Below are 275,347 nucleotides of genomic sequence, written 5' to 3'. Positions count from 1 at the left end.
TTTGCCTACAAGATACTTGGGCTTCTGGCTGAGCCGCCGCGGAGATGATATCGACGGCGAAACGAGCTACCGCAAGAAATCCGATTCTATTTTCGCGTCGGCGTTAATTTTTCGACCCTCCCCCCTCCGCCCTTGCCAGTGGCTCGGTGTACTCGTTATAAACCGACCGTGGCACGCTCCGCGCGGACGCTTTGAGCGCGTATGCCCGCGAGAAATAAAAAAAAAGAAAAAAAGAGTAGAAATAAAAAACGAAAAAATATAGAAATAAAAAAAAAGGAAGAAAAACCGTTAAAATAAACCGTTTGAAATTTTCGAGCGGAGATTCGCTTCGTAAAAATGTTCGCCTGTCGGTCGGCTTTGCGCGTAATTAATGCCTCGTACGCGTGACGTGTGCTCGATGTTTTCAAAACTGCGACGTGCTCGCGGTAACCGCGCCTTTAAATGTAGAAATCTCCCCAACTCCATTATGCGGAAACTTCGGAGGCATTGCTTGCGCGGCTGGTAACGCTAACTCTTGCGAACTATCCAAGCAGAAACACGTAATGAGACTACATGTCAATGGATGGCACCACCGATGTATAAACTCGTAGGAGCATGTCTCGCCTAGTCCCGAGGTCGTGCTATTCTTGCGAACGCTGCACGCAGCTGCTGCTCGGTTTGCTTAAAAATGTTATCGTTCGTGAATAATGTAGGGCAAGTGCTTCCCCGAATACCGTTTATTCAGATTTTTTTTTTTACGCCCCAAGATGGAATAATCCACAATGGAATAATCAACGTCCCCCACCATCGGCCACCGTAAAGACAGCCTTTACGAATTGTTTCGAGTTACGACCGAACGGGGCTCTCCCAAGTCCGCGCACATCCGGTACAATCGACCATGAGAATTATTTACCGTACGTCTGTCGGAATGGGCAAATAAAAATAACAAACACGATTTTTGTTTCACAGATACCACGACACGCATGATGTTTTGTCGATATTTTAGAATATGGAGTAAAAGATACTCCATTAGTCCATTAGTTACTATTGATATCCAGAGCAAAAAAGATTTCCGCCATTTTCTACAGAAATATGGTGGTTAGGGTTGCCTGAATCGAATCGCTTATTTTTTTAAATTGTATTTCCATCGAACTGATTTGGAAATGTTTTTATCGATTAATATTTTGTATTTTTTAGACGATAATAGGCTTTTCAAATAATCTTGAAATGCATGATCCTAGTATTTACGTTGCACGGTAATATCACTCCGAGTTTTTTTTAAACTCGTCTTTTAAATACGTGTAGTACAGAGTACTTTCCGCATCAACGACAGACGCCATCAAAATACGTAGGATCAAAATATTAATATTTTATAAAACTCGCCAAGAAATTTTGAATGCAAATGAATACTACGTTTCTGGCACGCGAACGTAAGTTTGTGTTTTATCATTTCTACAGCTTCTTCTGAATTCTTCTGGGCGCCATTTTATGGGGTCACGTATTTAATATATCCCACTGTTTCCTTCCTCGCTTTATTCGATCATTTGATCAATTTTTATAAAAGTTACTCGGAAATCTCGTATCCTCATACCTTCTGAAACAAATAGTCGAAATTTCTGTCAAAAAAAAATCAGTAATTAACGTCGTGTTTTCGCATCAATGACTAATGAATTAAAATACATTTAAATCAAAGAGAAAGTTAATTATACGTTATAAATCTCTTTATATATATTTCCTTTTCCATTTTAATGCATAAGGTCGCACGCACACATACTTGAAACTCAACGAAATTGGTTGGAAAGTATTGAGAATAAGTCGAAAATAAAAATAATGCCTAAATTGGACCGGTCCAATTTGAGCCATCAAGTGCGGTTCAGTTGAAGCAGTTCGGCCGTCGCAGAGTTTTCGTCACGTACACACACACACACACACATACACACGCACATCCTCATTTTTTTATCAAGCACAAAGATTTTTTCGTCGGTATTTTATATAATACAAATCGTGCCGTTAATATCATGAAACTCAAATTTTTGATGCGTTTTTGTGGATACCTGGAAATTAATCTCTGGTAAAAAACCGAGTGTATAGAATTAATAAACCAAACAGCCTTATATTTCGACTACATAAATTTCTCGTATTTACGCGTACGCTGTAAGCTGTTATTTGAACGAGTGCTATGCCACGTTTCATCCATTGAAGCTAAAATACCGAATGAAATTAATGCCTTTTGGAGATTCATTTAAGCCAACCGCAATGGAAATTCTTCTAATAATTTTCACAGCGCGTATTCATCAGCTGATTCCGATCAATGCGTTTCAAAACTGTTTGTTAAATTCTTTTCATTAAACTTTATAAATAATAATTCGATTTTCCCCACTGGATTTCAAAATAATTATTTGGCTTATTTCGTCGGATATCGTCGCATTCACCGAGGTTAAATTTACCAAAGAATGGGAATAATTCTCGCGATACTCGCGATCGGATCGCGGTAAATCCACGTGCTATACTTCTTAACACGTTTCTCTGCCATCAGTCGCAAGAGGAATTCGATAGAAACGAACAGCCAGAGATAATTGGCGATAATGTAATCAGAGATGTCTTCCTTGATGGGAGATTAACGGGCCAATCTTATATCAATTTCTTGAGCAATCAATTGTATCGGTTATTGGAAAAAGTTCTATTAAAAATTGCACGTCGTACCATATTATTTTTAACCCTCGAACAAAGACTGAGACTGGGTCATTCGCGATCCCTGCGAAACTTTAAACTAATGTTACACGATTACATTTCGTAACTTGCTCCCTTCAGAAAGATTAAAAAACTTGTATTTAATCCACTCGAAGCGTAAATATTCCTGATGGAAAATGGTACTTCCAAAATATTTTCAAAACTGCTCAACGTAAAAATTCGAAGTTTCGATTCTCGAACGAACTGTCCCATAATTTAGTGTTTACAAATAATAGTAATTTGTAGGATATTAAACCGTCGTTACAGCAATTCCTTCTCTTCGTACCTCAGTATTTCGCCCCCTTAGAACGCTGTTATTATGAGATGTTCCTGTTTACGGACGATGACAGTTTACACGCCCGGGCGAAACTGTGCATATAGTTCTGGCATTAGGAGAATGTAGACAAAATTATCGTTCACCGACGCGATTGCATCGCGAAAGATACCCAAATCGACGTCGAAATCATGGGGCGATTCGGGAACCGGTAATTCGTGCTCGACGAGAACATTTACAGCAATTCCGTAACGCACGTCCGTCCGTGGATCTAGAAATTGCAGTTATAGGAGCAGTAATAATGGATCCACATCTTAGTACCAGCAGCGTAGAAAATTACTACAATGTACCGCGATCCATGGTTTCGGGAATATCGAGGCGGAATACATTCCACCCTTACCACATCGCCGTTGCATCGGGCGTTGAACGATGCAGATTACGATAACAGATTACGATTTCGTCGATGGATTTAGCATAAGATGTATCGCGATCCTTGACGTTTAACAACAGAGAACCGACAGGGGGAATGTTCCGCAATAATTGAGTTAACTTAGGAAACTGAAACTTACTAGAAGTATATTATTATTATATTTTCTTTTAAAGATTAAAATAAAAATGACGGAGCAGAGTGTGAGCACAGGCGACACTTCCTGTGTTCGCCAGCAGAGGGCCACGCTCTTAACTCTCTCGCAAGTGCACGATCAACAGTATTAATTATTCCAAGACACCAGCCGTGGGTTAATTAAAATCGTACGCGCAACAAAGCTTCCCAGAAATTAGATTTCACAGCGTGTATCGACTTGTTGCATTTCCCGTGGGATTGGAAATAGATTCTATAATAGTAAATATAGTATGCAACGTTGAAAACGGTCGTTGCAGGGATTGCAAGGGAATCTTATAGTGTGCTCGGACGGGAAAACGGGCAGAGACGTGTCCATCAATTCGAGGAAATCCATTCGGAAAATACTTGGCGGGGCTCTCTTTATCGTGAAATATTTCGCAGCGATTCGTTATCGATTCAAGCCTTCGAGACGTTCCTGACAAAACACTCGTACTCTATTTTCGTGCCAGTGCACTAGACAGAGTATGCACCGTTCCCCGCAGAGTCAATAACTTTGCTGACGTATCGATAATCTTGGTCGGAAACGGTGATTCGCGTAGTCGTGCGAAAACGGGATACCCTCGAACGTATCGTGGCCAGATACCTACGTACTAGGAAGCCGACAGGAAGATGAATCAATAAATGCGTCTGGTCGGTTCGTGTTCAATTTTTAAAACGTTTTCGCCCTCAAAGGATTCCACATTGTTATTCGATGAAACGAAACGCCCGCCTTTTCCCGCGAATCCCGGATCGTGATAAATTCGCGAACAGCGTTGGTGTCCATTTCGAATCAAAATTGGGATTTTAACATCGCTCGCGGAGCCTAGGAAAAACTATAATGGGAAGGAAAAACAACCACAGTTTCGAACACACTAACGAACGAAGAAGATCCAATTCGGGGGGAAAAATTTTAGGAACAATATGGAAATACATTGTAATTTCTAGATTTTAAAACAGAATTACGATTTCGGCTTATTTCCCCCGCTTTTTCATTAGTTGAATCAACGTTTCTCGCGTCGGTGGTCCGCTGAACTTAAGAAACGCCGAGAATTTCTATTGGACGGACTTCGGCGTCGTCAGGACGAGAATAAATGTGCAAAGAGTACGGATGTGCTCCACTCCGGATGTTCGAAAATTTTGTTTTCGAATTAAACCGATACACTCGGATCTCGACTCTGTCTTGGTAAAGCACTTCCGCCAACATTCGAAAGTTTGCGAAGGATCCAGCCACTCGACTTCTCTTCCATAGCAACAGCTCAGCCAAGGAAGCTTGTAATTCCTCGGTACAAGACGTAATTGACTTCGTAACATTCAATTCTAAGATTCATCATGATCTAACGGCTCGTATCTTTCGAAACTGAACATTTTTAAATGTACAATTCAACTTGTAACATTTAATAACCCTCTAACTCTCTACAAATTACGTTTCACATCTTTTTTGTTTGTTAAACAAATACCGGAGACATAATTGGTTTGAAACTCGACGTTGACGTCGGATTTACGCAGGATGAAAAAGATTCTCGAATCCGTTATAAATTAAATGTCGGTTCGCGGTACGGGGGACCGGAGTTCGGGAACTTTGTTTTTCGAACGTTGAAGGTTTTACTTTTTGTGACGTTTCAATTTGAACTCGACAACGGGGGCAGCCCGCGCGCGTGTGTTTATGCAAATCGAATATTTATAACGTTAATGTCCAATGCCAGGGCGACGCGTGTTTCTGTTTTCGTTGCGGAGGAACGCGAAGTCGGCTCGCATTATGCGTCCTGCCATTGTAGCACGAACGTCACGGACCGTCAATGTGACAGCGGCTATCAAGGTGCGTTCGTGCCATCGCGAACAGCCCGGAAGTCGCTCGTTCGCGTCGACGATTTCACGGTGTCGAAATATTTTCCTTTAACGCCGCGTAAAAATGACGTGTACTCCGCCCGCGAAGACGATAAATCCCCGGGATTTTGAAACTCTCGCATATTTCAAAATAAAAGCTCGACAAAAACGCGTGCTCCGCGGGACGCGTTGCTTGGAAATCTTTTTTTTTTTCTACGAAAGTTGAAGTTTCGACGCAATCACGCCGCGCCGCGTAATACATACGATGCAATTAGTCTTGACCTAACGCGACGCAAGGTTACTATATTACGGTTGACGAGGATACAGAGTGTTCGGCCACCCCTGGGAAAAATTTTAATGGGAGATTCTAGAGGCCAAAATAAGACGAAAATCAAGACTATCAATTTCTTGACTGAGGCTTCGTTGGAAAGTTATTAACAATTCGATTAAAAAATTTCAAATCGTTCTGGAAAAATTATTTTCGGTTGCAGGGGTCGATTGCAATCATTTTTTGTGAATAGACATACCACCGAAATCCTACCCACTTTTGAGAAAAAAATTCGAGTAGGTTTTAAAATTTTTCGGCGTAGAAAAAAAATTTCAAATCGTTCTAAAAAAAATCTTTTCTGTTGTAGGGGTCAATTACAAACATTTTTGTTCGATAGACATACCCCCGAAATCCTACTCAGTTTCCAGAAAAAAATTCCTTGCCGAAAATCTAATTTCTGGCCAGAAATGTCTGCCCGAATTTTCGTGCGAATCTTTAAAACGTCATAACTTCTGAACGGATTGGACGATTTTAATGTTCAAAAAGCCAAGTGCCGCGTATTTTAGTGTAGAATATGTAGCAATTATAAAAATATTCGAAAAGTTGATCCTTGACCCCGCAAAATGAGAAAAACCCCATAAAAATGATCCAATTTTCAAACAGCCATAACTCCTATAATAGTGAATATATTTCAATGAAACTTTTTTCTGAAGTAGAGCTCATGAGTACCTACAAAAAAGTTTTAGACAACTTTTCTGTAGGGCGTCAAACAAAATTACTAAAAATGAAAAAGGAATTTTTAAGAAAAATCAACATGTTTTTCGACGAAAAAAAAAAATTTTAAATCGTTCTGAAAAAATTATTTTCATTTGCAGGGGTCAATTACAATAATTTTTGGTGAATAGTCATACCCCCGAAATCCTGCGCATTTTCGAGATAAAAATTCAGTACGAGTGGAACTTTACACGTTAATAACTTTTTAACGAAACCTCCATCAAGAAATTGGTATTCTTGATTTTCGTCTTATATTGGCCTCTAGAATCCCCCATTAAAATTTTTCCCAGGAGTGGCTGAACACCTTGTATAAGTTACTGGGAATTTCTTTGACGCAACCACGTTCGCAACAGTATCGAGAGCTAAATTTCCCCGCGGAATTAGACTTTTATTGTACGTTAGACGTAATTTCCTGGCGATCAGCTGGTCTTCGGACGCTATGTTTTATTGTTTAAACGAGTTATCGTACATTTTGTAATCTGTCCCCCTCCCTGGCAGGAACCTTGTAATATTTTAAGTTGCTTTGTGGGTACGTTTTGAATTTCATCGCGATAATAGACAGTCGAAACTAAGTTTTATTTGTAATTGCTCGGTAGTTACCATCGTCGAGTAGTGGTGCAATTACAAATAATAGCTTATCCTGTTCCCTGGTATACCATGTGATTCAACCAAAACGTTACGAGTTTTTCCCCCATTTAATTAAAAGGAGAGATTAAATCGATATTTGTATTAGTTTCTGAGAAAACTACTCCTACCACACGGTACACGTACGAAAATTCTAAAGATGTGCTATAGAATTTGAATACCCCGTGAATTACAGTTACCAGACAGAATTAAAATTTTATTTATACAGCGGTATTTGCAGATGAACAAATTAAAAATTGAGGAATTTGACCTTACGCTGAAATCAATGACGTTATAAATATGGTCGTCGCTGTAACGTCAAAATATTTGTTCGCGTCCAGATTTACGTGTAAATCCTGCTTTATAATTATCCGAATTTATAGTTGAAATGGAAAAATTTCGAGCATAAAATACGGGAACGTACGTGGGGAAATATTTTAAATTATTGTTCAGCGTCGCAATGTGACCCGACATCCATTAGAGCCGCCGGAAATCGCTTGGAGCTCTCAGAAATTCGCATTCGGTCAAACTTTGACCAATATCTACGCCCGGAACTAATACGTAGCCTCGTGCTGGTTAATTTTAGGCCATAGAACTTGATAATGCTTCCGTAAAACCACGTGCAAGATTGATATATATATATATATCAGGGAATAATAAATATTCTGACGTCGCGCTTCCTGTCGGAAATACTCGCGGTTCGCAGTTCCCCGTATTATTCAGATTTCAAACCTTCGCGACCAATTAGCAAATGCTACCGATTGCTCGAAATTTCGTTACCGTTAGGCAATAATGACGATTAACTGCCAATTAAAAATATATTTTACCCGTAAATATCATTAATGCGTATATCTGATTATCCGGGGTCACTGGAAACGTACAGACAGACGTGAAAATTGCACTATAAATTATAAGTACGCGGCCGTGGGTCCCGCATTCGGGCGCCGCGATATTTTAGCTGGCTCCGATAGTTTCATAACTGCGTAAAAAGAAAATTAACTCTAAATTAAATTGGAGAGGATTTAATAAAAAATTGTGACATCGATAATTTAATTTAACGACAGAAAAAAGTCGTACAAGAAGATGGCCATTGGTTGATTAAACCCACCTAAGAATTCCTTAATGAGTCTCGATGTATTCCCAAGACACGGTACTTTAAAACTTCCCTCGACCTCAGATTTATAATAATTAATTCCCAGACCTCTTCCCTGCTAGAATTAAATATCGTGGACATCGGTTTTAGAACGACACTCGGTGGAAATTACAGTCCACCGTTGACGTTGCGAAATCCTATCGGTTCAGATTCGCGAACCGTGTCTTATTATAGTCGTAGCTGCGGGTAGAAAGCGTTCTGTTACTCTGTGATTCGAACGAAAAGAAACACAACGCATACAGGGTGTTTGGCCATACCTGGGAACAATTTTAATGGGGGATTCTAGAGGCCAAAATAAGACGAAAATCAAGAATATCAATTTCTTGACTGAGGCTTCGTTAGAAAGTTATTAACAATTCAATTAAAAAAGTTCAAATCGTCTTGGAAAAATTATTTTCGGTTGCGGAGGTCAATTACAATCATTTTTGGTGAATACATATATTTCCGAAATCCTACCCACTTTCTAGAAAACAATTCGAGTAAGTGCTGAAAGTTTTGGGTGAAAAAAAAGACTTTCGAATCGTCTTGGAAAAATTATTTTTAGTTGCAGGGGTCAATTGCAAGCATTTTTGGTCCACAGATATACCCTCGAAATCCTACTCAGTTTCGAGAAAAAAATTCCTTATCGAAAATATAATTTCTGGCCAGAAATGTCTGTCCGAATTTTCATGCGAATCTTTAAAACGTCATAAATTCTGAACGGATTGGACGATTTTAATGTTCAAAAAGCCAAACGCCGCGTATTTTAGCGTAGAATATGTAGCAATTATAAAAATATTCGAAAAGTTGGTCCTTGACCCCGCAAAATGAGAAAAACCCCATAAAAATGGTCCAATTTTCAAACAGCCATAACTCCTATAATAGTGAATATATTTCAATGAAACTTTTTCCTGAAGTAGAGCCCATAGGTACCTACAAAAAAGTATCAGTCAACTTTTCTGTAGGGCGTCATACAAAATTACTAAAAGTCAAAAACTAATTTTTAAGAAAAATCGACATTTTTTTTTACAAAAAAAAATTTGTAATCGTTCTGAAAAAATTATTTTTGGTTGCGGGGGTCAATTACAATCATTTTTGGTGAATAGACATACCCCAGAAATCTTGCGCATTTTCTAGAAAAAAATTCAGTCGGAACTTTAAACGGTAATAACTGTTAAATAAAGCCTTCATCAGCAAATTGGTATTCTTGATTTTCGTCTTATTTTGGCCTCTAAAATCTCCCATTAAAATTTTTCCCACGGGTAGCGAACACCCTGTATAGTAATCGTGTTTCGTCTTTCCTCCGCTATCGGAGCTAGCAGTACGAGTTTCTAAATCGTTGCACGGTTTATCGATGCACGCGGGGACTCGCGAATCGGGACGGAAGCGGGGCGAAAAAATTTCTGAAATCGATACGGGGATCAACAAGTAGGAAGGTAGGGCTTGTAAAATCGATGGAACCGTGTACGGTTGCATCCGCGCGATAAGGTCGTGTTCGAAGAAATGTCTCTGTTTCACGGGCGTCTTATTATTGGCGTACGGTTACGTAACTCGAAACCGACACGTTTCGAGGCACGTGACCGTAAATGAAATCGTTTCGGCGATTGATGCGCGCGTGGAACGGTTTTTCCTACGACACAGTTTCGACGAATCCGCGTTTTATCGATGCCCCGTGGTGCGTGCCACGACGGTCTGCGTTCGAATAAAAAATTCAACGCGTAACGATCGTCGAGCGCGGCTGTTAATTAACTGTGTAAACAAGATACGTATCAGGTGGGGTCAACGAACCCCGAAAATCGCGCGGTTCCTTTCGTTGCCGAAATTACCGGCGAACGCGGAAAGGTATCGGAGGTTTTAAAATTTCAGGAATATACGGTATATTCCTTGGAGGATAATGCATCGGATTGATACAAAAATACCGGGAATATTAACGATAGATATTGAATCGAGATTCGTTGTTTCGTTCATTACGCCGTCGGTTATTTTTGTTTGGTAAAAGCTTGAAATATTACTCTGACGGGCATTTTCCTATACGGAGATAGGAAAGAATTAAAGATCACTTGGATATTCGGAATCGAATGAATTCTTTATTGCGGGGGTGGCTTTACCGTCGACCGAAATAAATCACATTCGATACCTGTTTTCCGGAATCGTATCGCCGGTTAAGCTTTCGGGTAAATGAAATATGCCGAAATATTTTTGCTCTTAAATTGCCAGCGATAAATAATGCGTCATCGTCGGGAGCGAAAATACACGATTTTTACACGAACCGCCTACTTTCCTGCACTTTCTTCGTATCTCCATAAAATAATATTTACCAATACGAAGAATCACCTTTGCGTAATATGTAATTTTTTCGGCGAAACTTGGTCACGAAGTACCTGTGTATTCAACGTTTTATTTGCATTAAAAAAAGGGGGGTGAGCGTCGTATGGCGAACGCAAAATCGACGGTAGGAAGGAATTGGGTGAATGGAAGGGAATAATGGTTTTTAGAAGGATAACATGGAGAACCGATTAAAAAAAAGACAGGGCGCACAATGGTTGCCGATCGGGAGCCGATCGACAAATCTCTGAGGTGTACCAATAGCGATAAACACAATGGCGTCGGCGACAACGGACGACCTGGGTTCTCTAAAATTAATTCCGCGTCGCGATCAAAAGGGAACGAAAGACCAAGGAGTTCTCGAGGGCCATGGAAGACATCATTAATTTCTACGGAGTTCTCGAAATGCAAGATGCATGAATCGCCCCCGGGGCAGAAGTATCTTTTTCATTGGAGAAACGCTGAGCTTGTTTGTTCTATCGCCTCTCGACAATGAAGTAGCGCCGGATTACATAGATCCGGCATTATTCGTGTCCCCGTGTCTATAAATTCCTCGATATTTCACGCCGTGGAACATTATGCAGCCGTGACCGGCTCGAGTGCACTCGCGTGACAGACCGTGTTGTCTCTGAATTCTAAAAGCTTCTTCGGGCAACAGTTGCATAATTAAAATAGACAATGCGGCAAACAAAGCGAAAATTTAACGAGTTATTTTCGCGAGATAATTTCGAACTTCCTACCCCCGGACAGCGTCGACCGGTTCCGACTCTTTAACGCGTTGTATTATCGGATTCGAGCGCGGGTGAGTATCGCACGAGGACCGATTCAGCGATACGAAACGCGTTACTTTATTAATTAACGAGTTACAAAACGTACAGCGAATTGAAACGAAACGCGGCGTCGGGGCGAATGAAGGTATAATGCACGGTCGCGTTTCGCGAAAATCCTCTGCCATTTTTGCGATATATATATGCGCGTTATACATAGATTTTACGCGGCGAAACAATGAAACAAGTTTATATCAATTTATACCAGCGAATGTCTCCGCGTTCAGATAATAATCTACATTCCCGTGGCGTAAAAGCGCCTGCAGGCTACGCAACCCTTGTTACGCGTTCCGCTAATGCCGGGGCGAAAGTATTTCACGTGAAAGACAATTGTTTTTCGATGTTTATTTTCGCCCGTTTAAATTATGGTAAAATTAATTCACCAGTTGCTGTACATTCACCGCGATCGTTTTAAACGTATTTTGAAGGTGAAACATCGGTACTGGGACCGGGGAAAACACGGTAAAATCCCTGCAAGAGTATCACGGCCGATATCTGCCAACGCAATAACTTTTACCGGGAATCGTTTTATCGACGCAAAATAAATACAACAACCGGCGTACAATAAACATTATTATCTGTAAGTCTCGCAAAACATTGCCGCAACGGGCGCCCGATGAACAATATCGCCTTTAACCCCTTCGCGCTTAGTGTATCATTTTCGATACGCTCGACGATTTACGCTCTTATCGCAATATCGACTGTTCACCTTTTACGGATTATTCCTTCAGGCCTGCTATTACCAATCGCGGCTCGATTTATCAATAAAATTTTTTATTACATTTGTTCTTAGTCAATTCTAGATAGTAGCCACAAGTCCAATTTGTAAATTGCGAATTGTAAATGGTTTTTATATGGTTGTAACAATTAAGTAATAGTAAAATAGTATGGGTTCGTTTTTTAAAAAATGGCTAAAGGGAGCCCGGTTTATACGAGCACGGAAAATGCAGAATTGATGTACTGTGCCGAGAAGGCAAATCGATTTGAAGTTACTGCGAGGGAGGATAGGATCATAAGACATTTTTTAAAGAACCCCAAATTCCGTGGTCAGAAAACGCCCTGAGGGTGTTCGCGAATACTTCGGGGAAGAGATGATCGAAGGATTTTTAAAGCGGCTTCCACTTTGACGAGGACATAAATGATTTCCCATCTAAACGTTCATTCCAAAAATTGTATATAACGCTACACAAGAAATAGACGATCTCAATTTTTCTTGAACATCGTTCGATAGTTTTTTACGTCGATAAACCATTCGTTCGACGCCGACGAACTTTTGTTTCGAACATTCTTCTCGTTGAACTATCCGAGCAGACTGAAACATTGTGACAATCGATTCACGACCGACCCTGTATAAGAGAGTTAATTCTAAAATAGAAACGGAGTTCCGCAAATAGTTTCAACCGTTTCCCGCCAAGGCTATTATCCTTCTTCTAGAGGTCGGCGCATTATAACTTCCGTAGAAAATAACAGAAATAAGACGCACTTCGCCACGTGACCGGCGAGCGCAACAAGTGATTTTTCTGCGCCTAGTTTTAGTACGGATGCTCGATATTGGATTAAGCTTGCAGAACGTTAGCAATATCTCAATCTTCCGAAGGTGTGCACGAAACTAAATATTTTCAATTTATGACAATTGACGATTATCATTTTTTTTCCTTTGGGTTTAATGTCGCATCGATTGCAAGGTCAGTTGTTTTTTTGGGGCATTCTGTTAAATTTTATTATAAAATTGGGTTCCTCTCAGATACTTCAAGGTGTTCCTGACGACGTGGTCCTCTGAAGTCGACGATGTTTCTGGATGGAGTCCATATTTTCTTCTTCGTATCGTGTTATTCATATATTAACGGGAATAAACCCTTTAGTACAAAAGAAGTAATATGCAAGGAACTACAAATGTGAATTTTACATAGTCAAACATTCTTATAGAATTTCAACAATATTAATTAATTTATAATACGTTGCAAGGATAATTTTAGATTTGCTATCAGTTTTAGTTTGTACAAAATGTGCGTGACTAATCTATTCTAATTCTATTTACACAATTCTGTCTAACTTTCAGAATAAAATAGAAAGTGATTTCTTAAATATCTTGATAGTACATAGAAAGGAAACAATTGAGTAATCGTTGAACTCGAAATATGATTTTTGATTAGCTCATTCACAACATAATATTTGTGATTTTTCTTCTATTATTACGTATCTTCGTACAGTTTGTCGAGTTCCACGTTTCATTCCATTTGTCTCTCTCTATTTTATGGATCGACTTGAGGTCTGCGTAATGAATCGATAAATACATTAGATTTCATTAGTCGCATTATAATTTTGGAGAACGTAAATACCAACGACTCCAAAAACGTAGCACACTGACGATCCATACGACAAGAGACTTCGATTTTGAGTTAAATAACACAAGCTTTACGCAGAATTCGCTGCACGGAAGTCGGAGCAATGCCTAATTCTTCTAAACTTCGTAGAATCGATTTAAGATTCCCAGTAACGCATCCAACATCGATATTTACAAATCAAACAAGAATTTTAACGCTACATTTAACGAGCGTTAGATTCAATATAAAAAGTATCGATACACACGCGTGCAATCAACGTCTAATTGATCTAGCGTTAATAATCCCGAAGGCAACGATTACCTGCGACTCCTAAAGCACAAACATGGCGGTTAATCCGATTCTTAACTCCCCCCGTGCATACAATTATCCGCTGTTGAATATTTCCATAAAACAAAGTAAGTTTCCAAAGCAGCACGCGACCAAGAGGAATCGAAACGCGTTCCAGGTCTCTCTCGCTGGTCGTACGTAGCTCGGTGTTGCTAAACGTCTTCGCTAGACTGTGAAGGATCATAAAGGGAACGTTGGTAGGGAGGATGTCGCGGTTCGAGTCCGTGCACGCGACAAGGACAGCGAGGCCTGCAGAGCGCGACGACGAACGCGAACGCGAACGCGAACGGACGTTCGAGTCAGAAAAGGAGGGATGACCGTACGGGAGTATCGTTAACCGGTACAAGAGTCCGTTCTCCAGCGTGCAGAAGTGGCGGAGGCATCGAGTTTAGTATCGCGAGTGAACTCGCTCGGCACGCAAGCGTTTCTCGCCGACGGTGCACGGAACTGGTTCGCGGCGAATCGTGGCGGGAAAAATACATCCATGGAACGTATCGTCGTATAACGACTCGTGTGCGTCTATTTCCGGTGTTCACGTGCGTGTGTTTCGACAGGGGGGGGGGGCCAAAAGGACCCGGTGGAGGGGGAGTGGAACGACGTCGAAGATCCACGGTCGGATCCGTTAGTCGACCAGGAATCTAGGCGTGTACGAGGTACGTCGTGCTCGCGTAGCCTGGGCGAACTCGTTACCAACGGGTTCGTCGTGTGCATGTTATCCCCTCCCCGACCCGGCGGGCGCAGAATTTCCAAGAGTGGCTGAGAAACTTGGTCGTAGTTGCGGGCAACAATGTTAATCGCGACGGTGCCCCCCGACCGTGTTACACTCTCGTTTCGACGCGTTCGTATCGGTGTTCCTGGAGAGTCGTCGACAAACAGAGAGTACTGTTAAACCATTATCTCGAGCGGGCATCGTGCGTCTGTTTTCACTTATTTCGAGCGTTCCGTCGCGGCTCGGGTTTATGTACCGTTGGCTCGTACCGGTTCGGTAATTTCCTCCGACCCGGGGGGGGGGACACTTCACGGATCGCGCGTTTTCGTTTCGAACGTTTTTCGAAACGCACGCGACGGATGAGGAACGGAGGGAGGTGGCTATCTGCAAATTGATCGCGGCGATCTTCGCGGACGATAAACCACTTTGGCGAAGAATATCGACAGGCGTGCTCGATTTCCACGTTCTATTGTTTGGGCCGGATACAGGCTCGCCGGGTATCGCGATTGACGTTGTTTATCGGCGAGGAAAGCTCCGCACGTGCTCCTCGCACGCGCGATTCCTCCGTTAGATGCGTTCGATCGATTAGGAACACCTACGATGCCCGTTCTTTTACCTGCCCCTGGGGGGAAATACGGTCTGTCGGGGAATTATTGAAATGCACGGTGAACTTTGCCTCGTTGGAATTGCGCGCGGCCGTCCTTGAGCGCGAGCACGGAGTCCTTTGTCTACTAGAAAAATACGCGTTCGATTATTTCAACGAAATTAAAATCATTTTTTTTTTTTAAATCGATTCGTCGCGATCGTTCCTCTGTTTAAACGGTCCCTCTCCGACGCGATTATTTCGCGAGAGTCCGGAATTAATTCGTTTCGTGCGAGATAGCATAAGACAAACGATTACGGTAGGTCACTCCAGGTCACTGACGCCATTGATGGTAGTGAGATAATTATCAAGCATATAGGGATACATAATTATCTGACGATTACGAGACGCCTCGTTGCGTGACACTTGGAAATGTTACGGTTAGGTATGTTGTATTCCTACCAAGACACGGGATTAATTAAATTCGATTGCAACATACGAGGCTACCTAGCATTATTCTGGAATAAAGACTTTGCCTGACAGAAAATGTTGGGTTGATAGATGCGACGAGTAATAATTGAATTCCCTCGCTTCAGCACTTTTACGTGTCACTCGTACGTATATGTCACCAAAGTAATTCTCATTTGAATATTATTTGTGAATTTTATCAAGGTTACAAAAATAAGTACTGAGATCAATTTTATGTTACGTAGTCTAGTATCAGTAACCTGACAGTGGTTCCTCAGATGTACAGGATAGCGTCGAGGGCCGAATATTGAATAACTTTTACGTCGATATATCATGACGAACCAGCAACAAAAGCCCCAGTGTCCGTGAAAATGACATCAACTGACCGTTATCTAACGCAATGGAAACGTAATTGCTAACCCAGCGAGATTGGTTATCGTAGATCTGCCAGATACGCAATCATGCCCCGATTATGAAATAAAATATTCGATACGATCGTCGAGTTTATTGCGTTAAGAATGGAAATTGGTCCTTGGTTATTCACCAGTGATTTACCGTAGGATTTAAATATGGGAAGGAATTGAACTTTTAACGAGAGGGAAATCCCAGGTAATCGGCAGTGTTTTATTAGAGCGTATTAAAAATATAGAGCAACCATTCGATAGAGGTTGGAAAAAAAAAGAATTTGGCCATCGATCGGAGTCAGCAATCTCGTTGTTGAAACGCATACGCGATGGGAAAAGGATCAACACATCGTTTTGAATTTACATGGCGCCAAAAAGTTTTGATATTGCGGTTGTATGCTTCTTTGAACGTCTCGTGTGCATATCAAATAGTTTAACTTGCCTCGTGTGCTCGCCGTTTGGTTGGTAATTGTTTAAAACAGCGCGTAATCGAACAGTCCTTCTCGTTCCATCGTTAGGAACCAATTTCCGTTTTCCAATATTTGTTCGATACTGAACATTAATTGATGTTGTGACAATGAATTTCGAAGCACGTCGGTTATGGATGTGGATGTTATTATTGCTCCAAGATCATGGTTTCGTGCTCGGTTTAGCGATACTCTTCGGGCCGTGATGCGTACAAGAAACGCTAAGCCAGCGCAAGAACGTTGACACGTGTTGTGTCGGTGACTCACACGACGGTTCTTATTCCGTCTGGGTTTCACGCGTTTACGTATGCGAACGCTGAGCTGGAACGTATCTACGTACAAAATGCTAATTCTCCAAAACACTCGACCTAAGTCTCGTACATCACCTTGAACAATTAAACGATGAAATCATCTTTAATACAATTCGTTATATTGCACTTTTCTTTGTTCGATGTATCAATAGCGACGCAAACAAAGACATAAAATTGCATATCTCTACATTTAGTTTCACAACCAGAATTTTTTTTCTTAATACCAAGGAACGATATACGATTTAATTCAAATTGTAATAAATATAGCAGCGTACGATTGCAAGAAGGAATAAGTGAGATAGCAATGGTCGAACGTGCACATGCGAGAGAGTAAGGTTATGCGTAGCCCTCTGCCGGCGAGCGCTGGAAGTATCCGTATAAAAATTGAAAAATAAGTGGCTTCGTAGAACCGATCTAAATTAGTGATTAATTACGACGGACGGGCGTTCGTCAAATATCAATCGAATCTCGGTTAGCGGCAGTTTCGAACATTTTCCTGCGCGTTTGACGGTGACGTTGGCGAGCGTTGAACGTCAATCAAAAATTTTTAGCGTCCGGCGATCGTGTCCGATCCGGAACGCCGTCGTCGACTCCTGTCGATCGGTACATAATCCAGAACGCGTTGTACGGTCGTGCAATTTTTGTTTACGTTTATTTCGAGATATCGCCGGGGCGGAGGAAGTACATCGACCAGGGAACGGCCCCGGTTTTATCGATATTACCTACGAAATAGACAGAAAGGCGAGGCTATACGGCATCGGGGCGCAGGTTCTTTCTTGATGCGTCGACAACTTCTGCCGGCCAATTGAGCCGACATAAAAGCTCAAAGGAATTGCAGCTGCGGGTCAACGAATCGTCCACTTGCACGAACACAAAGGAACCGGGCAAAACACACGGCCGTCGCTTGCCTCCTACGTTTCTTCTCCTTCCTCTGGTCTTCTTGCCTCAGCCTCCCCGCCCCGTGTCTCGGCGTATTTCCCTCGCGTGTTATTCTCCGTTTCTTGCGAAATCAATTTTTCCTTGCCAGGAACAAAGACGACAAGTGACAAAGACGACTTCTACGTCGTTCTGTTTACGATCGATTGCACGCAATCGAATGGTCACGCCGAACGGTATTACCTGCCTCTCTCCCCTTCGATGCTACAATTCGAACGAGGAGCTTAATCGATCGACGTTATTTTAACCTTTTGCAATTTTTTTTTTTTTTTTTTTCAAATGCACCGAAAAGGCAGAACAAAATTTGCTCATAAGAGGCTTTGTTTCCGGCGGGAAACAACGAATATTCGTGCGGTACGTGCGCGCTTAACAGAGCCCGAAAAATTTTATTTCGGAGTGCAAATTAAAAAAGAAATCCTTCGACAAAGTTTTATCGCGCGTCGCTGAATCGTCAGATATTTTTGTTTATCACGAATATTTCATTTAGGTTAGCGCTAGGTTCATGAGAACTGGATTGCAGGGTCGTCGCGGGTGGAAAAAATTGAAATTTTCATAAATATTACGTTCCCGGATATTCGAATAAGTCTGCGAGGCAACGTGGCTCTCTTTTTCGTTTTGTATCGATATACGAGAGAGTCGGTATTTCATCACGCGCGTTTCATTTACGTACTTTTTAAAACCTGCAAGTTTCCACGTGCATTTTTTTCCACCGCGTTTATTTGTCGCGTCGGAGTTAAGTACAGAGGATCCGTAGGGACACGCGTCACACGGGGGATGCTTTTCTTCGTGTTTTCAATGTCCGTATCTATTAATGCGAAATATGCGGATTGACAGAAACGTCAACTGTCATATTGGTTGTAATATTGCGGTCCCACGTCACGCGCAGATACGGCGCTTTCGGTTCTGACGTGTGCGCGCCTCCATTTGTTTTGCCAAATAATACCTAATGTCGAGACCGACATTACCAAAATGGAAGAAGCGCCAGAATTTGGTTAAGCGGTCGCCGTAACGTCGTGCGTTCGATATTGTTCGCAACGCATTAAATACCGCCATTGAAAAACTAGGGACGCCTGTATAATTTTTTTGCTTCGTTACGTTAATCCGTAACTTTGTACGTTTTACGTTCAAACACGACAGAGGCCCGTTGAGGAGGATCCGTGATATCAAAGCTTACGTTGTCAAGAGCACACGTGCCCCACGAAAAAATGTGGCGTCGCAAAAAGACCTCCATTTTACATTTTCGATTTACCTTTTCGCCGAGGACCGTGTAACGAACTCCATCGTGCAAAAGACACAGGTTAAATAACCCTTTGCGGACAGTGTTAGGGTATATTTGACGCGGTGCTTGTAAATTCACGACAAACTGTACCACGCGAATAAACAAAAATTTAGTGGACCGATACGCTCCTAACATAATTTAAATAAAACGCGTACATCGGATAAAATTAGTTTTTGCAGTTGCGTTTCGCGTTTGGTTGAAATTTAAATACGCGGTCCTCGGGGTACCGAGGATTTCTAAAAATCGTTGAGCGCTGTTTCTCGAGCAAAAAATGTTTTTAAACGTTCCCCCGCCGGTGTTCGAACGTCGAAGATCGCGTGGCGTACAAAATTTCGGCCAAAATGCAAAACGGTGCCTCGAAGAGTGTTCAGTTTGGCATGGGAGCGACCCGTCCGCAAACAGTTAAAGTCACATTTACTGTGCATCCGCTAGGATGTTATAGTTGGAACAAAGTCAATTGGCCATTCAATTGACTACCACGTATATCGTTTGTCAGTGTCTTTGACTCGTGCACGGCGAGTTAGGAGTCGTGCCAGGTGCGATTCGCGATGGAGGTAGCGGCCTTGAGCGGTCACTTCATTTTGTCTGGACTGTACAGGGTGTTCGGCCAACTCTGGGAAAAATTTTAACGGGAGATTCTCGAGGCCAAAATAAGACAAAAATCAAAAATAGCAATTTGTCGATTGAGGCTTCGTTGAAAAGTTATTAACGAAATTAAATTAAAAAATTTCTAATCATTCTGGAAAAATTATTCACAGGTGCGGGGGTCGATTGCAATCATTTTTGTTCGGTAGACATACCCCCAAAATCCTACGCATTTTCGAGAAAAAAATTCGAGTCGGTTCTAAAATTTTTCGGCGAAGAAACAAAATTTCAAATCGTTCTAAAAAAAATTTTTTCTGCTGTAGGGGGCAATTACAATCATTTTTGTTCGATAGACATACCCTTGAAATTCTAACCATTTTCGAGAAAAAAATTCGCCTGTGTTCGCAGATTGCCGTTCTACAAGTGGAACTTTGAACATTAATAACTTTTTAACGAAGCCTCAATCAACAAATTAGTATTCTTGATTTTCGTCTTATTTTGGCCTCTAGAAGAAGAGGAAAGGCATCGTTCGAAGAAAGTTCATTTTTTCTACAATGTTTACTTAGAATAATTTTGAAAAGTTAAATTTGTATCTGTTACGTATTAATTTAAACTATGATTAAAACATCGTTGGAGGGTACAATGTTGTACCAATTACGCGAATCTCCGCATTTATCGGCGTTTTTATCGTTTGGATTTATTTTTAGAACCTGTAGCAGAAATATCAAAGTTTCGAAACGAAACTCCTCGTCTATAATTAAAGCCATAATTCAGCCAGTATATAGTCCAAACTTTGAATCACCTGTTCCAAGAAACGAATCGCTTCTCGAGCCAGAGGCACTCGAACAATGACGGCGACATTAAACGCGGATACGAGAAGTTTTTTTTTTAACGTCTAATCAACCAGTATCGTGGAGGAATGCAGCCGATTATACAGCAACGCTAGATCGTGGATCGTGGATCATCGTGCTTGAAATTCTACCTCGTTGTAGTAATCGCTTAATAAGTTGAAGTTTCGAAACTCGCAATAATTCCTGCGACACGAGGTGGAGGCGTTTAAAGGCAGCATAGGGAGTTACGAAAGTCATAGTGAATAATACATTCGAAGGAAACGGAATAAGATTTATAAACGTCGATGGATAGTTGGACGTAATTGCGTTTCTCAACTTGGATAAATCGAATCGGAAAGGCGAAACCAAGATCTATTGTGGCTGCAGTTTCTGCACTCGCCATTAGGGGGCTATACTCTTGACTCTCTCGCAAGTACTCGCAGAATCTTGCTTTGTCTTCCACACTCGTGATAGCTGAGACGCTTATTATTCCACTTATAGCGTCGAATTAAAAGAACCCAAAGGTTTGTACAAAAATGAAAAATCAGACAAGAAAAAAGCTAATGAGGTTTGGTGATTAAAAATTAGTGGAAACAGTATTTTTCAAATAAAAATAAATAGAATGTGATCTAAGATATACAGGGTGTTCGTCTACCCCTGGGAAAAATTTTAATGGGAGATTCTAGAGACCAAAATAAGACGGAAATCAAGAATAGTAATTTGTTGATGGTGGCTTCGTTAAGAAGTTATTAACGTTTAAAGTCCCATCAGTACTGAATTTTTTTCTCGAAAGTGGGTAGGATTTTGGGAGTATGTCTATTGACCGAAAATGATTGTAATTGACCCTCGTAACCAAAAATAATTTTTTCAGAACGATTACAAATTTTTTTTTTTCGTCGAAAAATTTTAGAACCGACTCGAATTTTTTTCTCGAAAATGCGTAGGATTTCGAGGGTATGTCTATTGACCAAAAATGATTATAATTGGCCCCTACAACCGAAAATAATTTTTCCAGAACGATTTGAAATTTTTTAATTTTATTGTTAATAACTTTTTAACGAAGCCTCCATCAACAAATTGGTATTCTTGATTTTCGTCTTATTTTGGCCCCTAGAATCCTCTATTAAAATTTTTCCCTGGAGTGGCCGAACACCCTGTATGAAATATAATAGAAATAAAATTGTAGAGTAGATAAGATTAAGATGTGCATTTTGGAGGCCGATTGGAGATTAGTGGACACGTAATCTATCGTATAAGTAATCCACGGTGAATGAGTGATCCCCTTCGGAAGGTATTGCTTGTATAAAGTTACGAAAGATCGCGTTGCCGAGCTGTGTAAAAGTAGTTAGTCCAGATTCGCTCGACGATCACGGTCGAGGAATTCGGACGTGCCGAAGGGCACGACGTTCTGTTTCTAAAGAGTCCCGGGCTTCAGGGCAAACAACCAACGAAATCCAGTCCCGGCGAAAAGCCTCATGAATAATTGAGCACGCGTCGTGGGTCTATTGTAACGTTAAGCGTTAATATCGTTGCAAAACCTTTGACGCGTTCCAACGACGACCTACATCTCTTTTCGTCGCGCTCGTTTATGCAAGCCGCGCTTTTTACGCCCACTCGAGTATCTTCCACGGATTTCCGTGGGGTTTTTTGGGACCTCCGAGGTACAAAGACTTCGACGATTTCGTTGAAATTTCGTGTTAAGTAGTGGTTCGTTGCGGGGGGGGCAGGAAATTTGTGCGACGTTCGCTAAATAAGGGAGCTTCTCTTCCCTGGATTTAACCCGCCAGGTAAATATAAATAAAAATAAAATGCTCACGATCGTGAGATTTACGGAATTCGTGGGAGTAATCGTAAATATTATATGTTTGCAATTTAGTTTGAATTTAAATCTAGCACCGGTGGACTGTTTAGATGCAACTATCGGTACAATTTAATGCACGTTCCCGTACGATTCCGCAGAGACACGGGTGTTAGAAATGTTCGCGTTATCAATTCCCATATTACAGACGTTATTAAACGAAGTGACTGACGCGTCGGAACGATTATTGAAATAATGAATTACCTCGTTCGATCGGATGCGATTTACAAATAATTGCGCCTTAGTTTCCGCGATAAATGATTTGCCTCTGTTAATTATTTTGTTATTTTACTCGTGATCAAATAAATTATAAATGTGTACAACAGCTTTCATTACACGGCCGGTGTTCCAAGGTAAATGTACACAAACACTGGCTGGCCGAGTTCGTATTACTATAATTTACGTTTGATACTGTTAATCATAGGCTTGCCGTGGCAATCAATAGTAATAGGGCAACCGTAGTGCTGTTAATTATTACGTACATTAATGAGTACTCCCAGAGAACTGGGTATCTTCGAAAATTATCCAAAACCCGAAGAAAGAATTTTCAACACTCTCGAAGTTCGTGACCCCCTTTTATCGAAACGATGTCACGGGCGACGAGACCTTTTATCTGAAATAATTTCGTTCGAGCTGCCCCCGCTGCCAACGATTCGTTCGTTTCCCAAACGTCGCGCTGCGCTCGTTTCGGCGCGGGTTGTATAAATAATGTATTTTTGGTTGCCCCAGGCGACGGTTTCCTACGTAAATACTTCATCGATGGTCAGTTTTCTCGCGTCTTTCGTATATTTCTTTTTTTTCCCCCCCCAGAGTACCTCGCAAAGTATAGAATACGAGCCACGCGCACGATAGAGATAATTGAATAAATAATCAAACAGAGTACGCGCAATGTCCGCTTCGACGGTCGTACGATTCCTCGTCGCGGCTACACGCGATCGTCGATCATGAAAACGTATTCGCGACTGGGTTTTAGTGGACGAGCGTCGCGTAAAAACATATCGGCGAAGAGATGATAAGATAACGCTAGAATGGACTTTTTATTTATGACTCGCGAGGGGGGATTGAATACGGTGTCGAATAGATAGGGATTATCAAATGCGAAACACGGAATATCGAATACCGGTATCGCGAGAAAAATAGATAGATTATCGAGTATCGAGCACCAATTTCGAGTATCAAGTATCAATATTTCCAATGTCGTTGAATTCAAATTTATAAATTTAAAATTCCCGTAGTCAAAGGTGTCAGGGATTGGCACATTATTTCGCGTTTAGCGCTAATTTTCTGACGTCGAGGCCGTGCCACGTAAAAGCTCCAATCGCTTTGCACCTACGCGCAAAACGTAGGCGGCGATCATTAAGGTCTGAAGAAAATTCAGCTCGAAGGACTTCATAGAAGACAGGGTCGGAACAAAAGAAGAAGAACGTCGTTTTCTTTTGACGGGGACTCGACGTCGCCGTGAAACGTCCTGAAAATAGTCGACCGCGTTTACAAAAAGCGTCGATTATATCTGCATGGGTGTGCCTGGTAGTTAGGCGAAAAAACGCTCTTTGACATCGTCCATTTAATATATTGCCGTCGAACCTACACGCGAACGAACTCCGGCGGATTGCACATCGTGCGAAATAAAATGATCTCGACGGTGCGTTCGGGTGATATCAGAATCGTAACGAAGTACTTAATGTACAGTCCGTTCGAAAACTATCACTGCCCTTTCGAAAACGTACCCAGTGTCACGGATATTTCGCGCGCTAGAACGAACAAATATACTTGTAACTTTCACAATTTCCACTCGCTATGAATCGTCTATACGAATGGAACGGAATTTTATTTTTTAAAACTTTTCTCATTCGTGGAAATAGAACAATTGATTCCCGGAGTTAGGATGTCGAGAGAAATAAATTTGCGAATTTCAGCAGGGTGACAAAAATAAGTGAAATTTTGGGTTATGCAGTTATCGAGTCGATGTCTCCCTTATAGTTGTACTTTCTAACGATACTGTTGCTTCTATTGACAGATCTATTTCATTGTAGGATTCGTCCCCCTTGCAATGGCGGGTACAAAGGGGGCTGCTGGGGGCTCGAGTCCCCCTCGATTGACCAAAGAGTGTTATAAATTGAAATCAAGGAAAATTGTGGGAATGCTAGACTGTGCTTTCCAAAACCATTAACCTCTGTACGATTTTCTGATTACGGTTGCAGAAAGCAAGTTTAATATTCCAGTTTCACCTTTTCTTCGACACGGTACAGTTGTCTGTTTTTTAATTCTCCAAAACACGTACGTTTCTTTTTCTACACGGTTTCTTTACTTTACACGGTCCTACGTTTTTGCTCGTTTCTTTTCCAACGGTACGCATCCGGTGTGCAAAAAAGGAAATCCAGGAGCAAGTGTATTTTCTCGGTTACCGCGTAACGTGCTACCGAACTACGAATACATTTGTAACGTCGAATTTTCAACGCGATAATTTTAAATTATCGTCGATTTAACTTGGAGATTCCATCTCTAATCCGTGGGTAGTTTCAGACATATGTGCTTAAGAATATTACGTTATCTCTACGATAAGTTATTTTCCTATGTGAATTCGCGTTGTCTGAATACTATTGGGACTGACTGTATACAGGATGTCCCACCTAACTCGATCACCTAACACTAAATCTACCGACGACATTCCTACCATGAGCGATCAAATGACCAATCTTTCTTTTTCTCTTTTACGAGACAATGTTCTTTTAATTTTTGCATTATGTATCTAGAACATTCCTGTATACAAATTTAAGTTCATTTACAAGTAAACAATCAATCTATAATCCCAGTTTCATTGCACGCCGGTCGTATAATCAATAGGAATTGCTGAAACTTCTCTGGGTATATAGCGTCAAAGTAAATGTCAAAATAAACATAGAAGATAGCATAAATTATAATAGTTGTTACGTTCATAGGATAGAGGATTAAATGCCCTTTAAAATGAGCGTTTGTACGAGTCGATAGCGTTATTAGTTCCGGAGATATAGCGATTTCAGTTTCAAGTCGATGCGGTGGCTAGTTTCGGAGATAGAAGGGTTCGAAGCGTTTGTTTTCGTTCATTGAGATCGATGAACTCGCGCGCGCAACAGTAGTAAACAGTGCGTAGTAAATTCTTGGAAATACTACTACTTCCTAGTCACGTGACTGTCTCGACTCACGCGCGACAAGGAGGTACGACGCGACGCGTCAGACGAAGACGCAGATAGTCCAAATTAAAAAATTACCCTTTTACATAAATTGCGATATCTCGAAAACGGAAAGTCGGATCGTCAAAAACCAAAAACCATTTCAAAGAGGAAGGTTTGCCGCTGCCAACGGTGGCTCGATCATGGAGAAAATGCTAATAATTTCAAAACTGCAACTAATTAAAATTTTTGTAATTTCAATACGGGTCAGTAGTCTACTTTAACACGGGAAGTCCCATAAGAGAATTTTTTTAAAATTACCTATTTACATAAATTACGATATCTCGAAAACGGTAAGTCGGATCGTCAAAAATCAAAAACCGTTTTAAAGGGGAAGGTTTACCGCTTCTAACAATGGCTCAATTATTAATAAAACACTAGTAGTTTCGAAACTACACGCGTCTAAAGTTTTAGTATTTTTAATACGCATTAATAGGCTATTATACGCGAGCCGGGCAGTGAGACAGTCGAATTAAGAAAAATTACCTTTTACATAAATTGCGATATCTCGAAAACGGTAAGTCGGATTGTCAAAAACCAAAAACCGTTTTAAAGGGGAAGGTTTACCGCTTCTAACAATGGCTCAATTATTAATAAAACACTAGTAGTTTCGAAACTACACGCGTCTAAAGTTTTAATATTTTTAGTACGCATTAATAGGCTATTCTACGTAAGACGGATGAAGGATAATGGAAATTGAGGAATTAACCCATTACATAAATTACGATATCTCGAAAACGGAAAGTCGGATCGTCGAAAACCAAAAACCGTTTTAAAGGGGAGGCTTTGCCGCTTCTAACAATGGTTCAATAGTTAATAAAACACTAATAGTTTTGGAACAGTAGGCGTGTAAACTTTAACTCGTTCGATCTGCACACGTGACGTCTTTTTGTCTGATTGTACGATTTCAATACTCGTTGACAGCAGAAGGTAATCCCGATAACATGTTTCTATCTCCACGAGATAAGCACTGGTGGACGATAATGTCGCTGATCCGCAACGCTTGCACGGAGATTATAACGTAAAGCTTGTTACACAATGCACGATCGTCTCTCCTGGAACGCTGCACGACGACAAAAACGTTGCGTTTGTACCTCGCGACGAACTCCACGGATCATACGTGACAAGGATGTTATTATGAAGCATTCGTTGCATGCAAATTCCCTTGTTTTGCCGGCGCGTTTTTTTCCAGCCCGTGAAAGGTAAAAACGAGTCCGAGTTTGCCGGAGTTTTGTCGAAAATCTGCACGGACAAATCCAGAAATTTGTCGGAATATCCCCCGCAGCGTTGAATGAAATAATTCAATGTTACGCCGTTGCCCGGCACAGAGACCCCGAATCGCGAAATTCTCCTTTATCGCGTGAAAGATGAAGTTCCTTAATATTATATTACCGTATCGTATTGTCAATCACCGCTAACGATCGAACAAAAAACGTGACGTAAGTCTGATACGACCTACTGCATATTGCATTTCTTTCTCGAGTGAAAAAAGCAGTCATTCTGACGTCAATTATGCAATCACATTGACGCGTTTCGAAACGTCAACTCGTCATCTTACTATCGAAATAGAATGCCCCCAAAAAATTGCTCAATTTTAATCGCATTATTAACTATCTCTTGTATTAGAGAACATTTATTTTATATTTTTATCGGAGTCGAAACTATAATTGGAACACTTTTTGTTCGACCACCATATACGTTCCATTGTGCAAAGTTTCATTAAAATCGGCTTGCAACAGTCATCGTCCCTTCTCAATCAACTTTCATTCTATCTTAGGGGCTCTTTAAAAACCATATTTAAAATCATCAGCAATATTTTCCAGGACATTTTAATAGGTCACGATCCTTCAATTCGGACATCGGAATATTGCATCGGCTATTAAATTTTTTTGCCATCGATACAGCAAACCATACGTGACTTAAATTTCACCCGAGAATATTTCTGTTGTTATAAGTAATAATTTGAACAAGAAATACAATTTTCCAGTAGTACGCAATTCTACGAATTTTCATACGTAAAAACGGAGCGTTTCTGTGCCGCGAGAGTAGTAATCTGAAGCAGTAAGTAATGTAATTATGCGGTAAGTTTCGTGCGGCGCGATCGTTTCTTAAATTCCGATACTATCGATGCCCGGCGATATGTGTGCGCACGAGACTCTTCGCCCGTACGTATTTATTCAATTTAATAATTGAATTTCCATACAACGAAGAAAAATATTTCCCTGTCACGAGTGGCGATTCCGAGCGTCGAGCGATTCTGTTTTGCAACGAGTTTACTCGGCGGCGCGATTGTTTTCTTAAATTTTCGTATCATCGATGCCCCGGAAAGACTCGAATCTCACGCGGCGCATACTCCTTCAATTTAAATGAATTTCCATACAACGATGGAGGATATTTCTCTCTCACGAGTTGTATTTTAGACGTGGAACACTATGGACGGGATACCGAATTCCCCGCTGGATTGGCATCGATACGTTTGCGATCCCCCCAAAGTGTTTTTATGCCTCGAAAGCCCGTGGATTCTGTTATTTAATTATTAATTCATTTTTGCAGGGGGAATTATTCTTTCCATATTTAATTGTGTCCCACATTCGCGCAAAGGTTCGTTTAAATCAGAATTTTCAGGCTCGGGGACTCCTCGTGCCAGGGTTTGTTCGAATAATCTTCGTTTAAATAACGAATAATGGACGAAATCTTGTTCATCGTTCGACAGAAATTCGTTTCGTTGATTTAGAGAGGAATACAAACGATTGTTTCACGAGAATTAAACGAGTTAAATTGATATGAAGTAGAATATTTTCTCTATCGCGAATCCGTAGTAATTTGAAAGATTCAATTATGTAATTTAAAGCAAGTTTCTAAGAATCTCTTGTGATCGATGCAGCACGTTTCAAAAGTGTCGCAAAGAATATCATTGGAAATCGGATCTGTTCGTTTGCTGGGTGACTGTTTCAACTGTTTAAGCTACTCAGACCCTCTACAGGTCTCTTTTTCCTAATTCTAATGGACGAGGCGGCTGTCGTCTGGCATCAGTTTCGCAGCAAGTAATCGTGAAAAGTGGGTCTACGGCTTCGATCGTCGAAATTATGCTCCTAGACGGTGCTGAAGTACAATAATTTTACTACCGAGTACGTTCGATAATTTTTATTTGACACATATTATTTTGCTTGTCCAATTTCAAACAATTCCTTTCGTTTCGTTAGAATAACTATTTGCCTACGTGTTCGCTCCAACATATTAATTACCATAGTTTGTATTTTAACTATTTTCGCCTGTGTACCTACGAGGCTCGATGATTCATAGTGCAAACTTTGCGTGCATAATTCGTCTGAATGGACAAAAAAAAAAAGTGTCGGGGCAAACGTTGGCCCGAAAAACAGACAATGCACGAAGCGATAAAATGAAAATACTTTTATTCGAGGACGGAAACGTTCGATTTGTCTTTCGTTCATCCGGATGCGTGAAACGTCTGTTTATTTAAGTCCACCTTCGCAGTCTCAAAAGCGGGATTTAATGTAAAAATTCCGTTTGAAGCGCGGTTCATTCTTTAAACGTTCAATTTAGCTGTCAAAAGAAACGCAAGAAACAGAGCGGAAACTCCATTATCCGAACAGTGTGTTTCTTTCTTCAATCTTGCGTGTCCTGTGCCGTCGAAGCGGACCCGGTCTGTTTATCAAAACGATTTTTCCTAGCAATAATTCAGTCTGAAGCAGGCGTCGCATTGTTCCGGGGTGAACATAGTACCGTTGTCGGTACGAAAACGCGATCGAAATTACCCGCGAAAAATTAAGAATCATTACGCGAGCGAAAATATGAGTTTGACGCGAAATTATCGCGTCCGGCAATCGTAAATATGCCAGGGAAAATTCTCTGCAGTTATCGTTTACGTCATACCTAAACACGAAATATTGGCACTCTCGCAACAAACTGCATTTCGTAAGAATAGATTAAAATTTTTAATCTTTGGAATTCGTTTCTGTGATAAAGACACTTAAAATGTTTGTAACTGGTGTATAGAAATTAATTGGAACGTGTATCTTTAACTAGTAAGTTTGCATACTTTTCCTAGATTTAATTTTGATAGAATTATCGTTGAAGAGGACTTGAAATCGGTTCACATTCTTCTGCGTCGAAAATGTTCTTTCGTGTCCCCTTGGCGCTGGTTGGCGTTCGATTTCTAAGGGCCCCAGGCCCCTCGGCTGGTCTAGAATCTTTCCTAGGCCCTTCGTCCGGCCCACAATGAAAGAGAAACTGGTGGGGAGCGATGGTGGGGGAAAGGGGGATACGTTTAACACGAAGAGCAAGCAGGTGCGTTCGTTCAACTCGGAAGCAGCGTGCAGTTTACCTGCGGGAGTGTCTGCTAGCGCACCTCCGCGCGCCGTGGAACGCGTTTGTGCCTCATCGTTTGGAATTCGGACAAAAGGAACACCCAGCCATAACGTGACGATTCTACGGTAATGTCTAAATCTACGTTCGAACGAATTTATCCGTCCACAGATTGTTAAGACCGGTTATTCCATTAATTTCGAATCGATTTTAAGTTGCAACGAAGCACAGAGCTTGATAGTAATAAAAATTCTACAGAGAAAATATTATCGCTCGTAAAATTGATAGATTTAACTCCCAAGGATCGTTCGATCATATCTGTTTTTGCGTGTACAATTTTATTTATTTATATTGAGTGGTAATCACGATCGTGGGTGGAATCGTGCACGGTAAATGTTTTCGTTTCATCCGAAAGGGACGGTTTAGAGATGCACGTTCGATTCGAAATAATTCAAACGAACTGTATTCACATTCCAAAGAACGAAATCCGTAAGCAGAAATTGGATTTGCGAAATGTCCGCCGTCCCCTCCCGTACACAGGAGCGTGTATTAACAGGTGAAACCCATATTCTGGGCGCGTATATGCGTCACACGTCAAAATGTGAAATTAATTCTGGCCGGTGCCAAACTGCAAAAATTAATTCCTGCATCCTCTGATTTCGCCCGGGCACACGTACAAAGAGACGTTATCAAATATGCGTTGTGACGCGTCGAATGAATCTTTGCACTTGAATAATTGCAAACACCGTGCAGGATTTTAGCCCCGTTCGTAGAAAATTGCAATGTATATTTGAAAAGCAATTCAATCATATCTGTCTCGCGTTGCCAATTGACGAACACTGACGGACCCAATTCGGGATCCGTACGGTACTCAAAAAGAGAATTTCTTGATGAGCTCGAGAGCCGAGTACCGATGCTCCGAGTCCATAATTCCATCGCGAAACGTCGACCGTCTGTTTCGAACGCGCGAAACAAAAATTAGGCGACACACGATTTTCAAAAAATTATCCCCCCGAGAGCCTCTCGTCTTACTAGTAAATTCTAAATATTGAAACAAATATAACGTACTATACTCCGGAATTAATGCATGGTGAAATTTTTATTCGGTAAATAAAGTGGTTGGACGAGAAGAGAAATATTAATTTTAGTTTTCGCTTAAACGGCAGTGCACGTAAGAATTTCGCCGTCCATTTGTCGTGTTTCGTTTGTCGACGAAAGCCAGCTCGAGTATATTAATGATCCGCTGAATCTTTATCGCTGGTAGTTGGTAAAGTTTTTACTATATTTACTCGTGATTAAGAACCGCAACAGGTGTATTTGCTCTAAACTATGTCAGGAGCCCGAAAAGATTAAGAATTATCTGTCAGACTGTACCGTGAGATTAAAAAGGTTAAGGAATCACTGGGGCCGAATGAGTAAGGCAGAGTTTGCGCGAATATAAACCTTGAAATAGAAAGTGGGAACACTCGTAATGGTTTCGCTAGGACGAAGTTGTGAGTCGAGCAAATACGGTGATTACGAGGGAAAGAAGACTGGTCATTCAACATCGTTCAGTGTCCGCGCGAAAACTCGGTCGAAAACTACCGTACGGGTCGTTCCGCGCCAAATCGATCACTTTTTCCGTTCCGTGGCCGGGATTTTGATGAAATTGAAATATGATGCAGTCGGGGCGAAATTAGGGAGGGTTTAAGTCATCGTTCCGACGGTTTCAAAATTCGAAAAATATAGAACGTTGAATTTTACTGATAAATTCACCAAAATTATCCACCCTAATGAGTCACCATTAAACTTTCGGATTAAATTTTCATTTATTAAATGATAAGTTCTGACTTAGCGTATTTCGAGTCTAGATTGAATAGATCTAGAATGAATACATTCCTCGATACTGAAACATCATCCGGGCATTACTCTATTTATCTCGTCATTACAACGGAAATCTTGGATTAATGACTCTATCCCGTTAATTGGCGACTATGTTTAGATCTGGAGTTGACATCATTCGGTGCTCGACTTTGTACACTGCTCGTACGTACAAAGTTACGATTTAGAAGCTATTTAAAGAGGTATAGTCAGACGTTTTCCTGTGTAGGGCAGATAACAATAATTTTGTTCAAATCTCCGAAAGTTTACATAGAAAATGGAGCACACAATCGCGTCGAAATATCTCGTTATACGGAACTGGAAATTCCTGGCATACCGGTTGCTTAAATTAATATAGAGGTCAGTAAAACTCGTTGAAAAGTATAAATAGCGCCATTGACACTATGGAACCTGTTGATTTCGCGCGTAGATTTCGTTCGAATAACAGGGAAGTTCGAGAAAATACGGTCACGCTTTTTCGGACTTCAACGAAATTCCCACAATGAAAATTCGCGTGTAATTTTCACATTGGGGAAAAAGGTCTTCTCGATGCAGAAAAAATTGCAATTCGGCAGAGTTGCTGGTTTCGAAATTAAAAATTTGTGCGATCCGCTTTCGATGAAAGAGGCAAAAATCGCCAGGTTGAACCAATCCCATTTTGGAGATTCAAATTTTTTAAAATCAATATCTACACTCGAAATGTGCAAAGTCAGAGCTTAATCGATGAAAATTTAATCTGAAAGTCTAATAGCAACTCGAAAATTCAACGTCCTGTATTTTTCAATTTTTTTACCTCGCCATCTTGCAGAATACTAATCCCTATTCCCGAAGAATAGAGTCCAGCTTATTTCTAAATACCCAGAGGATTAAAAGTTTGCATAACAATGGAGGAATCGTTCGACTGTTTTTAGAAAATCACCAAGAATCGTCTCCGGACATCGACGTTCGCCACTTTATCCGCGTCCCCAGCGTGCATCGCGCGATCTCCGTTTGAATTTCCCGCCGATTCTCGATGGAATCGAATACAGTTAGGGAAAGACGGTCGTCCAGCGCGGTTTCCGCGCGAAAACTGGTTCGAAATTGGCGGAACAAGTTCTGATGTACGCGGGGTCGCGGGTGCATGGAAAATTTGGATCAATTATTAACAGCGACGGCGAGCGTTGAAATTCACATCGCGATTACAAGGGGCGATACGAAGTGCGTGTAAATTAATTTCGGAGCCCGACCCCGGGCTTCATCGGTCCCCTCCCCTCCCTCCCCATGTTTAATCATTTCGCGCGATTCGTCATTATCTTCCGGCGAATTGCTGGAATTAATTAGACCCGTCCGGTTCGGACTTCGTGTGTTCGTCGCGTCGCGCTTTGAATATTTTCATCGAAATCATGCGAAACGGACGCGCGAACGGTTGTTGTTGTTGTTTTCTGATAGAACGCGATCGAACCGACGAAAGCGCGAGTGCACGGCCCCCGTGCACGCGATGAATATTTCAGAATGAAATTTTGATAACGGCCACGGGCTCCGTCGAGGATACTTTTACGTTTTCGTGCGATTTTCTTTTGGGTTTTAGACAATCGTAAACTACGTGAATTAAAATTTGCGCGACAAAGTTCTTCGATCCTATTCAAATTCATCTCCTTTAACGTTTCAGCTTGAGAATTAATTGCTTTAGTTGCAAAGTGAAAAGACTTGTCACCCATGTACGGATGACGTGGTAGTCAAAGTGTCGAAGAAAATAAAAGAGGGATTTTTTATTTCAGTGTAAAGTTACAGCCTTGGTCATATACGTCCCATTAGTCTTGCAAAGTCTGTGACAAAATTTATTCTGGTTCGATACACCTGTACTGTGTGTAATAGCAGAAAAGAGAAATTTTAATAGTGCAATTAATATCTACCTGTAAACTTAGTCCAGCAGTCTCGAAAGGGTTGAGCTCGACTGGGTTAAGTTCGGTTCCGTTTAGAAGCCAGGTGGGAATCGGCCTTTTGGAGGAACGTTCGGGGTCGCAGCTTTTGAAAACGACGGGAACGTCGACCCGCTGGAAATCTACGGAACGACGTTACCGGTGAATTCGGTTTCGCCTGGCGCGACTTTGAAAGAAATATTCTGATTCGGATGGAAGTTCGCGGATGAGCGCGGGGGCGCGCCGTCGAAGCGCGGGCGAAGCAAAATTTTTTACCTGCGGAAAAATTCCCGTTTCAAACCGCGCGGAATCGCTCTTTGGAATTTTTACGCCGAACCGACGTAACGCAAATGGAGAGAAAACTTCTTTGTCGTGTATTTGAATTGCGTTCCGAAGGGCGATTTCACCACTTCCGAGTGAATTTCTATGGAACAGGAAGGGGGGGGAGTGAAAAAAAAAATTTGTTTGCCGGCGCATTTCGTTAAGAGGTTATAGGCGAACAGACACGCTGAAAAGTGCCCTTAAACCGATTTACCCCTGTTATGCGTCAATCGTTAACCCTCGAGGAAAACAATTTTTACCAAGTTTCAACCCTCCAACGCTATGTGCGTACGAACAGAGAAGATCGCGATCCTCCGCTTTAATCGGATCTTCGTTCGATGGAAAATCGTGAAGCACAATTATGGATATCTCCGCAAAATTATATTTTAAATAATTTATGAGCAAAGAATGGGGTTTCACTTTAGATACTAATAATCTACTAATTTTTCTTGTTTATGTATTTTAGAAACATATTAAAGTCGTATTGAACTTTTATCAATCCTTTTGAACGTCTCGTTTACTTTTTTCGTAAGACACGAAGTCGAGGAATCACCGAAATCGCGGTGAAGATTTCAACTGGGTGTATTCCCGCCTTTTGTTCGAAATTTTATTACACACGATACTCTGTATTTGACATGGCGCGCAGCATTGTCATCGCGTCGCAATTACTCAAACACAACGAGTGCCATGAATATGATACTCGAGCCTCTTGTGCCTGAAGGGTGGAGAACATAACGCAATATTGGTCGGTACTTGCGCCTATGAGTTATAGGTCAAGCCCGGTATTGTCCCATCTATAACGATTCAACAAATACATTCTTTCCAGCATATTTTTTGAGAATCTGAAAGACACTAATTCGCAGTATCTCAAATCAAAAAGCACAGATAATCGAGGGGTAAAACTTTTCTATGTTGTCATATTTTTACATAGAAGATTTTTACGTAGAATCATCCCCTGAAAGATCTTCCGCCTTCCTGTATATATAAAAATGCTACAGCGTGCACGATACTGGCAAAGAGTGGACTCTCATTATAATTTATTAATTTTCAATCTTAAAGTATTTTGATTCTGAAAAATCGTATTAATAATATACATATGTACGCTCATACAAAGGAATAATACAAAAATAATTTAAATATAATCAGAGGGTTTTAAAACATGTATTTCCGTAAAAAAAATTTCACAAAATTTTTTTTTCATTATGGTACTTCGCTTATGCGAGCCTATACAGGTCGAAAAGTAAAAATGTCGTAGACGGGAGGTCGGATTTCAGTTGTTAAGAGCGAGAAGGCAAATGTGAGCCTTTCGATTCCAGTTTGCCTTTGTCGATTTTCCGAAACTCCACGAGCTCACGTACGCGTGATCTTCCATGTGTGAGTAGGGCACCGGGTGCTGAATCTGGCATCTATGCAAAGACCTCGGAGGGTCGACAAAGACAAAATGACATATGCCTTCTTTCTCGATTCACCGAAGCTGCCCAAAGTAAGTTCGGACCGTCTCGTGGAAGTCGAGAGCGAAAGGCTCATACTTCCCTTCTCGCTCTTGAACAACTAATATCCGACCTCCCGTCAACAGGTCTCCACTGGCCTCTGCTGACCGCTGCTGACCACTCCTGGAATTTCTGACAACGTATAACGATTACTACTGACGTCTGCCAGCCTCCGCTGGCCTCTGCTAACAGCTGCTGACCACTCCTGTTACTTCTGACAACGTATAACGATTACGACTGGCTACTGTTAGCCTCTCCCAGCCTCTGCTGGCCAATGCTGACCATCGCTTATATTTCTGACAGCCTATAACGATTACTACTGACTTCTGCTAACCTCTGTTGGTCTTTGCTGATCTCTGTCAGCGTGTGCTTGTCTCTGCTGAACTTTCCTGGTCTCTGCCGAACGCTACTGACCACTGCAGGTATTTCTGATAATGTATAACGATTAATACTTACTACTGCATGCCCCTACAAGTCTCTGCTTGCCTTTGCAGCTTTCTGCTTGCCTGTGCATGCCTTTGCTGGCCTCTGCTCAACACTGCTGACCACCCCCGATGCTTCTGACATCGTATAACAATTACTACATGCTACTGTTCGCCCCTGCTGATCTCTGCTTGCCACTGCTGGCCTCTGCTCGTCTCTGCTGACCGCTGCTGACCACTCCTGTTACTTCTGACAACGTATAACGATTACGACTGGCTACTGTTAGCCTCTCCCAACCTCTGCTGGTCTCTGCTGACCACCACTTATATTTCTGACAACGTATAACGATTACTACTGACTTCTGCCTGCCTCCGCTGGACTCTGCTGACCGCTACTGACCACTCCTGATACTTTTGACAACGTATAACGATTACAACTTGCTACTGCCTGCCCCTGCTGGACTCTGCTTACCACTGTTAGCCTCTGCTGACCACAGCTGACCACCCCTGATGCTTCCGACAACGTATAACGATTACTACTGGCTACTGCCACCTTCTGCTGACCTCTGCCAACATCTCCCGACGTCAGCTGACGTAATATATATCCGATGTGATATAATATAATATGTTTATATGTATTAAAGTGTTGTATAATGTAAATCTATGGCAATAAATGATATAATTTCAAAGAATTCTACGTGTTCTCGTCACTTTTACCTTTCTTTTCCTCTCCCCATTATTCCCTTAGATATAAGAAACCATTTCTCTACGTAAAACTAGAATTCCAAAGTGCCCGGAGCGTTTTCTGAAATGCCGGTGACCTTGACCCACTTTCGAAACTGGGTCAAGGCCAAATCCTGATTCCCAAAGCGTCCGGAATTTTTCTGAGATTCGATGGCCTTGACCTACTTTCGAAATTGGGTCAAGGCCATCCGGATTTCCAAGTCGGCCAGAAGATTTCTAAAATTTCGAATGGCCTTGACCTACTTTCGAAATTGGGTCAAGGCCATCCGGATTTCCAAGTCGGCCAGATGATTTCTAAAATTTCGAACGGCCTTGACCCACTTTCGAAATTGGGTCAAGGCCATTCGGATTTCCAAGTCGGCCGGAAGATTTCTGAAATTTGGAATGGCCTTGACCTACTTTCGAAATTGGGTCAAGGCCATCCGGATTTCCAAAGTGCCCGGAATTTTTCTAAAATTTCGAATGGCCTTGACCTACTTTCGAAATTGGGTCAAGGCCATCCGGATTTCCAAGTCGGCCAGAAGATTTCTAAAATTTCGAATGGCCTTGACCTACTTTCGAAATTGGGTCAAGGCCATCCGGATTTCCAAAGCGCCCGGAATTTTTCTAAGATTCGAATGGCCTTGACCTACTTTCGAAATTGGGTCAAGGTCAAGGTCAAATTCGGATTTCCAAAGTTCCCGGAACATTTCTAAAATGCTGGCGAACTTGCGAAGAAGGTGGTACGCATCTTATAGGTAGAAGAATGATTTGGAGAGGAAAAGGACGGTAAAAAATGATGAGAACACATTGAATACTTTGAAATTATATCATTTATTGCCATAGATTTACATTATACGACACTTTAATACATATAAACATATTATATTGTATTACATCATGTCACAAGTTGTCAGCAACGGTCAGCAGTGGTCAGCGATAGTCAGCTGACGTCGGGAGATGTTGGCAGAGGTCAGCTTAGGTCGGGAGATGCTGGCAAAGGTCAGCAGAGGGTGGTAGTAGCCAGTAGTAATCGTTGTACGTTGCCAGAAATATAAACGCTGGTCGGCAGTGGTCAGCAGCGGTCAGCAGAGGCATGCAGTGGCAAGTTGTAATCGTTATACGTTGACAAAAGTATCAGGGGTGGTCAGTAGCGGTCAGCAGAGCCCAGCGGAGGCAGGCAGAAGTCCGTAGTAATCGTTATACGTTGTCAGAAATATAAGTGGTGGTCAGCAGAGGCCAGCAGAGGTTGGGAGAGGCTAACAGTAGCCAGTCGTAATCGTTATACGTTGTCAGAAGTAACAGGAGTGGTCAGCAGCGGTCAGCAGAGACGAGCAGAGGCCAGCTGTGGCAAGCAGAGATCAGCAGGGGCGAACAGTAGCATGTAGTAATTGTTATACGATGTCAGAAGCATCGGGGGTGGTCAGCAGTGTTCAGCAGAGGGCAGCAAAGGCATGCACAGGCAAGCAGAAACCTGCAAAGGCAAGCAGAGACTTGTAGGGGCATGCAGTAGTAAGTATTAATCGTTATACATTATCAGAAATACCTGCAGTGGTCAGTAGCGTTCGGCAGAGGCCAGGAAAGTTCAGCAGAGACAAGCACACGCTGACAGAGATCAGCAAAGACCAACAGAGGTTAGCAGAAGTCAGTAGTAATCGTTATAGGCTGTCAGAAATATAAGCGATGGTCAGCAGAGTCCAGCAGAGGCAAGCAGTAATCAGGAGCAATCAGTAACAGTCGCTGTATGGTGTCAAAAGTTGTCGGGAGTTCTGTACTTTTGTCAGCACTGGTCATCTGAGGGTATCAGAGGCAAATAGAAATCAGGAGTAATTTGCAGAGTTCAGTAATGAACTCTAGGAATGGCAAGTAAAAATACCTGGGCAGTCGAGACTCCGAATCGTATGCCGTTGACGTGAGGTCGGATTTCAGTTGTTCAAGAGCGAGAAGGCAAATGTGAGCCTTTCTCTCTCGAGTCCCACGAGGCGGTCCGAAATTACTTCGAGCAACTTCGGAGAATCGAGAAAGAGGGCATGCGTCAGTTTGCCTTTGTCGACTTTCCGAAACTCCACGAGCTCACCTACGCGTAATCTGGTATGTGTGAGTAGGGCACCGGGTGCTGAATCTGGCATCTCTGGTATAGTTTGAGAAAGGGGAATGAGGTGTCCCCGGTGCACCCTGGGTTCCGTCTGGCATCTCTGAGTTTCGCGGGAGCTGCAGAAGCCGTTCCGCCAATTACAAGTGACGTACGATTGTAAACACGGAGGGTGGTCGTTTTTCACGGTATTAAATATTGCGTAAATCCTAGCTCTTGTTTAGTCACGTTCAGGCGCCGTTACGAGGGTCGAGCATCGTTCAAGAAAATCGTCCGATATCGACATCCGCTTGCTCCGCCTTTCAATTACGCGAAGCGTTGTTTACCGGGGTCGGAGGGTACCGTAAACACAATCGTACGTTTCTTTTCAAAGGCGTTGCTCCTGGCGATTCGCCCCTCCCTTCCGTCGCATTAATTAGCGCCATAATTAAACGAAGCTCGCGATCGTGCGTCCTCGTCGTTATGATCAAGGGTTTGTCTTATTAAATTCAATTGATAAATCGTTAGTCGATTCGAGCCATTTATTTCCCCGACCCTATTTATTATTACGTTTTCCACTCTATTTTGTTCACCGTTTTCGATAAAATATTATCTCTGGCAAAGATCACGTTATATACCGCGCGTTCAAAATAAGGTGGTTGGTTTTTATTTTTGTTCGTTATTTGTGCTCGTTAGTAGAAATTTTTTATAACCGTATAAATATAAACTTTCGGCCGCGAAACGAAGCGTATCGAAAGCCTTTTGTTTCGTCCGATGACGCGAGAGGAAAAATTCAAATTGATCGCCGTGGCGTGTAACCGTTACACGGCTCAAAAATGTTACGAAAAACGCAAAGGAACGACCAAGGGAATATTGATACTGTAATAGTAGAACGTTTAAACACCTGCTGGAACGAAGCAATTTCCTAACGTGAAATATGAAATATCTCGTAAAGCGTTCCGTTTTTTCAATGGTTATACTTTAATACTGTTACGCGCATAGCGATGAAAAGAATCGATTTACGTATACAAAAATGCACGGTTCCGTTTGAAAATCGAGTACACGTTGCGGCTGCATCGTTGCGTGAACAAAATTACGTAATTAATGCAGAGGCTGGATTGCGGGATTTATTCAAGGCCCAGCGTACTTTATTCCACTTTTTTTTTTAAAACAGAAAGAGACAAGTGGCAATGGGTCTTTCACTTTCAGATCTTGTTGAACGTTCAAAGGTATCATTTTCAATAGTTTCGATCGTGCAATTTTAATTTTCTCTTCGCTTTTCAACACTGTCCTCGATTTTCTTTCAATCGATCAACCGTATTTTACGCAATAATGTTTACACGCTTGTTTGCAATTTATTTCGTGTCCAAGGGACCAGGGGAGCAAACGCGCACGATTTTCACAGATCCGTACGGACGAGACGTAGGACAGATTAAGTATAGAGAAGGGATGAGAGCCAGGAACACGTCGACCGCCAAGTGGCGAACACTGAAAATTTATTTTTCACGACGGGGCGGTTGTCTCGTTTATTCACGATGACTCTTCTTAGTATTCTCCCTAACTCACCGTGAAGCATTTTCAAGACCACGGAAGCCATGAGAAAACATAGATCATGCAAGGGCGGCTCAGTCCGCAGGATATTTTACGTACACTTTGCTCGCGAATAATGCATCAGGGGTAATACGCGAAGCGTAAGAACGTGATTTTGTAGTGCATTATTTACGACGCACGGGTCCCGAACTGGCTTGAGCCCGGTGTATCAAATATGAAACGACGGTTAACGTGTTAGAAGGGGGGCAACACGTCGCTGTGTTGGGACCTGCTCGTTTGGATTCATAAATACCGAGATCGGACGCCATTTACAACTCCGTGAACATACATTCGCGTGTACGCTTAGAATTTCAGTACAAGCTCCAATATCGAGGAAGCTTATACGATACACAGGGCTTCCTACATAAGGTATATTCCTCAGAATAATTTTCTCAAATTATATTCGAATCAATCAATATTGTCAGGAAGTTAACTCTAAAGTAATATCAACGTATCTCTATTGTATAATTACCTAGTAGGGATTCTATAGTAAATGTGAATGAGTACTTGCGAGAAAGGCAAGAGCGTAGCCCTCTGCTGGCGAGCGCGTGAACTGTCGCCGCGAAAGTATATTGGACTCGAATTGAATCGGTTTCATTCGAGCCTCGCGTTTGCCTGGAGTTCGAAAGAATTAGGAAATTGTTTTTTTTTTTTGTTTTTTGCTGCGAGTAACGAACGATCGAAGGGCATGTAACGACCCTCGAAAGTTCGCTGCTCGAACGAATTCCACAGTCGCGTTAATTTAAAAACTATTCGTCGATTTGTTAGATGTTTCGAACAAAAGTAGTTCCCCTGCTGGTCGATTCGATTTTCCTTTAAACAAAGTTTCTTGTACGACACAAAATGGCATTAATTCGCTTTGAGAGACGAGATGCAGGAAAATAAAGCGTCCGTTCGAAGTGCAGTTCGGAAAGTTAACCTGAAATTCAACGCCCGACCTTAGTTTTATTGGAGTATTTGTCAGGCGAGAATGATCTCGCCCCTTTGTTACCAGACGGGTAACTAAGATTTCACAAGAATTTAAACTTTCGACATATTGGCCGATCTTTTCAACTTTTAAACCCGTTGGGAGTGAAATCGTTCCCTCTGGATGTTTAAACATTTTTTTCCGTGCTCGTGTTTAATCGGCGAAATTAGTTATTATCGAGCTGGTACATTGTTCGATGCGCATACGAAGTTCGCGGAAAAGTTGGAAAGCGTAATCAGAACCAGGTAATCGATGCTTCATTAAAACAATTTGTCCCAGTTATCGACATAGAAGCGCGTCGATGATCGACGCGGATAAAAATTTACTTTTTCATTCTTTATTGTTTCAACACATCGAACTAAACGCTTGCTCGGAAGTTTACACGCCTCTTTTAGGTTTTTTTAGAGCGTTTTATTGGAAACTAATGAGCCGCGATGTCGGTTTTTATCAAAACAGAATCGAAAGCGCTAAATATTCCGTGACCCGTAGGTAGTGGGTTAAAAATATTTATATTTAGTAATGCAGAATAATAAACGAGATAACAGTTCGAACAAATATATAAAAATATATCAAGAATTCGAAATCTCACGCTCGCGTATGACAGACTCTTTCAGTTGTAGTATCACTGTGCACTCAGCTTATTAATTTTATTCATTAACAGTGTGCCTAACTTTTATGCATAAACGTCAGGCAATCTAGAAAGCTGTCACACGCCATTCGTTCGAATCACTTAGTACCAACAACGTCTTGATAAACGGTTATTAATTTATTAATGGAAATTCGCGGAAATTAATCACAATTTCCAAACGGTACGAGTTTATAATTCTATGATCCTTTCATTATCGCGTCAGCCTTCGTCGAAAATAATTTCCATACTTTCCTGAAAATGTTCCATTTTAAAATTTGTTTATGGGGAATGTCTCTGTTATTTGCAACGGTTGACGTTCCACTGTATTTAGAAGCTATTATCGAACGAGTAATCAATGTTCCTCGTGACCACAAGTACGCGTTTAGGCTTGCGTGACCCAGTGATTGACATATCTAACGAAATTAATTAGGAAGAGTCCGAATGCGTAGTTTCAAATTGTAATTTGTATGTTTGTACGTAACGTTTGCTCGAGGAATTTTACAGTTTCGATTAATAAAAATTGGCGAGGATTCCAAGGATGAGAAATTGGCGACGAGCGTCTACATTTCTGTTTCAAACGGAGTAACGATGTTTGAGAGATAATTCGAGTAATCTGTCGGATTCGAGTGTTCTCCGGACAAAAGATCGACGTTGTTTCGACTCCATTAAGCCGCGAGTCTGATTCTGCCGCGGTCCCTGTAAGGCTGAACCGTAAATATGTATGAAGCTCGTGCTTGATCATGCCTCATGCAACGTAGCTACCGACGGTCGTCCGCCTCTATCAAATAAATGGCAGCGTACCAGTGCTGTAAAGTACGATCGAAATAACGTATTTGATATTCCGTTTACAAATTACTAAATTATACGAGACGCAACCCCAATCTTAGCTCGGTCACAAAGGAGACGATTCCTCAGCCTAAAACGAACCCAAAGTACAAAATTTCTCATGCATCAGACTTCCTGCAAACGGTATTTTTATTTTAGAAATAAATATCAGCTCTCTCTTATTGGCAAGCATTCTAGTCGTCTGGATCACTAAAATTTTTATGTCACTTTTTATTAGTTGGAAGCTTTCATCTAGGTTAAAAGTTTCCTCGCCTATATCTTTGATTGGGAACTATTTCAGCCATCTTGAAAATTCAGATTTTCGTATATATTGGGCGACAGATTGAACTTACTGATATTCGATTTGGTTAAAAAGTGTAAATGAATAAAAATATTGACGTCGCGAGTAGCGTATGCGGATTTGTTTGGTTTCCATTCGTTGCTCGAGGTATTCGTCCAGATAAAAATGGCGCCCGACTCTGGGAAGACGCGAGGCTGTCCCGCGAGGCTGCCGGAAGTTGCGAGCATCCGACAATGGTGTCACGGAGAAGACGGTGTTGTTGAACGCGTGCAACGCGTCGCGAGAGCAATCGGTGAGTCACGATTCTGGTTAATTCCCTCCGCGTATACGCGGCTGCAATGAGTTCACGGTGATTCCGTGCTCGGTTTGCTATCGTCCTCGCCATTGTCTCGCCTGGCTTGAGCCGCGACAAGCATCGAGGCTTTCCGTGCACGTACGCGCTCGAGTTTTGCATTACACTGCTCAAAATATACTAGTTAAAACAATTACGGGATTACGTTCCCCGACGGGTACCAGCAGAGAGCATCAACTATCGTTGACGAAAGGAGTATCGCAAGCATAATTATCAAGCACGATGTTTACCGAGTGTTTAGTGTATGAGGTGTGAACAGCTTTCGAAATATTAATTACTTTATACGAGCCACCGCGATGCTTTTGAGCGAGCCAGGAGTGTGAACTGCGCAGCGAGCCCACCGCGAGGAAAAACTTAATTTAATTAATCGTAGAATGTTTACCGAGTGTTTAATCCGTGAGTTGGGAATCGTTTCGCAGCCCTTGACACGATTTCTTTACGCTTTACGGATTTCGTTTCACGAAATAACAGAGGTACAATGATCTTTGTAAATAGAATAATATACGTGTTTGGGGGGTGGAAGTGTCCCTCGAAAGACTATTTCGATCGCTATTATGGAGACGTTTTAAGCGTCGCGATCCTCCAAAGTATTCCGAGCGGACGGATCCGGGGAGTCTCTTATCTGGAAAACTGTCAGGGATGAAAGAAACATTGCATACTTAATTACCGTGGGATATTTGGGGAACGTCGACTTTATAGGGTGTGAACAGCGCGCGGAACATTGATTACTTCGTTCGAGTAGTCGATCCTTTGTTTGTTTTGAATAGATAAACCGGTAGGACGTCGTATCCGGGAAAGTGAACAAACTTTCAGAAATGAATGTTACATATTTAATTACCGCGGGATGCTTACCGAATGTTTGATTTATAGAGTGTGAATAGCTTTCAGAATATTGATTGCTTCATTCGAACAGGCGATTCCACTAATTACTTGGAGCAGAGGATCTTAATTTAGAGCATCTCCCGCCTGGAAAATGAACCGACTATTTAGCTTATGTTTAATCTACAGGGGTCTGAGTGTTAATGAACACCATTCGATATATAGATATACACAGGCCGCTTTGAACGAGCAATCTTCCAATTATTTTGAGAAGTTCGGAATTTCGAAACTTCTATCGTTTAATTCTTGGCGAACTCGGCGTTCTGCCGAAAAGATACACGAACGAAACTTAGAAACTAATAAAAAAAGTAATTATCGGCAAAATGGTTAAGTAATTGCGCGGTTGATTGGCAACATTTGTTCGAACACTTATCGTTAGACAACTATGTTACCATTATGTCTCGCGCGATAAAATCGTATGTACACTAGCTGTCTTTCGAATAATTACGGTTAACGAATGCACTGTTAACATACTTCGCTTTCTTCGTAGTGGAAGCGTAAACAAGATTACACGAACGAAAGCAAATAACAGATAGCGGAGACCTAGTAAATTGGAACACAGCACGTGAATTTTCATTAATTAATATTTGTCAATGTTACTTTTAACGACTGCAATTATTCGAAAATTCTTAATGACTCTGAACAATTACTGTTGGGAAAATAAGTTTTGTATCATTATTTATTCGTAGTAAAATCTTTGTAAAGTTTCACTATTACGGTCGCTTTTAATTTTACAAGTCGAGTTAGTAGTAATTTTGCTTGCTAATAGTTTTTTAAAAACGACAATGAATATTAGTCTTACGAGAGCATACATATTCATTGACTTTTAACCGGGTGCACGGGAAAAATTCACTTGAGCCATTGTATATGTATGTGCTTGCAAGATGTACTTGTTCTTTGTAAAGATTGTTTAAAATTCGTAATTGCAAACATTGCTCGTTAAAAGCGCTCGTACCATACAAATAATTTAATTAATTTTATTAACGATATTAGAGCAGAGAGACCAACTTAACAGGTTTACAAAATTCAGAAATATCCCGAGGTTGTTAAAATATGTAATAAAGGATACGAATGAATATTCGATTTGTCGAGTCATTATAAATTCAATGCATAATGTCGTCGGAATCTTGCCTTAGTAATGATTAATTATTGCAGATTTAAACGATATTAATTTAACTGATCCCCCGCGAACGATATTAAGTATTTTCCGTTAATTTCAGCTATGCATTTATCATAATTGATTGAAATTTTAATATCGCGGAAACGGAACTAAATCTTCGATTCGTTAAATTAATATAAAGTAAACATTATTATTGAGTATCGCGGATCTTTAAGAGCATTCCGATGGAAATTTTGGTAAAATTATTGTAACATTGGGGCAGAATTAATACTACCTGAAATTGAATGAAACTCTCGTACGAGATCAATTGATTCTAATTAATGAAATCGACGCTGGTTCTGCCTGAATTTAATATGCGCCAGCGCGAATTACAAATTATTGTAATAACAAATACTAGATGTAAATTTCGATAAAATTTAAAAGTCCCGTCGGAACGTTTTAATTCCTCGACACCAATTAAGATAAGTTTGATTGGACGATAAATAAAATTCTTGTTAAGAGGGCATTACGCGTTTCGAACAAGGCAATTCGATGCAATTAATTCTATCGTGATTCGATGTACGATAGGATAATTCACTAATCACCATAAAATGAATACCGAATGTAATTCTCGACGAAGATCGAGAATTAACATAATTGCTTAATCGAATCGTGAAAAATCCTGTTTTTTGGTTTGTCATAGAATCGGAAAGAGTAGACTGGAGTTTCGCGTTTTAAACGAAAGTAATTTTTAACGCGTTCTCTATGGAATTTCGACCATTTAGGAACGGGAATTCAGTATAACTTTCCCTCCCAATTAATACCACACCGATCTTACTATTTACAAGATTCTCAAAAGATTTCCCAGCCGAGGTATGCTTTTAAAATTAAGTAGCGACTCTTTCAATAAATCCGCAAGATAAATTTAAACTTAAATCAAACTCACGAGATCCTCGCGAGATTCGCAATCTGGAAAGAGTCGCTAATTGATTTTAAACCGAGCTTTTAAAATCAATTACCGTCTTCCTCGATATACCTGAAAGATAGATTAGGCTTAAATCAATCTTGCGATATTCGTTCGACGTAGCTGCACGACCAGCGGAGAAACGACGCCTTCTATCGAATAAACGTGCGTCGTTGTTGCACATAAAATACAAAATATTGTACTAGTTTACGACTTTCCATATTTGTGTAAATTGATTCTGTCCCTTTCACGACACCTCCCCCTATTTCAACGGTGGTTAAACTTTGACGATCAATGTATTAACCCTAAAATGTCACCCCAGAATGGACCTCAGTTTATATTCTCGTGTTTATGTCTTTCGTAAAGTGTGACCTTCAGGTTCCCACTTCCATCAGGAACTATTTTATGGTATCCACATTATAGGCAATTCTCGCGTCTCCGACAAAATCCTCAACAATATTTTAGGATTAATTTTGTTAGGCTGTCGACTCGTTAAGAAACGATAATCGCGTCGACGGACCAAAAGTTTGTCAGAATCGAAACTAAAAAACTCTCGGGGGTATTCCGACGTTCTTTGGAAGCTTATCTTTGTCTTACAGAGCAATCTGTGCAAGTTTTCATCCAGTTTGGTCGTTATATCTGAACAAATCAGAAGTTTCAATACTGGTTGAAGAACGTCAAGTACCGTTTCAGCACTGTGGCGACAGTTCACGCGCTTGCCAGTAGAGGGCCACGCTCTTACCTTTCTCGCAAGTGCTCGAGCGACCTTCTATTCGTACACACTCCTCAGACAGCACTTTACTGTAGAATCCATAATTACAAGATTGAACCGATATTTAACACTCTGACTGCCACGTCATCCATATATGGACTGGAAAAGTTAATTTTCAAGTTGAGATGTTGAGGCAAACAAATTTGCAAGTACAATGATCTAAAATCCAAACAGCGATCAGTGAACGTGTTTAGAACTACAATCTCGGACCGTCTTGCAAGTTAACCGTGTCCGGCCAGAAAAATAATTGAAACAAGTCGCTTCCGGTTCTCCGTAGGATCGTGTCGCCCCCCCGTTGTGGGTAACGCCAGCCCTGGAAGCAACGAGCGACACCCGGTGGCCGGTTCCAATTAAACCGCGGATCGCGATTTTATCGTTTCAATTCGCACTTAATAATTCGCTGGGCCATCGCGTGGTAACGGAAAATTCTCGTCCGTTTCAGCGCCTCGAGCGTGCAGCCGTAAAAAGCAAACTTTTACCCGGCGGCCGGAAGCCGGGACCAGCCAACGATAGCCGCCGCGCTCGTTTCCTTTCTAATATCTTCTTGTTTCACGGGCGGACGATAACGATTTCGAAAAGTCGGGAGGATTCCCACGTCGGCGTTTTTTCCCCCCCATCGATCGCGGAGTCGTAACGCTTCTCGTTTAATCCCGAACGGAGGCCAATCGGTGCCCGGAACGCGATTCTAGGGAAACGTTTATCGCTGTGTCGTTATCGGTATCGCCAGTGGCTAGGCGATGCTAATCTGCTTCGCGTTACCACGTCGCCTTAGTACTTGCGACGTTGGCTGGTGATAACGAACGCTAGGTAGCCTCGATTATTAATTTCGACTAATTGTTAAACGCCCGCACGGGACGATCGAGAGCTACTTCGGGAGCTCCGAAGATAACGAACGACCGATTATCTCGACGACGCGATTGTGTAACCCCGGGTGGCCTCGAGGCTTCCCGGTGATCTCCCGATCCGCCATCGGTCCATTCTGTCGAAAACTGGTCCGCCTTGGCTTTCGATGCGACGCAATTCGGAGCTTAATATCGAAGACTTGTTCGTTCGATTGCATCGAGCATTATTTAGCGATATTTTTTCTCTTCGTTTATTATTTTGTTCGAGACATTCAGGGAATCGTGTGTCTGAGAAAGTTACGCTCTATTCGAATGTCCTGTATATGTAGGAATGGGTCGGTCGAGCACTTGCGAGAGAGTTGAGAACCGTAGCCCTCTAGTGGCACGCGTATTAATAAAATTATTTTTTGATTCGTGGTTCAATGTTCTAATTGAAACTAAAGGGTACGAGTATAAAATAAATAGTGGAAGGATCCAGCGTAACTAATAATTGAAAACAGTTAAAATACATCGTGGAAACGAGGCGGTCCGAAATTCTTTTTAGAAAATAGCTGAGCGAAACGGGTTATTCGAACGCGGAAGAGGCAGAATCGATGTTCTTTCCCGGAAAAGGCAAATCGATTAGAGGTATAGGAAGGGAGGTTGGCCGATTGGATAGGGTCATAAGATATTTTTTAAAGAATCCAGAATATCGTGGTCACGGAACGCCCTGCGGACGTTCGAGAATGGTTTGATTTTAAAAATAGCTCAATTTCAACAAATGAGTGCGTAAACATTAGCCCTTCGCTGCTCGAAATATTGTTATTTATACTCTAATATTATTTATATTATTTGTGTAACAGTTTAAACTCGTATGCAGCGTTTACACGCCAATTATTGATATTCTGGTGGGAGTTGAGCGTTCCGCTTAATTACTCGTATCGGCAATTATCTTGGTTGCTAATCCTGCTGCATTAGATATCACGAGAAGATTCATACATAAAAACGACACGATCAGATCGTGGCTGCCAGCCTATGATTAAGTTAGTACCTCGATAGGATATCCAGCTAATCATCTTCTCTAATTAACGATACTAAAACCATGAGCAAATTTAAATCCTTCCAATCATTTGCTCATCGATTTTTCCCCCGATTTCTTTCCACGATTAAACTAAAAAATTTGTTTCGCGAACTACAAAACTTGCATTTACTTTGACTAATTTTCGCAGACGTTTCGTCATCGTTTCGACTATACTTTCATCGAGAAGATAAGATTTTGTACAAGTGTCACAGTCGTATGTAAATATTTACACTCGCGACAATGTCTCCAAAGATAAGATTACGCAATGCTAATCTAAACGACGAATCTGATCGATCGCTTTGCAAAATTCCAAGTTGACATTTGCAAATACAACGAACCAATTTTACACCAAAAATACAAATTCAGACTGGAATGGCGCGGTCCAAGAAGTTTGCCCTTGCCTGAGGGATCTTGACGCGGCGCGTGATTTAATTTGAATACTATTTCGCTAACCAGTCCGACAAGAAACAGATCAGAAGTTGCTCCACGAGTGCACAATGCGGTCCCGTATTAAGTAACCGCAAAAGTAGCTCGCTGTCGCGGTTGTAACCACCTATAGGGTGTCGCAATTTACCGACGAGCTCGAGAAACTTATATCGAACGCTTCCCAGAAATGACATGCAACAGGATTTTCAATAACGCGATAAATTTATCTACTCCCGATTGCCAAAGACTCGAAGACACTTTCTAATACTTCGACGATCTTCCCTCTGCAAAACGCCGATCATATATTTTGAAAATTTTATTACTCTTCGAGTTTATAAAATCTTCGCGTTTGTAACTTCCAAGGAAAATAATTTATAAATTACAGTCTCATTGTTTTCGTTTAGATTTTCGATTTTGTCCCCGGCGTTAGTTTTGTGGGTCGGGCAAACTTGCCGAAAGAGTTAGACTTTGCGTCACGCTGGTATAAATTCTTCGGTCCGGTCGGAAAGTTTCTTACAAAACCCCCAGCGCAGTTTGCAATACACTAGTTACGTCTCGACAACTCAAATAAAACTGAAAAGAATCGCTGTCGAATTCCTCGCGAAAGGGAACCGCCAATTCAGTCCTGCGCGAATTTTGTTTTACCCATCGAAAAAGAAATTATTTTATGGTCTCTATATCATGCGTGGTTGAACGTATTAATTGTCTCCATAATGAAAAAAATTATGAAATTAAGTTTCTAATCCAGCCATAGCTTTCGAGACTCGAAATATTATAAAATGGCGCGGCCAGTCAGAATTCGTTGCCGCGTTAAAATACACAGAACCGCGAACGGGTCGACAGATTCGAGAGACCGGTGTTTACACGTTCGTGCGGTTCTCCCCTCCCATCGCTCGGAAGTGGCATTCTTTCTCGTTGCACGCGCGCAATTCAAATCGTTATCGCCGTGATCAACGGTTCGGAGCATTTTCCAGGCCGGGGGGAATTTCCACTTTGACATCGGACGCGTGCAACGTCGGCCCTTATGCTCCGATAAACAAACGCGGTGATTTTCATTAAGAACGCCAGCCGCCAGCGATCAAATGTTTGCCGACGTTTCCGATGGACGGAGCGTCGAGACGCTCGAGACGATGGATCCCGTCGGCGTAAGTGGCCTAGAGCTCTTGATACAGCAATTCCTCGCTTAAAGTTAGAGTTTTAGCACCGGGGGATTAAAGGAACTGGAATCATCCTCGCCCGGGGTGGCTGTTTACGTTGCTTGTTACAACCCGTTACTACTTATTACGATGCACTCATTTTTTCAAACGTTTCTCGCTACTGGGAAAATTTATTTTTCATTCGATGACAGGAGGATTTTAATTTTGGATAGCTTTTTGGAATTATATTAATCTCCAATGTGAAACATAAAATGAGGGAGGAGAGCATTTGAGGAAATTCGAGGAGTGTATATACAGAGTGTTTGGCCTTATCCAACATTTATAGAAATACTACATATTCTAGCGTAGTTTGCATTTTGAAACATTGAAATCCTCCAATTCGTTCAGGAGTTATGATGTTTCAAAGATACGCATGGCAGTTCAGTAGAATATTCCTACGGTCAGACATCATAGTTTCGGTAAAGAATTTTTTTTCCCGAAGTGAGTAGGATTTCGAGGGTATGTCTATTGACCAAAAATGACCGTAATTGACCCCTGCAATAGAAAATAATTTTTCCAGAACGATTTGAAATTTTTTTTTTTCGTCGAAAAATTTGTCTGGTTACTGAATTTTTTTCTCTAATGTGGATAGGATTTCGAGGATATGTGTATTCACCAAAAATGACCGTAATTGACCCCTGCAATAGAAAATAATTTTTCCAGAACGATTACAAATTTTTTTTTTTCGTCGAAAAATTTAGGTCTGGGTCGATTTTTCTTAAAAATTCCTTTTTCATTTTTAGTAATTTTGTTTGACGCCCTACAGAAAAATTGTCTAATACATAAGCTCTACTTCAGAAAAAAATTTCAATTAAATACATTCACTATTGTAGAAGTTACGGCCGTTTGAAAATTGGACCAGTTTTAGAGGGTTTTTTTCATTTCACGACGTTAAGGAACAATTTTTCCAATATTTTTAGAATTTCTACATATTCTACACTAAAATACGCGTAGTTTGCTTTTTTAAACATTAAAATCGTCCAATCCGTTCAGAAGTTATGACGTTTTAAAGATTCGCATGAAAATTCGGGCAGACATTTCTGGCCAGAAATTAGATTTTCGGTAAGGAATTTTTTTCTCGAAACTGAGTAGGATTTCGAGGGTATATCTGTGGACCAAAAATGCTTGCAATTGACCCCTGCAATAGAAAATAATTTTTCCAGAACGATTTGAAATTTTTTTTTTTCGTCGAAAAATTTGTCTGGTTACTGAATTTTTTTCTCTAATGTGGATAGGATTTCGAGGATATGTGTATTCACCAAAAATGACCGTAATTGACCCCTGCAATAGAAAATAATTTTTCCAGAACGATTACAAATTTTTTTTTTTCGTCGAAAAATTTAGGTCTGGGTCGATTTTTCTTAAAAATTCCTTTTTCATTTTTAGTAATTTTGTTTGACGCCCTACAGAAAAATTGTCTAATACATAAGCTCTACTTCAGAAAAAAATTTCAATTAAATACATTCACTATTGTAGAAGTTACGGCCGTTTGAAAATTGGACCAGTTTTAGAGGGTTTTTTTCATTTCACGACGTTAAGGAACAATTTTTCCAATATTTTTAGAATTTCTACATATTCTACACTAAAATACGCGTAGTTTGCTTTTTTAAACATTAAAATCGTCCAATCCGTTCAGAAGTTATGACGTTTTAAAGATTCGCATGAAAATTCGGGCAGACATTTCTGGCCAGAAATTAGATTTTCGGTAAGGAATTTTTTTCTCGAAACTGAGTAGGATTTCGAGGGTATATCTGTGGACCAAAAATGCTTGCAATTGACCCCTGCAATGGAAAATAATTTTTCCAGAACGATTTGAAAGTTTTTTTTTCGCCGAAAAATTTTTAAAACGATCCAGAGATAGGATTCTAATGCGAGGCGAGGGAAAACAGGGAAATAAGTACGCGATAAGGGGCGCAGCTCGACTGCGGATAAATCCTGGCGGTTTTGGAGGCGTAAAAACGCAGTGGACAGTCTCCTCGTCTACGTTCCCGGCTCAGTCGCGCAGAAGTCGCGCGGACGAACCGGGCGCGATCAAGAATAGGGAATAATGCGAAGCGTAATAGTCGTCGGATCCGCGCGGGACGGAGCGCGCACAGTCGCCGGACCAATTTGCAAATAATTCGAAATTTACCGGCGGGGAACTGTGTCATTTGCCTGTGGAATATTTGATCGTCCGATTGAACGATTTCCTCCCCCTTCTGTCCCCCCCCTCTCTCTCTCGTCGGAGCGGATAAAATATTCCGCCGGGAGAAGCGATTACATACGTCGCGTAATCATGATCCGCATGAATGAAACCGTTAGAAGAGGCAACGTTGTTCGGACGAATTTCTCTTTTGGCTTTTCGTGCTGCTCCAAGGATATCTCCAAGGAAGCCTCTTCGTACGAAAAAATAATGTCGTTCCGCGTAGATTCAGAAGTAGTTACGTTGGTTCGGGGACACTCGGTAGATTGGACTCTTATTTGGATTCTTATTTATCCTGAACGGATGCCTTCGGAGAGAGAGACGATTCCGTAATACGGATTCTACGAAGAATTATTGGGATTTAACGGAGGGAGAAGGAAATCCAACTGTTACGCTCATATTAGGTTGGAGAAATATACAGTGTCATTTAAAATCGCACGGTTTACGATTTAGTTGAATTTTATACACGAAATGTGAAAATCAATGCATAGTAAATGGACGGGACTGATTTGGGAACGACCTTTGAAACTGGTTCTATTTATTTTTATTGAATGCGTGACCACTGTGAAAAAGTTTGTTAGCGATACTTTATAGGTAATGGTGTAATAATAAAATGGTTATCACGGTGGAAATGCTCGAAAGAATGCATATAAATCTACGTAATGGCAGAGAAATCCGTGAATTTGGTAAAACAAAATATCGAGAAGAATATTCGAACTTTTGGAAAGACGTGATTTTGACAAACGAGACTAAATTCGGGTGGCAAAAATAATTGCGCGTAGGAAACTGAATATTCCAGTGAATATTAAATATCTTTTATCTGCCAAATTCATAGGTGAATGACAAATGATGTGGTTCTATATATAATTTATGGATGCTGGAAATTTAATATCTATCAAAGATATAAAATAGGCGAATGCTCCTATTTAAATATACCAACAAGCTAAAATGAAAATTTTTATTTTAATTCGTTTCGAGTCGCGTGTAATCCGATAATTATTAACAAAATATAGTCATTATGCAGTTTCTTTAAAATATTGCAAACTATTCCTGGATCATCTGAGAGTAATATAACGTGTTTGAAGCAAGTTAATGGAAAGCTGGCGTTCATTGAGTTCCGACAACTTGTAATTCTTGTTAAGACTTTCGAAAGCGACGCATTAAAATTTGTATTGTACTTCTGTGCAATAGCTTCTCCATTAATTTTTATTTATCTGATTCGCTTGGGCGGATTTCGAATCGTTTAAAGCGTCTCCGCGTTTCAGTTTCTGACTTCATTAGCGTGGCTACAGTCCTATTTCCATGAGCTCGAGAGAAACAAACGAAAGTTGCCCCGATTTGAAGGAAAAACAAATTTATTTTCGATCCTAATGCTTCTCGTTATATCTCCATCACGTTTCCAGCACGAGTTTCTAATTATATAATCGCGAAACAATTAGTCGTCGCGTGTTCTGTCGATAGATTGCTTATTTTATGCTTTGGAATTTTCCAATGTACACCTAAAATCTGATTCGTGCCAGGAAAGAAGCATTGAAGGAGTCGTTCAAAATCTTTTTCCCACGTATTTGAGTTCGAGTAAAGGATAGCGCACGAGGAAAATAAATTATTTACTTTAAGGTACGAGTTATCGCCGGGAAACCAATTATTGACAGAAAAATCAAGACATAGATGGTTCAAACACGAATGGGTTACGTACGCTCGGTGTATCGACATGAACCAAAAGGAATTCAATCGCGAGGATCTGACATGTTCCTTCATTTCGGAATGATTCGTTTCTTTCATTTTCTCTGTTATCAGAAAATACTCGATTCCGCGAGCGTATCGAGGAAATCAAAAGAAAGGATGGAAAGGACACCGAGGTCTGATTAATCTATAAAAAAATTCAACTTTTCCGATCACGGAGAAAATGTCGTTTCGTCCGCGATCAGTAGGTAGATTCCCCAGGAACCGCCAGTGTGTCTCGAATTGGATTTTGCCGCGATAAATTATGGAATTAGAGTTTATATAGCCATAATTCATCGGTAGTCAATTGCTTTATATCGATTCTCGTAATCTAAACTATGTCAGAAATCACGATACTATCTGTTATCAGAGTTGCTATCTTAATTTCGTTTAATTCGATTTTAATTTGTGGCAATTAATCGAGCTTCTGCAAAACGGATCAGTAATTAGATCTGATTGTCAATAATAGGGACTGTCAGTCATCTGGTCACAGTCAATAGGGCTGACAGCTATTGGGTGACAGTAACGCGGATACAGCGATCTTTGTAGCGACAATAATAGAGACAGAGGGACTTTTTATAGACGTAAATTAATTATTAATTTATTCCTCACACTCAGCCTACGCGATTTCTTTACTTTGAAGATTTACTTCTCTGAATTGGCTTCATAACATTTTTAGCACAGTTAGATTTTTATGAAATATTTCACTTTTAAACGGACGTTAATCGAGAGGACTTCTCAGTCGGATCAGACAGAAAATGTGTGACGTTAACGCGACAGATTTAAGGTTATTAAGACATTTATCCTCCCCGGAAAGATAGTGCCAAATCTACGATTCTCTTTAAACGTATGACTCGTCAATAGTGTCGTTTGTGAATCCTCTTAAATTCGAGCGTACGATCCATTGTAAACCCTCGGTATTGCGGAAACTGTCAGCCATACGATCTATCGTTACTCTGTTTGAACTGATTTCCATAATTCCGGGTAGGTATATCTCAGAAACCCACGGATATTCACTGCGAACTTCAGCCATGCACTTTGAATGAATTATTTTGTGTACGCAAGGTTACGGAACCCCAGACATTATTCAACGCGATGTATTCATCGTTCATTATACGGGGATTAAATTTTCATGATGGTACGGTGAACCATACGATTTTACAATCTTACACGAAGTCTTCGAACACTTTTGTCGACAGCTTTCGAACCCTAGACGCTCATCGGTGTGCGGAAATCCCATAGTCGTATTCCAAACGCCCACACAAGAACGCCCATAGGCGTCCAACGCACAGGCTGATATCTACACGAATATCTGCAACACCAAAAAATATACAAAGCGTATTAATACGCTTGCTCACCTTCGCCCTTCGAAATGTAATACTTTTCTATCAAGCGACAGTAATTACACCCCTATTTTTAACTCCGTAATTATCCGTTCGCACAGTTTTGAAAATGACAAATCGCGTTGTTCGAAAGCTACGTTAATCCAGCCGCTTTGCTCGACGAGAGAACGAGCATTTTTTTGCCCGGAGGCAACAGCGAGCGTGCAATCTGGTAATGTTAATTATTTCCAGCGATTAGTGTAGCGTCAGGGCGGTTTCGTCGGACAGCGCTGCGACGCAATATCGTCTCCGTTAATTTAGTGGAAGCGTCGACTGCTTGGTTACACGGCCAACTACTGGTACTTTTACCTTACTCCCACGGTTGCTGGAAACAAGTGTCTCATGAATGGTGCATTTCGTCGAAAACGAGGTCTGAACTTTGTTAATTTCGCGAACGGTTAGCGATCATGATAACACGGTGTTCAGTCGACACGACGTTCGCGTGTACGTTTCTGATTACGTAAATCGCTGCTGCTTAATTCCACGTGACACGGTCGCGGCAGTTTTCAGGGATGGGGAAAGAGGGGGGGACCTCCGCGTGTTTTCCACCCTTTTTGCGATCCTTTCTTTCTTTCGTCCGCCTCTTATCTGGCGCGCCAATAACCGGGGTATGTGTGTCGCTCGATAAGTTGCATTGTTCCTGTTGGCTGGTTGCTGGTCGGGTTTATCGGAGAGAAAAGCAACTCCGGTGAAATTCGTCGTGCAAACGTTTTTTTTTTTTTTTGTCTTCGTTTTTTTCTTCTCAGGATTTCTCGAATCGTGGAACCACTTTGCCCGCGATCGGTGGATTTTTAACGAGGCCTCGCCTATCATTCGGACGCGTTTTCTTCTTCTATTTCTATTTTTTTCTTTTTTTTTGTTCAATGACACACGCCGAGTCGCGCGAATCTGAAGAAACGTCAGGGCTCAAGGTGTTCGAGGACTCCGGAAAATAGGAATCGAGTCGAGTCCCACTCGAATATTCCTACGAACTGGGTCAATCCTTGCCTCGATGTCGAAGGGATCGTCGTTACGATTCCAATCGCGGCGAAACTTAATATGAAAATCTGACGAGTAGCCTCGGTAAATGCACCGATCCTCGTTACGGAGGACCGTTAAGTTTGTTTTTTTTTTCTCTCTCTCGACAAACTGGACGAATCGAACGTTTCCGACCAAACGGTCCTCTCGCGAAAATAAAATAAACTCGCGTCGGATAGCCTATTAGGCATTTATCGACCAAATCCAGGCTTCCCACCAACCGAGCCTCTTCTACGAAACCACCAGAAAATTTATTTATTTATTTAATGCTTGGGAAATAATTTAAATAAATTTTGTTCGTGCTCTGTGCAAAGATCAAGCTCACTGGGCTAGCTAACAATTTGAAAACTGGCACAAGGTGTAATCGTGGACTTGGGAAAATTAGTACCTTAAACAAAACACAAAATCCATAATTGATAAAGCGTCCATGAAATTGTTACATCCGTAAATTATTATCTTCTATTTACATGTGAAATGGGGCAGTTTTATTTGCACGATGTGTAAACAACAAACAAGAGCGGTTTTATTTGTACGATATGCAAACAGTAAACGATAGTGGTACGATTTGTAAATAGTAAACAATAGTTCCAGGATGTAAGTTTAACCCAGGGCATGTTTCCTCTATATCGATTCCCCACACGTGACCCATTTTTTTAACATCGATCATTTGGATTTAACGTCGACTTATTTAACGTAACATTTTTTTGGCAATTTACATGTACGGGAGAGAACCCGTAAAAATGTTGTATTCGATTAATAAACACTTAATTGGCTAAATTGAAGCAATTTAATTTTACCGTGCACTCTGTTGATCGTCAAAATGCAATTGCAAATAATCCTAAATATTACGGAAGGATAAAATTTCAAAAATAATAATACTTTTTAATCAAACCGAAACAGTTAAATGAATTAAAATATATTCGGTTTTTCCTGGATCGCGCAGTGTTGAAACAGAAATATAATGCAACGTTTAATGCCTGTAATTATTTTTGCAAATATCAGTGCATTAATTGGAATTGCTCGACAAGAAACGTTTATAAACAGGCTGAATAATTGCGAACTCGATGGTTCTATTTAAAGTTACCATTAGTGGAAAGGCAACAAGTTCCAATACAATTTAATTTCTAATTAACTTCTGTGGGTCTCTCCTTTCTTGTCAGCTGATTTTCTCTTTCACGGGCCACGGCCATTCATCTTGAAACGGCTGAATCGATCCTACGCCTTGCATTTAAAATCTCGCGAACTTCTCTTTTGCGATTGCCTCGAAATCGCGGTCCCTTTTACAAAAGCGTTTAAATAACAGAAAAGTGATACTCTGTGAAAGGGGGAAAATTGAGTGCACGGCGAACGAAGCAGAATTTCAAACTCCAGGTCGTTAAGTATTCTCGTGCAGAATTTCTGCCAACAGCTTGTTCCTGCCTACAAAAGAAATTATAAGTTTATTCTTAATCAGCTGTAAAATCAAGCACTCTTATCCCGTACGCTCTCGAACCAATGGAAAACACCTCGCGACGCGTTATGTAATCGTTCGAAAAATGTACAAAGAGGCGATGTAATTTCGATCGAGTACAATAATTATCGAAGCAGATTAGAAATTAACGGGTGTAAAAATTGTTAACAACGAAAGAAGCGCGGGGAGTGACCGAGAAGTTTGATCAGTCTGGTGTTGTAATATTCATAACGAAGAGCGCAAACATCAAAGGGCATTGTTCCTTTAATGAATAAATTAAAAATTAAGAGACTACGCGTTCAGAATTTTCCCGGGTTTGGAACTTCAAAACAAATTGAAAAATTTAAATAAATTGCTGGGCGATTCTTAAAATTTCATCTGGAAACGACAATAGAGTTTCGTCGAACTCGGCGAACAAATCTTTTATTGATAATTGTCAGAACTTTCTTTTTGCAGACAGAAAAGCAAAAGGCCATTTATTATCGATCGAGAGTAACGAGTTTATATTCGTTGCAAATAATTCGGTTGTTGCATTAGTGCTTCGTGTCCAAGGCTGACAAAGAACCAATCCTTCGTTCCAATTATCAGCGCCGTTGTTTCGTAACCGCAATCCCGATAATTAATCGAGGGACAAAGTTTCAACAGAGTTTCTGTTCGACGAGTAACTCGACGAAAATAACTGTCCGATGCTATTCGACTTGCTAAAAGCGGAATGGCAACAACCCCCGAGACATTACGTACCAGTCATTTCGCCGTGGCGTGCAGGCTTATTCGATTAATCGATCGCAACTGACGTAACCCGCGTCGAGAGACGAGGATGTCTCGGGAAATATTAAATGACGTCGGGCGGAAAGCGCGAAAAGAAAAGGAAAAAAGAACATTCCTTTTGTCGCGTTGAATTCCAAACGCGGGGATCCTCGACAACGTTCCAATTTTAATTATCACGACGTTCCGTATTGATTTCCACGCCAAGTTTCGAAAAGTTTGCTCGCGAATGGTGCACAAACATGGCGTCTACGTGAAATAAGAAACATCGCTTACGGGATGATCCGATCTGTACTTCGAGACACCATAAATTACGCGATAATCGCGACGCTCGAGAAATCTACAACGAAACCAGACCTTTCGAAGTTACTATTTTCGTTGATATTACTCAATTTACGCTGCTAATATCGATCAGACTTTATGACACTCTGTACTGTCGAAGAACTTAATCAATTCTCATATTTTTACTTGAAAATATATGATTTAATAACCTTCTTCAAATATCCTGATCAGTGAATTTCATCCAGGGACATTCTCTCCTGCTCCCTGCTATAGATTCGATGTATCACTGATGCATATGAAACTCTGCACTGTTAAATGGTGAAATTCTTCTGTATTATTATTTGAAAATATATGATTTCGATAGGGAACCTTTTTCAAATATTCTGATCAGTAAATGTGATTTCCACCCAGGGACATTCTCTCCTGCTCCGTGTTATAGATTCAATGTATCACTCGGAGCTATGATATAAAGATTGCCTCGCAGTGAAATCTTATTCAGACATACATTGTTCTACGTTAGCTTTCAATATTTAAAGGAGAAGAATGTCTAATTTTACTTTGGAGTATCAGTCTAAGAATTCACGTGGACTTTTTAAGATGCATGCAACGAGGGAAAAGGCTATTTATTTTTAATCATCGATACGTTCGTTATTACGATGTTCTTCCATCTTGAAGTTAATTCCATAACTTCATCGCCGCGGAGTATATTCTGGTTTCAAGGCGCGATATTACGACACTGCATTTTCGGACTACATTTTCGTTTCGAAATTTTTTCGCTCCTAAAAGTTTCTTAAAAATTTTCTGCAGACTCCAGGAAAGATGGTAATCGCTTGGAGCAAGGGAGTAAGAACAGTGAGGCACGACCTTCCACTTTAACTCAGCTAGCACTTTCTCTACTCAGAAACAGGAAAGCGGAGAACGCGTTGTTTATACCGATTATTAATATCCATTTCCTACGAATTATTTTAAGAGAACCACCGTTAAAAACATCCTGTACGTAATGGACTAATTAAACGATAAAATAAAAACATAAATACGTATGAACTTAGGAATTGGCCTGACATTTGCAATAAATATTTTATACGGGACGACGCGGTGCTTATACTTGGAATTTATTTTATTACTATATTCTCAAATCTCGTCGTATTGGACTTTAAGAAAAATTTAAGAGAATATACGCGGCTGGAAGACGTAAATATTCGTGGTTCTTCAAAAATTTATTGTCGTGGAGCTATGTATTCATAAATTTTATGCTCATGAAAATATATTATTTGCGGAGTATAAACATTTTTTATTCAAAATAATGGCGAGAATGGAGGATTTTTCATTTATTCGCGGATTTAAAATTAAAATTGAGAAAAAGGTATTAATGTATGAATGTATTTGTTGTCCATTCGCGTGGGATTTTACTTATAACGACCAGTGTTTCGAGAACAGTTTTTAAAAATGTCGTTCCTATAAAAGTGTCCTACGGATTTTCCTTTAAAGAGAAGCGTAAGAACAGAATCGAAAATAAAATAAAAATTAGCTTTTGTTTGCCATTACTGAGCTTTCATTTGGCATTCTTATTGTTCCAATATTCACATTTTTTACAATACGGTGTAAAGGATTCTTTTTCACTTCCAGGTCAGTACTCTACCCTTTATAATATCTAATTAGAGAAGCTACATCCTGCAGAGATGAAAATCCTTTCTTCCTGCTAAGCACCGTGTGTGCCCCGCAGCGCGTTAATACTTACCATGCGCGCTTAGGATTAACCCTAGAAAGAACCACAAGTCGTCACGCGGAGTCAAGCAAATTTTATTCGCGAATAACGAATAAAAATTTTAAATTCGTTCGTCAATCTTTCGTTGATTCGCGAATAAATCTACGAATTTTTATCTGACACTCGTAAGTAAAATTTACCAAACTCTATCGCCATTTCGAGGACCAAGAGAGTTCATCGATCCCTTCCTCCATACTTAAAACGAATAACAACTTTAGACTCGTTCGTGAAACTTTCGTTGATTCGCGAATAAATCTACGAATTTTTATCTGATACTCGTAAGTAAAATTTACCAAACTCTGTCGCCATTTCGAGGACCATTTTTGTATGAGCTGGCAAATTATTAAACGGGAAAATACGGAAAACAATGAAAAGACTCAAGTAGCGCGACTGAATGAACGTTTCCGGTGTTATCGGAAACAAACTTAATTCCGCGTATCGCGAGAATCGGTTTAGCCGTCATTCATCGTTCTTATCTCCGCGGTTTTTCTATTTTTATAAACGCGATGCTCCACGTCGTGATCTCTCATTCCTCGACACCTCCGCGTGGTCGTTCGTTTACCAGTGTCGTCGATGCGTCCGGAAATCGTCGTCACGGCCACTTCTCGCGATACGAAAACCGCGCCACCCCCGCCGCCATATTTCCCTCCCCCCACCGACACCGTTGCCCGGCTGGTTGTGTATTTTCCCGTTCGCTCTAAAGAACTTCCGTTTTAATTTATTCCCGGAAGCCGGTGCATCCGTGACAGCGGGGACCCCGGAGGAGGGACCAGGATCAGAAGGAAAAGTTTTCCCGGCTGTTTCCAAGGATTACCTTCCACTTCCTCGGGCATGGGTTGCTGCGGCTGCTCGGACGAGCCTTCGTCCAAGGTGGAGCCCAGGGTAAGAGTTATTTTTTATGATTCCGCCGGCTGAAATTTCCGCTCAAGTATTTTAATAAAAAACTTCGAGCTTTGCTCTTGTCACGGTGAAGTGAACTGCGAGGTACAAGGAACCTAGCGAGGAAACGGGGACGCGGAACGCGCAGTTTGATGGCCCGTTCCAACCCCCTCTAACTACCCTGATCGCAATTTCCACCTTTTTCCAAAATAAAAACAATAACCCTCAAATTTACCGCGATTTCACTCTTTTGTCTTTTGTTTATTCATCGAGAAGGTACTACAAACGGAGAATAAAGATTTGGAATTGGGAAACTTCGACCCTTTTAATGGATCGTCGTACGGTTTTGTAAGTAGGCGCGTGTAAAAAGTGATCAACAAGAAGTAACGATATTTAATTTCGAACGGTGGACGAGTAATGTATAATGAATCGAAAAATTCTAAAACAAAAATGCAACTGCAGACGAGTGGTAATCGTGGCTTGGACTGTTAACTTCTGGGTCACGGTGGATGTATACAGACTTTGGTGCCCGTAATATCCCATTTGAAACTTTTTATGCGAAGTTTGATCGTTAAACTTGACTTTTTCCGTTTGAGATAAAGCAGGATGTGCTTTTAAGGGGAAGAGAAATAAAATTTTTACTCTCGTGCTATTATAAAAAATAATGAGATATGACGGGCGAGGTACCCGGTCTAAAGTTCTGTGTACAAATGCATTGTCATCGGTACGCGGCGTTTCAGTTTTTATTAAAAGTTTCTTTATTCGAAGCTGAAAGAAGCGCAGTCGTCGCGGGAAAGTCGACCGAAACAGAATTTTTATAATTCCTCCGCGTTAAAGGAACAGATAAAACTACGCACGTTAGCTTCGCGGCCAACGAAAATTATGCAACCGAGTGTATGTACCCGTGCGAGTTTCTAAATTAAAATTCTTTCCCGCCAACTTCTGTTATTAAGTTTCGTAACTTTAATGCAAAAATATTAAGAAGATGGCGCTTCGAAAGGGAAAATTCCAGGTTGCTTGTTAGTGAAACTGTTATTGCCGTTTAGAAAATGTAAATGGATGTTGTTACGGATTAACGTTATACGCGTAGAAGATTCTACGACGTATTTCTACTAAAGTTTTTTAGTTCTTTGCGCAAACTTCTGCCCGTTAACTTTCACTCGTTATATTCGTATCCGACGGGGACTCGATAAAACTGCTGATTTATCGTTTGTTTTTGTAATCGTCGAACTTTATAAAATGTACAATCTGTTATAGACGCGAATCGTACGTTCGTGCAAAATATTGTTGAAACAACGTGTTTCCACTTTATCTTTCAGCAAATTCTTCTTAGAAACATAGATATCATAAATAGGTATCTCGATTGATAACGATTAAGTGCTCCACTAACGGGTTTGTCAACATTCTGTTTTCTTTGATACATCGTTCGGATCGTAATAAACTGATAAATAGATAAATCCATTTTGTTCTTGACATTCGTATACAAACTATAATATTAAACCCAACGGTTTCTGCGAACTAGAATTCCTTTTCGATACGATATCTCGCGAAGCACCGTATTTTCAACGATCACGCCTTAACACTGCGCATATTGCGCCGTTGCGCCAAACAAAGAAATTATGTCATCGAAAGGTGGTCCCGCATAGGGGATTCGCCTCGTTCCGCTATGAATTTTTTGCACCTTCGCTCAGAAAAGAGACTCGTCCTACTTTCCACGATCACTCTTTATAATTTTCAATAACTTTGCCAGCGTCGAAGCAAGCGTTCAACGTAAATTCAATTGTTTCGAGGGTCTTCGTTCGCAAGGAAGCGAATAATTGCTGAGACCAAAGCAAACGGTGCACTTTAAAAAAAAAAATAATGTTTATACGAATCGACTTTGTTGTCGCTCCGTACCGTTTTCGTGGTTGCTATGTTTTCCTCGGCGGAAATGTTAATTGCAAAACTGGCATGCACGATTTTATTCATAGAATAGACACAATCGTTCAAAGCAGAATGGAAACGGAGGCGAAAACCCAAGAATAACATATAACGTTCGCTCTCTTCGTTTAAAGGGCCAACTGTAACTGTCACCGACCCAACTAAAACGTCCAATTAATACTGAAGTTCATTACCGCGCAACGAGCGTCGCAGACTCCGTTAACCCGTCGTTTATCCGCTGAATCTAGCTTCCCATCCCTGTCTCCTCATATAAGCCGATCTCTGGCCACGTGACTACGCTACGGCCAGAAAATATTGGCCGCTCAAGGTCACCGTACCGACCGTAAATTACGTCACGCCCTCGAATTACCACCGTAAAACGAATCGAACGAACGCGTTGATCAAATAATATTAAAAGCCTCGCTGATGGTTTCGCGACGAGATTCAAGTAATTTAGAATTTAATTGCTCCAACTTTCAAGCGTAGAACACCTTCTGACGCTCGTTAAAAATAATCTTCGTAAGAAAAAGGCCTCAGAAACGATGTGGTGACCTTGATCGATCAATTCTTTCGATCACTCGTATAGGAAATTGTGTGCTCGTCGCTTTGCAATATTTCTAAAGTTATTTAAAAGTTCGTAAGCGTCTCAGCAGTTAGCGTGTTAAAGGTCACTGGGCCCAGTGATGAATTTTAGAAGGAAGATGAAAGATGGAGCAGCGAAACCGTATGGTGGAATAAGCTCTCTAGTCACCTTGAGCAGCCAATATTTTCTATCCAGAATGTAAGGAGCTTTACTAACAGGTGCACTGCACCAGAGTTCTGGAGATTTTAGTCGTTCAAAGTTCCTACACCAATCTCGAGATCTCCGCTCGAGATACAGAGAGCTCCTGGAGGTTTGCATTTTCTGTCCCCCGAATGATAAGTTACGGCGAAGATACGATAGATGAAGCCAGAAAGGTCACCGAACGATATGGCGCGGGGTTGGCCATTCGGTGACCTTGAGCGGCCAATATTTCCTGCCCTGGGTAGGGGAATACGGGAGTAGCACGGTTTTTAATTGAATTTTATAACAAAAGATCTCGATCGTACAACGCGCGGAGGCAAAAACACAGACGGGCGTTCAGTTTTTTCAGAATCGAGCTATCGCCGGATACAAAATTTTTCGTGTATTTTAGAAAAATATCCTCGCAATATTTTTATCGAACAAACTTTCAAATCGGTTCCAACAAAAGTTTTTACGTTTTCGACCAACTTTATCGACAGATATTATAACCGTGTCGTCTAGACACAAGGATTCGAGGAGCATATTAGAGCAGTTTAAATGGAAACTGGCTGGTGTATGCGGTCACGTGTGCGGGAACGAATATATTGTTAAGAACGGAGACTGCATGGGGAGGTGGGAGTCGGGGCGAGAGTTGAGCGAATATACCGAGTGGAGGAAGTGTACGGAGAATTTTTAAAAAGAGTTTTAATGAGAGAGCACAGCGCGCGAAACTGTTGCGATATAATTAACATACGCGATACTAAACTGCGTCCAAACCTTTGGCCGCGACGACCCAAAACCGTTTAACGCGGCGTGGGCGGGTTATTATGGATACCCCGCGGGGTATCCGGCTGTCTTCTGACCTTTGACGAACGAAAAATATTAGCCCGAGAGAGACTCGACGGCGATAATGATGTTATCAATACGACACAATGCCGTGCATTTTAATAAGGCGCGTGCGGAGGGGGGTGGAATTTAATTACGGCGGGGACGCTAATGCAAGGTCACCGTCAAAGAATCTAATTAATTTAGGGCTGGTGGCTGGTGCACGGTCTGACTTGTAACAGGGTTACAAGTTCCCCTCTGTCGGTGAAACGGCGCAGATTCGCTAAAAGCATTAGCTCCGCCCGATTTCACCGACTGAAAATTTACTGGCGCCGCGCGCCGCAAAACGATAGATATTCGGCTTTTTCGATTGTATTAACAACGAAACACGAGTGTTTGCGCGAAAACTTGCGACGTTTCGGGGCTTAAGTCGACGACCCTCGCCTCCTCCCTTTCGAACGGGATTACATATTTTTATTTTTTCTCCTCGTTTTATTTTTATTTATTTTTTTTTTTTTTTTTAATAATCAGAGGAACGTATTCGGTTGCACGGACGAAAAGTTTTAAATCGTTAACACACGAGACTGGAGGTTTCGAGCGCGGCTATGTGAAAGGTTCGTTGATTTTCGATAAAGAGTTTTTTTAATTATACGGCGCGTTTCAGCTTTCCAATAGCACGCGGCAATTTCGATTTCGGAACGAGTCGTCCGTTTATTGAAAAGTATAAAGACCGCGGCCGCGCGCGACGAATCACCGGTATAGCGGAATATGAAATAAACGAATTATCCGCGAATTTGAAATGAGAATTTTTTTTAAACGGAACGAACTGTATTTCAAAGAGTTTTATTGAACGTAACCTTGTTACCTCGTATTTCTGGAATTATCGGAGACGGGGGTGTACGAGTCTTTTTCAATCGTGGTTTTTTTTTGTGGACGATGAAACGATACAAATTCTTATTAAGTGGCTTTCGGAAAAAGCCATAAAAATCTAATAAAATCTAATAAAGTATCTTTTGTTGCTTTTAACAGAGCCAGGATAAAAGCTATACCAAACGTAAATGTAACGAGATGGCTGGCGCTGCTTCTCAAAAACGCACCGGTGGATGTTTCTCTTTTGATGTTTCGGATAATGATGGTGGAAAACTTTTCACTGGAATTTTTTAACGCCAGTAAAATAGAGCAAAGACTGTGTATTCCATTATGTAATAATTACTACCCTTTGTCGTTTGTCCTCTATCGGATCACAGATTGAGAGACACTGTCTTAGAGTATTGGAGTAGAATCTAAACATCTTGAAAGTTCCTTTAACCCTTCGAGCACCATCTTCGTTCAATCGTTTAATTAAAATATACTTCTACAGATTAAAAATTAACAGATTTTCACGGTTGCTATGAGTACTTCTAATCGACCGAATTAATCTTAAATTTCTGTAATTTTTCTCATCGAGAATTTCCTTATTGTATCATTTTTTTTCCTTCCGCATGTTTCTAAATTCGTAAAAGTAATAATTTTTAATCGTTCTACCTCCGATCTCTGCACATCTCCCGCGTCAAAGAAAAGTCTACCTTGATACTTGGGTTCCCCGTTAAAAGAGAAAAGTTTAATTCGATCCTGGTTGGTTGGAAATGTGGAAAATTATCCACGCGTTTAAGGACTGTGTCGAGCAAGTTTTAATCAGCGTAACGATCGACGATTACAATTAAATCGGATAATCCTCGATCGTAATGATTGACCATTGCATCAGCCGTGATTCTCTGATTAAATTACACGTTATTATTTTATGTTATCAACTCGGAAACTTCGACAATTTATTTTTTTTTACTCGCTTAAAAGACTCCGCTATGCAAAAATTATTCCTATAGATTTATTGTGAAATTGAAAAATAATAAAGTCTTTTATTCGTTCATCAACGTTGTTTGAATACATTTGTTTCCAGTTAAAATATTATTCGTTATATGGACAGAAACGAGCCCCATTCTGGCCTACTTCGCACTGGAAAAAATTCTGTGATTTTATTCTACGGATTTTAAAGCTTAAAGTAAATCTTCTGAGACATATTCTTGAATATTAACAATTTTCGAATGTGTAAAAACGATATTTTCCATCGTTTTCAATCAACATCACTGAAGAATATTCATTAATTTAATCAGTGATGATAGCCAGCAACTAATGATTCATGAGAATCGTTAATGGTCCACATTTATCTCTAAACGTCGTAACTGAATGACATTTACAATATCTGCGTTATATATTTGCATTATTATGTGTTAAAACACATTGTATAACATATGTAACAAATATGAATCAATTTGTACAATATTGTATCAATACAGTAGACTTTTATTTAATATTTTAGTTTGTTCTAACCTTCTTCAATTCGATACATCGTACGACAATTATATATACACGAGTTTTAAACGTTAATTAATCGATCAAAGTCAGTCGATTAATGCTGAACTCTGACTAGTTTTTAATTCACGCGGAAACGATGTCAGTAAATATGTATGTGAGATACAGCATTTGAACGAATCGATGCGTTTTCTATATTTTGCAACAAAATGGCGAATCTTCCTCAGGCACTATCGTTTCCAATGACCTTTAGTAGAGCGCGCAGCGGTCGGTGGAGATTAAATGCTCATGTACCGCAGAATGAAAGTGAGTAAAAGAATCGCCATCCAATTTATTCTAATACCGATCAATTACGCGTATCTGCCTGTAAAAAATAGTTTCACGGAAGGATTAAAGTTACACCGTATTTCACGAAGACCGAAAAATCTAGCGAGACTAAATGTCCGAATGTAACCTTACAGGTTAGGCAGGAGCAATTTGTCTCGCTGTGCAATAAATTTGGTATAGCGCCCCGGTATAGAAACTTTCTATCGTTCGACCTTTCTTTAAAAATCGAGAAGCGCAAGAATTTTCTCTAAAACAATTCAAAAAAAAAAAACAGTATTAAAACAAGCTAACGAAATCCTGCTAATATTAATAGATTAAAATATTCTTGAAATCCAGTACACTCTTGACAAACTGCTTTGAGAAAAAGAGCAACAGTTGATAAAGCTCTTGGGAACACATCGTTATTAGCTGAACGAGTGAAACGACTAATAGTCTTAACAAAGAAAGTCACAAAGCTTTTGTTCGATCAAATTTTACGATAATATCACAGTTAGGTACCGATAAATTTCCCTCGAAAAATGGTGGTTCGGGTAACGTTTCCTTTTTTATTCGTTCTCGTGGAACGCAGCGACAAAATTTGGCTGTTAAAAACTCTGTCTGTGCGACTTTATCGCGGAAAAAGGCGAAGGGTGACACGCTGATACAGCGACTGGTGCGTTCTCGCCGCGACGATTTTCCATGTTTGTACGGTTTCAGACGCCGGAAAACGAGGGCATGCCGACGAGACACTCGGAGCAGATTTTCGTCACCGATCGATCCTGCACCGACATTCTGGCTCTGATCGTTCTGATCGCTCTCGTCGCCGGTTTCGTACGTCTACACTTCGTCCTATTCTATATGCATCTTTCGCGATCAACCTGTTGTTACGAGAAAATGTTTTCCTCTTCTGCTTCCGGCGCAGGGTTTTCTGGTGAACAACGCGGTGCAGAAAGGAGACATCTACCGCGTTATAAATGGCTACGATAACTGCGCAAACGTTTGCGGTCGTGTCAACAAGGCTAACGCTGCTGTCACCGCGCTTGGTTGCCAGGCCATGGACTACACGAAAGAGAAGTAAACCAGAAATCATCTAAAACGTGTCCCAATAAAGCCCCGTGCCCCCCGTCCGAGCAACGCGGGACTCCCACGAGGTTTGGTAATGCTACGAAGGTCGAAACGAAAAGCTTGTTCCGGGAATTCTTTGACAGAACCTCGAAAACTTGCGGTTATGAATGTCAAATACCCAATATCGACGACACATCGATTTTACAAAATGCAGAGATAGTAGCAAGAAAGAAACGGGGAGGAACGTATACGTAGGAATAGGCAAACGATCGAGTACTTGTGAGAGAGTTAAGAGCGTAGCCGTCTGGTGGCGAGCGCGATAACTGTCGCCGCAAGTCCTCTAGTTCTACGAACTTAATTCGTTACGAAGCTTTCTACACAAAACGTAATTTTTGCGAACGATAGATACACTAGAAATAAATGTCTATACGTCTGGAGTTTCAATGAAATAGGAATTAAAATTATACAAGTGTCAGTATTGTAGGAATTTTTGCAAGAAGTTACATTTCGTAAAACACGTATTTTCGTTGGAATCGGAGGAACGTCGTTATTAAGACGGCCAAGGCAATCCAAACGCCCCGAATGTAAAATAAATTACAATGATTATTTTCTCGTTATCGGAGAAACGTGAGATCTAGCGTAGCGATAGATAAAGGTAAATTCGTTCGTCGTTAACGTCGCGTTTCTTCTATGAATATTTTCAATTTATTTAATTGCCCGGTCGTGTTTTGCTGTATTAATTGTCTGGCTGTCGAATAGAAATACAATAAAAGAAACGTTTCCAGCGCCGATGCAGACAGCGAATACTTTCTTCGAGTGCAAACCAGTGTTCGGAATACTTAATGGTCACGGTCCCGGTTTAGATCAATGCTTTCTCTTTCATAAATAATCAGTTGTTATGGGCCGCGTTAATACATCGACTATCCAGACGATTTTATGCAGGGTGTTCTGCCAACCCTGGGAAAAATTTTAATGGGGGATTCTAGAGGCCAAAATAAGACGAAAATCAAGAATATTAATTTTTGATGGAGGCTTCGCTAAAAAGATATTAACAATTAAATTCAAAAATTTCGAATCGTTCTAAAAAAATTATTTTCAATTGCGGGGGCCAATTACAATCATTTTTGGTGAATAGACATACCCCCGAAATCCTGCGCATTTTCGAGAAAAAAATTCAGTAAGGGCGGAACTTTGAACGTTAATAACTTTTTAACAAAGCCTCCATCAACAAATTGGTATTCTTGATTTTCGCCTTATTTTGGCCTCTAGAATCCCCCGTTAATATTTTTTCCAGGGGTAGCCGAACACCCTGTATAAATCTCCCCGGCTAGACGCTCTCAGGTTCTTTTGTCGTTTTATTTTCGATATAATACGATATTTGATGTTTCCATAACGTAGAACGTCAATCGAGTGAAATTTAAATTGTTAGTTATGTCTGTCTAAATTAAGCTCTGTCGACTTGATAAACAATCCTAAATTATTTTTGTTCGCGCGGAATACTATAGTATTTATTTTTCTATACGAATTTATCACTAATCTGTAAATAAAAATGAATTTTATTTGTCGATAAAAGTCAGCGAACGTACACCCGCTATTAACGATCATAGAATAAATCTCAATCGAGATAAATACAACGGAGACGAATAAATCACCAATATCGAAATAAAAAGACACTGTCTACTAATTAGTCGAAACGAAAATACTAACAAATTCTCGAGGATATAAAATATCGTTGCGATATTTTTCGTCGACTTCCGGGCGCGTTGCGTTCGAATTTTCGGTTAAGTTTCTCTTTTTCCTTCGCCGTTTGAAACGTGTCGGTAAAAAGTTTCGCGTCCAACTTTTGGCGAGTATCCTGCTACACGGCAAAAATATTCGCTGAATAAATTTGTTAGCGCGCTAATCCTTTGCGGTCGATGCTGGAGATATAATTTACGCGGCGGAGTTTTCCGGGGGTCAACGTTAGAAATTAGATTGCAGTGCCCTCTGGTTTCCGCGAACCAGACGCGCGGGCTTCTCGACGTCGCGATTATACCAGTTTGTTCAAACCGTTCGCTAATCAATTCCCTCTGAAAATTAGTCTCGAGGCTCGATGGTTAATTCACTCTAAACGCGTCAGTGTTTTACCTGTTCCCTTTCGTACCCTTAGATTCAACTTTTCCAGCTAAATAAAACTATTCGTTAAGTAAATTCGTTTGGCCCGCTAGCTCCGCGCAGATTGGCCAGAATTCTCCTGAAAATATAGCTCCTTTAACAAGATTAAAACTATGCGTTTAACAGACTCTAGTTCGTAACTCTTTTTTTAATAAGCGAAAGTATGAACTTCTCAATGGACGAGGAAACTTCGTAGCTTCGTCTAATTTCCACTCTTTTTCATTAAGGTCTTCTAGTAATTTGTGTAAGTTTTAGTTAATAAAATTACGCCTTGCGTTAGTTTTGCCCCTCCTTTCTGGATTAATCGTTTCGATAAAAAGGATATTTCGCCCGAAAATATTCGATATTAACGAAATATAATTATTCGCAATGTTTTGTCTAAACACAGCCAGCAGGAGGCAAATAATTTTATTTCGCTTCGCGTTTCCGCCATCGCCGTTAATACATGGCCGCGTTCCTTCAATATTCATAAGTCAGATTGAATTAAAAAATCCTCTCTGTATATTCTACCTTATTTCCAATATTTACTCAATTTCCAATCTTAAACAAACTTCTATTTTACCGTTTCGGCACGCTAAATTTTCATCTCAGTGGAAACTAAGTCTACGAGAGAACCATAGTCGTCGAAGGTACGATCGAGTAATTTTTATGGTAATTTTTATAGTAATTTTTATGATTCCAGTTTTCTGCGTCACCTCAAGATCAAGGTCGTCGACGAGACGTATTTCCGGTTCCGATGTTTCGTTCGCGGGTCAAAAATGCGCCGCCATTGCGTACGGAACGGTAGTGCAACGGCGTAAACGCATTAATAACGAAATTACCAGCGATAACAGTCCCGTAAATTCGAAATACTTTACGCTGCGTTATTACGATAAACGAATGAAACGAGCGCGCGACAATGAAAGCAGTCGATGATTAATACGTCGTTAAGCAGGTCGCGGCAACGATACCGAAACGAAAGGATGCAAATTGCACCGGTACGCGGCCCGGACTCGATTAAAACTCGAATCTCGGTGGAAAACTTACGCCGTGCGCGAGAAATAATGCGCGTAATTGCCGTTAATGTTCCATATAAATTCTCGAGCTCGGACGGCGAGCACTTTTCCAGAGGATTTCCCAATTCCGGCCGACACTTTCCGCGGCCACGGGTTCATTAACACCGCACTCATTAATAATTCATTTCCCCAGGTATCTGCTGATGACCCTGGACGTGAAGAACGGAGTGAAGAATCGCACATGCGTGTCCAACTGCACCGATCAGTTAGTATCGCGCGATCCGCGAGTTTTCGTTAAACGACGCTAAACGATGATCCGACACAGTGGCATCGTTGTTGGTTGGAAAATTACAGCTAATCGACAGTTGCCTGGCGGTAACTTGGTTCAATCTACCAGATAGTAACCAACTGTTATTGTTCGATAACTGTTCGACTGTGTCGAGCCGTTTAGAGAAGTTCGTGCGACAGAACTATGGCAGGAAAATCAATTGGCCGCTCAAGGCCACTGAAGAGTTATCCCCACCACTCTGGGTCTCTTTGCTCCGCCCACGAGCGCGTTTGAGGAAGACTGAAAACTTGACCTCGAACGACCAATTGATCGACTATAATTCCTTGTAATATAATACAATTAGATTCGTTGATGGACCAGAAGTCCGAGACGTATATTTTTTGACAATTTTTTAGATCTTCCAGTGTGAATCCGAGTTATTGTATACGCAGTTTTGGATGTACGAATTGAGTCAGATGTTTTTTAAAAATGTTTTCACGCCTGAAGAAGACCTAGCGATCTAAATAGTTCGAGATTATTTTATTTTTTTTTTTTTTAAACGTATAATTTTTGAAACTATTTATTCCACGTGGTGTTTTGTTCTTATTCTACAGCGTGATATTCCTAAATCGCTGCTTGCAAATGGATATGACTAAATCGACGAGCTCCGTGATCAAGAATCTCGGTTTGGACAATTTCTACAAGGTCTGTAGCTACGTTTTCAGTAAAAGTCGAATTCAAGTACGTATTGTGACTGTATTGGACTTAGATGTTTTGTGTTTAGCCTAGTTAGTGTGATGATCAGTTGCTGGCGATGACAAAGGGTGGCAATCCTTAAGGGACACCTTATATTCGGTATCTCAAAATAAGCGTTGATCGAAGTAACGCTCGAACTACCGATTTCGCAAAATGATAGAAATCGCAGAATAAAAAATTAATTTTTTTCTGTACTATTGCTTTGTGCAATCGGTGGTTTGGGCGTCGGTACCATCGGACTCTTAACTTGGGACGCCCTGTATGCTTCTTCTATCTTTTTAATCTTTCAAATTAAATATTTCACACTATCAGTCGAGGGATAAACGCGCTACGGCGCCCTTGAAAACTATTCGAGACGAAGATTTTATCGTCGTTGCGTTTTAATTTGGACGAAGTGGCCTTCCTATTGTTCGCATGACAAATGACGGTCATTCATTCCGCATAAAAGGACAAAGAAAAATGGAATTTAAACGAGTGGAGGTAGTTGAGTAATTGTATCAATACGTATTCACCTAAATTACCCTGTCTATTATATTCGATACGGTTCCATAGAGACGATATTAATATCAATATGACCTATATTATAATAAAATTTGTTCATATTTCGACCAACATTACCTATTAATTGTCCCCAACTGGTAGTGTGGGATTTATTTACTGTCGATCAATGAAGTAGACATCGCACATTATGCTACTCATCCAACTAAATGTGTGGCTGCACTTTCGATAATGCTAAATTAACTTGTCACGCATTTACGAACTGCAAATGTTACTGTAAAAATCTTTCTCGCACTCTAAGTTCAAAACGATGGTCGATGCTTGCGTTACAAAACAATCTTAATGAATCGAATCGAGCAGTTTACTGTAAACTTGGAACGTTTACAACTTTGGAATTTTCGTTCGATAAAGTTCAGACGATTCTTTTTTCTATACATTTATTTCTAAAATATCTTTAATAATTCATGAACTACTCTAAAAGGTATCCGCGGTTTTCTACCATAAAATATGTAAACATTTTTTAAGATCTCAAGAAATTCAAGGAAGCATTGTAATATTTTTAAAAATCCTATCGAACGTTCCAAAGGCGACTCGAATTCTGCTGTTCTAAATTTCCAGTAAAACGTTTCGATCGCGAACCAACAAGAATTACATATTTCGCGAACGCGATACGTAGATCGTATTGATCTTGCCCAGTTCTGACGATGGTTAATTTCACCCGTGTAATTCGCAACCGAGCAATAACAATTCTGAATATTTCAGGAGGCTTCGAGGGATTTGACCGTGGCCTGGGTAGAGCTGGTCTACCTACTGCTCATAGCGTTAGGTATGCGTTTCCGACACGACCGCTATCGACGATCGACATTCTTATCATTTTTCGTAAATGACTTTCAGCTATCTCGCTCGCTATCTTAATTGCCTTCCGGTATATAGTGCAGTGGGTCATTTACATTGTCTTAATCGGCGCTATTCTCGCCTGTATCGGTGGCTCGGCGTACCTCTGGTAAGCTTATCCCTTTGTACGTAGATACCATCGCGAGAGATCCATTGGCACGATTTATCTAGACACGATAGAACGCGTGACCGACAATGTTGCTAAAGTGCTCTTCCGTCTTTGGAGGCTGCGTTCCGAGTCGTTGTCTTGGAATCGTGAAAACATTATGTTTCCTTCAGGTTCGCGTGGTACAAGGAAAAGAAGGGGGTGGAGGCGCACGAGATACCCGAGGAGGATTCGAGCCAAGAGGCCTACTTCATTTATGCGATAATCTTGTCTACTGTTACCGTAAGAAACATCTGAATCCCTACAAACCCATTACCTTATCGTCATTTTTTTTCTTTTTTTTTTTTAGCATCAGAGACAGGCACAATTCTTATAACGATATAAATTTCAAAACGATTTGAATTTGAATTACGGAATGAAATATTACCGACGACCGATCGGATGAACGTCGTAAATAAATACATACGTTGCATCTCTAGTTTATCGTTCGAATAAAATTTTGCCCCGCCCTGATATTTCATCACAGCGACACGCCGCCATTTTGTGCCCCTTACACGCGTGCATAAGTACGATTTGCATTATTGAAAAATCAATCGACAATGTTGTTTACCGAAGATAGAAAGTCCGAGGTCGAGAATTAATTTAATGCTTGCTGGAACGGCGACGATTATGACTAATTATTATTATAAAGCGAGCAGAGAACCTAATCTTAAACTTCCGTGATTTAAATACAGTCAAGCTCGGTTATAACGAGCACCATTACTTGCTATATCAGTGATAAGTTAAACATGCCCCTCAGCTACTTTTTGTTTTTAATAATGTGATAACAGGGTATAATCGGAGGACGAAAGAAACATTAGAGAGGGAACCATAACGTGCTTGCATAACTGAAATTATTTGTATTAATATGCTTGCACAAGCACTTAATATTAAACACAATTCATTAATAATTGAACGGATTGGAGGATTTTAATGTTTTAATGAATGTGAGGTCTACTTGTATACCTCGTCTGTGAACAAATATTGCGTAAAGTTCTCTTCCCTTAACGCGTTGTCCGTCAAACACAAAACGAATATGGTTCCTGCTGGGCCCTAATTCTTGGTTCGCCGCAGAACACAGTGCCCAGCGTATAACTTGCCGATAACAATTTGTTCGTCTTGACAACAGAGTTGCAACTGTTTCGGTACAAATGTTCGACTACAAAGTTCCCTTCGAGGGAGGAGCTACAATCTTCGAGTTACAAAGATTTCGTACAAAGTTTTTCGAGAGAGGTTTAACGAACGGAAATTCGACGTTCACCCTCGTACGAAAGTTAACAATTTCCCAATCTTGAGGACTGAGGATATTTTTTATTTTAACGGGACTAGCGAAGTCACTTTGCGTTTATGTGTCTGAAAAGTCGATCAACAATTATTGAGGTGACCTGTAAATTTGTTCAAAGTCCTCCCGTTTGATTATTAGACATTTGTTTCGCTACAAAGTGTTCTTGCAAATTACTTTTTAACGAAGACGCGGCCAAGATGGCGGCGAACGCGTTAGTGGGAGCGGAAGTAGTGGACTTCGGGGGGATATCTTTTCGAGAATACGTTGACAGTGGTTCTTGGTTTTCTCTTAGAGAACTGAAAATCGGGGCTTAAGCTTATCTGTCTAAGGATGGGGGGTGGGGGAGAGGTAATGTTTGCCCGTATCAGGGGAAGTGGCCCTATTCGCGGCGGCTCTATCGAGAAAGACTCTACCTCGATGCAGCAGCGTCGCTACTAGGTGTAATTTTCAGGTCATCACGCTTCTGATTGTCTTGGTAATGAGGAAAAGAATCGCCCTCGTAATGCAGCTGTTCCGCGAGGCGGGAAAGGCCGTTTACGCCATGCCGGTGTTGCTTCTGCAGCCTATATACGTAAATATTCCGATAGAATCGCACACGGTTACTCCCACTCCTCCATTACAATTACGATTCGCTATAAGTGAAAAGAATCTTTGTTTCTATTTGCGAAGGAATTCATAAGAAACAAGTTCCTTTATAATCTATAGTGAATCACAATTATAGTGTACGGACATTAGTACGAGTGACTGTGGATACTGTAGGGAAAAAGGAAGATCAGTCCCGGGGGTCGAAGGAAGCGCGAAATTATTGTATTAAAAATTTCCAAATCGAGCAATTTTATTCGCGAAGTAAGCAGCAGAATGTTTCTCTTTTTTTGGTAAAGGGTTCCTGGTTGGTTAACGATTAAAAGCTCGTAGCAGAACGAGCAGTAGTTCCTTTGAAATCTCGTTGGATGCAACAGACCTCATCGACTAGAATGTCTAACCAAGCACGACTTCTAGTAATTCCGTCTATGGCTGATCTTTCTTTCTCCCGCGAGTAGGCGCGTCGCGGTCTACCGAAAACGATGAAATCGTGTTTCAGACCTACTTGCTCATCGGTTTCACCGTGTGCGCGTGGGTTTACTGCATGCTCTTGATAGAGAGCGCCGGGAACATCTATAAGAATAGGAAAGACCATATCCACTTCAAGAAAGACGTACTGCTGATCGTAAGTTAATGGATTGCTCGACGCTAGTGTCGCGCTGGCGGACGTAAAGCGTATCGTAATATTTTTCAGGCAACCAGATGGTACAATCTGTTCTTCTTTTTCGTCACCTGCGAGTTCCTCCTGGGTTGTCAGCATATTGTCGTCGCCTGCGCCGTGGCGCGTTGGTTCTTCACCAGGTGACATTTTGATCAATATCATAGTTTGCAGGTGGATTGCTTTCTGCGGTACTCGTGGGAAATTTCCATGTCCACTTTTCGTTCGTAGATACCCGGCGTTTCGGTGTTTCCGTCCGACGGTGCTTCGAGTATTCGACGACGATAATATTTCCCGATTAAAGTCGAGGCAAACTCGAGTATCGCGTCGTTCGATCCACGTAAAGTACGATTTTTTTCCCCCCGAAAATGCACATTTCGAAAGATCCTTTTTTCAATTTAAATATTTCAAGCGACGCGTTCTCGAACGATGCTGGCGAGGGTAAGATCGAGACGTCCTTGAACAGCCATTTGATTCTGTTACGTCTCTAGTACACTAGTCCACCGATTACCCGGACAAGACTGGGGACAAGTTAGTAGCAGTAATCGACAATTAACGTACCCGTTCGATTACCCGTACGAAACTGTTAACCAGGATGAGAATCCAATTTCAGTTTACACGCACGGATAATCGACGTTTTGCTATAACACGGTCCCCGTGATCGGCACTCAAAGACAAAACACCAATATCCCGGCCAAGAGTGAATCCTCCGTAATTGCAGAAAGCAATCCAAGGTCAGGTAAATTACGAATCTCGATTAAGCAAATGCCTTCCCTCCCGCGCGCAGAGACAAGAAGAGGCTCTCCCTGGCTGTAACGCGCGGCTTCGGTTATCTCGTGCGATATCACTTAGGCACAGTCGCGTTCGGCGCACTGGTTATTGGTATAGTTCGGCTCATAAGAGCGATAATTTCCTTCGTCCAAAATCGCCTGAAGCGCTACGATAACGACCTTGTGAAGGGAATATTGTGGTGCAGTCAGTGTTGCCTCTGGTGTTTCGAGTGCGCTCTGAAATTCCTCACCAGGAACGCTTACATCGAAACAGGTGAGATATTGGTCTCTCGACATTTTTTTATCCAACCCAGAGCAGGATGTACTTAATAAAAATGAAAAATATCCGGGGATGTGTTGTCTTTAAACCGTTAATTTCAAAGCTGTAAACAAAGTAGCTTCTTCGCCGCTTCCACAGGTGTTACTAAAAAGTAATTAGCTTCGTTGAAGCGTTTTCTCTCGGGTCTTTTTCCCCGGGTCTATTCGACCGCGAGCCTTAATTACTCGTGGACGTCGGTTTCAGCAATATACGGATGCAACTTCTGCAGTGGCGGACGGAAAGCATTCCAGGCGTTGACGAACAATATTTTAAGAGTCGCCGCCATCAACAGCGTCGGGGACTTCGTCCTATTTCTAGGAAAGGTTCTGGTCGTTACATTAACGGTCGTCGCCGGGATCTATCTGGTGCAGGTACGTGGCCAACGAGCGTCTTATCCATCAGCGATATTCTCTGTTCTAATTGCGCTGCGTGTTTAGAAAAAGGAGGGACTCCATCATCCGTGGGTACCGATTGCACTCGCCGGAGTGTTCGCTTTCTTGGTGGCGCATTGCTTCATCTCAATCTACGAGGCAAGTGGGCTAACGCGAATTAAACTAAGGGGCCACAACTAGTGTTTGCATATTCAAATTTACAGTCTACTAATTAAAAACATATTAGTCTTTCGGTATCACGTAAATCGCATACGAAATATTGCAAACAGGGGAGATATCTGGATCTTGTGTAACTTTCCAAACCTCAAGGTTAACGGTTATCAGTAAAACGAACGTTTTCCGCGTTACAGATGGTCATAGACACCATATTCATTTGCTTCTGCGAAGACTATGCGAAGAACGACGGCGTGGGAAGGCCGTACTTCATGAGCCGTGGATTAATGGTAATTGAATCGTCTTTACCTGGGTGTTCCTACGCCCCCCGGTGAAAGGATCGCGGTAAAATGGTGGGCCTTGTTTCAGGAATTCGTCGAGAACAGCAAAAAGGCTCTGCAGAATCTGGATCACCAGATGTAATGACGATCTATCGGTATTCGGTGGAAGCCATTGCAGCACTCGAGATAGGCGAGGAAGACTTTTCAGGTTGTACCTTTGGAAACCTCGAGAGAAGTAATTACTGCGATGCGAAATCTTCGATAGAACCTGATAAACGAACGTCGTAGTTACTTACGTGGTACTGACGCTTCTTTCCGCCGCGAACTTTTAAAAAACATCATCGCGTACACGTGCAGCGCCACGTGGAGGAAGGTTGCCATAAGATATGGACAATTTCGTTCTGTGACCTCTTCTCTTATCGTTTCCCCAAACAGGAAACAAAAAAAGGAACCGGAAGGCAAACGAAATCGAGAACTGGGGAACAAAGGAAAAAGTTAAGTTTGACAGAATTAGAGATACACTGTGTTCGTGTGCGTGTGACTGTGATGTACAGGGTAATCTAAAAGAGAAAAGAATATTTTTGGATCATACAGTATGGAGACGATCGATTCTCTTAAACCCTTCTCGTACCATTTGGCTCAACGCGCGGTAAACAGACCAGACTGATGCTAAACGGCTTTGTAATGAGAGGAACTAAAACTCAATCATGATCGTGATTTGTTGTTCGCGAGTCTGGCTTATGATATCCATGTTTGGACCAAAATCTTCATCGGACTCGTTAAAGTACGGGAAGGGGTTAATATATATGCAATTTCTTGTTTTTGAAATATATATACTTACAGAAGTAAAAACCTGCTTAAACGTAAGATTAACGTACAAGTTTTACATTGGTTTTCGATCACATTATCGAGCAGTACTTTTGTAAATACACTATTGTTAGATATCGCTTTTTCAAGTTATGAATTTCGCGCATGCCCAGGAGCGAGCTACTTTGTTAGGTTAGCCGAGCCAATCGCGACGGCCATTTTAAATATTTGCCTCGCGAATTCGATCATCTGCGTCTACGTAGCACGGGTTGTTTAGAGCCGTAGAACGATTAGACAAGACCCCGATAATCTAAACTTAGTCGACCTTTAACTTTATACAAATAGCAAAGGTGGCTGCAACGATAAAATATTTAGACATAATTGTAAATTAATTTCTACGAGCGTACACGTTTTCGACCCTTCGTTGGGTCCTCCACGGATGCATTAATAATCTACTTAAGAATTCTTATTAAGCCTGTGTGCAAGATTTACTTTGTGTTGATTATTAAACATATATCAAGATAAAGTTGAAGTATTAGTTAACGTTATTAATGATTCAAATCAATCGATGCATTCTAAAACGTTAACGCTCGTACGGATTAATTTGCAATTAAATGTAATTTTCGTACGATAAAATTGTCTGCGACTTATGGTACCGTTCCTATGCAGTTCCGTGCGTGTATTCGAATGGCAGCGGTAAATTTTTTCATTACGGAAAGTCGAACAGTGTTATGTTTATCGTTGCCTTCGCGTAACGGTTACCTCAGGCCTTTCGTTATCGACGAAGGACAGGTTTAGGAGACCGGGCGATTAGGTAGTGCCTGCAGCTTTCGAGCGGCTATAATTCTACGCGTACAAATTGTTAACATTCCGTTTACTACGAAGTTCCACGATCATCGAGATACGTCACGTACTTTTTATTTTCTCTGTTTTTTCTATAAGCGTTTGGTGACGTATTTCAACTAGATAAAACGTTTCTACACATTTGCTCGTGTTCGATATCGCGCGTTCATCGAGCAACACGATATCTCGTTTGTATCATAATTACGAAAGAAAAATAAAAAATACTCGGATAGTCTAGGCGACGGACGAAGTTTTAAATACGCGACAGTTCGCGACGCGAAGTTACGGGGACGGGCAGGGTTTCGTTGCCAAGAGTCGTTTGAAAACCTGCCAGGGAAGATGGTCGCCGGATTGATCACAGGCGATACCGCGGGCAGCGCGAGATTCGCATGACGATAAACGCGCGACTATCCGAGTAATTGCAGTTACATCGATCGTCATGTGTACATATTTCTTCACGCGAAACCGCCCATAAACGATACATTTCCGTCGCGTACGTCACGCATTTTTATAATCAATCGTCCACAACGAACAAGTACAACGCCGTTTTCAAACGCGGAAGCAACAAACCAGACCGCGGTTGCAACTTTAAAGTTACTCTACCCTGAAATATAGTATTATAATTTTAATAAAAATCGTTGCGAAATAAATCCATTGTGTACGTTCTTGGTTATCAACGCATTAAAATATTCAACGATTCTTTAATGTATTTGTGATTCTACGAATAGTTGAACCGTCGAAGCGTTCTGATCTCGAGATTCTCGTCCCCGCTACTTACCCCCACGGCGTTCAGGCCACTCCCACGCGATCCGTAACGGGGGAAACGGCCTTGAGCGGCCAGTCGATTCCGCCTCGCACTCTAACTCTTCTGTAAAACGGAAATTGAAAAGTGGCGGGAGAAACCAGACGGACACAGTGTCGGTAGATAATCTCTCGCTGTTCGTTACTTTTCCTTTATTCGATTCGGGCACACAGTTATTGCATGAATGATTTTTTATGCGCACCGGCGCCACGCAACGGATCCCACGCGGGGCCGGTGCACGCGGGTGGATCTTTCGTTACACTCAGCTGGCAGTTAAGTTGGGTCGACATTTACGAAATCTAAAGCGGACACTTGTCGTACATATGTATGTGTGTAATGTATTTTTCTTCCTTTTCACTTTAAGACCGAGAGACATGGGGGGGATCGGGGGAGGCAGGTGGCAGGGTGGGGGCGCTCGATGGATGTGTGTACAACAGCTTATCGGTTCGGTGGAAAAAAGATTCGCTTACAAAAATTACCGCGGGACATTGTACTATGCGTGTGTGGGCGTTGTCGTCGCGACAACATCAACGGGACTAGCGAACATGAGTTAGCGTAAAACAGCGCTTCACTTCGCGAAGCAGTTCTGCGGGTATGATAGGCGCAATTGCGATTCTTTGACTCGATCTTCGTTTAATTACGACGTCCACGCGTGGGCGGGGGGAACGAACGAGATCGGCCCCTAATGGATTCGATTTACAACACGAAAAATATCTCTTATTTATCGTAGATAGTTTGTCCCTCCGGGATCAACGATGGGGGTCCCGGTTTGCAGGACCGTAACGGATGCAAACGCTAGAGGTTGGGTCTGCAGCTGCTGGCGGTACATTCAAAGTGTTCGAAATTATCTTCCCTGCCGAATGGTACTTCTAATCGTATAAGAAAACAGTGGTGAACACGGGCCTCGTGTGATCTCGGAACCGCCGACAGGAAAGTGTTGTCTTCGCGACCGTGTATAGAGCAGAGAAGGAAAGATCAGTCCTGAAAGGAATCTTTCTTTCTACTTGCAATACTTTAATGCCCGACAACGAACCATGGTCGCTGGTTCCGTGCAGCTTTTAGCTAAATAGCGAGATTCGCGGCGTCATGGCTTGTGGCTCTCTCACTCTCACTCTTTCTCACACACACACTCTCTTTCTCTCTCTCCGTAAATTTCTATCGAACGGAAGTATTAATGCCCGTTTGCACCTTGGTCGCTATCCATCGTTTTACTCTTCGAATCGACGGTTCAATCGAGACGAGGCGATTTTTTTATTTCTCAACGGCGCGGCTTGTAGCAGTTGTCGTTCGTGTGCAATGTTTTTTTTTCTTTTTTCAATTTTTTTTTTTTTTTTTTTTTTTTTGGTCTCGTCGAGTCATCGTCATCGTGCGACCCAAGGCATCCAAGCGATCGGAGTTTATTGTACAATTTGCTCAGTCTTTGTCGCGGAAACCAACGCATTTCGTCCCCCGACGATAACACAAGGAAAACGAAAGAGAAACTAGGGGCAATTCGAGGATCGTCCGCGGTGACGATTGAAAAAGATCGTCCTTCTGGGATGTATAATAAATAAATTGTTGTATTACGCTATAAACCGCGTGGCTCGGTACATACAATTACGCATTGATTTGTACACTCGGCGTGTTAGATACATACAAACGTTCTCGGGCTACTCGAGGGATATGAAATATCGGCTCCGTGGAGGGAACAGTCAAAAATTGAAGGTCGAAGCGCTTTCTTTTGATTATTGCCGCCAGCCCGATCGCCGATTCAGCACGACAAATCCTTTCTCGTTTCTAAACGTCAGACCATACTCGTTAGGATACGAATAAAATAGAAATTCTAAAGCGCACCATAGTGTTCGTTTTTCATAAAGTCAATATTAGCCATTTTCTTGTACGTCATCGGTCGAAATCGAACAACAATAGTTACAAGACCACACAATTACACGTCGATTTAATCGAGACTTGCAAATAGAAAACCGAAAATTATTCCATCCCCGTTGGACCATTTACTCGGACACTCAAACAGTGTACTAAATACTAAACAATATAGATTTTAATTCCCCACTGGTTCGTCAAATACTTATAAATATTATCGATATTCCTTCGAGTGAAATAATGATATAGATTTTTGTACCATAAAGCAAGTTTAACATAAAAATACGTTGGCTAAAAATTGCAGTGCAAGACAAAAAACCAGCCTTAAAGAATCCTGTTATATATTACAGGTCATTGGGGCTCGAGTTAAATATTGTTTACAGAGTACATAGTACCTGTCAACCGAAGGATATGTACTCTGTAAATTTAAACAATTTATGAAAGGAACACACACACTTTGTCTGAAAATATATAAGAAATAATATTACACAACCATTTGTTTGGCATTTAAACTAATTTCTTCTTTTTAACCGTTTAAAAAAGAAAACGCATAAATACTTGACAACTCAGTATCGAATTATTATCTTTATTGCTCAACTCTTTCTGTCCCAATGATTTCACATTCTACTTTAAGCCTCATAATTTCATATATACACCCCAATGATTCCATTTGGCATAATTAACGTTTGAAGATACGATAAATAGCGACGTTTGGCAAGTTAAGTTGTTTCTGCTTATAGCATTGGTAGTTAATATATAATGTGCAAATTGTTATACCGCACAACAGTTGAAAACAAGATGGCAGCGATATTAATTGCTTTGCATCGATGCGTGCGTATATTAGAAACATGGAAGTATATATCTTATTTTATTTTTAATTTCAATCCATACTAGAAATAAAAAAAAAAACACAATGTCTATATTTTTATTTTTAATTCTGAACTTCTTATATTTTTCATAAAATACCCTTAATAATGCTATGTAGCATCGTATAATATTTGTACTTTTTAATAAATTTATATGTTCGTACTCTTATTGCACTAGTATTTTTACGTAGAATAGTTTCCTTAAAATAATTAATTCGAGACAGAAAGGGTAGAAACTGGATCGTAAAATAAAAATTAACGTCAACCGATCGAAACGTTTCGATGCAACGAGGAATACTCTACGAAAATGAAGTAGGCTCTACCGAATCCCCTAAACTACAAAGTATCCGAGCAAATGATCAAATTGAACACAAATAGCACTTGGTCCTTGTTCCATAGTCTTGTTTTAAAGTATTAGATGACACCCTCCAGCTACACTATAGACCTAAATGATACCACTCGTTTCACCACGCTAAATCGACGCGCAACACGACGTGTGGTCCCCTCGATAGCTTCGCCCACCAACGGACAAGCGATCAGTCAAGGTTTCGACCTTCAAATCTTGCACCAATCCGTCACGTAATATCCATATAAAAAGTAGGGTGAAAAACGGGTTTGCAATACGCGAGCACGCGCATCCGTTGGATTCAGCGAGAGTTCTGAATGACCTGCATTCAATTTCCCGGGAGGGGGAGAGGGGGAGGAGATCGTGGCAGACGAGTCCCGAGGATTCTGGAACCTCCACGATGCATCCTGTTCGTGACGTCGACGGCTGAGATTTGTCATGGATATGATCGCGTTCTCAACGTCGTGGAACGTGTCCAGGTTACGGCCTCGCCGCGTTCTCCAATGGAGTCGCGTGATTCGCGCGTGCAACGACGATGACGATGACGAGCTGCTCGTCCGAGGATCGCGCGCTCAGCCGGCAAGCGCGCGGACGCTCGCTGCCAATGGTGATCCTCGAGAAAAGAAATGCAGGAGTTTACTAGTCGCTTCCTGTCTCCCGCTCGTAGATTCCATCGGTAGTCTGCACTGTTTCCGGTGTTCCTCGACCTCCTTCCGAGACCACTGTTCGCGGGGACCACGTAGGTCTGCAGACTTTCCAGATCTTCGTGATCGCCGAAGTACGTTTCAAAGTTGCGCGACCTTCTCCCGGAAGAGTCGACGTTTCTCAACGTGTGGAGGTTATTCGCGTGTAGCACCACTGCCGCTTCTTCCCATCGAGACGATATATACGTGCGCTTAACTAATCGGCGTTTATATAAATTCGATGTCGCTCGTGTTTCGTTTGGAATCGCCACGAACACTCAACGAGGGCGTCGCTACGTAGGAAAATAGTACGTTGATCGCAATCTGGATAGACGACGGGGAGAGGGGGGGGGCAGATAGATAAATAAGGGGGGACAACGAGAGGAAGACCGTCCAAGGTTGCGAGATACTTCAATGTCCGCGAACGCCGGATGACTCGGTTGCGTTGCGACTCCGCGATCGATTCGCATCGATGTCTACGCGTCGTATGTTTAAAATAATGACAATAATAATAATATTAATAATAATAATAAACTCTGCAATATTCAATATAGGTTTGTTCACACGGACTAGATACACATCCCGCAGAGCGACCGATCGATCGATACGCTCTCCCTCTTGACTCGACCCTTGTGCTCGTCGGCACGCATCATTCAAGGCGCACAGGAGGATGCGGGGGTAGGTTTGGGTTGGGGGGGGAAGGTTGGTGGCATGAATCGGTTGAATACATTTGACCATCGACGTATTGCCGCGCGATCACTGGGGTCGCGGTTAACGATTACCACGCAATCGTGATCTCGTAAGATCCGGGAACGTTTGCCCGTCGCGGTGTTATTAGAAAATAGATTGCACTTCGTGGTAACCGCGTGTCTCTCTGCGCCGTTGTCCTCCTCGAGTCGCCGGTAATCGTTAGCCATCGCGGGAAAAAGGAACGCTCGTCGGCAGACGGTCGGAACGCGACCTATGCACGGTGCGTATATATACGTGTATATATATCTTTCATCGTTTGCATATCGATCAGCTCGGTTCATCAACAGAGGTTGCAACACTTGGAGGCATCGCTCAGGTGAATGTGGCAGACGGTGGGCAACGTGGTGCAGCCCTTCCCTACGACGGTCTCCTGCACCAGGTGCGACAGACCCAGGTTCTGATTGATGTCGCCGTCGCTGCCGCGATGTTGCTTCGCGTCGCACCATTGACCGCGCTCCCGCCATTTGTCGTCGGCGGCCGTGCAGAAGAGCATCGACTTGGGGGACGGCGGGCTGACGCGGTCGCGGGCGATGCTGCTGCAAGATCGAGCCTTGTAAAGACGCCCTTTGCCGAACAGGCCCGGCAACGGGACGCATAGCTTTTTGTGCACGGCGAAGTAACGGCTCAGCAGCCGCAACTTCCTGTTCTTGCAGTCGTTTCGGTTCATCGAACCGTTTCTGTTCTCCTTGTCGTTGGACGGCGTCTGGTTGACCGAGCTACCGTTCAGATCTTTGCGTTGGTCGTCGCGGCAGATCTCGATTCTCTGGCACGTGTCCCGTTGCGTATCCTGCTTGTTGCATTTCCCGTTGGGATTGCAGTTGTTCTGCCTGTTCGCGGACTGCGACACGGACGAGGACTTACCGGAGCTAAGCGACCAGCTCTGCAGGAACCTCGCGCCGAAACCTTTCGCCTTCTGGACCGTGGTGGTCGCTTGAGACGACGGCGGAGCCACGCCGTGCGAGCCGGTACTGCTCTGCGACACCGACGAGGACGACGAGGACATGCTCTGCACCCCGAGGACCGCCGAGTTCCGCGACACGTGGCAGTGATTGTGACACGACGAGGGTCCCTCGGCCTCCTGGACCTCGGTGATGCGATTCAGCGACTGACTCTCCCGTAGTCGCGTCTCGCCCGCTCTTCTTCGGCCAGCGCGATGCCTCCTGCCGAATATGACCTGATTTTCGGCGCACCGGTGCCTCCCGCCTGTCGTCGTGGTGGTCGTGGTCGTCGTACTGGTGCTGTTCCCGCTGTCGTTTTGAATCGTCTCGTTCGACGGCGTCTCCGTTGTGTGTTCCCCGTTGCCCACGCCACCTCCGCCCCCGCCACTACCTCCTGGATCCTGGGAATCGCTGGAGTCGTCGTGGCTGTCCCGCCTGGAGGGCAATGGTTTCCCCGTGGAGGCGCCCAGCTTGTGCGCCCTCTTCTTCCTGCTCTCGCTGTCGTCGTCGCTGGCGTCGGAGCTCGAACAAGAGGTGGTGCGCGTCTTGTGGAACTTGTTTCTTCGCTGCTCGTACGCTATCCGCCTGACCACGCGACACTTCGAGTTACCGGACTCCGCGGTAGGCACCGGCATCGCGTCGCCGTCCTCCAGGATCTCGTTCAACGTCAACTGAGGCGACGACGCCGAGCCGGTGCTCCCGGGCGACGGCATGGTTTTGTACTTGGGCGTCAACGACAACTGATTGTCGCCCAACGCGCCCACCGGATGAAGCGGAATCGACACCGTGGACGACTCGGTCAAGATGGTGGTCGTCGGCGCGCTAGCGTCAGAGGGTTTTAACGCGGCCGTCGTTAAAGCAGAGTCTAAAGACGCGACGACGGATCGATGCTGCGTTCCCATTCTCCACTTGTTGGCCGGCACAGGACCCACCGCCTTCAAACACTCCGTTACCGACTTTGGCCTGTTCTCCGTGGAGGTCTGCTTCCTGGCCCAACCACCCTGCGACGCGTCCCCCAGACGGTTCTTCAGGTTCTCTTGGCATGTGAAATCGAACTTGGTCGCTGCTGGCACCTTCTCCGCGAGCAGGTTGCCCGTCTGCGGTCTGCTCGGTGCATTCTGAAGAACGAACGTCGAGGAATCGTTAACGTTTCCACTGTTCGGACTAGACTTCAGTCTTTCCTCCACGTTGGTGATTACAGGCACGATGTTGCTGTCCTTCTGCGTGTTCCGTTGGGGTTGCAGGGGCTTCAGGATCGGTTTCTCCGGCAGTTGCGCCAACCTGTCTTGCAGGATGTGCGAGAGTTTACCCTCGGACCTAGAACCGCGTCGATTCAACGAGTTCAACGCGGAATTGCTGCCGTGTTCGTCTCGACCCGAACACGAGGACACGTCGTCCTCGTCCTCGTCCTCTTCCTCCTGGACGATGCTGCATTTCCGCGTCCGGATGTTCTGCGAACAGAGCAGTGATTTTTACCCCACTGGCGGAGTATTTTTCGCAAAATAGTGGATACCTACTTGTGGCACCTCACCCGGCGTTCGCGGCACGCTCAACAAAGACTGGTTGACTGCGCTCAATAAGTTTTGGTCGGCACGCAGCTTCGCTGTGGGGTCGTCTTGCCGGCTAAAATTAACAAAAGGTCACGCGTACGTCCGTTTACCGTATCTGTAAAAGTTATCGACGTTGTAACGAACCTTGCTGAGACCGCAAGGATCTCGGGACGAGTCGTCTGCATCTGCTCTTGACGATGAACCCGCAATTTCCTTTCGGCTAGCAAGAAATATGTTGCCGTTATGTGATTGTAGTCATTTCTGTCGAGGGCGCTACGAGCAAATTGAACGAACACATTACAAATCAACGATCACTGAGTAACGCGGAACATAGTAATCGGAACAATAACGAGTCGCAAGAAGCGTCCCTTCAGTGGCGGTTCTCTAACGTTCACGCTTAAAAAACAAACAGTCGAGTATTTTTCTAACGGTGCCTTGGAGGTTTCTCAGCATCGCGGCTAAACTTTATCAGAGATTCGAGGCTAGTAATACTGACGAAACTATCAAGCATTCAACACTACTGGCAACAAGAACTTGAGTCACGATAATCTCAGAGACCTCGTCAGATTCTGGATATATGCTCTCCCTTCACACTATCCTCCCATCAAACGACATTCCTGCACCGTCTACTTTGCGATTCCCGAGGAACAAAGTTCCTGATCTTTTTTCAAGCAACGCGTCTCCGATAGCTACAATAAATCACTAATCGCCCATGTGCTCTATATCGAGGTCCAACCCAGAAGACGAAAAAAAACTATTTCTGACCCTTGGACACAAGTATCCAAGGACGCTACGCTTCGTGCGGTTCTAACTTAAGAAACCTGTAAGAATCTCGTTGATCCTCGTCGGATCTACTTACTCCAGTATTTCTTCTTTGGTGGCGATGTTACCATTAACCATTTTAGTGATTATATGATTATGGTGATCGTCGGAGACTTGTTGCCTGAACACGAGGGGCAACGCTTCCACGGGATCGGAGTCTGTTCCGATCGCCAGCCAAGAGTCAGCCGCTATTTCTTCGAGCGTCGCTCTGCGATCTGGTTCTCTGACGAGCATCTTCGCGATCAGACGTTTGCAGCCGTCCGAAACGTGAGACGGTATCGAGTACTTGCAGTCCAAGATCATCGTTAGGGTCTCGCTATCGTTCGCCTCTTGGAAGGGCGCTTGGCCGCATACCAACATGTATAAAATTACACCCAGGGACCAAACATCTGAAAACCCCAGACGCAGACCCTTTTATCAGGCGTCTAAACTATACTCGCGCGTGGAGTTAACTTCGTGCAAACTTCAACGTTTATCTTTTGGATGTTTTCACTGTGCGGTTAGACTAAAACGGATCTTCCTGGTTCGACGTTCGAAATACTCACCGACAGCAGGAGCGTCGTAGCTATCGCCGAGTAGAATTTCCGGCGCCGAGTACGCCAGAGATCCGCAGGAAGTTTCGAGCTTTTGGCCGGGACAGAACCTATTGCTAAACCCGAAGTCGGTGAGCTTAACGGTGCCGACCTTCTCGAAGAACACCACGTTCTCGGGTTTCAGGTCCCTGTGCACCACGTGTAATCGATGGCAATACGATATGGCCCTGACTATTTGCCGGAAGTACGTTCTGGCCACCTGCGGTCGATTAAAAGCGTATCAGTGACCCCCCTTGGCGAATGGGTTTGCCTATAGGTTTCATCAATCTCGGACAAAGGGGTAAGAGTTCTGTACACCCGAACAAATTGATGGAGTTGCCTGGTTTTTCTTACGTTATAAAAGTCGAATGTAGCGCAATGCGTACAAATGTTCTTATCGATCAAAAACGCTCTATCATTGCGTCACTGCGTATGATGTATCGTCTCGCGTTAACCCCTTCCCGCGGCATTTAGCTCGACGAAATCCGGGCCCAAACGGTAGGCGTCAACGCGCGGTAAATAGACCAGATTGATGCTAAATTGCTTTGTAACAGATATTATAAGAATCGTAACCAACTCTTGTGGCGTACTGATAGGAACTAAAACTCAATCACGATCGTGATTTGCTATCCGCGAGTCAGACTCGTTAAAGTACGAGAAGGGGTTAATACAACGAAGATCGTGCCTCCATTTCGTAAATTACGATACACGGAAAGTCTTGAATAGACAATATAATCTGTGAACGCGATCAAGGGATTACGGGGCGCCGAATAATTCCAGATAGCGAATTTGCTAGAGATAAAAAGACGATTTCGCGTCGTCTGTACTTTGCTCAAGTCGAGGAGCTATTGCAATGGGATTGTACCTCCTCGCTGAGGCCGCTGTCGTGTCGCATGATGTAATCGTAGAGATCACCACCATCGCCGAGCTCCAGGATCAGGTAGAGCTTCGTCTGGGTGTCTATCACCTCGTAAAGCCTGACCACGTTCGGATGTTGCACCAGCTTCATGCATCTCACCTGGAAGGAGAAACAAAGACGCGAGGTACAAGCAACGTTCGGCGTCGCCCGCGCGAACTGGTCAACGACCCTTTCCTCTCCTTCCCTCTCCTCTCCCCCTCTGCCCTCCTACACCCCTCGCGCCATTATCTCGTTGACCTTAACGAGATCTACAAGTTCGAAGCGGATCGTTCGTAGATCTTTCCTACGCGATGGCGTCGCAACGGATCTTACGCAATCGGTCATTAGGTTTTAACGCCGTGTGTCGCGGAATGATGAAAATCACGCACGTAGGAAGCCGTTCAAGCTGTCGGACTCTCCTCCGTCGGCGAGAGTGCTTGAAGTGGTTGGTTCTTTCAAAATTGCATCGATCACGGTACAGTAACAGTGACCGAAATCATTTTAATGGAGGACAAAATTCGATTCGATAGAGGACCAAGTATGTACCACGTGGGGTGAATTTAGTAGAGTAGATTGAAGCCTCCTTTCCTGTGTGGTCAAAATGGCTCGTAGTTTCTAATAAATATTGTAAAAAATTTACTCGACTGGATTTCTAAAAATTTGTCACAGTTTTCTGTAAGAGAATGAATAAACCATTTGCACTGTACGTTTCTTCAAGCATCTGTCGTTTTAATTTCCTTGGTACGAATGAATACACCATAATTGTTGCTAGTTCTAGTGTTAAAGAAAATAGAAAGTAGAATATGCAAGCTTTTACTAATCAAATTCCATGGAGCGTTTCCTAAGAGTAAAGTGCAGGGCCTGTGAGACAAAGTGGGGGAGCGTTTAAGTCCCAGGACCAACTCCGCGCGATCCAATTGGTCGAACTTTAACCACATTTTATGAGAGAACGTTTCGTTTCTGACGCATGATTCCTTCGGAACTTTTTATCTCCTCGTCTCGTAGAATACGTAGAAATGAGAAAATATGAATTTTGAATTTTCTAATATTCCGAACAGCTGTACCCAAGTGCGTAAATATAAACTTGCGAGCAAAACTGACGTCGAGATACTGCCCGGGCAAACGGAAGTAAGGAATTAGCATACGTTTCGATATCCTTCTCGACCTCCTTTATCCTCAACATTCTTAATCGCGGAGGGGGGACGCGAATAAAAGAGAGGATACGTCGAAGAGCCACCGTCAGCTCGACTGTCGCGTGTAACCGACTCGCTGGCGAACGAAAGAACGCGTCTAGGCTTTTCTCTGCACTCCCTCACCTCCTGGAAGAGGTGCGCTCTCGAGACCTCGTCAAGTTTGCTCTTGTCGATGACCTTCACTGCGACCTTCTCGCCGGTGAAAACATGCCGTGCCAGCTTCACGACGGCGAAGTGACCCCGGCCGAGTGTCTCCTCCAGATCGTACAGGCCGGCGATCTTGCCATCGTAGTTGCTGTATCCCACCCTCCGATGCATCTCGGGTCCCTGAAACGAGGAAACAGCCGGGCATCAATGGCGGAATCCGCGCGACGGTGAAACCCGCGTCGTTTGGAAAGCCAAGAGGGGGACCTCGTTTCGCGGAAGAATCTTTTCGTCAGCCTTGACACGGCCGACTCTACGCGCCACATCGGCCCGGGAAAGTGCAAGGACTGCCATTGCAAACTGACGTTGCAAAATTCGAGCCATTTCACGCGTCGAACCGGCTGTGAATTCCACAGCCGACGACCGATTAAACGCCTCGGGGGGAAAGTTATTTCGAGCATCGTAGAGCTAGTTGCTAAATTTTATGCGACCGTAAGGGCAAGTAATTTTACTTTTCCAGGCACTATTTTTATAGTCGATATCGAAGACCTTTGTGCGCGTACCATTTTTAATTAAAACTCTGTAAAGCTGGACATTTCGAAAAGGTACACCCTTCCGGATCACTGAATTTTTACCACCCAAAAAAAAAAAAAAAAAAAAAAACGAATCGTAGACCTTGGGACCTCTAGAAAAATATCCCTCGCCCTTCTTTGTTAGCGATAGTCTCTTTATTAGCGATGATTTCTATTTTTGGTATGCTCGTTCCCGCCATTTTTGCGCGACCTGTACCCGCGGTCTATTGGATGAATCGCGAGATGATGGCGACTGCGGGTGCAATAATTCGCAACCGTGATAGCAATAATAACGTACACGTGCTGCGGGCAAGCGCGAACACCGGGTGTGCGAGCAATAACGAACCGATTGTCCGCCATATATAGAAAATAAATTTCTACGCCCACCGGACGGCGGAATCAGGCTCAAGGTAGTCGCGTTACTCTCACTTTTCCGCCGCTTGTTGACGAGCGGCGCTGCGTTCGCGTATAAGGGTAAACTGGTATCGTTTCCGGTGCTGGGACTGCGGGTCTTTCTTCCGGGAGACCGAATGCGGTGTTTGGGTACGATCGATCCCGTTCGAAAAGCTTTTCCGGTGCGGCACGTTGAAAGAGGGTCGCGATTATTTTTAGCACGAACGAGCTAATAATTAAACGGATCCATCGATCGACGGACGCAGGATCGGTAAAAGGTTTCGGTAGATTGGAACGAGTCGATGGAACGTGGTCACGTACTGATTGCAATTTGAGATTAGAAATCGACTGTTCTCTAACCAGCACGCGAAATTTGCTTCCGATCCGCGTCGCGGAGCCACGTTCCGCGAACGGTGTTGTTAATAATTCGAGAAATAACGCAAAATAAACCGTGACTAATCGTCGGTTTTAAATAAATCACCTTCGTTTAACGTCCCGACTCGCAGACGTTTAATCATAATTCGTAAAACTGTGTAATTTTGTACAACAATGGATCATCTATGCAAATCGTTAACTATGCAGGGCGAATTAATAGCGATGGAACAGAGTAACCGCAGGAATATTAGAGCCTCTCTTCGCGGAACTCGAACTATAAACTTGGAGAGTTTATACATTCTGATCCGTTCGCAAGAATAATAAACAGCGCGTGGATTGCCGTAAACATTTACATAGATCTTACTCGCGCTACTCCTATAATTTTTAAGACTAAACTATGCGGATCTATAGTCGCCGCTATTTATCAGTTTGTTGCAAAGTGGTAAAGCAAAGAAAACGCTAACCGTTTGACCCTGAATTTTCAAGTGCCTCGGAACAGAAGTAATAAACGAAACAACGGAAGATAACAAACGATTAGATTAAACAAAAAACTGTCGTCGTCTTTATCTAGCGCCATTACGCGAATACATCGTTTGTTAGTACATGCTTCTTAATATAAAACCAACACAGGAGATACGAAGGCGATCCGTTTCTAAAGGAAGTTCCGTGCAGAACGCGTACAGTGAGAGCGGCTGATCACGAGATGGAAGATACGTACTCCATAAAATTATGTTCTTGCAACGATCTCGTAAAAATAACTGACCTGTAAACTTTTCCGAACCAGATACATATTCCCCGTGAGACTCGACGCCGGAGAAAGATAGCAACACGACGAGAAGGATTTATTATCGTGGATCAGGCCTGTCCCAGGGGGTCGAAAACTCGACTCAAAAGTACATATTAAAAGTAGACTTTATACTAATTTTGTGGAAATGTCTTTTCTTTCTTCTTTTAGTTTCAGGAATAAAAAAGAGTCGGATAGGTCGTCAGGTCGGAAAATTGCAATTATCGGAGCGCGAATGAGGGACATCGTGACGCAAAATCTACGATTTCTCGTAACTCTTATCGTTTTCTACGACTCGATTCGTGTAAATTTTGTTACACGGTGGAATAACATTCGTTGTTAACTGTTTACCCAGTTGGAACGAACTCTTGATATGCCCAACGCCACGATAATCGAGGCATTACGGCGAAGCATGACTTTGAATTCTGATCGGCTTTGGCGTGTTCCTTTTAGTCTTGCCTCACCTCTGAAGCCTCATTTTCTTGATCGATGAGCTGTTTCTCTCTCGTACGCACAGATCCGTGTCTCGTCGTCGGTTACGATGCGTTTCACGGATGTGTCATCGTTATTTGCTCGGATAACATCTCTGCGGTAACTTTAAGTGCACGTTGTCTTTGTAAAAAAAATCCGTTTTGAAACGAGTCTAAAAACCAACGGATACTCAGACCTGTTCAGCGATCTCTTTAACAGCTAATTAACGAGCGAAGAAATCCTTCGATGCTCATCGTCGAAGTCGATGGTTTTCAACGACTTCTCGCTGAAGATCTTGCTCTCGAGCCTTCGTGAGCGATAAACATTGATCGCCAGAGCATTTTTGCACTGCGTTATACGTTCCAACTCTGCTTCAAAAGACTCGGCGCAGTAGAAGTCGTCGACCTGCGCTTGGGATTGGCGTTTGTAATTTATTCGTAAAAGAATTTCTCAGGAATCTTTCGTCACATTCTTCGAAACGAGAAAGTCCCGAGAGTTTTTGAATGCAGCATACTCGCAGGTGTCTTGTAATTGTGCTTGGTCAGTGAATGCAGAATACATTAGCATTTCATATTCCGTGGCTGAACACTTTGTTCGGTTTCGGTATTCAGAACGCTCGAACGTAACGAATACATAAAATGTGTGTTGATATAAAATTATAATATCAAGCAAATGCTTATAAAAAAAAAATCATCCCCTCACTGGTGGATGTGTACGTCGATTGTCTGCAGTTCTAGCGTTAATATTTGGCGAATACTCTGATTGTTCGCGAAATAAATACATTTCAGACTTCGATTACGATAATTATCGTTCGAACGCGCCCTGTTCGCGTCACAGTTCCGGTTTCTTTTCGAACCACGATACGAGACACATTTGCGTCAGGACGACGTACGCACGCGTCACAGACGACACAGTCGAGCCTTGTCCACTGACTTTATTCGGTACGCGTGTACCGACAATGTTAACGGAACGGATGTAAAAATACATTTCTTTGAAGTGCACGGAAGTATGAAAGGAACGGACAAAGGCGTGAATAAGACGCCCTCCACCCCCGCCGTTCGCGCGAGAAGTCGTTTAAAATTAAACGCGACGATGTAAACGAAAATTTACGCCAAAAGTTTCGTGGTCCGATTCTCGATGATCACTGTACGTATCGTCCATAGTACGAACTTTCGTAACGTTTCGATACGGTTCCGTAATCCTTACCGTACTTACGTAATCGCGGAACCGCGTACACGCGTGTAACAAGTGGATTTATTTTTCCCCCCGTAGCGACAATTCGTCTGTCGATTCGAGATTTAACTAGCTCGTTTACTCGTCCGCCCGAACAATGACGTAAACCGTTCTGGATCTAATTAAACACGACTAATTTCCTGTAATCGACGAGCGAGGAAAATTTCACATTTTTAATACGTTCGTAAACTCGCTTCCGTTTTAATTCCGTTTGGAAATTAGAATCTATTAAACCGGAATTTTTTAACTGACGTTCAGGCGAGCGAAGCCGCGGTTCACGAATGAAATTTTCATTTCTATCCGTTAGCAGCCAGTTAACCGAGACCGAGTTGAAGTTTGCACGTTAAAAAATAAATGATATACTAGCATTGATATTGTATAACATTGGAAGAACCTTATTTTAATCATTTATTTTAATCTAATCAGAGCTCGATGTATCTACTGTTGCTCTGCTTCGAACGCCTCTTACGTAACGAGCGTGTTTTGTTGTTACCATAGGACAGCTTTGCGTTCGATAAATTACATTTTATTCTTCTGTTGCACGCTTGTACCGCTTCCCTCGTTGGAAAGTCAATGCTTCGTCTTTTATTTCGTTCCATCGACTCTTGCGCCAACATTCTGTCTTCGTCTTCCGGTATTTACTGGTACAGGGAAAATTCTTAAAAAATTTTCCGTCTGGTGAACTCTGCGAGTCCCCTCTTCTTGTCTGTTTAGGGTTAACTGTCCATCGACAAACGTTACACTCGAAACGGTAATAGTCACGTGTACGCGCGAGGGAAAACTACACCGATCGAGCGCGCAGCAGACAAAAGTACCGGTTCTAAGAAAAGCGGACATGGAGTCGGTCCACTCTCGAGGCCAGTCTAGGTTACAAAGTTAGTCGACCATTATTTTTGGTCGGGTTGCTCTGTCACGGTGTGTATTTCTACCACCCTGGCAGTTACAGCCAGACAAGTGTCCCGATTAAAATGCACGGTACACGGAAAAACGTTTTACGACTGTTGCCCCAAACATTATAATTCAGTACTAGGATCAACCACGCCTAAATTCCTCATAGAAAAATAAAATCTATCGATAAGTCTCTGTGAGAGTGTTTTTGTAATTTTTAGAAACCGTTACTAGATTTAATTATCCTATAATAGACGCGGTGCACAATTTCCAATTTTACGTACAGCGATGATGTACGAAAGGGGTTGTCTAGGAGTATAGACAGTAATGGTAGCATAAGATGGAGCACGCGGTCTCCTCCCTCGCAATTACCTTGCTCGAAGCTCTGAGATACTGGAGGTATCTTACGGGAACCTGGTATCACCGTGTGCCTGATTAATTTTATCGCGTGCATCGATGGTTACCTGTACCTGTCGGTGGTACGATACGCCGAGGAGCTCGCAACGAACCCTCGAACGTACGGAGGCGAAGAAAAAATGGCTGGAACGCGTCGATTCGTCCAAATATCTCGCCGCGACTGATTGGACTTGACATTTTGCCGATAACAATTTACGTCGTGGCCCCTCTCTGTCCCGACAGCATCCACCTGCACACGACGCGTACTTGTCGGTCGCCCGTTGACCTGGTTCCGTTGCATACGCGCCCGGAATAATGAGCCGCGAGCGCCTATCAACCGAAGATAAAACTTTACGGTGCCCCCTCGCGAACGCCATGCCCGAAACGACACGCGTCGTTAAGTGGCAACTATTTTATCGACGAGCCACCGCCGTTGCGTAACGACGGAGGAAGCGTGGAGCTCCGCGTGTGTACGCGAACGATCGCATTCCGGGCGCGAAACGACACCGGTTTATCGTAATACTGGGCGTGTTGACCCCCGAGAATCGTCCAGAGAGGGGAAAAAAATAATGGCAACGTATATCGGTTCCCGTAACGTTCGACGACGCGGAGTTATTGGCCGTCGATAAATTTTCGAACGCGACGAAAGGCTGTGGGAATCGGTAACGGTTACAGCATGCTGACACGCAGCGAAAACAGATAATCGTGAACGCGGAGTAAATTGGATTTGGGTACGTGGCAACAGAGACGCTTTAATCCGGCCATGCCAGCGGAATCACACGCAGGATTATCCAAAGTAATTCAATTAGAATTCGTAGTCAATTTCACCGCAAGGACACGGTGCTTACGGACCCCTAGCTTTGAAATTCGCGAAACAACTCCGACGCGCTTCCGAGGCAACGTTGGAGACTGCCGGAAGTCTGAGTAGAAATTTCGAATAACGAACGGAACTTGTTAGACTGGCGTGACACGTGTATATTGATTTGTATCTTTCACTATTATTCGAATGAAATTTTTAAGCGACACTGAAGCAACGTATGTGACGTTCGATAAAGGTAGGAAATGGTGGTTTCTATGTGTAGGTTGTATTCTCCGTTAGAAGATGCGGGCATATTTTGCAGCGATGACCCACTTCGAAGGACTGCGTATCAGTGCCCTATTTAGAGGGGATTCAAAGAAAATGTACCGGTATTAAAATGTTTTCGAATATCGGGTTTAAAAGTTTGGCCCCCTTCGCGATAATCTAAAAATATATGAAATACAAGAGGCGAGTGTGGAACAAGGAACAGTTATATAAAAATATAAAACCGCAATTAAATTGATGAATGCATCGAGTTAATTGCTGTAAGAAATATACAAATTTCTTTTTACAGAACTGTAAATAAAAGATGAAGTCTTATGAAGAAAAGAGAAAAGATTCTTCTTTTTAATTGCCTTAATGTTTTCCCGTACAACGCATTACCAATAAACGGTGTGCTTGCATAATAGAGTAGAACTCGCGTTTTAATCGGAGCTAACTTTCTAAGAAAAAAAGAGAGAAAAATGTTCGTCTTAATATTCCCGACTACCACTCTCTTACATTTTCTTAAATTTTCTATTTTACAACTTCAATGTACTCCCGGCTCAAACGGCCGCGTATTATTTTCAGTAACATTATCCTATGGCCTGCAATTTTCTCGTTCGAAATTAATTTTCGAGAAATCTCGCCAACGATCTTTCGCGTTCAAGCTTCGAAACACGAGAAATCTCGTGAGCGTTCTTTGTGAGTGTTTATACCAAACTTTCACTATTCAATTTTTCTTATGGTAACTCAATATCGTGACAAATATCGATAACTCATATTTTGATACTTTTAAATAACTTTCACTACATTTTATATATTATATACAGGGTGTTCGGCCACCCCTGGGAAAAATTTTAATGGGGGATTCTAGAGGCCAAAATAAGACGAAAATCAAGAATACCAATTTGTTGATGGAGGCTTTGTTAAAAAGTTATTAACGTTCAAAGTTCCGCCCTTACTGAATTTTTTTCTCGAAAATGCGTAGGATTTCGGAGGTATGTCTATTCACCAAAAATGTTTGTAATTGGCCCCCGCAATTGAAAATAATTTTTTTAGAACGATTCGAAATTTTTTAATTTTGTCCAAAAATTTCGAACTTTCTCGAATTTTTTTCTAGAAAGTGGGTAGGATTTCGGGGTTATGTCTGTTGACCAAAAATGCTTGCAATTGACCCCTGCAACTAAAAATAATTTTTCCAAGACGATTCGAAAGTCTTTTTTTTCATCCAAAATTTTAATAGGCTTCATAAATTTTAATGAAGTTAGGAAAGTAACTACTAGGACAACTTTTAAGTTGTGCAGCTCACAATTGACTGAAATCAAAGTTTTGATCTTCTAAACAATTTTAGGCTTCTAGACTGGCAGTAAACGCGTTAAGGAGCTGAATCAACAGAGTGAAATAATTAAAAATTACTTTAGAAACATCCTGTACACCCAACGCATGAATCTAGCCCCATATTCTTCCATCTAGCCGTTTTTACGAACGTAATCTAAAAAAAGCAGAGTGTGCACCTGCCACTTGTGTACAATTATAAATACCACCAGATACCGGGCTCCTATTTACAGACCGCGTCCGTAATTAAAAAAGAAATTCTTTGTTTACAAGCAAATTATTTTTAAACGCGAGGGAGATAAATAGCAAATTCGCGGGAAATGATTATTCGACGGCTAACGGGTTAAGCGGGAGGCAATCGAATTTCGCGACGAAACGGTAAATTGGCTCCCAGATTAGCCAGAATCTCGATTAGCGAGAAATCAGGTGTGGACGGATTTTGGCGTTCAAAGAAATTTCATTAACCCGTAATTTCTCCGAGTAGAACGAGTTTCAGCCGATGGGGCACTCGACATTACGAAAAGGTCGAAGACGGTACGCGTACGCGGACGTCTCGTTACCAATTAAAATCATATTTCTGTAAAATTTCATCCACGACGATATCTCCGGACGCGTAAAATGCCAACGACTCGCGCGGCGTGGCGTGCCGGCAATAAATAAAACGAAATGAATAATGCGTTGTCCACTTCTTCGTAATGCAACAGGAGTGAATTAATTATTAGCTCCTCGCGTGCGCATTGACGCACGGTATCGACGCAAACAACCTGCGAACGCAGTCTCTTCCTTTGGTTCTCCTCTTTATCATTGATTGCATATCGCGACGATAACGCGTTTGTACGCGATTCACGGCTGCAACCAGTCATCGGTTAAAAATTTCACGCCAGATAAACGAACGCTGTGTCGTATTTACTGTAAACAAAACGCAAGGACTGAAGTCACTTAAACAGCACTCAGGTGTCTAAACAGTGACTGAAGACGAAACGAAGTGTTTCGCCCTTGGTAGTTCCTCCAATTTAACACGACTTTGTGCAACGGTGTACAGTGTTCTTCAGTCTTCGGTACTTTCTTTGTGTCACTGATAATAAAAATTTTATCGTAAAAGACGATTTAAAAATATTATTCACGTTTATACGCGACTGGTGCTTTACCCTAGGTCATAATCGCGCGAAAAGCAGGAACGGGTATCGGCGTACGCACGGGGTTTCACCGTGAAATTCTCGATTTAAGAGGCGATAACCTACGGTAATGCGTAATGTAAACGCACCACCACGGGTGCGTAACAGGTAGCAGATCGCGTACCGTTAGCAAGATTCCTCGAGCGTTTTCGACGCGAAAGATGCCACAGGGTGTGCCACACGCGGAAATCGCTGAAACCGCAGAGGATAAAACGACTATCAACCGATGCTCATAACATCCTCCGCGGTGGGAATAATTCGAAACGATTAGAATAGTTTCCTCGAGGCGTCGATGACGCGGTGGAACAACTTGAACGGGTGCAATGCGACGAAGTGCATGCGTGCATTCCACGATATCCGGCGTGAGCGACACAGACGAAGAGAGAACGCGAAGGGAGGAGGGAGAAAGAAGGACGATCGAAGCGGAGAGTCTGTAATCTGTATCCGTGAGACGATGGTGTACCGTGCCACGCCATTTTTAGTCGTCTCGCACTCTTTTCCTCCTCCCTTTCCTTCCGTCTCTTTGACCCCTTTCTCTGGCCACGGTAAACGAACATGACGTAATAAGACATTAACATTTCAGTGGTATCCCTCGTTCGTTAACCCCCCCACGATCCAAATATGGGGGAGGGGGCACTCGTTTACTTTTATTTCGCGGACCTGTAAGGAGGTATTAAACTCGAGACAAAATTTTAAAAAATATAACATCGGTGTACGCGTGCAATAAAATGCTTCGCTTTATGTATACTATACAATATGCGATAAGGTAAATTCAACCGTGGTCTTCAAGGTTGTAGAAGATAAGGAACGAATACTTCGTGTCAGTATATTTATTAGACTAGTTTTTACTTTTGTTATTAACGGTACAAAATTAAATCAGTATCGGCGGAAACCACCAAAATTGTATTCCTGAACGGAGAAGTCGCATTGAACATGCTATAAAGAAAAAGTTAAAGTAGCATTGAAGCGATGCGTCGGGAAGTATTGACGAGTGCAATTCTTATCACTTTGCACCAAACGCGTATTTATGGCTTTCGCTCGATTTTGATTTTGTGATATATGCAAGTCTGCTGCAATAAAGTCGTATTATTATTACTTCTTTTTTTTTCCACTCCATTGATATTTTACACAAGAAGCGATACGTTCAGCGGAAATAATTGTGTCATACCTGACACACACTATTGGATTTTCCCTTTCAAATGATACGAGTGCGCGTGGATAAAAATATCGAATGAATAAAAGATAAATAACCGTTTACCGGTTACTCGTGAAATGAATATTAGAATTTGCACCGTAGAGCGAAACATTTCGAAACGAGCATCGATCGAACGAACGTTATCGATAAATTTTTGTATAATAAAATGCTCAACTTTGATCCACGAGTCTTGCGCGTACTTCCGGTCAAGCGGATCCGCGCTACTCTCGGGCGTATTCATTATTAATTGAACTTAAGAAAGACGCCGCGCATGCGTTTTTCGGTACAGCGAGAACTTACAGCGTAGGTGTCATTTGTAACAGAAGTTTAAAAGAGTTTTTCAAATAGCGGGCATTGCAATGAATGTAGACGCAAAACGCGAATAAATAATTATATCACAGATCGTCCCAGTTTCTAGAATTACCCTATAGAACAGGTTTGGTCGAGCAGCGGATAAATGAATCATATTTTATTTATCTGAAAGTGATTTAACTATCTGGAATTCGCTATAATTACATAATGTAAATTACTTAATTTATCGACACGCTTCCTGATAATTGTCACTTTAAGTAGTAATACGAAATATGAAAGTTCTTTTCTATTTCTTCCAGTAAATATACAAGTCAGTAATGTTCGATGTTATCAAACAATCGACGAGTAGAATGCGATCAATTTTGTATTACGACATACTCGAGCATCTGTTTGTAATCTTATCTATTTGTCTTTTTTTTTGTATAGTCACGTTTAAAATAATAATTACAATATTCCTAATATCAATAGATTTAAAATATATAGTTTACTAAAAATAAAATACAATGTACTTACCATGAAGTTAATAATGATACTAATGAAATAAATAAAGAATGTTAATGGCTGGAATGGTATAAAAATTAAATGAAATTAGTCTTATGAACAAGATATGAAATATATAAGGTACATTTTTGTGTATGTTAAACACTAGTCTAATTCGATACATGAAAGGCCAGAACCTCTGACTTTCTAGCAGACACCACCAGAGGGCTATTGACATAAACCGCATTCCTTCGAAATTAACTGCACAGTATACCAACATACAGGAATCATTCCTGACATTAAACATTTTACGCAATTTTATGAATAAACTATACTATAATATAATATATACTGTAAACTTAAGACAGCAAAATGGGTCCCACGTTCTTAACAACGCTAGTGAATTTTACGTTAGATTAAGTTTTTCAAATTAATCGTCTGTGAAGCAAACATAAAACAGAACGAAATGCTTGCATTCCATTCATCGAGTGCTGTACAAACTCGAATTCTCGTTTTAAGTTTCCTTCTATGTCCGAAGTACTATTTCAGCTGCATTCGCTTTAGCGTCTAGCACTTAAAATAGAAATTCGAATACCTCCATGTCGAATAGTATCCGGGTCTGGATGGGCAAATTTCAAATAAATAAAAGCTGTACATTTACGAAAACGCAAAACGGAATGTAAATTATTCGAACGATAATGAACCGGACTTGCAAATAACGTAAACTATTCACTATTCAAAAGGTATATTTTACTGGTTCCGAGAAATTCATGCTAAATACTGGACTGACAAATTACGCTATTAAAAGTGGAAAAGCAGCGAATTCCTTGTACAACAGTTTTTACTTTATGTAGTTGATTAGAATAATTGGACGTAAGTATAAAGTCACTGAGGTGTAAAAAATACCATAGGGTATCGGTTAAGTGTCGAAAATAAAAATATATTACCGTCTGCTTCGATCTCTGCAATATTCCCCCAAATGGGCAAAACCTCGATTCCTGAGAAGCTATTAACGCTTGAACAGTTATTTTACGGGGCACTAGGAAGCTGTCCAAAAGATGGAAATAGGTTACAAGTTGAAGATTGATTTCCCCTCGTGAAAGAATGCATTCCACGCGGCAACGTTTTTGGGCAATTTGATAGTTTCATGTTCACGAATACTTCTAGCAGGTGTTACGGATACGTCAATGTATTCGAAGAGGTACCGCCGCTATGAGAGGAGCGAAACCTCCGGTGACCTGAATCGAAAGGAACGCTTCGCGTATCCTGAAGCACGGGCAACGGACTCGGGTCAATCGTCGGAAATCTCAAGACGCGTTCAGCAAGGAAACGTTCGGACGTTGGAAAGTTCGTCTATTTGCCTAACGCTCGTGTTTCAAGGTCGCATCAGGTTCCTGCAAGAAGTAAATATGGCGGAAACGGTCTCACGAGAGAACGCAGAAGGATGTATCTCGGAAACGTAACGGGTGTCCGGACGGTTAGGCACTCGAGAGGCATTTTTATCGTTCGCGTTTATCGCGGTGCACGCCAGCGTGCTGTATCGTGCAGGGTAGGTCGCGAATGTTTATAAACGAATCACGTATCGGCCGATAGTTAAATGCCTATTCGCCGCACGCGCGACGTTAACCAAATTCTGGCACACTTTGCCGCCGGTTAGCGAAAAGAGACGGCGAAACGGAGGAAGTCGGACGGGGAAAAACGATGCAACGTCCGACGACGATTTCCGCATGACGAGTACCGTAAGGCTAAAGTCTAAGAATGGGTCGAAAGCGAACGAGTGGGAGTGGAATGATACACATAAAAGATACGTCAGGAGCCATTTTTACAGAAGAGTCCACTAAAAACTGTACCGTTTTAATAAAATACGCACGTACCCGCTCTGCCCGCTAAACAAACGAATCCAGCCAGCGGCTGACTTGGCCTCTCGTCCGATGGACTGTCATTTGTGATAAAGGTTCATACGCGTGCCCGGACGACGCGATGATTGATGCACGGCACCTGAGACCCGTTGCTCGGCCGATTTCTCGCACGTTTGGCTCTCCTCCGTTCCTCGAACGCGGACACACGCCGCGAATACAGGCCTCGAACAAAATCTACGACGACGACGACGACGACGGCGACGTTAAGTCGTCGTTGATTGCCACTCGCGCACGCACTCACGGCAATAGGATGTATGTTTACACGGCACCGCACTGTCTCCTTCTCGCACTATCGTTCGTCGACACGATACTCCTCTCTCGGCGAGCCACACGGCTCGTACACCCTGCGTTGCCGAATTACCTCTTCCTTCTCGAGGCTGTCTTCTCGCTTTTCGGGCACCCCACCCACCCGCAACCCCTCTGACCCTTCGATCCAGGCCGTACGAAGAGGAAAAGGAAGATTTCCCTGCTCCTTCCTCGACGAAGTGCCCCGACACACTTCTAGCCTCGTCTCTCTCCTGCCGTTTGTCGTTCCTCTCTCTCTCTCGCCGACTCCCTCTCGCTCGCCCCACCGTTCTCGCTATCTCTGTCTCGTACCGTGGATAGTCGCCTCTCTTCCTCGTTCCACGGACCCGGGCGACCGTTCCGATCTCTCGCGCACGCCACGCACGCTCGACCGATCACTCGCGACCGGTGCTCGCACACTCGCGGAATTTAATTTTCTTCCAGCGATTAGATAAAACCCGACGGACACCGCGAGCGTCGACGACAGACGCGCTCGCGACACCGTGACACGGAAAAGCTGAGAAAACGCACTCGCACGGACTCGAGCTGCGAACGATGCGTCGCGTCTGCACCGTCACGGTGCCGCCATCTGGGCGAGCGTGCACCGCATCACGGCCGGCGCGCGAGGACGCGCGAAAATTCAAACCACGCGGACCCCTGTACATCGACCCGTCGAAGCAACGGGCTCGCTTCGACTGTGCAAAGTCACCGAAGTAAATTCTAACGATAAAAGATTCCAAGGGATCGAAATCCGCGGAGATTCTCACGAGGGAGCCGTAGTTATCCCTGGTTTCCTAACGTACGAGATAATAAATTGTGAAACTGATGTATAAATAACCGGTTGGTGTCGTGGCGCGGCACCAACTATTCCGTTTTCACTGTTTGTTAAAACAGGGACCACTGGATGCGACGGAAGAGACCGTAGAACTATCGACCGAGCTGTTGGAACCATCGTGGCGCGGAGGCGTACGTTGTCGTGGCGAACGCGGAGGGAACCGTTCGAAAATGTCTCGGCAGATGTCCGTAGCGTACAGGATCGCGAAACTCTCGATCGTTACTACGTTATTAATTATACTAATTGCGCGAGCGTGAACGTGAACATCAAATTAAAAGAAAGAGAAAGAAATTGCTGTTTAGATATGGATTAGAGCAAACGTGCACACGTTGTTGATGCTTTACCGGAATAGAGAGAATCGCTGATACTGTTCTTATATACGCTAAAAGTATTCTTATTCACTGACGAATGCGCGACTCTATATGTTTGCCGAAATTGGGCTAGACAAATTCCGCGAATGCCACGCAATCGGTCCGAATACTCCTACGAATTATACTACTTCCACTGTTGACAGTTTCTAGTCACGGCAATTGAACGAACATGAATGAAATTTAGCGGCTTTATTTGGTTAATTATATATCTACAAATATGTTACGATAATAGAGGATATTAAAATTCGTTTGATTTTAAAGCTACACAAGTGTAAAAATGGAATAAGATTTTGCGTTTATCAGTCGAATGGGTTATTTTAGCGATTTAGGAGGGATGGTTATTATAAAGTTGCAAAAAACTGTTAGAATATAATACGTTTGAATCGTTCTTGGCAGTGAATGGATCGAGCGAAGTATGGCATTGCACAACTCTCGCATACATTGAACCAGCAGACAGGGGATCGCGACAAATACGATCGTAACGTGACGATCCATCGTAAATTATCAATTCGACCACCCAATTCTAGTCGCTGGCTCCCTTTCGCGAAACATTCCCATCTCCGTCCCATTTCCTTCGGCGAAGCCGTCGTTTCCACGGTGAAAATAACTCGCGTGTTAGTCATCGTTCCCATAAAGCACGCAGAAAGCTCATCGTGCCGCGACGCAGACGCATAAATTTCTCGGGGGGGCCAAGAGATACACCGTCGACCACTTCCTAGGCCACGTGGTTCCGTGCAAAAATTCGAAACTCGAGCGAACGGGAACGCGAGCACGCGAGACGCGTGCCATTTTCGCCATTTCCCATACAAAACGAGCCCTCGAGTTACGCTGATTCATAGATACGCGGTTATGGCCTTACATCCATTCTCGTACACAGGATCGTGACAAAACAGGGACGCATGATTCGTGGGGACCATATCGCGACGATGAAGAAATTAAGAAGAATAATATTAACTCGTCACCGTCCGCATAGTAGTTCATCATCTTTCATGTTTATTTTAATACAAGCTGGCCAGACGTTGACACCACCGAGGTGCTGGCTTGAGGTGACACAGTCTCCAACAAATTACCCAATTTTAATAATAAAATGGGGAAGGTCCGAATGGCGTACAACTTGGGCATGTACCAACGCAGGAGAATTCTACTTGTTCGTTCGATGTCTGCTAATAATTGGAACATGATCTTTCTTTTACTCCGAATTATTTCGAGCTTTTGTCTCGAAGATAAACATATGATCGACGAAGACACGGAAACGGAGAAAGAAGCGCTGGAATGCGTTCGAACGCACACGAAAACGCGACACGTGTTGCTTTTTTCCTCGCTCGCGACCCCTTTTCGCAAGACGAATTTATTAGCGGCCCCGAATTCAGCGCCCATAGTCGAAAACGTAGGAAACTAATATTATACACCGTTCCAGACAGGCAAATCGATCTGCACCATAACTCGAAGACTCAACCTACTTCGAAACATCTTTCCTAGCTTAAAAAATATCCAAGTGTGTTTACATTCAAGGGTCTCGCCCCTGGAAGAGTTGCAGATACATAAAAAAAAAATAGACTCAAGAGGGAAGGTCCTTCCAAGCAAACGTATTCAAAGTCAAGGAGAGTCTGAGTACCTTTTTTCCGTAATTTCATGTCCACGTTCGAGCTGCTACACAATGTGTAAAAAAGAAATATTTTGCAATCGAAACGAATTTAAAGACGGCACTGTGAGGGGTCGCGACCGATAGTTTGAGAAACTATTCTCTGGCGTGTTCGTGGAGCGACGACGATGGTCGACGACGGCGACGTCCGCGTCGCGGGGCGTCAGCGCGCGGCCAAGCCGGCTCGGCGCCAAAATCAGCTCGCCAGTCGCGCTTTCCGGTCGGTGTTTTATAAATACTGCAGACACTCGAAGACTGCAGCGAACACGGGAGTCGCTGTAAAATCACAAATCCCGACGGACATAGTTACGGGCCCGTTGCACGACCGTGGCGAACAGATTCTCGAACCCGAGCTCGAACGTCTCTCGAGCATCGTCCCCCGCGTCCGTCGAATTCGCGATCCGACGGCTACCAGCGTCTCGTAACCGGCTGCTGACATTTCCGTGGATTAATTGTGTCCCGGGTTGGCGAGCAAATTCTTGGAACCGAGTGGTCCGGGAGTGAGTGAGTGAACGAAAGTTCGAGGCGTCTCTTGGGAATCGTAGCCTGTCCGAGGAAAGTGATAAGCCAAGTGTTACGCGATGCTGTGATAACGGACGATAAAGTGTAGACGTTCCAGGCTGTAGACGACCAGCTTAGGGGGAAACCATTTTCCATTTCTCGATCACGGTACGAACACGCGTCGCTTTTCGATGATATTTTAATAACGAAATAAATATCATTGCAATTAAACATTTCTCGAGGGGTACCATATTGCTTAAAAATTGAAAATTATGATTTGGAAATAAAATAAGAAATGAGGGGGGGGGGAGAAAAATAAGGGAAACGTTGAATTGTAATTTATTCTAAGAAAAATGGTCGATTTGTTGGCGATTGACTCGAATAAACGATTGGATATTGTCACAGGAACCTCGAAAATGAGTTCTACTTGAATTGCACGTTAAAATTTTTAATATAGAGTAGAATTTTGATTAACCGGCGTAACGTGGACAGAAGCCGGCCGGATGAATGGAGGACCATCGGTGATTGGAACCATATTTATGTGTACGGAATGAATTTTTCATGTAGGATGAAATGTAACCTGTTTTTTAAATGCATGCATGTTTTTGTTTTGTCGATTTTGCATTCGAAGCAGATTTTAAAACACTCTTGGAAATATTTGTTTCGGTTATGTAACTGTTCTGAGCGAAATAATAACGAATAACAAAGAATCGAGGAAACTGTGCATATCGGTTTTAAGTACGGTTCTATATTGGTTCGTTAATGGTTCTGTACCAGTTCTATATCGGTTCTATAAGTGTTACTTTTCGGTTCTTGTATCGGTTCTATAACTGTTCTCGTATCGTGTTACTCAGAAAATGAAACTGTTAAATGTGCGTCGTTGGTTTGTGATTCTAGAGCGACGATTGTCCATTAAATTTGTTCCTCGCGAATGGAGAAAGTTCTTGTAAACAAGTAGATAAATTTATTTTCCGAGTAATCGATACGAATACTACAATTTCGTCGTATTATCGATAATTCAAGATCCAATTTTGGATTCATTATCGTAACTATTAACGAACACGCTATAAATCAAATAAATAGTTCGTACTATATCTATTAGTACTTCGATCTGTTATCGTATCATTATATTTAGACGGCTTTATATGATGCTACGAAATTCAATACCCCTGTACAGAATTAGGTCAGTTTACCAGCTTATATTCTAATTACTTTGTAACGTATTTAGCGTAGAGAGCTAATCTAAATTTGAAATTCCGAAAACTAGGTTAGATTAGGTAAATTTCACCTGCAAAATTTAATTGAAACTACATTTTCGCTCCGTGTATCGTCAAACAAATCCAAAACATATTGAATATCCCAAGAAGAAACAAAATTACAAAAGTTCTTACCTATACAAATTATTACAAATTCATTTATATATTGATTTTTATGTGAAATTACATAATAGTGTATATAAAATTCGCTATGCTTCGCTATAGCGTTCATTGAGTTGCGTAGTAGCGTTCGTCGACGCGCGAATCAAATCGTCTCTGTTGTTTAAAATAATCGAGTTCGCAGCAAATGTTAGAGAAAGGGGACGAATTTCCGGTGAATATACGAACGATATAGTCAGCGTAATTTGGCGGATGAAGAGGTTCGTCTGTGCCGGCTGAGATTTGCGGCGTTTCGTTTTCCAACTTGCGCAACAATTATCGCGGATCGAAAATACTAGCTTAAGCTCTATACAAAGGAATTACATAGACACAATTTATTTAGGGCAATAACACACGTCCACGAATTATTACACAACACGTGCACTCCATGACAACACCTAGTAACACCAGATTCTCAAACGATTGTCAAATTTACTATTTTTTAACATTTATAATTTCACCTAAGCCCATATCGAAACAAATAAAGTGTCTTCTCACATCTTTCACATTCCTCATTCAAGATGTGTAGTTGCGTTGGAATTATTATGAACATAGCAGACGTAATTAGAGACAGTAACTTCTAGACACCCACTTAATATTGGATCAGATTTGCCAAAATTTGATTATCAGCATCATTTTCCCCAACATATCAAAACTTTTCTAGCTTCACGCCCCAATATATTTCCTTAAATATCCAATTAATATCGAATGGAGCAAGTATCCCCTAAAATTTTTCACAATTTTCGCATTCTCCGACGCCGTGGGGTTAGCAGTATTTTTCTGCGACATGCTCAGACCTTTCTCGTCTCATCCCCCGTGCCCGCATGAATGTTTCATGCCCCTCGATGCTTCAGCGCCGCGAAACCGCGTTTTCTCCATCGGAAGTAGCTGAACATCAAACGCCAGGGTGATTCTTTTCACCACCCCCGCGGCACGATACACGTTCGAAGTATCTTTTTCCTTCGAGTCGAAGTAGCGGTCGGAGCAAGACATCATTCACAGAACGTTTTTCTCTTTCGTTCATGAATGGTCCCAGCCACTTTTGGAGCGCCTACGAGCTTTGTGTAACTCCGTGAAAACGCGTCGTTAGCCAGCCAGCACAAAGGGCGCATTATCTAAAACTTACGCTTTCGCTTTGCGGAACCGAGCGCGCGTGATCGCGGTTTAAGTGGCTTTCGACAAACTTTTCCCCCCTCCATCGTCGACTCGTGCTTTGGCAAACGCATGAATTCTCAACGGGGATCTTGTTGTTGTATAACGGCGCCAACAATGTTCCCCTAAATTTCTAATTCTGGTCGCGTTCGAACCCAAAGAAATTCATCGAACACGATCGAACGCTCCCCTTCCACGCTGCGCAGAAAAAATGCTAATTAAAAAAGATCTTTACCTTTCTGCGAGCTAATTAGCGTCCGCCTCGAATTTATCGAAGCGAATACTCGAGTTGTAAAGTTCGAATTTCACTTTTATAACGCGAAGATTGACAGATAATTAAGCGAACTTGAACCAACGTATATATTCAGTAGTTTTCGACTCGTTCGTTAAACTCGTATTCGCGTAATCTTCTGCAGACGTCTTAATTCTCAATCTCAAGAATGTTATCGTTAATTAGCAGCAGAACTCGCACGAGCTCGTCGATCTCGGATTCCCAGAGTTGAAATTAATATTTCGTTAAATTTCATATTCCAGCAGACCTCCGTGAAGCCCTCGTTTCTTACACTAATGCTTCAACGAAGTACGAGCGTTAATTTTATCTGCAATGTGCATTGAATTTTCTACGATGGTTCAGAAATGAAACAGAATGGGACGAATACGTTTCAATTGTCTAGAATCGAACTGTTTACCTGAAAATTGAATGGAAACGAATGAACCGAGAAATTGAAATAAAAAGCATTGGTATGTCCCATAAATGATGATTAAGGGGTCGAAGCAACATCTATTACCCTTACACGCCCTTATAATAGCACTGTGCTGTCGCGGCGTTCAATTTTATCGGGGTAATTCGTTCCAATTTTCTGGAATCGGAATACAGTCGAACCTGGCTTTAACGATCATCAGGGGTCCGGCAAAATTTCCTCGACATGACTATTATATGCTAACGACCCGTCAAAATTACCTTCAATTTCAACAAAATTGCAGTTTATGATAAAAAAAGAAGAACGAGACGATACTAATGAATAATACACACGATTTTAATCGGTGCTCTAATTTCTGAATCTTAAAATTTAAGCTCTTTTCAACGATTTCACGTGGACATTTCAAAAGTTCTCAAGCTTAATTGGTACGTCGGTGTAATACGCTCGTTTACAGGGCATACGCACAAATTAACATCATTATAGCTTTTGGTTCGTTATAGCCGTAACCTCGCTGCTTCCTGCTCGTTATGATCACGCTCAACTGCATCCAATTTTCTTTATTTGTCTGTTTGATTTATTTAAGGTCCTTATTTCTCGAAACACGAATACAGACATTTTATAGAACCAGAGAAGAAGATGTTGACATGTTTAAATCACCTATGAAACATTTTACACCAAATATTTTATCGAGCAACTCCGATCGAATTTTCGTTTCAACGATGAAACGAGCCCTCAAAAAAAGAAATTGAGTCAAACAGTAAAAACTGAAAAAGGGCACTGCGTCGGAGAATCGCCGTGGAACATATCTAACGGACCATTTATTACCATTACACCCCTTTGTAATAAAATTCTGCAGCGGGAAGGTTGAATTCTATGGAGCCAATTCGTTTCAATTTTCCAGAATCGAACCAGACCGGGACGCTGGAGTTTTGGGAAGATTCGATGACCTGATCGCTGCGACCACGCGAAACGACATCGAGGTCCGTTCACCGCGAAATGACAGAACGTGAGCCCCGCGATCACTGCGTCGACCACACCGAATTGTCGAGCGCGTACACGACTTTTGGCTTCGATTCGAGCCCGTGGCGCACGATCGACGACCGTCCGTCAGAATGAGCCTAATGAAGAAGGCCATCGGCGGCTCCATTCACAGGATACGAGAGTTCGAGCTAGAAAAGGTAACTCGATTGCGTGTCCTACGCCCCCCACGACCACCCGCTTTTCCTCGTTACACGTCGATCGTTCCCTTTTCCCTCTTCCCTCTCTTCTCGGTCGAATAAACTTGTCGAAGAACTTAGCAAACGTTGATTAAAAATTGTGGTCTTCCATTTTATTTGATGCTTTCGAGTCTGATCTTAGAACGTGCCCATCATGACAGAGTTCAGAAGACTACCCGAACAATTGTGCAATTACACGAATTGGGAGCGGTCTACCATTTTATTTTGTTCTTTAAATTCGAGTCTGATCTTAGAACGTGCCCATCGTAACAGAATTCGGGGACAAAGAAATTTTTGTAAGATCGCTGAACTTTAGAGGAACCCAAATATTCGTTTTTTCGTTTCGTCGAGGCGATCGATGAGCGACGATTCTTTTCTCGGACCCGCGATCTTTGAATTATTCGCGTACGGACGGACGACACGGTGCAGCCGGGTCTCCAGTCGTCGAGATCCCGAAATAGTGGTCGTGTCTGCAACATTTACATCGAAACCGAGGAACGGGCAATCTCCTTACTCCTTGGCACTAAACCAACTTTCGCTCGATGCTCACTTTATGACGATGCGCGACGCGATTGTAACCTTTAACACTTGGACAAGTTATACGAGGAGTTGTTTGCGGTCTCGCGTGTAATAAAGCAGCGTCTGGGTCCTCGTGTTGCCATTGTTCCAGAGGACGGGCAATAAATCCTGCTCTTTTAGCGCCGACCAGTCTCGGGTCTTACGAAAATTCGGAACACCGTGTCACCGATTGCGAGTTCGAATCGAAAAATTCAGAAAACGAATCTGTCGAAACAGGAACGTGGTACGATAAAGAGGATGTAGAACGTCTATTATGCAACAACGTTTTTATCGTAAAAGTAATCGAAAGGGGATTCGAGAAACGCAACATGGCCGACGCGGTCATCGGACTTGAACCCGATTGAACTTTCGTGGGAGTATCTCGATCGGAATATCCGGCTGCCCGAACATCGAACACCTTTGGCACCGTTCGCGGGAACCATGGAACAATATAAAATTAGAAATAGTCGAGAAACTCACTGCCAGGATGTCCCGAATATGTCAGCCCGAATGTATCATTAATCCTAATCCTACCAGGATGTAATTCGCGTACCAAGTTTGAGTAACTGTACATTCTGCGAATAAATATACACGCTAACGACGTTTCGCGTATTATTAACGCGTCGACTCAAAGTTCAAGGCGTTCGTTTGTTCTTAAAAAAGATCCTCTCGAGAGAAAGAGGACCTCCTTTATTTTATTCGATAGTCTTTTTTACTACCGAATTTTTTACGTTCGCTACGAGACTATCAGAGGCGTTAAATTTTTGTTATACTTAGTTAATGAATCCCCAGTAGGTTGCATAGTTATGATTCCAAACTTTTGATCGACGGTGTACACGCGTGGTTAGCTTTGAGCGAAGCTGTATCGACGCGAGGATATATTTCACATCGAGATTGACATCGAAATACCTTGCTGCTATTTCCCGCAGCATGATCGCCTCGTTTATCTGATTTAAACTCTCAAACTTCGTCGTCAGAAATTATCAGCGGAGCAAACCGGGTGTCGGCTGAAGTGGATACAAGGGAAACATTAGCTCGCTCGTGAAGGGACTCTGCAGGTCCCTGGGGAATGTTTTTCTGCAGAAAAATTCCTACAAACTTGTGTCCTATTCACTCTATACTCGAGTTATAGCGGGTCCTGTGTTGGGGAATAATTCTTTCAAAAGATAGAGGTAGTTGAACTAATTGCACTCGACTATTTCAGTATTCCATGTCCACGCATACATTATACATGAAAATGGGAAGTTTGTCTGGTTAACAAATGGCAAGAACGAACCTTGAATATGGGACTATTCTTATAAATAATACCTTGTTAAACAGAGAGGGTAAGGTAGCCAATGGTTTATATTAAAAGAGACACACGTTTCTCGCGTGGACTCGTATAGTGTCCCATTGAGTGGGAATTTGTTATTTTTTTAATATTGTCTCTTTTCCTTCACGTAGTGAAATTCTTATAAATCTGAAAATCCGACGCGAACCGCCTCCCACTCGATGAGCCTCGCAACAGATTTTACGCGTCGATAATTCACAGTCTCGTCGCGTCTCGGCGATCAAACATCCCCCGCCCACCAACTCCTTCAAACCGCAGAATCAGAGTTCCGAGTGCAGGTTGCGTTCGCAGCACGCCGCGCTAAATTATGCAACGAATCCGCGAATCACGCTCGACTTCTGTATACCCTCTGGCCAGTTGGATAAAAAAAAAAACAAAAAAAAATTTACCGACCCTCCGCGAATCGGTGTTTCCGAGAGCCACCCTCGAACAAATCATTCGTGGCTCGGCCGTTGTCCGTCGATCGAAACGCGAGTCACACGCGACAAATCGATCATTTCTCGCGCATCGAACGCGCCGCGAAATAAAAGGCGCGAATTCACGTCGTGTCTTTAATTCTTGCGTGACCGAAATATTCGACGTTGTCGAACAGCTTTTGCACGGCGAAAGAAATTTTTCAACGCATATTTAGGGCTAAAGAAATTTTCTCTTCGAGCGTCAGATCAATGGGATAATATGTTCTTCTCTACGCCAATGGGTACGGACTCAGCTGCAAAAGGATGATGTAATATTATTTCTTGATCACGAAACTATTTTCTCGCGTTAATATCACGCCATTTACACTGTACTTAATTGCGAAATTTAGACATATCTGCATAAATGAAATGTTATCTCTGTAAATGTACAATTTTCAAGGGATCTTGACTTGGACAGTTTATGGGCTGTCTATGCCCAATTTTTACACTTTTTATCCGTTTTTAGTTAACTCAGAGTCCCAAAAATTATAAATAAAACATAGTAGAATACTTTTTCACGCCATAATTCGAACAGATGTCGAGAGCATCTCTAGATACGGAGAACTGGCGTGGCAGTTAGCGTGTTAATCAATGTAAACGTGGTCTCCGAAGTTGCTATTGTACCTACTCGTTTCATTTCTCGTCGACTTCATTCAAGAAATATAGCGTGGGAATGGTATGTTTAGTCGAGCTCGTGGGTCGGTTACCTGTCAACAGCTCATTATGATGTCAATTATAGAGCGCCCACCCTAGAAGTAACTTTCTTCTCTAGAACGAGCATACTGTACACTCGTATACTCCTCTGGTTCTTAATAATTATCATTCAAACTGACAAACTTACAAAATAATTAAAAAGATCGATTCGAATATCCAAAATCCACAAAATTCAACATCTATTCCAACAAAACGGTGACTTAAATCTCACTTAATCTCGCGCGAACTACGTCAGACTCCAATTTCATCAAAATCCCCTAACAACGGGCGCCAGAAATGATCGATTTGGCGTGTAATGGCTCGCGCGGGAGACGGAAACGTATGGCGCGCATCGAATTAAAAATAGACGACCGCCTTGGATCGCGATCGTCCGAAGCCGAGTTCCGCGATGTTCGCGCGAACGTTTCTTCCTCGAGCATCGATCACGATCGAGTCGACTCGCGAGGAAAACGTGATCGTTCCGTTGTCGCGACTGTTGCACAGATACCAGATCTCCGATCGACGAGTTGAACCTTGCTTTCTTGGCGAACAGGTGAATCTGATCGACGAGTTCGATATCCTGCAAATCGTCGGCGAAGGATGGTTCGGCAAGATCCTGTTGACCGAGCACCGCAGCACCCAGACGGAGATGGTGCTCAAAGCTCTGCCAAAGGCGTACACAGGCATCACGGATTTCTTCCGCGAGTTCCACTATGGTCTTCACCTGGCCGCGCACAGGAACATCATCACCACCTACGACGTGGCCTTCGAGACCGCTGGATTCTACGTCTTCAGCCAGGAGTATGCTCCATTAGGTGAGAAACCCTCCTGGTAGCCGAGTGGACGCCTATGGATTCGTGGACACTCGAGCTAATTTTATTCGTTGACACTTTACCGACCGAATCTGTCGTGAAAATAGAAAATGCTATTGGATTTAATTACGTTATAATAACAGAACGCGAACCCCTACTGGTCGGTAAAGTGTTAACATCTCGATAAAATCACAATTAAAATTAATAGGAGATCGATAAGTATATGGTGATCTAGCCTCTAGCCATCTTGAACATAATTTAACTCTGTAACAAAAGGTATACCGAATACCTAGGTCTAGGTCTATCGTCCAGACTTCATTTAACCGAGCAAAAATATTTAAGGCTGGTCTATAAACATATGCTCGCGGAGGATTAATGACACCGAGAACTTTTTTTTTTATCGCTGGACCAGCCGGCTCTGTTTCGTTGAAATTATTTTGGTCGTTTGTCGTTCGACTTCCAGGAGACCTAACGTCCAACGTGACGGAGACTGGTCTCGGCGAGCTGCACGCGAAGAGGGTGGCCAGACAGCTGGCTGCAGCGGTGCATCATATCCACAGCCGCGAGCTGGTGCACCGCGACATCAAGCTGGACAACATACTCGTGTTCCGCAGCGACTTCTCGCGGATCAAGCTATGCGACTTCGGCGAGACCAGGCGGGTCAACACCGTGGTCAGGCGACACAACGAGTGGCTGCCATACTCGCCGCCCGAGGTATTGCAGATCGACACTGACGAGACGTACAAGTAATTATACGATTGACCATTACCAGCAATTAACGCGTCCCCCGTCATGAGCGATCAAACATTTGCTAAAATTACATTTCTCCGTCAACTACAGGCTACTTAAAATTTTTATCGAAAGTTTCGCTTACGTTCATTCGCTCGTCTATTTAACACGTGTACTGTCACACTGTAACTCTTGAAAGAAAAATTTTTCAAACGAAGATCCTCGGTAATTCGTAAGTTGAACGTTTGAGCCCAGAAGTTCAGGAGTGGTGAACTCCTGGGGTTGAAATGTTCAACTTGCTAATCACCGAGGTCCATTTTACGAATCATTACTGTAACTATCCCTTTAAAAATAGGTTTTAAACTATTTTTGACCGCGATGAGATTAAAACAAGTCGCGCGTGTCCGCGTTAAGGGATCCGCGGGGGGTATTGGCGTAGCGTTTGGAGCGTCGCGAGCTTAGAATGTTTGGGAACCCCTGCGTTAAGCAACGTAGCCAACAGACAGCGTTTCGTGTAGGGAAAAGCACATTTGGCGGCTTGCGCCCAACAAGGGTATCGCTTAACAAACCACTCGAGCGTGGCTCAAGTGCCTCGCTATATTTCTCCCGCCCGACTGTACGTTGCGTTTCACGTTTTCAGAGCTCTCGCGTCGCACGACGTCTGGCAATTCGGCATTGTCCTATTTGTCTGTCTGACCGGATGCTTGCCGTGGCAGAAGGCGGCGTTGGACGACCCGCGGTACACCAGATATCAAAACTGGCACAACGCGACGCTCAACATAGCCAAGAAGCCGAAATTATTTCAGCTGATCAGCTCGCGGGCGCAGAGGTCAGTTCTCATCGGGCGCCAGCGCAAACTCAATTGCGACACCCCCCTCTACTTCGACAGAATTGGGCAAATTTCGTTCGATGAAAATTTTGCATAACATAAAAAAAAAACATTCAGTTTGCTGAACCTAGTAAGTCGTACGAAAGAAATATTAAACCTTCGGTGTTGGGGGTTGTTCAAACCCTGTTCAATTTTCAAACACTCGTGGAAAATAATTTTTTTTAAGTACAGATTATAAGGAGGTCAGCAATTCGCGATTTCTACCCCTTTGCACGTGTGAAAGGACTCAAAAGAGTAGAGGAAATGATTTTAAATATATATCTTGGAGTTAAGATTTCTGGCTTAACGTTAGTACGGACTTCTGAACAAAGTTTGGTCGACTTTGTCGTTTGATTGCTCGGAAAACAGAGTTCCCTCGAACGGGAAACGCGTAAACACCGTGAAAGAACGAATGGAAGTTGACACTGAAAGCAATTCGTCCGCGGATACGTACAGGGAGTTAATATAAAAAGAGTAGAGCTTTTCAGGATCGATTCTCCTCGTGAAAATAATCAAAAGGGTTCGCGGACGGTTATAGACTGCATTGTCGCGGGGTGTGAAACGACGATACGCGGAGATGCTTCCCTTTCAGCTTCGGTTTATTTTCGAAATGAGCCTGAGGACGATTGCGGATGTAAGCTCCCCTCGTTGAACAGTTTATTGTCCCGGAAAGAACGGTGTCGTTAAACGCATCGAGACATTCGCTCTTTGGAGATGCAAATCAAAACGGAGGGTAATTATTCGGGTCGAGTTTACTCGTCGTTTATTGCCACTGAAAAATTGTCTAGCCTTCGTCTTAGAAAATTATCTTCGTCTCCTGTATTCTATGCGTAATTTATCCGACTTTGAACGTACGGTACCAACGTTTAGACTTGCAGATCGTTCGAGACATCTCGGAGAGCGCGTCAATCAGAGAGATCTTGTAAAACGTGTTAACACTTCCCGAGCTTGAAACTTTGATTCGACGTATCTAGAAACTGTTCGAACCGATTTCCGGGGCATGTCTAACGATCCTCATCAATGTTTCTCAGAATGTTCAAGCGACTGTTGGACCCTAAGGCGGAAAAGAGGCCCGTCAGCGTCTTGGAAGCGAACAAATACCTCGAGGACAGGTGGTTGGCCAAGCTCGGGGCGGAGAAGGCCATGAACGGTAACGCGATCGATCCGAATTAAACAACTCCTCTCTCTCTCTTATATCCGCTTCATTGATTAAACGTTTGCACAGGTGGCGCCGACGAGAGGGACGAGCTCTGCCCCTCGATGTACAGCTTCCACAGCTCCGTCGAGGAGAAGAATCAGCTTCTTCACACCCTGACCACGTACGGGATCGAGACGACGGTCGACAGAGCAAAGAAGAAGGATCGTATCAGGGAGTGGATCCAGGCGAGCGCGATCGTCGAGGAGTACGAAGAGGACGAGTCCGATCTTAACGAAGAGATCCATTTTTACGAGGACGAGGACGAGGAGCCGTCCACGATGAAGGGCAGACACTTCCCGGAGACCAGACCGATCGTCAAGCAACCCGACGAGACCAAACGACACAAGCACCACCGATCGAACAACGTGTCTACGGCTACCAGGAGGAGGCAGTCGGTCAAACCCACCGAGAGGAAGATCCCGTTCGCGCCTCAGGTCGCCGAGGAACGCGAGACCGTCGCTCGATTCGCGAGCTTCCCCAACGGCGATCCCAGTCTGGCGATCTCCAACGGGACCAACGGCAGTTTGATGGTCGGTTCCATAGCGGAGGAGACCAGATCGATCGGTAGAAACGGCCAGGTGGTCAATAGTTCCCCATTGAACGGTCTGAACGGTTCTCGAGACGACGTCGTCGCCGCCGCGTTACCCACGACCAGCGGCTTCAATCCTAATTTACCCGAGGAAACTCCCGGGAACTCCGATCCCCAAGATCGAGCCGCCCCGCAGGGAGGCGCCGGGTCAGATCGAAGTTTGCCCAGGAGCCCGCTGATCCCGGCGAGAAAGCATCGCTCGCAGACCGCCCCGTTTCCGGCCCCGACGTCACCCGTCCTGAACGGAAGTCACGCGGACTCGACCAAGAGGAGCCTGTCGGCCGCGACGCTGCCGACCACGCAGACGGACAGGTCGTTCCCGGTACCACCGATTCAAGCCAACGGCCAATCGACGCCCGCGAGGGTCGAGAATCGATCCGCGGCGCAATCAATGTCTCGAGTAGAGAATCAATCCGTTGTAATGCTGCCTGCGGCCGCGGCGGTGGCGGCTCGAGTGGAGAATCAATCGAGTAACGCGCCTACGGTCGCCCGAAACGAGAAATCAGCTGGTCCAGCCGGTGGTCCGGGCCCACTGGCGCCAATCAATCCGCTCACGATGTCGGTGGCCTCGCATTTGGTCATGCAGAGCTTCAACGCTCTTCAGAATCTCAACACCGATCAGAACGCCGCGTCCAAGAACAGTCCTACGTCCACCCCTGTCAAAGTCACACCGAAGAACAGTCCCACCGTGACCCCTACGAGAACCTCCACCACCCCTCCCAGGCCCAGAATCGCCAACCGGAGCGAAGAGACGACGCTTGGATACGGCAAGGATCCTTTCGAGCACTACGGTATCGCGCAGGGTGTCGTTATGAAGATCGAACGCGTCCGACGGGGGTCGATGGAGAGCCCCAGCAGGTCTGTCAGCAACTGAGGATCGTCGCGGGGCTGGGGTTGACGTCTAGAAAACGTGGGAACGCGTGTACAACACTGTTCTCTAAAGCGATACGACGTGGGATATCTTTTGGTTGGGTGAGGATTTTGGAAGAGTCGTGGACATCGTCCTGGTATGACGGAATGTCGGGTGGAGATGGTTAAAAGTTGATGACGTTAACAAATAAGATGGCTTTGATCGGTAAGACAACTCTAGCAGGGCCTGTCGAGCACTTGTGAGAGAGTTAAGAGCGTAGCCCTCTGGAGGCGAGCACGGGAGGAAACGTCACAAGCCTTCGACGAAGACTCTGACTATAATTGAATACCGATGACATATCTCGAAGAAAAATTGCTAGGCAAGGAAAGTACGAACATTATCAACAACTCGAGTCTGCTTATAAATAAATTTATAAACCTCCTGCTATGATACAAGTACGATTTTGTACTGCGTATTGGGACGGTTGAATGATTTATTCTACAATGAATCGAATACGTATAGAATGCCAAACGAAAATAATTTCGTTTCACGAATCAACGTGCAAAATACACCGTTTCTAAGACAAATTGCACGGGGCTGCATCGCACGGTTTAAAAGAGGAATGCAGGAAGATCGCTTGCGTCAAAATAATTCGAAAGATGCAAAGTTGTAAACGACGTTACGTAACCGGACGAAGGATCTATACGAATACGAGCGACGTTCGGCTAGTTCGACTTTCTACAAAGTTTGTATTAAACGGTATGACACAACTGTACCGTTTAAGATCATCCGATCGTTGGACGCGAGCCACGTCGAGGTCGACTATAGCGATCCATTTGTTCCTTCGTGCCGATTCTTACATTGTGTAGGTGGTACATAGAACACGCTCCGCTGAATAATTTATGAATTATAGCTGCTTTTATTGCCGATGACAGGGTGTCGACGAATCGCTCGGAAAAAGGACAGCAAGGTAACGATCACCGAATACGTCGATATTCAACGACCGTCAGTGGCGTAGCCAGACATTCCCCAAAGGGGTGCAACTAAAAATTAACGCATATATATTGTGACTATCGAATTTTACAAAACTTATAGAGAAACTGATTATTCAATAAATATTAAAATACGAGTAGACGAAAGTATCTTTTCTTCTTAAATTTAATGCTCTGTTCCCCCAAAATTTGACAAATTTACGATCTACCGTTAAATGAAATGAAAGAATTATTTCTTTTTGATATTTGCTTTTGTCTTCTAGAACGTGTTTTAAATTATTTGAATGGTGCAGAGAATCAGTTGCACCCCCAACCTGGGTGCGTCACTGTCGCCATTTATACCAATTTCAACAGTTCGTCGTCTATTTCAGGAACCATTTGCATATCCTGATGGTCGATCAGTCAGCGACAAACGGATAGAATTTGGCACGAACGCGCGGAAAACGGCTGCGTCCACGTTTCTCCGCGATGTCTCTGTCGGTCCTCTCGATCGCGGAGGACGATTCTCGATCCCGATTCCTCGAGACTCGAGCGACCCGACGGACGATTTAATTGACTGATCGCCATAACCGATTATAGCGTTCGTAGGACGGTATTAGCGTAATTGAAATGTAAATATTACATTGCACACCGTGAGAGGTTCCCGTTTCTCCCGAGTAGTTCAAGGTGTGGCCAACGGAATGTGACCGTGGATTAAATTAATTGTGATACCAGAAAATCCCTAGAACCATTTTACGAATCCCGATCGTCTCGCGTACGATCGTCGAACGTCGCCTTGTGTACGTTACAAAGCTGTTGTATACTTGTCATTTTGTACCGTTCTTTGCGTCAGAGTTGGGCAAATTTTATTCACGAATATCGAAGAAACATCCAAAAGATTGCTTGCAAACGTTTCATGTTATTATTTGCGATAAACGCACAAAGCAAAAAATGATAACCTTTCGAAAATTCGTGTTTGTTATTCGTGAACAAAATGTAATCAAGGAGAAAATTGAACGTTGGAAAATAATATGAAAGACAGCGTGATCTCGTGCTTGTTTGTTTGCAAATTTATATTTATAGATCGGTCTAAATAAGCTTCAACCATCGAGGAGAACCCCACCGCGTTGGAAGCGTTATCGAAGCTGGTATAAACTAGTCTATAAATATAAGTAATAAAAAAGAGTTCGCGTAAGCATCTAATCTTATTTTCGAAATGCAAATAGTTTCTATAAATAAGCAACGACTAATTACCAGTCCGAAACAAGCTATTTTTATTAACGTTTTGACTCATGCGTTTTGGGTCGCCTATAGAATAAACGTAATTATGTAACGTGTAAAATATAGGATTAAATTGTAAGTATTTAAGAGAAATAGTAGAAACTAGAATAACGATGAGGGTAGGTAAGGTTTATGTAAATTATTGTTTTTATGTTATATCGTTTGGCATATTTTCACACAAACTGCTGCTACTCTATTGAAACTTTTTAAATAATAGCAACTAAAATAAAAGATTAGAGACGATGCTGTTCTTAAAAAAAATATTACAATATCCCTCGTTGTAATCTCGTGAGAAGGTAATCTCGTTTACTTTGATGAATTTCTCTTTAAAGGATAACTTGCCCCAATTTCCAAAACCATTTCCTTTCCCACAGATTCGTCATCGATCCGAAATCCGGTTTATTTAATTAAAACATTCGTCGATCGCGTTTATCGATCATTTATGTCTTCCCCTGTTCAGGTCATAATCGCCACGCACTAAAAACGATCCTGATCGTCAGCCCGGCTAATAATACTCGACCGATCGACGTTCCCGTGGTCGATACGAACCCCCATAAATACCGGTCGCGGTCGTAAAGTATAATTGTCTCGGCGGCGATAAGCATTTTTTTTCCATTGGCTTCCAGCTTGTATCTCGTTGCCGCGTAATTAATTACGATTAAAAAGAGAGTAGAGGGAACCGTATATATACGACGGTTGAGGTTGGAAATGCTCGATACTCTCGACGCTCGGGTGTGCGTGTCCGTGGCTCTTCTCGCGCCGCCGTCGACTTCGTCCTCCGGGCGTCGGCGTCGTCGAGGCGACGCAGCCACCGGAGGAGGGTCACGGGGGTACGTGTCTGGCGATATGGAAATAATTACCGGGCGGGGCGAGCCACGAATTAATTAAGAGATACGTAAGTAGCGTATATTGCGCACGAGATGCAATTACGTCGTCTTTGAATCCAACGGGGGCGACCAACGCCCGCGAGACCTAACGAACTGCAGGCCAACCGCTCGCGATAGATCTTTGATACTGTTCTATGGAAGCCCACGGCCTCCCAATGACATCGATCCTCCCGAGTCGATCCTGACAGTCGAGACTCTCAGCATCTTTAGTGCCAGCGGTCATCCAGTCACGTAGAATTTTCCCCTCCCAAAAAACAGAGAGAGCAACGTCCAAGGAAAGTGAAAAATTTGTGTCCCAAATCTCTAGACCCAAACTGATGAAATTATCTGGTTATATTTTTTAATTTTATCTCGTACGAGTTTCTTTTAAAAAGTTCTTGTAACAACGCTGTTTTGTAAATATTTTACTATAGATGATACTACGAACAGCTTTTATGAGAGGAGTTTCTAGGTAGGGTAGACTTTACATTGCGAAACATCGCACTAAAGTCCTTTACGACGTATGAATCTGTAATGGACGTTGACGCGGTAGACTTTCCTGCGACAGAATCCTTCCGAGATTTTAAGTTTCCCGCGACGGCCTTCTACAGCAGGAAATTCTCCATCATAAACACCCACAGACCCCGGTTAATATCGAAGAAGTTCGCATTACAATTTTATTCGCGGTGTAATCTCGCATTAGAGGACGTTACGTTACACGTTTATAATACTCGTACCTTCGTTGCATTACGAGACGCTACGAAGATTATACCTGGATATACAGAGTGGACCGATCGAATGGGAAGTAACGATTCGTGGCTATAAATATAGCGATGGTGTCGTTCTTTGTGGCGAGGGTTTCGGGAAGCTCCCGTGACGATCCACAAGTGCCAACTTGTCAGCTCCGCGCAGTACACATTGGCATAATCAAATACAGAAACGAACGGAAACGAAGCGAGAAGCTTCCGACGGCGTGGTAGAAAACGTAGAAATCGAATATAGGCGGCGAAGACCAGAATAAACAACTCTAAGCTTAGCCGTAATGTAATGTGAGGTTCGAAATTCCAGGAAGGGCATAAAATGTTGCCAAGTATTTTAAGGTTTTCTCGCGACGAAATGACAAGTGTAATTGAAATTAATGGTAAACAAGTTTGCCTGCAATAAGATGTCCCCAGGATCCAATAAGAAGAAGTTAGTGTAGTTAATGGAAGAAAAAGAGTATGGTACAAATGGCGTGACTGTACAGTAACAAATGGCCTACTGCTTACAGTGTTATACAAACCATGTATTCTATGATTGCTATGACAGCTACCAGCCAGTAGATTTTTCTAAAATTCCTCAAACGATAATAAATTTATATCGACGACTAGCAAGAGTTGGAATTCGATTCTCTTTCGAACTTAGTCCTCGTTACTTTCTCGCCAATATGGCGGAAAAGAATCGCCCTTGGAACGAAACTGGAACCAATCCAGGGAACGTGGTCCCGGAACGGGGGTTCCCAATTCGGGATTCCGGGGCCGTCACCTTCTGGCAGCGTTAACGCGCGAAAGTGCGGATGAAAATTAATGAAAGCGCAATTGGCGTTAATGGCGTTGGCACGGCTTCCCCTGTCCGAGGGCCGGCAAACTCCGGCATCCTCGTTACGGCACCGCGACGCGACGCGTTTCGGGGGTCCGTCGTATTCGTTCCAAAGCCCGTGATCCGCCCGCGACACGATCCAGAACCGAATTCCCAGCGATCGCGCGTTACGCTTCTATTTACGGACGACGGCCACGTGTAACACTACGTTTCGACGTTAAATCCCGTCACGGCCTTGATGTTCCATGAAATTACTACGATACTCCGAATGGCGTCGCGACGCTAGTCTCGAAAGGTGTACCACCGGAGGTTTCAATCAATGTTATATCTTTGATCGTTGGGATTATTTAAATTTACTCTAAGAAGGATCAATGAAACTGTGGCGACACTTCCAGCGCTCGCTAGCAGGGGGCTACGCTCAATCAGTTTTTCTCGCGAGTGCTCGACCGCCCACCTCATCCATCGAGTCGCTATATTGCTCAAAAAACCTAGTCAATGTACGACTCTGAGAAAAGGGCAACGTCCACCACTTTCTATCGATACTACAGCAATGTAAGACATCCATAAAAAGATCTCGATCCAAGATGCTACGCTCAATAGCTGACGCCCCATGGTTTACATCCAATCAAGCTCTCCGCGACGACCTTGGCATCCCATTCATTACGGGCAGCGTTCGCGAAAGAATCAACTGCAAATTGGATTCTCATCTAAACCCGAGCACATCCACTCGTCGAGGACTGAGAAGATACTCTGGCCCCGGATCGACTTTAAACGAGGCTCCAGGAGACAAGACCTTCTCGGTAGAGAACTCGTTACGTTATTCCTGAATCTGTCACGTTAACCTATAGAATTCTGGATCGCTGGTGCATTGTATAAAATAAAAAAAAAATTCACTTTCCAGTTTATCTACAGCGCGTAGAATATATCTAGAACGGTGGAATTAATTACTTCTACCGGAGGCCGCTTATCGTAGGAACGCGTGAATAAATTTGTAACGTGAGATCGTGAAAAAGGAGAAAAAACCAAGACACGAGTTGATAAAATCATAACGCAATATAATAAGAAAAAGGGGGGGAGATCGTATTACCTCGTGCCACGAACACCTGTAGGAACAAGCGTCCCCGCCATTTTCTCCGAGAAGTGCGCGCGTGCTAGCGCGAGCCTCGTTCGTGCTGCTTGTTAATTAACTCGCGATCCGGTAATTGGCCGCGATAATAAGTCGCGGTTCTGGCACGCGGGGTTATTCCTACGGGTCATCTTGCCCTCTATCCGCGATTCTGTTCATCGTCCGCCCCAGGAAACGTTGGCGACGATAAAAAGGCGCACTCCCCTGGGGTCGAGTCGTTTTATACCCATTTCGGTTGTTAAGCCAGGAAAATTCGTGCTCCGAGATTATCTTGCGCTAATAGCTCGTTTGACTTTGAAAAATTCGCGTTTACGCGCCACGCTGTCTCGTTGGGTCGACCACCGTTTAAAAAGGGTTCGTTGATCCGTAAAAATGAGCAACTTTCTCTTAAAACAGGATTTAATCTTCAAGACGGGTCGTTTACTAGACATTCTACATTCCTGTAACACGATTTATCTGACACAAACTTCTGAAACTTCATCGACGGAACAGATGCGAGTTAGCTAAAATGGATACGAAGGAAAAAATTGATGCCTCGAAGATGGAATGTTCGACAACCTTTAGGAAAAATTTGAATAGGACAAAAAAATTTCTAAACTCTTCTAATTAAATATTTTTAGTTGTGGGAGTCAATTACAATCATTTTTGGTGAACAGACATACCCTCGAAATCCTACGCACTTTCGAGAAAAAAATTCCTTATCGAAAATCTAATGTGAGACCAGAAATGGCACCTCGAAATTTCATGCGTATGTTTAAAATATCGTAACTCCTGAACAGATTGGACGATTTTAATCTTTAAAAAAGCAATCAACGCGTATTTTAGTGAAGAATATGTAGAAATTTAAAAAATGTTGGAAAAGTTGTTCCTTGACCGCGTAAAGTGAGAAAAACCCCATAAAAGTGGTCCAATACCCTGTATAGTGCTGAAATGAAAGGTCATTTCTTCCAACACTAGCCGTGAATCGTTCAAGTGGTTAACTGTACAATTCATTGGCAGAATGCATAGATTTAAATACCCGTCCCAGATGTATCTTCGTGAATCTTTCGCGTAAAATTAACTGTAGATTTATTGACAACCTATTTACATCTCGCGTGTGTCCGAAAGTAGGACACAAATAGTGGGGGATGTGACCGTCTCGACTATGACTGACGATTCTAAGGAATTCGACCAACGTCGACAGCTTCTAATAAATATTCCTATCGTAATTTTGTACAAAATTATTTAAAACGGTGACAGATATCTCGCGCTCGGATAGTTTTAAAACACAGCGCGTCGTCCGCAATCCCCGCGTTTCTCCGCGAACAATCGCGTTTCATAAAAAAAAAACGTCCGCGGTAGCCGGGAACGTGGTGTTGCGTGGCAAAAAAAAAAGAGGAGAGAAGAAAAGCCTCGAGACTCCTTGCAGAGGAAAACCCTTGCCATTAACGTCGAAACAGGCATTGCGGAACGCATCAACGACCCCCGCGAGGCGAGTGCCCCGAGGCACGCACCGAATAAGCGAAAATTCCCGGGCAGAAGCGCGAACGACGCCGTTTAAGTCCGCGGTACTCCATATTTATACCATTACGATCTCGCTTACGCGCGCGCACACTCGTCGACAAACACCCCGACGAGCGTTTCGCGGCTCCTTGATCCGCGGCACTGTCGAACGACGGCCACAGGGGTGCGAGACGAACCCACGGAGGGGATGGAACACCGTTTCCTACTAATTGCTAAATGCTAATGTACGCACGCGAGCTTTGGGCGACGCCTACTTTCGCGACGTTACTCGCGACTGGGTTCGTCATCCACTTTCGTCGGCGTCGCGCGCCCTGGGACACCCGCCGCCACCCCCACGAACGCCCGATCGGTATTTGCATTTTCACCCCTCCGCGACCGGGATTAATCATTCCGGATCGCTACTCGCTGATTTATGAAAATGGATGGAACGCGAGACGCCGCGGTCGCCGATGAGATTATTCAACGGTTCCCGACGCTCTGTCGGCGATAACGCGGGGATGTTTATCGCGAGCGCTGGTTAGGGCCGCGACGACACGGGGGTTCGACCCTTTGCGGACGAACCGCGACATGTGTCGCAGTAAATAGTTGGTAATAGTGCATTGGTTCCGGAGCGACGTACGAGACTCGTCACGGTGCACTGCAATGCCTCGCAAACCCAGAGGTCTCGACCCCAACTAGGGGGTGGAACAAGATTTTTGACTTGGAAACGGGTGAATAAGTCCTTTACGAACTCTAGCAACGTTTCAGCCGAGACTTTTTTGTTTCCTCTCCGGTGGCTTCTTCAAATTCAGCAAGGAAATTCAACCGTTTAGTGTACAATGGCGTAGAGTAATGTCTTATAAAATGACAGTCTAAATTCTACAAGACAATTCTTCCTTATAAACCCTAGAAACATCTAAAATGGGAGTCTATACCTTAACACATTCGCTTCCAGATCAAGAATTATTTTTTATGAACCCTAGAAACGTTTGAACCACGACTTTTTTGAAGCTTCTTCGGTGGCTTCTTCAAATTCAGCCAAGAAATTCAACCCCTTAGCGTACAATGGCTACGGTGTACAGTAATATCTTACAAAATGACAGTCTAAGTTCTACAAGAGATGAAGGAAAATTTTAGAGTATCGTAAATCGTACCCTACTTCGATTAGACCCGTTTAGAAAATGGACCCAAGCTTGTGGGGCGCGCTGTACGTCGCCGGACAGGTACGAAGAGGCTTCCGGGCGTTTCTCCGGAGGATGCACCCGAACGAAATACTGTACACACGCGCGTGTGTATTTCAATTTGTCCACTTTCTCGCTTTGCTCAAGGACCCAACGCCGCCGGAGAAAGTCTGGTCACCGCGTGTCGTTTGGCGGCCTTACGTGTAAATCGGACAGAAGTTTCGCGACCGGACGACACGAAAATCCGGCTAGCGAGAGGTTGGCAAATATCTTGAGCCGCGCAATGGAATATTCGCGCATTAGCGACGGGCCATTAATACGGAATGGCGGATCCGCGGAGTGGCGTTTCACTCTTTAGCCGGACGGTAAGTGGGTTATGCCAGCGCGCACAGCCCCGTCCGCCCGTAATTGTTTGGACACGAAAAGCTCCGGAGCCGCAAAACACCGTTTCCTTACGTGCACGTTCTCTTTGTTTGTTCTTCCACGTTCGCGCATCGCGGTCGGTTAAATTGAATTTACCGTAGCCAGCGCCACGGCCCGCCTGGTGTGTTTGTCTTCGAAAATGCGCCGAAACCCGAACCCGTACGAAACAATCGCAGCCACCCTCGTTTCAACGCCATTTGCTCGGAGCCTATTTCGGTGCAACGGATCACTGGCGATACGTCTGGCCACGAATTTCGAACAAAAGACGGACGAGCGTTAAAAATAACAATATTAGAATTCCGATGTTCCTTTGTAAAAAGTAATAAGATCGATGTTAAACCAACGAACGAGTGAAATTGAACAAATTTCGTTCGTTAAAGAAATAATTTTGAGCGCAATTAAAATGTAGAATCGCCCTCGGTTACCGAGGGGGCTCGTTGAAGCACGCGTCTTGACTCTCCGATGGCGCGTCAACGATTAAAGCTGGATTGAGACAACGATGCCGGCGAATGGACCCGGAAATGAATTTCGATCTCGTTAAAATTACAGCCGTTTTCGTGAATAGCGTCATGAATGGGGCTCGTAAAAGCCACCCTCCGTGGGGCTATTGACAGTGGATCATTCGTCGATCGCGTCATCAATGACAGGGCGTCGTTAAACACATTTTGCTCGTCTATCATTCTCGGCCCCGGGGTTCATTGTCGCCCTCGAAAGCTTTTACCGCGATGCTGAGCGTGTTACAACGTATTACATCACGCTCGACGACTGGCCGTCCTGACATTAACGAGCGATAGTATTTCCTATCGGCCGTGGGACGTGCGAATTTTCGCCACCAAGAAAATCGTCGTCGACGGCCGAGAGATACCGACGGTGGACAAGCAATAATTTCTGGTTATAAATATCGGTCGAGCACGAGTGGGACGTTTCTCATTCAAATACCGCGAGTTCCGCTCGGATGGATCGCTTAATGGCGAACCGAGCGGAATATTTTTCCACGGATATTAGTTTTCAAAGCATATTTGCTCTTGGAATAATAGATAAAAATAATTTCTGAATATTCCTAAGGGTTTCCCTTATTTTTTCCGTATGCGACCCTCTTCGGATAATCGCGTATAAAATACTATTATAGTATAGAAGGACGCGTAGATACGAGCAATATAAACGTGTTACCTTTATGAATTTCGTTTAAATTTCTCTATAAAGGTAGAAGCTCAAATATCGTCTAATATTGTTGCCCCGTATTTCTTACAAATTTGCACCCTTTCTACCGGTGGAAACTCATTTCACCAGGTAGACGTCGCAAAATCACTGCACTGGGACCAGCAATTTTCCGGATTAGGGAAACTCCCAGGTAGCACGGGACACCGTGTACAACCCACAATTGCGTCCCTCTATTCCTACTCGGAACAAGCAATATAAACAGCGATTGCGAGTCACACTGGTCCCCCACCACGACTTTAGGAACAATTTAACGTACCAATATTCCCAACGGAGGAAGAAACGTAACGGTACAGGCTAAATAAATGCTTCTTGAATCGAATAAACGCAGTGTATCCTCTACAATTTTAATTTTTATTCACTCGTATCATTCGCTAGCATCTGGTTTCGTTGGTGCAACTCGAACGAAATTTTGCTCGCCCTCGACGCTGACACAGTGGGCGATCCAGACCGGAAATCGTATCGTTTTCACGGCTGATTTCAGCCGTGGATCGATCGTAATTACAAGATGCGTGAGTGCACGCACTCGGCCAATGCCATTTCCTTCCATTTTCTTTTCGATCGCTCGGGGGCAGAGAGTCGTCATCGTCATCATCGTTCGCCTTCGCGAAAAGGAATCGCGGAACAATGCGAACAGCGACAGGTTGATCACGATTTCGCGTCTCCCGCGTGCGTGCAATTGCGTCTACCCCGTTGCATCGTTGCATCGTCGCTTCGCTCCACACGTTCGCGAGGATGATAAATCGTTGAATTCTGTCGTTTTAATCGGGAATTTTCATTCGCCGCGACGCGAGGGAAAAGCGTCGTGCCTCCGTTCCCGATAATTATCAGTCCGCGGATATTTATGCAAATTGCACATTTTTGCAAAACGAGGATAACGAAACGATATCACGATTTAAATTTATCATGTTGCTGGGAACTTTATAAAAATCTCTTGTTCGATTTGCATTTGTTGCATAATGCATACGCTTTGCGTACCGTGGATATTCGTGGTAGCAAAATAGAGCGGACTGAAATTCGACTTCCCTCTAATAATCGAAAACCATTTTGCTGACTTTCAGGGGATCGAAAATTGATATTCGAATATACAATATACGAGTATTAAATTATTCGAGCAGCCGTAGCTGTTGTATTTGACCGCGTTTCGGACGAGAAGTTCGGCCATGTTCGTTTCGAAGAAGTTGTTAGAAAATTATACAACACGACGATACATCGTATGGAAAAAAGCACCATACATAAACCTTTTTCTCCAGGGCATAACCGTGAAGCGGCCGGTATCACTCATCGACCGTGTCTCCTCTCCTCTTCTTTCCCGTTGACTTCCTGTCGAGCATTAACCGGGTGTCGGATTACCGCGTTCCATTCCTAAGCTGGCATAGAATCAGACAGCATAATCCGGCCAGATTTACCTAAGCGAATCGTCGATCGAATCCGATCAGAGACAATTTTTCGTGAAGAGAGGAGGAAAAGAAAGATAAGCTTGTTTCGCGCTAACAATGCACTCGCGATTAACTTGTTTCCATGCATACGCGATGGACTGCTGCCCCCAAAACGCGCCATTTTCTAACCAATAATATTTCATTTAATAGAAACTGTAATTTGTGTACGCAAAACTTCGTTACAAAATTCAGATTCTATCTATTGGTTATCTTAATTATTACTTTATTCTGGTTCCACAAGTAAAAAGAGGAGATGGGAAATTATTAAGAATGCTCTGTTTCCAGTTTATGATTCCAGTTTACTCGAATTTAGGGCCCATATCCGTTCCTCCGAGACTCGAATTAAATCTCCGTTTCGATCGCGAGCATGTTTACGGTAACAAAGGTGGCCGAGATCGCGAGTCGTAAAACGCCGCAAAAATAACTCCGAATTTAGCATCGTTCGCGGCCATAAATCTTGCCCGTTTCTGACGCTAAAAGTCGCCGTTGCACCTCGATCAACCGTAGACATCAGGGTTCTTGACCGGCGCACGTCGAAACGCAGCGAGGGTGTACACGCTGCTCCATCTTGGTGCTATAAGAGCTCTATGGGTTTCGCTTCGATGGTACGGGGGGTTGGCTGGACGTTAATGCGGCTCACACACCGAAACATAATTTTATCTGATCGTCATTGATTCGTAAATTCGGAAAACCATAATCTCGTCTGGCAAACGAAGCTCGATACAATTCAAATAAATTTATATTATTCTATTAACCCCTTAACGCTCATATTTTTCGGGTTAACCAACAATGATCAGTTTTCTTTATTGGATTTGTTTCTAAAAATGTGGCTTTTATTACAATATTGTATCCAACGTATAATTTGATAGAAAACAAATATTATCATCCCTTAAACCATTAGATTAGACAAATATCGTTCTTCAAAGCAGTCAGACTCTGGCATGAAGGTTTAGGGGTTAATCGAATTCTTGGATTACACTTTTCCAATTTAGGAAGATAAGCTGGTTTCCTTTAGGGACGTCTTTGATTCTGTCCCTTGGACGAAGCTGACTCTATTTTGTCAACGACCAATCGTCAGATATATTACTATTGGATAACTTTCATTGTCCCTTTCACAACTAACAACATATGTCTTTCCCTTTGTTCTCGCTGTCCGCCCTTTGGGAATCCTCTGTATCGTACGATCGATACTTTTATTACAAAACTTACCGTAGTCGGCCATTTCGAGTGCCAGAGATGGGAGGGAAAAAGTCTCTCGACGATCTGAGTAATTGAATTACTTTGTCGTTGTTGGACGTTTATTTTAATTCAATTTTTTTTGGTTTTTAGCTTATTTTACACGAACCCGTTTTAATTATAAAATATCATATAATAACCTTCGACGTTTCGGTCCAAAGAACTCGCGTAATTGAGGTTAAGAAAACCACGCGTTCGAGCCCAGAACGTGTCTCGTAAGTATAATGATCGTGCTATTAAGATAAAAATAAGTCAGTACGTAAATTAATGTTACATAGATTGTTGGAGAGATTACTGTGTTTCACTTGCAGCGTGGGACTTACTCCGATAAGATTATTTATAAAAGGAAATTGTCTAATAAATTAATTATTTGGGTTGCTTTCTAAAATCGATGAACTTAAATTGTTCGATGAATCCACTTGATTAAAACAAAAATTATTTATCAGTGAAATTAAAGGAGTCCTCGGTCGGTGAATCTATCCCAGATACTAGATCTTTCAAATTTCCCAGCGCTATCGATGTACAGGACCCACCCTGTTCTGGGGGCGGTAAAATTTGTTCGACTTCATAAACGAGTCAATAAAATTTATTCACCGTAAATTCCACGATCGTCAAAATGACCAGGCAGACGGGAATGTGGTCGACCCGGTGTGCGCGTGGCTTAAACGCGATTAACTCGCTATGTTATGTCTCCAGGATCCTGCGGGACCGTTTTACGATCGTCGCGCGAAATTCGAAACCCGGTTCTGGCGAGGCGTTTCCGTCGAAATAAACTCGGACAAAGCACAGTACGACTATTCGTATAAAAAAAAAAGTGGCAAACATTTAAAATAGCAAGAATTCTGTTTGGCTTCCAAAAAAAAAAATTATACGATAGGTCATGGAAGATACGAAGCCTGATACGAGATATCCTAACTCCCGACCGTTACATAGAAATTAATAATCATTTATTTGTTCATCGAATCATGGGCAAGAAGTTGATCGTTAAATGGAGATCTTATAGGAGATTCTTCCGGACAGACTCGTAACATGTGATCTAGATTCTCCAGTTACTCTAACCAATGAACCTATTAGTATATAATGGGTTTCTTTGGTTCTGTTAATCCATAAATTATCCGTTCAAGCATCATTTTTCAATTGCCCGGCCAATAATTGCTTTCAATATTTCCCTGAATTTTTTAGAGATCGTGTATGCGTTAAATTAAGTAATTACGTTGTATCGATTCTGAATGAATTTGTTTTTTCGATAAAACTGATCCAATTTTGACGAATGTTAAAAGTTGATTATTTCACAGACCCATTTTATATCAGTATTAAATTAAGTAATTACGTTTTATAGATTCAACGGAATGATTTTAACTAATTTTGAGAGTGTTTCGCCGTATGGTAGCGGATATTTGCAACGAGGGTCTCGCACGAACGCCTCGAAAACTCAGAAGGCGTCTCGCTCGCGAGATTACACCGTCGATCGCGAGGCAGAGATAGATCGCACGGTAGCCCTCGGAAGATGGATCGTGCGAAAACTATAACGATGCGTGAACAAGCACTTTCACTTATGCGTCGGAGCCCTATTATACAATCGGCCCCGATCTTCCCTTAATTATGGCTAGCGATCACGGAGCGCGATATAACAAATTACCGGATCTTTAATTTTCCACTTCCTCTCGACGTTCCCTCGAGCCAGTTTTGCAAAGCTAGAATAAATCCGTGATTTATTCCGAGCAATATTTTATTCGAATAATTAACGACGATTAAAAATGAGGAAAGGCAGGATTCCGCCGTGCGTTCATCCCTTTAGCAGCGTCTTAAAGCCTCCGTTGCACGTGCGTTTTTCACGCTGCGTTTCCCACACTGCCATAAATAAAACAAATGTATGTTTTTTCCAGCGCTACTGCGATCGTAGTACACGCGTACAAATTAGTATTAACGTTAAAGAAAATTTATGGGTTTTTCCGCCTTTGCTTACGCGATGCGTGTTTGAATAATATTAAAGAAAATTTCGACAGCCTCGTGGATCGTAATATTCCCAACAAAGAAGTCGAAACGAATTTCTCGATCGAGAGTACCCCGTCAGGATGTAATGCATATAAATTGGTGGTTCGTGAAACGAAACCCTTCGCGAGCGAAACGAAATTCGAAACCGTGGCGTTGAATCGAATTAATTGAAATAGCTGGCCATTATAAGAAGTTACGGGGGCCCCCGTCGGATCGATCGATCGCCGATGCGCACGAGATCCCGTCCGTAGAACCAGTTTGTCGCCGGAGTTTATTAAAACAAGTAATTACAATCTTATTATAAACTTACCGTCGCTCGAAAGCCTCGACGACGCTGAAAATTGCTCGTCGCTTTTTCCCCCGATCACGCGAGCCAGATCGATTATTCACGGCTCGTTTTGTTCGATTAAAAGACGAGATTGGACGACGACCGTTTTTCTCGAGGAACAGCTCGCGTTAAAGTCTACTACGTTCTGCCGCGGATATTATTTCTTCCGTCTTTAACCTCCGCCGCTTTAAAGGAATTTCATTTACGCGGATTATCGGCTTTCCAGGATTCGCGTGCAATTTCGCGCACAAGAGGGATGTGTATCTTTCGAATAAGTGTTTTTTGCACGATTATATCCATCAGGAATTGTAATTTGCCACGATGGACGGCTCCAACGAACGACCTGATTATCGCGAGATAAAACAACGCGCTGGAGCAAACAGAACCTCGTTTATTGCTTATTAATTTAAGATTTAATTTACGAATTAAATCGAATCCGAAACTTGTTCTCGTTGCTCGAGAGCAAAGTTTGCCCAGCTCCTGGTCCAGCCTTGGACAATTCTAACAAGATTATTCGAGTTCGTGGTCCTCCAATTATTTTCAGTACAGATTCTAAAATTGGTAGAATAGAAATCAAACTTGTGAGTCAACGTCGTAAAACTGTTTCGAGGTTGAATTCCATTTTTCTTCGCGTTGCTCCGCGAGTAAAAACGAGAAAGAAGAGTATGATTTGTGGCTGGATGTTTTCCCACTGTATCGTTTCTGGAGAAAAAAAAAATTGAAAACGAATCCAGAAGAGCCGTCCTAACCAAGTGCCAGGAAAGAAGTGACAGGTTTATGGGAACCATACCCTTGACCTCAGCCTCCGAGCACACGATTCGAGTCGTTGCTCCGCGTTCACGGATTCCTCGCAAAAACTATTCGTACGAGCGCCTAAAAAATTGTGTTTTGAAAGAAGATTGCCGCAGAAAAATTATTTTACGTCCGGGGGAATAAATAAATTTATAAAAAGTAGGTATTTTTGCGAAGGTACTTTTGAATTTTGAAAATAGCCCGTTCCCATCGTTACGTTTCCGAGCGACGCGAATTTCGTTCGTAATGGTTTTTTCATACGTCCATAAATAAGAAAGATTTACTATCCGTTTGTGTGCCCCACCCTGCGTATATATATCCTCGTTGACTAAGGTATTACGACATCCCGTAAGAAATACTGTTTCCTTTTTATATCTTTCGCCGTACAACTAATCATTCTCATTTTCCGTCTTGTTATGGCGCTTTGCATACCTCTTTCGTAAAACTTTCAAACGTTGTTCCTTCGCACGCTCGGTGCACATTCTTCGCTGGCCGTAATTCAGCTTCCCGAACTGGGAGAAGCAATCGACCCGAGCCCCGTTGTAATTTAATACAACAGTGAAAACAAATTACACTTTACAAACGGTATTTATCGCGGACAAAGCGAACGAGGGGGGGGGATCGCGTATCGTTGCCTCTCTCGTTTTATTACTCGCCTCCTGGTACCTCGATTTCCGGTTTTGCTAATTTTCGAGCTCTCCGATCGGATCGAGTTCTACCAGAACAGAGCCTTGCCATTCTCCCGGAGTCGCAAAAGCCTTCACAGCTTGGATGAGATAATTCCGAAATAAAATAAACTTTTCATAAAAGTTTCGACAACATCGACTCCAAAATGTCAGCGAAAATTGACTAATAATAAAGTTACGACTTCTTTTCTTCGTATAGATTTGTTTATTTCGTCCCTTTTTATGAAAATAGGTATCTTTATATATTGTTTACAGTCTGGATGAGTCTATGATCAGGTCGACTTAAAATATTAGCAAAAATTCCAAAAAGATTGTCACAATTTTGTCTATTTCAGCTTGTTTTGTCCCACTGCGTATAAAAATAGATATACACGCAAACTTTTAGTTTGTAACGAATGTTGTACGCCTCCAACGCGTGGTAATTTTGTAGCAAAGTCAGCAAGCACTCGTCAGAGCCAGCTTTTTTCGCGAGTAAAGCGATCTTTGTACGAGGTTGTCGACGGCTAAACGACCGGTGGCACTTTGCTCGCGATGCTTTTCGCGAATGTTTCGTTCAACCGGGGTTTTTCGATCGGGACACGCGGGGCCCCGCGTGGGTCGGGCGTCGCGACGCCCCGCGGGGTTTCGAGGACGAAATCGGGGATCGTTTGGCTGTCAACGCGTGGAAACATGCGTGTCGCAGAAGCGAGTCGTACGTGAAACGGAAGACGCTTCCCCGAATTCTTCCCACAAGTGTGTACACAGCTTTTTCCTTCCGTCGTTCGCGTTATCAACGAAACAAGATGGTCTTTATCGTTCGCGACGCGTCTCGAGTACACCTTCCGTCCGTTGCCGCGAGATAAGAGACAAAGTCGACGCTCGAAGGGCGAAACCTCGAACCTAGGGCTTCTTTAACATTTTTCTCAGATCAGGTCTCGTGTTTCCACGGTCCCAGAAACTTGAATCGAGAAATCGACAGCTTTTGGACAGCTGTCTTCGTTATCGAATAAAAATAAAATGAAAGCAACAAACGTTAGAGTTATTGAAGATGAGTTTAAAGGAATCTTTAAAGAAGATTCGTACCATTATTTTCGAGATTTAAAAATCGCAAATGTAGCCTGAAGGTTCGGAATAACTCTGGATGAATATAATTAAATAGTAGCAAACGTTCGGATAACGGGAGCGTTTCGACGATACCGGAAACGGAGGATCGGATAAAGGTTTGCCACGAAACGTTGGAATAGTCGACCGAGTCTTGGCTCCGGACGCGTTTTCCCAAGTAACTTATCATTACACAAACGCGAAGTGGAATCTCCGCGGCTCGAGATCGTCGGTCGAGGAGCGGAAGCTCGTCCCATTCGAGAGTTCCGGTCGTGGAATCGCGGAAGATGCCACGAACAGGCTCCGGACGGGATTTTGATCCGTGCGTATCGTTTGCTATATTTAGCGTGGCTCGCGATCTGCCGATGTCCGTGCACGGGACACACGCAATTTCTGCGGATCGATCGGTGGGAGGACGTCAATGACCGGCACACGATTTCGCGTGGTTCTCGGGAGATCAGGCTCGACGAAAAACAGCGATACGAGGCGGCAGCCCCTGTGAAAATATTGTTTCAACAGCCGGGGCTTTACGAACGGGGCTGGGTATTATTTCGGAGTCGAATCCGTCTCGTTTCGTCGCTACGACGAGTAAGGATCGACGCGAGGAGGCATTTAACAAAGTTTCGATACAGTTACTCCCACTCGTATTCGTATATTATAATGGCGGCTCGCTATAAATGAAAATAAAATCGTTTTTGAAACTGATACGGGTCCACTGTTTTATACGTTCAGGTACTTAAGGGTTTATATTGGAATAAATTACGAATAAAGTTTGTTAGTGGTTGTGCCACGTTGGAAACACCGGTTCTCGTAAGATCAGCGAAGTGCAACTGCATTGGGCGACGTTACAGTACCAGAATGGGTGACCACTGGATTTTTATACTGTTTATATTATTATACCTCACTGTCAATTGTACAATTGGGCATTATTTATCCTGGTAATTTTAAAAAATTGCTTTGTAACACCCAGTGAATAAAAAACACTTGCTAATTCATAAGAAAAATAGTACACAAGACAGAGTAATGAAACAACACTTGGTAAAAATAAACGGAGAAGTGCCTTTTCACTATAATCACCATTATAGAATACTACATATAGTAGGAGTAACTGTGGTATATTACTTTCTACGAGTTCATTTAACGAGTCTCTTAAGCGAGGAGCGAAGACACGATCGTTGTTCGGTCCAAAGAATGTTTCAGCGGCGTTTTCGACGGCAGATTCTGATCGTTTGGAGTATTGACACGGGAATGACGGATGACTGTAGTCGCGGAGGCGAGGTCAAGCAGGGCCGCGCGGGCGCGCACGCGTTCGTTTAACCCGTTAATCCGGAGACGCAAATAATTAATGATCAGCTGCGAGCCGACGTCTCCCGCAGCTGTTGGCATTGCAAAGGAGGATTAACGGTACAAGGGAATCTAATTTGAATGGAATCGAGGGCCTTCGAAAAGCCCTTCCTCTGGCAATACGCGGCGGTCGCATTATGCCGTGGCTCTTCGAGACGAGTTTGGCATGCGAACCGATGCGTTCGAGTACAGTCGACGACTATCGACTGTCCGACGACCCCTGCCGGGTAAATCCGACCTGGCGTCGTTTTAGGGTGAACCGTCGTTGACGTTTATGGTCTACGGGAACGATCCGTTTTATCGACGGTGAACGGTTCCCAAGGATTTTTATTGCTACCACCGTTAACAAAAAATTTGAATTATTCCTTTACACTTATCGCTTGCAAACGACCAACGACTAAAATAAAAATATCGCGCAACGAGGACAGTACATCGTTGGGTAAATGTTCGTCGGGTAAATAAATTGCTCCAAGTTGGTTTTATCGGTTATCTATTATTGGAATTAAATCGTGTGGGACACCGAGGAGTGTCTGTGCGAACGGGAGTTCGGAAGTTCGATTCGCGTCGAAAGTTCGATCCATAAATAGACGTCGGTGGACGAGCGTACGGCCGAGAGAGCCTCGACGAAAAGAAAATTCAATTTACTGGCTCGTATCTTAATATGCGACTCTGTTAATTTATATAGCAGTAGATTATCGTCGCAGAAACGATTAATCTCCCCCCCCCCCCCCCCGGGACGAACGCGAGGAGCGATCCCAAACGTCGACTCCGACCCTTGACATCGACGATAAGGGATGGTCATGTGGCAACGTTCGTACGCATAAATTGCTTACACGCGCGAATATAACGAGCGTCTCGCGATAACGCGTAATCGGGCATCGAGCTGATTCTACGTCCCTATCTTTGTTCTGAGAAAACTGTGCATCAGAGACGGTGGAAAAATAACCAGTGACAAACGAGGAACGCTCGGCACGAAAACAAGGGACGCGGAATTCTGTGTTTGATACGCTATGCGTTCTGATGTTTCGCGCATAGTGCAGCAATCTTGCGATCCGACAGAAAGAGAATCTCCAACGTGGATGGGACACGTTTCTATCGATACGATTGTCGTTGGAATTTTAAACTCCAGAACGTAGATGGTTTTAGGTACTACAGAAATGCAATTTCAAACACTCGAGAGAAATGTTGAGGGATATAACGGATAAAACGAAGAGTCGTAAACTATCTGGTGTATCGTATTTTAATTTCCGGTTAACGTTAATTTGATTCTCGGACGAAACGGACGAGAGCACTAAAATAGAGTATTAAATTATATACCGCGTCGATGTCAAGCTTGTACAAGGATCGACATTTTGAAACGAGGAACGAAGCACGGTTAGTAATCGTTTATTATGACATCGCCATTACTGATATTAACTATCAGACGTACCCGATCGGGTCGAGGCAGTAAACATCGTGCAATTACGCAGATACGACAAACATAATCGACCTTTCGTACTACGTTCAATTTCAACTTTTAAACAATTAATAACTTTGTAACAAATTGCTCCTATTTAATTCATATCCTGAAATTCGATTCGGTTATGTTTCGGCTATTTCGTTCCGGTTTATGTTCTCAAAACACACACGGTGACCGTAAAATAACGTTTATATCCGATAAAGTAGATAAAGAAACAGGAATTCGGGCCAAACGGGGGTGGCGAACGCAGTACTTTTTCGGCGTCCGACGTCACGATTGTTACGACGGACCAGATTTAGTGAAAACGACCGTCCGTGAACGCGTATCCGAGAGAAAACGGGAAACGATGGCACGCGTGCACGCTCGATACGATCTAATGTTAGCCTCGAAGGGATACGCCGAAAACTCCCGAGGTCCTTTCCTCCGCCGCCTGGAAAACGTTCTTCCCGCTCGACAAACAGAGGGCGAAAGTCTGGGATCCGTTCCCGCCCCCGTAAATTAGTTTTCTTAGGCGCAATTAGTCGTCGTCGATCACGGCTCGTTTGGAAGCCAACATGGCTGCCGATACGGTGAGACCTTTCGACAAATCGGCTCGTAAATCCTTCTCGAACGCAGTCTCCCGGTAAATAACGAAGGTCTATTCACGACGACCCTGGACCAGATCGACGACGATGATTATTCAAAAGACAAGGACGGTAAAACGTAACGTTGCAATATGTACTGAATTACTTGTTAAAAATTGCAACTGGATACGTTCGAATACTCTGGCGCACGTGTGTATATAGAAACTGAATTCTTTTATTAAACAAGATGCGTTAGTTACTCACTTCCAGGACGAAAAGTATGGTGGAAAATCTGGAAACGCTTTCTCTTCGAAACATATCGAGCACTTACAACTCACAAACACAGATAAACGTATAAACACTGCTCGACCACCGCGTAAACACTTTTAGTCAAGATTATCGAATGTTTACTTTTCGCTAGCAAAATACGTACGTCGATGCTCGAGGCTCGAAGGAGACTAACATCGTTCCAAGGAACAACACGGACCTCGACCGTGGGTAAATCGAACGTAAATTATTCCTGCCTGTGATTGGTCGTTGAATTCAAATTTTACGAAGGAAAGGAACCTCGTAGAGTAAACGAAATTACTCGTGGGCAATGTCTATGGCCGAAATTATACTTTTCGGGGCACTAAACGGGTAGGTAGCCGATCCTCTTAATCCCTCGGCTAAAACTCCCTACGATTATCCACGCTACTATACCCTGGATAAACAATACAATTCCATTTGGAATATGGCCATTTATTGGCACTCCTGACCGAACAACGAAGGTTCTAGAGCCCCTAGTTCCATGTAAACGTGTTTTGTAAAGGATTAAAAATCACCGATCCGTGATAATTCATCGTGGATGACTCGAATTTTCTCGAATAAAATTTATAGGAATATTATTATATACCGATTATTGAGCCACCCTCGTAAAATCGTCGTTACCCGTTTGACTCGACCACCAGGAGCGTGTCACGCGCCTAATTAAGCCGAAGGACACTCGTGTTGAGCAGTCGATGTCGTAAGGGGCACGCGAATCCGGCAAAATGGCGTCGCTCGACGATCCTCCGCCGCGGTGGTCGCATCGGGGCAGCTGCAATTAAGGAAATCAACGCGTCGCACGCGGCCAGTTAACTTAACGAGTGAATGACTAACGGAGATCCTTATCTTCCGGGGCAGCCACCGAGGGCCGTAAACGTCCGCTGGGTTAATATCGTTTGTTTATGGCGACGATGCTCGAGGTGCAGCGACGGACCATAAATTCGTCGCTGGCTCCTGGGGGCAGAGGAGGGGTTGGGCGGTGGTGTTTGCCCCCACGGCGCTGACTGTGCCGTCGACAATGACTCACGGCACCCAGGGGTAGGTTTACTTAGGTGCCCGGTTAAACGGCGATTTTCACCGAGCAATTCGTAACGTCGTGTAAATACCGACGTCCACCGGGCGAAAACGCCCGTCTGCGTTTACATTAATTCTCAGACTGCTGAGAAAGAAAGACGGAGATGGACAGAGTTCGTTTATTATATTCTACGAGACCAAAATCTCACGAGGGACGGAGATCGACTCTCGAAAAGCAGACGCAAGATTGAAATAAACAAAGTAAAAATAGACATCGAGTCGGTGGCCACGAAAGATTTTTATATTAATATATTAACGGGCCGCAAGTTAACGATCTTTGATATATATTTTTCTTGTAAACCCACCACTTATCTCGCGGAGAATTATTTCTTTTAGGGGAGCGTGGAACGTTTGGAAACCGCTGTATATGTCGAGATTATTCGTGGTTTTATCTGGCTGCTTCTGTTCATAGTACAAACAGAAAGGGAGGGAGAGAGGATGGGGGAGAGAGAGAGTGGCGTTATAAACAATCCAGCCCCGTTCCCCGACAACTTTTCTGCCACCCTCCGCCCGATGCGTCTTAAAGACGGATTTATCTTCTCTAATGGATCCGCCACGAGCGAAGAACAGCCTTCGACGCTGAAAACGCGAAATTTCGGTATCAACCCTTTGAGGTTCGGAGTATTCTTAGCTGCGCGTTTCCTTGGAAACGGGCTGCTAGAGTCGGACTTTAGTTTATGACGCTTTTTCGTCGAAATAGAATTCGGGGGGCTGCTTCCGGTTCCTTGCGTCGTCGAGCAGATCTCCCGAAACGCGGTCAATGTTTCAATGTTATGAGGAAAAAATAAATCAAAGAACAATCTCCCACTAAATATAAGGGAAATTATCAGTTTTTTCTTCACACGAATACTCTCAGTAAAGATTGCATTGTCGATTAATGAAATTCGTATTTTCGTTCGTAGGTGTTGGATCGAAACGATTAATTAACTCTAACGACGCTGAAGAGTCGCCGATATCATAACTTGTTTAAAAGTACGATTCGTGTTTGAATTCCTTTCATAGTTTCGACTTCGCGTCGGGCTACTTCGCTTCACTCCCAGACAGAAGAATGTGGCCACTTGTTCGAGCCTCTTAAACAGAAGGGACCCTTTTTTGTTTTATACAAACTGAAGTGTGGGGTCTCCGGGACTTCTGTTTATAGTCAGTCGTGATTTAAAGCAGGAAGTATTTACTTAAGACAACACGACGATGAATAATTATTCCTCTCATATTCCACGGATCAAAACATAAATATTTTTAATAGGTCCAATTGAGAACGTCTTTGCCCCTTTTATGGGCACTCTGTATGTTATAAAGGACGAAAAAATACTACGTAAGAATAAAATTCAGTTACACGACTTACCTTGTTCCACATCTTACGCGTCTCGGGTTCGAATTTCGCGCCACAGACTCTACGGGCCCACGAAAAACCAGTAAGAAAATGGCGGCCGGAAACTTATAACTGCAAGGATCGGGGACAGCTTCTGAGGTACCAAGAACAAACGCAAGGAACTTAAATAATAATAAAGTATATTAAAAATCGTATACAATTTTGATTTCAGTATATATATATTTATATAACGATATGGTCGTCGGTCATTCGTTAACTACTATGGCAACGTAAAAGTTGTACAAAGACGGTGTCGAGTACGGATCTCGAACAGGATCCGCGCGTTTCAAGGGGCGGGGGAAAGAACGTAAAAGCCAAACGAGGAAAACGTACAAAAAGAAAAAAATGGAGGAAGACGCGTCGCGTTCGTTCGACTCCGTCCAATAAGCGCTCCCCTTATCGGTTGTTCCAACGGAAAAGAAAACGTCTCGAAAAGAGCCAACGTGGATGAAATCCCGGAACACACTCGTTATACACACAGTATTTTCAATTTTATTGACAATCATCGTGACAAAAAGTGGCTTACAAATACTCGTTATAAACTCCTCCCTCTCGTTTCTCTAGCGTCGCGTTCGTTCGCGTCCTGGCGTCGCCGACGGCGTCGCGCACCGTCGACTCGTTTTCCCGACCATGTTCATCCTTTCTTTTTTTCTTTCTCTCCTCGACGTCAATCGTCCATCCACGAACGCGACGTTGTCCGTTTTCGCTCGTAACGGCTTGGCGTGATATGTGACACTAAAAGGTTTCTTTACTCTCGCTACTTTACAACATTACACGTGTACGTTTCGTTTGGCAGTGGTCCCCGTCCGGGATGCGATACGGGTCGAGTTCACTTTTTTTTTTCTTTTTTTTTTTTTTGTTTATTATTTCGTTTTCGTTTTAAGTTCGCTTGAGGCAGTTATCGTTTTTCAGTCCTGTCGCCTGTTCCGTTTTGCTCCCTGCGTGCCCGTTCGCACCTGGCTCTCCTCCACGAGAGGCATCTCGCGGGACGATCGCGTGGCACGTTGAAATTTCAACCATGGAACGCCACCCCCCTCCCCCCACACGGAAAAAAGGAAAACAATTACGAGAAGAAGTGTACACGGGACTGTTTCGCGTCGTTCTTCGCCGGTTACCAGAGCTGTGCTCGGATATTTTAGTGCCAGGGGCATCAACGACACACGGGGGGCCCTTTGGGCTTATTTATTTCACGATAAATGCACACATACTACCTTTCACGCGAGTATTTTGCATTGTTGAAAGAATTTTTGGAGACAAAGTCAAAGTAAAACCATTTTCAAACGATCAATCATGGGAAACGTTAAAATAATTAATCGAATAACCTGGCAGCCCCTTTACGACTCCAAATCTCGTCACGGGTCTGCTCAAATCTGAACCTCGAGGCACGCGATTGGCTCGCGAGATGTTCCCGAACGAGAAGCACCGACGAGAGACGTTTACCCCGGGAATTGTCTATCCTCCCTCTGCTCTCTTTCAAGTGAGTATAAAAACTGTGAGATATCGATACCGTTGGTGAACAGCGCGCGTTTCTTCGACATATATATATATATATTTATATTTATATATTTATATGTATCTGTAATATTTATATATATACGCGTACCTAAATATATACTTATACACATGTCTTCCTATATACACGTATATATTTACGTACTTTACGATCTGCTCGTTTATGCGTGCATCCGATTTCGCACTGTGTCAACAGCTACTTCTAGATTGCGCGGACATAGACACACCGTGAGCGTGTACAAATTTGCTTTATCTTTCATTTTTTTCTCTCTTTCTCTCTCTCTCTCTCTCTATATATATATATATCTACTTCGGGGGTACACAGAACTGTTTTCGTATCTTTCTTCTACGGCGTGCGCGTGTGTACGGCTGTACGTGTGTGGCGGGATCGTGTCCCGTGTGCGTGTGCACGGTCCGCGTCCCTCGGCGGGACCGGAAGCCGTGCGAGGTACAAAAACCAGGTGTCTCTGATGTTGTCACTATACATTTTTGCCTGCTACGTTCGAGACGCGTATATATACGAGTACGTAATATATAAAACGGACAAGGAGCTTGGGGGAAAGGGACTTCGTTCGGCGTTAAAAAATTTTTCGACGCGCGAAATCACGTCGTCGCCGACGCGCACGTATCGTTCTAAATGGTCCGTATATCACGATCATTTGAAACCTAGTCCCGAGTAATTATCATTTCAATACTTCTGAATTTCGATACGTTCCATCGTTGTTTTTTAAGTTCCACCGTCCCACCTCCCTAAAGTAGAATTAAACTATTCTTCGAACACAATTTAAACCTCTATAAAAGAAAATGTACTTACGTGTTAACGATCGAAACCTCGATAGTTTCATTTTTGATTGTTTACTAAAATAATGCACGAAAATAAATATATAAAAAAATCACCATCCATTTACTTAGAATTTATTTAAAACTATATAACAGTGGCGGAACATGTAATCATCGAAACTAAATCGCACCTTGCCGATTCGCTACTCCGGTAATAATTATTTGAGATTACGTTTGATGTGATTATGATATACAGATCATCGACGCGTTCCTTTGTCCGTGGCAAGACTAGCGGCTCCTTCGAAGCTTTTCTTCGAGGTATTCCGATCGCTAACTGGGCATCCGTCGGATTCTCGTTGCGCGAACGAGCGAATTGTCTGTCTTTTTCGTGCCGTTGACGTATCTCGAGGGACCGTCGGCGTTCTTCGAAAGATTCGAGACGAATTCGAGACTCCACGGACTATACGATAGACCAAGCAAAAGGAACGCGGCGGCAGTTCACCGGCGACAGTGACATCCACGCGTCTGCGCGACTTCCGCGGATCTACAGCTCGCGTCGATCGATACAATCGCTTCGACGATCGTTTAATTTCTTTTTTCCCCCTCTATTTTGTTTTATTTACAGCGCTTTACGTAACACCTAAGAGTAATATTTACAATTACGTCGCCTCGTTCTCCTATCTCGTACTTAACATCTGCGCTATACACTCGCTCGTCGTACTTGTCGACGATCGACGGCGGTGAGCCTGTATTCGTTACGAGTATATACTTTCTTCGTTTTTCCCCGTAAAAAGTCGAGCTCGATCGATCGTTACGACTAGCGACAGTATGAAATTATAAAAAAACACGCGTTGGAATGCCGGACCACCGCCGCCCTTCGGGTACGATCCAGAAGAAAACCGTGTTTTACATCCTATATTCAGTTATGGCCTAGGTTAGATAAATAGACGAGACGATACACGTTAGACGGACATGCGGACTGTACGAGCTCCGCTACGGTATATAAGTAAGAAAGAGTAGAGATAGATACGTGTAAAAGAGTACCTGTCACACGTCCATTCGCGCACACCATTCGCTCCTCGTCACTTTCAATCAATGCACTAAAAATCACAATCTCACTAACCGAGCAGTCTCGACCGCCATATTGAGACCATCACCGCCCTCTGGCGTCGACGCTTTCCGAGGGTCCATTGCCGACGCCGCGATGAAATTTCACCGGTAAATGTACGAGGAATGGCAAATGACAAAAAAAAAAAGAAAAAAAAATATGCAAGATCGGTATACCGTCCGCGTCTCCCACGCTAATGCACGCCACGCACAGACGAGAGAGAAGAAGGCGGCTCGAGACTCCCGGCAAAGACACGTACGGGCTAATACGTATATCGGGTAATCGAGAAGCACCGTCGCGAGTCATCGACGCCGTTCGAGGCGTCGTGGAGCGCCGTGGCTCCTCCGGGGCCTTGTTCGCTCGTTGACGTACCCACTGTCGGAAATCGATTCAGACCTCGGTTGCCTGCGTGTAAGATGGCGCGAGCCCGTGGGCCGGCGTGAGGGGACCGGTGGTCGACGCCAGCGACCTCCTCGAGTAAATGGTAGCCGCCGAGTGCGGCGTGTGTGGCGCCGTGTGCGGCGCTGTATGCGGCGTGTGCCTGCGCGAGGCCGAGGCGAAGGGCTAAATGGGCCCGTAGTTGCTAAGGGCGGAAGGCCTCTCCTGTTGCTGCACCGACTGCTGTTGTTGTTGCTGCTGATCGCAGCCAGCGGTGTTCATGTCGCCCCCCGCCGACTGGTGACGTCATACGTGCGAGAGAGGGGGTTGCTTGAGAACGTGGTGATGAAGATGGTGCTGGGAGGCGCTCGCTACGCTGCCCGGGGGCAGCAGGGCGCTCCCGGGTCCCGGTGCCGGTGGATACGGGACTCCGACACGTCCTACGACGCCCTTGATGCTGCTGCTGCCGATGCCTCCGCTGACGCCTGTCACGCCTGCTACCATACCGCCTCCACCGCCTCCGTGACCGCCGCCTCCGCTCCCTCCTCCGAACAAACGCCTCCATAGACGTTTCCACGAGTCGACGGTTTTGCCGCTCCAGATCCACACGCCTGACGTGATGCCTACCGCGAGCGCCATGAAGTACTTGAGCATCAGGACGGAGTAGAGAGGTCTTGCTCTCGTCCGACACGGACAGGCCAGCGAAGCGAGCCACTCGCCTCTGAGGGCGGTCTCGTACATGTGACAGGCCAACACCACCCCCGCCGGTAGAGTGTACAGCACGCTGAACACGCCGATGCGTATCATCAGCTTCTCCAGCTTGTCCGCCTTGGCGCCCGGTTGCCGTTTTATCACCGATCGGATTCGGAACAGGCTCACGAATCCCGCGAGGAGGAAACTCGTTCCAAGCAAGAGGTACACGAACAGGGGCACCAGGATGAACGAACGAATTCCGTCCGGAGCTACCGTGCAGACTCCCGCCACCGGGTCCCCGGCTACCCCGCCGGCCACGTACGCCGAGACCGTCTGCACCGTGGGCGCTAGCCAAGCTGCTAGGTGGAAGTACTGCGAGTAGGAGGCGATCGCCTCGTTGCCCCACTTGAGGCCCGCCGCGAGGAACCACGTGAACGCGAGGATCACCCACCAGACGGAGGACGCCATGCCGAAGAAATAGATCATGAGGAAAACGGTCACGCAGGCCCCTGGTCCCTGAGCCCCGGACTTCAACGCTGGACCGTCGCAGGCGATCTCCTCGTGGCCGAACACGCTCCTCGATAGGTAGCCGACCGACACCACGAAATAGCAGGCCGAGAGGAAGACTATCGGTCTCTCAGGATACTTGAAGCGCTGGGTGTCGATCAGGAATGTGGTGACGGTCACGAGCGTGCTTGCGGCGCACAGGCCGCTCCACAGAGCCAGCCATACGGCCGCGAACCCTCGCTCTTCGGGGGTGAGAAACGCCCCGTAGCACGGGAGCGCGCAGTTCGGTACTCCGGCAATGTCCTGAATGATGTTCCGCGCGATGCTTATCGGCGGTGCCGGAATGGCTCCACTTACGGCCATGCCTGCCAGTCCAGCCCCGTTGGCGATGTTGCCGGCGCTGCTGACGCTTATCGGGCCCGGTATTACCGTGCCCCCCGCCCCCAGGGGTACGAGGGGTGCCCTGCACCGGCACGCGCACTCCCTCGCCCTTTCCCCCGGGGGATGCTGGCAGTTTTTTTGATTCTTTCCTGGCTTGCACCGCGGTGGCTGGGTCGTCTTGGTCGGCCTGGTAGGCCTGGGTGGTGCTGCCGGTGGCAATGGCGCGCTGCTCGCCGCTCCGCCGTTGCCCGATCCTGGACCGGTGCTGCTCGTCCTGTTGTCCTGCTCCATGCAGAGGTTGTCCGGGTCGCCATGGGTCGGCAGACGCTCGCAGGCCATCCTCTCCGGCCATGAGAACCCGTACTGTTGCATCAACGGCGCGCATCCCGCTCGCGCCCGCTCGCAGACGCTTCGGCAGGCCGGCAATGGCTTCGTGTACTCCGGCAGACAGATCGGCGTGTACATCGAGCAGAGGAAGAACTTGAGATCCGGCGAGCACTTGATCTCCACCAACGGCCAGAACTGGTGCACCTCCATGCCTGCCTCCTCCTGCGTATCGTGATTTAGTTCGTTCGGCATCGCCGTCAGGTTGTAACCGATACCGCGACACATCGGGATCGTGATCTCCTCGCATCTGCCGTTTCCATTAGCCGCTCCTCCGCTCAGCGACGAGTGTCCACCGCCTCCACCGCCGCCGCCACCGCCGCCCGCGACAGCGCCCCCCTCCGATCCTACCATGCCCCCAGATCCCGAACCGCTGCCAGACACGACGCCCACCATCGACGAAGAGGAGGCGGAAGAAGAGGCCGACGATGAGCCGCTCGATATCGAGCCCACGCTGCTCGCCGGATTGATTGCTGATTCTAATCGGGCGTTCGGTAATGCTGCGAGCACCAGCAACGGCAACAGGGTCGCCATCGTTCGGCTTGGAAGCAGCTTCGTCCGTCGAACGAGTCCCATTCTGATAGATCCTTCGCTTACTCTTGCCTGCCTCGCATCACTCCGGCCTGCAACAATCAAACACTTTCTTCAGTTTATTTTACCCTTGATGCGATGCTTTTCAGGAACGTAACTGGTACACAGTAACGATTCTTGAGATGAACCTCGGATATGTTCAACTTAGGAATCATGGGGTTCGTTTTAAGAATCGTTACTGTACTGGAGTCATAAGAGACAGAAAAATTTGTAAATCTGATTCTATACTGCTATCAACATTTGATTCTTGGATAATGTATCAAATACGGTAAACGATTTCGCACATTATGGGTCACGAGTGACCCCAGAATACCACTTAAATGGGACTTTCTTAAAAATTTGGGTACAAGTAAATAGGTGATGTTCTTAAGCAGAAAGAATACTAATGTATTACTAATCGCGTCTAGTAAATTCCTACGTCTCTGTCACCATCCACGACAGCATAAGGACTGGACGTAGAAATGTTCCATCATCGTAATTACCGAATTCATAATCCCAACGAGGAGCTTGAAGCACGATATCCACCGGCAGTATTATTTCGAGACACGTAATTAAAGATGCGCGATATCGGTGCAAGTCTCAGCGAGTGCCTCGTAAATATGTATGGTCATTCGCAATCTTCTTTGGCCAACTATGACACGTATCCGCTCCATACTATGTACGCGTATCGAATCGGTTAATGGACAGATATTGTTGCAGTCTTATCGTCCGCAACCTCTTTCCAACCACGCTTCGAGGCGAGTTCGCGCGTTCCTCGTCTGAGTCAGACATTCCTCCGCGCGTATTCAAAAATACTCCGCGCCGATAAACCGGCGACATCGTTCCGATTCGATAAAGCGGTGGCCGGACGACGGAGCGACGCGACGAAATGGACAAGTCGCACGATTAGATTAAGACGTTTCGAAGACACCGCGTGCCCGTTCGACTCCGCCGAAAAATCGCGTTATAAATATATCGCGCCACGAAATCACTCAAGCATCGTACGCGTACGACGTCCTTCGCGCTTCCACCGAGCCACCGCGATGACACAAAAACCGTGGAAAGAAACGCCCGACAAAAACCAGAATTTCTCTCCCCTGCGTGTCATCTATCTCGGAGCATCATCAGCCATCCCCCCTTAAATATAGTCATTTCTCCGTACGCTGCCATCCGGGGCATGGCAAAAACGTGTTCAATCTCGAGGCCCCTTACGGTGGTCCTAATTAAGCTCCGCCGATCCTCGAACGAGAAAAAGAACACAACCCACCGAACTAGCATAACATTATATAACCCCGAAACACGATTCTAGACCGATCGCGGGACCTGGGTGTGTATTTGCATAACCCACCCGCCGACAGAAGCTCGAGATTCGCTGGTTTATTCGTGGCCCAACGGACTCACGACCGTCTGCGACCTTAACGAACAAGGGCAAACGGGGGTTCAGGTGGCTGGGCGCATAAATCAACGTCCGTGCCTAGATCCCCGGCTAGATCTCGGGAGGATCGATCGGGAACGGGCCGGGAATCGGCCGCAGGGGTGAAAGGGTAAGCCAGACGGACGGTGGAGACGAGAAACGAGGGAGGAAGAACGAGGAGAGGGCCAAGAGCAACGCGAGACGACAGTCACGGATCTTATAATAGTCGGGCCGCGGAAAACACGTGACCGGAGCGAAATGTTATTGTAGGAGGCGGTGTTAGTTTTACCGTTTGTTAACTGCTAGCACCCCGACACGCGCTCCGTGGCTATTTATAAGACGACAGCCAGCGTTGCATCTCAGCGCGGAGAACAAGCTCAGGCTACGTGTGTGGCGAGCAGAGATTGACGCGCGCGAGGAAAGGATCTGACGGACGGACGCGTCCCGGGACTCGCCACGAACATCCTACGATCTCCGGATTTTTGATGGAACAACCGACGATAATTACATCCGTTGGAACGTCTCGAGAAACGTCGGTGTCTTGACCATGGTTTCGAGACACCTGGAGAGAAAGGAGGAATAGAAGGTAATCCTTTCGTTCTAGGGTCTGTGTTTAAGGGTTCCTTGAACCCGAAGCTAAAAGAGGGTAGACTTTGAATCTTCCAAAGTTTAATTCGAATGGGTGAAATTTTAGAATACACGAGTCAGCGTTTTGCTCTTATTTATACGATTCGATCTACGCGGGAAAGCTTCGGAACGATTTAATCGCATAAGTCGAGGACTTTGCCGTATATACCCGGGCTTTAATCGATCTCCAGCGATATGACTGGCTGTCACCGGCGCGCCTCGCCTGGGGTTCGCAGGATCCATCCAGGGGGGGTGACTACCCCTCCGGTAACTTCTCCCTGGTATTCGAAAACACGTGACTCATGCCACCGGGTCCCCAGCCAACGGACAACCCCTGGATTTACGGGAGACTCGTAGAACGCGTGAGTCTGCAAAGGTGCACCTTCGGGTTAATCGACGCGCGGCTAATGGATCCACTATTTCTCTCTTACGTGTCGACGGCCATTGCTTGTCCCAGACCAAAGGGTGCTCCGAGTGGTGACAATGCCCAAACCCCTCCCCCCTCTCGAGTTTCTCCGTTAGGGTACGGAAATTGTTAGGTTAGATTAGAGGGACCATGAATAATGCATAACGAATCAGGATGAGATTTCGACGCATTAGAAACGCGTTGCTACTTGGGAATAATAATCGAGAAATATTTCAGCGATTTGGGATACCGGGGATCGTTTGTCTCGTGGGAACGTACAAGATACTTCGGAAATGAGTGTCAAAATTTAGGATAGGCGAGCACGATGCTACTGTACTCAACAGCTCTTTCGTCGTGTATAAAAAATCGTTCGAATACTATCTTTAATGGACAAATTCGTTTTTAGTAAAATGCTTGTCAAATTAAGAGTTACAAGTGACTTTCTTTTTATTAGAAGCGAACGATAAGAGTAGTTAGATTTGAACATGCATTCCTAAAGCATTCTAAACGGATAAAATGACAAATCCTTTCACGTGTCACCTCGTATCTGCCGGTTAAGCTCGTCAGCAGGACTGGTGTAACAGACAGTGCTCCGACGCGATTAGAAGTTCGACCGGCTTCTATTTTCGGAACACTTCGGGCAAAGTTGCTACCGCGAAATAGGATAGCAATTTGCTACTATGACTACGTTTCCACGATCCGACGATTTTCGTCAGACCAAATACGCCGCAGAGCGGAGATTCTTGACCACTGCGAAGACGGTTCCTGCCCTTCTTCGTGTTTTAAAATTTAGATGTGTGCCAGAATCTTGTCTCCATAATCATTTTGGATAGTGTATTTAATAGTTTCCAATTTATTTCTGTGAAAAGATGACTCGAACTAGAGTCGAAACGTTTCGAATCAAATATAAATGTTAAGTTTAATATAAAAATAGTGGAATATTTTCATTTTTTAACCGTTCCGTGGTCTCGAGGTTAAGAACCACTGCTTCGAAAATGCCAATCCACCGCATAGCTATTTGGGTATACCGGACAATCTATTCTCGCGCGGGGATGGCAAACCAGGTGCGCGTATCTTTATATCGTTTAACTCGAAACCTCGGCAAGTACTTCTCTTATCATTCCATGTCATCGTTTAACATTAAACGCATTGTGAGCTCGAGCAAGTATCGTTGCTCGACTCTTGGCGAACGATTCAATTAAGTTCCGTAACGTCGGACGCGGCCAACTCCCACGACTTGCTACGCATTAACACGTTCGAGGCCTGGAATTCGCGCCGAGTCCACTCCACAAAACTGCCTCGATACACTGTAGCGACGTTTCCCGCGCTCGCCAACAGAGGGAGACGATCGACTTGTCTCTCTCGCAAGTGCTCGATCATTCAATGTTCCCCCTCCTCATCAAATTCTTGAAATGATACAAGACAAAATATATTCTGAGACCTTTGGAGCACGCCAATTCGAAAGACACAGTTTCCTGAAAAGTTTGAACGAGTATGGAAGGACTCAAAGTTCCCAAAGCGTTTATTTGCAATTTTCGGCATCGAGACGGGCCCCGTAGAGAGAAGACTCGTGGAGAACGGAAACACGCGCGCACGCCTTTTCGATTATTAATCGCCACGTGGCCGGGGCCATCGTAATTTATCTTGAAGCTGAATCGTACACGCCTAGCGAGCCTTAATACCGGAACACGGTCACGCGCGATACGAGCGATCGATCGTTAATCGTCGTACAACAACGTGCAGCGCTTATTGACGCGTCGAAGCTGGCCCGTCGGGCCCCGGGAAATTATCGCGTTCGAAAACGCGATTGGAGCCCTGTATCGCCACGGGAACGACCGCTTATTATTCCCAGCCTCGCCTCCGCCGTGGATTCATGCTTCCTTCTACGTGACCGCCTCCAACGAGAACGCGAATCTCCGCGATGATATGCCCTCCTTCTTCCCTATCCACCTTTTTCCCGCGCGCTATAATTTCCCATTAAGGAACATTTTCGCGGGATACTTTGAGCGTTACGGGGTCGCGGCAAGGACGAGGAAGAAGGAGGATCCTTGTGTCGGGGTAATGAATCAGTTTTAAAGGCCTCGCCCCTGCCAGGAATACGCTGGCAGCGCGTTGTTTGGGTTATGATTTACGCTTCTTGCATGTAAATTCCGTCCCCCTTTTTCTTCCCTGCCTACGCGCGAACGCCTGGCCGCGAAACTCCTTCAAACACAGATTCCAACCCCGAAAAACAACCGCTTCGGTTTCTCTCGGTCCAGGTTGGGTAAACCAACGTGCAAAGATACAAAAATTAAAATATCGACGTAAACGTAAAGGTAAAATTCTCAAACGATCGCTTTTTAATCGTTGAATCGGCAAAACACTGTGAGAGGAGACGAGTCTCGATCGTCGCGAGAAACGGGCAATTTGTCGACGCCCGTTGGGGCATAACTCAGAGCGAACGAGGCTCTCCGCGAGGATCCGGAGGGCCGGAAACCGCGTGAAAAGGATCGTGGAACGAGCCGCGTCGACGCTCAGGCGTCTTTGAAAGGACGTCTTGCGGTGACACGCGTCCCTCTGACGCGGTTCCACGAGAGATTTTTTTCAATCCCGACACGGTCCACGGTCAAAGGTAAACCGTTCGCCAAAGACGCACCTCGGGGCAAAGGGACGCGCAGGACGAGAAAACGAGACGGCGTCGCAGTGGAGGAAGCCTCAAAGAAGAAATCCTGAGCGAGAACGACGCGCGGTCGAAAAGATGCATAAATCAAAGCGGTCCCGGAGATTTATGGCGAGGTATGGATAAGGTACGCGCGGTGCTCGCTCGTTAGTTGGCAAAACTGACGGCGCTCGGTGTCAGGTTTTATATCAAATCGCGCGTCACAGGCATTAATCACGAATTCACCGAGGGGCCACGCACGAGAGCCAACGCACGGAGACACGGAACAACGAAATCTGCTCTCTGTCGTCGTCTCTGTTTCGTCCCTGTCGCGATCGACGCGAGCGTTCGTCGTCTCTGTTCCCGTTTATCTCATTGTGCGCCGTGGGTTTCGCGCGGGACGCGATGAATACGCTCCGAGCGAGTTCGACGCGGAATGTTAATAATTGAAGCCCGTGGAAACGAGCACGACCGTATCGGCTCTGAATGTCTACGCTGAAAACAAACTTGTTAATCCTTTCGCGCGCCCGTCACGACTACGTCTGCCTCGAAACCCTTTGAGCGTAATAGAATTTCCAGGCGTTATTGTGCAACCCGCTTGGGCGCATTTGTCGGACGCGTATCGACGATAACACCGACTCGACGCCGGAATTAAACAATGCTCATTATCGCGAGACTACGGTCGACGAAACGTTACACGATGCCTTCGTTCGGCGAAGACGTTGGCACCTAATACGGACTCGTGCTCCAAGTAAGCCCGCTCCAAATATGCGGAGGCTCTAAAGTGGGAAGACGATGTAAATGCAGTGGTATCTGATCGACGATCGTTGGGAAGTGTTTTAAACAATATACAAATTTATTCGACCGGGGTAATTTTGCATTTGTTTAATAAAATGTAACTCTTGCCCTACAGAAAGAGAATATTCTAGTAAAAATTACTGCTTGTAAAAATTCAACAGTGTGTACATGGTAATAAGTACTGAGAAGTAGCAATAGGTGAGCGCTTGTGAGAGAGACAGGTTGAGAGTAGCCCTCTACTGGCGAGCGTGGGAACTATCCTCAAAATACTCTACCGTAACTTGTCCACTGGAATATTTACTCGATAATAATTGCAATTGTCTAGATTGTAACATACTCAGACACAAAAAGCAAGTGTTTAGAATGACCCAGCCTATTAAATTATTTCTCCGGAGCCCGTGAAAGGCGAAATTTTTATCCTTCTCGGAAAAAGTCCGCCGATATTCTCGAGGGCATCTTCGTTATGCTATTCCACGGCCAAATATCGCGAGACAAAAAGGCCCGCTCGGTCCCCGGCGTATGTCCTTTTCCACGAAACCGCATATTCCATTCGCGGTGCCGATAAAAAGCCAGGACGGCCCCGTAAGAGTCGTAATTCATCGTGAATAAACAGGAGACAAACGCGGATAGGGCCCCCATAAACGGGCGAAATTAATTCCTTCCGAGAAGCCCGGATCGGGGGCAGCGGTGTTAATTATAGACAAAACGAGGTTCGTTTCCCCATGGTACGGTTACCCCTGCCCCCGGAGTGCTCGCTGGCCAGAGGCGAAATATCTCGTGGCGGAATTTCGAAACGGCGTCCCGTCGTGCGACGCGTCGTTACATGATGGATCGAGCCATCTTCGAAGGATACACGCGAAATCTGCGAGAAAGATCGTCCTCCGGTTGGATGACCTACGAGTTTCGGGGAAGACACGAAAGAAGCGCGAATAAATTCTATTCGCGCCCCCCTGCCTGACGGCGTTTTTGCATAAATTATCCCCTTGCCGCGGGAGGTCCGACGCTGTGGCCTCTTCGAGAGCCGATGGGGACAATACAGGGTGCCTCTGCAAAATTTAACACTCCTACGCAAGCATTTTTTGGGCAAACTTTACTCGTTTGTTTTGCTTTTATCCTTCGCTGCAAAGTGGTGGTTGCATACGATCCTGCACGTATGGTTTCAAATGCACGATAAAACAAACAAGAAGTGGCAAAGTACAGCCGAGTCAAATAACGTAAATACATAAAACGATATAATAGGATAGGAACGAAGAAGGGTGAAGGATCAGCTTTCTCGAAGAAGGCGTAAGTTTCGAGAGTTTCGAGCATCGGAGGATCGCAATAACGAGCAGAAGCGTAGGAGAAAGGGGCTCGGAATTTGAAAGTATGATGAGCCGGGACGAGCAGACAGCATTTTGCTAATCATACAACGGAGGATTCGTCTTTGTTTTATGTTTAGCAATGACGATTTGTCGAACGAGGGAGATATACGATCGTATTTACGAGTACAGCGGGAAAAACGGTGACGGGAGTTCTGCACACCTTTGGTGCAGAAGGCAGGACACGTTTTTAATATTTAAGTATAATTGTATATATTTGCATCCGTTATTGTGTCTTTTTCTTTCGACTTTCTTCTTTTGCAAAATTAATTCTATCCTAAATATCGTTGCTATCCTTAACGGAGCCTCCGTATCACGTTGAAAGCAATATTTACTCTATTATTCGATATACATGAAATAAATATGTTGATACGATACACACGTGTTATCGGTACCTTTGAAAAGGTTACCACCATATAAGCGTTAACATTTTTTTCGAGGCACCCTGTATTCGCCCGAAGCTGCCGTGTATCCGGCGACAGAACCGACCGCGATCGTTTTATTTCTCGTCTTCCTCTCGTTCTGGCCCGTGGCCTTTTCGTTTCTCGGCCCCATTGGTTTTATTGGTCGGGCGAGACCACGGCCGAAAAAATATACGAGCGGAGATATTTTTTTTCTCGTCCCGCGGGAAAGTAGTAAAATGTTTAACAAGATAAGGGTTTGAAGTCTGTGTCTCGATCGGACGACGCAACCCTATCTCCGCTCGGAGCGTTTACGCGAGAACCGATCGGATAGTTATCGGGTTTTGGGCGTCGAAGACGTTGATACGGTAATGCGTTTCCTTTCTCGCCCTCAGACGCTTCGCGATCCCCTCCATTCTCGCGTTTATTCCAGTCGATCCGGACTCCGAAAGATTTAGGAATTTATCGGATCGAACAACTAAATTCAAGGTATACAAAATATAAAATTGCCTCTGGCTTCCAGAAGTTTTATTATACGAAAAATCTGAGACGAAAAGCAAAAGTTAAAAATATGTCTCGAAGCGAAGGGGGATGAACAGACAGGTCTGCACTTTGAAACTTTACACCTCCGTCCGATATCCCGTTTCACGACTACTATATTGAAAATAACGACAACGATAAATTACCGTGTCAAAGCACGGGGGCGTGTTCGTATCGCGAAGACGGGACGGGGGTAGGGGAGGGAAAAAATCTTACGACGCGATACTCGAATTTATGCGCCTTCTCTCTCCGTAGCTTTCGGATCGAATTTCCAGTTTCTCTTGGGAATCGTGCGATTGGGTGACGATTAATTGAAATTATCGCGCATCGCCGCGAAGAATTGAGAGGCACTGAGGCCAGCCACGGTGCATCGGGAACGAAGAGACAGGTAAAATATGTCTGCTGTCGCCTTAACATTTTGCACGTGACGAAGATATACGTCGATGCCCGGACGGGGACGTTACGAGCTCGCGAAAGAAACGCGAGTTTCGCTTCGCGGGACACGTGTGCGCCCCGTTCGATGAAAAATGTCATGGCGTTTCTTTCCCCGTACGTCCGATCGATTCGTTCCTCGACGTCGAATCGCCACGGAAGTCGATCCCTTCGATGATTCTTCTCATGCCTCCGGAACGACGAGTCACGTCGCCCGGCGATTTTTCACGCGCGGATTCCGATGCAAAGCATCTGCTCGCCGGAACGCGACGTTTTCGGTGATTTCGCTGAAAGATATCCAGAGGAGACATCTTGAAAACTTTCTGCGAAACTTTTGACATACGTCTCGTTGTAAAATGTTTCGAAATCGAGAAGTATGAGAAACCATTAACCCTTCGAATGTTATGGACTTACTGCAGTTATCGGTATCTTAAGCATTTCGACCAGGAGTCAGTGCTCCAAGGGTTAGTAATTCTGTTATTTAGCGATTCGAGTCGGAGAAACTAATGTAATTTTTGTTATTTTATTAGGAAAGCGTGAAACGGAAGTATTTTTACACGTCCAAACGTGTTCGAATGAATTTATCGAAACGGCTGAAACCTGTTAAGTAAATTTAGTCTGGCATTAATTTTAAACGTCGAACGAAAAACGAAAAAACGGCGAACGGGCAGAGAATGAAATCTCCGACTAATAAATCGCAGATAAAAAGAGGAAACCAAGCTAGATTCGATGTCGCGAGGGCGACTATTATTTCGAAACGCACAAATCCCGGAAGGAACTCCGGGGTTCCGGCGCGAACAACGCGCCACGCGAGGCATTGAAATCTCCGAATGGTGTATTCCGGCTGGCTTTTTGCGGCGGTGGTCTCGTAAAACACTCCGCGAAAGCGTGTCGCGGCCGCGTTGCTATTTAGCGATCATTAACGCGATTCGTGTAAACACAAATCACGATCCGCGTTAATAACCGGATATCCTCGTATTAATTAACGCCTCTGGCGGGCCGACGCGATGCAAAAGTGGCCCGTAAATTCAAATTAAAACCAACCAAATATGTACGATCGCGCCGCGTTCAAATTAAATACGCCACAACCGGAACGCGGTGTACGCGAATCATGCGCAGAGAGATTCTTACCAACGAGTGGCTCGTGCATCGCTCGTTTTCACGGATAAATGGAAAACGTCGACTAATGAAGCGCGGCCCAATCGCCGTTCGCGATATAATTTACACCGGCGCGGACGAAAGGAGTCGAACGACCGATGAATTCCGTTGGGATGCGATACATCGATCCTCCCTGCATTCGGGTGCAGTCGACCGAAGTTCTGCCCCTCCGGAGAAAATTTACACCGAATGGACAGACCAGTCTGCGGCAATTTATCAAACGTAAAACGTCTCGTTGTTCGTTTCATACATTAATTTCCTTTTATTTGAATTTCTCAACATTATGTATGTTAATGCCCCAAGCGTTGTAATTTAGAGCGATTGTTTGTAATTTTGCGTATTAAATGTGATCGTCGTCGTGCCTGGGAGGGTCGTTTCGAACGATGGCGCGAACCACGGGAGGGATATCAGATTTTTCGAAGCAGAGGGCGACGAGTGGACGAGCGGTCCTTTGCGCGTCCATTTCCCTAATGGATCCAAAATTGCCGCGTTTCCCCAATATCAGCCTATGCTAAAGTTTTACGAGACCGCTCGTCCCGTATTTCCACGTTGCCGGGAACAGCTGCGATATCCCGTACGAAATTCTAAGCCCACCCAGGAAGCGTTGCACCGTTATCGCGAAAAAGGCGCGTTTGGTCCCCGGAGCGTTTCTAAGATTGCCCGTACGCGGCGCGTAACAGCCTCGGATACGAAAACCTCGATTTCGCTGTTCCGCGACGAGTTTATTAAAGCCCGGGGGGAGAAACCGGCCGCGAGAAAGAGAGACAAAGAGAGAGAGGAGAGTCCGAGAGTCGCGAAAGGACCGATAACCGGAACTATTTATTAGAGCCCCGGGGCGATACGCGTTCGCGGCGAACGATGTACCACGAGGCCTTTATGCGATTATAAAGTACGCTTTATACGTTTCCGAGCGTGGCTAGTGTCGACCCGCGGCCGGTCGTTGCTAATAACTCTATATATCTTATTCGTGGGACAGGCCACGGGAGGCACCGGTGGCATGCAACGCGCCGCGTTCCTTTTTCGAACACCGGGGACACGCAACGCGCGATTACGCGCGCTACCAATGGACCCGACCGATAAAAAGCGCGGAAGGTATTCCTGATACTCGCCCACGTCGTGCAGCGCCACGGTGAAATACGGTCTCTCCCGCTCTTCGTCGCCCCGAGTCCACGGTCGTAGCCACTGTGAAATCCCACCGCCGGGATTCCCCAACATCGAACAGCCAATTCGTCAATATTCCGAACGCCAAAACATTATTAACACGTTCACTGCTACGTCTGTACAAATATCTTTGAAGACTGAGATCTCTACATATTCTTCGCTAAAATACGCGTAGTTTGCATTTTGAAACACCAAAATCCTCCACTCCGTTCAGAAGTTATGACGTTTCAAAGATACGCAAGAAATTTTAGAGCGATATATCTGGCCAAAAATTATATCTTCGGTAAGGAATTTTTTTCTCGAAAATGGTTAGGATTTCGAGGGTATGTCTATTGACCAAAAATGATTGCAATTGAACCCCGTAACCGAAAATAATTTTTTGGAGATATAACGCAAAATACAGACCCAAAAAATCGTATCTGCTCCATTTTGGCCTCACCTTCTCTCCAAATAGAATTTCATAACCGATAAAATACATGCACGCGCAATTTTGTAACCGGTTTTTTTAGTAGGTTCGGGGCCAAAGTGCCTATAAAGTAAATCGAGAGTAGAATTTCGGCCGATAGGTTCGCGTCCGAAGTCGGCCGGGAGAAAGTAAAAAAAGGAAAGATGGACGGAGGCACGCCGGCCGTCAAAGAGTCCCATCGTTCTCGTCCAGTTAAGAGGGAGTTCTCTGAAACGCCCAACACGGATCCACGGTTATGTTTGCGGGCTGCTGCCTCACCTACGCGGTCCGTTGCGCTTTTACGCGCGTCGAGACTATTTCTACGACACGCGGCCGTTTACATGGCCGCGTTGCTGCTGCGTGTCGACTCCGGGAACAGGATACGACAACGGCTGATGCGCGTATTCACGCCGCGAGAAAACAAACACGTATTCGTGTTACGGTCCAGGACACTAACCGGCGACGGGTTCTGGGCAACGTGTCGCGCTCTTTTTAGCACGGCTTCGTTTTGCTGCTCGAAAGGCCTCGCCACCTCTGTCCTTCTCCTCCCCTCTTTCTGACCGTCTACTCACCTCCCCGCGTACGACGCGAACGAATCCGAGGCGAAGGTGAAACCCGAGAGTCCGCGACGCAGGAAGTGGTCGGTATTGGGATCCACTTTAAAGTTGACACCTCTCGCGGTAAGCCCGTTTTCAACGTGTCTCGTTAGGGTTGGGGGGAGGGGGCACCGCTCCGACCGTTCCCGCCGAAATACCGGTTGCGTGTTCCGGTGTGCGATTACCGACCGTCTGCATCCTGATCACGCGACACCGCGCGCCTCCTTTCCTTTCTACTCTTGTTAATCGCGAAATACTACCCCGGGATGAATACGCGGAGGATGGATAAAGCAGACCAAAAGGAGGCTTTAAGAGAACGGCCCCCGGTAAGTTTTTGTAGCGACTGACGGAGCACGCCTCTTTCAGCTTAACCCATTAACTGCCGAATTATTGTTTTCCCTTTTCTTTTTTTTTTCGCGAATTCGTGTTTATTTTGCGGTGATTATTTACCGCGTTAACGACCTCGTCGGATTTTCGTCTCGAAAGGGAGGCTCGTTGACGAGGGGAGGATCCACGACTTGACGATTTTGACTCGATGTTCGCGAGACCGGCGGAGTACAGGTTCCTCGCGGTACGTGTAAAATATTAGGTGTAGATGTTCAAAATAATTAATCAAACTTTGTAAAAGTGCTCACTGAACCTAGTAACATTTTTGTTACTGATACCGATCGATGAAGTGTCAAGAGCGACGGTAACGAAGGAAAAATATAAAATAAAAATCGAAGACAGTCTCGAGTGTTTTCCTAGCTGTCAATTACCTGATTAAAAATGACACGCTGCGTTGGTCGTGACAAGTATACCGGCGTTCCCGCTAAAACGCGTTAGTAGCCAGCGGGGCTAGACCACTGTCATTTCCAACGCGAACAATAATCCAGCGGTTAATAGCAGCGGCATGCCAGAAGCGGTTCGCAGCGGCTTTTGTCCTAGCTGGCGAGTTTACAGCTCGTTCGTCTCGTCGGGCACGAGCAAACGTGGCCAGGGAAGGAAGGATTACAGTAGGCCTGTGTCACGCCTCTCTCTTTTTCCGTCGTTCCGCTGCTCGTCTCAGTTTGCTACGCGTTATATACCCCCTCCCACCGCCCCCGCCGCGCTGCCCCTTTCTCCGCGCGAGTACGCTAATTAATTAGGAGTGAATTATGGATTCGCGGGGCCCGTTAATTGGATCCGTCGCTCCTCCCGCGGAAACGACGCCGATGCGTGTTCCGCTTCTCCGCGTTTCCTCTCCACGCCGTGGCAACACGACCGGGGCCGTGACTCCTTCGGGGCGGATGCGCCAAACGACCCGGTACACGCTCGTGACTCGCGCGCGAATATCGACGTTATCGAGCGTAGTTTCGCCACGACGGAGAACGCGCAGGGCCGCAGCTCTCTAAGAACCCGGATCAACCAAACATTCCCACCTATCGACAAAATTCTAGCAACTAATGTGAAGAAAACTAACGTAAAACGATTCAAATTTCTTTCATTTCTACTGAATATTGCGACCGTGTAAAATGAAGGCAATCGTGCGAGTTGGTCACTTTCCATCTTTTAGTAGTACATTTTACGAGATACCAGTTGAAGGGTAAGCTTTGTTTCGTTATTAATAAAAAAAATTTGTAATACATGTATATGAGTGCTGACATTAATTGCGGTACATCAGTCTTGTAGACTTCCTCCCTTTCAGGTTTAAACTGTTTAAAGTTTTCTGCACGCGCTTAGACCTATAACCAGGATTTCCTATCGCGTCAACGCCTACTGCAAATAGTTCCATACCGGTTATAAGAGCGATCTATTATATCAATTTACTATAATCTTCTCTGTTATTTCTTCTATCATCTACACGCGAGATTTATATTCTCATATATTTAGAGAACTCGTCCAATTTGTAGCAGTAATGAATATAAAGATAATGTACCGATAATGTACCATAAAACAGCGCGAAGGAGAAAGTCAGTCTCGCTACTTTCAAACGTCGCATTAACACGCGACCTTGCTTCATTGTACATCTCGGGACCGATTCTTCCACTTCCGAATAATACTCCCCGTCAGATTGTCACGAAATTATCGCAGCGACATCCTGGATGGAGCCCGCTCGGCGCCGCGTTAACTGTATCTCATTCGCATTCACTGTTCATCGCCCTGGTCCCCGTACACAAAGCCAAACAAACCGAAGAGATAACAGATTGAATTTCATCCACCTCTCTGGCAGGTTGTTGCTGCTCGACGCTGTAACAACCCGACAGGATGTACCGTACAATGCATTACATCTGTAAACCTGCGTTTCCAGATGCACAGCGCGCAGAGCTAACGCTGGAACGCCTTTCAACCACCTTTTTCACCGGGTTCTGCTTGCACGCTCTTTAAATAAATGCATGGCTGAATCGAACACTTATTATCTTTTTTGATGTTCGGGAATGGAAGGCTCTGTTGTATCAGGGTACATTTATTTTGAAATTAAGTACTAAATTTTTGAAAACACCCCTCGAGCAATACTTGAAATTTGTGAGAATTAACTTGGTGAATCTGACGCTTTGGCGACCATTATAGAACGCTAAAATCGTCAACCGTTCACCTTGGACACTCGATATACCAAAGAGAGTAGGCTTAGGTGCTCCCTAAGTACCTCCAAATTTAGTGTCAATCAGTCAACTAGAACAACTGTGTAAATATTTCTTTTTGAAAGTGGATTCTATCGTAAGTCCCATAGTTTTTAATATTTTGCTATGAAAAAAATTGTGGATGAAACCGACTGGGGGGAAAAGTAGACTAGTTGGAGAAAAATTTTAAAACGAAGCTTAGAGAAATTGTGGTCTAGACGGGAATGGTCGTTTAATGCTCCGGTGGAGGAGCAGCGAGGTTGTTCCAGGAAGCGAAGAAGGTAGCCGAGCGCGTCCCTGTTAGCTGGCTAGAAAGTACTGGCACCGTCCGTTTTACCTGGGTCTATCTCTATCGTTTAGCCAGCGGGCAGCGAAGGGCGGTGCAACGATGACGCGCTGGGCAAGTCGTTGCCACGGCTGGCTGTTTACTTTTCAAGAGCTGACCAGCAGGCAGGCAGGCGAGCAGGCAGTCGAAGCAGGCGTGCACCGGTCGTCCTCTGCTCGTATATACTCCGGCGAAACCAGCTCGAAAGATCGAGCGGTCAGGTAGGGGCGGCGAAGGGAGAGAAGGTCCTGGTCTCGACCTCGGTGGATAGAGGAGCTTGGAAAGAGGCTCGAGACCGTAAATCATCATCCCACTCTGCCCCCCCTGGCCGCCTCGAAGATGACGCATCTGATGGAAAAGGGAGGAAGCGAAGAGGGAAAAAAGGGAGAAAACGAAACAGAAGCGAACGACCAAGGGAACGAGGGGGCTACGAGGGAACGGAGGATCGGAGAAAGGGACGAGGAGACGGACCCGGTGTGCTCGTTATACCTCTCTTGCTGCTCTTATCCGCGACGATCTGTCTCCTACCCACGGCTAACCTTGAACCCGGGGTGCGCATCGCCCAACGAGAGACCCACCGATGGCTCTCTCTTCTCTATCTCTGTCCGCAGACAGCAACACAACGGACGCAAACGCGACTCTCGATGGGTACGAGAGATCGACCGTTCGATGGGACCGAACGGAAGCTCTAATCCAAGGGGAGAGCACCGGAGTGTCTCGATGACACTGGGCCAAGGTGTCGTCCACATGTGCCCTTAATTAGGAACCTCCCCCTTCCTCCTTGATCGCGATGGACGCCGATTTACGGGCGAGGATGCGAGGCTCCCTTAATGAGGGGATGCCCGGGAGATAAACGGCTGGCGTGTTTCGTGTTTACAAGCTCTTTAAACGGCTTGTTGTCACTTAATTATGTTACGCGGAGGCGAGCTGCGTGACGGCGTACGCGTCGAAGGCGGAACACTCCGGGGCTACGCAACACGGACGTCGGGAGTGATGAACGACCGTGACGTCGCGAAATGTTCAGTCGCCTCGATACCGGGTAATCGTTGGAAACAATGTCCCACGGGAAGAGGACGGGACACGGTGTCTCTGATATCGCCTTGGCCAACGGGACGCGATAAATCCCGCGACCACGGGATCCAGTCTCAGAGCAAACGATACCTAACACCGACGCGTGGGAAGCGCGTGGCTCGCGAGACAAATTGGCCAAGTTCGCTAATGGAATGCGCAGAATCCCCGCTACCGTCCCTGAAATTCGAAGCTGGAACCGTTCGATCCGGACGCTGGAATTTATTTCGCGACGTCTTGGATGCCGCGAGTTGCGTGTCTCGGGATCCCGACTGTCCAGACCATTCTCGGGAATTTCGGGGCCCCCTCGTGTCTCCCGAGTTTCCTCGGTACCCGAGGATCGAAGCTTTTTAGCGGCTGACTTTGACGATGTATCTTCTGCATAGTTACTTCTGTAAAAAAATTCTACGGTGGATGCCAAAGTTTCGACAGTTGCGACCATATGAAACGAAGATGGCATCAACAAGTTAATTGGTAAATGGAAAAAGGTCGTACGTCGATGACTGATAACGAAGTATTAATTTCTTGCACCCAGACATTACTTATGTGATAATAGTTGGAACAACTGTCACCGATACGATTGTTTCAAAGATAATTGTACGAGGTGGAGGGTTGTCTGTCGCGTTGCGTCTAATGAAAGTACGCCACTGACTTGTGACTACGGTTCCAACTCGTTCAATAGAGCCACGACTATTGCAATATCCCTGTTCTGACCACTTTTGCAGCGATGGAGGTTCGTGCAATAATCATGGTACCCAATTGTAATCTCTAGTCTCCAACAAAGTACCTCCAGTACAGAGATTCGATCATTGCACAAGAGGAGTCTTGTCATTGCAAGAATGAGTGGTTAACCAACAAGTAAAATTGCAAATGCCACGTATGGGTCATAAGTAGTACTCCAAGCATATTCTGTGTGGGGTTGGTCGTCATTGGATCGGTTACCTTGATTATTGCAGGAATTTTCAGTCCCGATTTCCTGCGATAATCGAGGTCTACCTATGGTTACTACTAGCAGTTATTCTCCCCGTCCAACTTCACTGTGAAGCAACAATCTCTTCCACTTAGAATAATGGCGGAAACATTTACCCCCCATGAGCAAGAATTGCATGTACGTATGTACATCCCACTACGCATAGTTTCAAGCGAGTCTGTGGTTCCGAATTTGTCGCACGAAAACAGAAACTAAGTGAATCGATACGTACGGTTCGATAGTCTTAAACAAATTTGCAGAAAGTAATATATCGTTCGGTGGAGGAAGGAGAGGAGATTGGGCACCACTGGCGTACGCAAACATGGACGTCCATCAAACCTTAAAGATTCAACTAAATTCTTTTTCGTCGTCCCTATAACCATCAATCTGAAAGAAAAAACCGGTGAAACGATTAAGCGTATAAACTCTGTAATCACGTGGACGCGAGTCCGGCCCATAAAGCATGGAGGCAAAGAGCGTTCCAAGGCCGACGAAGCCTTATCGAACGGATCTCGTCGAATTACCCAGGCGATCGAACGTCCAATTTTCACGAGAATTCCCTCTCCATTTACCGAGAAGCGTCCTCCGAGCGTCCGCCGGAGTAACGGTGAAACGGTTAATTCCCGACCTTCGCGGACGGTTTTTGCCAGTTCCCCGAGGACCGAAGGTATCTCCCAGAAGGGACGAGGCTGGTTTCCGTGCTCTCGACGCCAATGCAAATCGCTACCGATGCATCACCGAGCTGTCAACCGTTCGTTGCTTCGCGATAAACTTTCCCGCTCGTCCGCTCGAACCGGCCCAGCAGGGAGAAAGAGGTCGTGCACGACCGATACGCACGCCTGCCTGCCCTGCGTTCAACGTACGCGTTTCTGTGTGTGTGTGTCCGTGTGTGCGCGTGTGTGCGTTCCCGCGTCCCGTACGATATCGCGCGCGCCAGAACCGCAAAATAAAATTCACGCGGCTGTAAACGGCGGAACAATAGCGTCGTCGTTCGCGCACCATTCCGCCGGGTTAATCACCTGGGGTTAAATTTAGTCCCGCGGGAGACGAATATTCCCAGAGTCCCGGGGGATTTATCGGCAAGATTCAGATAATACCCGGCCCTATCTCCGCCGTATTGGGAAAGATTACAATGGCGTACGCGTCGCATCCTGCAAAACAGAGCCAAGGATCGGGCAGGAAATTGATTCCGCGGAAGGTGAACAAAACGTAGGAGAAAAAAATATGGAATTTTTTTCCCCCTCGGAGGCCACCGATTCTCGAGGAAATCGATGTCGAGTCCGGGGGGCTCGCTGACGCGAGGTTAATTCAGAATTCAGGCTTGTCAAACGCGCGGGCTCGATCAATTTTCGGGGCCTACTTGACCTTTTTATAACGGTCGTGCTCTACGGTCGAGTCTTTATCTTTTCTTCGACGCCACGCCATCGATTCGCCGCGGATAATGATAATCCGCCTTCGTGATTAGACAACACGCGATTAGACAAGTTGAGGATTTTATCGTTCCGAGCTACGCTAAAAATGTTGTTCTCCGTATCGAAATCGAGAGTTCCTCGTCATTTTTCATTTACATTTCCAATGATTTTTCAGGACATTGCTTGTTATTTCGAATCCTCCGGAGACGCGTTTCGAGGCGAATGGATTTAATTGCAGTATGAAATTTCGAGAAGTTCCGGGGATTTCAACTCCGCGATATTTGCATAAGCGAGTACTATTTAAACGAGCGCGTTCGACCGACCCAAATATTCCATAGAATCGTTAATATTTTATCGATCGATATTGTGCTCAAACGGGAACCAATCGTACGAGTTTCGTACGACTATCGATCCCAACGGTGCAAATAGTTTCTTTCATTAATATTGAAATAGTATAAAATCTAGTTCCCGAGACAAGCAATCTTCTACATACATACATACGTGTTTTACGTATTTTTTCAGGCAGAGTCACTATTATATCTGTGACATACGTGACATATTCGAAAGTTTGTCGAACAAACGTCGGTAGAATGTTCTATGACTAGAAAATAGGAGGGAAAGACCTTGTATAAACAGAGGTGTAACGATTCTTTATTAAAAAGGTACAAGAAGATACGGTACTCGAACAAAAATAGTAACCGGTTTGTCGTCGATAGAAGCGCGTCCAGTCGTCGATGTTTATCTTATCTGTTTATTCAAGTCGTGTTTACTATTTGAGATAATCAAGGCATCGTTTGATCAGATTCGTTCGAATCGCCACACACAGACGACGATTTAAAATGTAAGATTAGGCGAGCTTTGCTTTTCCACTTATTTACATTGCTTCGTTCTACGTACACGAGTGACTTTTTTTTATACCTTCTGTATTTTGCTCCAGCCAGTTTCTCTAAAAACGATCGAATCGGATCGAGACCTTTCGTACTCGCTCGGATCGCTCCGGTGGGCTTGAAGAAATTTTTTAACACTAGCAATAACGTCGATCGAAACATTGTTTCCTTCATTGGAGTCGGTTTGTTTGTCGTTCGCGGTACACGATTTTTTAATCGTTTCCTGGAGCGGAGCGTTGCCCTCCGCGCGATACCTATCGATTTTCCGTCCCCAGACACCGGGGCTCGCGGATCTTTTTCGCGATTATTTCGCGCCGACGCTTTCAGGTAAATGCGAATTTGCAGGTAACGCCGACCAGCCTCTGCGCGGAGAGCTTTTTCCGCATTCGTAGCGATTGGAAAACGCCCGGAACTGGTCCGAGCGCCGCGATGAAAGGCTGACGAAGTCCTCTGCGAGCGCGTCGAACTGGATTCCGCGAGCTTTATTACAGAGATTCTCATCTGGTCATATGTAATCACCGGATTTAGAACCGCCCTAAATCCGTAAAACGGCGGAAAATTCCGATCGGCTCCAACGTCGTTCGAATCCTCAAACCCTATTCGATCCGGATCGCCTCGGAAAGTAACTTCGGAATCGAAATTATCATCGATCGTGTAGATAGTACGTTCGAGAGAGAAATTTCGAAAAATACGAAGCAGCGATGATGACTTGGTGATAGTGCAGCCATCCGTGGCAGCGAGTGCACAAAACATGGCTTCGAGGGCAAAAATTGGTACACTCGAGTGGCCAGCAATTTCTCTGGGCACAAACCACATCGAAAATGTGTGGGGAATCTGGCCAGAACAGTTTACGACGGACAAAAGAGTCGGGATCGGTCACTCGTGACACGTCTGGGCCCAACAAAAATCAGCGAACGTGGAAATAAATCATTCGATCTATCCGAGAAAATTGTATAAACGTCTGCTGTGAAATAGGAGGATCTGATTGAAATCCTGCGATTACTTTTAAGAATTTCTGTTATCAGACAGCTCGGAGAGGGTTCGGGGGAGGTTGAGGACCGCTGGTTTATTAGATGGGATTCGAATGCGAGAGGCAGAGCGGGCACAAGGCCCGCGCTTGTTCCATATTTCCGCGAACGGGAGCATCGATGGATCGCCGTGTCGCGTCGACGGGAAACGATTCGTCGAAATCTGTCGCGATTCCTTTTAATCACGCGCGTCGTCGACGAACAGAGACCCCGATCGAGATTAATCTTCCCTGATTTGGTCGTTATCAAAGTTTTGCACGACGCTTGGAAACGTCGAGTCAGTCGTTCACGGACACACGACTTCGGACACGTTTCGGAGGAATTCACTGTCGCTGCTCGCGGGAGACACCTGTCCAATTAATTCTATTCCCGAGGGAAGTCGAGGAACGACCGATCGCTACACTGTTTCAAATTTTATCGCGACGACTGTCTACGCGAAGTTATTCTACTCCCTCATGACCGCTCGAAAAGTTATTGCCGTTTTGTTTTCCACTTTAGAAAGTAAGTAAATTCTGCAGAAAATAAAAATTAATTCTACGGATGTTAGCTGATAATACAACGGTGTTACGGTGTTGGTACGGTCGAGAAATGAAAGTTAAAATAATTGTACATTCGTGGCATTCGAGTAAAAAATAAGGTTGATATGCCTGGACCGAAACGTAATCCTTCTTCCGGTGTGCAGAAACACTGTGTTAGAATTTTACGCCAATAATATTTACGTTTTATTCATAAACCTTTCACTTGCCCCCTTTCAGTATCACGTCGAAGCACAATCCTTTCAACGCGAACAAAAAACTATGGCAATCTAATTTTATCACGGACAGAAACCTTCGATGGAAGGCTGAGACTGCGTTCTCGATACCCGTAAACATCGCGACTTTTTCGAAATATTATCGTCGCTCCGAGCGATCTTCGATCTTCAGATTAGAACGATACCAGCGATTGGTATCAAATCATACAAGATATACGTGAAAAATTGCAAATTAACTCTACAAAGCACCCATTTCATTAATTCTATTACCAAAAATATAAATTTGCATAAGATCCGCAGTCTAATCGTTCATATTCGTGACACGGTTCTAACAGAGAATGATTGGTAGCATTCGAACCGGAAGTGGGGGGGCTTGGAGCCCCGAAAAAGCAAACCATCGAGCCAAGACCTTACCAAACGATGCCTTGGGCTGCCTGAAGCCACGTACTCGGGGCAATGTGGCTATTAGAAAATGCTTATTCTCTTAAGCATATACAGTAGATGGATAGAATAGAATATAGATTGGTTTGCCCGTCAAGGATGATGTATTAGATCCTAAAATTGTCACTGCATACTTGTGAAACCGAGGGTCGTTAATCCCTTCGTCTTAGAAATAATAGGTTGGTGCAATAATAAAGGTAACCAATCCAATGAAAAGTAGACTCACACAGTGTATCTCCGCTGCACATGGTTCACTACTACCAGTTACTTTCCCCTCCAGTGTCACTCATTGCTAAGTTCACTTCACCAATTGACGATCCCCTCCATTTACAATAATGGTAGAAACACTTACCCCGTGTCATCCCGCAAAAATTATCGACACCGTACGAACGGGAGTATGGCTACGCACCTGGAACAGAATTAAAAAGATATGGTTAGAATCAAACGAAAGCATTTATTGCGTATTAATGTTTCTCGTTTTAATGGCAGGGAGCATCGAATTATTAGGGGCAAATCCAACCGCCCCCGATCGATACGTATCGTATCGATGCAGAGGCTAACGACGCGTCGAACACGGCGGTGCCTTATCACGCGATTGAAACGGGAGTCGGTCGCCCGGTTAGCCGCGTGTGCAAACTAAAAACACACCTCGTCGAATGGGGCGAGAGCAAGTACGTCATTATTTTGCGGCTCGTTTATGGAAACGGTGGGTTTTTCGAAACCGCCGCGCGCAAAAAGAACCTGTTCGCCGACGACGGTTTCTCCGCTATGGAACAGCACCGGTAGCTACCGTATGCACGACGGAGGACGCAACCGGAATCTCCTTCTGCGACGCAAAGAAAACTTATTTTCCCCTGCCTCTCTCCGTCCGGGTCGCCTCCGACAGAACTGGACAGTTCAACCCTTTCACTGTCAACTCTCGCAACGGCTGCTTCGACTATTTACGCTTTGCTCCTGAATCTCTTTGGTGCCTCGTAAAACTCAATTTTACTATCTAAATGAAAATTAATTTCGATCTCAACGATATCAGTACAATTCTTTTTGCAAAATATGAGACATTACCAACGAACGTTTGAAAGACACTGAATTTAATTAAAAAAAATCTGAAACTTTGTAGACGTTCCACAATGAAGTTGGGCCCAATTTTGGGAGGGGGGCCTGGGGATTGAGAGGCACTGCTGTAACGCGTCCGTTTCGGTCAGGTGGCTGCTTCGAAATAGGTATCCGTGCACCGTGTACGACGCACGGACAGGGAAAGGGTTGATTGATCGCAGACAAAGCGAACTGTACCGATCGGTCCGTTGACCAATAGAGGAACTTACGAGGTCGTTTCTTCGTCGTTCGCGATGCTGTTTCTTCTACGGCTTCGCGAGGAAAACGTTAATTAAGACTCTGTGTTCTGCCGATCTCGATTCCGCGGAACGACCGCCGGTTATCACGAAACCAGCCATCGGTGGCCGTCTGTTCAACCGTGCTAAACGAATCGACCACCGTTTCGAGGCTCGTCTTTCGCGGAATCCCTTCACCAAGAAACACTGTGCGAGCCTTCGAACGTTGATTTTAATGAAACCTCGGATAAACGTTCATTGGTTTCGTCCAATAACTAGAAATCGTATTTAGTTCAAAGTCAATTGTTGAGCTTCAAGAATTTTTCTACAATTATTCTTTTATCAATTCGCTAGACAAGAGCCGTAGCCTGGCCCAACTTCTACAGTCACCCTGTATACTACGAAGTGTTCTTTCGGTGCTACTACTAGAGTATTTTCTTCCAAACGTGGTGCTTGGCCCAACGTAAAAGGAAAAAACGAGACATCTGGTTGCACAACGCGAACGTGTTAACAGATTGACGGCATGACGTAATTTAACACGCGAGTACTGCGCAAGGATCCTAAGTAAGTACCTAGAGCTCGTTCGTGACGATTAGATCGCCATTTATCTGCAATTCTTTCCAACTAATCGACTTTTTAAAATATATTGAAATCGACCAGTGCGTCATTTTATAATTAAAATTGTATCTTCCGTTTGGGGAAATATTTTTCACAAAAGTGGAATAAAGATTTGCAAAAGGGGTGAGTTTACGAGTGGTAAGAGGTGGCCTTTACGAAGGTAGACGAAATTCGAAAATTCGGGCGAACAATGGCAGGTTGGTATTGATTCGAGGAAAATTTGAACCGTCTGCAGGAAGTATGCGGTGTATCCTCGTAGATACCAATGCGAAGGGAAGACCGTAATGGAAAATCTTATGGTGCGGTGACGACGTTCCTCGTTGGCACACGGTCGATAGGGCCGCCACTCCACCACCACCATTCCAACCACCGTTATTCCACCCACCATCAGGGCTCCCCTTAGAGAAGCTTTTCGACCCTGCCGGTGCTATCGACCCAACAGCTTCCCGTGAGACCACTATAACGCAAAATTTTGACCTAACCCAAAAACCATCGCCACGCACCCGCGGCTCCATTCGACGACCAAGCCACTAAAGATTCTTCAGCGAGTTATACTCGTCCTCGTTCAATTTTATGTACATTACAAATTGCGTTTTAAATGAAATAGGATTTCGATTTTTTCGTGGCGATAATTTAGAATCGAAACAAAGAATAATATATCACACGCACCGCGCAAAGAAGCTTCTGCTATACTGTGCCTTATCTAAACAGACAACCTGTTTAAACTAATTATACGTTAATCAAATATCGAGTAATTGCAAACTGTTCAAACGATCGAAGCGTTATGCCAGATGAGTATTACTCTCGAGTTCGACAAGCACATCTGGAACGAAACCCAATAATTAAACTCGCGTTTTGATTAAACACCGATTGCAAACTCTCGATTCCTCCTTCACGATTTCGTCGAACAATGGCTCGCGGAGGGCGAAATTCGAACGCAAACTATACGCGTACGATATTCTCATGGTTTCGTTCTTGCGGATATTTAAAACGATGTGTAATCGATCGAAAATATATCAGAAAAAATTCTCTATTTTGATATATCCTGTGTTCCCAAAAGGTAAGCGAAGAAACTGCCGGTGATTCGACGACAATAAACTAAACGTCCGACGGACTGCGCGTTAACCAGTGTCAGGTATTGGTTTCCGCTGGCAGAAAAAAAATCAATCCCCCGGTACAGAGGCGGTGAAATATAGATCCCTGGAACGTGGTCGGCGGACCGAGTGTATTCGGAGATTACTGAAATTCACCGCGGTTTCGTGAAACCCAATCCTATTCTTTGTCGCTGGCCAGTTCCGCTCCGCGTATCGTCTTTTTTCCCCGAACCTTCTTCCGATATTTCCCCGCGCAATGATCGCCCGTACAAAAGGGAAGCTACTTATTTCGAGCCGCTCAAAGATTCCTCGAAGCCGGCGGTAAGACAAAGAGCAACGTCGGGTTACGTTTATTGCCATGGTTCCGTACTTTTTCCAAGGATTCTGCGGCGTAACGCGACACCGCGAGGAAAACGCCGCAAATTTCATCCGGCACTCGGCGAGCCAGCAACCCGACAAAGTGCCTCCTCGATCTTTATCGCGGCCAGGTTCGCCAGGACCGATCCGCGAGAGCCTTAAAAAGCCCCGGGTAACGTTTAGCAGTTTCGAGTTACTTTCTGGCCACGAGGATTCAAAAGGGCCCGTGCTGGCGCGTCATCGAGCACCATCTACGAGGAGGCGGCGAGAACCCTTTTGGCATTCTAACGCCGCGCGTCGCTTCGCGGGTCCTTATATACAGGGTGTTCGGCCACCCCTGGAAAAAATTTTAATGCGAGATTCTAGAGGCCAAAATAAGACGAAAATCAAGAATACCAATTTGTTGATGGTGGCTTCGTTAAGAAGTTATTAACGTTCAAAGTTCCGCCCTTACTGAATTTTTTTCTCGAAAATGGTTAGGATTTCGAGGGTATGTCTATTGACCAAAAATTATTATAATTGGTCCCTGCAATCAAAAATAATTTTTTTAGAACGATTTGAAATTTTTTAATTTTGTCGAAAAATTTCTCACCTTCTTGAATTTTTTTTTCGAAAATGCGCAGGATTTCGAGGGTATGTCTATTCACCAAAAATGATTGTATTTGACCCCCGCAACCGAAAATAATTTTATCCATTTTAATCATGGAAAGGGTTTTCTTTTAAACGATCTTGAACTTTGAAACTCGGTCGCGTATTCGTATTTTTTATCAGCGAGAACAACTATAAATATTATTTAAAATTAAAAAAAAAACCCCCAGTAATTTGCATAATACGGCAAAGCAGCAGATGTTACACTCCGTGTCGAAGTATAAACTCGCGGCTCGACTGGCATAGGAGCCAGCACGCTGTCGGCAACCTCCATTGCAGCGAAAGGTTTGAGCGTAGATCGTAAGATACACTCGAAAAATTCTACGACAAGAAACGCGAGCGTGATCCCAACGGGGGAGAGCCACGTAACACCCAAGAATTTTGAAATTAAATATTTCATCGAATCGTTAAGTATTCCTGAAACAAGGTTTCGGATCATCCCATTGAATAGCGAGGGAACCACGAATAATTTCGACGTAAAATACTTGCGAAACCGCTAATCGTTAGTTGGAGTGTTTCGAGGACTATCGTTGCGCAAAATCCCATTAAAAAGTCGAGCGTCACACTGGAGGGCCTCTCGTTTGCAAGCAACCCTCTGAATCGGCTCTTTATTTTGTTGCTTCAATTTCCATCGCGTGTCCCCGCGTGCTTCGTCGCCGGCCACGGGAGCCACTGGGAGACAACAAAGGAACAATTCTTTCCCTTCGACCGCTATCTCCTTTATTTATCTATCGTTCGTGGAACCGAGCCGAACCACGGATTCCTCCTCCTTCGAAGAGTTACGATCGCCGATCTCGCCAGGATTCACGGAGCTCTCCTGACCTTTCGAAGGGGACCTAGCCCTCAGCCTTTCTCGCTCCTACGCTCTTCTTCTATCTGCGTTTCGATGCAGATTCCAGCCAGGGCTGGTCAGAGTCGAACGAAACGAGAGAGAAGCGGAGGAAGAGGCACGGAGGAGCGGAAGGTAGAGGCGAAACAACCGAGCAAACGGCCGCCAACCGAACGGAGGGGAGAAACCAGAGAGGAGGAGGGAGTCGTCCCGCAACTGGTGTTAACTCGCATGGCTACGGAGAAGACGACGACCACGACCACGGCTGCCCATTTTTTTTTCCTCCCTTTTCAGCCGCACACCCGTTATGCAGATACGTGGTCCGCGAGCGGTATTCCGTGAATCGCGCGGCCCACACTGACACGCACGCTCCGATACTACGCCACTCTAGCCACGCTAAATGGATAATATCATAATACATTCGACGTTAAATTTCGCTGCTCGCGCCACGATAACGCGAGCAATAACCGATCACCGATTAATTAACTCTTTGGACCATTGGTGGGTCAAAAAATGCCCCAGTGAGTTTTCAAACACGAAAAGTTGAAACAACTAGAATTACTAACATTATATTATTCGAAGGGGGAAAATGTTTGTATAATTTGGCCTGGAAGAATAATTATTATTGTAAAAAGGGGTCTTTGATAATGAGTTCTAGATATCGCAAAGCGAAGTTGGGTTGTTAAAATGGCACACACGCTGTGGGACGGGGCTGCAGCAAAATTATGCGGAATTGTGTAACCGGGATAAAAAGTGGGCCTCGCGCGTAGGAAAGCCGCGCGTGGGAGGATATAATCGAGGCGAGCGTTGCGCGAAACCGGGCGAAAAATTTCGCTCGGCGAGCCTCGGTTTCAGAACTCCGCGCGGTAAACAACTCGCGGGAGGATATATTTTACGCTCACGAAGAGTAATGCGCGCTTAATTTACTCTTGTCTCGACGAGTCGAAAATCGTAGGCGCGGTAAACAACTCCCCGGGAAGAGCGTATTGCGTTATGAGAAATAATGCGCGGTTAATTGTCCTTTGGTACCGTGGCGTTGCGTGCCATTGTAATTCGTTGTTTATCGCTGGTTCGTGAACGTTATCGTCGACAAGTAGAAGCATCGGAACGGAGACAGACATTGTATAGATCGCTATACTTCGAGAAACAGTACATTACAATTTGTAATCAGAAAAAAATAAATAATTCGAGACTTATTTTTTGTTGGCAGAGACAAGTAGGTATAAGAACGAGAAAGAATGGACAGAACTGGGGGAGTCTAGAACACACTGAAGTACAAGAACGCGAGGGTGGTTGGCTTTTCGAGGTACTTAAAGGAGAAAGTGGAATACGAGAGAAGATACGAGCAATGGCAAGGTTGAGTGGCGAAGAAAATGGTAGCAGGTATTGGGAGGATTTGGACGAAAGGAAATGTGAATTATGTGGGAAAGAGAGTGAAAATACTGGAGCACTCCAGCGTGGAAATGTAAAGCTCCGGGAGGAAGAGGAGGGTTGATGACTTGCTGGGGGGGATGATAGGGATGAAGCATTGGGAGAAAACAGGAAAATGAGAAAAAGGTTGCGAGGATAACGGGGGGGTGGACGATGCGATTCGAGAAGGGGTTACACGTCTGTTGAAATTTAAGGGTGGTAGAAAAACAGGAGAATATATTACAAGAGAAAATATAATTAAAAATCAAGAAAGTAGTCTTAAATATTTTCTGAAAAATTCGATTTTATATTATCGAGTCGACGGAACGAAACGTTTGCATAATTATCAGATGCAGCGGGTTAATGCAAGCGGTCCGAGTAAATTCGTACCTTTAATTAAATTCTGGTTGTACGAGCCGATCTCGAGCGAGCCTCCTCGCGATATTAACGCGCAGTGTACCTAAATTATCGGCACACCTTGTAGGTTCCCTTGCAGAACCAAACTGACCGGCGTGCGCCAGCTGTTGCCGACTTAATAGATTATCGTAATGCAGCCGTGTGAAATTACTATATTCACGTAATTCCTGAACACTGATTTAATCCTTGTACCTAATAAATAGCCTCGGTGGTGTGTCACCTGCGCGGAACAATATATACTTAGCATATGCTTACGAGGGAAGGGCTCAACCTGTCCTCCTCCGATTTCAACCTACTTTTATAGCATGCTTTATCACGGGTCCCTGTCGTTACGTGGAAACCATTAGGTGCGGTAACTCTACGCTCTTAGAGATATTACTAATTAAACCAACATATCCAGGTGCGTAGACTACGAATATCAATCTCTGTCACCGTGACTTATGCGCCCCAGGTCGTGAGTTCGAATCCTATGTATGTTTTCTGAATTCCTTTCATTTACAACCGCATTGACAACGATATCAGAAATTCTCGATTCTTCACGCGATCTCACAGTATCTTAAACCCCGTCTTCGAGACAAGCGTAAATAATATTTCTTTGGGATATTCCCAAGGAGGTGAATGGCTAAAATTTCTAAAAATCTCTATCACCAGCGAAACCCTCGTAAGTGGGTCAAAATTGTGGAGCAGGTCGGATTCATCCCTCGTTATCGCACGCGTAATTCCTCGCCGCGGCGTTCGGCATTTAACGCGTGATTTCATTAAACGAGACGAAACGCCGCGTCTTCGAGCGTGGAAAGGTTAATCCACCGTCTGGAGGCTTCTATCGTGAACACCCGTACACACACACGCGCGCGCACACGCACACATACAGCCGGAGGGAACAGAGCGTAGTTGTGCCTGGCGTGCGTCGATTACGGTTTCACCTGCCCACCGTAGAGAAGAGTCAAAGGGACGGGTGTCGCGTACGCTTCTTCTCGCTTCCCTGTGTGTGCGCCACGGCAAACGACTGTGCGCGCCAGAAAGGGGAAAAGGGACCAGGGGGGGTAAGAGGCGTACGAGGGGAGGGTTGGTTGGTTGGTCGTGGCGCGACTCGGCGAGGTTGACGCGACATGAAAAGCGCTCAGAGTGTCCGGAGGAGGGGCGGCTGCCAGGAGGAGGAAAAAGTCCCGTACAGCGAGACGCGTTCGCCAAGTTTTTCCGCGAAACAACAGCGAGGAACAACGACGTCGCTGGTATAATGCCCGCCTCGTTAAAAAATAATTCATTTAACCACTATGCTTCGACGACGTGGCAGAAGCAAAAGTTTCGCGCCCATGCTAGACGAGCAACAACCGCATCGAGTCTTCTCTCGCGACCCCCTCGTGGCGATACGCAACACAACCTCCCCCTACCTGGTGTCCGCCCCTCTTTGTCTCGCCCAACCACCCCACCTCCTACCGCCGCTCGACTCACAATAACGCGGCACCATTGCAGGCGTTATAGCAAGGGAAAACAGCTCGTTGTAATTAACGCAATAAATAAGCATCGCCCGCGATTCACGTTTTGAGACGAACCTCCAGGGGGGAGGCTGAAAATATCTCTGCGCAGTGTTTCTTTTCCTTTCGTTCGCGAGAAATTGTCTGCTATCTGAGACGAGCAAGATTCATTTACGATACAACGTTTAAAAATTTTTTTAACAATGATTTTTAACGTCGAATAATCTCGAGTTGCAACGAGGAAAGAAGTCCAACGAGACCCGTTTCGAAATTTGAAATTATTTCGTCCAAAGCATAAATCTTACTTTAATTTAACGAGTCGTTACAGATGCGTTAAGGAAATCAATTTTTATTCGTTCGCGACGAGTTTGCCGAGGCTTTCCCGACCCGCATAGAGGAAGGTGAAATTAAAGGGTTAATAGGGGCCATAGACGTAACGATTTATCCTAAGAGACCTACTACGAGCTGCAACGACAGCCACGCGGTAGTGTGCTATAACCCAACTTCGTGTACTAGTATCGACGATAGTTGCATAGAATATCGTACATGCCTCCTATAACGCGTTGCAGACGGATCGCTATACGTCTCGTCTGTCCTGCGTCAGCGTTTGAAGACGGATCGCGACGTGTACAGATGGGATACAGGAACATCAATCCTGGAAGAACCTAGGAATTGTATTAGACCAGACACCTCACGGTCGAGCAAAAATTACTCGACATTATCCGCATTCCTCGCGAGCAATTTGCATCAGAAACGGAAATATCCGTTCGCCTCTACCTGGATATTATCGCGTACGGTCCAAGCTAACAATCACGTGTTTTGTGCTCCTTCAATTTTATTCAATATTAAAGTAAAGAAAAATCTTCGACGATACGATCGCATCGAGCGTCCTGAAAATGCAAATTGACCAGAGGCTGACACTTTGATTGTAATTGGAAACATCAAAGACAAAATAAGGATTACTCGCATAACTTTACAAGATCAGGTTTTATGGTTACTTATCAGAACGATTTCATCGGTTTCGAGGCACACACAGAGTGCCCACATCGTCTCGCTACGATTCCTTCCTATCTGCGGATTAATTTATCCACGATCCCTTTAAAGAAATCGGGTCATTTATATTTAAATACTCGACCAGTAAAGTTTCTGCGTTACACAAAATTGTCTCGACGGTTATAAAGTTGCACCGTGGCGGAAGGAGCGAGTGTCTGCCCCACAACGTATGAATAAGAACGCAGGTAAAAGGATAAAGATATTGACATCTTATTGAGCGAGCGACACTCCAGTTATATTAAGAAGTACTTTGCTTTCACGTTCCAGACTGCACGCGAGATTTACGAAACTTCGAATAAAGGTAGACTTATACCACGTACGAATTAATGCCAATGCACGGCCACGATGAATGGTACGGAACATTGTTCGGATTTCGGATTCAAAAGGTATCCACGTAAAAGCGTGGAAACTTATGAGAACGCAGAATAACGCAAAAATACGAGGTACTTAAATCTGTATCGTTCGCGTATCTGGCCATGAATGTCTTTTAGAGCGTTTAAAATGTCCGTTGAGCGCCATTTTGTGAATGTTTACACACGGGGGCACTGAATTTTTCGCAAGTCTTGATTGATAAAATGTAGCGTTTCACCGATTAAAATAATTCTTAATCCCAACTAGTGTACTGTGCAAAACTGGAAAGAGGTAACCCTGATGAAAAAGAAAATTGAAATTAAAATTATTCGAGCGAGGGAATATTTCCATAGGTAATGGCGTTTCCACTTTGACCATTCTTTCATCGGAAAACACTCCGAGGGAATATGCTCCTACGATCGATTGGTCTAATTCCATAAAGCTCCGGTAAATTTATTGAAATGAAAGAAACGTCTACGCGGAAGAGGCGTAATTCCTACTTATTCGCACACATAGGAAAACACGAGGGAAACCGTTCCCTCTGTCCAGAAACGATTGTACGTAGTATTTAAAATCGTCGAGGAACCGATACAACGAGGGTCGCAACGAAGGGTGCGGGGGCGTTCAATACACTCCTCAAGAAGAAGCATCCCTGCGAAACGACTGAATTATAAAAACTATTTCGTCGAATTGTCGTCAATTAAAGCGGCATCCAACTTGAATAAATTCATAAGCACGGGACGGGGGCGGCGATCGATACAAGGCGAAGTCGCGGTTGAATGGAGACGATCCACGATTCAAATGATAATAACGCGCTCGCGCATCGTTCATTCGTTTTTCTATTTTCTTTTTCTACCGATCGCGTATCCCACGACGCGAGCGCGCAATTTTCAAGAAGAATCGACTATGGCCGAGGGCACCGATGTAACCATTGTCCGTCTCTTTGAAAGCGGGTCACGGTCTCAAACGCACCGTTCCCGTTTCCGTTTTCGCCCTTTCCAAACATTTTCTTTCTTTCATTAAGCGCTCTTTTCACGCTGACTCCGGAGAGAGACCCGACCGTTCACCTTCGCCTTTCATGGGGGTTTCACGGGCCGGGGAGTCGTCGAGGGTGGACCAAAAAAGGCCATGGATTCTCGGGGAACCCGTTCGCATAATGGGAGGCACCTCCAGATGTAGGTTTACCGGATACTAAAGCGTGGAACGCGCTTTTTTGCTCGACCCAAGTGGGACGACGCGCGAAACGACGTCGATAATGACTCCCGGGGCCCGTCTATTCGAGCGCCGCGTGCCCCACGGATCACCGGCACGACCCACCTTTCCATCGGGATCCGAACTGGCCACGGAATTTTAAAAAACAAACCAACGTGTCGCGGAAAAAAAAAAAACATGGAAACACACCAGTGACAAATAAGAACTAGAAAGTTCCATCCAGGTAACAGGTTACGCGAAATCGTTCGCGCGCGTTGATCTCGCCTGCCTTCTACGGTCGCGTCCACAAAGTTTCTCCAACCTGTGCTCTCTATGCATTAATTATTCTTAGAGAAAGACGTTTCTAACATTTTTAACAGACGTACGTTTGCAACCTAGATAAAAAGGTGACAAACTCTGTCAGATAGGAATAGATTCATATTAGAAAAAAAGAAAAAAAAATAATTATTCGAACGATCCCCGAGATTAATTGAAACGATGGCGACGCGTCGCGACGCTGTGAACGAAAGAACGGAACGGCGTCCGCCTCCGTTGGACTTTGCTCCGCGGCGACGACCGATCTAATCTAACCGCCGAAAAAAAAGGAAAGAGTAAAAAATAAAAAAAGACAGGAAAAAAAACCTCAGCGTCGTTTATCTCTCGGGCCTTTTTACGACTATCGTGCGGCTTCCTTCCTGCCTGCGTCCCGGCGCTCTCGTTAAATTTGCACCAGCTCCGCGCGACGGCGATATTTGCGGCCGTATATTTTTTCTTCGCCCGGCAGCGGCCGTCAGCCCCGCCACCGCCGACGATATTTATTCCGGCGTGTCGTTCGAACGGAAACGCGGGACGATAAATCGGAACGTTTTCCACGGAATCCGTCCGCTTCTATCAGATACTCGACCATCCGTGCCCGATAACAGCGGACCGGGCAGCTTCAGATTACGACCCGGATTTGCGCGAACGCGTCAAGACTTTTATGCCATTTTACCGCTCACCGCCGACTATTTGAACGTTTTACGCCCGAGACTCGATACGCGAATATTTAGAGATAATCGCGGAGATGATCTTTATTCGTTGTTGTGGCGACGTTTCCCGGTCTCGCCGACAGAGCGCTACGCTCGACTTTCCTCTCTCGCTAGTGTTCTCCCCTTTCCTTCTCTTCCAAATATCTCGCAGTGGAAAGGGCTTATAATAGTTATTCGCGAATTCCTAATCATCTGTTGCAACGATGGCGGTCGTATTCGGGCCTTGTTGGGGAGATGTTGGCCGGTAAATCGCGAAAAAGGAGCGAGAATCGCGTTGAACCGGACCGCTCGCGACGCGGGTTGTTTGCGTGAGAAATTACGGGTCCGGGAAAGCGTCGGTTGCCGCTGCAAAGGTAAACTAGACGGCACCGAAGCGGGACAGCAATAATTAGTCATGTTGCTCGGAGACCGTGGGTCTCCGTTGCCAAGCCAATAAGAAGTCGATCTACCCGGCTCGTTTCGCGTGATATATCGTCGTCCAGGTGGGTGATGTCGAGCCGGCGAAACTCCTAGCGATCGTTTTGCACGCTTTCGGGAAAGGGACGTCGCGATGAACACGTACGGGGCGCGACTACCTCATTCTTCGCGTTAAAGACTCGGTTAAACGCGTCCCCTGCTATAATAAATAGCGCGAATGATAGATCGCTTCGGGGTTCCGTTGCGCGTTGGGCCGCCTGGTACCCCCGTGTATTTCGAATAATAAATAGCAGTGTCTTTCAAATAACAAATAGCAGATAACACTCGGATTAAGTCTGTTTACAGGTCTCGGTGAAATATGGATTTCAAACAACGCGCAGCAGATAGCGCCAGATTAGGGCATGTAAGGGAGTGGGTACGACATACCTTTCGAATAATAAATAGTAGATAGCTGTTGAGATAGCCAGATTAGGAGCCTGGTGGAATGTCAAAAGATCCAGGGAACACGAAACGCTGCTTGGAAAATGCTGCGCCAACCAGTCGTGGGGGGGGGGGGGATACTTTCTCGGAACGTAGAGGGAAACTGTGGAAATATTGAAACGTCTCGATGGGATTGACAGACGCTGTTCACCGATGCCATTTCATGACTTACGACGCGCATACCACGTAAAGTTCACGGTTTTATACACGCTATAAATAACTTGACAGTTTCCTCCTGCTGCATTTTCAGATATCATTATATAAATAGCATTCATTATAGTAATATCCTCTTCTGTACTTGTCATAAGATAACACAAATACCAGAACTATTTATTCGACTTCAAACTCTTATCAAATCGGTACACCTATTTTTCTCAAAAACGCTAAGAGTAACAATTAGTTTAACTAATCGTAGAGTGTAGAAAATTTTTGCACGTGTAACTTTAAACAGTTCTACAGAATTTATGGGACCCCTTTTACACTCCGGGTCGAAGAAGTCTGTGATAAACAAGGGTCTTCCGTCTGTAGAACTTTGGTTCCTGAGATACAGCAACTTCGAGTTGTAACGATAGGTCAGCTACTGTTGGGAACTGAAAAGAACTGTCCCGAGGGGTATCATTAGGTAAGAATGTTTCTCGAGTCTACTCGTGGACTACAGTTTCTTCTACCCCGTTCGGTAGCTGTATGTTAATGAATCTAAATTCTACACCCGGCCAATAGGCAGCATTCTTTCAAGGGTCGAAATTCTGACCAATAGAAACCACATTCCTTCCAGAACGGCTCTTGCAGCCTTCGACGATATACATACGGCGTCCTCGGTCGCTGGAAGTACGATTAACTTCTCTATTTGCAAGGTCGGTTGGTCTCCATTAAACAGTTCTGGTCTAAGAAACTGCAGGAATTGCAAGAACGCGAAAACAATGTATTCGATACAGTGGGAAATCAACCTGCCGATAATAGCTACACGTAATAATACGTGCGTGCAACGGTCAATAATACGGCGTATCGACGCGTGCGTAGTGTGTGAGGTAATCTAGCATGCAACGTGTATATAATACAGAAATTCCACTATTGGATTAATCGCTGCGAGATCGTTCCTCGTGGATCGTTCGGAGATCATGAATGTATTTTAATTGGAACTCTTACAGCGACCGTAGACTACGCGCGATAATTTGTATCCGCGGATCGATCGTATCTCAAGTTCACGTAAGCATTATGGTGAAACAAGCTAATAAATTCCCATTAAAAATTGACGCTGATTTAACGTTTCGCTCGTTCGACGCTTCGAGCGATCGAGTACTTTTGGAACAAAATTATTTTTGTCGCGTCGATCGAACTCCTATGCTGCGTTTACGATGTGCAAGTTACTCTTTAATGTCCGTTTGTAACGATTCGATATCAGAGGGGAGGTCAACCGAGTCGCGGTATTAATAAACCGGAGCGCCGATAGCCGAGCCTCAATTAGCGCGGTGAAACAAGTTTGAGAAAAAAAAAAAAAACTAAAGAATCTTTTGTCGACCGCTTTGACGCTTTCACAATATTTTTCAGTCTAACGACTTTCCCCATTTTTCTCGGTCACCGTTTACACGGTCCGTTTCACGGCTGACGATATAAAAATAACGAGCACAAGAGTTGTTGCAAAGTTGCAACACCAGTACCCCGTGGGCCACTGGTCGCTTTCGTGTCGTTAATTCTCGACAATCGGACCCGGCCAACGAGACTTGTCAACTTTGTTCGCCGATGACATCTGCGCGCTCTCGTAATTGCGTACCTGCTATTCATACGCGATGAGCTCCGTTTCGAATAAGGACTTCGACGGAGGACGCTACCGCGACCACGGAACCAGCACACGATCATGCAAATAAAATCGAGCAGACATTGTATGGCATCGCAACAACCGACGGGAATCGCGATTCCTTGTTTCCTCGAGGTCTGAACAGCGACAGAAGACTGATACCGTATTCACGGTTTCGCGAAACGGAGGAACAAATCGTGGACATCCTTCTATTATTAATTAAGTAATTTTTAGATTGGTTGTAGATTCGAACTAGGAATTTTGATCGGGAGTATTCTCGTCGGAATCTATGTGAGAACTCCTATAATAAAAGTTTCGTTTCAACTGTTTTACGCGGTGAAAAAGTTCCGTAACTGTTTTGATCCCGGATCTCGATTGTTTTCCTTCGAACGCGCGTATGCGATAGAATGAAAACGACGCGGAAACGTAACGAAGTTACTAATCAACGCGTCGAGCAAAGAGAACGTGGCAAATAAATGTAGAAGAAAATAAAGATAAGCGAGACTGATACTCCATTATTTATGAAGTGCAAGCAAACGATGACTCCGGTACACGAAGATATTCATATTAATGCCCTTCTATTATCTTTTAATTACCGTACAGATGATGAACGATAAAGAATAACAATAGGAAACTCTAAATTAAATATCTACGTAAAATAAAACTTACAATATCCGACAGGATAGAAACGAGAGAAAGAGGAATATGGAGTATTGCTATCGAATTCATGCCCGGAGCCAATAATCTTGCGACTCGCTGTATACGATAATCGATCCGTACCGATGCGTTGGCAAAAATTTCGAGCAGGCATTCTGTTTCGAGCGCGCACGAAGCAACGCGACGCGAAACAATAGTATTTAGCATCGAACGTCGCTCCCGGTGCGCTCCGCAGCCGTCGTTCCGATCGGCAAGTGTTCCGAAAAACGAAAAAAGAGAACGTAACGGCGGTCTGTTTACCGAGCAAAGGCCCGTATTCCTAAACTATCGATCGCGTTTGCATGTATGATTTCGCGAAAAGAGAAGAACGACGAGCGAAGGAGGTTCGCGCGCGGGAAGAGTAAAACGCGGGAGAGCGAGAGAGGACGGAGGATCGTTGGAAGATTCGGTAGGCATCGGTAAAATAGAAGGGGAATTGGAAGCAAGGTCTGTCGTTCGGCATTCAGAATGCAGAAAGACCGAGAAGAGGCAAGAGAGAACCGTGCAGGGTGGCTCGAGTTCGCGTGCATGTGTTTCTCGTTCGTCCCTATGCACGAGTCCGGCGAGTCGAGAGAGGAGACAGGGGAGAAGGAGCAAAAGAGGGAAAGGGAAGGAAGCGAGAGGCCGCAAAATATATGCCGCATGCTCGTGGATGCTCGTTTGCAGCGTTCGTGGAGGGACGGAGATAATCGCGAGCGCGGCCACGTAGGTCGGAAAGAGACGGCGTAAAGGAGAACGTGGAACGGTTCGGCGAGGAGGCTGGTCAATGATAGGCCGGCTATCGGTACACCCTTCTCGAAAACAAAGCCGGATCTCACCTTGATTTATCGCTGAGTGCTGCCGCGCGTTGTTGCTGCTCCGATCCGGGCGAAGCCGCCGGGGTGAGCTCCTCGGCGAAAATTAATCCATTATCGGCTCGACGAGAGAACAATAATAACAAATCAGCGCCGATGCGTAGGTGACGCGCGGACACCGCGGGGCGAGAGGGCACAGCGGCGACTGCTCGTTTCCGGAGTCTCTCTCTTTTTTCCCTTCTGTTCGACGGTTCCTCCTCGGTTGCCTCGAATCGCGTATATACACACCAACGAGTAGTATATGCCCGCCACTAAATCAGCTCCGTAAACGTATGCACGGTGTAACGTGAGTCACGGCCGAGGAGTCGAATGCTTGCACACGGCAGCGGAGATCACACAACGCCGTTCCCCACCGCGATCCGCGCCACGGCACAGACACACCGGACACGTTTCTCCAAATATTTTCCTTCGTGCGCACGCTCCCGTCGACGACGCGTCCCGACGCAGACACGACGATATCGATGCACGTGCGAGACACGACGCCAAGTCACGAACCACCCCTAACGCCGACCGAAAACGCACTGACGTGAACGAAACCGAGGAAACACGAAAGCAGAGATTCCGATCGAGTCCGTGGCCGGTGGTGGGGGAACCCGCTCGGATGACTTCGGGACACTTCGGCACGCCTGATCCCCACTCCGCGGCCCGCTCATCGGTGTATACAGTGTACAGTGTAGGATCCTCCCGTTCCCTGCACGTACACACACGTACCCACACGTAGCCTCGCGGAGTCAGTTCCGACGTGTACTCTGTTACCCCTCTCGCCCTTTTCGCTCCTGCTACTCCCCTCCCACGGTGTTGGAGCACACGCACACCTGTTTGTACGTTCGTGTGCACGCGACCTGACCACCTTACCCTCTAGCGGCAGGCTCTACACGCGCGGTGACGTCACGCTGGGCGCCGTGGCGTGGATAACGAGATGGCCCGAGTCTTCCTCGGGACCCTCGATCGCTAATTATCGTCCTAGAGGTTTCGCCTCGTTCCGAGGCCGGTTTGCTCCTTTTTCTCTCCGGCTGCTGGCAGACGGAGAAATCGTGTGGCCCGAGAAGGCACCCGGGAGTACAGCCACCCTTACCTCGCGCGGACGTGGATTTTCGTTCGGTCGCTCGTTCCCCGGTGGCATTAATGATGTCTCGTGTAGGTACAGTCACGACCGGTTCCTCGAGACCTACCTCCTATCAAGATCGAGTATCTACTAGCGGACTACGTGGACACCGTACCCGGGGACCCCGAGGAACAACAATTCCCATCTTAGGTTTCACGCGGTGTGTAAAACACATTCTTTGGGCCCCGAGCGACGCTCGTGATTTTAACTTTACCGTTTTCGAACACTGCCCAGACCAGGACGGATTCCGTGAACCGCCACGGGGACGCATGCACGCAAAAATGACCGTCACCTCACGACGTATAAATAACGAAACACCCCCTTGCAGGACGCAGCGAGAGCCCGTGCAATAAATAACGTCCGACCGTAGCACACCTGCAGCGACAAGGCGTGTCCGATGGACGATGAGGTTTAACGTCCCTTCCTCGTTTATTTCTCTGCCCAAAGCTATTGCAAGACGCGACGCCAATAAAATGCTAATCGCCCTTCCTCGTTACGTCGCGCTCGCTGTTCGCCGGACCTGTGTACCCTTTATCGCGATTTGAGATACGAGCGCGTCGCGATGCCCCGGCCAGGATCCGTTCCTAAAAGACGACTCGTGTCTCGAACGTCCTCTCGAATTAATTTCAAGACTAACCGAAACTCCGATTCGTTAACCGATTCTCCGTATAGGGTGGCCTTTTAACCCTTTCGGGCGTTTTTAATTATTTTAACGATCTTTGTTCGAGAACTTTGTTAATTCCTTAAAGTGCAAGTCCAAAGGCTCTGTCGCGTCAAAGATTTATTAACGAAAATTGAGACGTAACGCAGGCTCTCATCGGACGATCTAATACAAGCGGGACCGCCTCGAGCAGGTGTGCAGGTTACTCGCAGCGCAAGGGGGATTGATCAACATTGGTTCAATTAGTCGAAAGTTTTATTTTTAATATTCGTGCAGTTTAATTTAAAGTCTCCCTCTCTCTCGTACCGATTAAAGGCTGGAACCGTGATATTATATTATTTGAAAGTAACGATGACTCAGGAACAATGTCGAAGTTAATTTTTATTACTTTTACGTCTTCGATGGATTGCTTAAGTGGGTTGTACGCGTCAGGATGTACCCTATATTCCATAATGTCGAGTTTTTCCTGTCTATAAATAATGACGGAAGCCTTCGAACGGGCATGTCGCGACGCATCGCGTCGATCCGGGGCTCTCTGCGAGCTCTAGGCTGTCCCCTCTCGTAGACGCAGTATCCTCGGCGTCTCCTCGCGCGAAGGGAACTCCGAGCCCTTGGGGCCACGGGCACTTTCCCCCGGTGCTCGCGCAATAGCCGGGAAACCGAGGGGTAGCTCTTTTCACCCCGAGAGCCAGCCAGGCAACGGTGGTGCATAGGAACGACGAGCGACGGAGGATTGGTTCTGATTATGATCTCGCGTCACCCCAGCCCGAGGACCGCGACAATGACGATGACTGTAATTCCACGCACGCGCGCGCGCAAGGTGGTCCATCATGATCCTTCGACTGGAACGCGAGACGAGGCGCGGAAGAAATTACCGAAGGAATTCGTTTCTCGTTCGTTCCAGCGCACGGTGGAACGAATTCCCCCAAAAACGGTCGAAATTCGAATAATCCTGCGTGTAACGCGAACAGAAAGCGTGAGATATCAGTCGCAGAGCGCACTAAACCTCGTTCGAGATACTTTCCACGAACACGTTACTAAGATACCCATATATGGCAATGCACAGTCACCATCGCCACACCCAATGCCGTTAATAAGACCATCGAATCTAACCTCGATAGGGGATTTGTTAATCAGAGTTTCAATCGTCAACACCGTTTCTATTATCTAAATCGCGAAAACCCAGTTTTTGTTCGTTTCAAGCATGCTTGATCCTACGCTTGTAAAGTATGGATGATTCTGGCGAAATAAAGACCGGAGCTATTCTTCGAGTTTTCAGAAATTTCAGGAGAAACCTGTGGAGCCTGTGAAGCCTTTAGTGGCTTCCAAAGATTCTTTAGGGAGTTGATCAATGGGGAGGAGAGTTTGCTACACGATGGCAGGCCCATTAACGAGCTCGTATGACTTATGAATGGAAGCAGGTATATGAACCCAGAAATAATCTGTTAGATACAGTTTGGCTATAATATCGACTAAGTCACCAGCGATCAGCGAGCAGGATCAAAGCTAGCCGCTGGCGACCACGTGTGTACGGGTCCATATTTTCTCTTGTATCTAGTGGTCATCGGCGACTTGGTCGACAGTGCGTAACGGGTCTAATTGTTAGGTCTTTCTACTATGAGAGCTGCAACGATCCGCAGTTAATTTTTTTCGGCTCAATTATTTCTGTTTGAAAAACGTAGAGTTACCTAGTAATGAATGTTACTACCGGCTTGGTCGAAGTCTTTATTACACGGTTTGAAACGTTTAATATCGTAGCTGTTAAACCGTGTATCGGAGAAAACCAAGTGCAATCTGTCGGTAATTCCTCGTTCTAAGCGAACGCGTTGTAAATGTCCATAAACGAGGGCTCGGATAGTTTGATCGTTAGCTATAATCGAGTTTAATTTAAGACTTTCGCTATTGTTCCACTGTGCTCGGCGTTCCTTATTAAATTCGCGGGGGTTCATTACCTCCGGCCGGAGTGCTCGGATTTTCGAAAACTATGCGACCTCGCGGGTCGCTAGCAGTCCTCGATACGATTTATCGAGGCTGATATTAATTAACGCTGCAAACAGGCAAAGATTCCTGGCGCACAATGGCTGCAAGTTTCAGACGTCGAACTCGATAAGCCAGCCAACCGGCGCGGGGAGGGGGGGGGCGGTGAAAACGAAGAATTTCCGCGATTGTTCCGGCAACAATGCCCCGGCCAGAATTTACCGTCGAACTTAAATTTTAAGAGTCACCGGCACGATCGGACTTGCCGACCGTTAAAAAGCGTTTTCCCCTACGGCCGAATGGACCCGCGCGGTCCGCAGAAGCTTGCTTTCCGCGCGACGAATTATTCAAGAGACGGAAACCGATCCCCGGAACGAAAGTTACCCAGAACTTTCCTTCGTTTTTCCATCGATTCCGCCGATCAAGCGTCTGGAGCGGATTCTATCCGCGGAGTTGATCGTAGCTCGCGGTCGTTCCGTCGATTCAGTTACAGTTCTTTCCGTCGAACCGAGGGGACCCGGACCGAAGGGTAGGCGTCAAAGCGAAAGTTTCCATTGTGACGCCTTCGTGGCGATGCTTCGTGTCCTCCTCGTCGACCAGAAGCCAGAGAAGTTGCCCAACGGATCGCGAAAACTAGAAGTCGCGATGGCGTGAAAAAACCCTCGTGACTTCGCTACCCGACTCTCGACGTTTAACCCCCTATTGCACGCGGTCCTTAAACTTTTTCAAAAAAGGCTAAATCATCGAAGGTATTAGCAAACCAGCACATTGACGATTCTCTCTTGAGTTTTAACGAGTATGTAAGTGATAAGTTCAATGACAAATTGTGGGTAGGCCGATTTAAGGGGTTTGATGGTGGCTACGCCGCAAAGTAAAGGCTGAGGGCGAGAGGGGAACGAAACTTCTGTTTTCCCGTGTTTTTCTACGCGTGACAGACCAAGGTCTGTCGGGGATGAAGTCCTCAGAAAAGCGACGTTCTGGCGAGCAGGTCGGAAATATCGGTTTTTGTCGCCCCGATGGAAGTTAAAGTCCCCGTCACCCCTGCGGAACCGCGTGGCAGTGTTTTCTGTAGCCATTGTTGGGTCACGGTTGACATTCACGGCCGTCCAGGCTCGTCTTCGGCGACGACACCAGGATTCTCGAGGGAGGCCTTTACTCACAAAGGATCTGCCCGGGCACCCTCGAACTTCCTGCGCCGTAGGACCTGCTTTAGAAATCCCCCGAAACCAATTTATCTTGAGAAGCCCGGCACCGAGCTAAACGGATTTTCTCGTCGGTGGCATTAGGCGCTTTTATTCGACGTGAAATTAGCTTACGGACCGGCGAGAGCGGGCGCGTCGCGAGGATCGATCGTCGCGAATTACTCGCTCGTTCCGCGAAAGAAGTCGCGAACGGTGCTCTCGAGAGCGTTCCCGCGACTTCCGAATCGCGATTCCGATCGCTCCCACACCGTCTGCATAACGTCTTCCTGCCATTATCGAGCCGTGCGAATGTCGATCGTCCCTTGAAACCGACATTTTATATAAGTACAGGAATGATTCTTAAAATGAATCCAAGTGGGATTCCCCCCAGTCGGAAGGGGTAGAAACGTTCAATTTACGAACCGTAAAACCGAGTGTCGATGCACTCGAGCATCCTGGGGGACCTGATCTAAGGTCTGGGAGGCGAAAGAATAGATTCGAAAGACCTCGAGGCACTCGGGCTGTCTATCTTGTACAGCATCGAGCAGCTCGAACGTTCCGGAGTGCGATATTCAATGAAACTAACGACTATCGTTCCTGGAACCTCTTCCCTGGTCGATTCTTTCGCTTGTTTGTTTAATGCATAGGAGAATGGCCTTTGCCGGGTCCGGGGTAAGTGGAAAGTCTGAGAGGGGTCTAACGGGTGTGCGATCGAGGCGTCCGGTCGATGATCGCGGAGCGGCTGGATTCTCCAGAAGCGAGATTACGACTTCCTGTGACCTATCTTGCAGGGTATACAGTGCATCGTGTGCGTCGTGCTGACCGTAGAGCGCGGCCGGGTGGTCGGGACCAGGAGATAACGCGGTCATATCGGCGCAACGAGGAACGTGATCCAGGTGCATACACACCGGGACACTCTCTCCGTCGCCGTGAGAGAGAGTCTCTGTTTTTAAGCTTTCCATTGTAACGGTTTAACGCTCGAGCGTTCCAGCGTGCGTCGTTCGTTATCTGCTTATGGTTGGCGATACGTTACGAAAGCCGTTTACTCTCGCTCCCCCTTGTCACGGCGAGTCGCTCTCGATGCCGCGTTTATTCCGTGGAGAGACGAAAAAAAAAAGGAGCTCTCGGAAGGTGGTCGCGCTCCTCCCGACAGAAAATTCTTCAGATACAGAGAGAGACCCCGGGCCCGACGTTACGTGGTATATACTCTTCCGTTTCGAAACGCGCGTCTCTGGAAAGGTCGAGGCAAGTAGCGACCGTCGAGTCATCGTTGCCTCTTGAAACTCGCCGTGGACGATGGAAGGAAAGCCGACGAGCGAGACGGAGACGGAGACAGCGACTTAAATGACCGATAGACTGACGCTGCGGGGTTCCGTCGAGGCCCAACCAGTTTCTGGACACCATTTCTCGTTCGAGACTGCCCCCCCTTATTCGAAAAAAAGATGCAGTTACGCGCGTATTTCACTCCAAATGGACTTGTTTCTTTCTTGCGCGTCTGAAAGGGAGCTTCCTCCCTATTGTTTGCCACGCGAAGGAACGTACGTGTCGCTCCACGCTCGTTTCACAGAAGTTTGCAAACACTATGGGCGACCTCCTGGCTCTTACGGACGCGAGTGTCGCGCAACGATGATGGACGAGGATCGTTTCGGCCTCCAGCGACCATTTCGGACCGCTTCCAAGAGGAAACGTGGGCTCGCGTTATCCGTGGGATCTCAGCCTTCGTGTATTGACAGCTACACGGACGCGGAATAAATTATGAAAATAAATCGTCACTGCCAGAGATGGACTATCTATCGGGAACGGGACACGCTCTACGCGCCTTATTCTTCGAATATGACGTACGAATTGTTTTCCTAGAAGTGGACGGGACTCAATTTTTTAACTAAACGTTTCGAGACTTTATTAATATAAAATAAGACATTTCCCCTCGCAGAGTAAGTCTAAATTGCGCGTCGCTCGTTTAGGATCCTTCTGTATACTTATTTGATACTTGGAAATTGCGATTTCGTCCAACGCAACCGAGAAGGGAGGCTTTTCAATTGTAACTTAATAACGCCCTCTCCCTCAAGTCGTCTTCCGACTTTCTCGTGGAGGACTTCTTCCCCTCCGGATGTCGCCTTCGATTTCTACGTCGACTCCACCCTTGATCGAAATATTGTTCGTTCGCGGAGAAGCAGTGTGACTGAGTCGAGCCTGGATTCGTTTTTGTTAAACGGAGAACGTTAAATCGACACCTACCTACGATCGTTGTATTTGAAATTGTTGTATTCTGGGGGCTGAACTGGGATGGCAAAATCGATGGTTGCGTCCTAGAGTGCGTCTTTGGGAACGACGGGGACGCGCAGAGGGGTAACCCGAGCCGTAGGAAAACGAGAAGATGCCAGAATAAGATTTAATAAATGCCACAGGCCACAGGTAGGCGATGTCTTAGCACCGCAAAGCCGCCTACGGGGAGTCAGATTTCTTTGGGACTCGGATGATTCCGGGCTGGCCACGGCTTCGCGCGATCCTGTGTTCTCCTAACGAGACTCGAGTGGGACGGGCATCCGTTTTCTGTTCAACGCACCGCGCGAGAAAAGGACATCCTCCGAGCGAAATTCTTATCTAGATACAAAGGTCACACTTTTTACTCGTCACTCGTGAAGCCAAGATTGGAATTTCAATTATAGGATTAAATAATTCCTTCGAATATTATCAAAATCGCAATGTCCCTGATTGAATTGTAAATTGCCATCAACGATAACCTCAATATCCTGTTGTACATTAAATTGTAATCAAGTTCGATATCAGAACGACACACCTATGCGTTTAAGTCAAATTTTAATGTATTCTGTCCCACGGTGAACCGACGAGAAGTTCCGATTGGCGATCCTGGTACCGCGGTCGCGCGAAATTTCATATTCGGAGACTTGAACGCGTGGACGCGCGGCAGGCGCGAACGACGCTGAAATTATTCCGATCTCCGACGGATCCACCCTCTCGCCGAGCCTCGGAGACGTCGTTCAGCGTCGCTGTTCACGCTTTGGCGAAAGTTTGAGCACGAAAGGAGCTTCGATTCATCCCCATTTTTATGGAAACGAGGCTGATCGCGTCCGCTGGAAGCTCGTCGCCCCGGGAAAGGCCGGTTTAATTCCCTCGGTTTTCGAACAACACTCGAGCCAATAAAACCGTTGATTTAAACGTTCCGACGATCGTCTCGTCTCAACGTTGAATCGACGCATTCGCGATATTCGCATACCAATGAAATAGAGATCGTTCCACGTTCCAGGATCGCGGTTACTCCGTAACGGCTCGCGTATCGAGGGAAACCGTAAAAATCGTGGGCGCGCAGTATAACGGGTGAAATGTGGCCGCTTGTAAAATTTTTCTTTCGACTAAGGATTACATTTTTACTCCCCCGGAGGCAGCTAACCGCCGACTGCCAATTCTATCGCCGCTAATAACGACCCTTATCGCCCTGAGATTTGTTAGACGTTGAATATGTTGTTTTCAGACCGGCGAGGGGCATGACCGAGCCAATAACAGCATTCTCTGGGAAAGTCGTTACTCATTATTACGTCTAACAAGCACCATGGGAAATAAATATGGCCGCTATAGGATTGCCAGATCACGTTCTGCGCCGCGATAACTTCCACGATATTTTGCATACCGCTTTCTCGTACTTGAAACAATACCAACGCATGGCGATACCGGGAATAAAATGTTTCAGAAAATTACGAGAAATTTATGCAACGGAAAGCGCAGAAACATTGGTAATACGCGGAGCTGGCATTATAACGACCTTGCGTTGTATCTTCGTCATTTGCATATACGATCTCGTTATCTCGGCAAGAAGAGTTATTAATAGAACGCGATCTCATAAATTGTAAGTCGCGATTAGCCAATAAAGCGGAGCCGATTAAGGACAGGACAAGACGTTTCATTTGAATATGAGTCACGAGCGAAACTGTACGGACCGTTTCGCTGGGCTCGCACCATGCGACGGATATAAAATTATTCAACAGACGCGAAACAGTATTTTTTCGGAATAATTCAAAATTACAATCGCACCGTTGACACGAAGCGGTTGGCTGCTTTCACGACGGCTCAATTAATTCGGGAAAAAGGTGGATACTCGATAAGTAAGTTAGGAAGTTGAAACCGATAGGCGTGCCCGAGGATGAAGAGAAAAATGTTAAGACCCCCCACGAAAGTGGGCGATATCAGAGACGCGACAGCCGGTCTCGCGCGTAATACGAGCGTATCGACGCGTCTCTCTTATAAATACCCGTCGATATACGGCGCGAACGATCGGAAGGACGACGGGCAGAGAGGGTGTGCGGTTACCAAGCGATCTGACACGTCGGTAAATTTCCCGGTGATCACCCGGGGCCGCGACTTTACGAGAAACGAAACAGGCCCGCCGCTGTGCACCGTAATATTCTGTCGAATTTACGGGGAGAAGTGTGTTACGACTTTATTATGGACACGGGTCCCTGGCACGCCGGCAGCGCCCACTTTCCGTCCGGTCCTCTCGTGTCTTTGTAAATTCCGGCTTTTTATAATGCTGCCGCGGTGTCTAGCGATTATGGGAAAAATTCAGGATGCGGGAGCAGAAACCCTGGTAGCGCGCGAGGGACGATGGAAACGACGCGTTTAAATCGAGCGGACGGTCGACCGGGGGAGAAACACGAGCTCTGGTAACTGTTCGCAGCCACGTACAGAGTGTTTAAAGAAAAGAGTATTCATAGGATTTTGGGGAACCGTACCGGCCATGGAAATAAACAAACGATCGTGGCTAAGCACGGCCAAAGTACGCGGCCTTTTTGTAGACCTCCTGAATACCGGGGGGCCGGCCTTTTCACCGAACGCAAGCGCAATTTTCGGGCTTTCCGCATTAAATTTCGAATGAAAATAGCGAACAATGTTCGAGCAAACGTCTACCATTGTTTCATCGACGAGCCAACTGTTTTGCAATGTCGGTGGTTCTTAGTACTTTGACTGCCGCGTCATCGACGTATGGCTGACAGGACTTTTCACTAATTAATTTTGATAATATATTGAGAATCGACTGTGTTTCTGGAAATCTGTCCCCCACTGTATTGCACGTAGAAATCCCCGCGTTACTGCACGCACCGCCGGGCCCCGTATTTACCAGGTAACTGTGCGTACTGGGCCGTGAGTCAGCCGAGATAAATAAAGATAAGACACGTCGGTGCCGCGGAGAAAGTATCGCGCGGACGATAATGTACAGTTGTAGGTTTAATGAGCGGCTACGTTTCGTATGATTTACAGGAATGGACACGGCTGGACGAGACGGCGGAAAAGGGAGAGGAACCACGCGGCGTGTCGATGATTTACGCGGATCGAGATTAGAGTCGCGGACTACCGTAAACGGGGCCTCGTTCATAAATCCCGGCTTTAGGAACTTTGAATTTCTATTTGTGCGCGGGGAAAATGCCCTCAAGGTCTTTCCATACTCGTTCAAATTCTTTACAAAACAGTGTCTTTCGAATGGCGTTCACCGAGACAAGGGGGAGGCATGGGAAAATATTTTTGGCAGTCAAAAATGTGTATATAACTTATATATAGAAATTTAAAAATTGTAGGAGTATAGATTTGTACTCTTCTTCCTTTCGAAGAATGTGAAAAGAAATGGACGGTCGAGCACTCGTGAGAGAGGCAAGACCTGAGCGTAGCCCTCTGCCGGCCAGTACAATAACTATTCGCTACGCTACGTACGGAATCCTTAATTATTTTTAAACAATTATGAATTTTGGATTCCCTAGAGCCCCGTAAAAAATGTTCGTGGCCAGCCCAGGTGCAAAATTATTAAATTTCAAGTAGTGTTCTTTAGGCAGCGGTCAGCGATCCTCGATCGCGCTTTCGACGGACACTCGTTTCGCCGCGTGAAACGTTGACCGGTGATTTACGAGCCTCGCGATAGCCGGTCCGATGAAGCGCGAGAATTCCCGTTGTAAACCGCGCTCGGCCAATTAGAATACACGTGTACCAGAGGTGGCTCGAATCGCGCCTGTTGATTCGGCGTTCGAATCGCGCTGGGATCGTCGATGCCTCGTTTCCACGCGGATTAAGAATCGTTCGCGTGTAGCCTAATTTACGACGCGGCTTCTCTCTCGCCTCTGTCCGCCACCGAGCGCGCGTTAACCTCGCGGTTAATTAACGATCGCGTTATTTAACGGCGAACGAGGGCCTCGCGTGTGAGAACCGCTCGACGTGGCGCCCCGAGCGTTTTTCGGGGTGTTGTGAAGAATGGCCCGCGATACAGTTATCGATGGCCTTCGTTAATAATCAAGCTGCGCGGAGTTTCACTTTCGATCTGATAAGCCTGCTACTTTGATTAATCACGCTGCTGGAGTACCACTCGAGCCCCGCAAATATGCATCCTAACCGAACGAATTTGCGCCGGGCAGGCTCGGAGGGATGCTGCCATCCGCCATTTTGGTACCAAAGATAGAGAAATAGATCACGTTCGTCACGGAACGGCTCCCTCCATGCTGCGATCCGATCTCGGGAGATCGCGTTTGCGCTCTGGGGCGATCTCGAAGCCTCGCTGTGTGCTTTTGTACCTTATTTTGCACGATTACCTTCCACATTATTTATTCATACGAGTAATGCAATATTAAGATAAATCTTGGACGGAGGCGATTTAGGGAAATAACGGATATTTAGGTGGTTCAATTTATTCAAAAGAGAAAATTGAATTAAATTTGTCTCTCATTTTATATTTAATATAAAATTCCGTATTAAGTAAAAGAACTTTGTTCGTTGAATAAACACGCATTAGATTTGGTTATATCGAATATTTGGAGTGTCGATGGCCGCGCTCGACGAAAGAGCCTGTACATGGTATACAACTGGGCATACCGTAAATCGACGGTGGCTGGCAGACAGCGCGTATCCCACCGAAGACGCTCGATCGCGGTTACACGCGGGGCGTTCCGTGCGACGAGGAGCGAGAAAAGCCCCATGAATTATTTAAGATCGCTGAGCCACGGTGCGCCAGTGTTATTTTAATTCGTTGGGGTATTTTCATATTCCAACGGGCGCTACGCTGACGAGGCCCGCGCATGGACGTCCGTCTTCGATCGCCGATGAATAGACATTGTTCGTCCTCTCCTCGTCGCGCCAGACGCGGATGATCGCCCGGTTCGCCTCGAGTGGCAACCGGAAGCCGGCTCTCTTCGTAGAAGAACGATCGTTGGAAACGGAGAAAGCGAGAAAGAGAGAAAGAAAGAACCGAGAGCCGAGCGCCGAAGGGTAGGAGCGAACAGGAGAGGGGAAAAAATGGCGAGGAGTGGAAAAGTAGTGGGCGGTTCGGGACGGTTTCGTATTCATGACCAGTCAAAACAATCGTGTCAAAGAGAACGTTCTGCTACTCGTGAATGGGATAGCCAAACAGCATTTGTAAAACATTACGCTCGTACGATCCGATCGAGCCTCGAACGGTGGATCTGTGTGTGGAACGAGGTGCGCGAGTCTCGAGTGCCTCGGTCGAGCATACGTCCGGCAATCCCGTTTAACCATGAATCGACCATATACGTTCATTCCGCGCCTGTGTTTGCACATTCTAATCTAGCGCGCTTCGTATTATCGCACTCGATTTCATTTTCACATTTTTACATCGATCCAAAAGCATTATTCTCCCTCTAGTTAGTAGACTCTCGCTTTTGGTGGATTAATCCTTCTAAAAAATGGAACGAGAAATCCTGCACAGCCACTACTCGTGGCTCATACGGAACGTCCACTTGTCGGCGCCATGTAACGGAGGAGACTTTCGTGCAATAATCGAGGGATTATTGTACTCGCTGCATTGCAAGACCAAGCACTGCACGTTCGATGGAGTAAACTAATAACAGAAGTATGTAGGGACCTGTACCTATTTTAAATAAATCTCTATAAAATTTTATTTTCCTTTCCCTTACTTATTAACTTCTTCTTGTACTAAAATAACCGTCCATGTAGTACACGGCTTTACGAGGAATCCGTAAAGTGGTATACGCACCCTTCGAACGCAAATAGATTACCCGAGCCTGGTCTATAAGTTTAAAGCCTATCCAGCAGGTGTCATCCGATATTCTTTGCAAAAAGCAAGACCGTGAAGGATGACAAGGAGTGATGCCTAACCGTGTCCAGGAATCTCATTTAACTCGTTAAGCTATGCCCTCCGGCTTCCGGCAAGTTACGGTTCAAACCTTTGACCAGTTTCGACATCCCTCGGTGAGCACGACGTCCATAACAACACTCTTTCTGCTAGTTTAATTTTTTGCCCGCTATACGTTATCTGCATAATTGGGTCCGTGGCTCGCTAATTATCGAAAATAAATAAATAATCGTTATCTCCGTTGGGCAGATCGAATCGAGTTGGCTCCAATCAGTCGTTGGTCATTCAATTACGGTCGCGTCCGGCAGCACGCGGCGATACCTCTCGGATTATGCATCGCGCCGTTCCGCATAAAAATCATTTACTCGCTCGTTAAAAGATCGAACGGCATCGGGAAGGCGTTCCGGCGCGGACAGCCGGAGGAAGATTTAAGGGCCTCGTAAAACACAAAAGGAGGATTTTCGCGCGAGGTTCTCGAGTTTCCGTTTTTCGAGGCTGGCCTTTTTCGTTCCCGAGGCGTTCGCCGCCACTTAGGGGGACGCAGGATGAATAACCCGCGCGAATCTACCTGCACGACGGCCACGATGGTGTCGCGTGACGCTTTATTCCCGGTCTCGTGTTTCCCCGGCGACGTTTAATCGATCCTGACACGATGGATAACGAAATCCGGCAAGATCACGGCCGTCGTGGCTAGCGCGAGGTACGAGACGCGGTTCAACCTCGGTAAATAGAACCTCTATGATTGCAGGAGTGCACCGCGACAAGCGGAAGGGATGGTTTACTTAGCGACGAGCAAATTTCGAGGCGGAAGTAACAGGTAGCGTACGGACGAGAGGATGACTCCCGAGGGAACCACCGTCGAAATTCTACGATAATTCTTCGCGGGTTGCCACCGGCGAGGGAGGGAAACGAAATTTGTCGCTCCGATTGTTTGCGAGCGGAAATAGGAAATAGAGACGGTTACACGATCCATTAGCGACCCGAGCCATTTGAACTTTCGGATTATCGATGAACTCAAATATAATAATATGGAAATAACGTGTGATTAAACTGTAATCCGTTGGATGAAGCCTTTATCTACGAGCCACGATAAGCCAAGTCGATACTCTCCCGCTTTTGTTGAGCCGGGTTCTTCGGTGAATCGATTGTCCCGATAATCGCGCGAGTCTCGAAGCTCGCGAGGCTTTTCAGCTCGAAATTCCAGCGCGATCCAGCGACGCGGGTGAATTTATGCGCGCGATCCGACGCGGACGGGCGCGTAGCGAATTTCGTCTCGAGCGACGGCGATTCGTCTGAAAATAGAATGCCGGGCGCGTGGCTTCCCTCCCACGTACATCCGTGGAATCGATTCCAGGGCGAGAAAAATGAACCGATCCGTTGTTCTAGCGTTCTCTTTCGCTCGCTTCCGGTCTTAACGATATCTCGTGAAATATATCGAGGGGCCTCGCGTTGCTCGGCTCGCCGCTGTTATCTGCAGTCGCTCTCTCCCCGACACGCTGTAAATTCTACTATCGTCCACATAAATAAAATGCTGCTGGAGACTATTTGACGCGCGTGGTTGTAGTATCCGCGCAATAAGGCCAGCGCGAGACTCTCGGGGAGTGTTAATGGATAGAATGGAGGTCGTAGATAAACTGTTTACCGGAAGTCGGGTATCCTTTCCAGCCCAGAGCGTTCCCCGTTGGTCGATGTCGAAACGAAATCGAAGATACAAGAGAATTCGGAACAAGAATCGACGGTTTTCATCATTGGATTTTTGAAGGGCGATATTAATTTCATTCGTATCGTGAGCATCACTGAACGGCAGAGCTATGATTATAATTATTATCGAATATTTCGTCCTGTCTTGGGACGTTTAATGATCGAGTACTTGTGAGAGAGACGGGTCGAGCGCAGCCCTCTGTTGGCGAGTGCGGGAACTGTCGCCCTATTGTTTCATTAACGAACGTGAGCCTTTCATACAAGTAGAATCTCAAAGCTAAATGTGTCTAACTATCGTTTAAGGCAAATATCGGTAAAGTAGCAAGGCAAATATAAATATTACGTGTTTCTAGCTTTAATTAAGAGCGCAGAATTAGTCTCGTGCCCTCATAATCCCAAAGAAGAGGATGTATTATGGAAGCCCGAACCAAGAGAGTCCCGGAGCGTCTGATACTCGAGTTCCTCCGGATAAATGCAAAGCAAACGGCTCGGAGAGGATTAAAGAGGCGACTCGGAAAATAATCGGAAAAAGAAAATTCCGGCGAACGTATTGTAACTACATGGTCGAGCCGGGGGATACGGCGAGCTTATCTTGGTCGGACACGGAGTGGCTCGAAATCTATTTGTTGGATTAACGGAGTGAGACCGCTCGGTATCGGCTCCACGGGCATGGTCCGTTTCACGCTCGGCGCGAAGGACGCTGGGAATCAATTATCGACGTCCCGGTGGTACTTTTCTCTCGGTGTTCCGGCCGGCGATAAGCCGCCCGTGTATCAATTAGAATGATACTCTGCTGCGGACTGCGAGCCGGCCACAAATCAGCTCGGAAACGACGAAACGGCCGGCTGCGAAGCGCGAACGATCGTAATAATTAAGAACGGGTCATTCCGCGTCAAATCGATTACGTTCGCCCCGGTAGATGTATCGCGGACTCTTTGAAATTGAACCATAACGTACGGTAACGTAATAGGCCCCATTTATATAAACGGAACCAATTATTCTCTCGTAAAGATTTTTATTTTTTACCTACTTAAAGCTGGAGACCGAGCAAGAAACTCGTAAACCGTTTCGTTTATTAACGATATATTTAACCGGTAGTTTCTAAATGTTACGCAAGGTTTGCAACAAGAGTTCTAAGGCTAATCGTAGAATCATTCTCTGTTCGGGGGGAGAGGATGATTCTTGGACCCTTAGCTAACTAGAGTCCATTCTGATTCAGTATTCTGACTCATAGCTCGTATCTTGTTTACAATATTAGTAAGTAGGAGGCTAGTCCTTTAACAAAAATGCGTCGTTTTTGTGTTCGTGGCAACTATGCCAAGATTTATGGGTCTCGCCTCAATTTCTGTACAGAATAGGGTTACAGGAAATAAATATTTGCTCGCACCGAGCAGCAGCGCGTCTAATAATTTTTATCAAGGAACAAGCATTTATACAAATCATTTTAATTAAGAACGCAACCGGCCGCGGAACGTTGTTCGAGCGGCTTCCAATTAACTCCGGTAATTTATGCAGATTCGAGTGGAATACCTCGAGTGGCTCGGCCCGTCACCCGAGACGTCTGAATTAAAGGAATCCGAGGCGCGCGTTCCTCGTATTGTATTTGTTGGATCAACGATCGCTAATTTAATTCCATATCAACCGAGGGTACTAATGGTTGACGCTTTCGACGAAAAATACCTCTGGCAATAATTAAAAAAACCCCCGTTAAAAGAACGACCGGACCAGCGAGGATCTAACTACCGGTACCTCGCGCCTCTATCTCTGGCCTAACTCTCTCATGCTGGTAGTTTCACTCCGGTCGATACACAGCCAGTGGAATCAATTATCGGCGTTTTCCATCTCTCGGTCGAGGCCGTGGCAGTTGGAGGAGCCTGAATTCGATGCCGGAGCTGGATTAAGGGTATACCAGGGATCAGCGAGCTGAACGTACGAGAGGAACCACTTAGATCTGACGCGAGGCCCAGCGGGATACGACGCGATGTCCTGGACAGCCTGGGAGTGTCTAGAGAGCGTCGGTAGGATCGAGCGACCGTGAATCGGGAACGGAGACCGATCGAGCCGGTCGAACAGCGACCGAGAGAGACGGCCAGAGAAATGGAAAAGGGCTAAAAAAAGACGACGCTGGGTCGGAGAGAGGCCACTGGAAGAGAGAGAGAGAGAGAAAGAGAAGGAGAGAGTAGGCCCATGGGTACTACGTACGCGGACCCATGTACCTTGTATGCCACACGCTGAGTGACTTATGACGACCGATACGCCAGCGGTTCTCATCCCGACGATCGCCACGAACGCGAACGAAAACCGGTTGTTAAGCAAATAGCGGGGCCGTCGCGTGTTCCCCGAAACCAATCTCACCGGTGATTTTTATGCAGCTTGGGATGCCAGCGCCGCGGAACCGTTTTGCGTATTTAACCCTCGGGCCAGCGATGGGCAGATTTTTCTTCGAATAATCGACGATCACCGCTCTCCGGATCGATTTATTCGCAACAGTCATTTTCGAGAACCTGTTGCTCGACGCGAAACACAGTTTGTAATTTTTATTGAACGAACAATCCGCTGTCTCCCTAAACTATTTCGCTTAGATAATAAACCTCGCGAAAGAATGATAATATTGGTAAAAGAGAAAACAAGAATCAATTGCAGAACGTTTGACGTTCCAGACGATCGGGAAGTGGCGAACGATCGCTAGAGACGGCGATTCCGTAGGATAGGATCCGAGGAGGTGAAACCTGGCGGAACGAGAGCACGGGAGAGAGTAGCGAACACGTCCAGCGCGACCAGTTGATAGCCAAAAAAGGGTTGGAAATTGACTCGACCGTTTTTATCGTCGTTGCGTAAACAGCGTCGAGCGGTTGTATCGGTATTAGTCATTTTCCAATTACGCTCGATAGGCTGCAGTCGGAGAACGTTCACTCTGCCCTTCTCGATTCGCGGCGTTGCGACACGCTGTGGCAGCCTAACGAGTCCGAGTCCTCCCGCGGTGTTCTTAAATTTCAACGACTCTGCATGCGGGTTCAAGACGGAAGCGACGATAACGAAATTTCCTCGCTTCCCGTGGCGTTACCCCCATCGTTGCACGAGAACCGCGCTCCTCTCGCATCGATCGACAATTTTTAACCCCCAACGTGCCAGGCTGGAAATATTTATTCGTTGTCGTTTGTGAAGAGTGGACGGGGGGTTCTATGGTTCGAAATTGTAATAAATTAATGTCGAATACCTAATAACTGACATTACAGATTTTATTATAGACGTTGCGATGGTTTTTACGAACGATACAACGCTAGGGCTTATTGAACAGGAAGAGAATAAAAATGGACGATCGAAAGATTGGTGCGTCGATCGCAGCAGTGCCGCACTCGGATGGCGGGATGCAACCGCTTCAACCCACAGCAAACACGTATATTAAGACCAGTCCTCTAATTAGTTGCCGTAAGCAGAGTGTTCTTTAATTCATATCATCGAAAAAGCATTATACCGACGGTTTCGATGAGCCTGTTTCGATCCTGTTATATAGCTTCTGATAGATGCGAGTGTTTTATAGTTACTGTATTAATACCAAGATCTGATTGCGGCTCAAGAGCGTCGTCATATTTGTTTATCGTACTGTGGATTTTACGACTGCAGAATCGATCGTCGCATGAAAATTATAATAAAAATCTGACATTCACCGTCCGAAGCGAAATAAAAAAGAAATGGGTAATCGAGCTGGTAGAAAATAATGAAGGATCGAGGATACTACCCCGAAGTACTCGCGATTTGACAGGAAGCCAGGAAGCTTCGAATGCGAGGCGACCGAGAGAGCATCGAAAAATAAATCGCGCGATACACAGACAGGTGATTTAGTGGCGATAATTCCAGGGAAACGATCGGATTAACGCCGCCGAATCGTTGGATTTATCGGTTGACCGAGGGAATTTATTGGCCACGCTTCGATGGCGGGATCCTTTCCTACGAGGCGCGGCGGTACGCGTAGATGTCGTTAATTAAAGAAGATTATATCCGCGTTTTTCGATTATTGTGATAGGGTCTTGATAGACGCGTGGAAATATAACAGACACGCCCATCGTGGCTCGATACGCGCGTCGGCCATCATTGTGGCCGAGTCGAAAGGTCTGCAATTTATGCGTGTATCTACCTGGGCTAGCGCGAACTGGTGCCCGTTTATCGATTTTGTAGACGGTGCGCGGCTTATCTTCGTACACGACTTAATTGGGCGACGAACGCCGAGGTTTTGCCTCTCGTGTATTTGGCCGGGTTACAAGATCGTTTGGATTTTTCAGCTGGAGCTCGATCTCAATCGTTTTTTATACGGACAATACCTGGACGACTGCAGAGGTAATGCACTGATCTATGGATTTTCAATATTTCTCTAACGGTAACGAAGTTTTAAAGTAACGAAGTTTTTTTGTTAACGGGGTACATAGAACGATGTAATACACCTCCAAAGTCGGATGAAAAGAAGACTATAAATCAGAATAAAACAATTTTTTTAATTCGACAAGAAAAAATAGAAGAAGTAATTGTTTGTATTCGCCTCTGAAGTTATTCCCAGATTTTGTATTTCATAGAACGATTTACCAACAGAAGGGAAAGAAAGGCTTTCTCCTATTGGACGGAGCGTCTACCTAGTGACAACATGGCGACCATCCGACGTAGCGCGAAATTTGAACGGAACGAGTCTAAGTTTAATTGTCTTCTCGGTTGTTTCTTTAAAAAACTGGGGGGCAGCATCCTCTTTCCTGGTAATATTTTGCATTCCCAAGGGTCAACCGAGACCTCGCGTGCCTCGGTGGCTCGTACGATATTCGAGGTTCGATTTACTGCACTATGAAACCCGAGACACGCCTTTTGAGCGCATGTTCATTAGTCATCTCCTTCGGGATCAGACGATCTCAAGTTTGCAAGTATAATAAACGCGAACCGCCTCGACAATAAAGTTTGATAATTATGGACTCGAGGGTTCGAAGCCCCTGAAATTTTCGCGGGCGCGGCCATCGTTCGGTTATCCGTCGACGAAAGTTTGGGTCGATCATTCCCCGATCGCGATCCCGTGTCTCGTTCGCAGCTTTTCGTCAACTTAATCCCCAAAGTCCTACGCTCGCGGTCGCGCACCGGGACAAGTAATCTCGTTAACCGATCGTTCCCTCGGGATAAGGTACCACAGGTACACGCTGTTTCGGAGGACGAGGAACACGTGGGCGTACGATAAACATCTACAAGCAAACTTCCAGATTCCCCGATCTCTCGGGGCTGGTAAAGATTCTGGAATGTTGAATCTCCGTCGACGTTAGACACCATTGTGTCCCTGGGAACAAATCGAGAACTGTCCCCAATCTCTCGCCGATCGCCATTTTCTTCTCGCCTGGCACCCTCGCCAACCCTACTCGATCGGTAGAGATCGACGAGATCTTATCCACGTACAACGTGGCATCTCAAACCTTTTCACGCGTGGATGACATCGTCGAGGTGTCCTAGGTTTGAAAAATCCATATCAAATGGCGGTAGCTCGTTTCCTAATTTAGGGAGGGGGGGCCAGGATAGCTTCGAGGATTTTTCTCTGCTCGCGTGAAGTAAGTTGCTTGACGTTGGCGTATTCCCTCGGCGATTATTCGCACCTGCGAATTTCCGGGGCGGAGATAGCCGCACGTTAGGCTCTGGCTTGTCGCCAGCTCGCGGACTCGAAAGCCTTGGAACGATTTCTTCGTAATGGAAGGGCGTCGTCGACCGATCGACCGTGGCTGATTAAGCCTCGAACGGTCGCGTCCACGAGGCCAGGCGTCGGTCCGCTCGACCGCAATGTGGGAGGAAAATGCGTAACCGTGTAAAACTCGTCCGCGATGGTTCGTCCGGGTGGGGGATCGGGTTACCAGGGGGCGCGGAGGGCTGGCACTTTCCAGGGCACTTGTGGTTCTTCGTTCACACCTCGACCCTCCCTGGTAACCGTGTGGCGAGAGAACTCTCGAAGATACGAAGAGCGCGCTGCCAGCCTGTGCACGACAGACAGAGAGAGAACGGGAGAGCAACGAGAGAGGCGGGGGGAAGAACGAGAGAGAAAAGAATGAGAATTTATTGCACCCAATGGCGTAGGCCGTGACACAATCCACCGTACACGCTCGGTTGCACGCTCGTTGTTGCAACTACAGCCTACTAAAGATCTTTAAACGATCTTTAAACTTACCCCTCAGGTATTATTACGATCTCGGTACAGTAGTGATTCTTAAGACGAACTCTGTACGTATGGGGGTTCGTTTTAAGAGTCGCTACTGTATATCCTGTGATTTAAATCGTTTACGTGAAGTAAGAACAAATAACTAAGTAATGTTTGACTCGCGGTTTTCGGACGATCGAGCAGCACTGGACGGCGAAGAGAGAAAAAGGTAAATGGAAAATGGAAAGTAGCGAGGCGAGTCGAGGACGAACAGGACGAATTTATGGCGTAGGACGGTCTGGCGCGAATCTCGAAATTCAAACGGCATCGTTCGTATTGTTTCTGTAACGAGGCTCGCTGTCGACGCATATAAACGATTTCGTTGCGACAGCCTCAGGAAACATCGATCGACAGTGAGGCGTGTGTCCGCCGGTTTCGAGAGTCCGCGAAGGGGCGAGAGAGGAAGAGAGAGGGAGTTCGTTGCCCCTTGGCGTCTCAATGTTTGCAAATGGACGGGGGGGGGGGGGGGGGGACGGATATACATATTTTCAGCGATTTCTGCCGCCTTTTCTGGATATTTTCCCACCAACTCCGTCCGCGCCGCAGACCAAAGCGAACCTTTCGTTCTTGGAACTCTGAAACTCTAATTGCTCGTGTTTTCAGGCTCCTGTTTTATTTATTTATTTAGTTCGAACGTTCGTTGTGGAGTTACGGGATCGACGGAGCGTCTCGATTATAACTCGGGGCCGGGAATATTAACGCGGGACAAGTTTATAAAATTTAGCGTTAAAGTTTCGTTACACCCTCGTGGAACAATGGAACATCTAACGCTTACAGACGTCGTAATTTACGATAACAAAGTGCAAGGAAGTCGTAAGTTTTCAACGCTCGTGCAGAGTCGCGGTAATTGTTCCTACCCGCGTTGTTATTTGCGTTTGGATTGAGTGTCTCCGCATGACTAAATGGGACTAAATACCACCTCGCAAAGAGAATATGAATTATACCATAGCGAAAGTTATACCAGAATTTATGGCCGACGTACCGGTGCCTCCGAGGTACATACGTTTGAACACGGTTTCGTATAATGACTCGTTGAAGTAACAATTGGTAACCGATGTTTGTCGTTGCTGTGTATCAAGCACGCCTCTGGCTTTGCTAATTTACGGCTGGCAAAGTAATACAAGCGGTACATTTTCTCTCTGGCTTTGGAAAGTCGAGAAACAACGGTCTATCGGGAAGATTTGCGCTCGATTATTGAATTCTCGAAACAGCCTGTTCCCCCGTTAACCAAATCGATGGTAATCGGCCGTGGAGGATGGGGACAGAAGCGCAAAGTGTTCAGGAGCGTAAAAGGAGCGCATCGAAAAGCAAACAACGCGATTCACCGAGGAAGATTCGAGCGTAGTCGTCAGTCACGGCAAACTTCTCGTGACGAGCGCGAAGCGGACGGCGCTCGAGAATCGATGACCCCGGGCGACGGGACAGCAGAGAACAGAGGTTAGAGCTCGTACGAAGAAGAGACGACGCCGGGAAGTAGCAGTCCGATGGAAAAGGAGCCGCCGTGGGCTAAGTGAAATGGCGCGTGCCCGGTGGATTTTACGCCGCGTTAGTTACGGATCCCCTCTCCCTCTGTCGCTCCACCTCGCCCAACCATTCTTCCTTTTCTCTCGTGCAAGGTAATTGTACCTCCGGTAGACGCTACAGACCGACGCTGATAATATATAGTTTTCAGCATAATCGTAAAAATTAATTTGATTTATTTTTAAATCGCCTGGAATAACCTCAGCGGTAGCTTCTAACTGGCAAGTCCTCTACTCCACTTCGCGGCGAGTATACTCGTCAAAAACAGTGAACTTTTCCTAATAAGTTTCGCGAGTGTCGATTTATCGAGACAGTACGTTCGTGCCTAACCGCAATAAATGCGACGTTTTGCACAAATAGACATCGAGCAACGTAAAACGTAACGCTTAAATTAACAAGTACACTGGTACCGACCGTGTCTAACCGCAATGAATGCGACAATCCTTCGGACGGACATAAATCAGACGCGTAACGCGAGAAACTATTATTCTATGTTTCAACACCGACCATTTGCAGCCGAAACGAACCACCGCGAGCATTCTTTACGTACGAACGAAAGGCTTTACAGATTGCTTAATACAAAATAATCCTCGAAGAGTAATTGCACGGTTCGAGCGAAATAGATAGCGTCGGAGCAGAATGATTACGAAGTTTACTCCGCAGTTGCGTGGTAAAGACGCAACTTATGATTAATGGCCGAGTAATGCTTGCTTACCTTAATACAGAAGGACGTTGATTAACCGACGTAACGTAGACCGAAGCAGGCTAGATCGAGGTCCACCGGATAATCGAGACCTGAGGAGCAATGATTAATATCATATTTTGCGTACGGAGAGACGAGCAAAAGCGTGCACGCTTTATTAATTATTCTAAAAGTAATGACATACAAGGTATTAAAAGAATATCCATTCAGCATCCATGGAGCATGGAACATTCAGACGTCTGCTTAGCATGGTGTCTAGTACACAGATTTTGAATGGCTCTTGTTAACACTCTGTGTGCCAAAGAATATTTAAATTGTATATAAATTATACTCAGTCTTGCACAAGGAACGTACACTTTATATTACCACTATATTCTTGAAAATTTAAATTTTGTCTTAAATAGAATGAAAATTTGGATCGAGCCGAAATTCGATTCGATCAAAGTGTTCGAAAATTTGACGTTTCTGCCGCGATTTGTTTCAAGGCGGGGGATAAGTTTTACAGGAACCCGAGGGACGAAATTTGTATCAACTCGAAGGACATTACCGTACAATCTTCCATCCGCGGGCTTGGTCGCGCGCGATAAATCTCTCGGGAGGGCTCGTCGAGCGAAAGAAATCTTTTCGGTCTCGGAACTGGCGGCGGCGTCCGCGGGTGGCAGAGAGTACGGTCGGAGGGGGGAATTAATTTATCATTCAGCGAAAAATATAACCGAGTGCCACGGGTTCCGTGGCGTACAATTTAAAAAGCCCTCACCATAAATCGCGCAGTCTCATTTACAGCCGGGTACCGCAGCCACGAGGATATAACGCGTATAAGGAAAAAAGCAGCGCGGAGAAACGGGAAGTGGAGGGGGCGAGGAGCCCGGAGCCGGGCCGGTTCAATGCGCGCAAAGAGGAAACGTTCTGAAAATTTCTTCTGTGATATTGCGCGCAGCTCGCCGTAACGAGCTCAAGGTTGGTAACGACGCCTTGTTACCTTTGTATCAACTCGAAAATTAAATTCCCCGCACTTGGGCTGCTTAAAGCGGCTTCCGCGGAGCCGGCTGGGCGAATTGCGCCCTCGAATTCACAAATGGCTGCCTCGGCTCTTCCGGCGGAGACGATTTACGGCTACGCGATCGACGTAAGCCGCGAATCAACAGTTTGTCTAGTTCAATAACCGGCTAAACTCGTTACGAAAAAATTACCTAATTTTCCAAAAGCGTATTGAAGTTTCTAAAGTCAACTCTCGTGTCCCAGTGAGTGACCCCAACTATTTCAATACTCACAGGCGTATAAAGATTAAGACTACAATTTCGGAAAAATTCCTTTCGCTTGTCAAGGGGTGGGTAAATTTACGTGCAAAATTTGAAGTCGATACATTGGATAGTTTCCGGTCAAGAATATGTAGAAAATCGAGGATCGAGATGCGGATATTTCGATCGGGAAAAATGGTATTCGGGTGCACCCTGGGCGCGAATCGCGAAAGAAAGCTAAGAGATCGCAAGGTGAAAGGGTAGAGAAAGACGAACTGTTTTATTATTTTATTGCGGCACCGCGAACGCTGCTCGCTGAGCTACGAGACAATGAAGCGCGTGACGGGCATATAAATAATGCCAATTTATCCTCGGTTACGAGATACCTATCGCTTGCGTGGCAGCTACCAAGCACGACGGGGTACCCCGTCGCTGGACAGGACACGATCGGACCACGGAACAATCCTCTGGATCCGATGCTGGATCCGGTATACGTATAAAATGGACGCTGGCTGGAATATTCGCTCCGGTACACGCTGCGCCTGCTTATTTTCTGCTCGTTTTGCTACGAGGCTCCTTTCCTCCTTTTGGTGGCTGATACATTAATTCAATCAGGGTTCTTGATATCGGCGACGTCCAGACTTTCGTGGCTCGTTAAGGAACGCGAACGATCGTTTTGCGAAGATTCTATCGCGTAACAATTTGCTCGGCCGAACGACGAGAATCTAACTATTCACAGAAACGTGTTTGACGTCTTTCGGTAGTGTAAAATGAAGTTTATTGGATCGATCTGGATCCCACGGAGAGAAAACAAGCACGATAATATACGACGTTGCACGTGTAATTAAACGGGTAATTAAATTACGAATTAACCGCTTATTTAAAAGTTATGGCCTGGAAACGTGATAATTTCTGTACACTTTTCTCGTCCCCCAAAGATGTCAGCTGAAACCACGATGGTATCTCTGATTGGAAACGGTCGACGGAACTGTCACCGTGTCCAAAATCTTCCAGCGACGAGAACCTTTTACACCAGCGCGTCCAATCGTGTTTTGACAAAGACTTACGCGTCCCAGACGGGATTTTCGTTCATCCAAACACCTTGTCCGATTAATTCCTCTCCGTCTTATTTCTAAAGCCACGCAACGGAATTATTATATATTTTCAGGGACGATAACCGCTTGCCTAATCCCGAATAAGAGCACTCCTCTGAAATTGTCGATGCATCTACGATTCTCCGGGGGAACATGCAAAGTGACAGGTTCCAACTTAAGGGCTGAAATCTTTACGAACAGGAAAACCCGTAATCCTCTTTCGAAGGAACAAACGTGTTATTCACGAATGGATTCGACGCGTCAGCCTTCCCGAACGTTCACGGGAAAAGATGAGAGAGCTGATTCGTCTTTACGCGTCAAAAATCTAAATCTCTTCCCGTTCCCGGCTCGACCGTTCGTCGTTCGCGTTTACATTCTACGTTTTCTTTCGGCGCAAAGTAAACGCTGTCGAGCTTTTCACGATTCTCGAGGGTAACAAATTTCCCTGTCGAAAACGTCACTTCCCTTCCAAGATCATCGATTTATTTTTCGAGATCAACGGGTTTAGGAAATCTCTTTAATAATTTCTTGATTAGCCTCCGAAAACAACGCTGAGAATACCGAGTAATTTTACTATGATTAAGCCGCCTTAAAGAACTAATAACGGCCGAGAAGTTTTTAACAAGGTTCCTTAAGACGATTAAAAAGTTTTTACACGCCAAGTTACTCTCGTTCTTCGCCACCTATTTCGTTAAAAAAAATATTCAATGTCCCTCGAGGGTAATACTGCGCGCAACCGCGAACTAATTCAGGGGAATTTTTTAAAAAAACCGACTTAAGCAATTGATTTAACGTTCCAGCGAGGCTCGCTTTTCCCGGTGTAATTTGTTTCCGTGCATTTACACGCCGGGGCTCAACGTCGAGGATTTTTAGGGATCGTAAATACAACGCCGTGAAAATTGCTATTTCCAATTTACCAGTGGTCGTTAGCGTTTCGATAAATCTAGCCTCGAATCGGCCTGGCACAACTTATTTTATCGTATTTATTGCTCGAGCATTGTAGCGCCGCAAATAAAACGTAAACGGTCGTTTGCAGCGAGGAACGAGACGAATATAAAGCGCGCAGAGGAGGCGAGGCGATGTTGTATTGCCGTTTCTAAACCTAACCTGAAACTATCCGTAAACACTTCGAAAGCATTGAATGATTAATATCGATCCGTTCTCTCGTTAGGTGCTGTACGTATCGAAAGTTTCTAACAGCACTTTCTATAGAGACGTATAATCGATTACAAAGCTAAGGTGACTGGCAACTTGGAACGATGTACTTGGCGCCTGGCTACGAGATGTTCCTTTGGAACATCGAATAGATTTGTCAATGTTTGGTCATCCAAACTAAACGTGAAATCAAAAGCAGACTTAACGGTGCATTTTTATTTGTATGTAGTACTGTTATAATATTTTTCGTGGCTTACACAGGAGTTCGGGGTCGCGGTGAATGTTGAGAAACGTTGGCAGCGTCGTTATTTCCGTTTAATCGAATCCTCGTCCGATATTCGCGAGCAGATATTACGAAACAGGTCTAATAATGCATTCTGACAATTTACCGAGCCTCACACTTTGATCATTAATCTCGCGAGAACGAGGTTAAACCGACTAACGGCAATCGACTGGGTTTGTCCATCCCCTCCAGCCCAATCAAGATCAGAGGAGGCTCTCGGGTCATCAAGCTCTGCGGTGATTGCAGTAAACAGTAATTCGCATTCAAGGGGCGTCGGTGCTGTCAGCTCGTACGAGATCGCAGCTCGTGCCCACGGGTTCGACCACGTAGCTTGCGTCGCGGTGGCGTCGCCGGGCATCGAAAACCCGTGGAAAATCGTAGAAAACATTCCGTGCGTCGCCGCGAGCATGGCGTTTCGTGGACCCGGACTGGTCGCGCAGCATACGAAAAAAGGCTCCGGCGGACGTACCACGACTACTAATTATTTCGTGTGCAAACCGAAAAACCGAGAACGCCTCGACGCGAGAAGACGCTCCAACGAAAGAACGAAAGGGGGGAGTACGAGCAAGAGTCGCCTCGATCTCCTCCGTTTTGAATTTATTTTTTGGGAAAAGTCTTCGTGTACCTCGAATTATTTGGAGTTTGATCAAATTCTATTTGGAAAAGAGATTCGAAAAGAGACGTTCGCTCGAATTGGACTCGTCTCGATCGCTCGGCACGAAAAACTAATCTCGAAGTCCGCGCGCGGTACAATGTGCAGCAGGCCTGGAAAGGTTAAAGGGAGACACGGGAGTCGTAGTAAAAAAGAACGGAACCAGGGAGACGCGAGGGAGTAAGGAACGCACGAAGGCGAGGGAGGCGGAAACGGGGGGGTGTGGGTGGGAGAAAAAAAACCGTGGGCGAACGGAGGAGAATTTGCATGAAAATACAGAAAGTTTCGAAGAGCGTTTCCCTTAGACGAGTTCACTCGCCGGTAGCACATAGCGGGAGCGCGTACGGTACAGTGTAGTACGGTACAGTGTGGTATATACAGAGCGTTTCACGCGAGCCGCGACTGCCGGTCCACAAAGGCGGCCTAGGAGCTTTTCTGTGAACTCCTGGCATTCCGATATGTATATAAGGCGGGAGAGTTTTTTAACGAGCACGGACCGTGGCTCGGTCGCGGTGGCACGATGCGTTCCGTTTTATGTGCGCGCGTGTAGAAGCGAGCTACGCTGCCGCTTTGCCGCGGTAATGGCGGCACCGGTAATATTACTCTCGGTGCCCTCCCTGTATTTTCTGATCGCGAGCACCGCCACCCTGAAAACGAGACCGCGTAGGCGTGCTGGATTCGCGCGATTTACCTGGAAAATTCGCCGCCAACGAAACACGCACGGACAAAGCGTTGCCCTAGAATTACATAAATAATGAATTACGAAACGGGCAGAGTAGAGCAGGGTAGGAATAACTATAGTGTAGAGCAGTGACGCAGCTAGTTTCACCACCCCCAAGAATACGACTTAATAATGGAATAATAATTTTAATAGAAAATAGCTAAAAGTATATGTAATCGCGATGATAAGGAGCATTCTTCGCCGTAATAATGCGTAAGATTTATTGCCCCAACGTTCGGCCATTACGATTCCTTCCACCGAAACGTTGGACCAATAAATCGTACGCGTTATTGCCTCGAAGAATGCTCTTATAATCAGCAAACATTCTTCGCGCGCGAGAAATTTTCTTCGTTGGAAAAATTGCGCAGAAAGTTTATTTTCGTTTCGTCGAGGCGCGTTGAGAATTTTTATATTGCAGCCTATATTTCCTCTTTAGTCTTGATAGTTTCCGCGGTTATAGTTCGGAAAGGCTCTTTGTGTTTCTGATCGCGAGTATACCACCCAGGGTTCGCGCATAAGAAACGAGGCCACGAAGTGGACTGGGCTCGAGCGTGCGATTTCCCTGGAAAACAGCCGCGTGTACTTGCGTGCCGCTTTTCTCGAGAACCTAGATCGAAACATGCTCGAAAAAGCGTAAGCGTCGAGGGAACGCGTTGGACAGAATTGGAGAAATAATGGATGACAGGAGAAGGGGTGAAACACGAACGAAGAAAGCGAAGGCTCGGAGAGGGTGAATTTACTGCGAGAAGAAAAAGAGAAACGCAAAGCATTGTAGGATTAAAATAGAGCAAGAATAGTCGGCCAGTAAATTGGTCGGAGTAAAAATAATCTTGCCGGAAATAAGGTGATTAATACTTTCCAATAAGTTATCGGATGATCTATTTGTTAATGCAAATGTTGACGATGTTACGAGTCTCTTGAATAATAATAATTTATAGCACGAATGTAACGTAACTACGAAATCTCGTTACCCAAAATAAAATTACGTTCACGCATATACAGGGTGTCCCGTAAATAGTGTAGGAGCCGGAAATGTGGGGTAGCTGAGACGATTCTGAACAACAATTTCCTTTGCAAAAATGTCGGATGGAGCTTCGTTTTTGAATTATTAACGAAAAACACTGACGAATCACGGCGCGTGCCTGCCGCGCGCTCAGGGCCGTCCGAACTAAGAGAGCCACCGTGTCGGGTAGGTAGCAAGATGTGCATCGGAGATACGTCGAGGAACGAATACAAATAATTAAAAATACTACCACTGCAACTGTTACCTCTGCGGATTGGATAAATCAGTCAGATAAATCGAATTTATTAATTATTTGTATTCGCTGTTTCCAAGAAAGAAGAAATAAAATGTGGGAAGATGCTCTCGGAATTTTTAGGAAATTAATTCTTCGCACCTGAGTGACGCTTCTCGCCAGAGTGTGTTAAAATTAAAATAAGAATTATTTTCAGAAAATTAAAATAAATACGGTAAGAACCATTTGTAATCGTTTGTTATTAAAAACTGTACTGGAAAAACAGACTGGATTTGTGCGTACCGAAACATTTTTCGCATGCAAGGGGTTAATAGAGAATTAATTGAAATTCGCCTTACCCATTTACTTGCAAGTTGCAATAGGGCCAGTTAGTGCACCCCTGTCGATCATGGAAAGGTCGAAGACCCCAATAAAAATCAGCTGATGGGACGACCCGGTCACTGCACTCGCTTCTTACCCCGAAAATGTAAAAGTGAAAAGTGCTAGTGACCGTACTGTAAAGTGTTTTCGGGGTAAGAAGCGAGTGCAGTGACCGGGTCGTCCCATCAGCTGATTTTTATTGGGGTCTTCGACCTTTCCATGATCGACAGGGGTGCACTAACTGGCCCTATTGCAACTTGCAAGTAAATGGGTAAGGCGAATTTCAATTAATTCTCTATTAACCCCTTGCATGCGAAAAATGTTTCGGTTCGCACAAATCCAGTCTGCTTTTCCAGTACAGTTTTTAATAACAAACGATTACAAATGGTTCTTACCGTATTTATTTTAATTTTCTGAAAATAATTCTTATTTTAATTTTAACACACTCTGGCGAGAAGCGTCACTCAGGTGCGAAGAATTAATTTCCTAAAAATTCCGAGAGCATCTTCCCACATTTTATTTCTTCTTTCTTGGAAACAGCGAATACAAATAATTAATAAATTCGATTTATCTGACTGATTTATCCAATCCGCAGAGGTAACAGTTGCAGTGGTAGTATTTTTAATTATTTGTATTCGTTCCTCGACGTATCTCCGATGCACATCTTGCTACCTACCCGACACGGTGGCTCTCTTAGTTCGGACGGCCCTGAGCGCGCGGCAGGCACGCGCCGTGATTCGTCAGTGTTTTTCGTTAATAATTCAAAAACGAAGCTCCATCCGACATTTTTGCAAAGGAAATTGTTGTTCAGAATCGTCTCAGCTACCCCACATTTCCGGCTCCTACACTATTTACGGGACACCCTGTATAATCTGAATGCATTGTTTTGCGAAGGGGTGCAGAGGGGTGCAGAGGGCGGAGAACAAGAGGTATGGCGGTGGATATTTTTCAGGCGAGGCACAAATGAAAAATGTGGTCGCCGGGCGACTGGCTATTGTAAACGCAGTGAATCGAGTACTGATAATGGGCTGATAAGCGCATCGCTGTGCAAGTCAATTTTAAAATGGACCCGGGTCTCTGTGCGAATTCGCCCGACGCGGTTGCGGAAATGAAGTACATACAATGCAGCTTTGTGTGCTTTGGACTGCACGCTTTGATGCGGTTCGGTAATCTAATCGCGCGCTGTACCGCGGCTCGTAACGTACAATTTTTGGTAATAATACGGCCCCCGAATAGTAATGTTAGTTTTACGCGATGCAACGTTGCCAGCGTTGGACGTTGCTCTATGATAAATAGAAATTCGACCGGACACGGAGCGTCGCGCGTAATTCACGATTATCGGAACGATTTTACGCTTCGCTAAAGGAATTAATAATTTCGAATAATCATCGATACGAAATTTGGTATAAAATATCTTCGAAACTAAATAGCAGAGAGATAATGTGCTGACGATATTAACGCGTTGTAAATTTTGGACATTTATAGGCGATGAATCGTGTCTTGTAAATCCATTATGTTCGTAGATCGAAACGATCTCGACGCCAGATTTCCTCGTCACATCCAGTTAGCGTCGAATGTTTTATTTAAACGTTACTTAACGCAGCAAAACGAACGAGCTAAAATAGTACTCGTATCCCTATCAAGATCTCTGAATCTTCGTTTCTGCGAGTATTCAGTGCCCCTGAATCCGTGAGCATCCTTTACAGCTCAACTTGCGCGATGCGCGATATGCATTCGTAGAAGCCCCTCTTCGCGGTTTAAAAATAAATTGAAACAAATATATTCCTGTGATTCAAACATCCTGTATACAAATTCAAATTTATTCTCAATTAAGTAAACAATTTATGATTCAGTTTTATCGCACACCAGTCGTACGATCAATAGGAATTGCTGAAACTTCTTTGGGTATATAGCGTTAAAGTAAATGTCAAAATAAATATAGAAGATGGCATAAATTATAATAATTGTTACATTCATATGATAGAGGATTAAATGCCCTTTAAAATGAGCGTTCGTACCAGTCGATAACGTTATTAGTTTCGGAGATATAGCGATTTTAGTTTCAAGTCGATGCGGTGGCTAGTTTCGGAGATAGAAGGTTTCGAAGCGTTTGTTTACGTTCATTGCAATCAATGATTCGCGCGCGCGACAATAGTAAACAGTACGTAGTAAATTCCTGGAAATACTACGCCCCGAAACTAGGTCACTCGGTCACGACTCACGTGCGACAAAGAGGTACGACGCGACGCGTCAGACGGAGACAGACATAGTTAAATTAAGAAAAATACCCTTTTACATAAATTACGATATCTCGAAAACGGAAAGCCCGATCGACAAAAACCAAAAGCCACTTTAAAGGGGAGGCTTTGCCGCTGCTAACAATGGCTTAATAATTGGTAAAGCACTAGTAGTTTCGGAACTGCATGCGTCTAAAGTTTTAGTATTTTTCATACGCATTTATAGGCGTTTCTAAGGCGGCGAGAGCGTGGATAGTGGAATTTAAAAAATACCTCTTTACATAAATTACGATATCTCGAAAACGGAAAGCCCGATCGACAAAAACCAAAAGCCACTTTAAAGGGGAGACTTTGCCGCTGCTAACGATGGCTTAATAATTGATAAAGCACTAGTAGTTTCGGAACTGCATGCGTCTAAAATTTTAGTATTTTTCATACGCATTTATAGGCGTTTCTGAGGCGGCGAGAGCATGGATAGTGGAATTTAAAAAATACCTCTTTACATAAATTACGATATCTTGAAAACGGAAAGTCGGATCGACGAAAACCAAAAATCATTTTAATGGGGAAGGTTTACTGCTATCAAGTATGGCTCAATAATGCATAAAACTCTAATAGTTTCGGAACTGCACGCGTCTGAACTTTTAGTATTTTTAATATGCGTTGTTAGACTGTTTTAAGGGAGTGGAAACTGAAGATTCTCTTCTTTCGTCTATAGTGTACATATATTTCCTATTTAGCATTGGAATATTCCAGGATACCGGGTAAGGTATTAAATCCCAGAAAAATCACCCTGGATAACCAAGAGCCGTTCATGAAAGCGTCGATTTCCTTGTACTTGTATGCCTTCTACACCGGTGTTATCGCGATTCGAACGGTATTCCTGTTCCACCCGCTAACCCGGATTTTTCCAACGCTTCGTACATTCGAGTGGCGTGTTTCCCAACAATTAGAGTCCGGTCGATGCATCTAACATTCTCGACTTCGAAGGCCCTGTGGGAAACGATGCCCGATTAACAGGGAGGGCTCTGGCTCCCAGCGTTGCTGAGTATTTTTCCGGAGATCCTTCGTTTCATTTTCCTTCCCTTACCTTTTCCGCGGGAGAAAAAGGTCTTGGATTTAAGGAAAAAACGATTGCACGACGGATGGATGGATTCGAGGCAAGCGATGCAAAGACTGTAACTCAACCGTTGTTCCACGCACGCACGCACAGAGGGTGGAGTCGACGATGGCTGGAGTAATCCACATCCATCCGTAGACAAGACGGATGTGGCGAGTACGCACAAAAGTACAGACTCCTTTATTTTCTCTGTTCCATCTGCATATTTACACTACCCGCCAAAAGTATGGAACCACTCCGCGATTTGTACGAAAATATATTTTTGTAAGAATATACTTTACACTACGAGATTCTAGCATTTTAAGTCTAAAGTTTAAAAAAAAATTTTTAATTAATTCTGAAAAAATTATTTTCGGTTGCGGGGGTCAATTACAATCATTTTTGGTGAATAGACATACCCCCGAAATCCTACTCAGTTTCGAGAAAAAAATTCAGTACGGTCGGAACTTTAAACGTTAATAACTGTTTAACGAAGCCTTCATCAACAAATTGGTATTCTTGATTTTCGTCTTATTTTGACCTATAGAATCCCCCATTAAAATTTTTCCCTGGGGTGGCCGAATACCCTGTATAGGCGCGGAACGTTCGGCCGCGTTGGCACGCGTATTACACGTCGTAACGCACAGGGAAAAAAGTCGATAGCGATTGGCAGTTCGCGGAATTTCCGCGGGTTCGATCGACCGGGGTGGTTCGCGAACCTCGCGTGCACGGCGACCGTAACTCGATGGAGCACGGCGTGACATTCTGGTCGTTTGTTCCGAAGGGTCGGGCACCATGAAGAGAGGAGAGACATCGATTACCACCAACGACGCCGTTCAGTCATTGGAATTTCCAAACGCCCACCATTCCTACTCTGGGGTTTCAATTTCACCCAACTATCTTCCGTTTGAGATTTCAATAATGGAAATTGATGACTAGCTATCTATTCGAAAACGTACGAACTCGGTAGATCTTCCAAGTACCTTAACAATCTAAATTCTTCCTCGCGATATTTATTCACAAACTGAACGCAAAGGTTGTAAAATTACTTTATCCTCCCTCAAAGAATGTAAATCACAAATAATTAAAAACAAACTTTATATCGTGGAAACTTGGAATAAAATTTCAATATCTTTGTGGACTGTATCAAGCCTTCTAATAATTTTATGAGAAGACAAAAGTATGTGTAGCGGAGGGTCGAAGAGTTGCCGTGCTATAAAATTCCGAAAATATTCTAGTATTTCCACGTCCAGGATGGAGCGTCCCATTAATAACGACTCGTTGGATAAACAAAGGGGGAGAGAAAAAACAAGAGAAAATAGGAGGAGAGAAAGCATCGAAGAAAGGATCAAGCGGATTCCAGGGCGGAGGGGCGCGGAAGGTTCGAATGGCCGATATTGCACCCCCGGGCGGTAATTCGTATCGAGTTTTCCAGGGCTGTCCGGCCGAGTCGATCGGAAACGCGATCAGGATGGGCGAAAGTAATTTTCGGACGATCGAGGCGCGTCCGTGCCGCGGGCTGATGCCGCGATAAGGAAAACGAACCTGCGCGAGGGGTGTCGGCCGTAAAATTTATACCGAAACGCTCGGCCGTTGCGCTCAGCCCGCATCCAGCCCACGGGAAGAGGGAAACGTTCGCTTTGATCGGAATTGGCAATTTAGTCTCGATATTAATCGTCCCTGTCGTCGACGAGTCGGTCTTTGTTCCGACGGGGGAGTAAGAACCAGCCAGGAACGAGTACAAAAATTCTAACCACCCGTTGGCCATCTTTCGACAACCCTCCATCTTAAGACTCTTCGTCTAGAGTTAAGTAAATTTTCTTGGTATTATCCTGGTTTTCAATCGAGGAATATATCAGATAGCCCTCACGATATAGGGATGCTATGAACTTTTTCCGGAATATCAAAACAGATCGACTGTTCGAGGGGCTATTCTACCCTACAACGTAATCTTTCGGTGGTTCTTTGGTATTTCTGGGGAACACGTATATTTAAATCTGTATTTGAAGAATACTCACAATATTTTTTCTACAAAAATATTCACCTTTGGACCATGTACTTTCAGAAAGTGAAACAGAGAAAAGAAAATCGACGTTTGTTGAAATTCTAGAACAGAGTACTCTGGCCACTGTTCAGGACCGTAGGAAGATATCTTTCGCCCGGTGTCGACTTGTATCGCGGAGGCTGCGGTGGATTCATGAGTTTAAAAATATCGAAGTCGTGGAATTTTTTTTAGAACGATTGCAAGACATTTCGAGCCGCCTTCTGGTAGGTTTTCCAATAGTCTTGGTTGATTTTATTACGGAGGGAATTTTGCGCGGCAGCCAGGCAGCGTAGCGACATATTGGGTGATAGCCTCCGCGCACTAATCAGAGGCATTCCCCGGCCGACAAATGGCAATTTAACGCTGTCGACCGTCTCGGTCGATATTCGAGCGACCCTTTGACCGTCGACGCTAATGCACGGCCGGCCCTTTATTTCCGGCTGTCACCCCGACTCGACGATACGCTCGACGTCGTTCGGTCCAGAGCGGTCGGACGTGGGTGCCCACCAACCCGGTGCATGAGCCGCGTTCTATACATCGCTGAAAAGGACCACGCCTCCTAGCCAAAGGATTTAATTACGAATTAATTGTGATGCACAGGCGCGTGGGTAATTCCGACGGCAGGTAATTGCAGCGCTAGATACCGCTTCTCGTACACCTGTCTCCTCCCGCCCTTTGTAAACCGTTCCCCGGCGCCCTTTTATCTCGCCTGTTCATCCCCCGAACGCGCCACCCCCGCGATCGCAACGTTCGCGTTATTGCCTCGAACCTCGCGACGCGGAGCCTCGAATTCTATCGCGCGCGCGAATCTGCTCCTTAGAAACTGAAACTCCTCAAACATCTTACCCGAGGGAGGGAACCGCTCAACCATTCGATTTTAATCTAGTTTTACGGGGTGGTAAATTACGAGCCTGTCGCGACGCGCCGTAAAATACACGGCGCAGACGACAGTCGCCGAAACTTGCTTGAAATATTTTGTTTCACGCGGAGAAACAATTCTGAGATTCGATCGAGCGCACGTTCTTTTAGCTTCTGTTACTTTATCGGGCACGCAGCCTTTAGAGTCCCTTCTTCGAGCAACGCTAACGTCGACTCGATCGAACGGTTTCCGTCGACGATAGACGTAGGGTGCAAGAATCTCGTCATCTTTGCGCGTAAAGGGGTTGCAACGCGTCGATGTTGCAACCTCCATTCGAGTGCTACGCACTCCAGATAAAAATTGTTCGTTCGAATAAATTGCTGTGATTCGGTTGTATTTGCCATGCGTTACTTGAATGAAATTCTGTCCAATTTATAGACGAAGACTCCTTGAACTTTACCTTTTAGGTTCCGACGAGGTCATCGTACTTGGAACAACTTGGAAAACTAATACTCCCATCACTATATTAATTCACTGTCTAAGTGTGTGCATGCTTCGAGAGCTCGTTTATCGAGAAAATAAACATTAGAAACGTTGTTGTTATAAAGGAATCACGATTCTCTCGAGTATGTAAATTTACCGTCAGACATATCTGTCATCCCAAGTTAGAAAGGCGTATCTCAAAACGTTGGAGGTCTCTGACCAAACAGCCACTTTTTTCATTTCGAAAGAACACCGACGTTTACGAGTCATTCTTACGGTTTCTAATCTTAGCGGTCTGAATCTTAAAGTCACTGTTTGCCATAAACAGTGAGATACACCTAACTAACGAAACGTGCTAAACTCGTGCTATAGCTGCATTATGGAATCCAGTTTATAAATAAATAAACCCTCGATGATCCGGTGATCCTCGACCCTCGAGTGAAGGGGAGGTTCGCGAGTCAACGATGTATACGCGTTTTTCGTGCGTTCAATGCATCGTAACGAGTGCATCGTAGGTGCACTTATCTGCGTGGCCCACCCTCGCGTATTAACCGCCGATCGAATACGCGAGGCCAGGGTCGCGTAATTGCGAAATAATGCGCGGGTGGCGCACGGTGGCCATTGTCGGGACAGTCGACCGCGCCAGGTGTCCCCGGAAGGGGGTGGACAATGCACTTCGGACGGATAACAGAATTTAATGAAGCGGGACCGCCACTTAGAAACGTCGTGTTTCGACGGCGACAGTGTGTCCGATTCAAAGCGCTCGTTACGAGGGGGCGATCCGTGACGAACGCGGGGGAGGGTTTGCGTTACCTCCCCAGGACAAAGAGGGACGCGCACCCTCGCTCGTAGCCGACGAGAGGGTTTCGATAAGATGCCTTTCCATTCGCCGTGGCGGCCAGGACATGCCGCGTATACTAAACACTAGGCAATGAGAGAAACTAACCGTGTCGAATCGATCCAGTCGCGCGTTAGAGCCGCGCGAAATCCTCGTACAACGATTTATGGTTATGATCGCACGACGATTAGTCGATAATTTCCGTGTAATTGTAACGTAATTGCCCGGTACAATTTGTAAAATCACCGTAGGATAATGGAAACAGACGTGGCGATCGAAGTGTAAAAAAGTGAAGCAGGACGTCACTTCTCGAGCGTCCTGAGGACATCTTTGGAATATTAACGAAAGGATACTTTCCGATTTCTATTCATTATCGCGTATCAACGAAGGTTGAAGTTTCTTTTTTGTAACGTCAATGAATAACTGAATATTTATGACTCCGCCGTTGGATGATTCTGACGAAAACCTTGGAGAAGGTCGACAACGTTTAATATTTATGTATACGCTTCTCGAAGGAAATTAAATCTCGAAGTACGACAAAAGCGACGTTTCTTTGAATGGGCCTGCCCCTAACGATATATCGACGATAAATAATACGTTTCCCTTAAACGGTGCGCAACCGTTGGACCGTCATTTCCACGACGCGAAATTACAAACCGAGTTATGCAACGAAATCACGTTTCGCTTTGAACGAATGACTGTCCGATCGAATAAACATTGCGATTAAATCGTTACACAGGGTCGCCATTTGTGTTCCATTACTCGAATAAAAGTTCACCCTCGCGTGTAACTTCATTGTTCGGAATATCAACCCTAAGGGCGCGTATCGAGTTCTGGTCATATATTTTAATAAAAGAACAGCAGACTAAGTTTCTTGATTATGGATTACACTTTTAATAGAGACAAGTTTGAAAAATAGAGGTGGAATTTTTGTTCGTGTAAAAACACTATGAGCTTCTTCAGTTAGATTATTGGCGATGTCCGTAGCGCGGTTAATTTTAGCGCGACGACACGCTACTAAAACAATCACCCTTTCAACGTCCCCAGCCCCGAACAAGCCAACGGTCCGATCGTTCGATCGATCGAGGCGCTGGCACTCCGAGCACCGAGTACTCCTTATCTAATTTCTACGCTCTGTCGATCTACGCTTCTTACCTGATCGCAGGTCCCGATTAGATCGCGCTAAATCGCAGCGCGTGTCCTCGAGCAATGCGTGTCCCTTTCTTGCGGTCCGTCAACAACAAGGGATTCCCGACATAGCCGCGATTTATCGCTCCGATAAAAGCTCCTGATTCGCCGACGGACCGCCACGCGGAATCTCGCGCTCGGTGTCCGGTTCTCTCCTAGGGGCCGATCTAACGATCCATCAACCACTTCGATCCTTGTCGTCGAACTTCCCCCGGCCGATAACTCAGTCCGTCCGGCGACGATCCTCGAGATTCTTCTGCCGGTGGTTTAACTTCACTCGTCACAGCGATTCGTCTTCCTCCGGTTTAGCCCGCGCACTATCACTCGGGGAACGTTTTCCACGCGATAGTCTCCGCGTTGGTTGACCGACGACGAGGCCGCGGAAAATGTTGGTCCTTTGTGCCACGACACCTTTGTCACGCGACGCGAGCACGGAAGATGGATGGGCCAAGCCCCAGCGAGCTGCTCGTCCCGACGGAACGTTTCCGACTCGGACGATCGTTAGCGCGTTTCGAGGGATTCCCGTGCAGAGATTCGACTCTCGAAGGGCTACGCCGCGCGTTGCCTCGCGTCGCTCGGGTTGCCTGTCTCGAAGGCGCGCGAGAAATGTACGCTCCGCCCGGCGGCGCTCGCTTTTATCGACGCTCGCGACAAGTACGCGCGTTCGCGCGCGCAAGCGTACTCGCTCTCGCTCTCTTTCCCTCCCACGCCGTACCCTGCACGATCCTTCTCGATCCTACGGGGATCGAGCGCGCCTCCACGGACAGGGATTCTGCCCCGTGTGTGCTCACGCGTACCTACGGAATTCTATGCTTTTTCACCAATTTCTCCACTCCTGTTTCACGACGAAACAAATTTGTCGAATGTTGCAAATTTTTCGATAAATGCCTTGTCGATTTCTAGGCAAGAATATGGGAATTCTAAAGATTTTTTTAACAAATTTTCCACTGTGAAATTTAACAGCCCTTCTCCCGTAGATGGAGACCAGCCAGAGTGTTCCTTTAGTCAGTTTTACGTCGAGTAGCCCAAAAAGTGACATGACTGCGAAAATAATTGCACAGCATTCTTCTTTTCTACCGATCGTAATCCTAGCCAAATCACGATCAGCCTGGATGTGACTAGTCTAAGAGCGTGACGTAATTTGTGAACTCTGTATAAAGTGACTAGGTAAAATGACTGTCGAAAAATGTTTACCGCCTCCCGGATTCTAAAGACGGGGTCGTCGACGCTTGTACGCGGCTGCCCCTTTCGCGTGGATGCTTTTTCTTTCATAGCTTCGTGCCATCGATCTGCCACGACTTCCGACCTTTCCCAAGTCGAGAAACCGTCGGTGAACGCTCGATTCCGCTCCCTAGTTCCATGGGATGAAACACGACCCCGCGAGAGAAACAACTTTTCGAACCGTTTCGTCGGCCGCGCGACCCACGAGCCGCTGACTCCCGTTTCTACCGTTTCATTTTTCGATTTCGACTCGAAAGAAAATCTCAAGCAAAAAATGACTAGAAAATTACTACGTCCGAGAGGAATACGTCAGCGGAATCCAAAGAGCCGAGAAAGAGGGGAAGATTATTCAAAATGAGAATCTGAACTGTTATTACATAGAGTACAGTATGGTACCCAGTGCAAAATTAGAGTACACGATGTGTGCTTATTAACAAATAAAGTTTTCGTAATTTTATTCAAAAAGTACTTTACCCACAAAGGCCGGAAGCTCCTTCGAGTAGCGTCTCCGGAACCGGAATCCTCCAACTATTAACAGAATAGAAAATCACGTTATATCGATGGAATAAGAACAGTGTCGCTGATATTTTATTTAAATTACGCCTATAATCGCTCGATTCAGAGATTACGAGCATGTTGTCTACCTCCTAGCCCTTTTAAAGTTTCCTACCATCGAGCAAACAACCCACCCCCAACTGCTATTCTAATTTACTCATATACAAGTTTTTATTTTTCTTTACCAACCAATTCAGAGATTTTACATGGATAAAGCCGCGTGATTTACTGACGAATCTTCGACTTCCTGATTTCGATAGCGGGTGCCGACGCGAATGAAACGGTAGCGCCGCGTAAGAACCCGCCGACGCTAAACAACGCCGTCCAACGGAGCCGCGCTGAACAAATGTTTGAGATTGCTCGATTAAGAGCGCCGAAGCGTGTTTGGCGAGGCGCATTAATCTGACGAAAAAGAAAAAGGTAACGAGAACCGCGCCGCTTATCGCGCGGCAATTAAAATATTTGTACGCATCTAATGGATAACGCCGATGCGCTCCAATATCGCGCGGGGGCGGCCACACGGTACGTTTTGTTTTTTCGTTTTTTTTTCCCCCCCGGTTCCGTTCGTCGCGAATTCAACGATCCGCAAAAGCGCCGCTATCTCCCGTCGCGCGACACTACCCGAATTTTCTCTCTCCCCGTTCCCCTATCCCTCGAGCGAGCATCGAAAATTTACGATTCGTTTTCAGAGCAATAATCGCGGCCACGTGACGCCGCAACGCCGCTGCGAATTATCCCTTAACCCTTGATGAATTGATATTCGCTCGAGTGTTTTGCCGCGCTTTTTTCCAACCCTCCCCCTCCCTCCCTCGTACGGTCGCGATTCCGTTGAATATGCAATTGATTACACGGCCGATCGGAGGGCCCCGCGTTTCAATGGCCGCGATTAATTCCGATTCCACGGAGTATCGCGGCCGTCGCGTGTACGATTTAACATATTTGATCGATACCTGTGCCGCCCCCGATTATTCACCGGCGCATCGGGGCCGGAATTATTATCCCGTTACCGCTGCGAATTTAATTGGCCCGCGGGGGTCCGAGAACTTGGTGCGTTTTCGAAACAGAGGGGGGGAAGGGAAAATCGTTACGCGTTCGTTCGATGCTTGTTTCGAAAACACGTGCATCTCCTCGATGCAAAATTTGAAAATCACGACGCTATTTAAAGGGGTAAAACAAATTCTCGCGATAATGGATAAAGATGGGAGAACGTAAGGAATCACGTACGGGGGTCGATAATACCAGAAGCAGCGATAAAAACCGCATCGAACACGAAAGAATAATAATATGCGAAACGCAAAAAGTAAATAACAATTTTCTCCGCACATTTGCACCACCCCGCGCAGAGGTACCACATTCCCGTGATGATTATGCTATAAAAACTGCTTCAACAGAAGCAAGTGGTCACTGATGCTAACCACAGTGCTTGGATGGATATTTTTTCTAGATGATTACCCGGGCTAGCCACCATGCCACAAAGAGTTAATCGCATGCTTGAACGAGACCGAGACACGCGAGAGAAACCAGGTCCGATGATCGCTGACGTCGTCTGCTTAATCCCACGAAATCTCGTCCTGTCTTGTACTACCGATCGACCAGACGTCCTCGCAAAAACGAGTCGAACGTAATTAAGATATTAATAACTTGTTGGGAACGGCGCGACCCGCTGCCATAAATACTGACGAGGTTTCGAACGACGCGGTTCCATCAGCCCGGTTGATCGAATCCGCGAGCGGCGACCTTGAATCGAGAGCCAGTGTTCCGAGTGGATCCGATCGAATCACCGAGGCGTTCCTCTGTCGTCGATGAGTGAAAAATTGCTTCCGATGGACGCTAATTCGATCGATGACGATCACGCGAGTGTCGCGACCAAGCTGACCAGGATCGGGATCTCACACGAACTTGTTTATACCAGGTATTCCGATGCTAATAGACTCTACGTGTTTCTAAGATTCGAAAATATTTATTTCGCCTGTCGCGTTAGGCAATCTTTCAATCTCTGACCGTCACTATTACATGGTTTCAAGTTGTTTCGACTGAAATTAAATAATTTAGACACGAGTCAGAGATAGGCAAAATAGCTGAATAAAATTATGCAAAAATTTTGTCAACATGTCCGGTAATATAATTCTGTGATTCTAGTATTCGACCAGCAACGGATCGAAAGTTATCTTTTATTCATTATTTGAGATTTGTATCAGGGTGAGAATCAAGCACGTTCTCACGCGATGGACCGAGCAAAATTATGTTTTATAAAAGATAGTTTAAGTAGACGCATCTCTACCACTTCTTTTTCTAATTCTAAAGATGTGAAACCCTCAAAGTGTATCTCAGGTCAACGCAGGCGTGTTTTGGAGCACGAATAAGTGTGTTCTGCCGTTCTCGTTTCTTTTGAACGTGTTACCTGCGCGTGAAAGGTCTAAAAATGACTAAAATTGTTGCACTGCGATGACCGAAGGAGCCAAATAATTCTTCGATTCCGGGCCCAGTCGCGTAAATTTCGACGCCGTAACGCACGCTCCAGGTTCCATTTAGCGCGATAACTGTAAGCGTTCCCGCGGTGGCATTCCTCCTGGCCGTCCGGAGACGCGTCCTAGTAGCCGGCCGGCCATGTAGAGAGATCGCGGTGAAACTTAGTGCCCGTATCTGTTTAGACGCAAGAGTAGCGGAGCGTCTACTATATTACCGCGACTAATGGTAATGACGCTCGTAATTCTCGGCGATAGCAGCGGAGCAGGGGTCGAAGGGAAACTGTGTCTGAGGCCCGATACCAAATGAGTTATACCTTCGAGGCAGGTACTTAGCCCCCGATGGCTCGGTATCGGTAAAACCGAAGAGCGCGCTGAATCACGCGACGAAAGAATCGAAACGTCCAGCGGAATACGAAAGAAGAAGGTCGCCGCAACCCACAGACGGGACCAAACAACGAATAAACAATCAACGAACGAACCGCTATGGATCGGTGGTACTAGTTATCTATCGGTTCGATAAAATTTTGCTTTCTAAATAAAATGTTGAAAGATTCGTGAATTTAAGCGAGGTTATGAAAATAAGTACTAAGAGAAATTTTAAGTGGTACACAATTGCCTAAGATCGAAGTTTTGCTCTACCGAAAAATTTTGTTGGGAGAGGGTAGTTTGAGGGACTCCCTTAAGTTTGTAACGCGACGGTACCGTGGCTGGGTGTATCCAGGGTTAATGAACGAAAAAATAAGTGGTGTATTCTAGGGGTTAAACGGCTGTAAATGCTTCCTCCGGTCGCCCACTTCGTTTTCTCGCGTGCGCTATCGCACGTGTTTCGGTTTGGTCGCGTGAGCGCGGACCAGGAAGAGGAACGCTCGAGCGGGAACTGCGCGGCTGCACAATGGGCGGCCGGCGTCGGTGCAACGCTCCGTACAGGTAGAAAAAGGAAACGAGATAAGCCGCGAGCGCGAAGCGTCCTGATGAATAGCCCGTGAATCGGCATTGAAATCGTACGTGACCATTGTCCACGGAAACCGGGCGACGCTTGTATCGACTTCGCTCGCGCGCCGCCGGACCGGTATTGTCGTAAAAATCTGGACATGAAATTAATAATCCCCGCCGGCCGGCCGTGGAAGAGAGGAAACCCGTGGATCTTGTTTTTGAAAGCTCGTTACTCTCCGCTCGTGAAATAGTGGCCGACGATTATCCGCGGAATTGAAACAACCGTATGAATAATGTATCGGACGGGAATAAAATGTGTACGCGCTTCGGGGTATGTCCCTCCGCATTGCCGAGAATATTTTCGCCAGGTATTGTGGTACGTCCTTCGGGCTGTAATACCAATTTTCTCCCTCCGGTTGCTAATGAGACCCAACACTCTTTGCTATTTTTACATGTAGAAACTGGAAAGTGGCCCAGTATTTAATATTTAATACTCTTATCGAGTTTAACCCCATAACCCATTCTTTCCACCTAACCCTCCAGGAGATTACGTAATAGCGTGATGTTTGTTAACTGCAATGTTCTATCTTACGCTTCTAAAGTAGAATTTAATAGAGTAACGATCGACACGATCATTTTACGAATCACTCCAGTCAGCAGACGAGCGTCAAGGGGCTAAGGAACAGCGTGGAAAGCACAGATTTTCATAAAAATGAAACCTCGAAGCCCGGAATGGTGTCTCTTTCGGCCCTCGGAGGGTTGATAAAGCAACCTTTCCGCACCGTTAATAAATTCGAGAGAGCAACCAGAGTGTCAATTTTCGAGCGAGCGGTCTTTCTCGGCGGAAGATCCGATTTTTCGCGTTTCAAGTTCACCGAATATAGGGATCAAGAGTCGATAGGAGATTAATTATCATAGGCCTCGCCGGCGGGCACTTACTTTGCAGCGTAACCATACGGGTCAAACGAGAGCTCGTGAAACCAACGAACCTTTTTCAACCGGGAACCTTTCCTCGCGGGGCCGCGCGTGCTCGTGTGTGCGCGTGCACACACGAGCCGGTCCTTCTGGCTAGATGCATCATGTGGAGCATCTTGTTCTTCATCTCCGGTGACGACGGTGCTCGTCCACCCTCCAGCCTTTTTCCTCTTTCTTTGCCGGTCCCGCGTACCCGAGAGCCTCGCCCTTTCCCATCCACGAGGCAACTTTATGCCTCTATCTCGGTCCTCTCCTTCGCTGTTTCTCCCTCTCTTTCATACACACGCGCGCACTCGACTCTTTTTTTTTCGAAGCTCGAAGAAGAAAAAGAAAAAGAGGACCAAGAAGAGTGTACCGCCGAGGTAATCAAAGGGGTAGGTGTATATTCGTGGGTACTTTAACCCCTCTCCCCACCCTCGCGCGGCAACGGTGGCTCTCGAGGTACACGAGGAACACGCGGGAGCGTTGCCGAACAATCGTTTCGGGAGCTTTGAAGTTTCCTCGGCTGCACGCCCCCGCCTCGGCGTTCCATCAGCCCGCGTAGGGGGACCGAGCGAACGCGTATGGCGTCGGGCAACGGGATGCTGGTTGCGCGGTGCTGACAGAGGGGGAGGAGTGCCGAGGACCGACCAGGGGGAGGGAAATAGGTCCCGGACACTCCACCCACGGTTACAGAGTACGACGATAATGTCGTCGAACGTGACTCTGTTCCACAAAGAGCGATGCTCGCCCGGGGGCGGGGTACGATGTTCAAGGGGCTAATTACCAGTATTTTTCCCTCGGAGATTCGCACGATGGTCATCGTGGCTGGATGGTACCTGCTTTGATTTATCCCTTCGCGGTATCCGCACGAGTCGAGATCGCTGGCTTTGTGACGCGTCGCGATAGGTGTACTCCGCGGAGCCTCTGTCTTCTCTTTCGCGGGGGCTAATCAACCAAAAAGAACCTCTTCCTCCTTTTGTCTCTCTCCCGCCCGTCGACAGCTTGGTCGTCGGTTTTCGTTCGCGTTTCGCCTCCTCTCCATCTTCTCAGGCACCCTGCGTCGTTGGCACGCGGTTCCTCCCGCCCCCGCGGCGCCGCGCGTTTCTTTCGTGACGCGAGAGCAAGCCTTTGGCTCCCGATGCCGCCGTATGCAGAAAACATCGCGGAAGTGCCCACTCATTGTCCCCGGAGTGCTGGTCGAGTGCAGCTTTGCCGACGACGGGGTAATTAGTTCGTATTATACTTTGTGACATCGCCGGGGTCGGCCGATGAAGCCGAAGAGGATCCTCCCTTCCGCATTTTCTCTATCCGCCTCGCTCCACCCGCCCCCCTCCCGTCGGCGTCGCTCTCCTCCTCGAATCCAATTACGATTTCGGTCCACGAGCCTCCTCGTCGCTTCCCGCATTGGACGGTGGACCGTTCCGCGTGCTGGCGCGGATCAAACGTCCTCCCTCTTTCCCGTCTTTTATCTCTCTCCGATTTGTTCGCTCCGGTCATGAGTTACTTCCGCCGCGTCTGACTTACACACCATCAAGGTGTTAAATTGCTATCCCAGTTCGTAGGTCCAACGTAATACCTCTCTCGACGCTTTTACGCCTTTCCAAGTATTTCGTTGTTCAGAAATTTCGTTGCGTTTCCGGTGAATCGCATTAGCGAACCTCCGGGGACGATTGTCAAAGAGAAACGACCGGAATTGATCGATGGGAGCGGTGTTTACGCTAGACCGCGCGTCGATGAAAAACCGAGGAAAATTATTGGCCTTTGGACGCTGAGCCGAATTACCGAATCCATCTTGCTCGTCCGACGTTGGCTCGTCCAATTACCGCGTACTTCGATGCAAAATATTTTTAATGGGTGAAAAATTTAATTCGATTTGGGATCGCAAAATCCATGCAGTGGCACGACAGATTCCGAAAGGTAAACGACTATAGCGAGGGACTACCGTATGACGTTTTTGTACGCGTCGAAACGTCAAGTTTCTAAATACTTTCTTAGAATCCGTACTATTTACCCGACTAATAATAATATTGCAGCGAGATGGAAGAAGAGAGGAGGAGGACGGAGCGTACGAGGCTGACCGAGGTCTCTTTGTGGGCGAAAGATCGTCGAGCACGCCGACGAAGCGTGTGTGTGCGCGCACTCGAGAGTAAAGGGCCGAGTTACAAACATCCTCGACGAGCCATCCACGGAACGGTTCTATCTTTTTGTGGCCGCGTCGTTGGCCAACAAGGGATGCAACGGAGAATTCGTCGACCGACCTCGAACGCTCGATGAACCGCTTTTAGAGGCAACGCGATATTCCAGCGCGTCGTTATTGGCCCGGGCACTTTCTCGCGAAAATAACCTCTCGTTAACGTGGAATCGGATCGGACACACGGGGCCGGGTCCCGGTTTTCAAAGACATCGCGCGGCATAATTTTCCGTCAGAGAGAACACTCGCGCTTCGTTGCCCTTCGGATTCGAAAATTTCCCGAGGGCCACTCTTCTGTTCTCTTCTGTCCGCTCTGTTTGACTCGCGACTCCACCGTCGAGGAACGAAACGGAGTCGAGGGTTCGTCGATGAAACAGTGTCTAGGTAGGGGTAGGCGAGGGTGGGGGTGGAGATGGAAAAACTTCGAGACGACGATCGAAGCGAATCGGGGATGAAGACCCGGGTCGCGTCTAAGAAACCCCGGGAAAAAGTGTATTCTCTTCGTGTTCCCTTGTTCGTCGGCTGTCAGCGACGTCGTCCCTTTTTTACCATTCCTTTTTTCGAGCCTCGCGTATCTCGCGACGCACCCCCGCGTTATGAGCCATCCAGCTGAAAATGGCATCTCGTGGACGTTCGTGAGAAAGATCGCGAGAAACTGGCGACGCTAGACGCGCAAACCCGTGGTTCGAGGGCGAAAGAAACCCTGCGTTGCGCTTTCGTCTATCGATTATTATTTCTTTTTTTTCCCCCTTACCAGGGAAATATATTCGCCAGAAATCATAAATTCCGTTCTCGTTTAAATCAAAGGGAAAACAAAAATTTGCTAGGTTGCGAAGCAACGGAATGTTTCCTGCCTGTAAAATCCCACCCACTTGGAAATTCGAGCTCAAGGGGTCAACGCGTCCAATTTCCGTTCAACTTGTTAATTTCGTTTGAGCCGTCTCGACAACTGCTGCCGCGGCAGAGACGATTTTATGGGAATTCAGGATCCTCTTCCTCCCCATTTGCGCACCGCGTTACATCTGTTTCGCGTACCACTAATACGCAAACTTAACCTCCGGCTCGTCTACGTATCCAATTGCGAGAGCGAACGTGAAAATTGCTGAAGCAGCATCTGGAGCATCGGTCTCGGTCCTCGTTCCTCTGTCTCGCTTCCCTGCGGTAAACGAGCTTCGCGAGCCTACGTGGCAGAAACTAACCAACATTTTCACCGGTCGACTCTGCGTTCTCTTGAAACAATCGCGTGCACCTGAAGAGGCGTTTCTGAAAGTCCGTCGAGGCGCTGTCCGCGATCGTTCGACGCACGTTTCGTCATAGTTAACGCGACGCGGCGATCGGTAACTCGACAAATAACAAAAAATACATAAAAAGAAGAACGCTTGTTTGGTTACTCGAATCGATTTCGCGGTTTTTTTTCATTTTTTCGTTGGAGCTCAACGGGCAGACATCTGCGCGACTGAATAAATGATTCGTGCGATCGAGTATTCGGCTCGCGACCCTTTCCTGCGACCAAAATCCCAAACAAATAGAGCTGCCCCGGACCCGGGTCGATAGGAAAAACTTGCCTCGTTAAAAGTAATTTTAAAGCCGCGTCGTTTCGTCGCTGAATCGAGCCGTTCATTATGAAAGTGGCGGTAACTTGGCTTATTTTTCTACCGAGATACAAAGGAGTAGCATTTTAATCAAGCAAAAAACGCTGATGAACGCTAATTGGCTTATTACGCGCCTTGGCGATCGCTAATTAATATATTTATTACGCATTTAACCGCCAACATTTTATGCAAATTATACGGCTCTTAATGTTTACTTTTCCTGCATTTCTTCGGTGATACGAACCTGCTCGTCGCGCTATTAAATTTCGAGCCTCCTTTCACCACAGTTTCCTTCTCCTTTAAACTTGCAACCCCTTTGTCTTATTCTTCCCCATTTCCCACAATTAGACTTGCTGCTAATACGTATATTGAAACGACGACGAGGAGTAAGTTTGCACAATAGGGGATTGCAATAATAATAAAATAGCTAACGTCAACCTACATTCGACTCCCGTTCTATAAAACCGATCCCGCGGGACTGTAAATTCCCATCGAACCGCGACCGATCGAATCCCACCCCGAAACGAATTCCAGCGGCCGAGAGGGTGGAAGGGCCAGCAGTTTAGCGAAGGTACGTCAACGGGTCCTGGACTTATCAATAAATCTCGGAACTTGGTATCCCCGAGGTTCCCGGTCGGCATGAAAGCAACGTGTCCAGGCGCACTCAGACACGAAGTCGTAACGTCGCGCGTAGACAGGATCTCTGTGCACAGGGCGCGAGGGTCCAACGGGTGCTCTCACCCTTTCGCGCCCTTCTTGCACCCATTCTTCTTCTCCTGCATCGGCGCACGCACGACGCCCGCGCGCACACGTCCGCGCGGAGCCGCGTCGATGAATTCTTTGATCCGCACTGTAATTAGTTGGTGGCAAGCAACGCAGCCACCACCCCCAACCCCCGTTGCCCCCGTGTCCCTGTCCCCGTAACACCAGAAGCTGGCGAGTACCAGCGGGGGTTGGGGTAGCGAAAATGTTTGAGTGGCGATCAAAGTAGTACGACTCTGCCCTGTGCCGGGCTCACCGGGGGCAGCAGCCGAGGGTGCTAAGGAAAGAAGAGGACGGTGCGGAGGGAGCCCACCCCCGTCCTCGACGCCGCCACGCGCTATTGCTGGCTAGCCCGCCATTGGCGTACCCTCCAACGACTTTCCTCGCCTTCTTCTTCTTTGCTTTCGAGCTCCTTCCGTCCACGAGATAACGGAACGAGACGAGATCTTTTGCGACTTCTCGCCAGGGACTACCGCGAACCTTCCCGTGCAAATTGTTGTCAGCGAAATTTAAGAATTATCCAGCCCCAATTATTCTTTTAAATCAACTCGATACGTGGTTTCTACAATATCCTTTAAACGTCGGTTTAAACTCGACAGTTTCGAACGTTCTTTGGATTCGCGAAGAAGATTCTTCGAGGGCTGATCGAACCGTGAAAAAGTACGGTCAAAATAATTCGGGGGAGTACTACGCCAGTGTCAGAGGGCGCCGTATGACACGTCGAGTGCGGCACTCGGCGCCCTCAAAGCACCGCCGCCATCGACGTCGTCGTCGTCGTCGTCGACGTTGTCCTTGTCGTCGTACGGCGTCCTGTAACGGCATTGCTTCCGCGGAGACGCGTATCGGTGTGGGAATTTAATGCATCCGCGGGAAGAGCGACGATGGATAAACGGAACGGCACTCGACACAGCCGCTGCAAATGCAACATGGTTCCATTCTCGAACGCGACACCGGTTTCGGGATCGTGGTTCCGCGCGTAGTCCTATTCGCGAGAATGTTTCCCGGAGCGGAGAATCGTATTGTTCGTGGAAGCGTGCAACTGGCGCTGGAAGCTGTTAGGGGCTCTCAGGATCGCGCCAAGATCGGCTGAATGATGAAAACCGTGCGTGCTCGTTGCCACCAAGAGCGTCATATGTTCGCGTTTCGATGTAGGTCATCTTCTTCGAATGAAATTTTGCTTTCACGTAATAGCGAACGTGCAAATTTGAACAGTTGTATATATCAATAATCAAAACTCATTGTTTCTTTGCCGAAGATGAAAATAAATTGAACGAGAACGAAATGCTTGCAGTGGTATTTTACACCAAGCAAGAATATAAATTATTAATTGTTCTAATCGATATATGAATAGGAATTATTCTGTTGACCAATTGCTAGTTCTGAAACCCGATGTTTTGATAGCGTCAAATGATATCAGGAGCATCGCAGCGAAGCGGATTGAAACGGTCGGAAAGATTTTCAACGTACGCGCTGGGAGCGAGGAGGAAATCCGTTTCAAGGAGCCAGGGACGACGGAAGACCGAGGCGCATTAGGTGTATGCACACGCGTGTACACGAGCGATTTTATGCTCGCCAACCCTCCTTTCCGCGCGGCGTAAACCCTCAGACACAAGAGGGAGGCAGGATGGGGTTGCACTTTCAGACGTGAATTTTCACGAAGCGAATAAAGCGTGTTAAAGCCCGTGTTTTCGTGACGCTTGCTCGCCGCTACGCTCAAGTAATATCTTAATCCTCTTACACGAGAGAATGGTAACCCAAACTCTGAACGGCCGGTGCAGAAAAATGGGGCGGAAGGACGAGTTAAGCTCGACGGGGAACTCCGATCTCAAGATCCGCGCGAGATCTGCTTACGATCTAGTAGTCGAGCGTGAGCGGCTTTCGCGAAACGTTATCTTGTTTGCTTTTAATTTGTTTCAAATTCCTCGCGCGATTTTCTTAACGACGATGAAGTTCAATCTGTGATCCTTGATTGCCGCTACTTCGGAGCAACTACCGTGAGCCTTTAGCAATGTGTACACATTCTACGCGTAAAAATAAATCGACAACGTAAATACAATTCCTTTATACGAGTTTTCGTTCTTGAGGAAATCGATTTTTAAATTATTTGGTGCGTGCGATATCTAGAAGTAATAATGTACAATTGTAAACAGTATAGAAAATCTCGAAGCACAAACTTACGAGTATTTAAGTTAAGAATTCTTGTAAACGAATATAATTCCCACGGTGAGATCGGTTAAATCGAATTTCGCAAAAATGCCCGCGTGCCCCGAGCAACTTCAAAGTCGATTTTCTCCGAAACGAAGCACGTTGCGAGGAAACGTTGCTCCACGCTTTCGACTAGTTTTTGGTGAAAGAATCGCTCGCCGGTGGTTGGTAGCATTCATAGTCGGACACCCTGTATCGTCTGCCTTGAACGCGTCGCCAGCGGCGACGAGAAAAAGTGATACGCAACGCAGGTTTCCCGGGGCGCGGCAAAAGGTCGATTTAAAATTTAAAGTGGCTCATGAAACGACGATCCATCGAAGCTCGGGGTCCTCTCGAGCTTAGCGCGAGCTTCATCCCCCCACCCCTTGGAGAAGCGTTGTAACCGCGATCGATTCGTTGGAGCGCGCCGCACGAATTCCGACGACGGCACCGGGACCAACCCCACGCTCCTGCCCGGCATTAATGCACCGAAACGTAGTTACAGTTTGTAACTCTATTTTGAGGGACATGCACGAGGTACGCCCCGTGTTCCTCTATGGCGGATCCGCTCATCCCCGTTGCCCACCCTCTCGCAATATTCTGCGGCACAGATAACGTTAACGGTTACGACGACGTCGTGGATCGAGGAGGGGAACGACTAGGGACAACATAGACTCGAGCATACAGGGCTCCTCTATATATAATTTCAAAATTACCGACTCCCGTCTCGCCCCTCCCCCCCTGGGCTGTTTTCTCTCACTCCCGTTCACGAAACGCCCAGCAACATCTGTGTCGCAATTATTCGGTGCACGCTCTCGAAAGTGTTCGCGGGGTGATCGATCGACAACGGCCCGGCGATCGTTTAAAGAGGTCTTCGACGCGATGGCTGGGGGCTGTTCGGAGGGCAGGACGTTTACGAGAAGGTGTTCCGTATCGTAGCCAGCGGCACGTAGTAAAAGATCGCATCTATTCTCATCGTGGAGACAAGTTGAGAACGAATGGCTGCCCCGCGTCTTCGGTTTGTTTCATCTTGTGCTCGTAAAGAACACTGTACGAAATTGGCTATTTTTGGCCCTCGACGGAGGTATTCGTCTTGGGGAATCCGACAACAATGGTTGTTTCGTAGATTATTTGCGATCAGAGAGATTTTACTAGCTACTTAAGACGCTTGTTTCCTGGCGATTCATCGTTGCTCGTTGATGGTTAGAGATCGGAAATGTTAATAAACAGACTCTGTTAAATGGATAGAAAGCTAGAAGATTAAAAGCAGGATCTAGAGCGTATGGATAAATCGAAGATACTGTGAATTCTGTCTTGGCGTTGATCGCGCGTATTGTTTGTTCGGTTTGTTGGATCGTAGATAAAAATGTCGACCACCGGCGCAGCGTTTGCAGGGAATCAGCATGACAAAGAACGCGGAAGGAGCCCAGCAGCCGAGGCATCGGCCCTGGTGTACGTTGCAGTTCGAGGGCAAAAGGGTGTGCGGCCGGTGAAATCTGTCACCCGGATGTCAATCAATATTTCGAGGGGCTCGAACCGCCCCCTAACCCCCTTTTTCGCTTTCCCTTGTTCGGGGACCCTCCCCGCTGGCCGTGTATTCCGGTCTCCCGACGCGTCGTGTAGATCAACGGACCGAGCCAGCAGCCCGTGCGCCGAACAGTTCGTTTCGCAAGCCCCACGCGGTGATTAATTTCCACTAGGAAATTAATCAGACGGAAAGAATTTGTCGCGCGTGGACGCACAGAGCAATGATCCGACGGCAGATGGGAAGACAGCAACGAATTGAAACGTATGACGCTCGGGCCTTCTTAATTTACGACAACCACCGCCGCCATTACGAACGTTTCATAAATCACGGACAGGTCGCTCGAATATCGAGTCGACGCCAGTTCATTCGTTATTTACGACTCGCTCCAGCTTCGCGAACCACCTTGTAATCTATCGCTAGAAGCATTGAATTTTTTTTAATTTGATTTATCTATACGGGACCGAGAGCTCTTTGATGCGAAAGAATAACGGGCCAAGAGAACGGAAAGAGGAAGCAAAACGAACCGTAAGAAAATATAAAGAACGCGCGAAAAGGAAAAGTTATAGGTATTCTTGCGATTTTTTCGTCGCGGTTTCCCCGGCTCGTTGGCACGGTACGCGCGAGAAGGGGATGAGAATCGGGAGAATCGCGGAACTGAAACGGGAGTAGAGAGAGAGAGAGAACGGAAACAGGAGAAAATTAACCCGTCGCGAGCGTACTCGAGTCGAGGAAAAAGAAAACACGCTAGCGAAATGTAAAGCGCACTCGAGATTCTGTAATCGCGTTATACATATCTCGTAATCCTCTTTCTCGAGCGTTTGTGCTCACCTCCTGGCTGGGGAATGTGTATCAGTGCGATTCGATGTTCCGCGAAACCGTTACCGGTAGAAAATGTTGCCAACGTTGCTTCCGATCCTTCCTAGAGATCCGCTAAATTGGAATTTTCTTATTCAACGCTAGATTTCCGGAATTCTATGTTCATTTTATGTACGCATACAATTAATTGAACCTCTAGAGATACGTTTCATAATTTTGCTTGTCCGAGCAAACGTGTAATGCGTTAAATACGTAAAGTACCACGTGGGATCCTCGAGCGACCCCAGGCCTAAATTTAATCTTCGTCAATTTTGAGCGACAGCGATATTTCCCCTCTGTCGTATTTAATGACAGCCAGGAAACAAAAAATTATCTCGACGATTCGGTGAAGCTGTAATATTTGCCGACGGGAACGCCGCAAATAATAATTAATTCTTAATTAATATTCCACGCATTGCGTACACGCAGACAGAGAGAAAAAGGGAGAAATCGATCCCGCGAAGCGATCAATTTCACGGAATGTAATTTATCCGGGCGAAAAGTACAATTATATGTATAGTAAACCGAACGATGATTATGATCGCTAATATCGAGAACGTTTCGCGTACGGGTGATAGTATCGAGTGGCCTGTGGCTCGAATCAATCGAAAAATTCAATAACACCAGGATTTCTGCAAAAACAGATACACGCTCGCAATTATGCGATACGTATCGTCGACAGGAGAACTAGCGCGGCGCGAAATCGAAACGCGATCGGGTTTCGAGACCGAAATGTAATTTTCAGCGGTCGACGCAGCTCGTTATATTCTCTGCCGGCGATACTCGATTTCGCGCGACTCGATGCACAATATTTTCCATCTTCTCCCGAACGTTTGATAAGACCTCGCCGATCGACGGTTCCCTTCTGTCCGAAATACAGTTACGCCCTTCCTGTCGTTGCAAATTTCGTCCCCCAGGTTGTCACCTGAAACTACGCGACGCGGTCCAACAAATATCATTACTTTTTTAGAGTTATCTTCGTTATTTCCACGTACGATATTCATTGGTTTCCCGGCCAATCTTTTTTTTTATCAGAGAAACAATATCGCGGTACACCGAAGTTTTTAAATTTGAAAATTACAAATCGTACGAGAGGTATCAGCGATCAAATTTGGTGCACCTGCCCTTCGTAATAGTTGCAATGCGGCCCTTGAAAACCTGTATGTTACTCTGTTCGATGCTAACGACGTTTTCGTTGACTGAAATGGTCGAAAGAGTCCCGCGAAAAGAGGAGACGACCTTAAGTCATCCTCATCTAGCTTGATGTCTCGAGTTAACACGTCGGGCAGACGGATGCGGACCGCAACGGGGTTTGTTTGCTAGGCACTCCGCTATCTAATAACGCGCAATTAGCGTCCTGGGTATAATTACAATTAATACTGGGCACGAATTACCGCTTCCGACTAAACGCTTTCGATAAACAGGTTCCGAGACGTCTTCGTAGCGTAGACGAACGCGGACCACGCTGATAATTCACCTGATGGAACCTCCCCGACGAAACGCGGCGCGCTCGTTATCGCGTACGGTTTCTATTTACCGTCGAGTTAGCCAGGTATAATCTGCTGCAAGGTGCACGATCTCATGCTGCCCGTCGCAATATACCGTTATCAATACCTGGAACGAAGCAACGATTAACATAATCACTGTCCCGACGGAAACTCTCTGCCCCGGTACGATTAACTTTTTAGCTGCTGGTGTATCTTGGCCTTGGATCCCGGCCCTTGCTGCACCGTGTTATTAAGCCTTGCCCCCCACCCCCCAGGGGGCCGACATTACGCCACAAAATATTCGAGTTTCCTCCCCGGATTCGAGTATTACCCGGGGCTTTGCAGCTCATCGCGAACGATTCAATCCAGCCACGCTGCCCGGGAACCCGAGAATTATTAATTCATCGCGAATAATTTCAACCTACGATCTCCTCCGAAGATCATCGATTTTGCAGCAGCTCTTAGAAATCTGTTTCGACGTTACTGCTTCGGCCTCCTCGCGTCGGAGCTTGCGGAAGATCGACGGAATCCAACCCTAGCAGCGTTGAATTTTTATCATTAGAAATATATTTTATGTCCTTGCATCGAGATACAATTTTAATAGTCACGGGGTCTCGAACCGTTCCTGAATCGTAGTGGGTGTTCGAAGTGGCTTTGAATGCCACACGCGTACCGATACGTATCGTTTTGATTGTTACACGATTTCCGACACTCCTGGCTGATTGCTGACTCTATCGCATACTTTATCTTCGCGTTCCTGCAATCCCTGGACAGTTTGCATAGAGAAAAGGTCAGATAAGCTGGTTGATACGGTTTCTAGAAACTCGATCTGATAGTTCTGGCGTCTACTTCGGAGTGTCTCGTGTTGTAGCTTCAAAACTGTTCGAGTGACTCAATTATACAACGTAAAATGCCTCGTTTGGTCGCTTATAAACCATCCTGTATACAATCGATTCGTTCTAACAGCTTCTACGCCCGTTTTAAAGTGTCCATATTATATTTCTTAGGATTTCCCAGTAGAGGAACGCGCGTGGGTTAACGCCATTATATTTGGAAAATTAGTAAACGGAGCAGGTTCGCCCGAAAAGAGTAATCGTCGAGCAGATTCGGAGCATTGACCCCGTCGGTATACAGCTCCAAGAAAGCATTATCTGCGCGCGGGTACTATCTCGCGAACTTCCGTTGCAAAAGCTCGGGTGAACGAGCCGATATTTTCGCAGCTTAGCAACGTCGAATCACGTTACGTCGCAGACGCAACAGATAAGGAAGGAAATCGCACGGTTGCTGGGACAAAGACGACGAGCTGGCCGTTGCGATTCTCGCGAGCCGCAGGACGATGATTGCCTCCGACGGAGGAGGCAATTGAAGATGTGACAACGGCTGGACGCTTCTGAATCATGTCACACGTCAAATGAATGCTCGGAAACTGTCAGCCGGTCCAATTACGTCTTCATACCAATGGCCGGAGCCACCGTTACGCTTGTCCCACGCGCAGCCAAAGCGACTCGCGACAGGTTCGATGGTGAGCGTTGAAAATTATCCGATCGGTTTTATCACACGACGTATCAACGCCCGTTTACGTCATCCTGTGTCGCTGGGACGGTGTCTGTGGTACCGGACCGGTGACACATACGAGCAATTTTACGACCCTCCGTCGCTGATTGCGATACAGACGCGTCGACCCACATATCCCAACGCGACTATATCGTGAGATTCCTACTCGATCCGGTGCGGATTCCTCCTTATATTCCACGATCCGACCATCCAATCAACAGCCACTTCTTCGGGAGGAAGCGCACCCCCATTATTAACCCCATCGCGGACGAACCGCGAACGCGACGCGCCGTAGATCATCCGTCGATCGGCACCGGCGTGTCTGGAAATCGATCGAACGGCGTCGAAACTATTTATCTTTAAAAATAGTTCCTTGAGTTCGCAGAGGAGTATTTCGTGGATAAGTTTGAGGTTTTCACCCCCATGAATGTAATTGTCAGTCGATGAAACGTACGATCGACGCGCAGAGTATCATCGAAATTGGAGATTGGGTGATGTTTCTAGTTACACGGAAGCCCTCGAACAAGTCGGAATCGAGTCCGGTCGACCGGTTGGAATTCCAAATTCTCGGTGAACTATTCCGTCGACCCGTGGCCCACGGACGTCGGCTCAGACGTCGAACTTTGGCACGCTCGGTTCGAGTTCGAATTATTGACACGACAGAGGGCTTGACTTTTCACTAGTCGTTCCCGTAAGTACTTAATAAGATCAACGCGATGGAAAATGTCTACTCCATTGGCTCGGTAACTCGAGGGCAGAGATCAAGGCTCCCTGATAAATGAATCATGTTTTCTAATAGACCTCCACTTATGCTGTAAAAGCACTGACAGCCGAGTCAGTAAGGCACGCGGTTGCAAAGCAGGTTTGATCAATTTGGGTCACTAAATCATGCGTTTCTACCTTGTAATCGAAGGTCTATTTAAAACAACGGGCAAGTTATCGATGAAAAGATTAAATTCTTGTTCGCGGTAGTTACGAAATACAAGATAACTTTCTCGATCGGAATATTCATCGTTTGGAAGGTATTATCGTTGATAAGTTCCAAGGTTTCAAGCTCCATTTAAATACATCTTGGGGCTCCTGTGTCTTAAGCTCGAAATTAGATACCGTAACCGCAATTAACCACTCGACTGTTAGAACCTGTGAATTTTTTAATATATTTCCATAACTGCCTCGAAATATTTCAGACCGACTACAGAAAAGAAAACTCCGCAGAGAAGTGGTTAATGATGGATCTAGCCCATTCATTCTCCATGGCACGATACAGTCCCTTCGCTTCTCTTTTGATGAAGAAAAACGTAAGTAGCTTCTTTCCGCAGTCACTACGTTTTCAACTGCAGAAAAGGCTGCAGGAATTCTTTTCAAGGATCAGAAAGCATTTCGCTAATTTGTCCAAGGAGAGAAATTTATCATTTAATTCCCATCACTTTAGAGAATCCAGTAATACTAAACGATATTCGAGTAAAATATAAACAAAAATTATTACCCCTTATAGATTAAATTATTTCGTAGAGGCTAACCATGACTTCTCGCCTTGCACTTTCGTGACTCACGGAATCGTCCTTGTTTCGAAACGAACCGTACGGATCTCGATCGAGCAGTCTTGGGAGAAGCAAGGAATTAATCACGAAGTACTCGCGAACGTCGAACACCGCAGTCGCCAGGCATATCGATTTCTTTGTTTCACCCGCAGCCAGACATCTTCAACGGAATAGTATCGCGAAGATGACTCAGGGAGATAGGAATCCCAGGGAGTGGATGAGGCGGACGGATGTTGACCTCCCTTACGAGACTCGCACGAGACGCCAATAAGAAAATGTCTTCGCGGAGGAGGTAGCACAGCTCTTCGAGGAAGCGGACGCGCGACGAATGAGCAACGGGCCACTCTAGCTGCTTGAAAATCGGAAGCGATAAATCGTCCCGCGGATCAAACCGACTACCGGTTACGGTCGCGTGGCACTCGTCCTGTAGACTACCTTCAACCTGCCTTTTCGTCCGTGCCCTTCAAGGACCAAGGTCCCACCAGAGCTGGACGCAGGATCTCTATGGATCGTTCTTCAACGATTATATTTCTATATTTTTTGGATTTAATTTGGGATATCTATTTCAGTGTAATTTGACAGATACTGCCACCGTGCCTGGTATTATTTTTAAATGAAACGTTCCAAAGCAATTTCTTTTCAGGGTCTCTATTTTGCCACCCCCTAATCTACTATTCTGATGCGATTTCCGGTACACTCGATGGAAAAAGGTGACAAGTCCGATAACTGGGGCCCGAAGGGTTCCGTCGAAACGCGTGCGTCTCGTCCCGGTTCTGTCATCCTTGTGTCAACGAACGATAAATCGACCGTTAAACGCTCGTAAAACTCGCACCCCACGGCCACTTGTCGCCTTGGTCGGAACCTGGGGTTGTCGGTGGACGGCTCATCTTCGAGATTCCTCTGGCCCGGTTCGAATGTACTAAATTAACGACGCCACCCGTGGCTTGTTCGAGGGTACCACGCTTTTCGCGGCCACCGGGGGACCCGTGAAAACGTCGACGAAAGAAACCACCGGCTGCTTTCTACCGTTTACGAGCCTACGCGTGGCGAACGATCGTTTGATCGAGTTTACGATAATGGATACACACAGCGACAAATGATGCGACGCCCCTAGAATTTTAGTGCTTCCCGAAACCCTATAGCATCGCAATGCGCGCCATTTTGATTTATTGTTTGGTATACGAGATCTACCCATTTAATTAAACTGTTCAGTGAGAGGAATTATATTGCAAATTATATTACGGACATTTTATTTCCAGAGGGAGAAGTCTAGACTCGCGTTCCTTGATTAATTCCCAAAGAAGACTACGAGGAGCGTCGTCGAAGGCATGACAAATCACGGTGTCGTCCTATCAGCGTTTTCAAAAACGATTTTACGACGGGGGCCGATGCAAATGAAAGGGGAATAAAACTCGTGGGATGCGATCGAATAAACATCGCGGTCTCTCGTCACGTTGCGAGAGTAGCCGAGCTTGAAACCAGAAGAAGCAGTGACATCGACAGCGATGAATGGTGTGTCGTGACTTGTTTCTCGATCGTCGAGCGTGCACCTTCGCGCGCCATTTCCTCTGGAAGAAAAGCATCCTCGTTACGGACACGTATTCACTCAAACTTCGCCTGTTTGCGCTCGAAATCGATAAGCCACGATGCCAAGGCCCGTCGTTTCCGTTCGCGACGCGCTCGAATTTATCGATAGGTGGCGGATTTTGATGGACGCCGTTGTCGAATACTCGGCACGGCTAGACCTCTTTACGCATCCAGGCCGAGGACTTGGTAATGACAGCCAGCGAGTACAAGCTCTATGGATCCTCGAGCGCGTGAGACTGAACAGCCGGTGAATCGTGCTACAAGACACTCTAGACGTCTAAAGTGCTCTACACCGCCTACGGTCGCAATGAATTGACATTTTGCGAGCGTATCTGCTGACGATGCTCCTGCGTTTTTTCAGCCTCGAGCCGAGAAACCGTTGCGTCCTCCTTTTCCGAGCCGCGATTTATTCAGACATTTTTCTTCATCGCCCGGATTCGCGTCCCGGCTATCTGCCCGTCCAAGAATAGTGGCGTTCAGAGCCACCGATAAGGATAAACCAATCTATCCCTGCGGGGCACCGTTCTAAAGTAAACATCGAGGGACACGGAAGCCTAAACAAATCTTTTGCCCCCGTACACCGCTTCGACGCTTCTCCCGACAATCTGCTCGAGTCATCGATCTTACTCCCAACTATCTGCCCCCGGGTTTGAATTCAGTGGCGAACTTTATCTTGCCTCCGAGATCCTCCGATTTCGAATAACTCTATTCCCACGCGTCTACATTGTCCGTGGACCTCGACGAATACAGGAAACCGAGACGTAATATTACACGCGGTGTTATTATACGAGAATGTTGCAGACCTTGGATGTTTGCTTTTCCGTATATCGTGCACCGGCATTGCCCGGCGTATTCTACGAGCTCTCGTCCATTAAAAGATCAGACTGTTCCCGCGCCTCGTGCGGCAAATTCCGATCCATTCTTCCAGGTACCCGCCCGTACGAGGGATCCTGAACTATTCGGGGTTAATAAAATGTTCCTCGATATTGTATTCGTAGTCGACGAAAGCTGACATTAAAATTCAAACACCAAACGATTCAACAATTCTTTCGCCAAAAGACCTCTTTCTCTACGGGGGTTCATATCTTGGAAAAGAGCTACAGCCCATCCCAGTTTCTAGAATCGCCCTGTATTTGCGTTTTGATTTCACCCTTAGTATATTCCTTTCGTGTACATTCCACAAAATACGTACTATGCGAATCCCATAAACACGATAAATAACAAAGCACGTTTAGTTTCACAAACTCACCCCCGGAGCTTGCTTATTAACGTGCACACCCAAGAAAGAATGTCTTTTCAAACGATATTTCTTTGAAGTTCCTATCATTGGGAAACGTCGAAGAAAAATTTAGAGGAATTGGTGTTTCCGGCGATTCACGAGCATCGAAATTATCTCTAAACAAGTTCGATAAGGCGATGGTAACGCATCGAACGTTGAATTATGATTTGGCAAGCAGAACGGCCGCAAGGGAGGCGAGCGTGAATCGTGGTAACGTTCTGTCGTACGTATCCAAATATTGGTCCATTACGAGATCATAATGCTCCCTCGCCTCGCTTATCAAACTCTCGTTCCAGCCTCCGGAGAGTTTGCCCAGGGATGAATAAGGTAGATTGTGTGTACACGCCGCTCCAAGTGCATTCTGATCTAGGCCACGTTTCCTTTTGTGTCCTGTTATCGGCTCTTGCACCTCGTACAATGGGACCCAGGAACATTGTACTCCGAGTTCAACTTCTGTTGGCTGTCTCTGGTTATATTATTCGTTTTTCGTCGCCGACTGCCGTCGTTGAATTGCCATTCCGCCGGCAAAAATCGTAAAAATTTCTCGCCGGCGCATCTCCCGCGTCCCGCGACGCTCGACGGATGCGAACACGTCTTCTTTCATTCCCAATAATATACCGAAGAAATATCCGTATCCTTTCAAAAGTATTGCCTCCAGTGCCACTTCTCTTTCTTTTGTGCACGGAGTATCGTGTCCTCCAAACAGTCTTCTTCCTTTCTTTCGAATGCTACGCGCTCTAGATACTCTCTACGTTTCTTTGCCGGGTCTTTCCACGCCAAATTGGACACGCTTCTCGCAGTAACGTTTCAAATTTCTCGGAAAGTACGATACAACGCAGACTTTATCGATATTCGAGTGTGTCTCGATGGACCTATCAAAATTTATAAAGAACATGCGTCGTGATAATAAAATATTTGCTCCTCGAAAACACGTTATGAGTTTATATTTAGTAGGATTTCGTTTCCAGGCTATTTGGTTCGAAGTTAAGCGACTACGTAACCTTTGGATCGAAATTATCAGAGAGGAAAATTGATCTCGACGCTTTAAAAGTAACCTTAATGAAAAGTAATTGAAATTAACGTTGCATGGAAGCGCACCGGGCTGGTCGTACATACTTAGGGGCCTAGAGGCTATACCTGTCACTATTACACAGGGTGGAGCACTTAAAATAGGTCACTGGATAATTCGTTTACTTTTTAAAGATAGTAAAAAGTGTTCGAGGCATAAGTTGTTTGGTATAGTGGGGAATAGAGGGTAACGATTTATTTTCCAACTAAAAGCGTCACGGACTATGTTTTTTATTTTTCTCAAGATTTTAAATATCAAAGTGTCATTATGGCGTGGAATGAAATTCGGGGATGAAAGAGTGTCGTTCGTGGATAAAAAAAACATCGAATATTGGAACGATCAGCGTCGTCCAGCCGCGAATCAGTGTCTCGTTTCGGTCTCCCGTGAATTGACTCTAGAGTGAATAAGATCGCACGTACACGTACAGTCCAGGTCGTATTCCAATTTAGGCCGTGTTTCCTCCCGTGCCGTATTATTGATTTCCGCCCTTTGTGTCGCGTGATCAAGAAAATTGCCGTCGCGCTGGCGAGGAAGCACATCAATGCCGGGAAACGAGTCGGCTGAAGGAGGGGATGGCGGTACACCTACCCCAAGACTGGTAATGCACCATCAGACGACGATAGAGTAACTGCACGCCGAGTCTCTATCGAGCAGTTCTGCTTTACGAGCTTCTCGTTTTCATTAGCCAATGATCGACTTCTGAATTCTATATTTTCTCGACCGCCGTCTGGATTTACATAGATTCCGAAGCTATTTCAGACCATTTTATAAGTCTGCGTACTTTTGCCCCGATAAATCGTACTCGAGGAAATTATATACAGAAAAATCGACCTATGTTCGTATAGAATGTACACGGAGATGGTAATTCGTAATTAGAACTGGGATTTTCTGGGCAAAAATATTGAAGATCCTTGCACCCTGGAGTGCATCGGATTTTAAAAGATTTTGCAAGGAGGGGAGTCGCAATGAGGGGTCGTTTGGTTGAAAGTATAGCGACTTAGAGGGTGAATCAAAGGGAAAATACAAACTGAGCTCTTACGTTTTAAACAAAGAGAACTTACTCGTTCGGTGTATTACACTCGGATGGCACGTTGATAGAACAGTCAAGAAGCAGAAACAAAGGATTCTACTCTCGACTCCTGTCTAGCAATCAAATTGCCTCCTACAATTAGTTATAAGCTACGAGCAAAATATACTCGATGATATTATTCTCTACTTATCGAAAGTGGATCGCGTGGGGACGATAAAAATACATTCTGCTTAACAAAAATTGCACTTTGACACAAAGCACTGTTGTGCTACGGTTGCTGGGACACTCTATATTATCGCGTAATTCAATATTCTAATTATACACTCGTGGAAGTATTCAAACACTTCGGATCACGGTATGTACGATAAAAGGGGAGGGGCTAAAATACAAAGTCATACACAAACATGTCATTCGACAAACCATTAAGTGCAACATGACTCGACGAACGACCAAAATCGATTCGCTCGAAATCGAAGCCCCGTGTAGAACACGGTTGTACATCCAATTTTCGATTTATTTTTACATGAAAAACCATCCCCCTTACGAGTTGTACTACATTTCCCGCTATACTCTGTACATAATCGCTTTTGTCGTGTCGCTTCTGCCACCAAACGACACGTACACGTTCGTGTTTCTAGTAAATGAGTGGCGATTTAAATGAGCCGATCGCGTAATGAGCTGTTCGTGATCGACAGGCCTGTCGGCGGGTGCGATCTTCGAAAAACTAACCACCGTGGCTCCGGGGGTGAAGCTGCGTCGTAGGCAAATCGACAACGGCAACAAGAGTAAGCAGGGACGGTAGCGGCGAGAGGGGGATGAAGAAAAAGGGAAAACAGAACGCGCCGTCCCGTGGGATCTGTTGGGCATTGTTGAGGGGGTTGTTTGGTTCGTCGCCCGTCGTTGGAGGGCGCCACCGTGTTCCCTCTCTCGCGCCGCCTCCCTTTCCTTCCGACCCTTCTACGCCACCTCTGTCCATTCCTCTTGTCGGGACGGAGAGGGGGATGGGGGAAGGGCACCTTTTCACGGGGGGGTTGGTTCGGGTCTGTCACTCGGTGATGGATGATTCTACCCCAACGCGATCAATTCGCCTACCGCGCGTGTACATGCCTAGGGGGTGAAACTCACCCTCGGCTACGCCGCGAATCGCACTGCTCCCGACCGATCTAGCGGAAAGACGAATTTCTTCGACGGCTGTGCGACTTCGATGCGAACAAAATCGCGCGTTGCCTCGAGGAACCGACGAAATGCACGGGCCGACGGGGGTGGGGAACCCTTTCACGGAATATTTATTCGACCAGGATCATATTAGTCTGCGCGCTGACTATTTGACACGCTGGTTCCTAATCTTTTTGAACAGATTGTTGCATAAGAAACTGTACGAAACGTACGTTATACATATATGGTATCCGAGGGGTTGATATTCGCGAAATTGCTCGATATTTATTTCCGACAAATTTTTGAGTCTACGATATAGTAGATGCTTGTTAATTTTAAACGGAACAAATTTTGTGTCATGGCTAATATAACTCGCCGCTAGATGATTGAACGCGCAATCTATTTTCTCGCAGGTTTAATTAAGCAAATGACTTGAGTGCTCAATCTGTTTTCTCACAGGTTTAATTAAGCAAACGACTGTGTATAGGAGTCAGTTGCACAACTGGGGTCTGAGGAAAGAGTTGCTGGATTAGCTTCGACGAGGTGCTCGCCGGCTATTATCTGTTTTCATTAAAGACCATCTTCTAAATCTCCTTAAAAAAATGGGAGCACGTTTATTGTTTCCCGAGTCAACAACCGAGCTAGAGTTGGACGATAAACTTATCGAGTGAAGTACCTGCAGACCGTTTTGACAAGCTCGTTCCAACGTTGGAAGATTAATGCTCGGAGGAAATAATAATGCCAAGGATAAAATGGCCCGGAAGCGGGGGTGTTAACTCTGAGGTATCGCGGACGTTTTCCAGGGAAATTGATGTTCGACGGGATCAGGGGCGCGAAAATCATAAGGCTGCGTGACGCAGATAGGACGGTATATCGACTAGCGCCGATGAAACCCCGTTGGCACCGGAGAGATCCAATGGGTTGGCGGTGCGATAACACCGACGTGGCCCTGTCAATGCTGAAAATGCTAATGATAACGATTCATCTTTTCAGAGGGGCGACCCGTCTTCCGCCCACGGCTTCGTCGGTCCGTCGTCGTTTCATGGCGCAATCTGATTTGCATAGTAAATTTTAATCAATCTAACCGCGAACGACGATACACTCCCACGCTTACGCACACGGTCACGCGTTAGTCCACGTTCGTGTGTATTCCCCGGTGCGTAGTACACGACGAGGCCAGGTATGTACCATGCGCGATCCTGCGAGGTCGGGAGCTTGCGCCTCGCGCTCACCACCCCGTAATTACTTTCCTCTGCCGACGCACGTCAATTCAAATTGCTTTCGAATTACCTAACGCTGCGCGGAGGGACAGAGCCGAAGCGATAGGCGCAGACAGAGACCGCGGAATAAAAAGTAGAGGAGAGAGAAAAAACACAGAAAAAAAAACGAGAGACTCTGAGAGGTAGACGAGAAGGGATGAAACGAGGAAATAGGGGGCAGAAGCGAGGGACGCGGAGAAAACGACGAAGCCTCCGTATTCGCGTTGCTCCTCGTAACAAGCTCGAGAATTACTCGGGCGACGTTATGCTCCCGGTTACATAGCCACAGGCGTTTAGTTCCATCGGCGTTGGCTTGCCAGTCGACCCGGCCAAAGAACTGAAACGACGGTTCTTCGGATTATCGTGCGCGACAAAAGATAACGGGCGCTTATCGCGCCAAAAGGGGGAGAAAAATTCTGTGAAAACGCGGCAGCCGTATTGTCGAGCACCGCTCGTCGGCTTACGCCTCTATTCCGAGTGGCTCACGAGTAACCGGATTTATGTAGGCAAACGTTGCGCGACGGCGATAAGTCGTATTGTGTGCTTCAGCCACAATCGCGCTGCTAGAGAAATTCACTGATTTTCAACGCCAATGAAAGTGTCGCCTTGTCGGATGACATTGCCGATTCTTATCGGTCCCGTGACAAAGATCGGCCCCCTGAATCGCGCGTTCTTCGCCTTTTCGCCGATTATCGTCCCAGATAACGTCTCCGCGGCCTTTCTTTTATTGTCCCTTGCGTAAGTGGAACGACCCTGGGATATTCACGAGGTAATTATACCATCGCGTGTTGCCAACCGACAGTCCATCAATCGCATCGTCTTCAATTCCTCGAGTACGTTTTATCCGTATGAATAATTTATTGTATATGCGGATATAGATACTATACTACTTAGAATGTAGATCAATCGGTCAATTTTTGGAGTAGGTACGAAACGTTTCTTAGTCACATAATTAGATACGTGTAATCTGAATTTACAGCGTATTGTGTGACGTACAATGTGCTGCTACCCACAGTCGTAGGTCATTTGCAATGTTCATTTCCGCCCCGGTAAAGTTTGTAGTCCTGCCTACATCGTAATCCGTCTGGATCTCACCACAATGTATATACTCCGTACAAGGTGTTTAAAAGAAGGGGTCTAAGCCTTCAGGGGATTATAGTGCTCGCCGCGAGCAGCGCAAAATACGATTCTGCTTAAGTAACGGACGACTAGCCATCGTTTTATCGCAAATAAAATACGAAGTATAAACCTATTTAAAACGTTTTGTTTCCGTGTAAACGAAAACATGGCCCACATTCAACGACTACAAATCATGGCCTGTGGCGGACAGTTTTTCCGACCAAATAGAAGTATCGAACGCGTTAAATCCGCGTACGTCAGAGATGGGTAGAATTTTATTCAAATATTACACGAATAAAAGTTCTACACAGCGATATATTCGCGACGTTCGATGGCTGAGGAATTATGCGCATAAACTTCTGTTCGTTCAACGGGAAGCATAATACGATCGTATAATTTTTATTGAAACGATAACTGTGCGAGTTTGTTTACCTTTCACGCGATATTTTACGAACGACCGAAGAGTACGACTCGAGGAAGCAAAAATGCCTTGCATTTCGTTTCCAGCGGCATGAATAGTGAATAAGGAAGTGGTCGTTCCCCTCGGCCCGCGTCTCAATAATATCTAGGTAGGAAAGCACGAGGGGAGGGTTCGCGTTCGCGTGATATCGGCGGTATCTCAGATCGATTGTCTATTTACGCGAAATTACGGTGCACGGTGATTGTCGTTCGACGAAACTTGAAGGAAACGGCTAGCCTCTCGCAGCGATCCGGTTAATTAGGCCGTCTCTTAATCGTCATCGTACCTCGTTGCACCCCTATAGAACGCGGCGCAATCATCGAAGCTCCTCGACGCTACTTATTCTGCTAGCGTTGCGGTCCTAACGACAGCTGGTGCACGGAGTAAATAGTACACATTGAATTCTAATAGACATCGCCGTCTGAAATGATCCGTCTCGGACGCTTAACGGACGATTAAAACGCGATTCCGTGAGATCGGACGGTCCGATTGTAAACATCCATAAAAGAAAAAGAAATGGAAACTCGTTTCGCTGGGCGACAGGTTTATCTCGCTCGAACGACGATCTACGGTTCAAAGGACTCGTTTACTCACCCCGTATCAACACGCCGTGGGGGCCGTCGGGGTAAAATGAGCAGACTTCTTTATTTCACCGATCTTCCAAAATTCACCAGAGTCTCCGGGTTTTTGGTAACACCTGGCCGATGAAAGTCGCGCGCGCGCACGTGCTCACACAATTAGAGAGAGGCGAGAGAAATCGCGGCGATGGGATGACACTGAAGACGGGGCTACCGGGCACTTTCGGCGGTGGCAGTGTTCGTTGCGTATATATACGTGTCGGTTAACCTTGAAAAGGCAACCCGGTTGCGACGATACGCGAGGCTGTTTTGGGTGGCGTGCCGGTGCAGCGAGAGCGCGACTCTAGTTACGCCTCCTCGTGACTGCCACGCGAACCAGAGAAATCGATAGAATGACCCCGGCACATGCGTGAATCGTGTCCCCTTGGTCGGAGACCCGCGTACCAGACCGTAGGAGGAAGTGGAAGAAGCGGACGGGGACGACGGCGACGACGACCACCACGCCGCCGTGGAAGAGGAAGACGACGCGGGCAAGGAAGATGAAGAAGAAGGGTACTAGACGACGTCTCTCCCCCAAAGTAATGGGAATTTCTTTTCCATTTGCCGTCTCCGTCCCTTTCACGAACCCTGGCTCTGTTTCCATCCTCGAACCCTCTGTCCACCCCCTGCCCCTTCGAGCGCCCTATCCGCCGGGCTCTTTGCCCGCTCTTGGAACGCCCTTGCGACTCGTCTCTTCCTCGGCCCGCGCGCGCGTACCGCCCTAACAAAGGCTAAGAAGGTCTAGGAAAGCCGAGTTTATCTTCCCGATGAAAATGGCCGCGCGGTTCCCGCCACCTAATCGTCAAAGTGGTCCGAACCGATGAGCAACGGGCGAACCCTTTGAAAATTTTTCAATTTCCGGTACCGGAAACGGCCTCGGAGTCGCGCGACCGTTATCGCGTGAATTTCTCTTCGAGGCTCCCTTTATCAGCCGGCTAAGAAGCGCTAACGAGCTTGTTTTATTTCGCGTTTGCCCCCTCTCCCTCACCGAAAGACACCAACGAGGGCGACGAAACCGAGAGAGAGAGAAATCTCGAACGTTTGCACACCTTTGCTCGCGTTTACCTTTCGCGGCGCGAAACCGACCGAATCGTCGCGACGATCAAAGCGAGCATAATCCTGAAACTTATTCTCGGTTAATTAAACGCGACGCGAACGAATCGTCCCCGGGACCAAGGAGGCGGAGGGCTGCAGGTGTCTGCCGCCGTCAGGACGGCACCTAGACGATGTTTAAACGTAAGACAAACACGGATAAACGTGGCTGGACGAAGTCCAAGAAATTTATCGTTCGGAAAGGCTAGCTGGCCGACCGAGCCGGTAGCTTGTGAATTCAACCCCCGATAAATCCACCCGTACACAACGGTAAATTTTCATAAGGGAGGAAAGCTGGATCGCGGACTTCTTCCAGTATCAATCGCGCGACGTAGGGTGGCTGGTCGAATAATTGGACATGCTCTAATGTTCGGACGATGGGAACAGCTTTTCCCATTCTATACTGTAGTACAATACTCTATAAAATTCTCTTTCTCTCTGTAACTTTTTCCCTTTGTGCTCGACTCTCGGATCTGAATTAACTCTCGAGGCATTCTTTCGACTACTTTGGTCACACAAACGTCGCGCACTCGTGCCACGTGCGTTCCACGAATTCGTCCCGGAGGCGTACGCACTTCATTCGCAATTCCTAAACCTAAACAGCCACTTGATCTCTTCCACTCGGCCCCGAGCGGTTGCTATTCACATCTGGCCGAACAATTTGCGACGTACCGGATGTGTACTACACACACGTACGAGGGTTTCGATAATCGTTTCGATATTAGATTATGTATCGACCAAAGTTGCCTCGAGTATCCGGTCGAACTAGCGATTTTCACATTACGATCGTCAGTTTATGCACTTTTTACCAGTGGGATATATTAAACGATCTTCAAAGCTATTTTTCTCGACAATGGCCTCGATAAACAAACTGTTATTCCCCGCTCCTGACGTGTTTTATCATAAAGAATCGTCCCATTGTCCCTCGCATCGCGAGTTACCCTGTACAATACGATCGTATTTGAAACGGTGGCATAAATCCTCTTAATTCCGCCTCTAAATCATAGCGGATCCCAGAAATACGTGAGCGTAGTAGATAATTCTGAAGAGGAGAAGGAAATCTTTCGTAATATTAAAAGACGTATAGCTCGATTTTTAGCGATAATTTTATATTTGTCGTCGGTTAGTCGCATTAAAAAAACACAGGAACCTCTTCACTGCGGGAAAGTTTCGAGGAGGAGGGACGGGTAACCGTGAAATGTGCAGAAAGGCAGGATGTACGACATCGGAAGACGCGGCGTCAAAGGGGAAGGGACTAAAGGAGAAAGAGCAGGACGCTTGGATCGGTGCCAGGCTGCATTTCGGAATAGGTAGGGATGTTGCGAGTCCTTGCCAGAAAGAGATTTTGCATCGTGGCTTTAAGCTCTGCAAGCGTAATGGCGCGGAATCGGGTACGCTAGTAAAATTCTCGATGGGAACGCTCGTATAACATTTCGTACGCGATGTTCGCTTTTCCGCCGCGAGAAAGAGACTGGACCGTGTCGCGTCGTAAAACTCCTATTTCTAGCTGATCCTTCCCCGAAACGGGCTTTCTTACGAACGAACAGAAGCTATCGTAAATTTGGGTCCGATTTTATACTTTATACTTTAGAATTTGGAAAACAGACCTAAGGTAAACGTCCTCGTTCGCGAGGCTTAAATTTCTACGAAAGAGTTCTTTTAATCTACGAGGATCCTTAGAAAGGAAGTAGATTTTTTTTTATCTATAAGAAGTTCTCGTTATAATGGAAGATTACTCCGAAATATGCAATTTTCTTCTACTTATTAGGTATTACGGAAATATCTCCTACGTCGAGTAGTTTGCGAAGACAGAAAAGTTTTAGGCGGCCCAAAATGGAGTTCTTTCTAGGATTAATAAATCCAGCCTGCGCAGATTGCAACGAGATTTCGTAATAATTTGAAACGATTGAAGAGTTCGAAACTCTTTCCACGAGGAGGAGGCACGAAAGAATTGCCTCGGTGGAGAATCTTCGCGAATTTACGTCCGCCATGGTAAAACGGGACTTTGTTAGCGCTTTCAGCGCTGAAAAAGTTTCTTAGGAAAACAGCCGCTGCTCGCAAAGTGTCTTGGTTTTCTCCTTCCAACGGAATCCAGTTTAAGAAACACTGACAGCAATATCTGGGTTACGATCCCCGGTAAATAAAAGCGGCATGTAAATATTCTCTGAGAATACGGTCTCTCGGAGAAAATGGTCGGCGAGACACAGAAACTCTATTAACCCCCATTAAATATCAAATCGATGTCCTTCCAAACTTCGCGACGTTTATTCTCTATGCAGGAATAAATTTTTGAAAGCCGCGACTTTGGATTAAATGAGCTCCAATTCTCGGGAAAGAATATGTCGATCTCGTGAAAGATTCATGGACTTTGTCTGGCGTTAAGCAAACGAGAAAATTGACTAATTTCTAGTTTCGAAACAATCTATTTTGGAATGGGTTAAGAATTTCTCATGGACTAAAGTCGAAAGGATAATCGAGGACTTTGTGGCTGATCGACGTCGCGAGGGGCTTTTAAGGGGAAATCGTACATTCCATGGCCCGGGTATAATTTCTCTCTGTGCTCCTTATCGCTTTTCCAATATGCTCGGCAGATGCTACCGTTCCTCTGATAAGATGACCGTGCACGAGTAGCGAGCAGGCTTCGAGGGGGGATGGGACATCGATCGCGTGGACGATTCTCCTTTTGAAGGAGCCGCCGTTAACTTCGTACGGGCTCCTCCGACGCCGCGATACGTTCACGTTTCGCGACAGTGTGCGTCCGCCGGTGCAAAAGGGGGCCAAAGGCGTTCTCTATCGCGACGGGTGTTGCCATGACACCATGAAACCTTCACCCTGCTTCTAAATCTTTCCCTCCCTCGTTCCTCGCCTCTTCTCTCGTACATACGCCCGCGGGCAACTACAATTTCTTGCTTCAAATTTGCTGGAATCACTCGTAAAACACCGGTGGCTCCGTACGATGCCGGCCCTGGTATTTATTGCACCGATGTGCTCCTGTGGATCTTTTAAGCTCCGATTGAGCGCGGCTCACCGTGCCAGGATTTTTACGCTCGGACAGGAGTTATCGCCGTGGCTGATGGTCGCCGATAGCGACGTCGATCCCTGATGGGATATGCTCGAATCTCTGCGTATTGACTATTTATATTCGCTCCAAGCGTATAGTCGATCGCCAAAGTATCGTCATAAATAGATACGGGACCTTGAGAGACAGCTTTATACGAAACGAGATCCTTTTATAACATAATGATCGTATGATTGTATTAATATTTTAGTGACCCTCGACGTTCATATTAATATTATAATACACCGTGTAATGTGACAAAGAAAATTTTGTAATATCGATGTATACGTGCACGAAATTTTATTGCCCACTGTCGTTAGATCGCTCATTAAATAAATAGTCGAAGACTTTAATGGCGCCGTAAACCGATTATTAAAAAATCCCTCTACATGCAGATAAATGGCAATTATTCATGAACGACGAGATAAAGCGAGACCTAACCTTGCTCGGTGCGGACGGTTAAAAGTCATTACCATCTACTAAATTGCACAGTGCGCAATTAGTCTCCGGATGATTCACTGCCACCGCAACGTAAGAGAAACGATAATCGAACATTCCGAGTATCACATTTTTGCCTACATTATAATATGCAAAAATATAACACTATATTTTGCACGAAAGACACATCGAGCCTATATTTTTATTGAAAATTATAAACGTATATATCTTTTATTAATAAAGAAACAAATATACGCTCGAGACACGACACTACCTATATTTTCTAAAATCAAATAGCCTATTAACAGTGTATTAAATTTCAATTTTTTTCTAAGACGATCGAACGATTGGAAATTGATAGATATCGCTGCACCGTGTGGCGTCGATCGACAGGCGATTGGCAGGATGCGTGGAGAGGGTATTTTGTCTTCCGTCGGCACTCGAGCAAATTTCGAATTTCGGATATATGCAAGAGTCAGTCGCCGGCCTGCGCCTGGGAAATTTGAATTGCAAATCTGGACGCAATTAAAAGTGTATCGCACGGGAGTTGCAGGCCAGGCCAGCCGGTGTACGGGACCGTCAGGGGTCGAATCCGCAATTAAGGCGAAACATTATATAACGATCGCAGTCGAGGGGTCGAGGGTCGATGCTGGCTCCGCGACTCTTGTCCGCAGAAATTAGCGTTCGCTTAAAAATCGCGACACGGGCAATTAATCGCCGCACGGTGCAGCGAGACGCGCGCGTGAACGGACTCCGTTTCCCTGGACGTGTCACTATGGTCGAGATAAAATCAACTGACCGCCCTAGACCCGCCATTTTGGCTCCACTCGCGTTGGAACTTCTTGCTTTCGCGTCATGCTAATTTTGCTTCTGAACGATCTGGCTAATTCGAAGGCAAACTTGTTTTGAAATATTTTAGTCAGCGAATTGAGAAAATGATATGTATCTGGTTTTCAGGATAAATGGCCAATAATTCTGTTTCGTTTGGAGGATGCAGTTACAATATCGATTCGATGTACGATACGTGTTAAGTGGCCTACATAATTGATGAGTTTCGCGGGAACTGTAAATCCGGGCATATAAATAGAAGCTCTATTACATAAGGGAAGCAATCTTACCTAACTGTGTCGTGGTCTGCGTCGCAGCTTGCAGCTCGACGACGCTAACTTTAAGCTGCAATTTTGTTTTGCACCGTTAATTGCGCCAAACGCAGGGCCGCGAAACAAACTCTCTCAGAGGATTTATGTTGCTATAAATACGAAGCTTATGATGTGACTCAGCCGAGCGACGAGTTCCATTAGTCCGGAAAATTTTCGGTAAGCCGACGTTAATCTAGGCTACGCGTTAGCTTTAACCGGATATTAGGGCGCGAGGATCGATAACGTGAACTGCAGGATCCGTGCACGGCCGATTAGTCTCGCGGAAAGGATAGAATTTTCGACCCGTGGAAGATCCGTTCGCGTCACCTTGCACCGGCCACGATTATTCCGGACCGATCGAGGGGTAAATTCGCGCCGGGCGGCCAATTAAAATCCATCAGAAGTCTGCGAGAACCGACTGAAAGAGGAAAATTCGATTCCCCGTCGATTCGCTGTTCCGAAACTTGTCGACTTATGGTTGAATGCTGTACGTCCTGCTAGCCTGATTCACATTTCGCCCTTCGTCGAGCCTCGGCGGAGTCTCTTTTAATTAAACTTTCGTTCCCCGCCAAGGCTCGTTCGTTGCACCACTGTATCTACATTTACACGAATTGAACGCTATTAATTTGTTTACATTTACCGGAGGAACGCATAAAATAAAGCAACGTAACGGCTTAGGTATTAACAGCGGGTTTAATTAAATGTTAAGGGATGTATCCTCTATCGATCCAATTGGGAAAATCAGTTTATAGAATTCTATAGAAATATTTTTCAATCGCACGCGTTAAGTCCTTTGATATTTCTATTTTGCGCATTTTTCCGACGGAGCCTGGTAATTATTGAAATATCCGCGCCGAGCGAACGGTGAAGGTGCACGGGTCGAGCAATCAATGCGACTCCCACATCGACGACTGTACAAACCATGTATCGCAAATGATTTCCAAAAAAGTGGAGGTATAGCGCGACAGGGGCGAAAGAGAAACGGCCGGTACGATGAGAGGGAATCATCGCGATGGGAAAAATTCGCAGCCTTTCCAGCCCAGCGCATCGTATAGCGCCGCTATCGAATGTACATCGTTGTTGAAAGAGCAGCCGGAAACATCGCGACTCGTATTTTCGGCCAGCCGGGTTTTTCAGCGATGCGTAATTCTCGAATAAAATTGTGCCACCAATTGAATCCGCCGCAGAGATGCGCAATGAATTTCGCCAATTGCGATTTATCGTTGGGTGAGTTTTTAAACGAACGATGGAAAAAGTAAAGAGAGGGGTGGAAAACGGTAGATAAATTATTCTCTTTTTTTCATCGGGAACAAAATGAAATGTGCGACCAAAATCGGCTACTGGATGGTCCGTTCGTAATTTTATATCTCGTTTCGCGGCCAATTCGTGCTTGAATTTTCAATCTTTGAAAAATTAGGTTCAGCCAAATTCTTTCTATTGTTTCTCTTGTCGGGTGTTTCTAATAAGAATGCAGTAATGTGTACGTAATTTGTTTGGGAGCTCGTAAACTCTTACCAATACGTTCGCGATCCCTTGGAACGCATGGCAAAGGGTCCACGGTCGTACAGAATAATAAAGGGTTTAATGGGTGTTCATGGAAGATGCCACTTCGGATATTCATGGGTGGCCACACTACCTCTGTTCCTGGTGAATATAATTTAATTTGGATTTGCCAGTGGCTCATAGTTCCTTTTAAGAAATTAATAACAGTCGAGGTGAACTTTGTACAAGTGCTTTCGTAATGGTCGAGAATTCTACGTCAACGGTAAACGCATTGTTTCTTTGAAAGCTTAGCGGTGTATTATTTTTATTATAACGCTCCAGAATATCCTGTACCGCGGAATAACTCGCTAAAATATGAGTAAAGGATATAGTCTTTTGGCAAGTATTTCCAACCGATTAGGCCTGCTCGTACGTGGGTGTCGTGCCAAGGAAATTGCGAAACTAAAAAGGACGACTTCCACGGTGCAGAATATTGTGCGATTCTGGCTGCAACGTGAGACTGGAGCCAGCTTTGCCAAAAATACGTCGGATATTTTTGTCACCGAATTATCGATCTAGCATTTTGCACGCGTCCGAAAAGGGTTGCATGAAACCGATTGAATCGATAGGTTAAAAATTGCAATAGTCAATATCCTTTTATCGATCATTTGCATCAGCGGACGTCGAAGAGTTATTTGTCCCGATAAAAGTTTCTACGCGTTTCTAGTTTTCGCCGAAAGTCCACATAATTCATACGTTCGCGCGGGACGCGTGACGCAAGTACTCTTGTTTACGGCTCATTTCCGTAAAGATTATAGCGGCGGAATAAAGTATGACGTATTGGCTCGCGTGTTTACGGTCACTAGTGACGATAGCTAGACGATGCTCCTGACAGGTTTATGACGACGTCGGAAAATAATCCTCGTTCCCGGATCGGCTTCGCCGAGCTGTTTATTATTCCAGCCGAGTTTCAGTGACAGACCTGCGAATAAAGGCTATCCCTGAATACGTTTTTAGACTGCAAATTAAACTCGAAGCGATTCGCGTCCCCTCGCGACTGCAATGGAAATCTTGACGGAAGTTGAATAACTATACAATTTGCTTCTGATTTCGCGGAGTTCGTTCAAGTATCGATAATGCGGCCGGAAATTAAATTAGAGATACGAACTCTCGTCGCGCCGAGTTTTTCGATGTAATCGCGGACCGAAAGTTTGCTGCCTTTTTAAGATACGCGGGATTACGTTCGCGTGATTGTCTATTATGCGGTATCGAGCGAACGTGAAAATTTAACGGTTACGGAATCTTAAGAACGAAGTAAATATACAGTAAAAATTGTATATGCACACGAGTAACATGATTAATGGTTTGAGATGAGATCTGTGTATAAAACAAGATGGATTCACTAATTTCTAGCAGGGCTGTCGTAAGGGTTAGACCAGGTTGAATTTTTTATTCCGTGCTTTCAAACGTTTGGACCGCAGAAGGATGTTTGAAAATCAATCGAGAGGGTTTCTGGGAAAAAGGGCAGCGATTACCACGAAACTTTAGACGAAGGGTAGTAACCAAATACCGTGAAACACGTGTTCGATTCTCACCGCTCCGTTTTTTCAAGGTTGATAACCCGAAGTCACACCGGCTGGTGGTAGTATGCACTCGTCTACAAACAAAATCCGTATGGTGCACCCACAACCAAAACGGTGCGGTATTAATTTCGATGGGGTTGCGACAGGGGCATGTGTATGGCTCCAAACTGAAAAGAGCAAATCGAAGTTACGATAGAGTCTACCAAAATTAAATTATCTCAACACTCAAAGGACAGGGCTCCAAACTTCCCGATACCCTTTTTCTCAAGTGCAAAACACCTTGTTTTCTTAGGGTCCTGAAAATTTCAATACTCGTACTTCTAAACTTTAATATTTTACGCGTAGCAATAGGAATCGACGATCTACCGTTCCGTGAAAGTAGATTATGGAGTGCTACCGTTGTGAAAATCGCTCGATCTCACTTCGTTAGTCCGCGTAAGCAAAGAAATTAGAATCGCAGGCGAAAAATCAGGAAAGATTATCGCCTTGGAGGCTCTGTTTCTCCGACGTATAACGAAAAGAAAGAGCGCACGAATGAAAGGGCTGGCGAGTAGGCGCGCGGAGAACGAGGGAAATAGGCACTAACTTTGTCGCGTCTTTTTGCAAGGCCAAAGGCACGGGGCTGAATATATTAACGAAGCCGCGCGCTTTGACGCACACGGACCGACCGCGGCGCATAATTTTTAATTACTAAAAAGAACCATGGCTCCGCTCAACGGTCTTCTTTCTCGGTTCGCATTCACGGATACCGTCAGGTCTGACTGTGCCCTCGTATTTATCGTGGTCTCGCCTTTAAATATACGTGCACGCGCGACAGCCAAAGCGAATATATGCGGTCTCGACTTTTTTCTGCGATCCGCTGTCGAACATACACGCGCCCGCACGCTTCCGGCTGTCTGCTCGCGCGATAACCAAACGCCGTGCTGAATGTAACATCCCCACCCCCTCCCCCCCTCCCGTACCTCTGCGGAACACCGTAATTGATGCAGCTAATTCATCACGTCGGCGGCCGGGTAATGCTAAAATTTCCAACTATGGAAATAACGGATGGACGCGCGAGTATTATTTTTTTTTTAATATCTTTCGCGGATCTCGTTCGCACCTCGACGGGCGCAGATGTCTGGAACAGATCGTTCGAATTAACCGCGAGAGCAAACTGGTAACTTCGCCTCGACGGTGCTAATCATCGTACGGTTGGTCGTTGAATTCGTTTTTGCGTAGTGTTGTTTAAAAAGATTTTTTTCATTCATTTTTAATGCAAACACACATTGGTATTTGTACCTTCGTACAGTTTGTTAACCATGTTTTCCCAGGGCTTTCATATTTTTACCGTTTCGAAGCGCGAGCAAGATAGCGCAGAATTCGGGCTATGCTGAACAAGTTCGAGTCGAAGTTGAAGTATGTACCTAGGTAAATTGCACACTCGAAGCGACAGGACTGGAGACACTTTACAGAAAGCCGACAGAAACGCCCGTTAAACCGATCCAACGACTTGTTTGCTTTGATTCAATGCAACCCCGTTTGTTGGGGGCGACCGTTCGCCAGGATCCGACGAGTTCGTGTCTCTCGGTGTTTCCACGAATATAGCCGAGTCGAGGAAAGTTTTCCTTCCGTGGCTCGAAACCGGACATAAAGGCCGCCATCCATCGATCCGTCGACCGTCTCTCTTTCCCGATTGTCCCTGTCGCGTACTGCTTTTCCCTGCACGAGCTCTCGTCGCGAAATCGATTATGAAAATACGGGAAATCTGGTCGCGGTCGAAGGAGAAGTTTGCGCCCGTTGCACATCCAGCCAGAAGCGAATCTTCGGCCCCGGGGACAGTTTCTTTGAGCCTCTCTTCCCCGGGACGGAGTACACAATTCCGCTTTTTCGTCGTCGAAGGTTCGCGATATCCCTGCAAGACGGACGCGAGCGAAAAATCAGCGTCTCGCGTGCATCGGCTACAAAGTAGAATGGAGAATCCCTTTCAGGGTTCAAGCGTCGGGGGCGGTTCACCTATATTGCCCGGAGTCCCTCGATCGGCCCCGATTCATATGTGCCGAGCAACATAATACCGCGTAGCTTTATTTGCAGAGTGTGTCAGAAAAGCCCTCGGAGATTTCGCCTTTCATATCGGGTCCGCGCACGAGTCCGCGGTTGCAATATATGTAATATCCGGTGAAACGAGGAAACAGAGGGTCGGTGAGGTGGCGAACGTAGGGGAGAATCGCGGAAATCGTACCCACTTAAGATATGTTATAAGATATGTTATAGATTTTTACTTCGGCTCGGTGTGGATACTTTTGCGATACTTATTAATTACGTCCACGTTTGTGTATTATATTTTTTTGCTTAAGTTGACCTTTCCTTTTTCCCTTTAAGCTGCGAACACAACGAGTTTAGCGTTGACGTCCGGTGGATATAGGCTGCGCGTAAAAGGGTTAAAGAAATTCTCAATGGGGGAGGAAAGTTGTCTCGATAAAGAAAAATTCGCCGCGAAATATCTTGAAGAACCTTTGCCGCGGGTCTGCACGGTTTTCTTCTCTGTGCCCGGGCAGGTGTGTGCGCGCGTGTGGGTGCGCGAGCCCTTTGGCCTGGCGCCCTTGCTTTAATTTCAAACAGCGTGTCGGTAATTCCCGCATCGCGGATGCCTGAAAAGTCTGAACCGTGAAACCGTCTCTTTCCTTTTTTCCCTGGCACGGTCGTTCCCTCTCGCTCGTTTTTTCCCTCCCCGTGGCCCCCGTCTCCGCCCCCCGCCCCCGACCGCGTCGCTCTTTCTCGCTGGTTGCCGCGACGCGCCGTTGCGCCGGCGGATCTTGAAAATTCACAGTTCCGGTGTCGAAGAGAGAATTCTCGCAAGGCAACGGTGGATTAAGGGATTAAAGGATGCGTGGCGGGGCTTTGACGTTCTCGTTTCTCACTTCTCACAGCGTTTTACGACAGGAGCATCGCTTTCCCGAATGCCTCTTTCCTTTCTTCGTTCGCTATCCCCGATCTCCTCTCGTCCCGCTTTACCCCGTCGCTCCAGCTTTTCTGTTTCTCCACCTTTCACCCCCGCGACGCTCCTTCCAACCCCTTTGAGCTGCTTTTTCTCGAATTGCCTTTGCTCGTTTCGCGTTAATGTTCGCCCCGAAATGGGATGCGTCGGGGCCTCGATTCGGCGTTGCGCTACAGTCGCGATCGAACGAAAGGACAGGATCCGTTTGAGACCGGTAGCAGAGTCGACGGAAACAGTCGCGAACCGATCCGCCCGGCTCGCAAAGCGATTGCTAATCGCGCCGGCAGACGCGAAAGGAATTGCAGATTCGCAGACACGCGATACTCCCCTCCACCCCCGCCTCACTTTCGACGCGTCTGCCGCGATGGGGGCCAATAAGCCGCTACTCTCTGCAAGGCGTCGCTTCTGAAACTTACCCGTCGAACCTTTTCAATAAGATTAATTAATTCGCGGACGAGTGGACCCGATTTGCAAGGTTCCGCGACGTCAAAGTCTCTTATCCGCCGCGAGGCTTCTTACGCGGCTATCCTCTAGCTAACAACCGACCCTTTCTTTCCTCCTCGATAATTACCTCTGTTAATTACCGTAGCTGCTGAACTTTCCAATCAGCGCTTCGTCACTGAGATACTGTGACCAGAATATGGAAACGGTCTTATGAATACGACTTTGCCGAGGGGTTGCGTCTTCCTATCAAAGACTCGCTGCCAAAGGCGGACACGGACTCAATTCCGTTAACGAAGCGCAAATTGCTGTCATTCTTTTCGATACTGCTCTGTCGAGAAGAAAGCCAAAAGCGTTCGTTCCGATCGAAAAGTATTTCAAAGCAGTGCCCTCTTCGTCGATACGTTTCCTTTGCGGGAGATCAAATCGACAAAGTTACCTGGAAGGTGGTTACAAACAACTTACTTTGGCGATTTTTACTAGTCGAATTTAATTTTATCGGAAGGAAGAATTCTTTCCTGAAATTTGGAAAAAGGAAAGGGAGTTTGATCCAATTAGAGAAACAACGACGAGAAAGTTGAGCGTGAAATAATTAGTAAACCGAGATCTAGCGAAGCGGGAACGCGAATTCGTACAAACGGCGACGAATTTGCCGCAGCCGATCGCGCAATTAGACGTTTAATTGAGTCTACAATTTCTATCGATTTTCCCGGGCGCTCTGACCCTTTTCGTTTGAAAAATATCGCGCCGCCATTTTCCGGCTTTCGATAAATTCGTTTCTTTGCCGACTGCTGGCAAAGGTGAGAAAGTTAACCGAGAGATAATTAGCGAACCGATCCAGTCAGCCCAGCGAGGCGAACTCGTATTAACGGTCGGTTGGCTAAATACCTGGCTTTGTCGAGCGTGGTCGGAAATGTGTGCGTCTGTATGTGCACAGGTCGTATTACAATCTGCGGTCGGGGGAATAGTGGTAGATGTGGGATCCAATCGGGACATTGCCTCGGGGTAACGCGGGGATCCCCTCGATCGAGGAGGCGTCAGTCGTGAACCGTTTCATTGGTTCCTGGCTCACGTGCGGACGCGTGCATGTACGATACACACGGATCGATGCCTACGTTCGTGCGAAAAACCGTCGAGCGAGGGAGTATCGACACCACCCTTCGAGGGCTCTCCCAAATTAGATGTTCAAAAAATCGATCCTTTGCGTTTCCTTCAAATTTCTGGTTTTAGAAATTTATGGACAAAATGCAAAGTCGAAAGTTCGATTTATTTGCGCGTCGACGAGGCCCTTTGAAGCGGGCCGTATCGCGATCATGGCCGGTTTATATTCGAAACAGGTTCGACCGCGATAACGCCGTTTGATCGATCCGCGCGCGGGAAAAGATGATCGAAGGCACGCCGCGAGTTAATTCTGTCCGGCAACGAGGCGTAAATACGCCCGACACTCGCGGCCAACTTTGACGCAATGAATATGAATGAGAGTGCAGCGACGCGGGCGCTATACCTTAACGCTTTCGTTCTCAAAATTTATTGCTGTATCGGATTCAGCCGTAAAAGAGCGAAGTTGATCTTTAAAGCTCCTAAAGAACGAAAGACTCAGGTGTATGCGAATGGAGAAGTAGGTATACGTTAGGTTGCGCGCACCACGGAACCGAGCGCTTCCAAACAAGACAGGGAGATCAGGATGCCGCGTATGATCGATGCGCGCGGGAAAAGATGATCGAGCGTTCGCGGCGAGTCTAATCCTGTCTAGCAACGAGACGTAAATACGCGCGACAGCCGCGGTCAACTTTGACGCAATGAATATGAATGAGAGTGCAGCGAGGCGCGACGTGGTCTTGAAATTGCACCGTTGAAATTTGAGCGGCGCTCGGGGTGGCTCCGTGTCTGCGAGCCCCTCGTTGCGAGTGCCCATGGGAGAGGGTGCTTGTCGAACGCCGAATACCTCCGTCGATATGCCAAATCGAATGTGACGTTATAATGGAAGCGGCATTAGCGGTTTTGCCCGCTCGATCGAGACGCGAATCGCCCGGGGAAAACGTCGCTGGGAATTGCGGAACTGGTTTTGCAGCGGGGCTCCTGCGAAAACGAGTACTCCGGAATCGGAAAATGATGGTCGACCGTTCCTTGGGAAAGCGTGAGAATTCCGTGAGGACATCTCGGGTGTAAGCAGGGGCCTCGACACGGTCGCTGAAAGAATTTTCAAAGGAACCAAGAATACTCTCGAATAGGCTGGAGCAAGGTTCCCCGAAGTCGCTAAGTGGCACATGTGCATTCAATCACGGCGCATATGTGACGCTAACGTATAAGCAATTCACTGATTCTCCCTGCCTATCGATTTTTCGTTCGAACGAGAGTTAAATAAATAGTCGAAATATAGTTCTACACTCGTCTTCGTTGTACGCTAATTTTTATACCCGTTTACGAATAAATAAAGGAAGCATGAATTTGAGAGAACCGAGTGAAAATCTTACGCTCCGACGCGGAACAATGAAATCGGTAACGAACGGTGTACTCGTCCCCGATGAGCACGAGACGATCGCGTGGAAGCTAGGAAAGCCCCGATGGAATATTGAAGTATTAAGAAGAGAATAAACGTTCCCATTACCTCCGTCGGGGATCATAATTGTGACGGTATTCATCGTAGTCGCAGAAGTACGTTCGAAATCGACAAGGAATAACGATCTTGTAGACACAATGCATCCGCGAGAACCCCTGAGAAATTCTTTCGTTCTCCCCTCGGGTAATTGGTCGCCACGGGTGGTGAACTTGCTCTTCGTTACCGTTCCGACTGGTCGTTACACGTTTCGACGATTCGAGGACCCACCTCGGCAGGACCCAGGGGCCGAGAAGGGCCGAAATCGCGGCGATTTCCCTTCGCCCTTACGACGTTAGCCGGCAATCGGATCGGACGCGAAACACAACGTCGCGTCGCCGCGATGACAGCCGAGGGGAAGCACGGACGCACGTGTGAGCAGTCGCAAATTAAAAGAAAGCAATAAGAGTCACTTTGCCCGGAGACAGGGCACGATTGAAGCTTCGTTGCGAACTGGCAGGCGAGGGGACCGTCAACGAACTCGACAAAAATCCAATTCTCCGCCGCTGGAAGCAAATGACTCATTTGTCGCTCGATTCGTCACGACGCGTCTCTAATCCTCTCGATCGTTCGCGCCCGATAAATTCTTTCGTACAAGGCGAGCCGTCGCGTCAACGGTGTTAACTCGTTCGAGACGCCCACGCGCTGAAATTTACAACGTTCATCGACACGGCGGTTGCGATCTAGAAGACATCGTCGCGATCCAACGAAATAAAAATTTCTCTTGAAACAAGAGTTAAAATAATGCAAAGGGTTGCGGTTCGAACGAAGCTGCTCCCGAGGAACATCTGCCGAGGATATTTGGCCACCATTCGACTAATTTAGCGAGGGATTGGAGCCCTAGATGTTGCTTCATTGTCACGAATTTTCTGCGGGTTTGTCGACCACGTGCGCTCCTAGAGCCTGCTTTGTCCCCAATAGCGACCGACGCAGGGGAGAGTCATCAAAATAGTCGTCATATTTTCTACGTTATCTCGTAATAAAAAAAAAAAGATAAATATTTCGAGGAATAATGGAGGTCGCGTCCGAGGGTAAACGGTAGTCGCGCCAAAGTTCTCTCCCGCGGTTTTTAAAGTTCCCCGGTTGCGTCCGTTATTTCATTGCGGCCATCAATATCCCTTTTTCCTGGAGTGCGTGTCAGCCGGGAGACTGACACAACCGGCCGGCGACGAGGAGAAAAAACGCGGAGCCAGTGGCTCGTCTACGCGGCGCGAGTTTCCATTGTCGTGAAACGTTCGTTCCCGTGTCTCGCTCGCCTCTCTCCATTGACAGTTCGAACAGAGGCGAAGTGTCGACGATGGTCGGGGCGCCGATTCGAATCTCGTACTCAAACGCGGACCCCATTCATGGGAGCATAATGGGGTACGAAGGAGAATGGAGGGACCACGCACACGCGTACGCGACGTGACAGTAGAGGCTCTTGCACCAACCTCGCCACGGGATAGCTTCTACAGACATAGCTGTCCACGGACGCGGTTGTGTGCCATACGCGCGAAAACGGAAACCCGCGTCGATACACGCTCGCGTCCCCTGCGCTGAATTTCCCGCTTACGTCTCTGATAAATCCTTCATTGACTGTCGACGACAGAGGGTGGAACTTTCCGGTGGAAAATTAAATGCAACGAATTCTGGTTTCGTGGTTTCCGACACCACCTTTCTCCAGAAACATCCAGCCGCATTATTGCAACTCTTCCACCCCCATTCGCTGTATTACGTGCTCGTAGATCCAGACTTATCGTAGGATACAGATACTGCCAACCCCAGTAACGTTCTTAACTTAGTTTTTCTTTTGATTAGGATATATATTGATGAATTGCTAACAAATAATAATCCGTAAGTCTAGTTACTAAATAAATTTTTACAAAAGAAGTAAACAAAAAAAAATTTTAATCTTCTCGCGACAAAAAACAATTCCATGAATTCGTACTCAACGATTTTCGAGCAGTCGTATTCGAATTTGCATTAAATGTACAACATTCGAAAATCGAAACGCATCTACCAATCAGCGTACGGTGGTATAGAATTTATTCATTTAGATAAATAACAAACAACGCGAGCGATTGTTTCCATAAAAAATTACGCGCGCCAAAGCTTGGACGAAACTGTTTGCACGCCCATAAAAACGCGTTCGTCAGTCGCGAGAACAAATTATTATTCATCGTTTTTATCCCGTCGCGCATTATCCGTGCAATATTTTCACCGGCGCCGCTTTATACGCCGCGATCGGGTCGCTCGCTAATGAAATAAAATCCCCGTATTCCCGTAAAATTAATTTCATTCTTTTTCTCCGTCCGTTTCGAAGCGCCGCGCGTCGAAATGAATTCGTAGCCCCGGCCAGTTTATAACGAATTTACGCTCGATCGCTTGATTTTGCTCGCCGGTTGCCTGCGTATCGAATCGGCTCCGATATATAATAAATTGTCCATGCGGATACAGGTGCATAAATTCGCGCGCCACATTAAACGTTCGCGTTTCGCCCGTTGATTTACGCGACTGATAAATTTTCGATGCCGATACGCGTCAATTTTTCCACCGAACATCTCGTCGCGGTTTCACGCGATCGTTTCTATAGCACGACGGTGTAGAGAAGATCCCCGAGACGAGAGTGGAAGATCAGACATTTTAAATAAAATTTCATTGTTACACGATCGCGGACTTCGACGATTAGTATCTAAAAAATTGGTTATTAAGAACATACCATAGATCTGCCAGCGTTGTCCCATCAGAAGGAGCATTTCCAAGAAGTCGACGCGTAGATGTTGCTCGGGTAGGTGGGAGGGTGTGAATTAGGCTACTTTCCTGATGGCGGATGGGGATACACGGTCGGTCCGTGGAAACGGCACAAAGTGGACGGTTTCTGAAAAGATAATGGAGCGGACGGGATACGTGAATGTAAGTGGAGTTGCAGGAAAGCGTGTCGAGCATTGTTCCGCGTATTACACATTCCCTGTGTCGCGTCTTTAGAAAAACCCTCCGCCGGCGTTCGTAAGGCAAGATAGGTTGTGTACACGACGGAAGGTCCGCAATACGCTTTCCCTATCTCTCTTCCGTGATGCGAGTTTTGTGTTTACACCACGCAAAAACTGCTAGGGGAATGATGCTGCCGCCGGCACAAGGTGAATAGGATGCACGAGTTCCCGGTTCGACTACCGTCTAACTGCTTGAAAAACTTTGAGCGGGCTTCTGGATTCAATTCAACCGCGTAAAATAGGGGATAGCGATCTTCCGCGGGCTTGCTTTTATCGCGCAACTGATACCGTAACGGGTGCTCGACTCGGTAAATGAATTCGAGATCGGGGAGCGAAAGTGGCTGCGTGGATCGTTTTGGGAAAGACCAAGTATCTCTAAGGTCGATCTCGCTTAACGGTGTATTCGTAACGGTCGCTCGAGACCCGTCTTTTTGAATAAAATGTCTTACTTTTCCAGCCACAAGCTCCCTGAAAGAGTCCGTGGACTTAGTGGCGAGTTTAAATCAAGAGTGACATCGTCTGTTTGCGGAAAACTGGCTCCTGGAAATA

At 45.3% G+C, this 275,347-nt stretch overlaps 4 protein-coding genes across 12 annotated transcripts; 2 read left to right on the top strand and 2 right to left on the bottom strand.

The window, feature by feature from the left end:
- The first annotated feature begins 14,434 nt into the window (after nucleotides 1-14,434).
- On the top strand, nucleotides 14,435-81,784 carry LOC143351626 (choline transporter-like protein 1). Of its 3 annotated transcripts, none has more exons than XM_076783397.1 (17): nucleotides 14,435-14,683; nucleotides 61,978-62,128; nucleotides 69,006-69,119; nucleotides 69,211-69,362; nucleotides 72,696-72,767; nucleotides 73,385-73,511; nucleotides 74,787-74,850; nucleotides 74,919-75,027; nucleotides 75,198-75,306; nucleotides 76,800-76,919; nucleotides 77,430-77,555; nucleotides 77,625-77,731; nucleotides 78,376-78,632; nucleotides 78,882-79,048; nucleotides 79,115-79,207; nucleotides 79,420-79,512; nucleotides 79,592-81,784. In XM_076783397.1, the coding sequence occupies exons 2-17, from the start codon at nucleotides 62,078-62,080 to the stop codon at nucleotides 79,643-79,645; spliced, it is 1,815 nt and encodes a 604-aa protein (XP_076639512.1). In that variant the 5' UTR covers nucleotides 14,435-14,683; nucleotides 61,978-62,077; the 3' UTR covers nucleotides 79,646-81,784. The 3 variants fall into 3 exon arrangements, with proteins under 3 accessions (XP_076639512.1, XP_076639514.1, XP_076639513.1); XM_076783399.1 differs by having other exon boundaries at nucleotides 73,385-73,475; nucleotides 79,592-81,783; XM_076783398.1 differs by lacking the exon at nucleotides 14,435-14,683 and adding an exon at nucleotides 43,896-43,916.
- Nucleotides 81,785-82,093: 309 nt separating this feature from the next.
- Nucleotides 82,094-106,045, bottom strand: Snrk (SNF related kinase). Its single transcript, XM_076783388.1, has 8 exons — nucleotides 105,121-106,045; nucleotides 92,557-92,760; nucleotides 91,208-91,360; nucleotides 90,316-90,562; nucleotides 89,808-90,159; nucleotides 89,093-89,221; nucleotides 88,916-89,021; nucleotides 82,094-88,849 (listed from the first exon to the last, which is right to left on the bottom strand). The coding sequence occupies exons 2-8, from the start codon at nucleotides 92,749-92,751 to the stop codon at nucleotides 86,741-86,743; spliced, it is 3,291 nt and encodes a 1,096-aa protein (XP_076639503.1). The 5' UTR covers nucleotides 92,752-92,760; nucleotides 105,121-106,045; the 3' UTR covers nucleotides 82,094-86,740.
- Nucleotides 106,046-108,518: 2,473 nt separating this feature from the next.
- On the top strand, nucleotides 108,519-123,858 carry LOC143350319 (uncharacterized). Of its 2 annotated transcripts, XR_013081085.1 has the most exons (8): nucleotides 108,519-108,967; nucleotides 112,969-113,245; nucleotides 116,874-117,135; nucleotides 117,596-117,878; nucleotides 118,502-118,690; nucleotides 119,761-119,879; nucleotides 119,955-122,336; nucleotides 122,730-123,858. XR_013081085.1 is itself a non-coding variant. In XM_076782367.1 (7 exons), exons 2-7 carry the CDS (start codon nucleotides 113,180-113,182, stop codon nucleotides 121,388-121,390), a joined length of 2,355 nt encoding a protein of 784 aa, XP_076638482.1. In that variant the 5' UTR covers nucleotides 108,519-108,967; nucleotides 112,969-113,179; the 3' UTR covers nucleotides 121,391-122,682. The 2 variants fall into 2 exon arrangements, 1 of the variants encoding a protein (XP_076638482.1); XM_076782367.1 differs by lacking the exon at nucleotides 122,730-123,858 and having other exon boundaries at nucleotides 119,955-122,682.
- A 21,428-nt stretch (nucleotides 123,859-145,286) lies between these two features.
- On the bottom strand, nucleotides 145,287-274,561 carry Fz2 (frizzled 2). Of its 6 annotated transcripts, XM_076777523.1 has the most exons (5): nucleotides 257,001-257,278; nucleotides 229,316-229,369; nucleotides 212,126-212,205; nucleotides 173,264-173,320; nucleotides 145,287-151,529 (listed from the first exon to the last, which is right to left on the bottom strand). In XM_076777523.1, the coding sequence occupies exons 4-5, from the start codon at nucleotides 173,271-173,273 to the stop codon at nucleotides 149,248-149,250; spliced, it is 2,292 nt and encodes a 763-aa protein (XP_076633638.1). In that variant the 5' UTR covers nucleotides 173,274-173,320; nucleotides 212,126-212,205; nucleotides 229,316-229,369; nucleotides 257,001-257,278; the 3' UTR covers nucleotides 145,287-149,247. The 6 variants fall into 6 exon arrangements, with proteins under 6 accessions (XP_076633638.1, XP_076633656.1, XP_076633646.1 ...); XM_076777541.1 differs by lacking the exons at nucleotides 212,126-212,205; nucleotides 257,001-257,278 and adding an exon at nucleotides 274,528-274,561; XM_076777531.1 differs by lacking the exons at nucleotides 229,316-229,369; nucleotides 257,001-257,278 and adding an exon at nucleotides 227,588-228,200.
- Nucleotides 274,562-275,347: the final 786 nt, after the last annotated feature.

Source organism: Colletes latitarsis, chromosome 2 (assembly GCF_051014445.1).
Source record: "Colletes latitarsis isolate SP2378_abdomen chromosome 2, iyColLati1, whole genome shotgun sequence".
Taxonomy (NCBI): domain Eukaryota; kingdom Metazoa; phylum Arthropoda; class Insecta; order Hymenoptera; family Colletidae; genus Colletes; species Colletes latitarsis.
Note: the sequence above shows the minus strand (reverse complement) of the source record. Positions and strands in the feature narration are given on the sequence as shown.

What these genes read in the sequence shown, in the direction of transcription:
- Snrk (XM_076783388.1), bottom strand. Translation starts at nt 92,751, where the DNA reads ATGCATCGGAGGGTGGGATACAGCAACTACGATGGCAAGATCGCCGGC. An exon ending in GAGCGCACCTCTTCCAGGAG is followed by an intron (nt 91,361 to 92,556) that starts GTGAGGGAGTGC and finishes TTCTCCTTCCAG; the next exon opens with GTGAGATGCATGAAGCTGGT. An exon ending in ACCAAAGAAGAAATACTGGA is followed by an intron (nt 89,222 to 89,807) that starts GTAAGTAGATCC and finishes ATTTGCTCGTAG; the next exon opens with CGCCCTCGACAGAAATGACT.
- LOC143350319 (XM_076782367.1), top strand. Translation starts at nt 113,180, where the DNA reads ATGAGCCTAATGAAGAAGGCCATCGGCGGCTCCATTCACAGGATACGA. An exon ending in GACACTGACGAGACGTACAA is followed by an intron (nt 117,879 to 118,501) that starts GTAATTATACGA and finishes TCACGTTTTCAG; the next exon opens with AGCTCTCGCGTCGCACGACG. An exon ending in GGCGGAGAAGGCCATGAACG is followed by an intron (nt 119,880 to 119,954) that starts GTAACGCGATCG and finishes ACGTTTGCACAG; the next exon opens with GTGGCGCCGACGAGAGGGAC.
- LOC143351626 (XM_076783397.1), top strand. Translation starts at nt 62,078, where the DNA reads ATGGGTTGCTGCGGCTGCTCGGACGAGCCTTCGTCCAAGGTGGAGCCC. An exon ending in GTGTCCAACTGCACCGATCA is followed by an intron (nt 72,768 to 73,384) that starts GTTAGTATCGCG and finishes CTTATTCTACAG; the next exon opens with CGTGATATTCCTAAATCGCT. An exon ending in CCTACTGCTCATAGCGTTAG is followed by an intron (nt 74,851 to 74,918) that starts GTATGCGTTTCC and finishes AATGACTTTCAG; the next exon opens with CTATCTCGCTCGCTATCTTA.